This window comes from Mobula birostris, chromosome 7 (assembly GCF_030028105.1).
Source record: "Mobula birostris isolate sMobBir1 chromosome 7, sMobBir1.hap1, whole genome shotgun sequence".
NCBI classification, from domain to species: domain Eukaryota; kingdom Metazoa; phylum Chordata; class Chondrichthyes; order Myliobatiformes; family Myliobatidae; genus Mobula; species Mobula birostris.
In genome coordinates, this window is record NC_092376.1 from 106,361,233 (window position 1) to 106,616,909 (window position 255,677).

At 42.6% G+C, this 255,677-nt stretch overlaps 1 protein-coding gene and 2 long non-coding RNA genes across 8 annotated transcripts; 1 reads left to right on the plus strand and 2 right to left on the minus strand.

Annotated features, from left to right (window-relative positions):
* Nucleotides 1-12,801: 12,801 nt before the first annotated feature.
* LOC140200354 (uncharacterized) lies at nucleotides 12,802-49,245 on the minus strand. 2 transcript variants are annotated; one of them, XR_011886604.1, is made up of 5 exons: nucleotides 49,096-49,245; nucleotides 20,895-20,958; nucleotides 16,808-16,885; nucleotides 14,660-14,716; nucleotides 12,802-13,945 (listed from the first exon to the last, which is right to left on the minus strand). It is a non-coding gene; the product is annotated as an uncharacterized lncRNA (long non-coding RNA). The 2 variants fall into 2 exon arrangements; XR_011886605.1 differs by lacking the exon at nucleotides 49,096-49,245 and adding an exon at nucleotides 22,796-23,030.
* Nucleotides 49,246-69,583: 20,338 nt separating this feature from the next.
* LOC140200356 (uncharacterized) lies at nucleotides 69,584-140,403 on the plus strand. The gene is made up of 3 exons (XR_011886606.1): nucleotides 69,584-69,863; nucleotides 126,509-126,559; nucleotides 139,896-140,403. It is a non-coding gene; the product is annotated as an uncharacterized lncRNA (long non-coding RNA).
* On the minus strand, nucleotides 86,655-232,329 carry LOC140200355 (regulator of G-protein signaling 14-like). Of its 5 annotated transcripts, none has more exons than XM_072263566.1 (15): nucleotides 232,209-232,301; nucleotides 211,614-211,678; nucleotides 140,615-140,784; nucleotides 134,420-134,512; nucleotides 130,993-131,136; nucleotides 129,752-129,916; nucleotides 126,925-127,069; nucleotides 118,359-118,474; nucleotides 110,867-111,058; nucleotides 106,047-106,123; nucleotides 105,396-105,522; nucleotides 104,530-104,611; nucleotides 96,585-96,631; nucleotides 95,728-95,872; nucleotides 86,655-92,802 (listed from the first exon to the last, which is right to left on the minus strand). In XM_072263566.1, the coding sequence occupies exons 1-15, from the start codon at nucleotides 232,217-232,219 to the stop codon at nucleotides 92,495-92,497; spliced, it is 1,887 nt and encodes a 628-aa protein (XP_072119667.1). In that variant the 5' UTR covers nucleotides 232,220-232,301; the 3' UTR covers nucleotides 86,655-92,494. The 5 variants fall into 5 exon arrangements, with proteins under 5 accessions (XP_072119667.1, XP_072119665.1, XP_072119669.1 ...); XM_072263564.1 differs by having other exon boundaries at nucleotides 95,728-95,875; XM_072263567.1 differs by having other exon boundaries at nucleotides 86,656-92,802; nucleotides 95,728-95,875; nucleotides 211,657-211,678; nucleotides 232,209-232,329.
* Nucleotides 232,330-255,677: the final 23,348 nt, after the last annotated feature.

A 255,677-nucleotide genomic window follows, 5' to 3' on the forward strand; every position in this document is an offset into this window, starting at 1 on the left:
AAAGAGGTGACCAGAACTGAACACAAAAATCTAAGTGTGGTCTAATCAGTGTCTTATAGAGCTGCAATATTACAATCCCCGTCTAATTAAGGTCAACACACCATATATCTTCTTAACCACCCTACCAACTTGCCGGGCAACTTGGAGACACTCTACAGAAATGGACCCCAAGATCCCTCTGTTCCCCCACAGCGCTAAGAATCTTGCCATGAACCGTGTACTCTGCTTCCATTGAACATTCCAATGTGTATCACTTCACAGTTTTCTGTATTGATCGCCACCTGCCACTTCTCAACCAGTTCTGCAGCCTCTCAACATGAGGTTGTAATCTACAACAAACCTCCATACTATCTACAACACCGGTAATCTCCATTTATCTGCAAACTTACTAACTCACCCCTCCATTTCCGCATCTAAGTCTTTTATAAAAAATCACAAAGAGTAGGGTTCCCTGAAAAGATCCCTGTTGTACACCACTTGTTGTAGACGTCCAGGCAGAATATGCTCCATCTACTACCACCTTCAGCCTTCTATGAGCAAGAAAAATTCTGAATCAATGCCGCCAAGTTTCCCTGGATTCCATCCCTCCTGACTTTCTGAATCAACCTATCATGGAACACCTTGCTGAATGCCTTTTGAAAATCCACATACACCACATCTACCGTCCAACCTTGTTCAATTTATAGAGTGATCCCTAATCAGATGATGCTTCTCTGAATGTCTTGTCTCTAAGAATCTTCTTCAATACTTTGTCCATAAATGATTTAAAACGCACTAGTCTTAATTCCCAGGGCTATCCCTATTAACTTTCTTGAACAAAAGAATAGTATTTGAGGTGCTTCAATCTTCTGGTACTAATCCTGTGGCAAGTGAGGATACAAAGATTGGCAGTGGCACAGCAATCTCTTTCCTCATTTCCCATAGTAACCTGAAGTATATTCTATCCAGCCCCAGGGACTTATCTATCTTAATGTTTTTCAAAAGTTCTAACACATCTTCTTTCTTATCCTCAATATGTTCCAGCATATTAGTCTGCTCTACATTGGCCACACTGTCCTCAATGTGACTCTCACTGGTGAATACTGAAGCAAAATAGTTATTAAGGGCATCCTCTATCTTCTCTATTCCAGACACCTTTCCTCATTTATTACTGATCTGTACTGCCCTCATCCTCCTGTTCTCATGTACATGTAGAACGTTTTGAGGTTTTCCTTAATCCTAATTGTCAAGGCCTTCTTATGTCCTTTTCTAGCTCTCTTAAGTTCTTTCTTAAGTTCTTTCCCAGCTGTCACTTCTAACTCTCAAGAGCCCCATCCGATCTTTGCTTCCTAAACCTTAAGTATACTTTCTTCCCCTTCTTGACGAAGGGTTGCACCTCTCATGTTAAATGATGGAAGCTTGGATCTTTCAAGCAAACAATACTTCCCTGCCTCAAAGCCTATTCTGAACCCAATGCAAGTGCTCCCTAAGCAAACTCCACTTTTCTGTTGTACATTTCAGTCAGAACATCTGTTCTCTATTCATGCTCCCAAGTTCCTGCCTAATAAGTCACATTCTCACAATTAAATGATTTTCCATTACTTTTGTTCTTATCCTTGCCAAAGGCAATGCTAAAGGTCAGGGAGTTGAGGTTACTGTCTCTAAAATGCTCGCCCACAAAAAGATGTCACCTGACAAGGTTCATTGCTTAGTACTAAATTTAATGGAAAAATCTACAGGAAACAGCTCGATTACATCCTCGTAAGAACAAAATGGCATAATTGTGTGATCAACACAGAAGTCTACAGCACCTTCAACTCGGTCAGTTCTGACCGCAGAGTAGCGTCAATGCAAGTGAGACTGAGCCTGCGGCAACCCAAAGCCACAGGTCTCAAGGAGAAGATAGACTGGAAGGTATTCTCCTCACAACCTATTCTTCAAGCCCAGTACACAGTGGAGGTAAGAAATCGCTTCGGCCCACTGGAAAGGGAGGAGGAAGAGACTGCAACCAACGGCTATCAATGGCTCATAGACACACACACAGATGCAATGAAGGGATTGCCTACTGTGAAACGAATCAAGAAGAGCTGGATCTCGAAACATCCTGACGTCGTTGCAGCAAGAAGTGTGGTCAATGCTTGTCATGCCGGACTTAGAAGAGCTAAGAGACAAGTTCAAGACAACAAAGAAGAATCTCTTTGCCACCTACAACCGACTGAAGGAAGAGGAACTAGCTGAGAGGATTAGAGAGATAGAGGCTGCTAATGAAGACATGCAGCATGGAGAAGCATAGATCAGTAGATGGAAGAAGTCCCCATCAGGTCAAGTAAGTGGTAAAACAGCAGAGGACCGTGTCCAGACATGGTTTATCCACTTCAAGAACCTGCTGGGAAGCCCTCCAATGATCACAGAAGAAGAAGAGGACATACCCACGATACTAACGCAAGTCGACATCGATGACGGCCCATTCACAATTGAGGAACTGATGAAGGCCAAATATGCACTCAAACAGGGCAGGAGTGCTGGACCAGATGGGATACCACCAGATGTCCTGAAGGAATGTGATCTGGATGACATCTTGCAGGACATATCTAATACGGCATTGATGAAAGGTGACAAACCAGAACAGTGGTCACTCTCAAACATTATCCCAGTCCCCAAGTCTGGATCCCTCACAAAGACAGATAACTACCGCAGTATCAGCTTGACCTGCATCTTAACAAAGTTATACAATCGGTTGATCTTGAACAGGATTCACACCGCCATTGACCTTAAGCTAAGATTCAATCAGAACGGTTTTCGGCAGAAGCGCACAACAGTAATGCAAATACTTGCTCTCTGTAGGATCATCGAGGAAGTCAAGAAGAACAACCTACCAGCCGTGCTTACTTACATCGATTTTCACAAAGCTTTTGACTCCATTCACCGAGGTAAAATGCTAAAGATCCTGAAAGCTTACGGAGAGCCAGACCATCTACTGAGAGCAATAGAGTCCAGCTATACCAAAACCATGGCGAAAGTTGTATCACCAGACGAAGAAACAGCAGTGTTCGAGCTCCGAGCTGGTGTGCTGCAAGGAGACACTCTGGCACCCTACATCTTTATAATCGTCCTTGATTACGCTCTGCGTCAAGCTACCAAAGATCATGACAAGCTTGGTTTTACCATAAAACCAGGACGGACCAGAAGGCTCAGACCAGTTACACTCACAGATCTCGATTTTGCAGATGACATAGTCCTGCTCTCTGACCAGATGGAGGAAGCACAGCAGCTACTGACAAAAGTGGAAATTGAGTGCAATAAAGTTGGACTTCACCTAAACGCTAAAAAGACAGAGTACATGGTGTTTAACTGCGACAAAGGTACTCTCAAGACCGTAAAGAATGATACCATTAAGAAAGTCTTTGACTACAAGTACCTTGGGTCAAGAATGATGAGTTCGGAGAAGGACGTAATGATACGGAAGGTGCTGTCGTGGAGGTCTATGAATGACATGAAGGAAATCTGGAAGTCGAACCTGACCAGAGGGCTTAAAAAGAGGATTTTCATCGCAGTCATAGAGTCCGTTCTCACGTACGGATGTGAGACGTGGACACTCACCAAGACGATGCAAAAGTCTCCAGATGGTTGCTATACACGAATGCTCCGGATGGCTCTTGACGTGTGTTGGCAACAGCACATGACGAACGTCGAGCTCTATAACGACCTACCGATGCTCACCACTAAAATCGAGGCGAGAAGACTGCAACTAGCGGGACACTGTCTACGCCACATCGAGCTACCTGCTAGCCTAGTCATCATATGGGAGTCCAAGTACGGGAGGATGAACCCCGGGCGCCCTCCCAAGACTATGGTCAACACACTCCTAGAAGCAGCGGTGCGGCTAATGTAGATGAATTGAACACACTGATGAGGGAGAGGGAGAAGTGGAGAGTCCGTCATCGTGCCCGACGCTGGCCCCCTAGGCCTGAGTCGACGTAGTAGTAGTAGATCTAATGTGGCCTTTCCTTTAGTCGGCCCAACTATATATCATCTCAGAAATCTTTACTGGACACACCTAACTAATTTTTCCCCAGCTAATGTCATGGTCCGGATCGGGGCCCCTTTAAATTTACCTTGTTTATGTTACGATCCGGACCGTTAATTCCCTGTTTTCCCGTGTCCCTCGGCTTTGGTGATTAGAGGCAATTAACGCTCAGCTGAACTGGTAGTTTATAGTCTCCGGTTTTCAGCCGTTTGGTGGGGGAGCATCTGCAAAGTCATCAAAGGTACGGCGTGCCGCTGTCATCTGGCCGGAGCAAGCCTAGTCCCGGCCCTATGTCCTGTACCCAAGGAGGGTCCCAGCTCTCTGCTCTGTGTGTGAGTCCCGGCCCTATGTCCTGTACCCAAGGAGGGGTCCCGGCTCTCTGTTCTGTGTGTGAGTCCCGGCCCTATGTCCTGTTCCCAAGGAGGGGTCCCAACTCTGTATTCTGTGTATGTGTCCATGGTTCCATGCACCTGCTCTCCCGAGACCGAGGCTCTGTTTTCCATGTTCCTCCTCTCCCTAGCCCATGTCATGTCCATGCCTGGTTCTGGGGTCCGAGCCCAAGTCAAGACCCAGGTACTGGGTCCTTGCCCAGTCTCGGGCTCGGAGTCCATACCGTAGCCTCTTCATGTCTCCTCTAGTTCTGGGAGCTGATTCCGAGTCCTAACCCATACCCTTGGTCCCAGCCTAGTTGTGGTCCTTGTCCAGTTCGCTATTCCTGCTCCTGCCTAGCTCTCCTGGTATTGGACAATAAACAAAATCTAAGTAACCTCACAAGATGTGTCTTGCATTTGGGTCCACCCTTGCTCCTAATGCCCCCCACCCATTGTGACAGCTAAACCTTTGCACTAAGGAGGCACCAGTCAATATTACGAAAGTTGAAGTCATCCATGACAACAACCCGGTGTATCTTTGCACCTTTCCAAAATCTGCCTACTGATCTTCTCCTCAGTGTCCCTGTTGCTATTGGGGATCTATAAAATACCCTATAGTATTGGGTTGATTGATCCTGTCCTGCTTCTGACTCCCACCCACACTGATTCAGCAGGTAATCCCTCCACGACATCCTCCCTTTCAGCAGTTGTGATAATATCCCTGACTTGTAATGCTATTCCCTCACCTCTTTTATCTCCCTTCCTGTATCTTTGGAAACATCTAAACCCAGGAACATATAGCAGCCATTTGACAGCCAAGTCTTTGTAATTGCCTTAACATCATATTTCCATGTGACTGATCCATGGTCTTAGTTCATCAGCTTTATTCCTGATACTTCTCACGTTAAAATAATCATATTTCAAACTATCCAACTGACTTCATTTATGTCCTATCCACTGCCTATCATTCCTCACAGTCACTCTACACATTCATCTACCTTAACACCAACTGCTCCATCATCTGACCTATCGCCTATCACTCTAGTTTCCTGCCAACTTAGTTTCAAACCTCCCCAATGGCTAAAGCAAACCTGTCCACAAGAACATTGCTCCATTTTGAGTTCAGGTGTAACCTGCCCATTTTGTACAGGTCATACCTTCCCCAGAAGAGATCCCAATTTAATCTACAGATCTGAAACTCCTGAAATCTGTAATTTCTGGATAGATGGCACACACCCTTGAAGTCCTGCTCATCAATGCAAGTTCAAATTTATTGTCATTGGCATGTATAAAGGCTTTAAAAATTAGCTTTTTGCAGCAGTAGCAGCATTACAAACATAGGCAAACATAAAGTAACATAAACATAAATTAAAATAGATACATTAACATAGCAGCATTAGTGTCAAGCTGAGAGAGGGAGAAAATGACTGGTGTTTTTCATGCCATTTGAAGAATGTGATAGCAGTAGGAAGAAGCTACAGTTTGAATCTTGAACAATGGGTCTTCAGGCTCAGGTACCTCCCCTCTGATGGAAGCATTGTGAAGACGGCATTGACTAGATGGATGTGCCTTCCTAAGACATCACCTATGGTAGTTATCCTCTAGGGTGGGAGAGCTGTACCTGTGAAAGCTTCTCCCATAGAACAGCGGTATAATATAATTTCCATTTATCAATTTATTTTTAAATAGCATAATATGGATTTTATTCAAATAAGATCATTCCCAACTCCTTATCTTTGCTCTTTGGGACCTCATCCCTTTTCCTAGCTGTGTCGCTGGTACCAATTTGTACCATAACTTCTGACTGCACTTCCTTCTCCTTAAGAATGCTATGGACTGAATCTGAGACATCCCTGACCCTGGCCCCTCCAGGCAGCATACATTCCTAGAGCCACTTTCATATTCACAGAATCTCCTGTCTGTTCCCCTAACTACTGAATCCCCAATCACCACAGCTCTCTTTTTCTGCACCCCTCTCCCACCCCTGTGCTTTCCTTCTAAGCCACAGTCAAAAGTCTGGTCACTCCAGCTTTTCCTTGATAGGTCATTTGCCCCCCCCCACCCACCTTTCCAAACTGCATCCAAAGCAGTATATTTGTTATTCAGGAGAACAGCAATATGGGTACTCCTCACTATCTGCCTATTCCTTTTCCCTCTCTTGACAGTCACTAAGCTGCAGGCCTCCTGCAGGTAGAACCAGAAAACTGAGGAAATAGGATATAGCTTACTTTGCAGTTCCTTCATCCTGTCACAGATATTCCCTTCCTTTTCCCCCATTGCTCGCACTTCCCCACAACTTATAAACTGCTTGTTTCCTAGTTTTATCTAGTTCTTATGAAAGGTTGTTGATTTAAACCATCAACTCTTTCTCTGCCATAGACGCTGACTGACCTTTCATTAGCATTTTCTGTTTCAATTTTGAAAGCATGAATTGCCACTCATGCTCTTTTCAGCTGTTTCCTACAAATTCCATCATCCTTATTGAGGAATTTCTCCTTTATATTCCTAAACGTCTTGGTTTGCTTTTCTTTAATGCCTGGGGCAATTCCTCATTATGGAATCCCCAGTGCAGTAAAGGAAAGCTCTACGCATAAAAACAGTACAGGACAGAATGGGTCCATTGGCACACAATATTGATCCAACTTTTTAACCTGCTCCAGGATTAATCTAACCCTTCCCTCCAATGTATAATCTCTATTTTTCTTTCATCCATGTGCTTATCTAAGAGTTTTTTAAATAACCACTGCCCTCAAATGCAACAGCTTCCACTACCACACCTGATGTTGCATTCCAGACACTCTGTGTAGAGAGAAACTATCTCTAACGAATGCAAGTTCAACAATTCTACTCAAAGAGGAGACAGTTTATCTTAAAGGTCAAGGGTCTGAGGGTTATGGAAAATGAGCACAGCAAAGATCAGGGTCAGATCAGTCATGATCATGACCTAAGCACCAAGGTAACGTAGTGGTTAGCACGACGCTATTACAGCTCGGGGCATCAGAGTTCAGAGTTCAGTTCTTGTAAGGAGTTTGTGCGTTCTCCCATGTATGAGTGGATTTCCTCCGGCTGCTCTGGTTTCCTCCCACAGACTGAAGATGTACCGGTTGGTAAGTTCATTGGTCATTGTGAATTGTCCTGTGATTAGGACAGGGTTAAATAGGTAGTGTGGCTCATTCGGCCGGAATGCCCTGTATCTCTAAAAAATAAATAATAGTTAAACATTGAATAGCAAGCAGGCTTGAGGGGCTAAGTAGCCTACTCCTGCCCTTATCTCATTCTGTGAATAAATAAGGCTGGAAGACAAAGAATAGAAATATTTGAAACTGGATGGTTTGAAGCTAAATCAGGTAAATAACCACAAAGCAAAACAATTTTAATAGTAATGATTTTCATAAATACAGCCTACTTTAAACTCCGTTACATGTTCACAGAAATATGGTGTCACACATCCTTTTATGTAACTGGAATCAATATTTCCATTAAAGACACATTATACTTTTCAAGACTCATCATCCAAGCCAGTTTCTTGTTGTTGAGGAAGGAAACCTTGAGCAGTGAATAGCTGACCTCCTGATTATTTGTCCATCTAAACAGAAGGATTAGAACTACAGACTACTGCTGACTGCTGCCTAGCTATTGGCTCTTACGAGTGCCACTCCTCTGTGCCATTACAACTTCACAGCCTCTTCTCTATCCTAACATGAGTAATGATAACAATCTTGTGAATATATAATAGCACACACAAAATGCTGGAGAAAATCAGCAAGTCAGGCAGCATCAATGGGGAGGAATTAACAGTCGACACTTTAGGCCAAGACTCTTCATCAGCACTGGAAAGGAATGCAGAAGAAGCCAGGAGGTGAGGGGTGAGAAGGAGTACGAGCTGGCAGGTGATAGGTGAAGCCAGGTGAGAGGAAAGGTCAGTGAGTGGAGGAGGGGAGATTAAATGACATTAAATGGGAGGTGATAGGTGGAAAAGGTAAAGGGTTGAAGAAGGAATCTGACGGGAGAGGAGAGTGAACCATAGGAGAAAAGAAAGAAGGAGGGGCACCAGATGTGATAGTCAGGCAAGGAGACAGGATAACATGGGAGTCAGAATGGGGAATAGAAAAAGAGAGAAGGGGGAAGGGGGAGAAGTGACTCGAAACTCTATCCCTGTTATGGCAGCTGGAAGATGGAGTGAGGGCAGATGTTTTGGAAATGGAGGAGCATCTCCCTTTTGCTGCCTGCTATCGGGGACTTGGGAGTCGATGGGGACTTGGGAGTCGATCGGGACTTGAGACTTTTTTTTACCGTGCTGGTGGTCTGTTCTTTATCAAATTATGGTATTGCTTTGCACTGCTGCAACTATATGTTATAATTATGTGGTTCTGTCAGTGTTAGTCTTTGGTTTGTTCTGTTTTCTGTGATATCACTCTGGAGGAACATTGTATCATTTCTTAATGCATGTATGCATTTCTAAATGACAATAAAAGAGGACTGAGTGTTCTCATAATCTAAATCTAAATCTAAACCAATGGTAGAGAAAGGGAAATCCCATTCATTGATGGAGGAGGACATCTCAGATGTTCTAGATTAGAACATCTACAATATTTGGCATAACGGGGATAGATTTCCTCTCGTCCTTATCTACCACTTTACGAACCTCTGTATCTAGTACACCATTCTTCACAAATTCCACCATTTTCAACTGCATTCTACTTCTAAGCACATCTTTAACTCCCTTCTCCACCCCACTCTCGACTTTCTGCAGGAACCATGCTCTCCTTGACTCTCTTGTCCAGAATCAAACTTAGGTTTAAAATGACTGGCATACTTTGTGAAATTTGTTGCTTTGCAGCAGCAGTACAATGCAATACATAATAATATAAACTGTGAATTACAATAATATAAGTAAATCGTGCAAAAAAAGCAAAAAAAAAATGAGGTAGTGTACATAGGCTCATTGTCCATTCAGACTGAAAATGTCTTTGAACACTCGCACCAATTGGTTGGCACAGGTTTTCAGTGCCCTACCAGGTACACCATCAGGGCCTGACACATTGCAAGCATTCACCCGCTTGAAAGATGCCCTGACATAGGCCTCCAAGACAGAGATCGCAGGGTCACCAGATGATGCAGGGATTTGCGCACATCATTATATTCTCCCTTTCAAAGTGTGCATAATAGGCATTTAGCTCAACTGGGAGGGAAGCATCGCAGCCATTCATGATATTAAGTTTCACCCTGTAGGATGTAATGGTCTGAAAACTCTGCCAGAGCTATCTCTAACTTCAGACAGAATTGTTTTATTTTCCACTCTTAAACTACTCTTCCATAGGTTGTTCCTGGACTTCATGGATAATTCTGGTCTTGAATGCCACATATCTAGCCCTCACAAACATGAGAAAATCTGCAGATTCTGTAAATCCTAGCAACACACACACAAAATGCTGGAGGAACTCAGCAGGCCAGGCAGCATCTATGGAAAAGAGTAAACAGTCGACGTTTCAGACCGAGGCCCTCACCCCCACCTTCTTACCCTGACTTCTCATCTTTTATTCCAGTCCTGATGAAGGGTTTCAACTAACCTCTTTCCCCTCTCCCCACCTTTTCATTCTGGTACCTTACCCCTTCCTTCTCAATCCTGAAGAAAGGTCTCGGCACAAAACGTCGACTTCTTATTCATCCACACAGATCTTGATGAAGTCAGTGACAACTGTAGCATATTTATTCAGACCCAATGATGGATCTCCAAATATCGTCCAGTCTACTGACTCAAGGCAATCATGAAAGCGCCTCTTTGTCTCCCTTAACCTTACCTTCATGGTCTTCAGCACTGGTCTGCGATCTTCAGTCTGTCTCTGTGCTGGGAGCAGATGTACACCCTGGTGATCAGACTTTCCAAAGATGGCAAATTAAGCATTCTTGATAGTTGTGTAACAATGGTCAAATGTGTTGGCTCCTCTGGTTTCACAGATAATATGTTGTTGGTAGTTGATCAGAGAACCCTTTAAGCTGACCTGGTTGAACCCCCTGCAATGATAGGGAGGGCATCAGGGTGTGCTGTGTTGTGACAGCTGATCATGACACTCAGCCAAGATCATGGCACTACCTGACATTAGCCAGGGGTGGAATATACACTGCTACTGCATGAGGGCAAAAAACTCCCTTGGCATATGAAATGGATGACATTTGACCACTAGATATTTCAGATCTAGGGAGTAGGACTGAAGGACTGAGATAGAACTGCCTCATCTGTGCACCACGATGAGTTAATCATGAAGTATACTCCACCTCCTCAACCTTTAATACTCAACTGTTTTGTCTTTGCAGTGTATATTGAAGCTCTCAGGCTGCTGCGCTGTGTCCAAATGGTGAGACTGAGCCATGTTTCCATGAAGCAAAGTACACAACAGTCCCTGATGTCCCTCTGGTACTGTAATCTTGCACTGATGTCTCCATTTTTATTTTCCAGAGACTATACATTGTCCTGCAGGAAAGCAGGGAGTTGGGTGTCTGAGGCTCTACTTTTCAATCATAGCACAGACCAGCATGTTTTCCATGTTTCCTTTTTCTTAAAGGGGAAATGCACTCACAACCTGAGTCTGCAGTCTGGGGCCCACCAATTTTGAGGATCAACTGATTTTTTAAGCATCTTAAAACAAACTGCTTACTGAAATATCCATGGCTGTTATTGTGGTTTTTAGCTGTAGTAGTCATAAGTGGGAATATTTAGTGACTCCTTTTGGAATTGCATGCAAATAGTCGTCACTTATCGACGCCATTCATCCCACCTCAGTGAGCTCCTGGCACTATCCTTGTAAGTGGTACAAGTGCTACACCTGCCCATTCACATCCTCCCTCAACACCATTCAGAACCCCAAACAATCCTTTTAGGTGAGGCAACACTTTACCTGCAAACCTGTCAAGTTATCTACTGTATCCCGTGGTCCTGGTGCAGACTGTGCTACATTCAGGTGCAGTGGCCTCTCGGGCAATCAAGGGTGTTTTTTTTCTTTGTTAAATGCCTTTTTTACTATAGCAAGACAACGCTAGACTCCTAGACTTTTGGATACATTAGGTCTACCGCATCAATGAGCTACTACTGGCAGAAGTGCTGGACTGGGTGTAGACTGTGCAGGAGCCTGCTACAGGAAGGCATCAGAGTTGCTGATGTGCAGTGTAACCATGGGTGATTGTCTTGGATGTTTCTCTTACAATCACAAGAACCTATTGGACACTGATAATGTAATATGCTGCAGGCCTGTTTCCCTTTTTTGGTGGCATGTCAGATGGTGGGGGAGCTGTGTGACCCCGGTTGTAGCAAGAACTAGGCCTCAAGCCTCAGAATTGCCTGCTGCTGCATTCTGGGAGAGGAGACGCTGGAGGTGGCATAGCATGGTGTCTATGCTTGTTTGGGGTCTGGCCTCACCCATTGGTACTACCCTTCTGTGTTTGATCAGTGGAATAACAGCTGGATTGTATGTGTCAAAGCATCACTCTACCATCAATTTACAGGGCACATCCCTCAGCGTCTTGGCTATATTTATGTTTTTTTTTGCATGACTATATATTTTTTTGCTCATTATTTTGAATGTGTTGTGTATGTTTTGCACCTTGGCCTCAAAGGAATGCTGTTTCATTCAGCCGAATTCATGTACGGTTCAATGATAATTAAACGAATTTGAATTTGAAATCAGTGAGACCCAATGTAGATTGGAGACTGCTTTGTCGAGCATCTTCATTCCATCTGCAACAGAGAGAATTTCTAGGTAGCCAACCATTTTAATTCCACTTCCCACTCTGACATGTTAGCCCATGGCACATTGCGGCCACTCAGAGGTTTGAAAAGCAACGTCTCATATTCCATCTGGGTAGCCTTCAACCCAATGGCATGAACATTGATTTCTGCAACCTCCTGTAACTTCACCCCTTTCCCCTCCTCTCTTTTCCCATTGTAGCTTCTTACTTTTCCTCACCTACATATCACCTCCCTCTGGTGCCCCGCCTTCTTTCTCCCACGATCAACCCTTCTCTCCTATCAGATTCCTTTTTTCATCTTTCAACTCCCAGCTGCTCTCTTCAACCCCTACCTCACCCACAACATATCTTCCCCTATTACCTGCCTGCTTATAGTCCTTCCTCTCCCCACCTTATTATTCTGGCAATTTCGCCCCTTCTTTTCCAGTCTTGATGAAGGCTCTTGGCCCAAACTGTTAACTCTTTATTCCTTCCCCTAGATCCTGGCTGAACTGCTGAGTTCCTCTGGCATAATGTTTGCAATAGATTGGATTTTCAGCAGCTGCAGAACTTCTTCTGTTAATACAAAGCACCACTTAGATACAACACTGGCAAAACATGAACACTTGCAAATATTCATCTACATAACAAAGTCACTCAATTTGTTCCCATGGCACAGGCACAAAACGTACAAGAATGCAACACTAATTTTATTGATGCTGTTAGTGGTTTGGAGTTTTACACGCTGGTTCGCAGAAACATTGCCTCCTTTGATAATATACATGTATATAATTAAATGACAATAAACTTGACTTCACTGCACAACAACAAAGGGTTATATTTTAGAATGCAGACAACGTAACAGCATTGTATCCCTTTATGTCAAAACTACACAAATTGCGAAGAAACTCGGGCAACATTGACAGAGGGGGATAAGTAGTTTATATTTTGTACTGAGGCCCTTCATTAGCACTAGTTTGGGCTGCATTCACTCAATACAGAACAGCTTAGAATAGCTGAGGAAAAATAGCAGAATTAATCAACAAAAAGAGAATAAATAAAAACATAACTAATGAAGGTTCATTTTTGGCAAAATCTCTAGTGGAAAATAGTGAATCAAGATAACCCAGAATATGAACATGAAATTTCAAATTCAAAACAAGGACTTTTTATTTACAATGTAAGCATTTCAGGAGTCATTTTGTCACTTTCAGTGGCTAAAAAAATCTCTGTATAGCAGGAGGCCAGTTCTAAAGTTCAGGATGGCACTGCACAGTTTTCTAACCACTTAAAAGTAGGCAGTGGTCCTTGAATTTCTAAGTATTGCTTGTGGCATGCAAGACTCTCTACTAGGCAGAGAGTTAAAAATTACCTTGATTTGTAATGTTAAAGACCATGTTGCTGATTCATCCATTGTCCGGGAAATAACTGAAGTATTGGATGATAATTTGTGGCACACAGTTTTGACCATGTTTCTCCAGGACAGTGCAGTTTAGCAGATTCACTCACCAAATACAACTTTAATTTTTGCATACAGTTACCAAATAAGATTAGAGAAACACTGCCCACCACCACAGACAACACAATCAATAATCATGATTACTAACACAGACACAATTAAAGATATACAGTGACAAGTAAACATTAAATTATGGGAACCACATTTCTGTGACTTGCTGGAAGGGACCTTGGATACATAATTCATCCGTGGCCAAAGTCCCCAGTCAAATTTTTTGTGTACTCAATACTCAATGATATTGAGGAATTTGGGTCAATTTTGAGCCTTCTCAACTAATGCTTCATCATCTTCTGAAGTGGAAAGGACTTCTTCACTTTCAGTAGCTTCCTGTAAACAGTCAGAAAGAGAATGTCATGGGACACAGTAATATAATCCCAGTCATCAAAAACATATTGGCTTGGCTTCATGATTAGTAAGTCAATCGGTTCCAGGCGTGAACCACACTCAGACCTTCAACAAAGCAAACCATCTATATCATCAGGAAATACAGAAAATTGTGGGTTCCAGCATTGGATTTTGGTTGGTGGTTATAGGAATTGTTTGCTCTAAATGCTCTAAAGACAAATGTTTTGTTTTACTTCTTAAACTTTTAACAATGTACATTGAATCCACTGTGGAGGACATCTGGAGGTGGATTTACCATTCTCTACTAGCAAGAGGTGAAGTCATTATAGAGATTACTATGGGATTACAGACACTAATGGATCCTAAACCAAATCAGAAGAGGTGAGGTGCTTGCATGTTTTCTTTAGATCTGCTCAACTTAAAGGGGGATACTTTTATCATAACAGAGGAATAGAAATTCCATTGGCTTTTGCAGAACAGACCTCAAACTATTTGCAAAATGCAGAGAAATTTGAGTTGATCAGATTAGACAAGGAAGGGGGTGGGAAAGCTGTTGCATATGGAGGAAGGTCAGGGGAAGGCTGTTGCAGGTGGATAATTGAACCAGATACCTGCTTCTGTACCATGCATGACAAAATTCCATAATGGTGAAATCATTACGGTTACCATTGAGTGGAGGACTCAGTCTTTAATTACCTTCAGCTTTTCCAGTTCTGGTCTTCCAGGCAGGGATATCTGAGGTGTGTGAAAAGCCTATCATATGAAACAAAAAACAAGTCCTTGGTCACTTGAAAGTCAATGCAGTTTTGACAAGAAATACATCTGTATGTCACAAGGGTGAAAGTGAGGCTTCCTCCTATGTATGTGGCTGGCACATTTTCCTTGTCACAACTTACAGACCCAGTTTTGAGAGCAACCTGCCATTAGCTCGGTGTACCAGCACAGCCCACGTGGTTCAGCACTGAATCAACATGTTTCAGTCCACAGTCACTTTGAGATCAAAAGTAGAATGCAACTGAAATGATTGCTATTTCAGTATCCATATCCCACGTCAATTGGCACACAAAGGCCTTAACTCGCTGAGACAGCTAGCTATTAAAGGAACCCAACTCTGACTGTGACAGTGCACCCAAATGAAACAACTACTCCTTTTGATGTCATTGGACAAAACAGGAGCAGCAGTAGGCCACTCAGCCCCTCAAACTTGCTCCACCATTTAATAAGGACGAGGTTGATATGATTGCAATCTTTCCTTCCTATAGCAGGACTCTAGCTCGCTGCAATTCACCTACAGCCGAAACAGGCCCATTTACATGTACAGTACTGTGCAAAAGTCTTAGGTACACATATATATAGCCAGGGTGCCCAAGACTTTTCTACAATACTGTACTTGTCAACATGGAGCAGAAAGCAGATTTGTAAATCTAGCAAGAGCAAGGATATTGGGAATGGCGAGGGTGCAGTGCCATGGGAGGGGTGTGGGACAGATGGTAGAGAAGGAGAGCCAGGAGCAGCCAGTGATGCGAGTGCAAACACACCCAGCCTTGAGACAGTAGGTAACTTGATTCCAAGCAATTGGTTTACTGATCATTACGGAATACGTCTCTGGTGCTTCCCAATCCCTCTCTTCCCCTTCCACCCCCCCAAGTGTGATTTCCCCACTCCCTTCCTGCTTCCCATTCTCAGTTCACAATAGAGGCCCATATCTGAATAAGGTTTATTATCACTCACATGTCATGAAACTTGTTTTTGTGGCAATACAGTGCAATACATAAAATTGTACTGTGCAAAAGTCTTGGGCTCCCTAGCTATATACAAATGCCTAAGACTTTTGCACTGTATTGCTGTAGTTAACTGAAAAAAATTACAAACATATTAAATAAAATAGAGCTGCATGATCAGTTGATGTGTTGTATCTGCATGATGTGGGAGCTGGTGGACCCCAATGTGGTTCCCGGTGACCACATCTGCAGCAAATGTTGGCTGCTCAAGGAACTCGGGCTCAGATTTGATGACCTGGAATCTGAGCTTCAAACACTGTTGCATGGGTGGGTGGGGGGGGGGGGGTGGATAGAAAGAGTTACCTGGCAGCCATACCCATTAGATTAACTACTCAAATTCTGTTTGTGTTCAGGGACAAGATGGGAATGCGAGTGAAGCAGGTATTGGGGATCCAAGAGGTAGTGGTGAAGGAGCCTCAGCCCTTGAATTTGCCCAACAAGGCTGAGATTGTTGCTCCCCAAGGGAATGAGAGTGGGATTGTAGAAAGGGTAAGCAACAAAACTGTGGCTCTGTGGTTCAGAGAGCCACTAAAGAAGGGGAGAGGAGAAATGTAGTTGTAACTGTAACCAATTTCAAACCCCAAAGCTTCTATGGTAGGATTTAAGAGTGGGTCTCTTAAAGTGTCTGGATTATTAATTCGGTAAATTAACTGATCTATTATCACCTTGTATGTTTAATAGAGACCAAATGAAAGTTGTTTCTATTTAAAAAGATTGGGAGAAAAAGTAGTTTTTTGATTCTAAGCTATCAATGCTGACTTAATTACTTTTAAGACATAAATTAGGAAATTAGCTAAAGAAAATAAATGGGAAAACAAACCAGAGTTCCTGATTATTCTGAGCCAGTATTGGAACAGTCATTGACAACATAACTTCCTGCCCCACTATAGACATGAAAAAATGAACACAAGAGAATAAACTGCCAACTACTGATGACAAATTTGGAACAAGACTTGGAGAAGCCAGGATAGAAATACATTTTCAACCATAATATGAATTTTACAGTAGGCACAACTGCTCTAGTCTGGAGTTATACAGAGAGGGTCTATTTACGAATAAGGACCTTCTTTGCTTGCACAATCTCATCTGTGGATTTTGACCGACTCTTGACACTCTGCTTCTGTGGTGAAGGCAATTCATTCTGAGGGATAAACAGAGGGTCAAAAAAATGTTAAAATGTATTGGAGATGACCAGCTTCCATGTGTGAAACTGGAAACATTTCTGCTAAACAACACACATCAAAGTTGCTGGTGAACACAGCAGACCAGGCAGCATCTCTCGGAAGAGGTGCAGTCGACGTTTCAGGCCGAGACCCTTCATCAGGACTAACTGAAGGAAGGGTTAGTAAGAGATTTGAAAGTGGGGGGTAGGGGGAGATCCAAAATGATAGGAGAAGACAGGAGGGGGAGGGATGGAGCCAAGAGCTGGACAGGTGATTGGCAAAGGGGATATGAGAGGATCATGGGACAGGAGGCCTAGGGAGAAGGATAAAGGTGGGGGTGGGGGAACCCAGAGGATGGGCAAGGGGTATAGTGAGAGGGACAGAGGGAGAAAAAGGAGAGAGAGAAAGAATGTGTGTATAAAAATAAATAACGGATGGGGTACGAGGGAGAGGTGGGGCATTAGCGGAAGTTGGAGAAGTCGATGTTCATGCCATTAGGTTGGAGGCTACCCAGACAGAATATAAGGTGTTGTTCCTCCAACCTGAGTGTGGCTCCATCTTGACAGTAGAGGAGGCCATGGATAGACATGTCAGAATGGGAATAGTATGTGGAATTAAAATGTGTGGCCACTGGGAGATCCTGCCTTCTCTGGCGGACAGAGCGTAGGTGTTCAGCAAAGCGGTCTCCCAGTCTGCGTTGGGTCTCGCCAATATACAGAAGGCCACATCGGGAGCACCGGATGCAGTATATCACCCCAGTCGACTCACAGGTGAAGTGTCGCCTCACCTGGAAGGACTGTTTGGGCCCTGAATGGTGGTAAGGGAGGAAGTGTAAGGGCATGTGTAGCACTTGTTCCGCTTACGAAGATAGGTGCCAGGAGGGAGATCAGTGGGGAGGGATGGGGGGGGATGAATGGACAACACCTTATATTCCGTCTGGGTAGCCTCCAACCTGATGGCATGAACATCGACTTCTCTAACTTCCGCTAATGCCCCACCTCCCCCTCGTACCCCATCCGTTATTTATTTTTATACACACATTCTTTCTCTCTCTCTCTCTCTCTCTCTCTCTCTCCTTTTTCTCCCTCTGTCCCTCTGACTATACCCCTTGCCCATCCTCTGGGTTCCCCCCCACCTTGTCTTTCTCCCTGGACCTCCTGTCCCATGATCCTCTCATATCCCTTTTGCCAATCACCTGTCCAGCTTTTGGCTCCATCCCTCCCGCTCCTCCTATCATTTTGGATCTCCCCCTCCCCCTCTCAAATCTCTTACTAACTCTTCCTTCAGTTAGACCTGATGAAGGGTCTCGGCCTGAAACGTCGACTGCACCTCTTCCTACAGATGCTGCCTGGCCTGCTGCCTTCACCAGCAACTTTGATGTGTGTTGCTTGAATTTCCAGCATCTGCAGAATTCCTGTTGCTTACATTTCTGCTAAGTATTTGCATGTACAATAACGTATATAAATTATAAACACTGTAAATCTGAAATAAAACAGAAAAACACTGGGAATATTTAGCTGGGCAATCATCCCAAAATGTCAACACTGTGCCTCTTTGAACAGATCTGGCCTAACCTGCTGAATGTTTTTGGCATCCTCTACTCTCTTAAAAATATCAAAGCTCCAGCTTCTGCAGTATATTTTTCCTGTCATTTTCATGTATTTAAACACATTTACACTGAGTTTAGAAAATACCATGAAATAGCTCTTTTGGGTACTAACACATTTCCAAATGTTTAATGTTACAATTTGTTCCAGATTTGGACTTTTGTACATACAGTTTGAAAGTTATCTGCTCCAACAGCTGGATGGTGAGGACAAAAGATTTGTTGTCAAAGTGTAAAAAGTTGAGGCTGATTCAGAAATTTTAAAAAATCTTTTCAAGATTTAAAAAAAAAACAACGCATGTGGAAAACCACCCAAATTTTTGAAAACGCTGATGCAGTGGCTTGTATCAAATTGCAAGGGAATTATATATTGGTGAAAAGAGTTTCTGGAGCAAGTGGTAGAGGCAGGTACAATGACACTGCACAAGAAAAAATACTTGGACAGGTACGTGACAGGAAAGGTTTAGAGGAATTTGGGCCAAGTGGGACAATTCAGGTAGGCACCTAGTTGTCATGGACAAGCTGTGCTGAAGGGCCCATTTTCATGCTGTACAATTATGACTGTGATGAGACTTGACATGATTGTCTTATCCAAGACAAACAAGTCACACTGCAGCTTAGCAGCAGCCTAGACCCTCTCTGACAGGATATAAATGAAGGAAATGTAACAGTGCGGAGAATGTGACTGAGAATACAAATCAAACATTGATCAGGTGTCTATAACAATGATCAATGAGAATAAAGAGCAGAAGATATAAACATCCAAACTGACTCAAATTAGCTAGTCATACTCATGGAAGAGCCTTAGAGAAAGACTGACTATACAAGGAAAAGTCCTATTCAAATTATTGGCTCAGTTGGGAACCAATCAAACAGTACTAATCATTTAAAGTGGTTTAGGTAGTTCGTATTAACTTTCGAGAATATTTGCAGAACCTGTTACACACAACTTAAAACTATTTGGATACACTACAGACAATTGACAATAGGTGCAGGAGTAGGCTATTAGGCCCTTCGAGCCAGCACCGCCATTCACTGTGATCATGGCTGATCATCCACTATCAGTATCCAGTTCCTGCCTTATCCCCATAACCTTTGATTCCGCTATCCTTAAGAGCTCTATCCATCTCTTTCTTGAAAGCATCCAGCGACTTGGCCTCCACAGACTTCTGGGGCAGAGCATTCCATATATCCACCACTCTCTAGGTGAAAAAGTTTTCCCTCAGCTCTGTTCTAAATGGCCTAACTCTTATTCTTAAACTGTGGCCTCTGGTTCTGGACTCACCCATCAGTCGGAACATGTTTCCTGCCTCCAGCGTGTCCAATCCCTTAATAATCTTATATGTTTCAATAAGATTCCCTCTCAGCCTTCTAAATTCCAGAGTATACAAGGCCAGTCGCTCCAATCTTTCAACATATGACAATCCCGCCATCCCAGGAATTAACCTTGTGAACCTACGCTGCACTCCCTCAATAGCAAGAATGTCCTTTCTCAAATTTAGAGGCCAAAACTGCACACAGTACTCCAGGTGTGGTCTCACCAGGGCCCCGTACAGCTGCAGAAGGACCTCTTTGCTCTTATACTCAATTCCCCTTGTTATGAAGGCCAGCATGCCATTAGCTTTCTTCACAGCCTGCTGTACTTGCATGCTTGCTTTCAGTGACTGATGTACAAGAACACCTAGTTCTCGTTGTGCTTCCCCTTTTCCTAACTTGACTCCATTTAGATAATAATCTGCCTTCCCAATCTTACTACCAAAGTGGATAACCTCACATTTATCCACATTAAACTGCATCTGCCATGCATCTGCCCACTCACCCAGCCCGACCAAGTCACCCTGCATTCTCATAACATCCTCCTCACATTTCACACTGCCACCTAGCTTTGTGTCATTGGCAAATTTGCTAATGTTACTTTTAATTCCCTCATTTAAATCATTAATATATATTGTAAACAGCTGCGATCCCAGCACTGAACCCTGCAGTACCCCACCGGTCACCGCCTGCCATTCCGAAAGGGACCCATTAATCACTACTCTTTGTTTTCTGTCAGCCAGCCAATTTTCAATCCATGTCAGTACTCTGCCCCCAATACCATGTGCCCTAATTTTGCCCACTAATCTCCTATGTGGGACCTTATCAAAGGCTATCTTATTCAACTGTAAACTGCAATGTCAAAATTGTACAAGGAACAAAAGTGTCAGTAGTGTTCTGTTCTTACGTTGTAGATACTGTAACTAGAGGAAACAAGATGTGATGAGCTTAAAAGTTACACCCATCACCACATGGTTTTGTACTGAAGTTCTCAGTGGCTTGGCAAACTTGTAATGTAGCACTGGTCTTTCCTAAATGAGGATTTACTGTAGAAGTTGTAGTCTTACCTTTTTCTCCATCTTGTTCTAGGTTTATGTAGGAGTTTTTCGTGTTAAATGTTATGACTTCTCCCTTTAGCAGAATAAAAATACAGAAGAAAATAGGTATTAAGACTCAAGTGGGCAACACTATTCAAAGTTTTCTCAATTCTATGGTGCTAACTCTAAAGTTCCATATCACAGACACAGCAGGAGGTATCAGAGCATCCTGTGATAGAAATGAATCACGGGATTGGTAAGAGAGACAGAAGCCAAGGCTTACAAATAAACACATTAATCATTTATTTGCAAACAGTAAAAGATTTGACCAAACATCCAAGTCTTCAAGTTATACAAACTACAAAACTAAATATCCAAGAAACAGACACTTAACTAAGTCAGGTCCCTTCTATATCTGCAGCATACTTTCTCAATGGTTCTTCAGCATTGGTCACAACCCCAGTGTGAAACGGACCCCGGGGACAAATGAAAGAGACAGAGCCTCCCTTGTGTGCTATTCTTATACCCCTGGGGTGCCTGAAACCAGAAAACAAGGCAACCAATGGGAAAGAGCTGCTGCAAACTTCAAATGGGTGAATTGATGATCCGCACGATGGAAGTGGCTTTTGACCAACAAGTAAACTAAACCCCACATAACAGGGACGCATTTCTGAACCATCTGGAATAGTAAAGTATCACACCAAATCCCTCTATGAATTACTAAAAACATACCTAAACGCAAGTCAGCCCAAAAGCATTTCAATATAAAATCATGCCTCAGAACAAATTATTACAAAAGGTACCAAGATACAACTTAGCCCAAACATGACATGACACAAGTCATCAGCAATAAATCTTCCACAAAAGTCATCACAACGATGTCACATCAGAAATACCCACAGCATCTTCAACATGAGTAAACATTAATGGAACCAACAGACGTCAACAAAAATATATCTCAGTAGGAATTGTTACAAAATTTCAAATTGGGAGGGAGGGGTGGGTTACTTAGTGCAAATACAGACCAATATAATTTCACTAGGAATGGAGAAGGAATTTTGAATACAATGATGGTTTAATAAGAAGCTTCTGAACTGTGGGGTGAAATTGGTCTTGAAAAGTTAACAGACAGACAGCCTCTGAGCATAATGAATAATTGTCAGCACTGATAACAATAGTAGCTATCTGGCAGTAACTTGTAGAGATATCTAATTAACTTGAACATATTCTGGAGTAATATGCCTTTCTAAAAGCACTACTCCCATAACCCTGGTATTTGGAACCTGAGATATCTGCCAGCAAGAGTTTTTTCACAATGATGTTCAACAGAATCTTAATTACCTGATTACATGGGAATATCAGAAAAGCAGCAAGTTTCCCTTACTTTCATTTATTCTATAAATTACAAGTGCAAAGATATAATGAAATTAAAAGACAAATTAATAATGCCATTTTTCTGCGTCTAGCTTAAGCAGGATCTAAGAAATAAGATTTCACATTTCTGGAGAACTAACATGCATCTTTAAAGTTGACAACTCCACTTCGTTAAGAGCAATTGACTGAGAAGAGAATGAATAAAACTGGAGAAAGGAAAAATGAACTTTGGAGAGGAGAGATATACAAACAGAGAGAACAGTGATTGGAGAAGTGAACTAATAGCGGACTTGCAGGAAGCCAAGAACTCCAATGCAGATTGTTGGAGATAATGAAGCCACCAGTCTTTGCAGCTGCTTGTCCCCCCCCTCCCCCACCCCATGTCATAGTGGGATCATCATCATAAGGATTGTAGAATGAAGGCACACAACCTGGCAGGCAGGAATAGGTGTTCCCCACAACTATACCCCACAGAATCATTTGTGAGGGAGGCCAGATATAAAGAGTGCTTTTCAAATAATTTGGGTATGGACTGCTTTTTCAAAAGATATACGTACTTAGAATCAGTTTAATATCTTCTTTGAGATTCTTGTGTGAAGGGAAAACAAAGCAATTTTTTTTTCTTTTTAATTATTTCTATGGGCATTTGCATACATTAACTATAACTTAATACTACAACATTGACACTGGTTGACACTATCATTTTACATCCTGGATAGTCCCAAGGAGATAATGTTGACGATTCTTGATCCACAGGGTTGTGTAGCTGACTGGGCAAAATGCAGAGAGTAGCTACGAGTCCGCTACACTGATGTCGGTCTAGACTTTCCAGAAAAACATTGGCCAGACTGGACAAAGAAAAAAGTTTCCATCATCAAGAATGTTAATGATTAAACTGTCAAGTTGCTGCTTATGTTAAACTGGTTCGCCACTTTTGTTAATAATGGCTTTTAGTTTCCTTTTATATTCTAATTTATATTCTGAAACAGTCAGTGTGATTTTGAACTCTGGACTCTAAATTCACCCAAGGAGGGTGAACACTTTGCAAAAGAAATGGAATGTAGAACACAGGCTTAATCTAGCAAGAAATATAAAAAGGCTACAAAAGCTTCCATTGTTATAAGACTAAGCTTATTAAATTTAATTGCAGTCCTACTGTTTAACATTAGGTTGTTCAGCAATAGAATAAGATTTTATTGTTGATAAGTTCTAACATGGCAGGAGGTACTTTGAATAGTGACTCAGAGGCTGGGGGCTGCATGTTGTTGTTTCTGTGCAATTCCTATTAGTAGCAGTGTGCCATCAGCAGTAGACAGAAAGCCAAAGGCACACATCACTAAGATAGAGAATAGCTTGAGAATTGAGATGCCACTCACTTCTTCTCTCCTCAAATTTTATATTTACTTATCAGAACACTGCTTTGAGGCAGAGGTGCAAGGGAAAACAATAAGTGTTACAGTTGCAGAGAAAGGTCCAGTGCAGGCAGACAATAAGGTGCATGGTTATAATGAGGTAAATTGTGAGGTTACACCTATCTTATTGCACTTGAACATCTCATGTCATGTAACAGCTTGTTCAAGTCTCATAACAGCTTGTTCAAGTCTCATAGCAGCATGATGGAAGCTGTTGTGCTTTCAGGCTTTTGTATCTTCTGCCCAGTGGAAGAGGAAAGAGGAATGAATGTCTGGGCTGGGAGGGACCTTTGATTACGTTGGTTGCTTTACCAAGGTAGGAAGTGTAGATAGAGTCCATAGAAAGGAAAGGCAGAATAAATTAACCAGAGAAACTGCCCCCCCGCACCCCCCATGACCCCTGCTCAAAATTACTATCCAAGGCTGCTACTGAAGAATGGAAGGAGGGTTGAGAAAGGAGATGGGCGACTAATAGGAGGAATAATACTGCTCGTAGTCCACTAGCTCCCAGTCTCTGGATACGAGAGACACAGCTGAAGTTGCTAATACAGAAACAACTGTGCACGACAAGCTGTTTGCATCTGCTGTGGATAGGTGTCCTGAAAATATCACCCACACTTAGCTTCCTGATCACAGGTGGCAGTGACAAAGGATCAATGTACCAGTGAAAACATAATCAAAACTGTTATAGTTTTTAGACAATAGATGTAGGAGTAGGCCATTTAGGCCCTTCGACCCAGTACCACCATTCACTGTGATCATGGCTGATCATCCACAATCAGTACCCCGTTCCTGCCTTCTCCCTATATCCCTTGACTCTGCTATCTTTAAGAGCTCTATCTAACTCTTTCTTGAAAGAATCCAGAGAATTGGCCTCCACTGCCTTCTGAGGCAGAGCATTCCACAGATCCACAACCCTCTGTGTGAAAAAGTTTTTCCTCAACTCTTTTCTTATGGTCTACCCCTTATTCTTAAACTGCGGCCTCTGGTGCTAGACTCCTCCAACATCGGGAACATGTTGCCTGCCTCTAGCGTGTCCAATCCCTTAATAATCTTATATGTTTCAATCAAATCCCGTCTCATCCTTCTAAATCCCAATGTATACGAGCCCAGTCGCTCCAATCTTTCAACACATGACATTCCTGCCAATCCTGGAATTAACCCAGTGAACCTGCGCTGCACTCCCTCCATAACAACAATGTTCTTTCTCAAATTTGGAGACCAAAACTGCACACGATACTCCAGGTGGGGTCTCACCAGGGCCCTGTACAACTGCAGAAGGACCTCTTTGCTCCTATACTCAACTCCCTTTGTTATGAAGGCCAACATGCAATTAGCTTTCTTTACTGCCTGCTGTACCTCTAAGCCTACTTTCAGTGACTGATGAACAAGGACACGCAGATCTCGTTGTACTTCCCCTTTCAGATAGTAATCTGCCTTCCTGTTCTTGTAACCAAAGTGGATAACCTCACATTTATCCACATTAAACTGCATCTGCCATGCATCTGCCCACTCACCCAACCTGTCAGTCACCCTGCATTCTCATAACATCCTCCTCACATTTCACACTGTCATCCAGCTTAGTGTCATCTGCAAATTTGCTAATGTTACTTTTAATCCCTTCATCTAAATCATTAATGTATATTGTAAATAGCTGCGGTCCCAGCACCGAGCCTTGCGGTTCCCCACTAGTCACTGCCTGCCATTCTGAAAAGGACCCGTTAATCCCTACTCTTTGTTTCCTGTCTGCCAACCAATTTTCTATCCATGTCAGTATCCTACCCCCAGTACCATGTACTCTAATTTTACCCACTAATCTCCTATGTGGGGCCTCATCAAAGGCTTTCTGAAAGTCCAGGCACACTACATCCACTGGCTTTCCCATGTCCATTTTCATAGTTACATCCTCAAAAAATTCCAGAAGATTAGTCAAGCATGATTTCCCCTTCGTAAATCCATGCTCACTCGAACCTATCCTGCTACTGCTATCCAAATATGCCGCTATTTCATCTTTTATAATTGACTCCAGCATCTTCCCCACCACTGATGTCAGTTTAACTGATCTATAATTGCCTGTTTTCTCTCTCCCTCCTTTCTTAAAAAGTGGGATAACATTAGCTACCATCCAATCCGCAGGAACTGATCCTGAATCTATAGAACATTGGAAAATGATTAAAGATGACTAATTGATTATTTTAATCATTTTAATGATTCGATTAATGATTAAAATGATTAAAGATTAATGATTAACATCCGTTAAAGATGGCGCGGTAACTGGCGACTTTGCACGTGCTCTCCCGAGCAAACTGCCCTCTTCACTATCCTATACCCGAGAAACCCTTCTAAACCGCCAATCTAGCAAGATCAAGATCAACAACACCCTGGCGAAGCTACTGACCCAGCTGGAGACCACCGAGCCAGAACTGCTTCTTAAACTCCGGACCGCACCTGGACCCGACCAGCGAGGCCCACCATATTCCCGGAGATCCGCGGTCTGCTACCGTGCCGGAGCGCTTGGAGACACGGCCCATTCTGACCAGCACCTTTTCGGAGCAGACGACCACACAGAAGTGACGGCGGAGACCTCAAGGTGCCCCAGACACCTCCCCGGAGAGACCACTGTAAAGCCCCGTTGGTGGCCATCCACAGCTACCGGAAGTGAGGCCTCTGCCGCCGACCTCAGAAATCGAGCCCGAGGCTCGGCTGGAGCAGAGGCCTCCGCAACTGTGATTCGGCTTAAGGACTTGTTTCAGCCAGGAGCCCGGCCATCCGGGATTAAGTGTTGGCTTCGGGGCCCGACCCAATCGACAACCCGGGCCCCCGGCAGCTGGAAGTGGCAGCGGAGCCTCCCTCGTTACTCGGCCCGACCCGGAGCATCCGACGATGCGACCCGCCGATCGATCCCCGCGACACGCGTCCACCAACCGCAAAAAGCTGACAACAACACACTGCATTGATAGAAACCTGAAAAGATGCACTACTTACCGAGGAAGCGTGGGAAAAGAGCTGGGCTGCTGGTCAGATTGAAGCTGAGGGGCTTCAGGGTCCTTATGCCCACCATCCTACTAGCTAATGTGCAAGCCATAGAGAACAAGGTGGATGATCTTGAAGGGAGACTTGCCTACTGCAGGGAGATACAGAACTGCTGTGTATTCTGTTTCACCGAGACCTGGTTCTCCCCTGCCACCCCCGACTGTGCCATCCAACCGGAAGGAATTTCGATCCATCGGATGGACGGCACAGCGTCTTTAGGCAAGGTGAGGGGAGGTGGTGTCTGCCTACTGATCAACACTGCGTGGTGCTCGGACACAGTGGCACTGACAAGCTCCTGCAGACCGGACCCGGAACACCTGTCGGTGAAGTGCCGTCCCTACTATCTGCCACGGGAATTCACCTCGGTCATACTGACAGCGGTCTACATTCCCCGCCAGGCAGACGTGGAGTGTGCTCTGAACATACTGCATGCCAGAATCAGTGAACTTGAGACCAGATATCCAGAGGCTTTGCTCATTACAGCCAGGGACTTTAACCAGGCCAACCTCAGAAAGGCACTGCCAAAGTTATACCAACATGTCTCCTGCCCCACTAGAGGCCCGAATATACTTGACCACTGCTACACAATAGTCAAGGATGCCTACCGTTCCGTCCCACGACCTCACTTCGGAAAATCGGACCATCAGACCGTACTCCTCCTCCTGGCTTACAAACAGAAACTGAAGCGGGAGGTCACGGTGTCAAAAGTTGTGTCGCCTTGGACGGAGGAAACGGATGAGGTCATCCGTGACTGCTTTGATTTGGTGGACTGGTTAGTATTCAAGGACTCGGCAGCTAACCTCGATGAGTATGCCTCAGCTGTCACGGACTTTATTTGGAAATGCACGGAGGACTGTGTGTCTCGCAAGGTGATCCGGGTATTCCCTAACCGGAAACCTTGGATGAATTATGAGGTCAAGCCCCTTTTAAAGGCTAGAGCTGTGGCTTTTAGGTCCGGGGATAGCAGTCGCTACACAGAATCCAGGGGTGAACTCTGGAAAGCCACTAAGGGCACCAAGAGGCAATATCGAGCCAAGTTGGAAGCCCAGGCTAACCAGAGGAATGCCAGTAGACTATGACAGGGTCTAAATGAGATCACTGGGTGCAAAGAAAAGGCTAGGAATATCAATAACTGTGGCGCTTCTCTTCCTGATGAACTTAACATATTCTACGCAAGATTCGAACGGAAGAGGAACGTCCCTCTCCTTCCGGATGAACCGGACAAGGTGGCATTGAGATTCATCGTCACCGAGGAGGACGTTAGAAGGGCCTTCCTGAAGATAAATCCAAGGAAGGTGACAGGCCCAGATGGCATCCCAGGACGGGTTCTCCGGGCCTGTGCAAGCGAGCTAGCTGGAGTGTTTGCTGGCATCTTCAACTGCTCCTTGCTTCAGTCTAAGATCCTCTCGTGTTTTAAGAAGGCAACTATAATCCCGGTGCCGAAGAAGAGCAAGGTGGCATGCCTGAATGACTATCGACCTGTGACTCTGACATCAATTGCTATGAAGTGCTTCGAGAGATTGGTTGTGGCACACATCAACCACAGCCTACCGGTCAACCTCGACGCTTTGCAATTCGCCTACCAGAGCAACAGGTCAACGGCAGATGCCATTTCTCTGGCCCTACATTCCTCCTTAGAACACCTGGCGAATAAAGACTCATACATAAGGCTCCTTTTCATTGACTACAGCTCTGTCTTTAATACCATCATTTCAAATAAACTGAGTCCTAAGCTCCGGAACCTGGGCCTTAGCACTCAGATCTGCAGCTGGATCTTCAACTTCCTCACAGACAGGACCCAGGCTGTAAAAATAGGGGACAAGCTCTCCTCCACAATCACTCTGAGCACCGGTGCCCCACAAGGCTGTGTATTCAGCCCCCTGCTGTTCTCACTGTACACCCATGATTGTGTAGCCAAGTTTTCATCAAACTCAATATATAAGTTTGCTGATGACACAACAATTGTAGGCCGTATCTCGGGTAATGATGAGTTTGAGTACAGAGAAGAAATTAAGAACCTGGTGGCATGGTGCGAAGGCAATAACCTATCCTTCAACAACAGCAAGACAAAGGAATTGGTTGTTGATTTCAGAAGGAGTAGCGGACCGCACGACCCAATTTACATAGGTGGTGTGCAAGTGGAACAAGTCAAAAGCTTTAAGCTCCTCGGGGTCAATATCACAAATGACCTGACTTGGTCCAACCAAGCAGAGTTCACTGCCAAGAAGGCCCACCAGCGCCTTTACTTCCTGAGAAAACTAAAGAAATTTGGCCTGCCCCCTAAAACCCTCACTAATTTTTATAGATGCACCGTAGAAAGCACTCTTCTAGGGTGCATCACAACCTGGAATGGAAGTTGTCCTGTCCAAGACCGAAAGAAGCTGCAGAAGATCGTGAACACAGCGCAGCACATCACACAAACCAATCTTCCGTCCTTGGACTCACTTTACACCGCACGCTGTCGGAGCAGTGCTGCCAGGATAATCAAGGACACGACCCACCCAGCCAACACACTTTTCATCCCTCTTCCCTCCGGGAGAAGGCTCAGGAGCTTGAAGACTCGTACGGCCAGATTTGGGAACAGCTTCTTCCCAAATGTGATAAGACTGCTGAATGGATCCTGACTCGGATCTGGGCCGTACCCTCCAAATATCCGGACCTGCCTCTCGGTTTTTTTGCACTACCTTACTTTCCATTTTTCTATTTTCTACTTATGATTTATAATTTAAATTTTTAATATTTACTATTTTTTAATATTTTTAAAATTAATATTTAATATTTGTAATCCAGGGAGTTGGGAGCGCAGAATCAAATATCGCTGTGATGATTGAACTTTCTAGTACCAATTGTTTGGCGACAATAAAGTATAAAATAAAGTAAATGATTACCAATGTGTCCATGATTTCTAGAGCCACCTCCTTAAGTACCCTGGGATGCAGACCATCAGGCCCTGGGGATCTATCAGCCTTCAGTCCCATCAGTTTACCCAACACCATTTTCTGCCTAATGCGAATTTCCTTCAGTTCCTCCATTACTCTAGGTCCTCTGGCCACTATTGCATCTGGGAGATTGTGTCTTCCCTAGTGAAGATTGATCCAGAGTACCTGTTCAGCTTGTCTGCCATTTCCTTGTTCCCCAAAATAATTTCACCCATTTTTGTCTTCAAAGGCCCAACTTTGGTCGTAACTAATTTTTTCCTCTTCGCATACCTAAAGAAGCTTTTACTATCCTCCTTTATATTCTTGGCTAGCTTACCTTCGTACCTCATCTTTTCCCCCCGTATTGCCTTTATAGTTCTCTTCTGTTGCTCCTTAAAAGTCTCCCAATCCTCTGGCTTCCCGCTCATCCTTGCTATGTTATACTTCCTCGCTTTTATTTTTATACTGTCCTTGACTTCCCTTGTCATCCACAGCCGCCTCTTACTCCCCTTCGAATCTTTCTTCCTCTTTGGAATGAACTGAGCCTGCACCCTCTGTATTATTCCCAGAAATACCTGCCATTGTTGTTCCACTGTCATCCCTGCTAGGGTATCTTTCCAGTCAACTTTGGCCAGCTTCTCCCTCATGGGTCCATAGTCCCCTTTGTTCAACTGTAATACTGACACTTCTGATTTTCCCTTCGCCCTCTTAAATTGTAGATTAAAACTTATCATATTATGGTCGCTACCTCCTAATGGCTCCTTTACCTCGAGTTCCCTTATCAAATCTGGCTCATTACACAACACTAAATCCAGAATTGCCTTCTCCCTGGTAGGCTCTAATACAAGCTGCTCTAAGAATCATCTCTGAGGCACTCTACAAACTCCCTTTCTTGGGGTCCATTACCAACCTGATTCCTCTAGTCTACCTGCATGTTGAAATCCCCCAGAACAACAGTACTATTACCTTTACAACATGCCAATTTTAACTCTTGATTTAACTTGCACCCTATATCCAGGCTACTGTTTGGGGGCCTGTAGATAACTCCCATTAGGGTATTTTTGCCCTTACAGTTTCTCAGTTCTATCCATACTGACTCTACATCTCCTGATTCTATGTCACCCCTCGCAAGGGACTGAATTTCATTCCTCACCAACAGAGGCACCTGACCCCTTCTGCCAACCTGTCTGTCCTTTCGATAGGATGTATACCCTGAATATTCATTTCCCAGCCCTGGTCCTCCTGCAGCCATGTCTCTGTTATTCCTACAACATCATACTTGCTAATTTCCAACTGAGCCTCAAGCTCATCTGCTTTATTTCTTATACTTCGTGAATTCATATATAATACTTTTAATCTATTTAAAGTAATACTTTTACTGCCCTCACCTTTCACATTGATTTCTATTGCACTTGGCCATACTCTCCGATCCCTTCCTGAGCTTTCTGCCCCGTGAATTCTGTTGTCTCTTAACTTTTCTTATTCTCTCTTTCCCTTTAACTCCATCCTTATGTTTCCAGTTCGTCCCCTCCCCCCCACTGCTTAGTTTAAACACACCCGTGTAGCAGTGGCAAACCAGCCTGCCAGAATGCTGGTCCCCTGTCTGTTAAGATGCAACCCGTCCCTTCTGTACAATTCATCCTTACCCCAAAACATACCCCAGTGGTCTAAGAATCTAAATCCCTGCTTCCCACACCAGCTCCTCAGCCACACACTCAGATCCCCTATCTCCCTGTTCCTGCCCTCACCAGCATGAGGAACTGAAAGCAAACCAGAGATAACCACCCTGGAGGTCCTGCCTTTCAGCCTTCTTCTGAGTTCTCTGAAGTCACGCTGCAGAATTTCTTTCCTCCTCTTCCCGACATCATTTGTGCCAACATGCACCACCACTTCCGGATGTTCACCTTCACCCTTGAGGATGCCCTGCAATCAGTCCATGACGCCCTGGATCCTGGCACCAGGGAGGCAACACACTATCCTTAAATCCCGCCTGTTGCCGCAGAAACTCCTTTCTGTACCTCTCACTATGGAGTCCCCTACAACCACGGCTCTGGCTGACTTCTGTCTGCTCGGCTTTGTTTCAGCGCCAATTTTTGACTCGCAGACCTGTCTGCCTCTCAGACTGGCACTGTCTTCTGTCCCGACAGCTTCCACAAGGGTGAACCTGTTTTCAAGAGGTATATCCTCCGGGGCCTCCTGTACTCTAAGCATCCAACCCCTCCTCATCGTCGCCCCCTTTCTCTCTTCCGGTACCATCGGTGTAACGATCTCGCTGTAGGTTCTGTCCAGAAAATGATCGGTTTCCCAGATGAACCTGAGGTCATCCAGTTGCTTCTCCAGTACCCCAACACAGTCCTTCAGGAGCTGAACTTGGACACACTTTCCACATTTGTAGCAGCCAGAGGCACAATCAACATCCCTGACCTCCCACATCATGCAAACATCACACTGAATCAGTTGACCTGTCATTTCTTCACCACTTCTCACCCTCTCCAACTGTGGCGTAATCTCCTCCCTCAACCTCCTCGCCAAAGACTCTCGAGACAAAGACTCACACTTTTCTCCCAAGGTACTTCCCTCGACAAGGCCACTCCCCTAGAGCAAACCTTGATTATATTGGCTGATACCTTGACTAATTCGTTTCACTTGTCGCACCTCGCCCGACCTCGAACGTTTGTGTTGCAGGCTGGTCCCGACCGGGTTTTAAATCAGCTGCTCCTTCTCAGCCAATCCCCTCACTCACTCCTTCAATTGTCGCACCTGGGCCAACCCCAAACATTTGTTTTAAAAAATCCTTTATCATGGAAACAGACCTTTTGGTCCATCAGATCCAATGTGGACGATTAATGACCCAATTGCAATTAACCATCAGTAATCTAATTTTATTCCCCCTACATTCACATTAAAACTCCCTAGTTCTACCACTTGTGTACAAACTAGGGCAACCAGTGTCTGGGATGTGGGAAGAAACTGGAGTACATGGGAGAAATCCTATGTAGTCACAGGGAGAACGCACAAACTTCATATAGACAGCATGGGGGTGGGGCAGGATTGAACCTCAGTGGAAATGGAGGCAACGGTTCTATCAACTGCATAACACTTTAATATTACTCTCCCCAAGTGAGACCGATAAATCATCTTCTCTACATGCATAATCTTTCAAGTTAAATGAATTCTGAGGCAATATCCCAGAAGTCTGCCAAGTCCATTTCAAATTGTGAGCTTCAAGTATAGGACAGGAGTGGTCACCCTGGAACCCAAGCATTGGTGGGCACAGAACACAAGAACTGTGGCTCTGACTTTGCAGAACCCAATACTCAAGAACTGGTAAGTCTTTGGCACCAGTAGGTACCCCCTAGACCAGGATCCGATGGCGCTGGCTACCATGACACTGATATAAAAGCAACTTCAGTGACATAAAGCATTTCAAATGTTCATATCATATCTACTTAAACTCTTAAAAAATAGCTAACTGGCAATTAGAGTGCCCCTCTGCCCATATACACTCAATGTCCATTTTATTGGGTACACATACTTGTTAATGCAAGTGTCTAAATCAGCCAATCCTGTTGCAGCAACTCAATGGATAAAAGCACGCAGACATGGTCAAGAGGTTCAGACCAAACATCAGAATGGGGAAGAAATGTGATCCAAGTAACTGATTTTGGAACAATTGTTGGTGCCAGATATAGAGTGGCAAAGAATCTCAGGAACTGTTGAACTTCTGGCACTTTCATACACAACTGTCACAGAGAACGGTGTGAAAAACAAATGAAAACATCCAATGAGCAGCAGGTCTGTGTTGAAAACCTCATTAATGAGAGAGGTTAGAGAAGAATGACTAGACTGATTCAAGCTGACAGGAAGGCGACAGTAACTCAAATAACCATGCATTACAAAAGTGCAGAAGAGCATCTCTGAATGCAGATGTCGAACCTGAAAGTGGATGGGCTATAGCAACAGAAGACCACATGGGGTTTCACTCCTGATTAAGTGGCCACTGCGTATATTGAACTTTTCCTGAACTCTGTAAGATCCGGGGAGGACAACAGTGGGCTGGAAAACTTAAATAGGGTAAGATTATTCAAGGAGGGAGAGAGACAAAAGTCAAAAACTATAGACCAGTTGACTTAACATATTGTTTGAAAGATGCTAGAATCAAGATTCAAAATCATTTAGTGTTATTTCCTGTACACAAGGGTAAAGGAGAATTAAATAATTATTACTCCAGATCGGATGGAGCTCAAAAACAAAACATGAAAGATAAAAAAACACAATAATGATCAAGAAAAACACTAAATACAAATACATGAGAGGCTATACCAATAGATTGATTGTATGACCACAAGGCTAGGCTGCACACAAGGTGACTGACAGGTAATAAAGTAATAGTGGAGTTAAGGGGTGCAGGTGGGGAATCAATTCAAAGAAGAGAGTCATTTAGAAAAGCTTAATCAAGCAAACTGAATTAACTTGGTTTTGTGAAAGGAAACAGCATTTGGCAAATGTGTTAGTTCAGTGAGAATTTAACAAACAGACGATGCTACAGCTCCAGTTGACTTGTATTGTCAGAGGGCATGTATTGAGATCCTTCAATGGATATGGTCTCTTGGTACCGAGGAAGAGTGTTAATGTGTGTTGGAGACTGATTATTACAGAAAACACAAACAGAATAGATGTGTTTTCTTTTTAAATGACTGAAATAAGCTAGTGAAGTTCCTCCAAGGATCATTCCTTGGTGCTATCCATAGAAGACTTAAAGGAGAAATGGCAGAATTATCCTCGTTAGGAAAGCATTCTGCAATGAGGATATTTGCACTCTGCAAATGGATATAGATAAGTTGAATGGGAAAGGAAACACTTGGCTAAGAGATGTTAATGTAGGAAAGTGCAAGGTCATGAACGTGAGTGGGAAGAGTCAAAAGGGAAACTTCCCAAGGAGCATGATAGGTTAAATAGTGACATTCTTCCACTAGTAAGAGTTTCAATAAGAGGACGCAAGTTATAATGCATGCCTGCAGTAATTTAAAGCTGAGATGCATTGGAATTTCTGTTCACAGAGTGTGGAAAGACTCTGCTATTTCTCTCCCCCAGAGGATTGTGGAGTCTGGGGTACTGGGGCACTTAACCAAGTTTTTAAAAATCCAAAATCAGTGTTACACGGAACAAGCGTGGCAGAGGAATGGAGCCTTGGGCAAATCAGCCACTATGATCTTGAATTGGGGATAGGCTGGAGGGGTCTGGTGGCCAACTCCTGCTTCTATTTTCTTGTAACCTTGCATTCCTGCAGGTAGCACATGCATGCTTATATCTGTATAGCCATGGTGAATTCTTGCATGCCATAAGCCTGGCACTGGATTGGCTAAATATAATTGAAAGTGAGGAATTAACAGGAATCCACCATAAAGGACTAATGCTCCTCTTTGGCCTCTGACCAGTGCTTGGCAGTTGTGGTTAAGCCACAGGAGCTGGCCCACCTTCACTTGGTGCAGCAGAGTATCAATAGAAGGACAAGTTACCTGCAACTCCACTTCTGATGCTCTGTGACCTTTGTTAGGCAAGGTCTTGCTGCCTACTAACTAATGATCAGCTTTCCAGTTCCAACTACCTCAAAGCAATTATCCCCATGGAAAATTCTGCCACATCTTAAGAAAACCCTGGATGTATTCCACCTGGTCAATAGAGCCAAATATCAACAGTCCTGACAAAGATCTTCACTCCTACTTTTGTCATTATGCAGTTAAAAAATTCCTAAGTTAATGCCAGGAAGATAATTTTCTGTAAGGAGCTGTGGCTCAAGTGATATCCCAGTTTCATATTTTTAAAAAAGCATGCCTATTTAAAAACACAAGTATCCCAGACTCCATAACCCACTGGAGCAGAGAATTGCTACCCTGTACAAAAAAATCCAAAACATCTCAGTTACAATATACATCAGCAGTCATTTAAAACTAATTTAATCTTTGTCGAAGACTCCCTCACTAGTGGAAGCACGTCAACATCTTTGCCTGATTATTCTATACTCCCATAGAATCATATATACTGCAATAAGATCACTCCTCTCTACTCTATACCCCTTGTTTTTAGTCCGAGTGATAGCTTTAAAAAAGTGTCTCACCTGATTACACTAATTGCCAATTTTGTTTTATTTAGAGATACAGTACAGTTGGTCCAATGAGCTGTGCTGCCCAGCAACCCACGTATTTAATCCTAGCCTAATCACAGGACAGTTTACAATGACCAACTAACCTTCCAATTTGTATGTGTTCAAACTGTGAGAGGAAACCTGAAGTAGGTTCCATGGCAACCTACTTGTAGCACATTGCTACTAGTGTTTTGTTCAAAGGTCTGTAGCAACTTTTACAATCTTAACACATTAGAGCATTTTACAGCCAACAAAGTACTTTTGAAAGGCGGTCATTGATGTAAAGTAATTTCCTGCCATGCACAAGGATGCTCTCTGTCTGCAATGAACAGCATTGCCAGATAATTTGGCTCAGTGTCAATGGTTGGAGGCTAACCATTGGTCAGCACCTCTAAAACAGTCTTTCTGTAATTGTTAACCTGAGCAATGAACTCACATGACCCTACGCTTGCGCGCACACACACGCACACACACCACGCACACACACCAGAAGAACTCAACAGGTCAGGCAGCATCTATGGAAGGAAATAAACTGTTGATGTGGCAGACTGAGACTCTACATTAAAGGTTCATGATCTTCTCTAAAGCTCATGATTTGCAGCAAAAGCAAAATCTCTCACATGCTCATAGCTTTATGCCCCTTTTGAACGCTCACACTTATGATAATCAAGTACTTTGGCGTAGTGTAGAGTATATTCTTTGACCTGAAACATTGATTCTGTTTCTCTCTCCATAGACACTGCCTTACCTGCTGACCATTTCCAGCATATTCTGTTTTTAAACATCAAGACCTGGGCTTGGATACTACACTGAAGTCATAGTCTATTAACCTGCAATGTGAGCGTGTAGCCACAAAGACAAACAGTCCATACGAAATCCATTATCAACATTTCCAGCAGTAGGTGAAACAACAGCTCAATGTGAACGAGAACCTCTCAGCTAGGCTTTTTTTTTTTAAAAACAGCTCAATATTCCTCTCTCACCCACTGATTTGAGCTGAATTGTTTAGACTGTAAATCACAACAGTATGTGCAATACATGTCGTGAGAAAATTACAGATCTCAGTGCAGTTTAGTTCTGCTACTATGCGGGCTCCTTGACTCCCAAAGACAGTAAATGGGAAAATGGTTCAAACACTATCCAGAGTGAGTTAATTCTACACCAATGGGAGGAGCAATTTCCAAGACTATGTTAAACCACTGCTGCCTTCAATTTGATGTAAATAACCCCAGAGCACTCTTCAACTGGTGAATTTTCCTATTTTATTTATATCATTCTTCCTCAGTCTTCATCACCAATGCATATTCTATAGTCATTATTTGTTACCTGTAAAAAGTTTATGCTGAGTATTGAGGAAAGTGAAGAAGCTTTTTAAAGTACAGTGTAAAACATCTGGAAAATGTTGTTTCTTTAGGGCAAAGCAATTTTAAATCATAATATTAAGTGTTAACATGTCTGCATTGTGTTTAATGCATACAAAAATAACATGCTGAAGTAATTGTGAAGTACAATTCCTGTTGGAGCATTGAATTCAATCGTGACCATGCAAATGACGAAGATATGAGTCACCATCTCTCAATCATAGGGTCTAGGACAGATAACTCTTTTCATTGCTGAGTGAATCATATATTGCAGGTAGCCTCTGCAGACTAGACTCAAAGTAAACATTAAGTTAGATCATATTAAATATTGAAATAAAATTAAACATATACAATAACTGTCCATTTGCCTAAAATATATAGATATTACTTGCCTACATCTAATGGTGTTACAGCAGTTTGGGTCTAACCCCAAAACTAATTATACAAATCTGATAATTTACCAGTGCAAGACACATCCAACAGTACCGATGGGTTTCCCTGTGCTTTAACACACCATGTCTGTTAATAATGTTGTTTTTTGATCTACTGCATGATTTCACAGTAACTGCACTGAATCTTGTAGCCAAGGCACTTGAAGGCAGCCCTTAAAGGACCAAATGCACAATAAAAACTGCACTCTTCCAGCTACAAGAGTGTAGTCACTTCAGAAACAGATGCTGCATTGTTGAAAGAGGGGGACAGTGAAAGTATGTGTAGACTGATGGAGAACAAAGGAGATGGGTTCCTTGGATGAGAGGACCATAGGGAAACTGGGTATGGGAAATAACGTCTCCTCCTTGCCGGCAAGCAACACCAGTAGACCCAAGAGATGCATGCTTAGCCCACTACTCCTGTCTAAGTAGGGACCTGGATCATCTGCAATTTGCCTATCACTACAAAAAGTTCAACTGCAGATGCAATCTCACTGGCTCCCCACTAGGCCTTGGGTATTATTATTGTCCAGGTGATCCATGTCAGGCTACTGATTATTGATTATAGCTCTGTCCAGAAAAATCATACCATCCAAACTCATCAATCTCCAAAACCTGGACCTTGATCTGGAACTGGATACTTGACTTCCTCACTAGGAGACCACAGTCTGTGTGGATCATAAATAACATCTCCTCACTGAATCAACACTAGTACACCTCAAGGCCACATGCTTAGCCCACTGCTCTACTCTCTCTACACTCAAAACTGACTAAGCACAGTCTAAATGCCATCTATAAATTTGCCAGTGACACAGCTCTTGGCAGAATTTCAGATGGTGACAAGGTGGTATATAGGAGTGAGATAACTCAGATGGTTGAGTGGTGTTGCTACAACCTTGTACAACATTAAGAAGATCAAGGAATTGTTTGTGGACTTCAGGAAGGGGAGGTCAAGGGAACACACACTAGTCCATTGAGATTCAGGGCGAGCAGTTCCAACTTCCAGTGCGACAGCATCTCTGACGGTCAATCCTGGGCCCAACATCATGATGCAATTACAAAGAAGGCATGACAGCAACTGGATTTCATTCACAGTTCATTGCCTATCGCCACAATAGGTCAATGGCAGATGCAATCTCAATGGCTCTTCACATGACTTTAGACCACCTAGACAACACAGACATGTCAGGATGCTGTTCATCGACTATAGCTCAGCATTTATTACCATCATTCCCACAATCCTGATTCAGAAGTTGCAGAACCTGGGTCTCTGAACCTCCTTTTGCAATTGGACCCTTCCTAACCAGAAGACCACAATCTGCGCGGATTGGTGATAACATCTCCTCCTCACTGACGATCAACACTGGTGCACCTCAGGGGTGTGTGCTTAGCCTACTGCTCTACTCTCTATATACCCATGACTATATGGCTAGGCATAGCTCAAATACCATCTATAAATTTGCTGATGATACAACCATTGTTGGTAAAAATCTTGGTGGTGACGAGAGGGCGTACAGGAGGGAGATATGCCAAATAGTGGACTGGTGTCGGAGTAATAAACTGGCACTCAACGTCAGTAAGACAAAAGAGCTGAATATGCACTTCAGGAAGGGCAAGACAAAGGAACACATACCAATCCTCATAGAGGGATCAGAAGTGGAGACAGTGATCAGTTTCAAGTTCCTGGGTGTCAAGATCTCTGAGGATCTAACTTGGTCCCAAAATATTGATGCAGTTATAAAGAAGGCAAGGCAGCAACTATACTTCATTAGGAGTTTGAAGAGATTTGGTGTGTCAACAAATATACCCAAAAACTCCAAGAGATGTACCGTGGAGAGCATTCTGATAGGTTACATCACTGTCTGGTATAGGGGGGCTTCTGCACAGGACCAAAAGAAGTCGCAGAGGGCTGTAAATTTAGTCAGCTCCACCTTGGGTACTAGCCTACAAAATACCTAGGACATCCTTAGGGGGCGGTGTCTCAGAAAGGCAGCATCCATTATTACAGACCTTCAGCACCCAGGGCATGCCCTTTTCTCACTGTTACCATCAGGTAGGAGATACAGAAGCCCAAAGGCACACACTCAATGATTCAAGAACAGAATCTTCCCCTCTGCCATCCGATTCCTAAATGGACATTGAATCTTTGGACTACCTCATTTTTTAAAATATATTTTTTTCTGTTTTTTTTTACATGATTTTTAATCTATTCAATGTACATATACTGTAATTGGTTTATAATTTTTTACTTTTCTTCTATATTATGTATTGCATTCAACTGCTGCTGCTAAGTTAACAAATTTCACAACGCATGTCGGTGATAATAAACCCGATTCTGATTCTGAGTTGGAAGAGACTTGGTATATCTCCCAAAACTCTAGCAAATTTGTGCAGATGTACTGTGGACAGCATTCTAACTGGTAAGCCACTACACAGGATTGGGGGAAAAAGACTGCAGAAAGTTGCAAACTCAGCTGGCTCCCTCATGGGCACTAGCCTCCCAGCATCAAGTACACCTTCATAAGTGATGCCTCAAAAAGGCTACATCTTCAAGGACCCAAATCACTCGGGACATGCCCTCTGCTTGTTGATACCCTCAAGGTGCTACAGGAGCCTGAAGAGATACTCAGCGTTTCAGGAACAGCTTTTTTGCTTCTGCCATCTGATTTCTGAATGAACAGTAAACCCATAAACATTACTTCACTTCTCCCCTCCTTTTTCATTACTTATACAATTTAATTTTATATAGAAATACATCTATAAATTACAATAAGTATTTTTATAATTATATACTGTATTGCAATGTACTGCTGTCACAAAACAACAAATTTCACAACATATGCCAGTAATATTAAACCTGATTCTGAAGTTTGTTCCACTCTCTCTGGGAGACCACAGCCTGAATGGATCAGAAATAATCTCTTCCTTGCTGATAATCAACACTGGTGCATCTCAGCTTGGCCCACTGCTTTACTAAAGCCATGACTCTGTAGCTTGGCACAGTTCAAATACCATCTACAGATTTTCTGACAAAAATCTCAGATGCTGATGAGGAGGCATACAGGGGTAAGATAGATCAGCTGGTTGAGTGGGGTTACAACATCAGTAGGACGAAGAAGTTGATGTGGACTTCAGGAAGGGGAAGTCGAGAAAACATACACCAGTCCTCATCCAGGGGTCAGCAGTGGAAAAAGTTAGTCGTTTCAAGTTCCTGGGTATCAACGTTTCTGAAGACCTATCCCAGACCCAATAAACTGATGCAATTATGGAGAAGGTATGCCAATGGTTATACTTCATTAGAAGTTGATGATATTTAATATGTCAATGACTCTAGAAATTTGTTTATTTATTTATTTTACAGAAGCTGAGAGAACTGGTTGCATCACTATCTGACATGCAGGGGCCACTGCACAGCATCAGAAAAGGTTGTACTGTGTTGCAAACTTATCCTGCTGCATTGAGGATATACAAAAGGCCCCCGTCACCCAAGACATGTTCTCTTTATTACTGCCATCAGAGATGTGGTACAGGAGCCTGAAGACACACTCTATCTTTTAGAAACAGCTTCTTCCCCAGACTAATGAAGCACCCCATGAACTCTACTTCTATCTTTGAGAGAGAGAATATATATATTACACACACACATACAGTATTTAATGGATGGCACTGTACTGCTGCCACAATGAAAAAAAATTCACAATATGCCTGTAATATTAAACCCAAGGTACTCACAAGATCAGTGAGATCAATCAATACCTGGACTTTAGGCAAAACTACAGTGGTAGCAAATTTTACCCTGCAATTGTGGACTGAAGAGAAAGTAGATGAAGTGTTCTGTCCTTGAGTATAGGATTTGGGTATCACCAGTAACAACAGCAAGCAGCAGACTCTGAGATGTGACAAGAATCAGCAGTAGTAGTTTACAGTGAACCTGGGACTGGGAGAGTGAAACCATTTCTCACTTCCAATGCAAATTAGTCCAGACACTTGCAAGCTTTACCCACAGCCATGAAGGATCACAAATGTTAGAGAGGACAATCTTGTCAAAAGCTAGCCTATGCAATGACTTCTCCACAGAGGGAGAAGAGGAGCCAAGAGTGTGGATTACTGAGAACTTCTGTTGGAAAGAATTTGGCTGGAGATATTCTGTACTTAATCTCATGTATTTATTTACAATGGGTGTTGTCCCACTCCACACAATCCAGTAAGGGAGGTGTTAGGTGTATAAAAACCCCCACTTGAAATCAATTTGGAGTTTAGAAAACTGAAAAGGAGGAGTCTGTTTTAAGTGTGAGCTCATGTATAGTAGGCAGCAAGACTTTGGAATAGCCTTGCAAAGAATGCCGGCTGAGGTTTGGCTCTAATGCAAAGGCAAGCTGCAATAGTAGTGAACATGAATTTGCTGCCCCCTACAATCTTACAATGATCATGTATTCTATTAATCTGGACAGCAAGTTGCAGGCGGTAACAGAACACACATATATGAGATTGAGGTGTTATGGAACTCTGGAAATACAATAAACGATGGAGGACAATAGCAGCAGCCTTTAGGATATAAACTGGAAAAACTGGTAGACTGCAAGATAATAAACTTCACTTAAGCTACATTTGGAGTATTGTGTGCAGTTCTGGTTGTCCCAGTACAGAAAGTTTGTGGAGACTTTGGAAAAGTTGTAGAAGAGGCTACTAGGATGCTGCCTGGACTGGAGTGTATTTGTTACAAGGAGAGGTTGAACAAACTTGAATTGCACTCTCTGGAGCCTCAAAAACTGATAGAAGTATACAAAATTATGAAAGCTATATGGGGCCAATAGACAAAGTTTTTCACCCACAGCAGAAATATCTAATACTAGACAGCATAGGTTTAAGGCAAGTGAGGAAAGGTTAAAGGAGATTTGCAAAACGAGTTTTGTTTTCTTGTCTTTAATATAATAGTGGTAGGTACATGGAATGCACTGCTAGTGTAGATTATGGAACCAGCTATCAGAGCAACATTTACGAGGCATTTAGACAGACACATCAACGTGCATGGAATAGAGGGATACAGACCATGTGCAAGCTAATGGAATGAGCTTAGATTGGTAAGGGTTGAATACTCCTTATCTGAAATGCTTGGGGATGAAAATGTTTTGGATTTCAGAATATATGATGAGATAATTTAGGGTTGCCATTATTTCCTACTCTGAATTTGTATGCTATTGGCAAACAGTCTTTGTCTTGTTCATCACATACATTATGTACCATTAACAAAATGAAAATATAATGCGTGCAGGGTAATAAAAGCAACATAGCAGCACCAGGAAAATACCCGAATCAGCTGTTGAACAACAAGCAACAGCATGCTTTCAGTCTCCACGCTGTGTTTTGATTAAAAAGTTACAGTACACTGTATTTGTATTCTACTTTTTTTTAAATAAAAGGTTTTTTTGCAAGGTATAAAAGCAATGAGCATTGTAGAGTTGTTCTGGTGATAGATTTTCACCAGCAGTGATCTCAGCAAACTCAGTTTCTCTGCTGCTTCATGACTAGCAGATGATTTATCTTTACAATTTTTCAAATCTTTAAAAATTGAATGTTGTGCCTTTTCTTAAATTTCTGCAAGCAGCCTTCTCAATATTTACAATTGCTTTGATTTTCAGTTGACCGTGATAGATCTTTGTCTGTGTCACAGTCAGCATACCGTTAAGTGATATACTGACGACATTGACTCCGATGCCGACGAATCCACCATTTCAATACACAATCGAGATCTTCATTTTTCGCTTTATGTCGTGTTTCTCTCTTTTTCATTAACTTCTGTTCATTACCCATATGAGGCCACTTCTTAAAATTGTCTGATGCTCAGAGATCTGCGAACCTTCCCAATGTCTTTTGGAATTTTCCAAGTGTGACGTCATGTCAGTACTCAAAAAGAAATTTGGGGCGGGGGGTCCACTTTTAAGAACTTTGGGTGAGGAATATTTAACCTGCATTATAATCAGCAGAGATACGTTGGGCTAAGGGCTGTTACTCTATGTTTGTGACAGAAAAAAATTAATGGAGGATATAATAAATAAATAATTTCTGATGCAAGAGCAACACATTCTGGAAAGCAAGAGGAAAAACAATACAAATTTAATGGAGAAGAAACAAAGCAAATTAAATTGAAAGGGTGCCAATCATACCAGGTCCCAAGAGAAGGGTGAGCTGCCTCAACAACTATCACCAATGGCACTTACATCTACTGGGACTAAATGCTTTGAGAGGTTGGTTATGACTAGAATCAACTCATTGAAAGGCCTTTGAATATTGAAAGGCCTAGATAGAGTGGATGTGGAGAGGATGTTTCATATAGTGGGGATCTCCAAGAACAGAGGGCATAACCTCAGTACAGAAGGAAGACATTTTAGAACAGAGACAAGGAAGAATTTATTTAGCCAGGGGATGGTGAATTTGTCGAATTCAATGCCACAACTGCCGGTCTCCCACACAACCTTGCCCAGGCCAACACCATGGAAAACTTCCAGGGCGAAAATCCATGGTCTCACGAGACTAACGGATGCCTATATAGACGGCTGTGGAGACCAACTCATTGGATATATTTAAAGCAGAGATTGATAGCTTCTTGTTTAGTAATGGTGTCAGAGGTTACAGGGAGAAGGAAGGAGAATGGGATGGTGTGATAATAAATCAGCTATGATGGAATGGTGGAGTAGACTTGATGGGGAAAATGGCCTAATTCTGTTCTTATGATTTTATGGACTAGAAGTCTTATGCTCAAATAAGAAATAGAATAAAATTCTGATTTAACTTTCAGTGGCATGGTTCAATTACTCATATTTTGATACAACATAGAAGTGAACTATTAGGCCCTTTGAGTCACTGCCACCTCTTACAGCAATCCCATTCACCCAACTCAATTGCCTGCAACCTATTGACCACCCATCTCATGTTAGGGATAATTTACAGTGGCCACTTAGCTACCCATTGGCACATCATTTTGATGTGGGAGGGAAGCTGAGCACATGGAGCAAACCCATACATTCAGGGAGAATGTGCAAACTCTGCACAGGGAGAACTCATAGCCAAAACTGACACCTAGATCACGGGAGCTGTGAGGCTGACGACTGAATGGTAGAACTAACTCAAAGGGTTTTCTCTCATTTCAAATATTAATATCAATACATTGCTCCAATCAATACCTTCAAGTGATCCTTCCACTAACACCATAAAATTATTTGTTTCATTACTTTATGGATCTTTGTTGAGTTTAACCAACTGACTTTGTGGTCTATTTTGGGACCTGTATAAACACTATATCATATTCTGTTAGTTTGAGTAAAAATGCACTTCACATTCGCACAACACAAATTGTTTAACCTGCAGTTAACTATTTTGGGATATTCAAATGTATATTTCCAACATATTGTAATATATTAACGTGTGGTTTAGTTCAAGCAATTTTCCAATAAAGAAAATAGTTAAAATGCTTATAGCAAAACATTTGAAGCAATTTGTAGAAACACAATTCCCCTTGATAGTTTGACAAAGCTATGAATCAACAAGTAGGTGCAAAAAAAATTGTAGTTCCAAACCAGTGATATTTAATCTTCTTGTGAATACTAGTCTACTGTTTCATGCTTCACACACTGAAGTTTGTCTCAGTGCTGAGATTTCAGTTCAAGAAATATTTTAAAATCTTATAAAAGCCCATATGTGAGCACAGCACATCATGGAACCCAGCCTCCCCTCCAAGGCTGTGTCTACATATTTCATTGCATTAGTTAAAGCAGTTAACACGATCAAAGAGTCCATTCACTGCGGGCATTCTCTCTTTTGGCTCCTCCTGTTGGGCAGGAAATACGAAAGCCTGAAAGCACGTACCACTAGGCCCAAGTGCCACCTCTATCCTGTTGCTGCAAGACTATTGGCTCATGGTCAAGTGGTTAAGGTGTTCGTCTAGTAATCTGAAGGTCGCTAGTTCGAGCCTTGGCTGAGACAGCGTGTTGTGTCCTTGAGCAAGGCGCTTAACCACACATTGCTCTGCGACGACACCGGTGCCAAGCTGTATGGGTCCTAATGCCCTTCCCTTGGACAACATCGGTGGCATGGAGAGGGGAGACTTGCAGCATGGGCAACCGCCAGTCTTCCATACAACCTTGCCCAGGCCTGCACCCTGGAAACCTTCCATGGTCTCATGAGACTAATGGATGCCTATATAATTGTATGGACCCCCAGTATGATAAGATGGACTCTTGACCTCCAGTCTACCTTCGGATGGGCTTGAACCTTATTGTCTGCCTCCATTGCACTTTCTGTAAATATAACACTTCATTCTGCATTCTATGACTTTTCCTTGTACTACCTCAATGTACAGATGTGATGAAGTTATCTGTACAGATGGCATGCAAAACAAGGTTTTCCACCGTACCTGTACATGTGAAAATAATAAACTACTTTAATATGTTGAATGTTTAGAAGTTCATTATCAATGCATATACATGTCACCAAATACAACCCTGAGATTCATTTTCCTGTGGGCATACTCAATATATCAGTGAAAGACTACACCAATAGGGCAGACCCACCATGCAAAAGGCAACAAACTGTGCAAATACAAAAAGAAAAATAATAATTAACAATACATAGAGAACATGGGACGTAGAGTCCTTGAAAGCAAGTCCAAAGCTTGTGGGAACAGTTAAGTGATGGGGCAAGTGTATTTGAGTTCAGTTATTTCCTCTGGTTCAGGAACCTGATGGTTGAAGGATAATAATTGTTCCTAAACCTGGTGGAGTCCCGAGGTTCCTGTACTTCTTCCTGATGGCAGTAGTAAGAGTCCATGACCTGGAAGGTGATTACATGTGCACAATGTTAAAGATTATGCACATGTGATCATAATTGCTTTCAACTTCAGCCTTGGAATATTTGGTAATAGTTTGTGACTTTACCTGTCTTTAAGAATCTGTAACAGATTCTATGTTTTAGTTTTCTCTGTTGAGAGTCTTCTGTTCTCCCAACACAAGTCCATGTAGACAACATTCACTGCCTTTCCTTAGTCAACTGTCCTGGTAACCTCAAAAAACTCTTAAGATTGGTTAGAAATGACCGACCATGCACAAAGTTATGTTGGCCCTGTCCGTCCAAATACTTATACATTCTATCAATCAGAATACCTTATAATAATTTACCCACTATTCTCTTCAGGCTCACCAGCCTGTAAATTTATGGCTTTTTCTTAGAGTCTTTCTTGAACAACATTATCAATGCAGCAGTCCTCTGGACCTCACCCATGGCAAAGGACATTTTAAGTACATCTGCCAGAACTCCTGCAATTTCCCAAGGTCTGTTCCTGGGGAGCTATCCACCCTAGTTTTCCTCAAGACAGAAAGCACCTCCTCTTCCGCAATCCATTTATGGTACATGACCTCGTTACTGCTTTGCCTCAGTTCGATAGACTCTGTGTCCATCCCCAAGTAAACACAGATGCAAAAATTCCATTTAGGATCCTCCCCTCCCCCCCATCTCTTTCAACTCTATGCATAGATGGCCACAAAGTGAACCAATTTTGTCCTCTGCTATCCTTTTGTTTCTAATGTATCTGTAGAAGCCTTGGTATTCACCTTCATCTTGTCTGCCAGAGCAACCTCATGCCTTCTTTTAACCTTCCTGATTATCCTCAAATATACTTTTCTATTTCCTATACTCCTCTAGTATCCCATTTGTTTTCTACCTGCCTATACCTTTTATTTCTTACTGGCCTCCTAGCTTTCATTCATCTTCTAACCAGAAGCCTCCCTGCCCACTGATCCTCACTCCTATTTACCAACCTACTGCATATAGCCCAGTTCTATCCCTCAGTTCCCACTGGTCTCTCATTTCCAAACCCCGGCTGCCATTGGTCCCTTGGCCAGGTAGCCCAGCTGTGAATGGTTGGCTTAAAGCCCTAGCTTCACACTGTAGACTCAAAGAATGGATTATAAATCATACACACACAAATTGCTGAAAGAACTCACCAGGTCAGGTAGCATCTATAGAAATGAATAAACAGTTGATGTTTTGAGCCAAGCAAAAACCATGTCCTGGGAAAGCAACCCACCAATTCCCAGTAGTAGTCTATAAACCTGCTGAACTCTTCACAATAGTATAATTGTCTGCAAAGCAGCATCCATATTACTGTCATCTTCCATCTGATGTCACTGCACATCTCCTGTGGTTTCCCTGCATGAAACTAAATTGCAGATGCTGGAAACAGAAATACTGGAAACACCAACTTTCTGAGCACTCACACCACTTTCTCTTTTTTAATTCAGATTTCCACAGGGGGATTCTACACAAGTATTTTTTAAATGAAAATGCGTCTGTATTTGATGTGAATTACCAGACTCAAATGGTAACTGATCACAAGTTTCAATCACACTCCATCACAGTGCCTTAAAATGTTGTCCTACTCATTTCTGGAGCAATCCATTTTAGTGGTGTGAAAGTGACTTTAATATTCCCTTAACACAAGGAAACTTTAACCTCCACATCAAAATAAGAAAAAAAAAGCAGGAGTAAGCCAAGAGGCCGGTCACGCCTGTCCCACCATTCAATATGTTGATGGCTGATCTACACTGGCCTCATGTCCTCCTATGGGCAGTTCCTCATAGATCTCAATTCTCCAATTTTCTTTAAATCTCTACAACCCTAGCTTAAAATACCACCTTTGAAAGGGCACTCTGGCAGTGTAGCACTCTTTCAGTACTGCACTGGGCATTTTCTTCCAGTCTCCGGCATTGATATTGAATGCACATATGTCTGACTCAGAGCCGAGAACTCTACCACTGAGAGTTGACTTTTACCCATATGTGTATTTTCCACAGCAGGCAAGTGGGAGGTGGAGAAGGAATTCTTAACAGATTTAAACTTCACTCAACCTGAGGTATCTCAACATTTAAAACTCTGCTTCCTCATGACTCAGAAAGCAATCTGTCTACACTCTGATCATCCTCTGAAGTCTGTGATATCTCACGACGAAGTGTTAGTACATTGGCATTGGCTGGTTTTGTTCCCGAAGAAAGCATTAAAAAAAAAACCTCTCAGCTTCTGCCCAGTCGCTTTCCCTTATAGAAAATATCTGAACCAGAAATAAGGGTAATTAAAATAAAGGTGAGCCAAATCTGCTCAATCTCATCTCCTTCCTCCATCTCCTTATAACACCTCACCTTGGCTGTGTCGCATGTAGGGTACTATGAAAGCATGTCTCAAACAATTCACATATAAAAACATTCTTCTACACAACATACTCCCATCTGTCTCTTACCCTACCAAGTGATAAATTACTCAGAATCAGTGCAGCCACTTCAAAGTCTCTTTAGTTCAAGACATTGGCATAAGAAACATAAAGCAAGCATTTCCCTACTACCAATGTACGAAGCGGTACAAGCAGAGAACATGCCTGTTAACAGCACAAGCCTAATTACGCTCAATAGTTTCCAACTGCCTGTAATTGATAAGCAGCAGGCTAACACAGTAAGGCCCTTCCATGTTATACTATGAAATATTTGCACCATCTTTAATCAATAATGTGACTCACCTTGAACGTCTATACTCAAGAACGGTCCAGAACACAATTCACAGGATTCCTCCCTCCATTCCTTATAGCTCCTCTGCAAGACCCTCTTCCAAGTGTCCCGATAGTTTCATTCATTACTTCCTGAACAGTTTTCGCAGCAACAGCTCTCTCAGGATGCTGACAGCTCGATCACGTGAGATGCTGAACCGCCTATCAGGTCCCAGGTCTGCGCAGCATCGCGCAGAGCCCGTTCTTTAAACCCGGCGTATGCGTTGTTTTGCTGATCAAACCCTTTTTAATACCTCCCAGCAGACGTTGATAAATTCACATTGAAAACCTCTGTTTGTTATGTGTCTAGTTACTTAATATCAATTCAAACCACATTACTTCACGAACGTCACTAAGCATCCACCATCCCATTTCTGTCAGTTTAAAGTCTTATGTCAATTCCGATTTTTTAATCACAGCGACAGCGACACTGTTTAGAAAAATTACAGGCATAGTGTATGTTTCTCAGTACCACTATTATTTTATTTCCCAGCCCCTGATTCATTCCATTGCAGTCACCAGTTCTGATGGAAAATGATTGACTCTTAACCCCTTCCTCATTTTAGAGGCAATTAGACATAGGTAAAGTGATTTAAAAAAGTAATAAATGTGATGAGATGTTTGACTGGTAGGGAATGGGGAGCAAGTTGTTCAGCGTTGAAGAGAATGTATGTGGCTTTAGTGAGATCTGTGTTGGATTATGGAAATATAGTATATGGATCAGCAGCTAGGTCTCTTATAAGGAAATTGGATGTGATTCAGGCTCAGGCTTTGAGAGTGTGCAGTGGGGCTTTTAAAACATCACCAGCATCAGCCCTACAGGTAGAAGTGAGAGTAATGCCTTTGGAACTAAGAAGGATGCAATTAATGGCAAACTACTGGGCTAATTTGCAGGGGCACAATGATTTTCACCCTGCAAAAGGAGTGTTGCAGGAGTGCTGGGAAAATGGGAGGTTTCAGAGGGATAACTTTAGTCGGGTAGGGAATGATATTGCTAAAGAATGTGGAGTGTTTGATCTAAGGATAAGTCCTTCAGTAGTTTATTCGGTTGTAGCTCCATGGAAGCTTGTATGGCCTGACATAGACTGGCATTTGTTAGAGGTAAAAAGGAAAGGAAAATATAAAACTGATTTGGTAAGTGCATTTAACTGTCATGTGATGGAAAAATATAGTGATTATATTCAGATTTATATGGATGGTGCTAAGGAACCTGAAACAGGAGTGACAGGGTTTGGGGTGGTTATAACAGCAAAAGAAATTGGAATCAGCAGAAGAACATCTAATAAGTTAGGGGTGTATGCAGTGGAGATGCTGGCAGTGTTGCAACAGGTGGAGAAAGCTAGACAAGTCAAAGTGTTGATATGCTCAGATTCATCCTCAGTTCTAGCAAGTCTCACTCAAACAGTCAGCAAGATGTACTTTATGAAGTCCTTCAGTTAGTCACAAGAATTGCAAATCAGGGAGGTCAGGTAAAATTTCTATGGGTTCCAGCACATGTAGGGATGAAGGGGAATGAGAGGGTGGATGAGTTGACAAAGAGGGCATTAAAGAAAGAAAATATAGAAATACACATTAGTATCAGTAAAGCAGAGGTTAAGCGTGTAATCTGGGAAAAAAATCAAACAAATGTGGCAAGAAAGATGGGACAGGGAGGGGAAAGAGAGACATTTATATCAAATACAAAAAGGTGTTGCAGGTATTAGGGTAGGTGGTGGATACAGAAGAGAGGAAACTGTGTGGACTAGGTTAAGGCTGGGGCACTGTGCATTCAATAAAACATTGAAAATGATAGGGAAACACCAGACAGGATTGTGTGAGGAATGTCAGGAAGAGGAGTCAGTAGAACATGTAGTTCTGAGTGGCAGGAAGCATGGGATACAGAGAGAGATGATGATAAACAATCTAAGGCAATTGGGGGTGCAAGAATTCACATTAAAAGGGTTGCTGGGCATGGATGAGAGAGCACAGGTCAGGGTATTTTTAACTTTCTTAAGGGGTAGAGGGTTTTTTTATAGGATATGATGAATAAGCAGGAACAGGGTACTAGGGTGGCCAAAGATGGGAGGATAAAGTGTAGGTTAGGGTGTGTGTGTGTGTGTGTGTGTGTGAGATTGGGTGAAGGGATTTAGAATGTAAGTCTATCGCACACTCCGGAGCAGAATGTTGCGGTAATGCACCATTAAGATGGGTGCCAACTGCTGTAAAACTAGAAGAAGAAGAAGAAGAAGAAGGGTAAAGTGGATTATTGGGTTCAGTGATGTCTGTGTTGCTCCCAGTGTGTACGTGAATAATATTTTCTGAGGGGAGTTGAGTTAACATGAGGAGAATAAAATCGTATTAACATAGGGACAGTTGAAAGTTGAAGGTCAGAACTTTTGGATCTGAAGGGCCTGATTTTTGTGCTGTGTCCTTCTGGGACTTATGCTTAGCTGGGGATTAAATGCAGCCTATTGTGTTCCTGCAGATAGATCAGGCAGCTTTTGTAGAGGCTGCCTAACCCACTCCACTGAATTTCCCCCAGCAGTTTATTCTCTGCACCAGATTTCAGACTCTGCATAACATAAGAACATAAGAAATAGGAGCCATTCAATAAGATCATGGATGATCTGGGCCATGGACTCATCTCCACCTACCTGCCTTTTCCCCAAAACCTTTAATTCTCCTACTATGCTACTGACTGCAGTCTTTGGTTCTCTGCCTTTAGTCTTTCCATGATTGGGACCGCTTTGATTCGCTAATTTTAAGGTAGGCCCTCTTCTTCTGGATTCACATCCCTGAGTTTGAAGTTACATACTGTTGCATATGGAAAATGAGTACTGCAGACTGGAGCTGTGCTGGGGCCAACAGAAAGCTGGTTTCTAAGATGAGCACAGTTCATAGTTTTGGCATGGTTATAGATAGGAACTGTGAGCAATTTCAGAAGTTGCACTAGAGGCACGTGTGACATCCAAATGTAACATAAACAACTATTGCTTCCAATAATGGGCTTAAATGAACCAGATATAACAGGTCAGAGATGAGAGAGGGTATCCCAAATCTATTTTGGATGATCAGGTATCATGGCAAGGTAGAGGTGAAGAAACCCTAGTGTCAACCTGTTGAGTCCCACTGGGGAAAATCATCACAGTGAGCCTCCTCTAACCCCATTCCCCAACGGCCAAATGTCATGATTATGTACAAGAAGTACAACAGACAGCAAAGATAGGAAAAGTGTAGAAAGCAGCACCAGTTGCTCCACCTTTCCCACCTCAGTAAAATATTCAATTCTTACAGCCAAGTGAGAATCCAGCTCTCAGGAGGCTAAAGAAATTTGGCATGTCTCTGTCAATCCTTACCAATTTTTGTCAATGCACTGTGGAAAGCAATCTATCTAGATGGATAATGGCTTAGTATGGTAAATGGTCTGCAATGACTGCAAGAAACTGGAGAGAGTTGTTGACATTGCTTAGCACATCCCAGAAAGTAGCTTCCACTCAATCAAATCTGTCTATGCTTCTTGCTACTTCAGTAAAGCAGGCAGCATAAAACCACGATACCACTAACACTACACATTCTCTTTTCTGCCCTTTCCCATTGGCTATGAAAAATAAAAGCCTAAAATCATATACTAAAGCTATGAAGGACAGTTGCTATCCTGCTGTTATCAGACTTTTGAATGGACCTCTTGTACAGTAAGATGGACTCCTGATCTCACAATCGACCTTGTTAGGATCTTGCACTTTATTGTTTACCTGTACTGCACTTTCTCTGCAGATATTACTCTTTATTCTGCATTGCTATTGTTTTACCTTGTTCTACCTCAATGCATTATGTATTGATCTGATCTGTATGAACAATATGCAAGATGTGCTTTCACTGTATCTTTGTACATTTGACAATCATCAACTAAAACCAGTGTCAGTTTTTCTTACACTCCATCAGTTGCCAACAAACTGTTTATTTCCCCTTCTCTACCCAGTATATATTCTCATTGTCCACACAATCTTCCTATTGGTTTTCCTCCCCCACTGATCTACCCTGCCCTCCTCACTTCCCTCACTCGATTCCATACTTCACTTCCTCTTCTGTAAGCTCCCTTCATCTTTAGCCCTTTGTTGCCTCCACTTATTACCTCCCATCTTGTATCACTAGTTCCATTCTTCCCTCCTCCATCTACCTATCTCTATTTCTCACCTAAATCTACCTATCATTTGGTAGCTGTTTCTCCACCTCTTCCCTCCAGCCTCTTAAACAAGCTATTTCCTTTTTCAGTCCAAATGGAGATTTGACATGAAATATTAACAGTCCTTTTCCCTCCAGAACTGTTGTCTGACTCAATAAGTTCCTTCTGCATCACCTGTGTTGTAAACTCCTGTGCCTTGTCCCCATATCCCTATTATTGATGCTTAATGGTTTTCGCAAGTGGGCTAGTATTTCCAATAACCCTTCTTCCATAACAGTGCTGCACTCAAGTTCCATCTGTGAAAAGAGAATTGCACACAGATTTACCATGGATGTCCAGTTCCTATACACTTCTAAACCCCATCAAGAAGGCCTTAAAGCTCTCTACTTCTTTCTACACAAGAGAATGGACATCCATTGTGAAAATGAGGCAGTCAGTGTCAGAGAATTGAAAGTTTGTGAGGAGATCAAGAGGCCAAGGAACTGAAAGTCAAAATTTATTCATTACAGAATGATTCAATTCAATTCACATTTAATTGTCATTCAACCAGTGATGAATACAGCCAAATGAACAGTGTTACTCCAGGGTTACGATGTAAAACAGAGTACCAATAATCACACACAGCACAAAGCAGACACAGCACGTACAAGATAGCAAGCAGAAATGGTATCACAATCACACAATTAAAAAGTCTAAACTCGTGCCATTGATTTCCTTTTTCAGTCCAAATGAAAATTTGACATGAAATATTAACAGTCCTTTTCCCTCCAGAGCTGCTGTCTGACACAATGAGTTCCTCCTGCATCATCTGTGTTGTAAACTCCAGTGTCTTGTCCCAAACTCCCTATTATTGATGCTCTGATTATACATGAATGCTCCGGATTGCTCTTAACGTGAGTTGGCAACAGCATATGACAAACATCGAGCTCTATAACAACCTACCGATGCTCATCACTAAAATCAAGGCGAGAAGACTGCAACTAGCGGGGTGCTGTCTACGCCACCCTGAGCTACCTGCGAGCCCAGTCATCATATGGGAGCCCAAGCATGGGAGGATGAACCCTGGGTGCCCTCCTAAGACTATGGTCAACACATTCCTAGAAGACAGCGGTGCGGCTAATGTAGATGAACTGAACACACTGATGAGGGAGAGGGAGAAGTGGAGAGTCCGTCATCATGCCCGACACTGGCCCCCTAGGCCTGAGTCGATGTAGTAGTAGATTATACACAATGGAGCTAGTCTTCTACCGAGCGAACACTGGGGGAACAGCTCTGACATCAGCCTCTATGTTGTGCCACACTGTGGCCTGCCCCACCCCCAGTGGAGCACACCTACACTGATACCTCTCTCAGGTGACACCACGGCTTAAGGCCTAGTCCTTTCTGAGCGAGCACTGGCAGGGCAGGAGTCCACCCTGGATGCTGCACCACAGCACCCCCAGTGAGGTGCACTGGCTCAGAATGCCTCTCTCCTGGCAAGACAGTAAAACAGGCAATCCAGCTGCTTTGAGGCTCTGAGTCCATAGGGTGCTGCCAAACTCTGCAGTCGACCACAACAGAGCTTGTCTTCTACCAAGCGAATGCTGGGGGGGCAGCACAAACTGCAGCCAGGACACTGTGCCACATCGCCCCAGGTAGATCAAATCAGCTTCAACGCCTCTCTCCTGGCAGCTATAGACAGGCAATAGCATGGCTTGAGGCCTAGTCACCTCTACAACCGAGGCCGTGCAGCTCCCCCACCATCCGCCCCTGCTCTCAGCCAATAAATCAATGAATTGAACTTGCAGCATTCTATACTAACAATGTCCAGAAGGGTCAGGCAATCTCAAGAAAAGCGATCCAGATGATCACTTGCTATCAGGCGATAAGCCTCCACTGACTCAAGCAGCAGTACATTGCGGAGCTCCTTCATTTTCTCCACCAGCGAACAGCTAGCTGATGGTGTAGACCTACAGTACTCTAAATTTTTACTGTATAGCAGGATCATGCGACATTAAAATTATATTTAAATAGGGTAGTAGCTCCGTTTGTTGACTCCATTGAAGTCGCTTTGACCGAACAGGCTGTCATCTTACCGGAAGTTGCACTCTTATCAGAGCGAGAGCTGGAGTTTGTAGGACGGGAGACAATATGGTGAAGTGGGGTTTAAAGACCAGCAAATCCTGTGGGTGTACGAAAGGGTGCAGAACATTGAACACGTTCTGCGCAACTGCCCACTCTCACCTGATTTAGCTGACACTGACCTGCTCAATATCAACCAAGCAACACTAGAGTGGCTGGCTGTCTGGTGTGACAAGCTATGATGACAGTAGAGATTAACAAACAGAGAAAGAAGTTTCCACTATACATTATCAAAGGCAGTTATCCCATGTTTCTGGGCCTCTTGTTGCTGGAGCAGCTCAAACTCAACTGTTACAAAGTGCACAATAGTTGGAAGCACGGGTCTACAAGATATATTGAAGAAACATGCAGAAGTATTAAACAGAGAGCTGGGTAATATGAAAGGAATCACTGTTAAGCTGACTGTTAACAAAGTGCCTGAAAGCAAGACCTGTTCCATATGACATCAAACCAAAGGTAGAGGCTGAATTGGAAAGACTGGTCCAGAGTAAAGTATTGAAATATGTGTGGTTCCTATCCTAAAAAGGGGATGGATCTTAAGGCTTTATGGTGACTTCACGTAACCTGATTCTTATCAACAATACCATCTTCCCCTCATTGAAGACCTTTTTGCAGGATTGGCTAGAGAACAGACATTTAGCAAGATTGACTTGTGTCAAGCATACTCGCAGATCCGTGTGGAACCAGAGTCACAAGAACTGTTGACCATGTTCATATACCGTAGGCTTCCATCTGGCATCACCTCAGCCCCTGAACCTTTTTAGCGAGCAATGGATCAGGTTCTGAGTGGTTTGACGGTGTGCAATGCTATTTGAATGACTTACACATTACTGGGAAAATGAGCATGAGCACCTACAAAACTTGGATGCTACTTTAAAGACTCAAGGAATAAAGTTCAAAAAGTTGAAAGTAAAATTTGTTATCAGAGTACATACATGTCACCACTTACAACCATGAGATTTTTTCCTGCGGGCATACTTTGCAAATCTATAGAACAGTAACTGAAAACAGGATCAATGAACAACAAACTGTGCAGATGCAGATATAAATAAATAACAATAAATAATGAGTATGAAATAACAAGATAAAGAGTCCTCAAAGTGAGACCCTCAGTTGTGGGAACACCAGAAATAGATTGAGTGTAGTTATCCCCTTTTGGTCAGAATATAGGCTTGTGGTCTAAATGGACAACTGTGAGTTCTTTCAGCCTTTAATTAAATATTTGGGTCATGTGATTGACAACTCAGAGCTTCACAAGGCACCTTGAAACGTGGAAGCAATTGTGGTGGCTCCATCGACACAGAATGTACTGTAAGTCTTTCTTAGGACTACTAACATACTACACAGAGTTTGTTCCTAAACTAGCCAGTATGCTGAAACCACTTCATGATCCTTTAAATAAATCAACACATTGGCAGTGGACAGATGGCTGTGAAGAGGCTTTTAAAAAGGCCAAAACAGCTTTGCAGAATCTGAAGCACTCACACACTTCAACCTGTCATTGCCCATACCGTTGGCCTGTGATGCATCAGCCTGTGGTGTGGGGGCAGTTATCTCACACATCATGCCACTGGGTGAAGAACTTCTATTCACCTTTGCTTCAAGAATATTAAGCAAGGCAGACAGCCACTATGCTGAGCTTGAGTGGGAAGCACTCACAATTGCCTTTGGAGTTAAGAAGTTCCATCAATTCAGCTTTGGTTGATGATTTACACTGACAGATCATTGCTCCGTGACATTGATTTTTAGTCCACATGAGGGCCTTCCTTTCCTGGCTGCTAGTCGAATGCAATGTTTGACTCTGTTACTATTCGTACATCAGTATGATATAAAGTACAGGAGGACCAAGCAACATTCAAATACTGATTGACTATCCAGAGTTCCTTTAGCTGTTACAGCTCCAGAGTTATTCCTGAAAGAGACCTTTTAATTCAAGAAAATACCTACAGATCCAATAACTGCAGCACACACACATACTGATCCTGTTCTATATAAAGTGGTGGACATGGCAACTCATGAATGGAAAGGAGAACCAACCGTAGAATTGAAACCTTACCAGGCTCAATGGAAGGAGCTCACAATACAAGCAGGGTGTTTACTATGGGCTACTGCGTTATCATTCCTCTATCGCTAAGGAAGAAAGTGCTTGATGAGCTGCACGAGCCAAAGCATGCCCACATTGTCAGCGAGTGAGAATGTTCCTCAACTTACTCCATTGCATTCAGGGGGATGGCAGAGCATTCACATTGATTCTGTAGGACCTGTAGAAGGCCATATGTTTTTGGTCGTAGTGGACACAAACAGCAAATGGCCTGAAATTGCCACCATAATGCCACAGATATAGGAGGAGAATAAGGTTATTTGGCTCACCAGGTCTTCTCCCCCATTTCATCATGGCTGATCCAATTTTCCTCTCAGCCCCAATCTCCTTCCTTCTCCATGTACCCCTTCATGCTCTGACCAATCAAGAATCTATCAACTTCTGCCTTAAATATACGCAAAGACTTGGCATCCACAGCTGCCTGTAGCAAAGAATTCCACAGATTCACCACCTTCTGGCTAAAGAAATTCTTCATCTCTATCCTAAAAGGACTCCCCTCCATTCTGAGGCTGAGTCCTCTGGTCTTAGATTCTCCCACCATAGGAACATCCTCTCCACATCCACTCTATCAAGCAGAGAGATGTGCCAAACCGAAGCTCAAACCGGGCCTGTGTCATACACAGTGGAAGTCAGTAACCATAACATCTGGAGAAGGCATGTTGATCAGCTGTTGCACACTTCCAAGGTTACTGAAAACCAACACAAACTGACCAATCCAGATCCCATTGTAGAAATGGGACAAGATTCTGAGACAATGACCACAGGACCTCTGTTACAATCAATCAACACAGCCAGTGCTCCTCGATTAGCTGTGTTTTCTGAGCGGGCCCCTACTGACAATGCGGTATTTAAACCATGCACCACCAAGAGATAAATTGACTTCGGCATCATCCCAAGGTTGTCAGTATGCTCACAAGAACAGACGGCCTCCAGACAGATTGAATGTGACTAAGCTTCAGCGGGTGGGGCAGAGTAATCCCCAGGGTTATTTCTTTGAATTGAGGCAGCTAACCTTTCCCCAGTTAAGAAAAAAATGTTACTTCTTGCTGTTTCTATTTGATAATTACTCCATTGAATGTAGATAGTTCATCAGCTGGTGTGTATATGGAAAGAGGGAGAGACCTTGAAAATAAAGGGGAAGGATATGCTATGTACTCATATATATGTTGACCCTTATGGGTTTCTGTCAAGTTCTCCTGTGTGTTACATTCTGAACATAATGTGAGAGGGCATTCTAAATAGATGAATTACAAGTAAAGTAAACTGTGCATGCCTTATTCCTCACGCCCTGTCTTTTGTATGTGTGTGATTTACAGCCACCCTGCTGTCCAGTACACAAGCATCACACTATCACTGTCTACTTGCAACACCTTGCTGCCATCCACACTACGTTCTCTGCATTGTTGTTCATTTTATACTTGGCTCTTCACTCATTAGTCCTTTATCAACTGATTAATATTCTAAAGAAAGTAGACTGTTTATTCATTTCCATAGATGCTGCCTGACCTGATGAGTTCTTCCAACATTTTGTGTGTGTTGCTTTGGATTTCCAGCATCTCCAGACTTCATCATGTTTATAATATGCTGAAGCCTTGGTACAAGTCCCTAGGGCGCAGTGCAGGTCACATTCCGATTGGATTAGATACAATTACTGCTGCACATACTATTTATCTGCTATCTGAAAACCAATTTACCACCAGTATCATCAGGGTAATTTCATTGTAAGCTACAAAACTCTCAGCAGGCTCAACAGATTGAAAATTAATCAGGTCACTATGCTTAAAAACAAGAAACTCTGCAGATGCTGGAAATCCAAAGTAGCACACACAAAATACTGGAGGAACGCAGCACGTCAGGCAGTATCTATGGAAATGAATAAACAGTTGATGTTTTGGGCCAAGACCCTTCTTCAGGACTAAGAAGGTAGGGGGAAGATGCCAGAATAAAAAGGTGAGGGGGGTGTGGGGGAGAAGAAATTAGCTGGAAGGTGATAGGTGAAACCAGGTGGGTGGGAAAGGACAAGGACTGGAGAAGCAATAATCCTATAGGAAAGAAGAATGGACCGAAGGAAAAAAGAAGGAGGAGGGGAACGAGGGAGAAGTGATAGGCAGATGAGAAGAGCTAAAAGGTCAGAGTGACGAATAGAGGGGTGGGGGAGGGAGGAGAAATAGATTTGTTCACCAGAAGGAGTAATTGATATTCATACTATCAGGTGGAGGGTACATAGACGGAATATAAGGTGTTGCTCCTCCACACTAAGGGTGACCTCATTTTGGCACAAGAGGAAGCCAAAGATCGACATGTTGGAATGGGAATGGAAATCAGAATTAAAATGTCTGGCCACTGATCCCATTTGAAGTGGGTGGTGCGGAGGTGTTCAATGAAGTGGTCCCTATCTGCCTATTACTTTTCCCTGGGTCCCCTCCTCCTCACCTTTATCCTGTTGGCTTCACCTATCACCTTCTAGCTACCCTCTTTCCCCTCCCTCAACTGTTTTATTCTGGCATCTTCCCCCTTCCTTCTCAGTCCTGCAGAAGGGTCTCAGCCCAAAATGTCGACTGTTTACTCTTTTCCATAGGTGCTGCCTGACCTGCTGAGTTCCTCCAGCATTTTGTGTGTGTTGCTGTGCTTAAAGGCAGGTGCACTGTGGCTTGATTTGAGTGGGTAGGAGCCATTTCAGAATTCATTGCAGTTGATTTGGTGGTCATTAGAAGGCTACCAGATGTCATAGAACAGCTCCCCGCTGCCACCTCAGTAGCAGCACCATCCACTGTGACAGGCTGAACACTAACACAATACAGCCCAATAAATAATTGATTCAAAATTTCAGGAAAGTAATGAAATAATCATGGGTGATTTTGAGGGCTAGGAATGCCAGTATCCTTTTCTGCTAGATCGTAGCACCAGTGGTGTTTCCACCTGCCAGAAAATGTGTTTCAAATGTGACTGCCTGTTTGTATCAGGTAACAGGAGTGGGCGAGCTACCGCTGGAGGGTCTTACAGGACTAACAGTAATGCAATGACACAGAAGTTAGTACAGGTTCTATCCTGATTTCAGACATGGCCAGAGAGGGGTTTGCACAATCTTTCTGTTATCAGGTGAGTTTCTCCCCAGTGCTCAGGTTTTCTTTCACATCCGAAAGATTTACAAATGTGTCATTTGATTGGCTGCTGGCAATTACCCAAGTGTGGGTGGCTGCTTGGAGAATCCAAACTGTGTTGACAGGCATATGAATGAGAATGGATAACAGGGAAAGCGGAAAGGAACGATGGGAGAAGGGGGGAGTGGGATCTCTCTCAATACTTGCATAGATGATGCTTTGAATGACCTTATTCTGTGTTCTGAGAAAATATGAGAAGTGTATGTGAATTTATAGTTAGTTAAATTTAATTATTTCAGTTGTCTGATAGTAGACTGTCTTCAAGAGTAATGCAAACACACAGTTGGTGGGAGACAGTATTGAAGAGGTTGGTAAATATTGACACTGAGGAATCTGCATGGAAATTATTGATTTGGAATAATCCCTACAAAAACAGGCAGATCCACACTATGAAGAACTGAAAATTCCATGGCAGAGCTTTGCCAAAAAAGATAAGCATATTTGCACACCTTGAAGCTGCACTGTTACAGCTCAGGGTATCCGAGTTTGGAGTTCAGTTCTGGCATCCTCTGTAAGCAAGCTTGTACGAGCTCTTCCAGGTGTTCAGATCTTCTCCTACTTTCCAAAGACATACTTGAGGGTAGGATAATAGCCCATTGTAAATTGTCCTATGATTAGATGAGGGTTAAATCAGCAGGTTGCTGGCCGGCACAGCTCCAAGGGCCTGAAGGGCCTGTTCTGTATTGTACTGTAGCTCAATAAATAAATAAAAATCAAACTCATTCCTTGTCTCTTCCTGCCTTGTCACAAAAATACACTGATATGTACCTTGCAAGCTGAGGGGAATAAGGATACTAATTGGACAGCTCATGTCGGTGACATTTCCATCCTGAGAACTTCTTTATATAGAAAATTAAAACTCAGGTTTGTGCATTTTTCACAATCCTGTGAAAGTCTGGATGCAGTGATTGCTGTACTGTGGCTGATTCCAACTCACTATTGAGCACTTGAATCTGATTTTTTTCTAGATTTGGATCTCCTTTGTGATATTTACTGTTTTTCTTTAATTACTGGTACGTTCTCCTTTATCAGCACAAATCCACCTCATGCTCCAAACCTGAATCCATTGACCTGATGAATTTAAGACAGATATCTCACCAAATGCAATATTCTCCAATCCTCTCCACATTTGGTGTTTGATTGATGTTTGTGTTTTTTTTTCTCTGCTTTGAGTTGCTATTCTGCTGCTACAGCACAACTTCTCAGCAAGAACAGAAGCAAAAAGGATGGCACCATCCAGAAAACACACATTAAGCTTTCTCCTTATTATATCCCAGGTCACTACAATGGGGATTACCCTCTCCAAATTGTACTGGTTCATTCCAGCACTGACACGCATTCCCCTTCCATAGGCACTTTTCCATTCGGTCACTATAATTGTAACACCTACCCTTTTACCTCATCCCTTTCTACTGTTCAAATACACAAACTCTTTAAAGCGCTGATTTTTTTTCAATTTATTGTTCTGCATTTAACACACATCTTATGATTTCTACATTGGGGGGAGGAAATAAAGATTGGGTCACTATAAAACCCATCCATTCACTCCACAAATGTGATTAGACATCCAGTTGCCTGTCATTTCAAGCCTGCATCCCACATCCACTCTGAACTCTGCATCCTTATTTTTGTACACCATTCCAATGAAGGCCAACTCACACTCAAGGAACAGCATCTCATCTTGTGACTAGGCACATGACAAAGTTCTGGACTCAACTCCTATTTCAGGACATTCAAGAAATCATAACCTGTGCATTATGTTTTTTCACAAGATTCACAAGATTTTCCTTTGGTAATTATTCCAGATACGATGAACTTATTGACAACAATATGTCAGCTGCAGAATTGGAGCTGGAGGTGAGACACTTGACCCATATCAAGCTGTCCAAAGTACAAAAGGAAAACTCAGAGATTACAGTCCACTTAAATGAAGTTTATTGTCATATAACTATATGCATGTACGCCACCAAATGAGACGATGTTTCTCCAGACCAGTCTGTAGAGCACAGTAGTACACATATAACACACAATAACTTAAGGAAAGTTAAAATTATATCTAAAGTGAATTACTCATAGATAAACAAAATAAAGTGCGTACATTAATTATTGCAGAGCACAGTACAATTATCCAGTGACACTTTGAATGCGATGCAGCAGGGTGTTCAGAAGCCTAAGGGCCTGAGGGAAGAAGCTGTTTCCCATCCTGGCTGTTCTTGTCTTTATGCATCAGAGTCTCCTGCCTGGTGGTAGAATGTCAAGGAGGATGCTGGATGGATGGGTGGGATCCTTGACAATACTAATGGTCCTGCATACACAGCACTCCTGATAAATGTCAGTGAATGATAGGGAGAGCCCTATGATCCTTTCAGCTGTTCTCTCAGTCCGATGCTCAGCTGCTCCCATACCAGATGGAGAGGCAACTTGTCAGGACACTGTCAATTGTGCTCCTGTAAAATTCAGTTAAGATGGGGTGGGTGGTGCAGAGCCTTGCTTGCCTCAATGCCCTCAGGAAGTGGAGGCACTGCAGTGCCTTCTTATTCAGGGAGGTGACATTGAGGGACTTGTTGAGGTAATTTGTTATGTGAACTCCCAGGAACTTGGTGTACTTATCTCTCTAGGAGGAGCCATGTATGCACAGAGGGAGATGGCTCACCTGCACCTTCCTAAAGTCCACAGTCATTTCCTTGGTCTTCTCTACATTCAGATTTAGGTTGTTCTTCACACACCAATCCACTAACCACTCTCCTTCCTCTTTATACTCTGTCCCATCATCATTCCTGATAAGGCCAACAACTGTTCTGTCATCCGCAAACTTGATGACATGATTTGAGCTAAATCCTGTGACACAGCCATGCATCAGCAATGTGAACAGCAGCAGGCTCTGCACACAGTCCTGGACAGTGCCATTGCTCAGCGTAATGGAACTCGTGATGTTGCTGTCCACACGGACTGACTGTGGTCTTTATGTTAACAAGTCCAGAACCTAGAGAGAGGCACTGAGAGAGACCCAGTGAAGACAGTGTCCCCACCAGTTTCTAGGGCATGATGGTGCTAATCTCCAAGCTGAAATCTATAAACAGCAACCTGGCATATGAGACCCCATTTTCCAGGTGGAACAGGACAAACCGGAGGGCAGAGACTACGGCATCATTAGCGATCAATTCAAAGTTTCAAAGGTTTCATAGTAAAATTTATTATTGGAGTACATACACAACCCAGAGACTCTTTCTCCAGCAGGCATACTCAGTAAACTTATAGAATAGGAACTGTCAACAGGATCAATAAAAGAGCAAGGGCATAGATGGCAACAAAATGTTGAAATAAAATAAAATAAATAAATAGCAATAAATAATGAGAGCATGAAACAACAAGATGAAGATATAATTATCCTTTTTTATTCAAGAGCCTGAGGGTTGAGGGGCGGTAACTGTTTTTGAACCTGGGGGTGCAAGTCCTGAGACACTTGTACCTTCTATCTGATGCCTGCAGTGAGAAGTGAGCATGGCCTAGGTGGTGGGGATTTTTGATGATAGATGCTGCTTTCCTACGACAGTGTTTCATGGAGATGTGCTCAATGGTTGGGAAGGCTTTACCCATAATGTACTGAGCTGAACCCACTACATTTATAGGATCTTCTGTTCAAACATATTGATGTTCCCATACCAGGCTGTAATGCAGTCAGTCAATATACTTTCCACTACACATCTTTAGACCCCTGTTTCCATCCAAGGGGGTCAGTGTGGACATGGTGGGGGATTACAAATACCTGGGGATATGAGTTGACAATAAACTGGACTGGTCAAAGAACACTGAGGCTGTCTATAAGAAGGGTCAGAGCCGTCTCTATTTCCTGAAGAGACTGAGGTCCTTTGACATCTGTCGGACGATGCTGAGGATGCTTTACGAGCCTGTGCTGGCCAGTGCGATCATGTTTGCTGTTGTGTGCTGGGGCAGCAGGCTGAGGGTAGCAGATACCAACAGAATCAACAAACTCATTCGTAAGGCCAGTGATGTTGTGGGGATGGAACTGGACTCTCTGACGGTGGTGTCTGAAAAGAGGATGCTGTCCAAGTTGCATGCCATCTTGGACAATGTCTCCCATCCACTACATAATGTATTGGGTGGGCATAGGAGTACATTCAGCCAGAGACTAATTCCACCGAGATGCAACACTGAGCGTCATAGGAAGTCATTCCTGCCTGTGGCCATCAAACTTTACAACTCCTCCCTTGGAGGGTCAGACACCCTGAGCCAATAGGCTGGTCCTGGACTTATTTCCTGGCATAATTTACATATTACTATTTAATTATTTATGGTTTTAATACTAATTAATTATTTATGGTGCAACTGTATCGAAAACCAATTTCCCTCGGGATCAATAATGTATGACTATGACTATGACTATGACTATGTTAGTCAGTTTTTGATGTCATGCTGAATCTCTGCAGCCTTCTAAGGAAGTAAAGGCACTGTGTGCTTTCTTCACAATTACATTTATATGATGGGTCTAGGACAGGCCCATGGAGATAGTGACACACAAGAATTTAAAGTTACTGACCCTCTCCACCTCCGATCCTCTGTTGAGGGCTGACTCACGGACCTCTGGATTCCTTCTCCTGAAGTCTACAATTAGCTCCTACGTCTTGCTGAGATTGAGTGAGAAGTTGTTGCTGCAACAGCACTCAGTCAAGTTATCAATCTCCCTCCTGTATGCTAGTAGATTCACTAGTATTTTTCATTTGCCCCACAGCAGTAGTGTCATCAGCAAACTTGAATATGCTGTTGGATCTGTACTTAGCCACACAGTCATAGGTGTAAAACAAGCAGAAACAGGGGGCTACGCACACAGCCCTGTGGTGCACCTGTGCTGACAGAGATTGTGGAGGAGATGTTTTGCCAATCCGAACTGACTGGGGTCTCCAGGATCCAACTGCATAAGGGGTTTTCTGAGGCCAAGGGGGTATTGATTTGAACGTTAAGTGAACTGGAAAGGGTCCAATGTAGCTGACAGAAAGGCCCTCATGGACTCCATGACCAGTTTTACGTACCCCGTAAATGGGTTGCCAAACCAGCAGAAATGGACCACTTCGTTGGAGTCTGATTACTGGAGCTAAGGCAGTTTTATTAAAGAAATAAGCAACACAGTACTCTAATCAAAAGGATAATAAATGCAACAGTTCATCAATGATAAACACACATGTACACAGAACTAGGATAATAGAATCAATCAAGCTCTATCGTTGTCTAGGGGTAAATGACCAGTTTCAAGTGACGCAAAGTTCAGTTCAATTGAGTTCAGTTCAGTTCACAGTAATCACTGTTGTGCCGTTGGCAGGGGGGGAGGGTGGGTGGAGAGAGAGAACGAATGAATATTCAAATCGGATTCCAAACAGACCTTCCATATTCCTCGCAGCCAGCTTTCGGGCGAGCCCTTCGTAATGTCTTCTGAGGTCACCGACTGTGACTCCTCCGTTCCAGAAACGATCGTTCTTCTGCAGTGAACCCGGCACCCAGGCAAGGGTGGACACACACACACCAGGTTCCCGCCGATCCGTACCTTTCTACCCTGTGCGTCCATGGCTGGTCCCGCGACCAGACCTCCAAAAACTCCCACCAACTAGTCGGGGGACACACCGCTTTCAGGGTCTCGTAACCTCGTGGAGTTGTGTGTCTCTTGCCTTAGTGAACCTGTCCCTTTTTATCCCCCTGCTGGGGCATCGCCTGTCCATCACACTTCAAACAGTTCAGAGTTCAAAGCCCCGGTCTCTGACAATACTCGGAACTGTGTCTCCTTTCCATTAATCCCTCTCGTCTCTCATTAACATCTCTGAAGGTTCCCCCATTGTCCTCTTATCGGCATCAACCTTCTGATAACTGGCTTTTTTTGTCACACCCCTACACTTCAAAGGATTTTTACCGGGGTAAAAATATAGTCATGAATGCACTATCAGATACACACAAATATACATGTTTATCAGCTATTTGGCTAATACAGAGACTTTTAAAGTTGTCAACACCTGACAGACAGTCAGCAATCACATTTTCTGTTCCTTTTATATCTGTTATTTTAATAATCTTCTAAACCAGGCTCCAACTTAGCAAACTTCATAGTGGCCGAAAACACTAATGAGTTGTGATCAGTGTAACTTCTCAGTGGTTTTCGCCCCGGACACAGATAACAAGGGTCGTCCCATACCAACTTAGCATTCTTTGGCAAGGGCTTAGTAAGAGGGTGGGTACCATCTGCAAAGTTGTTGTTTTTTTCTCTGCAAAACTTCCAATAGTACCCCACCATCTCCAAGAACCTCCTCAGGGCTCTCTTGTCTGTCGGCGTGGGGACTTCAGAGATAGCCCTCACCTTAGCTTGCATCGGATCCAGCTGCCCCTGTCCTACCACAAATCCCAGATAAGTGACCTTCGCGCGGCCAAACTCACTTTTTGCGAGGTTTACTGTCAGGCTGGCTTCAGACAGCCATTTAAACAGCTCCTCTACCGCCATAATGAGTTCCTCCCACGTGTCACTCCAGACCACTACATCGCCAATATACACTTCTGTGTTCTTTAGCCCTTTTGACACTGAATTAATCATTCTATAGGGGTGTTGCTCACTAGGCTGACCTGACGTGACAACCACCCCATGTACCTTGACTTTCAGACATCCGTGTGCATGCCGTTTAATTAGCTTGCTTTGTTTGGGGATTAAGGGAGAGACCTTATCAGCCACGCTGGCCAAAACAATAGACTTTTCCCATCTGGTCGGCACCACACTTATCTGTTCAAAATGGGCCCTCCCCTTATCAGGTGGCACCCTAGCCTCATTAATTTTCATGATATCGCCAGCTAGATCTGTTTTCTGATCGTGGTGAGCTTTTAACATGTTAATAGCCTCTAACTGTGTTAACTCACATCTACAATAGTCAATAACATCCTTCCTCCTGTGCAGCCAGTAACACTCTTTCATGCTTCCGCCGACTGTTTTCCTCCCCCAAGAATGTCTGCTGAGGGGTATCTTGTGGGCCAGGTTAAGAATCTCATCTCCATAAATTTTTGGTACCATCCCCCATTCCTCATCTGCAGGCACGGTACTTGGTCTCCCTTTCTTCCTTAGCACTCCCTCCTCCACACAACAGCCCACTGGCTCTCTCCTCAACTCTGCTTCAGAGAGAGCTGCCCTGCCGAAACCATCAACTCCTCGTCTCGCTCCTGCGCCTGCACAAATTCCCTCCTTTCCAATGATAAATCTACCTCAATTTCCTCACTTCCTCCTGTTTCACTTTCTACCCCCTCCTGGATGGCCTCTTTCACTACCTCATACCTCTGGGCATCTTCCGCGGACAAAGCCGAGTAAGCTTGTTGGGCTTTTCCTTTAAGTACACTCTGAAGCAAAACAGCCCACTTATCCCTCGGCCAGTCCTGACTTGCAGCAACTTTTTCGAAATGGAGAAAGTACCGATCCACATCGGTATCGTCAAATGGGGGAACCAGCCTAACCTCCTGGGTCGCCCTGAATCCTCCACCTCGGTTCGGCATGGGCCTCTGCTCTGCCCTTATCTTTAACTTCTCCAGCTCGAATTCCCTTTCCCTCTGTTTCTCTTCTCGCTCCAACTGTTTGTGCCTCTCTCTCTCTTGCCATTCTAACTGTCTCTCTCTCTCCTGCTGTTCTAACTGTTTCTCTCTCTCTTGCCGTTCTAACTGCTTCTCTTCGTGTTCTAGCTGCCGTACCCGGAACTCATGCTCGAGTCTCAGTTTTTCAATCTGCACCTGTACTGCGTCTCCACCAGGTTTTCCAATAGATACCACCTCCAGCTCCCCTTGGGGAAACACACCTTTAGATACATAGTGCTCTATGATAGCTCTGTGTATCTCCTCTCTCCTCATTGTCGACTTCCCCTTAACAAGATTCAACCGTTTGGCCACAGCTGCCAATTCCGCTTTCCTGGCATCCTCCAATGCCTCCAAGGTCGGCGCCTTTAGAAATTCCTTAATCTCCATTTCTGCTGTTTGCCTTTTCTTTCTTTCGGGAATTTTAACCCAATCAATTTACCCCGTCCCAAATTTAGCGTTCAAAATCAAGGACGAAAACCCCACTTATGTTACGTATCCCGTAACTGGGTTGCCAAACCAGCAGAAATGGACCACTTTGTTGGAGTCTGGATTACTGGAACTAAGAAAGTTTTATTAAAGAAATAAGCAACACAGTACTCTAATCAAAAGGATAATAAATGCAACAGTTCAGCAATGATAAACACACATGTACACAGAACTATGATAATAGGATCAATCAAGCTCTATCGCAGTCTAGGGGTATATGACCAGTTTCAAGTGACGCAAAGTTCAGTTCAATTGAGTTCAGTTCAGTTCAGTTCACAGTAATCACTGTTGTGCCGTTGGGGGCGGCGGGGGGGGGGGGAGAGAGAATGAATAAATATTCAAATCGGATTCCAAACAGACCTTCGATATTCCTCTCAGTCAGCTTTCGGGCGAGCCCTTTGTAATGTCGTCTGAGGTCACCGACTGTGACCCCTCCGTTCCAGATACGATCGTTCTTCTGCAGTGAACCTGGCACCCAGGCAAGGGTGGACACACACACCAGGTTCCTGCCGATCCGTACCTTTCTACCCTGTGCGTCTATGGCTGGTCCCGCCACCAGACCTCCAAAAACTCCCACTAACTAGTGGGAGGGGGCACACCGCTTTCAGGGTCTCGTTACCTCGTGGAGTCGTGTGTCTCTTGCCTTAGCGAACCTTTCCCTTTTAATCTTCCTGCTGGGGCATTGCCCGTCCATCACACTTCAAACAGTTCAGAGTTCAAAGCCCCGGTCTCTGACAATACTCGGAACTGTGTCTCCTTTCCGTTAATCCCTCTCGTCTCTCATTAACATCTCTGAAGGTTCCCCCATTGTCCTCTTATCAGCATCAATCTTCTGATAACTGGCTTTTTTTTTGTCACACCAGCCACTCAAAGCATTTCATAATGTTTGATGGTTGACGCACTTTTCCCGGTGGTTGAACGGGTCAGGACTGCGGAAGCGCATGTAAGTCGGCCCATGAGGCAGCTGGAGTATTTAAAAGAGAGCAGTTTGACGGAGCGGGCGATGTTGTAGCGGGCGACAGAGTAGAGGGAGACAGAGTAGGAAAGCTTTGTCTCGAGAGGCTTCAGCGAGGAGAGGCTGAGGACGAGCTTCACTCCAAGTGAGGTAAGGCCGGGTAAGTTCCTTTCAAAGGAGAATGGTCTGCAGCGGTATTTTATTTGAGGCAAGGAAGGCGGCGAGGCTGTAGCGTATTGAGTAGGTCATGACAACTGAGATTGGCCCCGTGGTTTGTCAATCCTGCAGCATGTGGGAAATCAGGGATACTTCCAGTGTCCCTGTTGACTATGTGTGCAGGAAATGTGTCCATCTTCAGTTTCTGGCAGACCGCATTGAGCGGCTGGAGCTGCGACTGGATTCATACTGGAGCATTTGCAATGCTTGACACACAAGTCGTGAATACCACGTTCAGTGAGTTGGCCACACCACAGGTAAAGCCTACACAGACAGAAAGGGAATGGGTGGCCACTAGACAACGTAGCAGTGGGCAGGTAGTGCAGGAGTCCCCTGAGGCCATCTCCCTCCTAAACAGATATACTGTTTTGGATACTGTTATGGGGAGATGTCTCATCAGGGGAAGGCAGCATCAGCCGAGTTCATGGCACCATGGGTGGCTCTGCGGCACAGGAGGGAAGGAAAAGGAGTGGGAGAGCTATAGTGATAGGAGATTTGATCGTAAGGGGAATAGATAGGCGTTTCTGCGGCCGTAAGTGAGACTCCAGGAGGGTATGTTGCCTCCCTGGTGCAAGAGTCAAGGATGTCACTGAGCGGCTGCAGGGCATTCTGGAGTGGGAGGGTGAACAGCCAGTGGTTGTGGTGCACATCGATATATGTAAAAAACAGGATGAGGTCCAACAAGGTGAATTTAGGGAGTTAGGAGATAAACTAAAAAGTAGGACCACGAAGTTAATAATCTTTGGATTACTTCCAGTGCTACATGCTAGTCAGAGTAGAAATAGGAGGATGTATCAGATGAATACGTGGCTTGAAAAATGGTGCAAGGGGGAGGGATTCAAACTTCTGGGGCATTGGAACCAGTTCTGGAGGAAGTAAGACCGGTACAAACAGGATGGTCTGCACCTGGGCTGGACTGGAACCAATGTCCTAGGGGGAGCATTTGCTACTGTTGCTCAGGAGAATTTAAACTAATGTGGCGGAGGGATGGGAACAAGTGCTGAGAGACAGAGGGGTGTAAAATGAGGGTAGAAGCAAAATGTAGTAAGGTGAAAAGTAGAAGTGGCAGGCCGGCAAATCCAGGGCAAAAATCAAAAAGGGCCACTTTTCAACATAATTGTAGAAGGGCTAAGAGTGTTGTAAAATCGAGCCTGAAGGCTTTGTGTGTCAATGCAAGGAGCATTCGTAACAAGGTGGATGACTTGAAAGTGCAGATTGTTATTAATGAATATGATATAGTTGGGATCACAGAGACATGGCTCCAGGGTGACCAAGGATGGGAGCTCAACGTTCAGGGATATTCAATGTTCAGGAGGGATAGACATGAAAGAAGAGGAGGTGGGGTAGCATTGCTGGTTAGAGAGGAGATTAATGCAATAAAAAGGAAGGACATTAGCCGGGAGGATGTGGAATCGATATGGGTAGAGCTACATAACACTAAGGGGTAGAAAACACTGGTGGGAGTTGTGTACAAGCCACCTAACAGTAGTAATGAGGTTGAGAATGGCATTAAACAGGAAACTAGAAATGCGAACAATAAAGGAACAGCAGTTATAATGGGTGACTTCAATCTACATATAGATTGGGTGAACCAAATTGGTAAGAGTGCTGAGGAAGAAGATTTCTTGGAATGTATGCGGGATGGTTTTCTGAACCAACATGTCGTGGAACCAACTAGAGAGCAGGCCATTCTAGCCCGGGTATTGAGAAATGAGGAAGGGTTAGTTAGCAATCTTGTCGTGCAAGGCCCCTTGGGTAAGAGTGACCATAATATGGTGGAATTCTTCATTAAGATGGAGAGTGACATAGTTAATTCAGAAACAAAGGTTCTGAACTTAAAGAAGGGTAACTTTGAGGGTATGAGACGTGAATTAGATACGCGAAGAAGACGTGAAGATAGACTGGCAAATGTTACTTAAAGGTTTGACGGTGGATATGCAATGGCAAGCATTAAAAGATTGCATGGAAGAACTACAACAATTGTTCATCCCAGTTTGGCAAAAGAATAAACCAGGGAAGGTAGTGCACACGTGGCTGACAAGGGAAATTAGGGATAGTATCAATTCCAAAGAAGAAACATACAAATTAGCCAGAAAAAGTGGCACACCTGAGGACTGGGAGAAATTCAGAGTCCAGCAGAGGATGACAAAGGGCTTAATTAGGAAAGGGAAAAAAGATTATGAGAGAAAGCTGGCAGGGAACATAAAAACTGACTGTAAAAGCTTTTATAGATATGTAAAAAGAAAAAGATTGGTTAAGACAAAAGTAGGTCCCTTACAGTCAGAAACAGGTGAATTGATCATGGGGAACAAGGACATGGCAGACCAATTGAATAACTACTTTGGTTCTGTCTTCACTAAGGAGGACATAAATAATCTTCCAGAAATAGTAAGGGACCGAGGGTCTAGTGAGATGGAGGAACTGAGGGAAATACATGTTAGTAGGGAAGTGGTGTTAGGTAAATTGAAGGGATTAAAGGCAGATAAATCCTCAGGGCCAGATGGTCTGTATCCCAGAGTGCTTAAGGAAGTAGCCCAAGAAATAATGGATGTATTAGTGATAATTTTTCAAAACTCTTTAGATTCTGGATTAGTTCCTGAGGATTGGAGGGTGGCTAATGTAACCCCGCTTTTTAAAAAAGGAGGGAGAGAGAAACCAGGAATTATAGACTGGTTAGCCTAACATCGGTGGTGGGGAAAATGCTAGAGTCAGTTATCAAAGATGTGATAACAGCACATTTGGAAAGCAGTGAAATCATCGGACAAAGTCAGCATGGATTTGTGAAAGGAAAATCATGTCTGATGAATCTCATAGAATTTTTTGAGGATGTAACTAGTAGAGTGGATAGGGGAGAACCAGTGGATGTTGTATATCTGGATTTTCAAAAGGCTTTTGACAAGGTCCCTCACAGGAGATTAGTGTGCAAACTTAAAGCACACGGTATTGGGGGTATGGTATTGATGTGGATAGAGAATTGGTTAGCAGACAGGAAGCAAAGAGTGGGAATAAACGGGACCTTTTCAGCATGGCAGGCAGTGACTAGTGGGGTACCGCAAGGCTCAGTGCTAGGATCCCAGTTGTTTACAATATATATTAATGACTTAGATGAGGGAATTAAATGCAGCATCTCCAAGTTTGCAGATGACACGAAGCTGGGTGGCAGTGTTAGCTGTGAGGAGGGTGCTAACAGGATGCAGAGTGACTTGGATAGGTTGGGTGAGTGGGCAAATTCATGGCAGATGCAATTTAATGTGGACAAATGTGAGGTTATCCACTTTGGTGGCAAGAACAGGAAAACAGATTATTATCTGAATGATGGCCGATTAGGAAAAGGGAAGGTGCAATGAGACCTGGGTGTCATTATACACCAGTCATTGAAAGTGGGCATGCAGGTACAACAGGTGGTGAAAAAGGCAAATGGTATGCTGGCATTCATAGCAAGAGGATTCGAGTACAGGAGCAGGGAGGTACTACTGCAGTTGTACAAGGCCTTGGTGAGATCACACTTGGAGTATTGTGTGCAGTTTTGGTCCCCTAATCTGAGGAAAGACATTCTTGCCATAGAGGAAGTACAAAGAAGGTTCACCAGATTGACTCCTGGGATGGCAGGACTTTCATATGATGAAAGACTGGATCGACTAGGCTTATACTCTCTGGAATTTAGAAGATTGAGGGGGGATTTTATTGAAACTTATAAAATTCTGAAGGGATTGGGCAGGGTAGAGGCAGGAAGATTGTTCCCGATTCAGAGTGAGGGGTCACAGTTTAAAGATAAAGGGGAAGCCTTTTAGGACCAAGATGAGGAAGAACTTCTTCACACAGAGAGTGGTGAATCTCTGTAATTCTCTGCCACAGGAAATAGTTGAGGCCAGTTCATTGGTTATATTTAAGGGGAGTTATATATGGCCCTTGTGGCTAAAGGGATCAGGGCGTATGGAGAGAAGGAAAGTACAGGGTTCTGAGTTGGATGATCAGCCATGATCATGCTGAATGGCGGTGCAGGCTCAAAGGGCTGAATGGCCTACTCCTGCACCTATTTTCTATGTTTCTATATGAATGTCACAGAATGATAGTCATCTAGGCAGGTTACCGCCATCTCCTTTGGCACAGGTTACTGCCTTGACAACCTAGAGGGCAATGGACTGTTCCAAAGAGATGTTGAATATATCCTTCAGCTCTTCAGTTAGCTGGGCTGCACAGTCTTTCAGAAGTAAACCTGGTATATGATTGGGCCTCACAACCTTGCATGGGGTGATCCTGGCCAGGGCCTTCCTCACCTCAGCTTCAGCCAGATGGAGTGTCTGCTCCCCTGAGGAGAGAAGTGTCTTCTTTGCCAGCACTTGTTCTGTGCATCAAACTGGGTGTAAAAACATTCAGCCAGTCAGGGAGTGAGGTGTCCTGCTCACTGACATGCAGGGTAGACTTCCAGTCTGTAATCCTCTGAATTCCCTGCCTGATGTGCCTCAGATTACAACAGGAAATGAAAAAGGCATGTCAAAAGGGCAATGTTATGATAGTCATGGGAGATTTCAACATGCAGGTCGATTGGGAAAATCAGGCTCGTAATGGATCTTAAGACAGTGAGTTTGTTGAACATCTATGAGATGGCTTTTTAGAACAGGTTGTTGAGCACACTAGGGAGTCAGCTATACTGGATTGGGTGTTATGTAATGAACCAGAGATGATTAGGGAGCCAAAGATAAAATAACCCTTAGGAGGCTGTGATCATAATATGTTTGAGTACAACTTGAAACTTGACAGGGAGAAAGCAAAGTCTGATGTAGCAGTATTTCAGTGGAGTAAAGGAAATTACAGTGGTATGAGAGAGGAGTTGGCCAAAGCAAACTGGAAGGAGATGACAGCAGAGTAGAAATAAATGGTGCGAGTTTCTGGGAAAATGAGGAAGGTGCAGGATAGATGCATTCCAAAATCAAATAAATACTCAAATGGCAAAATATTACAACCATGGCTGACAAGGGAAGTCAAAGCTAATATAAAAGCAAAAATTATTGGGAAAACAGAGGATTGGGAAGCTTTTAAAACCCTACAGAGAGCTACTAAAAGAATCATTAGGAGAGAAAAAATGTAATATGAAAGCAAGCTAGCAAACAATATCAAAATGGATTGTAAAAGCTTTTTCAAGTATGTAAAAAATAAAAGAGAAATGAGAGTGGACATAGGACCATCAGAAAATGAGACCAGAAAAATAATAATGGGGACCAAGGAGATAGATGAAGTATTACACACAGAGACAAAGTAGTTGCTGCATCTGGATGAGCCTCCAATTTGATTAGTTCCTTCACCATCTTGATTTAAAGAATAGATGAGAAATCAACTACAGAACCCCTCCAATTAAAAACAGACCAAATTCTTCTATGAATGGAGGACAGTTCCGTTATATGCATAATGCACAAATTATGTGCATAAAATCATTGCAGTCACAAGTGATCACTAAGCATAATTGACAGATTATTGAATCCTCTCTGCTTGCTAGATATGATACCTTTCAGACAATAACAGGGCTTCCTCAATTTTGTGTTAACCCATTTAGCAGTAGGAATTGGTTTAGAGGTTTGTCATGCTAAGTTTGACTTTGGCCTCTCCTTGCATGGGGAAACTGTAGAAATCATATCCCTCACCTGAACTGGGTAAGTCTGAGTTTGTAAATCAGGGTTTGTGGACCCTGAGAGTCCACAGACCTGTGAGGTATGATGCTTCCCTTTCTTGAGAAAAAGACTATGTGCATTCACTATCTATCTATTTATTGATTGATTGAGATACAGCATGGAATAGCCCTTTCCAGCACCTTGAGCCATGCCTCCCAGCAATTCGTCGATTTAATCCTTGGCTTAACATGGGACAACTTACAATAACCAATTTACCTACTAACTGGTAGGTCCTCATACTGTGGGAGGAAATTGGAGCACCTGGAGGAAATTCACACAGTTACGGGGAGAACATACAAACTCTGTGCAGGCAGCAGTGGGAATTGAACTCATGTCACTGGTACTGTAAAGCATTGTGCTAACCACTATGATACAGTGCCACCCATCTTTCTATGCCCCTCATGCTTTTACATACCTCTAGAAAATCACTCCTCAATCTCCTATGTTTCAAGGGATAAAGAGATAGCCTGCCCAACCTCTCCTTATAAACTCATGCCCTTAAGTTTTGGCAGCATTCATGTAAATTTTAGCTGTTTTTTTTCAGTTTAATTATATCTTTCTTATAATGTAGCAACAGAAACTAGATAAAATAGTGATGAGGAGAATAAGCCCTAGAATAATTGCTTCCACTGCCCATAGGGGGACTGGATGAGATTGTTAAATCACCCCCACTCAAACAGAGGTCAAAGCAATAACAGAGCTACTAGAGCCACTGACTTACAGTTTTGGTGCTGTATATGCAGAGTCTCTATATTCTCCCTGTGAACATGTGGATTTGCCTCACATCCCATGTACATGCATATTCAGAACGGGTAACAAATTAGAAAACTGTTCACTACCCTCCCACCCTTCCACAGCCACATTTCTCCCTGGGGTGTATCACGGACAATAAAAACAATTTCCACACTTGGTAATAACATGTTTGAAGGCTATTATTACCAGACTAAGTAGAACATTGAACCCTATTAGGAAATATCTGTCAACGAAACAGCTTTTATTTTACCACAGAGGATTTGAATTTGAATTTATTTAAATCTTACATCCATCCCATAGGAAATAAAAATCTTTACGTTATGACTCTGTCGCAATGTACAGACATGTGAATCAATAAGACTAATGGCTTGTAGAAAGAAGCTGTCCCATACCCTGTTGGTCCTGGCTTTTATGCTGCAGTGCCATTTGCCAGACGGAAGCAGCTGGAACAGTTTATGGGTGGGGTGACTGGTGTCCCCGATGGTCTTCCTGGCCTTCTTCCTGCACCTTCTACTGTAAATGTCCGCAGTGGAGGGAGGTTCACATCCACAGATGTGCTGGGCTGTCCGTACTACTTTCTGCAGTACCCAGCGATCAAGGTTGGTGCAGTTCCTGTACCAGGTGGCGATACAGCCAGTCAGGATGCTCTCAGTGGTGCCCCCGTAGGTCTTGAGGATTTGGGAGCTCGTGCCAGACTTAATATATGCCAAATGTAAGTCAAAACAATAAATAGTTTTAAAAGAATTCATGAAGAGACTTCAATATTATTTTTCCTTTTTATTTTGGCTACTTTTCAGCAATATGTTAAATCCTCAAATTCCAGGCTGTGCTCTGTGCCACACAAGATAAATCTGAGGCTATAGGTCAGGGTCAGACTGTCAAGGTAAATCACCTCTTTTGTGTAGCTGAGAGGAATAAATTGGGGGCGAGTTGCTGGAACTGTGAGGGGAATACAATGAGATTAGTATAGGATTAGAGAAAATGGGTTATTGATGGTTAGTATGGATTTGCTGGGCCAAAGGTCTATTTCCTTTCTGATGACTCTATCTACTTCTGATAAAAATCATTCTAAACAGAACGGGTAAATTCTGTGCATTTTTCTGAGAATTTCAGTGAGAAATGTATCTTTGAGTTCTTTGGCAGGATTTTTTTCTTCTCCACTTTATTTCTTGTATAAAACTTCATCATAAAGTAGCATCAACACAGAATATAGATGCATTGAGATATTCAGTCCCATCTGAAAAAAATATAATTGTCAGTTATTCACCGAAAAGAACACTCAAACTAACCTGTTTCTTGTGGAACAATTCTTCTTTAAAGGCCAGCACTCGACACAAATCTATTATTCTTGAAGACCTTGGCCTGCAATGATCTCAAATGTAGTCTCATATTTGCTTTATCCAAGAAAGTTATAATTGTGGTTACATTTACATTCAAATCCTCATGACAGTTCTAGTTTGCTGACCCTGGGTGTCATTATACACCAGTCATTGAAAGTGGGCATGCAGGTACAGCAGGCGGTAAAAAAGGCGAATGGTATGCTGGCACTTATAGCAAGAGGATTCGAGTACAGGAGCAGGGAGGTACTACTGCAGTTGTACAAGGCCTTGGTGAGACCACACCTGGAGTATTGTGTGCAGTTTTGGTCCCCTAATCTGAGGAAAGACATCCTTGCCATAGAGGGAGTACAAAGAAGGTTCACCAGATTGATTCCTGGGATGGCAGGACTTTCATATGATGAAAGACTGGATGAACTAGGCTTGTACTCGTTGGAATTTAGAAGATTGAGGGAGGATCTGATTGAAACGTATAAAATCCTAAAGGGATTGGACAGGCTAGATGCAGGAAGATTGTTCCCGATGTTGGGGAAGTCCAGAACGGGGGGTCACAGTTTGAGGATAAAGGGGAAGCCTTTTAGGACTGAGATTAGGAAAAACTTCTTCACACAGAGAGTGGTGAATCTGTGGAATTCTCTGCCACAGGAAACAGTTGAGGCCAGTTCATTGGCTATATTTAAGAGGGAGTTAGATATGGCCCTTATGGCTAAAGGGATCAGGGGGTATGGAGGGAAGGCTGGGGCGGGGTTCTGAGTTGGATGATCAGCCATGATCATACTGAATGGCGGTGCAGGCTCGAAGGGCCGAATGGCCTACTCCTGCACCTATTTTCTATGTTTCTGATCTCCACACAGCTCACACTTTGCACCAAAACTCCAAACTGAAGGAAGAAAGCTTCATTTACGTTAATTTCAGCCCCAGAGGTAAAGAGAGCACCGAGATTTAACTGAATCACAAACTTCCCTGATGCGTATGCTTCTAGAGACTGCAGTCTGCTTTATATAGACTGCCCTTGCAACTTCCTACCAAGAGCACAAAGAGCAATTCCATGGAACCCATATCTCCTGCCTTCCTCATTTTTCTCATGCCTCTCATTTAGTGGAAGCAACTCCCAGTAGCTGGAAGAGTGCTCTTGGATTGTGGTATGTCCCTTGAAGAGTTTGAGAGATCATACCTGTGAGCTAGGTGCTAAATTTGTAAGAATGTACAATACCAAAAAGGAACACAGCGCTGAAACCAACAATGTCCGAATATTGCAGGACTATTGCCCCCACATATCCCTAATGTCCACATACCTAACCAAATTTCTCTTAAACATTGAAATCAGCTCTCATGCACCTCTTGTGCTGGCAACTTATTCCACACTCTCAGAGCCCTCTGAGTGAAGAAGTTTCCCATTCCTAGGAATAAAGTCCTAACTTATTCAGTCTTTCCTTATAACTCAGGTCCTTCTGACCCAGCAACATCCTCATAAATTTTCTCAGCACTCTTTCTACCTTGTTTACATCTTTCATGTAGGTAGGTGATCAAAACTGCACACAATACTCCAAATTAAGCCTCACCAACATCTTAAACAACTTCAAGATAACATCCCATCTTTTATATTCGGTGCATTGATTTATGAAGGCCACTGTGCCAAAAGCTTTCTTTATGACACTACCTAACTGTGATGCCACTTTCAATGAATTATGCATCTGTATTCCCAGATCCATTTGTTCTACCACATTCCTCATGCTTTACCATTCACTGTGTAAAACCTGGTTGGTCCTACCAAAGTCAGAAAAAAAATTTGATTCAATTCAATTCAAGTTTAATTATCATTTTACCATACATGAATGCTCATGAATAGAGCCAAACAAGATAGCATTACTCTGGGCCAAATTGCAAAATGCAGTAGCAATAATCACACACAGCCTGTACAAGATAGCAAGCACATATTAGTATCACACCCATGTAATAAAAGAGTCCAAACTCGATCCATCATTCTAGAGCCAACCATGGTAGAGCTTGTCTTCACCGATGGAACACTGCGGGGGCAGCATCAACTCCAGCCTGGACAGTGTGGAACGCATCAGCTCTGAAGGCTCTCTCCAGGTGGCTGTAAACCGGTGATACCACGGCTTGAAGCCCTGAGTCCATTTGAGTGCCACTGAAAACTGCAGTCAATCACAGAAAATTGTAGTGATGGAGAATCAAAACTCCAGCAGTCTCTATGAGAAAGGTCTTTAATCTTTTCAGGTCAAAGACTCTTCACTGGAACTCTGCCTGAAAGTGTTTGATGGGATAGTGCAGAGATGACTTTATAAGTGTATATAATTTGTACCATAGCACAGTTAAGAGTGATTGACGGGACAGTAGGAAAGTAGTTTTAATCAGCATCAAAGTGTACTGTATTTGTCCTGGGATATTTGATAGGGTTAAACCCAGCACAAAATTATTCCAATGAGCAGCAGTTACCTTTATCCTTCCACATGTTATAACAGGAATCTCAAAGCATGGGAAATACCATCAATGCAGGATGCACAATATATTCATAAAATCGGTTGGCAGTATAAGCCAGCCAATGTCAGCATTCCTATCTCAGGAAACATCCCCAGCACAGAGGCCTAATTACACTCAGTTGACTCTGTGGTGCTAATGACATTGTATGCTCTGCACACCACACTCCAGGATCAGACACTCTTTTCCAAAGCCCTTTCACTAGAAGAGATTTGTACCATAGTACAACATTCCCACTGACTTTCCAGAATCCCTAGTCCATGACCACTCAGGTGTATTTGGGACTGCTCTGTGAGTATTGAATCCATCTGTGGAGACCACACAGGAGGCCAGCATAAGCAACTGAAATAATGCACCACCATCCGTCCACTGCACTAGGCACCTCTTGCCCTACCCAACGCGAAACCCATCACAGAAATGGACCTGCAGAACTGGAATGGATGAAAACATTCCCAAAAACCTGTATTAAAGAGAGAAAAAAGAAAGAGCTTTACTCTGTGTCCCACTCTACCATAACCTGCTCTGAGAATATTTAAAAAGACAACACAAGAGGTGGATTTACGGTGTTTTTCACCTGTACTGTACTTCCTTAGAATATGTGATGTGACACCGTGCAGATGGCTTTTCTGAGGCACTAACCTGTAACATGCCTGGACTAGATGCTTTTTGAAGCATAGTAATTACAGTATCTTTTGTAAAGCTGCACCTTTCCTCAGAGGGTTGAATTTCAAAGAGCATGCCAATATTCACATTCTAGAAGGACTAACAAGAGGAGCTGGGCACATTCTCTCTAGATTATGTATGACTGGCTTTCTAGAAAGCATGTAACCAAGTTGGCGATAATCTTCTAAAAAATTCTCTCTTGTTCCCTGGTAACTTTGAGCAGAGATAACCATTAATTACTGAATTAGTAACAATAATTATGGACTTCCTTTTAAGAAAAAGAATGAGTCCTGTTTTACTATTAATAAAAGTGTAACAGAGAAAAATTGAAATAAATGAAGCATTTTAGAAAACATGGTCAAAATTATTAATATTACTGCAAGATAATTTAAAAGTAAAATAATTTCAAAATGGGATTGTTATTGCAACTGTTTACTAACCAAATACTGATGTGTGCACCATATCTGCAAAGATTTCAAAGCATATCATCCAACATCATTGTGCTTACAACCATCTAGCTGGCTCCAAACTGGAGTAAGATATTTTCTGTGAAAACGTCTCATTGTCCTTGGGGTTTAAAAAATAATTTTCTGCTTCATTTGGCAGTAAAGATAATCATTATATACCTTGCTATTATGGGCAGGATATGAAGAATCAAGGGGTGGCACTGCATTCTGTGTGCCAACAGAATTTCTGCTCATGCAATCTCAGCCTCCCCTGTTCTAGAATATTTTGTCATCTTGTTAGTCACGTATTAGGACGTGAATAACCTCAACTTCAATATCACATTTCACTCAGTGCCCTTTATTGAGAACAATCTGCTGGCCTAATCTTTGAAGATTCCATTCAAACCTCAAAGTCTGCCGCACTGTGGGAGTGGGGGGGGGGCAGTGATCTTCAGATTGCTACTACTCTTTGTATGATAAATACTTCCTGACTTCCACTAAATTGTACTGCTGCCATACAGTTAACAAATTTCATGGCATCTGGCAGTGATATTACACATGATTCTGATTCTGATTCATCCACACTGCCCACATTAGGTCGGGATCCATCTACATCGTGCCCATTCAAGTGCCTAGGGTTTGCATCTGAGACACCCGCATCCACTGGCAGGGATTGAATCTGAGACACCCACCTCCTCAGGCAGGGATTGCATCTGAGAAACCCATCTCTACTGGCAACGATTGTATCTGAGACATCCATCTCCACTGGCAGTGATTGTATCTGAGACCCCCACCTCCTCTGACAGGGATTGCATCTGAGACACCCACCGCCAATGGTAGGGATTGCATCTGAGAAACCCACCTCCACTGGCAATAATTGAATCTGAGACACCCACCTCCACTGGCAGTGATTGAATCTGAGACACCCACCACCACTGGCAGGGATCATACCTGAGACATCCACCTCCTCTGGCAGGGATTGCATCTGAGACATCCATCTCCACTGGCAGTAATTGAATATGAGACAACCACCTCCACTGGCAGGAATTGCATCTGAGACATCCATATCCACTGGCAGTGATTGTATCTGAGATCCCCACCTCCTCTGACAGGGATTGCACCTAAGACTACCACCTCCTCTGGCAGGGATTGTATCTGAGATACCCACCTCTACTGGCAGGGATTGCGTCTGAAACTACCATCTCCACTGGCAGAATGTTCTAGATATCAACCACTCTCTGTGTAAGGCAAAAAAAAAGTCATTTTTCTTTCTACCAATGAGAAAGGTGTCCTAGAGGGACCATTTTCATGAATGGACAAAGAAACTGTGGGGAAAAGAAGAAATGTCTCAAAATCTGTGTGACTGTGTTCATTTGAATATAGTCCCAGATGGAATACTTAGTATAAACCTCTGAGAATATTGTGCAGTGGGTAATATGTTCTGAAAATATTCATTTCCTTCTTATAAATTATAAAACACAGGAGGTTTAATCAACTAGGAATTAAATTGTCAATAGTTCTAGTCCCATGTACACGATTGAATATAATTGTATTTGAATCACAATACAAGGGCTATATTTCAGCTCCAAAGAAAGTAAATTTTTACATGAAGGTTGCTATGGACACCAAGCATGTTGCTCTGTCAATGCAATGCAAATTATAGCAGCTTCATAAAATAAATTTCTGTACAATGATCTACAATTATTTTCCCCTTTTTTGGCAAGAGCTTTAACAACTTACATTTTTGCTTCCAATCAATTAAAATGATAAGTGTTTCTTTAATATTGTTTTTACATACTTTTTTGTAAAATACACAAAAAATTAGGAGCAGGAAGGGGGCATTTGTTCTTCTGAATCTACTTTGTTCTTCAATTATGGCTGATGTCTTATCTTAATAGCTCTTCCAATGGTCTTTAGTGCCTCTTGTGTCTAGAAATCGACACTTTCTTAAATATATCCTACAACTTGGTCTCGTCTAGTGGAGAATTCCTCCTCTGAGTGAAGAATTCCGCTGTTATCTATCCTACTTTTCTTGAGGCTGTGACCCCAGGTTAGTCGATTTTCAGCCCATACCAATGCCACACCCATCTCCATTTCCAATTGCTATAAGTTGCACATTAACCTCTTCCATGGGTCTTTTTTCAAAGGACTTTTTCAAATACCCATCCATTGGTTCTCCTTTATCTATTCTAAGAGTTATATCCTTTAAAATAATCCCATGGGTTTATCGAACATAATTCTGTTTCAAATGTCCTTGTTGATTTACAGCATCCTTTGATATTCTTTAAATGTTTTATTTTTACAGGTACATTGTTTATACATGTGTAACAATTTCTCCACAACTGATGTTAGGTAGGCTGGTCAGTAATTTCTTGCTTTCTCTCTCTCTCCCCTATGAAAATAGAAGGATTCTATTTGCCACTGTCCAATCTGTAGGAATTGCTCAAAGTTCAAAGCTTCTGCTCATCTCTCCATTGCTAGCAGTGATTGGTATTAATAAAGGATTATTAATAAGGTGCTGAGTAATTTTCTTAGTTTTGTATTTTGCTGTGGATAAGTAGTTGCTGCACATCACCAATACCATCTTATACCAGAAGCTCTATGGAATTTTGGAAGATCTAGGTTCAGTGCTTCTTAAAGTGGAGCTTCAAACCAGTATGGAATTTACCACTAATGTGGATTTAGTTTACTGAATCAGTAACATTTGAGTTTGCCAAAAAAATAGGAAGTGTCCATATCTTCAATTGTAGCTAGTGGATGTCAGATGCCCATCAGTCCACCTGCAGAAAGCATGACTTTGGGAAAGAAGTCACTCAAGTTGGGACCTTCGGCTATGAAACCAGCAGCATCAGAGTCATTGTCAAACAAGCAAGTCAGCACTTTGCTTTAGGAAACCAACAGGAGGCAGTGCTTCAGTCTGGAGATCAGTGACTTTCAGGTTGTTGGTTAGGAGGCCAGCTGGAGACAGATTTTCAAAGCAGAATGCACTCTGAATGGAACACTCAAGTAATAGTAATGCATATCACCAGATGTGTCACTTAAAGTTCAAAGTTCAAAATATATTTATTATCGAAGTATCTATACTATATACAACCTTGAGATTCATCTCCTTACAGGTAACCACAAGACAAAGAAACCCACCAGAACCCATTAAAAAAAGCATCAAACACTCAATGTGCAGAAAAATATAACAAATTGTGCAAACAATAAGAAGTAAGCAAATAACATTGAGAACTGATGTTCACAAAAGTGAATCCACAGCCATGAACCAGTCATCACTGCAGCTGACTCAGGAGCCCATTGCAGATCACAGCATCAGTTCAGCGCAGAGACAAGTAAATCTCATGCAGTATCAAGCTGAACCAGTCCATCTCTTCCCTTTAGTCTCAACACACTGACCTTTTCAATCTGGCCCAGTGCTTAAATCGTCCAAATCTCAGGGCATTCCTCGATCTCAGACCCGCACCCTGCAACTTCGATATACTCTGAGGCTTGAGCCTCTCTGCCTTGATTTGGTCAGTACCTAAACTTTCCAATTAAGTCGATCAAACCTCAGGTCTTTCCTCTCTCGTAGACCCGAACCTTGTCACCTCAACTCTGCCTCACTTCGGTTCTACCACATCAAATAGCTTCCAAGTCCATTCTGGCAATGGCTAAACATTGGCTCATTCACTGTTCTCGTGTCTAGGCCCCTCCACCCCAATTCAGCCCATACACACCTTGCCACAGCCTTCCTAACACCTTCGAAACTTCAGTCCACACCACAAAAATCCCAGGTTGTACGGGCAGTTCAACAGCTCAGCTCCGAAAGGGAAGTTACAGGCTATTGATTGTAGTGATTGTATCTGAGAAAAAGTGTTAACTAGTCATTGTGCTTCACCAGCACCATGTTAAACAGAGAGATGACACCAACCCTTGCAATGCAAAAAATTGGCTGCATCTGCCTGCTTACAAAAAGCAGGATGAATCCACTCCAGCATTAATCCAGTCTATTCTTAATCCTCACCAAAGTGAAGGAGGCTGTCATCAACAGGAGGCAAGTGGTACTTGCTTATCAGTAATCATCTCACCAATGCCCAGCATGGGTCTTGCCAGAAATCACAATGCTACAGTGGGGAAGTGAAAGTATCAGTATTTGATTGCAAGGAAGTACAGGTAGTTGACAGATTATAACATCAGGGGAGCGTTCTTAAAATTGAAGTCAATAGGTCATCATCAGTTGCTTCATCAATGACTTTCCTTCCATTATAAGATCATATTTAAACCTTCTCCAGAGACACCTATCATTATCCAGCAATCTTTACCTATCTGAATTTGAATTGACACCAGCACCACATGTATCATTCTATCTCTCCTAGATTTTACCCCATCATGGACAGTCCACTCTGCTCCTCCCACCTTAAAACATCAATTATCTCCAACTTCTCCCTGTTCTGATGAAAGGCGAATGACCTAAATGTTTGACTGCTCCTGTCTGCCCAGACGCTGCCTTACCCATTGCTTTTAATCTCAGATTTCCAGTATCTGCAGTATTTTATATTTGGATGCCTGTGGAACTCCACCTTGTACAATTTATAAATTAGAACACTTTCTTATTTTACTGTTTTCTTTCTTTCTTCAGCCAGATTCTCAACCCTGTGAACAATTTGCCTTCAGCCGCATTAACTTTAACTCACATTATCAATCAGGAGGAAATTTCTTGTATGTCATAGAAGGGCCATCTGGCAGCATTTCGCAATCCAACATTTCAGACAATACTTTGGTGAAACAGCTTGTGCCGGTTCTATCTTGTTTGTGGATGTGAGGAATTCAAGTTCAAGTTTAATTATCATCAACCATATACATGAACACAGCCAAACAAAATAGTGTTCCTCCAAGGCCAAGGTAAAAATACAATACCAACAATCACACACAGCACACAGCACATACAGCACAAAAAAGAGTAGCCCAAGTCCCTGAATGTTATTGACTATAGATTAATGTGCAGGATATGTTGTCCTGGGGCCATAATTCTTCAGGAACAAACATGCAGCAGGACACATCACCCAGGAAAGCAGGCACAGACAAATGCAATCCAGCTCGTCTTCTACTGAGCAAACACAGGAAAACAGCACCAGCAGGAGGGGCCAACACACAACCAAGCATGGACTCCAGCGCCTATCCTTATTCTATCTTGAACTATTTGACGAAGGAACTGTCCAAGATTGGTAGCAACAAAACATTATATTATTGAGGCCAACCACTGAAGGAGAGAGAAACTGAGTGAATAAGAGAGGGAGATCTCCAGGAGAGATACCCTTCTCTCCAATAGTCATGGAGATTGGTTGCAGAAGTATTTCTGAAAAGCCAGTCATATATATTTATATCGCTGGTTAGAAATGTTGGTAATTCAGTTTTAATTGATTTGTACAATATACAAATATTTCATAACATTTACAATTCCAAGCACTAGATATTTTTTACAATTGGATGAATCAACAGTTTGAGAAATTACATTATTTAAGAAACCCTTTGTCAAACATTAAAATAAATCTGTTCATGACCAAAGAAATAAATATATTGCAGTTTGTGTCAATAGTAGATTCTGTACCAAGCCAAATTTACAAGTCTTATCAGGAAGGTTAAAAGAAAAGGTGCTTTTATTTGGAGCTGTCTGTTGTGATTTCTGCTGCCCCATACTTCCTCTTCTCCATCACCATCACATATTTCTGGTCTCAAAAACAAAAAAATTCCCTGGAATATGTTTCTTCAGGGATGCAGAATAAAACTGAAAAGCATTTACAAATGAAATCATTTCAAAATTGCTGGTGTCCTGTTAACAAAAACTGATTATCATTGGTGGGAACCTACCGTCATTAACAGGTCTGTGATTCCAGTCCCACATCAATAAGGATGACTTACCTGTCCTTTGAAGAACTTCAGTTGATCATTTTCTTCTATTTATGTATATTTATTTAGAGATACAGCATAGAGCAGGTCTTTCCAGCCCTTCGAGTCACACCAACCCAGCAATTCCAGACAAACCAGCTTAACCCTAACTGTTATGTTTTGTAAGTCCAGAAGTTAATCAAAGGAAAAACATGGGAGAGCTAGGGATAACATGTGTCTAGTTTTGTTTTTATTTCAAGCGCATTTATGACATGGTGGCATAATGACGTGTGCCAAGTTGCTTGATCTGCTGGTCTACCCCAGGCCACCAGGCAAAGTTTTGAGCCAATGTTTTCATTTTGACCATACCTACATGACCAGCATGTAGCTCCTCCTGCACTTCAGCTCTCAGCTGGATGGAACAACTTTTCTCAATCCCCACATAAGGCAGCCTCTCTCAAGGGCAAGTTCATCCTAACACTGGTAAAGTCGGGGAACTGGGATTTCTGCTGCACATTCCAGCCATTTTGGAGGGCTACGTAGACTTGAGACAGTGTGGGGTCTTTTCTGTTTTCCTGTTGGATCATCTCTGCCGTAATAGAGAGATCTGCATTAGGGAGAATATGTCAAGAGAACTGTCCTCTTTTGCAAATTTTTCGGGTATTTCCTTTGCCAAGGGTAAACTGGACAATCCATCCACATTTCCATGATTAGTCATCCTCTTGAATTTGGCTTTGTAATTCTGTCCCCAAGAAACAGAGCCCACCTGTGCATTTATGCTGCTGCTGTCAGTGAACGTCCTTCCGTGGATGGAAAATGGACACTAGTATTTGATGATCATTAATGAGGGTAAACTCTCTCCCATACAGGTACTGGTTGAAACACTTGTAGCACCTGGTCCACCGCTTTCTATCCAAATTCAAGCATGGATACTACTCCAAAATTAAGCCTATCATAGTGATAAAGCCCTTTGAGAGGGTTTATGGTAAGAAACATTTTAGATTCTTCTTCCATCTGCGGGTAGGTCTCAGTTAAGTCCACTTTGCTGAAGTGTTTCCCTCCAGAAAGTTTTGTAAAGATATCCTCTATCCTAAGTAGAGGGTATTGATCTACTTTCAGTACTGGGTTGATGGTGACCTTTAATCACCAGAGATCCATTCTTCTTGGGAACTGGGACCACTTGGAAAGAATTACCTTCAGCCTCCATATGATCTAGCCTACTAGACATAGGTATAAGGAACCATCCATGATAAAGTATTTGTGTATCCGTGGAAAAATTTGATGCAGCATTTTCATTTAATAGTATTTTATCCTTGATATGTTTTGAGTTTTCCAATTCCATCCCTGAACACTGCTGTGGCATCATTCAGTACTTTCTTAATTTGTTTTCCTTTGACTTTATTGCAGGGGATGTGGCATGTAAATGGTGGATGGATTTCCAATCAATTTGTAGTTGTCTCAGCCGATCACAACCCACAATGCTGGCTCTCCTGTTCTGGCTACATACATGCCCATTGTGGCTTACTGCTTGTTGTACTTCACTGTTACGAATGTCATACCCACAGGGTTATCTTTTCTCAGTACAAGTTCTCAGGTGGAAATCCACAGGCTTCAAGTCAGTCTGTTTGAAATACTGCTCAAACTAATTTTGTGGAATGACTGAAACAGCCAAGCCAGGGTCCAATTCTATTTTAGCTAATTTGTCATTCACTTCTGGTGATCCTGATAAACCCATATTGCTTGTTTATTGTTAGTTTCACTGTTAGATTTTTCATCAGCAGCATGCAGATTAGTGCTCTTTTTGAAATTGCAATTTGACCTTTTATTTTTTCTCTTCCCTGTGTAGTACATTTATTTTTGTCTGCCCAACACAATCTTTATATGTGTTCTACTTATTTGCATTTTCTGCAAGTTCCATCTTTAAACCTGCATTGGTCTTGTGTATGTGAGGCCCAGCCACAATGGTAACACAATTTGTTTGGCCAGGCATGCTTCTTTTTGGATATTGCAATTTTGTTCACGTTCACTTTCATTCTTGACTGCAACTCAATTGTGTCTCTGGCTGCTGTTTCCATTGATACAGCAGTTTTGACTGCTCTTTTACATGTGAGTTCTGCTTCATTTAGGAGCTGTTTTCGAATGTGTTTTGTAAGATTCCACAAACTAAACAATCTCTCAGTGCATTATTAAGCCAATCACTGGACTGACAATGGTTAGACAATCTCTTCAGTGCAGCCACAAATGCTGAAATGAACTTCCCTTCTTTTTGATTCCACTTATGAAACCTAAAATATTCTGTAATCAACAATGTTCCGGCATTACTTTCACAATAGCAGCAAAGTTCATTTTGGCTGGTTTGGTTGAAGCAGTTAAACTTCTAAGCAAACTGTAAGCCTTTCCACCCAATGCACTCAGCAAAACTGGTACTCACTTTTCATTGGTTATTTTATTTTCTTCAATATACTGTTCAATTCATTCAGTATACAATATCTAGTTACTTCTTGGACAATCGAATGTGTCGATGTAGCCAACCATTTGGGCTTTATTTTTATTTATGATTATTATCACCCAGCATTCATTGCTTTGAACCCCTGAATTATGTCCATTTTCTGCTTTTCTTTTAACTCCACTGCCTTTCCCTACCCTTCCTGAAGAAACAAACATGTTGTGCTTTTCTTTAAAACTCAAATGTTGCACTGCACTTCAATAAGTAGGTAGTTGTCTCGGGTTCATTTTAATACTTGCTCATCACCAATGATATGCTTTGTAACTCCAGGAATTAATTGAAAGAAAAACACAGGCGGACCAGGGATAACTCATGCCTAGTCTCATTTTTTTTAACTTTAAGTAAGGCTTATGTTGTGGCAGTTTAATGACGTATGCTATTCACATACTTTTACAGACAACCCATAAAGCACGACGCAACAACCAAGAATGCTTAACCAAACAATATATGTACAATATTACTCACATATTGCTTAAGTATTAAATATACGACTCTAAGCTAATCACAGGACAATTAAACTCTAGAGACTGTTGTGTGTGAAAATGCCAGATCAGCAATTTCTGAGATATTCAAATCACCCTGTCTGGCACCAATAATCATTCCATGGTCAACGTTACTTAAGTCGCATTTCTTCCCCATTCTGATGTTTGATCTGAACAACAACTATACTTCTTGGCCATATTTGCATGCTTTTATTGAGTTCTTGCCCCATGATTGGCTGATTATATATTTGCATTAACATGCAGATGCACAGGTGTACCTAATAAAGTGGCCACTGAGTGGAGAAATACTTTAATATTCCACCTTCATTTTTGGGGAAATTAGCAATGAAGAACATACTGTATATTGGTGTTGTCAGTCATGCCTGCAACATGGGAATGAATGAAGTAAATCTGAAGACTTTGAAAAATGGAAAAGTTGGGCAATGATCATACATACATGCATAAACATGTGGACACAAACACGAACACACACACGCGTACACGCACACACACCAAGCCAGCCACTTATATTTACTGTTCACAACCATGCTGCTCCCCACTATCTTAGTTTACAGAGAATAATTCTGTGAAATTCATTACCTTTTTTGCTTCTTCCCCTTCTGCACTCATTTGGACACTGTGATCAAGTGAGTAGGGAACTAACTGAAGTTAGCTGAACTTAACCCTTCCTAGCTCAAGTCACACTCTGCCATTAAGAACATAACAATGTAAAGAGAGAAACTAGATGGAGGGGGTTCAACCTTTTTATGTCAATTCTGCCAATCAGTAAGAATTTTGCTAATCTTTTATTTCCATGCACTAACCCCATTCTGTTGATTACCTGAACAAAAAAAAATTGTCTGGTTTTGGAAGTATCCTATTAACAACTCAATACCTTAATAATTATAATTTAAGGCCATTGAGTATATTGTGCTCATGCCATTTCCCAGTACAGCAATTCCCCCAAGTCCATTCCCTTCCTCACTATCCATAACCCTGAACACTATTCTCTCTCTCTTGCCCATCAACCTGTCATTTCTTTACAACTAAGGAGTAACTTATAGTGGGAAGTTAACCTACCAGGATATCTTTGGGGAATTGTGCATCTCGAGTCTCTGTATAACACAGCCACTCAAGACTGAAACAATTTTGTCAAAATTATTCATAAAAACTCATACTTATACCAAGCCTAGGAACATAATCAAGTTATTTCTTAAGTTTATATGCAAAGCTACTGCATGTGAAGAACTGATAAATGATATGATGGACACAATAGTCTGTTTCTGTAAGACTAATATTTACTGAAATTCTGCTATCTGGCCATGAATTGAAAAGAAAGTTAGTATTGATTCAAAGTATAAACATGTCCCTTTCAGATCAGTATGTAGCATAATTTTTCAAAAGAAGCCATCTGAAATCATCCTACAACAGGCTAATATTCCTTTAGGGTTTGGAAATTTTTTGGATTATATCTGCAATTAAATGACTTCTTTGTCAACAGGGATTCTCTTGCATTTTAGACACAAACAGGCTAGGAACCACAGTAGCACATAACATTAAAACTCTACAAATGACATGATTTTATTATTGCCCAAACAATCAGTGTTGCAAGCTACCATAACCTCAGGCCTGGAAGTGGACAAGTGCAATTCCCTGAGAGTCACATTCATTAACGGGTTTGCAAACCAAAAGTACACAAAGACTCAACAATGGTGAATGATACAGTATATGTAAACAAATTAGATATTCAATAAATACATATCTTGACTGAAGTCACTTTGAAGGGATCCATAGAATGTTTAGAATTATCAGTCAAGTGTCTGCATTTTGGTCCCAGTACCCAGTACTAAAAGCTGACCTTCCCCAACAATGTGCACGCCTTTTACTGTGAAAAGTTTGGAAGTTCTGTATAAATCAGGTCGGTCCTCTGAGCCCAGCTTATTCCAGTCCAAAATCTCAACACCATCCGCTGGATGTTTAAGTCATGAAACAAAGCATCCTTCATTAAGTATGGCGTACTTTGATTCAGTATTCTCTATTCTCCTCTCACAGCTTGAATGAGGTAAAGTGCCTTGAATGTAGAAACATAGAACTGTACATAAAAAGAGGTATTCACAACCTGAATGGGAGTTCTACCTGGCAAGGTGATGAAGGCTTCAGCAATGCAGCTCATTGTGACATGGGGCTGGGAGGGGTGTGGCAATAATTGTTTGTCCCCCTGGTCTGACAGCCATTGTCCCACTATTGACAGAGGGAATAGGCAGAGGTCAGGCACCTGGTGTAAGACGGCCCTGCTTTGCACTGACTTTTGCTAGCCACATGCACACACACACACACTTCTCTCATTAGAAGTTTGTCTGTGTGTCTGTTGAATCTCCCAGGTGTATGTCCTGTGAAGCGGATGTTCTTGGAGGTGGATTCTCACCCGAAACACCCAGGGTTTGGTCACTCTCAGCTGCACCTTCCTCAGGTTGAGTTAGATCTGCAACACATTTTTCTTCCCCTGCTTCTGATTCAGGTGGCTGAAGGCAGATCTCAGCCATCTCTTCAGGAAGCTGCAGAAAGTCTGGAAGCACCAAGTCTTCCTTCTTCAGGAGGCCACGCTGATCATTGACACGGCAACTTTGTGCTTTTGATAACATCTCAAATAATGCTGTAACAAGAAGAAGAAAAGTGCCATTACATCATAACTCTACAGTGGAAGTCATGCTCTGTACCTCCATTCTATCACCTCATTATGGAGGGCAAATGAGCAGCAATTAGGAATTAATCCCATAATAACTTCAGATTTGGGATGCTGTCCAGATGTTATATCACTCTAGCCACTAATGAGGGATCCGCTTCATAACTACACAACTTTCTTGTTCAGTACCACCCAAGCCTATGTTAGATGTTTCTGACACCAACTGGTCGGACTACAATTCCCAAGCTAGTCTATCCTTGTCCCTTTATTCCTGCTGCTTTGACGTTCTTTGGAATCAGGTTTTCAAGGTTGTTAAACCATATTCTGTTAGTTTGCAGGAATTTTCCTCTGCCAGTAGTCTTACATTTGATCACCTGACATATTTGCTCAACTAGCAATCGGTCATTAATGACAATTGAAAGACACATAATCCTTCACACTTCAGAAATGGCTCTACCCACCATATGCACCATCTGGTATGGAGAGGCCACTGCACAGGATTAGAAAAAGCTGCAGAAAATTGTAACCTCAGCCAGCTTCATCATGGACATTAGTCTCCTCAGTATTGAAGACACTTTTAAAAGGTGATTCCTCAGAAAGGCAGCATCCATCATTAAGGACCCACAAATGTCTTCTTCTCATTGCTACCATCAAAGAGGAGGTACAGGAGCATGAAGACACACACTCAAAGTTCAAAGTAAATTTATCATCAAACTACATATATGTCATCATATACAAGCCTGAGATTCATTTACTTGCGGTAAATCACAATAAATACAAGAACCACAGTAGTATCAATGAAAGACTGCACCCAACAGGATGGACAAGAACCAATGCAAAAAGCTAACACTGTGCAAGTACAAAGAGAAAAATAAATAATAATAAGAAGAAGAAATAAATACAGAATAAAATTGAGAACACAAGATAAAGATCCTGAACTTGATGGTATAGGTCCTAAGACTCCTGTACCTTGTTCCTGATGGCAGCAGGGAGAGAGAATATGGCCTGGATAGTGGAGGTCCTTGATAATGGATGCTGCTTTCCTGCAATAGTGCTCCATGTAGATGTATTCAATGGTGGGTAGGGCTTTACCCATGATGGACTAGGCTGTATCTACTACTTTCTGCAGTTTTTTCCATGCAAGGGCATTGGCGTTAACATTCCAGGCAATGAGTCAATATACTCTCCATCACACATCTAAATACGTTTGTCAAAGTGTTACATGACATGCTGAATCACTGCATACTAAGAGAGTAGATGCATGGCTGTGTTTTCTTCATAATAGTACTGACATACTGGTCTCAGGACAATCCTCTGAAATGATAATGCTGAAGAATTTGAAGTTGCTGACCCTCTCCATCTCTGATCACCCGATGAAAACTGGCTCATGGACCTCCACCTCCTCAACTTGAATTCGATAACTATCTGCTTGGTCTTGTTGACATTAAGTGAGAGTTGGTTGTTGTGGCACCTTTCAGCTAGATTTTCAATCTCTCTCCTATATGCTGATTTGTCACCACCTTTGATTCATCCAACAACAGTAGTGTCATTGGCAAACTTAAATATGGCATTGGAGCTCTGCTTAGTCTCACAGTCGTAAGTGTAAAGTGAGTAGAAGAGTGGCCTTGTGGTGCAACTGTGCTGAGAGAGATTGTGGAGATGTTGTTGCCTATCCAAACTGACAAGGATCTGCAGCTGAGGAAATCAAGGGTTCAGTTGCACAAGGAGGTATTCAGGCATAGCACAAAGCTTTTTGATTAGTTTTGAGGGAATGATAGTACTGAATGTTAAACAGCAGAATCAGAATCAGAATCAGGTTTATTACCACCGGCATATGAGGTGAAATTTGTTAACTTAGCAGCAGCAGTTCAATGCAATATATATTATAGCAGAGGAAAAATAAATAAATAAATAGGTAGATAGATAGATAAATACATAGAAATAATAATAATAATAATAATAAATAAACAAGTAAATCAATTACAGTGTACGTAGATTGAATAGATTTTTAAAAACATGCAAAAACAGAACTACTGTGTATTAAAAAAAAGTGAGGTGGTGTCCAAAGATTCAATGTCCATTTAGGAATCGGATGACAGACGGGAAGAAGCTGTTCCTGAATCATTGAGTGTCTGCCTTCAGGCTTCTGTACCTCCTACCTGATGGTAACAGTGTTTTCTCACCTTTTCTGGGCATGCCATGGGTGCTGGAGGTCCTTAATAATGTAGACTGCCTTTCTGAGACACCGCTCCTTGAAGATGCCCTGGGTACTTTGTAGGCTAGTGCCCAAGTTGGAGCTGACTAGATTTGTAACCTTCTGCAGCTTCTTTTGGTCTTGTGCAGTAGCCCCTCTATACCAGAGAGTGATGTAGCCCATCAGAATGCTCTCCACGGTACAACTATAGAAGTTTTTGAGTGTATTTGTTGACATGCCAAATCTCTTCAAAATCCTAATAAAGTATAGCCACTGTCTTGCCTTCTTTATAACTACACCGATATATTGGGACCAGGTTAGATCCTCAGAGACCTTGACACCCAGGAACTTGAAGCTGCTCACTCTCTTCACTTCTGATCCCTCTGAGGATTGTTATTTGTTCCTTCGCTTTACCATTCCTGAAGTCCATAATCAGCTCTTTCGTCTTACTGATGTTGAGTGCCAGGTTGTTTCTGCGGCACCACTCCACTAGTTGACGTACCTCACACCTGTACATCCTCTCGTCACCACCTGTGATTCTACCAACAATGGTTGTATCGTTGGCAAATTTATAGATGGTATTTGAGCTATGCCTAGTCACATTGTCATGTGTATATAGAGAGTAGAGCAGTGGGCTAAGCACACACCCCTGAGGTGCGCCAGTATCACTTCTGCTCAATGCAGCTATATTCAGGACTTACCTTCTACATCATATGTCTTACGATATATTTCCTTCTTTGCTTCACATGTTCCCTTGTCTCTGTTTCTTCTATTGGGCTGCGAGTTCAAGTTCGCAGAGAGTCTGTCTGAGGATTTGTTTTCATTTATGGGAGATTCCTGCTGTTTCTGCTGATAGAAATAGTCCGACAAATCAACCTCCTGCTTTCTCTTAATGCATCATCACTCCTCCATCCCAGTGAAATAATATGTCATCTTAACATCCCCAAAAGTCAATTCAGCATTCTTTCATTTTGGGTATGGTTTCAGCTCAACTGGGGTTTTGAAGTAAATACAGTGCTACAATGTGTTCAGCAGGATTCTAACTCACACCAGGTTCCACTCACCCACTGCAACATAAACATATCTACGGGTACTATATTCACTGTATATGCATAGTATGCATTTTTAATTGTCGGTCAGTCATTGTTATACAACATCCTCTTCCTTACCTCCATTTCTCCCAGTCTCATTTGTTCCAATATTGACAGAGGTGGTACTTACTTTCAATGATGTAAACTCTAACTTCCACCCAAATAATTTGTCCTTCTATTTGTATCTCCCCTTTATTAAGACACTTCAAAAAAAACTGTCTGTGTTTCTGCGTCAGACTTTGTCTATTATCTCTACTGTGCTAGGTGTGTTGCACCTTGGTGCCAGAGGAACAGTGTTTCATTTGGCGATGTTCATGTACAGTTGAATGATAACTAAACTTGAACTTGAACTTTGTATATAAATGTGTGTTGGTGTCGTGTACAAACACCAAAAGTACGTTGGGTGAACGGCACAGTCTGGCCTAAATCATGTTTGAAATGGGGATGTTAAATGATATTGCACTCACAAGGTTTGCAGATGATTGTGTTGAATTCACTTTCCCCTGTGCAGTATCTGTAAAGAATGAAAATGTTACTGATGGTTAGAAAGCATTCAGCAGGATTATGTCAAATCCAGAAATTCAAATCCAAAGTAAATCTATTATCAAAGTACATGCAACATATATCACCATAAGGCCATAAGACATAGGAGCAGAATTAGGCCATTCAGCACATTGGGTCTGCTCCGCCATTCCATAATGGCTGATCCCAGATTCCACTCAATCCCATACTCCTGCTTTCTCACCGTATCCTTTGATTCCCTGACTGATCAGGAAACAATCATCTACCATCTTAAATATACCCACAGTCTTGGCCTCTACAGTTTCACTACTCTCTGGCTAAAAAATTTCCTCCTTACCTCAGTTCTAAAGGGTCGCCCCTCAATTGTGAGGCTGTGCCCTCTAGTTCTGGATACCTCCACCACAGGAAACGTCTTCTCCACAACCACCCCTAGTCCTTTCAACATTTGGTAGGTTTCAATGAGATCCCTCCTGCATTCTTCTAAATTCCAGTGGATACAGGCCCAAAGCTGCCAAACGCTCCTCATATGCTAACCCCTTCATTCCCCGCATCATCCTCGTGAACCTCCTCTGGACTCTCTCCAACGTCAACATATCCTTTCTGAGATATGGGGCCCAAAACTGTTGACAATACAGTTTCACCATATAAAACCCTGAGATTCATTTTCTAGCAGACATTCACAAGAAACAAACACAATAAAATCAATGAAGGACGACACCCGACAGGATGGCCAAACAAGTATGCAGAAGACAACAAACTGTGCAAATACAAAAAGTGAAAAAAGAAACAATAATAGTAAATAGATAGATAGATAAATAAATAGCAATCATTAAATAAATGCATAAATACATTAATGAATAAGTGAATAAATAAATAAATAGCAAGAACATAAGATGAAGAGTGACTTCTCATCTACCAAGGCTCCAATGAATATCATTCTCTTGAATCTCAGTGGCCAAAAGTAGAGGCAGCACATAGGATGTTGGAAATAATTTGGAAGTTGTGGAGCTTGGGGAGGTTAATGGGTGGGTTGAGCTCTTCTCCAATCCTGGCAATCTACTTGCAAATGTTTTGTCATCACGTCTCCTTGCATGACGACAAAACATTTGCAAGTAAGTTGCTAAGATTGGAGAACAACTCAACCCAACCACATAGGATGTTGCCTGACAGGAGAAATTTTTGATCATGACGTGCTTTGACTAGGCATAACCCTGTAAATCATCAGTCTGATTCTCCGAGGAGAAATAAATAATTAAAAGGTTACCATAAAACATAGGAACAGAATTAGGCCATTTGGCCCATCGTGTCTGCTCTGCCATTTCATCATGGTTGATCCATTTTTCCCCTCTGCCTCAACCTCTTATATCTCTTCATGCCCTGACCAATTAAGAATCTATCAATCTCTGCCTTAAATATATATGAAGACTTGACCTCCACAGCTGCCTGTGGCAACAAATTCTACAGATTCATCACTCTCTGGCTAAAGAAATTACTCCTCATCTCCATTCTAAAAGGACAACCCTCTATTTTGAGGCTGTGTCATCTGGTCTTAGACACTCCCACCAGAGGAAACATCCTCTCCACATCTACTCTATCAAGGCCTTTCACCATTCTTTTTTTTTGGGTCACCCCATCATTCTTCTAAATTCCAATGAATACAGACTCAGAGCCATCAAACGTTCTTCATATAACAAGCTATTTTATTCTGGAATCATTTTTGTGAACCTCCTTTGATCCCTCTCCAGTTTCAGCACACCCCTTCTAAGATTAGGGGCCCAAAACTACTCACAATACTCCACATGAGGGCTCACCAGTGCTTTATAAAGTCTCAATATTACATCCTTGCTTTTATATTCCAGTCCTCCTGAAATCACCACAGACTCAATATGCAAATTAACCTTTAGGGAATTCTGTACAAGGTCTCCCAAATCCACTCGCACCTCAGATATTTGTATTTTTTCTCCATTTATAAAATAGTCAACCCTTTCATTTCTTCTACCAAAGTGCATGACCATACACTTACTAACACATGTATTCCATCTGCCACTTTTTGGCCATTCTCCTAATCTTTTCTAAATCCTTCTGTAGCCTCCTTATTTCCTCAAAACTACCTCCCCTCCACCTATCTTTGTATTGTCAGCAAACTTTACAACAAAGCCATCAATTCCATCATCCAAGTCATTGACATATAACATTAAAAGAATCAGTGGGAAGTGGGACACAATCAATGCACCAAGCAATAGCATTCATGGCCTGCGAAAGAGGTAGAAAAGGGATACGGAACAAAGCTTCTGAAGGAAAGTCACTGTAGTCTTATTGCTCAATGCACAGTCTTTCAATTGCTACAAAACCACCATTGTGAAACTAAATTTGAAACTACTCTTGATGAAGCACTGTGTGTGAGTTAACAACGCACAGGAAGGGCCAAACTTCATTTAGATATCTCACCAGAAATCAATTACCTAAGTGAATGAAAGCTGTGGGATGCAATAGACTGCAAAACAAAATAAATAAATAAAGGATTTCAGCAGCTGTGTGGCAAGATGTATGTCGTAGCCTAAACCTGCCACAGGGAGATTCTGTTCAATTGGCCCATGAAAGGTCAGCTCTGTGGGAGCGCACTTAAAGCTGGTTTTTTAACCTTTAGAACTGATATCTTGTGGCTCTCACACAAAAAGAAGTAGACAGCTCATCTCACCATCCAATTATTGTCTGCTATTTGAGTTTGTTCATAGAAAGCAATGGTTTGTTTCTTACAATGCATAAATGCAACTATCCAGCATTGCTCAGTATGTACACAGCTCAATGTCCAGTGATCTGAGTATGCAGAGGTAACAGGGTCCTGATTCAACAGCACTAAGCTAGCTAGCCTTTATGCTTGTAAATGTACGTAGAATCTGCCCTTAAAAGCAGCATGGTAGCATAGCAGTTAGTACAGCTCGGTGCGGAGTTCGGAGATCAATTCTGATGTCATCTGAAAGGAACCTGTACTCCCTGTGAAATGCATGGGTTTTCTCCAGATACTTCAGTTTCCTTCCACAGTCCGAAGCTGGACCGGTTAGCAGATTAATTGGTCATTGTAAATTGTGCCGTGATTAGACCAGGGTTCAACTACTGGACGGCATGTCTCTAAGGGCCAGAAAGTCCTGTTCCATCAGACCACACTTGGAGAATAATTTTGCTATTGCCCCTTTGAGTCTGCTCTGCCATTCTATCGTGGCTGATTTATTATCCCTCTCAGCCCCATTCTCCTGCAATGATATACCCTGTGTACACAACCATCTGTGGCAAAAATTCATCAGATTCACCACCATCTGGCTAAAGAAATTTTTCTTTATTTCTATTCTAAATGGACATCCCTTTATTCTGAGGTTGCACCCTCTGGTCCTAGATTCCCTCACTATAGTAAATATCCTCTCCACATCCAATCTATCCAGACCTTTCAACCTAGTGAATACAGGCCAGAGACATCAACCACTTGTCAGATGATAACCCTTTCATTTCTGGAATCATTCTAATGAATCTTCTCTGCACATCCCAAAACTGCTCACAATACTCTGTGTGCAGTCTGACCAATAACTTATAAAGCCTCAGCATTACATCCTTGCTTTTATATTCTAATCCTTTTGAAATTAATGCTAACATTGCACTTATCTCCATCTCAATCTGCAAATTAGCTTGTTGGAATCCTGCATGAGGACTTCTAAGTCCCTCTGCACCTCTCATTTTTGGAATTTCTCCATATTTACAAAATAGTCCATGCCTTTATTCCTTCTACCAAAGTGCATGGACCATACATTTCCATACATTATATTCCATCTGCCACATTTTTGCCCATTCCCCAATCTGACTAAGGCTTTCTGCAGACACCCTGCTTCCTAACTCTACTTGCCCTTCCACCTATCTTCGTATTTTCCACCAACTCAGCCACAAAACCATCAATTCTCCCATCCAAATTATCGACATACAATATGTAAAGAAGCAGTCCCAACAGCAACCCTTGAGGTACATCATTAGTCACTAGAAACCAAATAAAAAAGACTTCATTTATTCCCACGTTTTGACCTTCTAGCAGTCAGCCAATCTTCTATCCATCCTAGTACCTTTCACGATATACCATCGGTTCATGTGTGCCTCATGAATGGCACTTTGTCAAAAGCCTGGTGAAAATCCATCCCCTAGCTTACCTTTGTCTATTCTGCTTGTTATCTCCTCAAAGATTCTAACAATTTTGTCAGGCAAGATTTCTCCTTTTGAAAACCATGTTGACTATGGCCTATTTTAACATGTACTCTGAAACCTCAACCTTACTAATAGACTCCAACATCCTTCCAACCACTGAAGTCAAGCTAACTGGCCTATAACTTCCTTCCTTCTACCTCCCACCCTGCTTAAAGAGTGGAGTGACATTTACAAATTTTCAGTCCTCAGGAAGCATTCCAGAATCTAGTGATTCTTTAAAGATCATTATGAATGCCTCCAAATCTCTTCAGCTACCACTTTCAAAAATGTGATCCAGTTGATTTATCTACCATCAGACTTTTCGGATTCCCAAGCACCTTCTCCTTAGTAATAGCAATGACACTCACTTCTGCCCCTTTACGCTTTTGCATTTCTCACTTCCTGCTCATGTCTTCCACAGTAAAGATTGATGCATATAGGAGGAAAATTGAAAATCTGGCTGAGGAGTGCCATGCTTTATACTTCATTGTCACCGAACAATTGATACTAGAACGTACAATAATCATAGCGATATTTGATTCTGTGCTTCCCACTCCCTGGATTAAGAATATTAAAAATAGTAAAAATTAGTAAATATTAAAAATTTAAATTATAAATCATAAAGAGAAAATAGAAAAATGGAAAGTAAGGTAGTGCAAAAAAACCGAGAGGCAGGTCCGGATATTTGGAGGGAACGGCCCAGATCTGGATCAGGATCGATTCAGCAGTCTTATCATAGTTGGAAAGAAGCTGTTCCCAAATCTGGCTGTAAGAGTCTTCAAGCTCCTGAGCCTTCTCCCGGAGGAAAGAGGGACGAAAAGTGTGTTGGCTGGGTGGGTTGTGTCCTTGATTATCCTGGCAGCACTGCTCCAACAGCGTGCGGTGTAAAGTGAGTCCACGAATGGAAGATTGGTTTGTGTGATGTGCTGTGCCATGTTCATGATCTTCTGCAGCTTCTTTCAGTCTTGAACAGGACAACTTCCATACTAGGTTGTGTTGCACCCTAGAAGAATGCTTTCTATAGTGCATCTATAAACATTAGTGAGGGTTTTAGGGGACAGGCCAAATTTCTTTAGTTTTCTCAGGAAGTAAAGGTGCTGGTGGGCCTTCTTGGCAGTGAACTCTGCTTGGCTGGACCAAGTCAGGGCATTTGTGATACTGACTCCGAGGAACTTAAGCTCTTGACCTTTTCCACTTGCGCACCACCGATGTAAATTGAGTCGTGCGGTCCACTACTTCTTCTGAAGTTAACAACCAATTCCTTCATCTTGCTGACATTGAGGGATAGGTTATTGTCTTCGCACCATGCCACCAGGTTCTTAATTTCCTCTCTGTACTCAAACTCATCATTACCCGAGATACGGCCTACAATTGTTGTGTCATCAGCAAACTTATATATTGAGTTTGACAGAAACTTGGCTACACAATCATGGGTGTACAGTGAGTACAGCAGGGGGCTGAGTACACAGCATTGTGGGGCACCGGTGCTCAGAGTGATTGTAGAGGAGAGCTTGTCCCCTATTTTTACAGCCTGGGTCCTGTCCGTGAGGAAGTTGAAGATCCAGCTGCAGATCTGAGTGCTAAGGCCCAGGTTCCATACAACAGACTGTTACTCAATGTCAGCAAGACCAAGGAGCTGATTATTGACTTCAGGATAAAAGAACCAGAGGTCCATGAGCCAGTCCTCATCAGAGGACCAGACGTGGAGTGGCGCCAGAAACTTTAAATTCCACAGTGTTATTAAATCAGAGGACCTGTCCTGGGATGAGCAAGTAAATACAATTATGAAGAAAGCACATCAGCACCTCTATTTCCTTAGAAGTTTGCAAACATTCTGAATGACATCTAAAATTTTGACCAACTTCTACAGATGTGTGGGGGAGAGTATATTGACAGGTTGCATCACAGTCTGGTATGGAAACGCCAAAGCTCTTGAATGGAAAATCCTACAAAAAGTAGTGGATACGGACCAGTCTATCATGGGTGAAGACCTCCTCACTATAGTGCACATCTGCATGAAACACTCATCATCAGGGACCCCACCCCCCAGGATATGCTCGCTTTTCGTTGCTACCATCAAGAAGGTAGTACAGGATCTGCAAGATCCACAACATCAGGTTTAGAAACAGTTATTATCTCTCAGACATCATAATCTTGAACCAAAGAGGATAACTTCACTCAACTTCACTTGCTCCATCATTGAGATGTTCCCATAACCAATGGATTCACTTTCAAGGATTCTTCATCTCATGTTCTTTATATTGATTGCTTATATATTTATTACTGTTATTTCTTTCTTTTTGTATTTGCACAGTTTATTGTCTTTTGCCTACTGGTTGAACAATCATGTTAGTGTGGTCTTTCATGGATTCTGTTATGGTTATTATTCTATAGATTTATTGAGCATGTCCTTTGATAATTAACCTCAGTTCCCCGCCTCCCCCATGGCTGTGAAGAGGGATGGGGAGTGGAAAGATAGGTAAATGAATCACAGAATTCTGTCCTGTGTTGCATGGGAACATGTTCATTATGGCTCAGTTGGTTGTACTGTTAGCATCAAGTCAGTATGTTCTAGGGCTCAAGTTCCATTTTAGAGGTTGGAGTGCAGCATTCCTAGACAGAATTTCTAAATGGTATCAAGGGAGTGATATTGGTAACATTTTCTGGAGAAGAGATAAAACTGAGGACTAATTGCCCTCTCAAAATTAATACACAAATACTTAAGTTAGTTTTCTTTAGAAAATCAGTGGGAAATTTATTCCCTTTGGTTTGATCAATACCTTCTGCCCATGACACCCAATTTCTCTACCCATCTATCCTCTCACTGTCCTTTTCTCTTTGAAACTATCCTTTAATTCTCTCTATCCGTATCATAATCATCTCCCTCACCTACCCCCTTAGTCCATCCTCTTTATTTTCTCTTTAGCAACCTCTTTATCCCAAATATCCATTCTCTTTTTCATCCTGCCTCTCATCCCTCCTATCTCCAACTTCATCCACTTGTTCTTTTACTCACCCTCCCCTCCCATTTTCTCCGATCTCTACTCCCTCCTGCTCAGGAGTACACTTGTTACCCCTCAGGATAAGGGCAGCAGGACCCAACGGTAATCCCTGAATATCTGGAGTATCGGGAAAGATGGGTTGGATGTTGAATTCAACCCTGCTATTTAGAGAGCAGTAAGGAGCAAAAGGGACCTGAATCAGAATTCAAATTGGGTTTCGAAAGGCAAAATGGAGGGGCAAGCAAGGGGGTTCCAGGAGGCTGTTTGAGGATGATAGCCAGGAGTTTACCATCTATGGTGTAACAGCAGGATAAGGATGAGCCCAGAATGTTTCACTATGGTATCTTATTGAAGCTATGTTGATTTTTAAGCTGTTTTCTTGTCAATGCATGCAACACATCAAAAACATTAGTCATTTATATTGGCCATGACTAAGTGATAGCCCCAATTAATCATTAAGCATATTACTCACCAGTCTAATATTTAGATAGACAGTGAACGACCTTATGATATATAGGGTTAGTTTAATAACATCTCACTGTTTCCAATCTATCTATCTACCTCTCCACTCTACTTTGCAATTGCCATGAATCATGAGCAATAAAAATAATCTCAGCAGTCCAGAAGAAGAAAAAAGTAGCAAGAAATATGTGCACAAGATACTTACTCTTAATTTTGTCTAGGATAACTCTCTGATTATCCAGGCAGGACACACTGCTGTTCATTTTCAGAGGCTGGGACTCTCCACTCTATTTAACATAAATTAAAAGAAATTATAGTGTAAAATTGTTAACTGTTAAAACTGCTTTACCAGATTCCATGCCAGGGGCAGAATGCCCCAATTTCATTTAATAGCATGATCCAAGCATAAACATATGGAGACTGAACCAATTACTGAATTGCATAGAGATCACTTGTTGGCAGAACAGCAAGTTATGACATATTATCAGGATGATCTCCTAGACTCGTTCCCAATATCATAGCCTGAAGGGAAATCATGGGGCTGTGTTCAATGGGAAATTCCTTACTTTTTATTTTACTCTAGATTGATCAGTTACTATTCATCTTAGAAATTCATCATCTAGCTTGACTTCAGACAGGTTGGAGAGTGAATGTATAATGATATGTATGTCCAGACTCAATGAGTCTATGTGTTTTCACCAGTTTGATAATTTCATAAGTAAATAATTATGTTTAAAAATAAGGATCATGTTAGGCCCCTTCTGGTTGAAATTATCTTCAAAGTGGGGTTCAAAGGGTGTCAATGAATGGCTGAATAGTGGGTTAACCTAAAACTATTCCTGATAGAAGAAGTTCAAGAATACACAGTTCTTCCCTTAGCAATTTTGTATCTATTTAACAGAACCTATAGTCATTCATTTCCCCGCAGAATGCTTGTGGATATTTGGACTATGGAAAATTACTATCAGTGACTGTGCATGAAAATCATTAATCAATTCTGAAGCACTTTAGCACTGAGGAAATGGAAGATACTATATAAATGGAAGGTCTTTTTACATTGTTAATACATACAATCTTTGCCTCCAGATCCTTGGCGTTTAAGTTATATTTCATCAGAAATGGTTGCAGAGCTTCAGATACTGTTTTGGTAGGTTTTGCGGTCACCCAAAGTTTTCGATTTGCAGGAATAAGCTCCAATCTGAAAAGAAGTCAAAGGGAAAGTTAGGAAATTAATTCAAGTTGGCACCTAGACAATCCTCCCAGACCTGTGGTTTTAAATTTCATCATTGAAATCAAACTGGAGTGTAAATCCCGCAGTTCCCACTGGTTAGAACAAATGGAATGGGGTAACCAATCAGGACCGAGGCAATTGAAAACAGGCCTATATAAACGTGAGACTCCCAGAGAGAAACACCAATAACTGCACACTGAGCATGTCACTTCAACTGGTGATGAAATGTCTGTAAGCCAATTACAAAGCTCGACGAACACCGCAACATCAAATGCGTCAACCGAGCTACCAATACTCACCACCATCCTAAACAAACATAATTGCCATATCTTAATGCAAAACTTTATTAATGTCTGGTATTGTTAGTTGAAAGTTCTACACCAGAAAATTCTAACTACAATAATCCCCAATTTCTTACCACTGAAAATGGTTTGATTACTGACATTTTGTCACACTATTCTACTGATCTCAAAGCTAAAAATGTAACTTACTCAAATAGTACTTTCTTCTCAACCCGAACTTCCTTGTCACACAAGATCATGCTATCTTGATCCAGCACAAGAGGTTTCTGAAAATTAAAATAAGGTAGGCTTTAAGCAAGATATTTCTAAAGTCGTATGATGTTATATCTATGCAAACATATTAGTTGGTTTGACCAGTGAGGAATAGACAAGGTGTTCAGACCCTAGATAAACAGTGAGGCATGAGGCAGTAGGGCAGTAGGCAGTAGGCATGAGACCAAATCAGGTAGGACTTTCAGTCCTATTTACTATTCATTAGGAGTACTGTAAATGGGTTTCAAGTGAGACAAAAATGGTGGTTATCTTTGGTATTCAACTCATTCCGCTCTAGCCTGAACGTTGAAATAGCTTGCCAACTTGCAACGCCTAGGCTCATTAATGAGCCAGGAATGCAGATCCTCGAATAAAGAATTGAGACTGAGGCCCTCTGTTGGTCAGGGTCGACCATGGATATTGTGTCCTAATTGTCTATGTGCTATGCAAGCCAGGTACACAGATCAGAGCAGTACAAAATATAGGGCAAGCTGTTGTCCAAGTAGCAGACTCCTCCTCTCCACGCAGCTGATGACTCCAATGGAACAGCAGAGCAGTTTGGACCAGCAGCATTGCAGGAGTTGCCAGTTAGCATTGAACTCATCATAACACTGCCTTTGGAACTCAGCTCCAGATTTTTCCTCAGGCTTTACTTCCAATGCCTTCCCCATGAGTGGGTACAGCCACAAGGAAGCAGAGGTATGAGATCAGAATTTTCCTTCCAGATGAGCTGCCAACCACCAGCCTGAGGTAACTGTTTTAAGATGCCCTTGACCCTTTTCCTGTCAGTAGAAACAGTTCCACATGTGAAGGCCAGGAGCTGGACTTGGTGGACAGAGGCTATTTGAGACACATATAATTGGGAGCATGTAATGCGTAGTGGAAGCCTATCCCCACTACCACCTCCAGCTATAACAACCTTAAGGAGCCAAGAAACTTGGGAACCTCCTCAACATAAACATAGAAATAAGCCCAATGACTTAAATTTATTTGTGCTGCCCAAATTGTTGTATAACTAAAGAGAATTTTGTCTTTTATCAACAGCATCACATACACAAACAAAAACTACACTAAGGACAATAGTTGAACATCACAGTGGCACAGCTGGTAGCGTCACCATTTTTGCAGCTCCAGTGCTCCAGGTTGAATCCTGACCTTCCTTGTGGAGTTGCACCTTTTCTCTGTGGCTGTGTGACTTTCTTTGGTTGCCCTGGTTTCTTTGCACAACCAAAGACATGCAGATTCATTGGTTATTTGGCTACTGTGAATTGCCCTTACTGTGTAGCCTTCTTGGGGAAGTGATTGGAATGAGAGGAAAATTAAACTGGATTAAGGTAGGATTAGTGTAAACTGGGAATTGATGGTTTGCATGGACTCAGTGGATCGAGGTGTGTGCTTCTGCACTGTGTGACTACATGACTGTGACATTCTAGTGAATTTTACCTTCCAGGTTAGAGGAGACTATATAAACTCTAGGAAAATTCAGTGAGATAAACATCACAATATCATCTTTTTTTAATCCAGTCTTGATGAAGGGTCTCAGCCTGAAACATCAACTGTACTCTTTTCCATAGCCTGGCCTGCTAAGTTCCTCCAGCATTTTGTGTGTGTTGCTTGGATTTCCAGCATCTGCAGATTTTCTCTCGTCTGTGATTGGACCATTATATTACTTGTGCAACCATTTAAAATTACACCAAAGGTTGTATCCCAATAGCCAAGACTAATGCCCAATTACTTCCAAACGTGTTATTTCTTTACTAAATATCTATAAATTTTTCATTCTTATCATATCCTTGCTTTCTATTTGTCTGGATGTATTTGCACTTTAAAATATAAACATAGAGGTATTTATATTTAGTCTAATCTACGAACGGTATTTTCCTAGCTCTTAGTCTGTTCATCTATAGGTTTCAGCACAGTGTTTCTTTTTAATTGTGGTGAGAGTTCCTTGTCAGACAGGGCTGTTGTATTTGGGGCTCCATGAGTTTGTGATACTCTCTATAATCTCAATACGTTTTGGATTCATAAGGAAGAATGTGAGAGACCCGTGAGCAATGAAGTCAGGATTCTCAGATTGCTGTCTTTAACAGTACCTTCTGGTGTCAAAGACTTGCATGATATATCCCATTCCTCCTTAAGGTTGCCCTTCATTTATTAAACCAAAATAAATCACTTCATATTGCTCTAAAGAATACATTGTGTGATAGATCTGCCTATTTTTCTATGTTAAACTACATCCCCCTCTTACTTTTCTTCATTATATTTTATCATCAACAAGCCTTTATCATCTTCAATGCATACAGTGATATCAGTTGTATTAAAACATCATTACTCGCAAATTTCTATCTTTGGAAATTTTATTTCCAGGCTCCACTGCCCTGTAATTTTATTATAAACACATAAAATTTTGCTAAACAAGTTGTTCTGGTTTATTATGCAGTATGAAAACACTCTGGACTCCATTAAGCCCACCTATTACAATATTGCTATTACTTTGCATAGTAGATTGTGATTTCCCTCTTCCCTGAGTCACTAACATTAATATCACCCTGAAGTGAAAGTACTGTGTCAAACAATTAAGGTCAAAACTGAGCTCATTCAAACTGAGTATTGCATAGAAACAGGACATCTGATGCAACTGCTGTGCGTCAATATTAAGCCTCCTGCTCTCCACCATCAAGCTATAAGGATATTCATTTATTCTGTTTTTCCTTGTACTTGCAGAGCTTCTCCTTAAAAAATAAATACCACTATTTCTTTCAACTACTCACGTGGTTATGAGTTTTACATCCTATATAACAGATAAGATGGAATGGTTGTGTTATATTCTTTTTAAACTCATTTGAAAGGATTGCTGCTTGTATCTAGAATTTATAATCAGGAGCAGATATAGAATAATTTAGGCTCTGTTATAATCTGCTCTTATTATTACAAGTGCATTGGTTTGTTTTATGTTAATTTTAAGAGAGAATGGAGACAGAACAGCAAAGTAAGCAATCACAATTGACATAAACTATCAGCTGGCCAGCTGTATTGTTTTATCATTGTACAAGTCCACAAAAGCCAAATTCAAGCGATATCAAAAACTGGAAGCAGGAGGTAGCTGTGTTAATGTTGGAATTCCCTGCGATTGTTCTACATCCAGCAATTGGTCACTTATAGCTGCTGTAATACACCTGACAATGTTAAACTCTGCATCAAGCAGAAAAAGAACGTTTTGCTTTTAATCATAATGTGCACCAGTCCTGGAATCTTCACATGTTGTCAATTGGCTCAGGGAGAAATTCATCAAATTACCAAAGAAGGTATTTTACACAGGGGTATAAGAAGTTTCTCTTTAGTCTTTCGGCAATGAAACTACACTTAATGGCCATTTTGTTTGCTACCTCCTGTACCTAATAAAGTGGCTACTGAATGTATGTTTGTGTTTTTCTACTGCTGTAGCCCATCCATTTCTAGGTTCAACATGTTATGCATTCGGAGATGCTCTTCTGCACACCACTATTATAGCACATGTTTATTTGAATCACTGTTGCCTTCCTGTCAGCTTGAACCAGTCTGGCTATTCTCCGCTGAACTCTCTCATAAGCAAGGTGTTTTTGCCCATAGAACTACTGCTCACTAAATGTTTTTTTTTTGATTTTCACACCATTCTCTGTGAACCTTAGAGACTTAGAGACTTAATGCATGAAAATCCCAGGAGATCTGCAGTTTTTGAATGCTCAAACCATCCTGTATGGCACCAAAAATCATTCCACAATCAAAATCACTTAGATCACACTTCTTCCCTATTCTGTTTGGTTTGAACAACAACTGAACTTCTTGACCATGTCTGCATGTCCTTATATATTCAGTTGCTGCCACATGATTGGTTATTAGATATTTGCATTAACAAGCAGGTGTACCTAATAAAGTGGCCATTGAGTCTATATTGTCAGTAAAGTCCATAGCATTGGGTATTATAGAGTCATAGAGTACTACAGCCCAGAAACAGACCCCTTGCCCCACCTAGTCCATGACAACCTGACCTTCTGCCTAGACCCATCTACCTGCATTTAGACCAAATTCCTCCAATCCACTCAAATCCCTCCACCTATGCAAACTTCTCTTAAATTTTGCAATTGAACCTGCAACTACCACTTCCACCAGCAGCTTGTTCCACTCTTGAACCATCCTCTGTGAAGAAGTTTCCTATCAGATTCCCCTGTCATCCTAAATCTATGACTTTTAGTTCTTGTCTCACCCAGCCTGAGGGGAATAAATCTACTTGCATACACCCTTACAATACCCCTCATAATTCTGTGTATAAGATTACCCCTCAAGAGCCTTTTTAAAGGATACTATTTTATCTTCTTTCCACCACTACATTGCCCGTTACCTTCAATGTATGTCCTCTAGTATTGAATATTTTTACCCTGGGAACAGAAATTCTGACTGCCTAGCCTATCCAAGCCTCCCATAATTTTACAGGGTTCTATCAGGTCTCCCCTCAGCCTCCAAAGCTCCTGGGAAAACAACCCAAGTTTAGCCAACCTCTTTTTGTAATTTATACCTTCCTATCCAGGCAGCATCCTGCTAAACCTCTTCTGTACCCTTTCCAAAGCCTCCACATCCTTCCTGTAACAGACTGACTAGTATTTCAAAAAATGCTTTAGTGTGGTATAACCAAAATTTTCTATATCCAGTTTTATATTAAATCATCTGGTACGTACAGTACAGAACCGACACTGTACATTATATATACTATTCCAACTTACCCTATCACTTCCAGTCAGAAAAACACTTGTGGCAGCTAGAGGAATCCCATGCCTTTCGCATACCGCAGATAGTAACTCTCGAATGGTCAACCCAGGCTGAACCATCGCCAAGGAGGCAGTCTTGTCAGGGAGGTAGACACAGCAATATTTCACCTTCTGTTCTCCTTCAGCGTTCGCATTCACCTTCTCACTCTGCAAGCAAGAACATGGATTGTGATTAAACTCTCGCTATTCATCATTCACCCCTTACACAACTGAAAATATGCACCCCTTCTTGTAGCAAGATTTCCTCACACCCAACAACCCTTCAACTTTGAATAATTGCACGGCTTCCACACTTTTCATTTCCACCTCTACCTTCAGCCAACCAGACCTGAAATCTTTCCAAATCTTTAAGACCCTCTTTAATATCCATAGAGTAGGCTTTCTCTTTAGGTCTAATTGGCATTTTAAATTTAAATTTTGCATGGATTTGGCCCTATTTTGTTCACTGGAGCTGCAGAGCATTTACATACCATTAAATATAAAATCTGCTATAAACCAAAATCTACAAAAGTGCACCTGGAAATTCAGGAGTTTAGGTTCACACTATTGATTCCCTCTGTTTTTATGAAAGTCAATATCTCTGAACTGACCAACTCTGGAATTTCATCTGACCATTTCCAGATGCTATTTAAACTTGAACAGATGCTCAGTTACTAATTATTCCTGTGTTTCTGCTGGGGAAGTTAGATTGAATGGATCTGAGGTGTACTTGTGTGGGGACATTTGCAGAACAAAGTTTTAATAGTACAGCTATTTCTATATGCCTGTGAGCTATTAGAGCCCCCTAATCTCCAGGTCTTGATCTAACAACCTCCTTTGAGTATAGATTCTGCTTTGTGCTCCCTGCAAGACTCAATCAGCTTGCCAGGCTCCAATCCAATGATTCCTCTCAATGTTCAGGCTCTGATCACCATCTCCACTCTCAAATCTTGTTCTTCCCCATGCCAACATCTAACTATGTTTCTCAATCATTGGGCCCAATCACATATCCTGATCTCCAGTTACCAAATTTTCTTCTCTGCAGAGAAACACCAAATCTCATCTCCAACTGAATGTTCAAACAGCATAAGGGAAACAAATGCATTATTGGATGTCCATGTCTTATCCTGTGTGGGTCCTTCTAAGCTCTGAAAAATGTACAAACCATTTTAATATGCTTTAGAGGTATTCCTTGACTATAGATAGATATTCACTGTCCAGGGCCAAGGGCACCTTTTTCTCAAGCTCAACTTTCTAACATAGCACCTGACACTTCTAAAAATCAAAGTTTTTTTGTGGGTAAGTTAAACTTCAAACCAATATTCTTTGTTCAACTTTTTGCTGTAGCCAATTTTCAGTTCTTAATGTAAATTGCAAGCAATAATCTGTCTGAAGTTAAAAAGGACGGCTTTGCAAACCAACAGCACAAACTGTTGGTCTGTAGCATGAAGCTGACTACTTAAAAGATGCAGTGTAAAATAATGGGATTATGTTAATTGGCTTGTATAAAACTAGACCACACTAGATAAGTTATTTAGTTCAAAGAAGTTTGTAGACTAAATTGATACTACTACTAGTACGTCGACTCAGGCCCAGGGGGCCGGCCTTGGGCAAAATTAAAGGCAAGGCTAAATTGATTCTATCACTTAACTCATCAAATAGCTGATTTACTAATAGTGTGAAGGTTGTATACTCAGAGAATCACTTCTCATAGCAGCAATTATGGGTATCTGGGAATTCAGTTCCTAGAATATTTTAGACCACCGGTGTGAAAAGGTGAAAATCATGAAAAATATTACTCGTGTATGAAGTCACCTAAGTGGCAGAAAAACAGAGAAGTCAGGCGTGTTAAGAATTATCGGGGAACATCAACAAGAATGACAGAAAGATGGGGTGAACTGAAGTCCATTCTTCTGTCTTTAATTTCTGTGATGGACGACACATTTATTTGCAACTCATTGGTACAATTTTGTAGCTTATAGGAATTGTTCCTTTGTGTTTCAAAAGTCACCTGAAATTTGGAAAGCTTTTTGAAAAGCTTTTATAAGATAGAAATCCTCAAAGAGGTTTAAATGTGTTTTAAGAATTTTATCTAAATTTAAACATGTATCACTAAAACCAAAATAACTGTGTTTAAACGACTTTGTTAGCTGGAAGCATCTTCTCCTTAGTAGGAAAGAATGACCCACCACTCAAATAGTGCATATTGGCAGCTAAACTCATGTGGAGCATAAATAGGGAAGTGATCTAGTCTTTGAAGAATAGGTAGCTGCTGTATAACCTCCCTTTAACAAGGGTACCTATTGCTACTTGCATCAGATAGGGCTCAAAGTCTTTGTCTGAGTTCAGAACTTCGCAGTCAGCAACCCCAAACACATCACAAGAGGACAAAGAATACCTCTGCAAGAATTCATCATGTAAATTACAAACTTGAGAAGACAAATACCTGTAAGTAACTTGATCATAATTATGAAAATGTACTTATAGAAACTATAAGGAATTATTTTCTGCATAAATGAGGCCCCCTTGGTGGCTTTTGTTAAAGAATATTCTTTTAGAAATCTTTAAGTCATTCTTAATAACATTTTTGACTTTAGGGTTTATTTTAATTTTGACATCTTCCTTGAAGACCCATAAAATAACTTTCTTAACCATGCTGAAATGATTGTGGACTAATCAACAAAAGTCAAATCCCAGCAATGCATAAATAAGAATCTTGCAGATTAGGAGCACGAAATACCTACTTGGCCTCTCAAATTCCTCCATCACTTACCAAGGTCATTCTCATGCTGGTCTGATTACAATATGACGTTCAATTCCCCTTCACCACATGGTAAATTTTCACCCCGTTGTTCTTCATGTGGTACAATTAGTGGAGGAGCTACTGCCTCACAGCACCAGAGACCTTCCTTCAGTCCTGACCTCAGGTGCCGTCTGTGCAGAGTTTGTATATTATCCCTGTGATAATGTGGGTTTTCCAATTGCTCTAGCTTTCTCCCACATTCCAAAATACCGTATGTGTAAATTTGGAGTTGAATTGTCCCTCATGTGTAGGTAAGGTATAGAAAGAAAAAGATTTAAAGATCAGCTTTATTTGTCACATGAGCATCAAAACATTAAAACATATGAAGAAATGCACCATTTGCATCAACAACTAATGCATTCCGAGGGTGTGCTGGGGGCAGGCCACAAGAGTCATCAAATTTCAAGTGCCAATATAGTATGCCCACAATTTAATAACTCTAATCCTACATCTTTTGGAATGTGGGAGGAAGCTAGAGCACCCAGAGGAAATCCACACAATCACAGGAATAACATACAAGGTCCTTATAGATGGTGGCGGGAATTGAACCCTGATCTTACAGCTGGCGGTACAAAGCATTATGCTAACCACTATGCCTCCAGTGTAATCTTGGGGGCGATGGATGAGAAGGTGAGGAGAGTAACAAAGTAAGATTGATGTAGGACTGCTGCAAATGGACAGTGATGATCAGTGCAGACTTGGTGAGCTGAAAGTCTGTTTCTGTACTACAGCTCTCTATAACTATATAGCGACCCCTGTCTTTAAAAACCAAGAGCACTGCTTCCACTGCAATTTTGAGGAAGAGAATTTCTCAAAGACTCATGATTAAGGGATCAGATGTCACATTAACTCAGTCTTAAATGGGCAACCCCTTATTTTTAAACAGCAGTCCACAGATTCTCCCACAGGATGAATCACTCTCAATGTACCCAACTTTATATCTTTCAATGAAGTTCCTTCTAACTTTTTAAAAGCCATCCTGAATCATCCAATCTTTCTGCATAGGGCATCCCAGCAATTCCCTATTTTAAGATGTCTTTAAAGTGTTTTTGATGTATTAGCAAAGACGATAGACAATAGGCGCAGGAGTAGGCCATTCAGCCCTTCAAGCCAGCACCGCCATTCACTGTGATCATGGCTGATCATCCACTATCAGTATCCAGTTCCTGCCTTATCCCCACAACCTTTGATTCCGCTATCCTTAAGAGCTCTATCCACCTCTTTCTTGAAAGCATCCAGAGACTTGGCCTCCACAGCCTTCTGGGGCCGAGCATTCCACATATCCACCACTCTCTGGGTGAAAAAGTTTTTCCTCAACTCCGTTCTAAATGACCTACCCCTTATTCTTAAACTGTGGCCTCTGTTCTGGACTCACTCATCAGCGGAAACGTGCTTCCTGCCTCCAGCGTGTCCAATCTCTTAATAATCTTATATGTTTCAATAAGATCCCCTCTCAGCCTTCTAAATTCCAGAGTATACAAGCCCAGTTGCTCCAATCTTTCAACATATGACAGTCCCGCCATCCCGGGAATTAACCTTGTGAACCTACGCTGCACTCCCTCAATAGCAAGAATGTTCTTCCTCAAATTTGGAGACCAAAACTGCACACAATACTCCAGGTGTGGTCTCACCAGGGCCCTGTACAACTGCAGAAGGACCTCTTTGCCCTTATACTCAAATCCCACTGTTATGAAGGCCAGCATGCCATTGGCTTTCTTCACTGCCTGCTGTACTTGCATGCTTGCTTTCAGTGACTGATGTACAAGAACACCTAGATCTCATTGTACTTCCCCTTTTCCTAACTTGACTTCATTTAGATAATAATCTGCCTCCCTGTTCTTACCACCAAAGTGGATAACCTCACATTTATCCACATTAAACTGCATCTTCCATGCATCTGCCCACTCACCCAGCCTGTCCAAGTCACCCTGCATTCTCATAATATCCTCCTCACATTTCACACTGCCATCCAGCTCTGTGTCATCGGCAAATTTGCTAATGTTACTTTTAATTCCCTCATCTAAATCATTAATATATATTGTAAACAGCTGCGGTCCCAGCACTGAACCCTGCGGTACCCCACTGGTCACTGCCTGCCATTCCGAAAGGGACCCATTAATCACTACTCTTTGTTTTCTGTCAGCCAGCCAATTTTCAATCCATGTCAGTACTCTGCCCCCAATACCATGTGCCCTAATTTTGCCCACTAATCTCCTATGTATTTCCTTAAATAAGGAGACTAATCCTATATACAGTCCTCTGGATATTATCTCAGCAATGTTCAATAAGCGTAACTTCCTTCCTTTTGCTTTAAGTTCCTCAAACTTCTGCAAAGCAAATTTCTCATGGGGAGATGCTGAGGGAATATTTCTTTACTATGAGGGTGGATATCTCTAGCATTCGAGGCTGTGCAGGGAGAGTTGCTGAAGGAGATGATAGATAACTTTATATCCACAAAATGCATCAAGGGGTCTTGGGGGAAGAACAGAAATACGTTGAAATTGAGGGTTAGCCGTGGAAGTGGTGATTCATAGAGCAAACTATGTTTTAGTTTCCCAGCCTTGCAGCCTGTCACAATTGCAATAATATAGATAATGGGCTTCTTCCACAAAATGTATAATGTAGTTTTCCACTTTATACTCTCTTTTGGCAAATCATCCCCTTATTTACAGTATATCCCCTTTTAGGCTTCTTATACCCACTTTGCAACCTATTTTCCTATATGTTTTATACCTGAAGAAATACTGAGAGGATCATCCTGAATCATTTATTTCTGCATAATTAATAAACAGAACATCACACAGTTGATTATGTTAATTCTTTTTCATATGACCATGTTCTAGACTACCATTCTTCATGACTGCTGAGGCTGAGTAAGATTTCAAATTATTGTAAAGTAAGTCCACATCTACTAGAAATGAGATTGTGATCAATGAAGTCAGTCCTATCTTTCGCCATGGGAAAATTCTGTCGCTAATTTGGAACAAATCTTTGATACCCTTATTTCCAATTATCAGATATCATTAGTGCAATGCATCTTGCTTTTTAAAGAGCCAGTAAGACAAAAGAGGGCGATTCTGGAGTGACGTGGAGGATTCACCAAACGTTAACCAAACCAGAGAAAAAAGAATGAATTTCAAGAATAGGTTATGTAACAGATTTAGAATGTAACTTATTTCCACATCACTCTCCCGGCACTTATCCTTGCAAGCATCAGAATTGCTACACCTGCCCATTCACATTCTCCCTCACCTCCATTTAGGGTCCCAAACAGTCCTAGGTGAGGCAACATCTGACCCACAGATCTGATGTGGCCTTATCTGCACTGGGTAAGACCAGACATGGATTTGATGAAATCGCTTTGTCGAGCATCTCAACTCCATATGCAAAAAGCAGATTTTCTCAGTGGCTAACCATTTTAATTTCTGTTCCGAAATGTTGGTCCATGGCCACTTCTACCATTATAAGTCAACTCTCAGGTTGGAGGAGCAACACCTCATATTCTGTCTAGGTAACCTTCAACCGGATGGCAAGAATATTGATTTTGTCCACTTCCGGTTATTTCCCCCCCCATCCCCTCCTTCTTCTTCATTACCCCACTCTGACCTCCCACCTCTTCTCACCTGCCTGTCAGCTCCCCTTGGTTCCACTCCTCATTCCTTTCCTCCGCTCCTCTGAGATTCCATTTTCTCCAGCCATTTGCCTTTTCCACTTATCATCTCCAAGCTTCTTACTTTATCCTCTCTCCCCACCCACATGGCTTCACCTATCACCTTCTAGCTTGTCCTCCTTCTCCTCTCCCCACATTCTTATTCTGGCATCTTCTGCTTCCGTTCCAATCCTGATGAAGGGTCACAGCTCGAAATGTTGACTGTTTGTTCATTTCCATGGACGCTGCCTGAGCTATTGAATTCCTCCAGAATTTTGTGTGTGTTAATCTGGATTTCCAGCATCTGCAGGATCTCTTGTGTTTCTCATTTACTATACAATCACACAGTGAAACAAAACATTATTTATTTTTATTCAATACTTTGAGGATATTTCTTGATCCCTTTAAAGAACTGAAAGCAGTTGAAAATAAGAAGATTACATTTTCAAATTTTTCACCTGTTAAAGGAAAATTGTGTTGGAAACTAGCAACATGGGAATTAATCAAGATGGTGATTTGATACCGATGGTTTTTGAGCTGTCAAAGAGGCTCTTTAAAATTAATCATTTTGTGAAGTATCAGTTTTTAAAAGCTTTGACATGAAAACCACGTACTGTGAAATGTAACCAATAAGTTGCTCTGCATAGATTATTCAAAGACATTTTCAGTTATTTAAAATCTGTGTATTCCCAAGATGTTGATTGCAAACTGATTGAAAATCTATCTTCTTCATTTTTAGCTGCATCATATAATAGATTAAAGGTATCAAGGAGTGTTTTACAATGCATTAAAGGAAATGAATAAATTTTGTTTTGTAGTACAGTATGATTGCACTGGTTCAGAATGTTATATGAATTTTTTAGAATATAAGCCTTAAACAGGCAATCAATCTTGTTCCTGGCATGTTGATTGGAATCAAAACAGGAATGCTAGCACATAATTATTCTCATTGGTTGTAAATCCATGCAGACTGATGACTAATCTCAATCACTAAGGCAATATATCTTCTGTCATACCTCATTTCTGGAATTAGCCAAACTGAGGTAGCCCAGTTCCATGCTGGCTGTAGAATATACAGATCCCTGAGATTCACGGCGAGACAGGGAGAGACCATTACTCTCTGGAAAATCCACTGAAAAAAGAGAGGTAGTGAGAATTAATAGTCACATTGCAAAATACATCTGAGTAGTAAAGTGGCCAGGTTTGTTTCTTGATGGGCCGTGTCAGTGGATGGACAGATCATCTGGGTGTCTTGCCACAAGAGCATGTCACTGAATTAACCTTTCATCAAAATGAATAATCTTATGCAGATTAAATGATGGGAAGTTTACCAAATCAGTCTGTATGGTCAGGCCGGGAGGGAATATTAGGCTTAGTTATGCTTCCATCACAATTAAGTGTGGGTGGGATAGTGACATACCTAGCAGAGATGTTGACTCACAGCTCCAGTGAGCCAAGATCAATAGATTAAATGCCAATGGCAGAATTTTTTTAAAGGTAAATTTTAGGTTATTTTTGGCTTGAGGAAAAGATAGATACAACAAGTTGTTATCATATGTTTGAAATAATGGTGGAGGCAGATGATAATAGTCATCAAATTCAAGTAGTATAAACAACATGACTATGTTTAATGGGCAGAAATATACATCTTCAATGACGACACCGACATGATGGGATGATGTATGTGGTGTGGCTAATCTAACAAAGCTTTTGAGATGCTGGGGGAGACTTGAAGACTCATACGGCCAGATTTGGAAACAGCTTCTTTCCAAATGTGATAAGACTGCTGAACGGATCCTGACCTGGATCTGGGCCGTACCCTCCAAATATCCGGGCCTGCCTCTCAGTTTTTCTGCACTACCTTACTTTCCATTTTCTATTTTCTATTTATGATTTATAATTTAAATTTTTAATATTTACTATCGATTTGTACTCCAGGGAGCAAGAACCGCAGAATCAAATATCGCTGTGATGATTGTACGTTCTAGTATCAATTGTTTGGCGACAATAAAGTATAAAGTATTTAGTTAGAGGGTGATAAATCTGTGTAATTTGTTGCCACAGCATTTAATATCATCATTCCCACAATCCTGATTGAGAAGTTGCAGCACCTGGGCCTCTATACCTCCCTCTGCAATTGGATCCACCACTTCCTAACCGGAAGACCACAATCTGGTTGCAGATTGGTGATACATATTGTGGCAAATCTTATATATATATATATGTTGTAACTGGGTTACCTGTCTGGACATGCCTGTACACGCCCCTCTGCTGACTGCTCCTGCGGCTCCTCCCACAGACCCCTGAATAAAGGTGATTGTGTCACTGCTCCTCCCACAGTCCAGGACAGATACTCAGCAGGGCCGTGGACCATTTACTGTTAATAAAAGCCTTTCAGTATTTACTCTACTTCCAGCCTTTTGGAGTAATTGATAGTGCATCGATTTTATTAACAGTAAATTTAAAGCATGGAACACGTCCTGATACCCGACAAGCTAGACCTCGACCCGCAGACACCTGAAGCCAGAAACGCTTTGGAACTCTGGCTGGCCTGCTTCGAATCATACCTGGAGAAGATTGAAGTGACCGAGTCCAGCGTGAAGCGCAGAGTTGTCCTCTGCAGGGTCAGTCCACGGGTCTACTCAATGATTAGAGACCAGCCGAGCTACGACGGCATGATGAGCGCCCTCAGAAGACAATACCTGTGGCTGGTAAACACCATCTATGCGCGACATCGGTTAGCGACGCGGCAGCAGCGGCCTGGAGAGTTGAGCGCTGAGTTCGTCCGGGCCCTACAGACACTCGTGCGGACCTGTGATTGCCGAGGGCTGATGGCCAAAGAGCATGCGGAGATCCTAGTGAGAGACGCCTTCATCATGGGGACCAGATCAGTGTATGTGCACCAGCGGCTGCTGGAACACGCCAATCTTACCTTACGTTTGGCGATTGAGCTGGCCAACACGCTGGAGGCCACTCTGCAAAACTCTGTTGCTCTTCAGGCACGCGATCTCCCGACGGCCTCATGGCACCGCAGACCCCGCAACCCGCTGGTGAATCGACCATGGCTGCTGCCAGTCGTGAGTCCGCGAAGTGCTACTTCTGCAGACTCCAGAAGCACTCCCGGAAATGCTGCCTGGCCCGAGAAGCTACCTGCTGCAGCTGCGGAAAGAAGGGCCACTTTGCCAAGGCCTGTAAGACTAAACCGCGAGCGGGATCGAGCAGCGCCGCATGCGAGGCTTGGGAATCGCCATCTTGCCTGTACACCACCACCATGTGCGAGATATGGGGGCGGCCAACTTGGTCGGCGCCACCTCCCACTGCCTACGACCCACGGGTGCTCATGAGGCCCCCATTGCGCCGGACCAAGACAGCGACTCAACCCTGGCCTCCGTGACCCTCGACCAAAGCGCTCCCCACCAGCTCACAAAGTCAATGATGAACATCCTGGTGGAGGGGCTCAGGACAAGCTGCCTGTTTGACAAGGGCAGCACGGAGAGTTTTATCCACTCGGACACGGTGCAGCATTGCAGACTCACAATATGGCCGGTAAGCCAGAGGGTCGCCATGGATTCCAGATCGCATACAACAGACATCCGGGGGGGCAGAGAGGGGTTGTGTAGCGACGCTAGTGGTGCAGAGCGCAGAATATCGAGACTTTATATTACTGGTCATGCTTCAACTGTGTGCCCCTGTACTATTGGGGTTCAACTTCCAGAGCCACCTGAAAAGCGTGACAATGGAGTATGATGGGTCCCTCCCACCAATCACTGTTGGAAATCCCCAGTTTTGTAGGGATACGTCACATAACCCGCTGCTGACCACCCACACACACCGACCCGCACATCCCACCCAACACCATGCCAACAGCCGCACTATGGACACCACTTGCGGCCTCTCCACCCTCAGGATCCCTCCCCCACCGCTGTTCACCAACCTGACCCCCAACTGTAAACCTGTGGCAACTAAAAGCAGGAGGTACAGCGCGGGGGACAGAGCCTTCATTAAGTCAGAGGTGCAGCGGCTGCTCAGGGAGGGGGTCATTGAGGCAAGCACAAGTCCTTGGAGGGCGCAGGTGATCATTATTCGGAACAGGGAGAAGAATAGGATGGTCGTGGACTATAGCCAGACCACCAATAGTTTCACGCAGCTCGACGCGTACCCTCTATCCTGCATCACGGATATGGTCAATCAGACAGCACAGTACAAGGTGTACTCAACCATAGACCTAAAATCCGCTTACCATCAGCTCCCCATCTGCCGGGCGGACCGCCCTTACACAGCCTTCGAGGTGGACGGCAGGCTTTATCAATTCCTGCACGTCCCCTTTGGTGTCACGAATGGTGTATCTGTCTTCCAGGGAGAAATGGACCGGATGGTGGACCAGTGCCAACTGAAGGCCACGTTCCCATATCTAGATAACATCACCATCTGCAGTCACGACCGGCAGGATCACGACAACAACCTCCAAGAATCTTTCCAAGTGGCCAAAGCTTTCAATCTCACCTATAACAAGGACAAGTGTGTATTTGGAACCACCCGACTTGCTATCCTTGGGTGTGTCGTGGAGAATGGAGTCATTGGCCCTGACCCCGACCGTATGCGCCCCCTGTTGGAACTCCCTCTTCCCAACACCCTCACAGCCCTCAAAAAGTGCCTGGGCTTCTTTTCATATTACGCCCAATAGGTCTCTAACTACGCAGACAAGGCCCGCCCCCTGGTCAAGTCCACCACATTTCCCCTCTCAGCCAAGGCACACGCGGCCTTCAACCGCATAAAAGGGGACATTGCCAAAGCAGCAATGCATGCGGTGGACGAGGCCATTCCCTTCCAAGTAGAGAGTGACGCCTCCGACTTCGCGCTGGCTGCTACCCTCAACCAGGCGGGAAGACCAGTGGCGTTCTTCTCCCGTACCCTTCAAGGCCCTGAAATTCGGCACTCCGCGGTGGAGAAAGAAGCCCAAGCCATAGTGGAAGCTACTAGGCACTGGAGGCACTATCTCACTGGCAAAAAGTCACCCTCCATTAACCGCAATGTGTACTATCTTAACGTTATCGATAAATACTCGCGGTTTCCCCTTCGCCATCCCCTGCCCCGACACCACTACCACGTCAGTTATAAAAGCCTTGCGCAAGCTCTTCACTCTGTTTGAATACCCATGCTATATCCACAGTGACAGAGGGTCCTCGTTTATGAGTGACGAGCTGCGCCAATTCCCGCTGGCTAGGGGTACCGTAACTAGTAGGACCACGAGCTATAATCCCTGGGGGAATGGACAGGTGGAGAAGGAGAATGCCACGGTGTGGAAGGCCACACTCTTCGCCCTCAGGTCAAAGGGACTGCCATTCTCCCACTGGCAGGAGGTCCTTCCCGAGACACTCCACTCCATCCGCTCCCTGTTATGCACAGCCACCAATGCCACACCTCATGAGCGACTCTCTTATTTTCCCAGAAAGTCGACCACTGGGACCACCCTACCATCCTGGCTGACGTCCCCGGGGCTAGTGCTGCTCCGGAAACATGTGAAGAGCAATAAATGCTCCCCAGTGGTCGAAAGGGTTCACTTACTTCATGCGAATCCCCAGTATGCCTACGTGGTTTTATCTGATGGGCCAGAGGACACGGTCTCCATCCGCGACCTGGCGCCTGCAGGAGCACCAGGCCCCTACCCTGAACACTCCATGGTGACTATTAACCCTGTACCCACCGATATATATACCCACGAGACACCAAGTACTCCAAGCCCTACACAGACACCACATGACACTCCCATACAGGGCGCGACGCACACACACGAGGGATTACCGACGCTTAACGTGCTGACACCTCAAGTCAGGTCGGAGCCAGCACAACCACCGTCGCCGGTGCAATTAACACCAGTGCTTCGTAGATCACAGCGACGGACTCGACCGCCTGATAGACTTGACCTGTAAACATACTTGTTTTAAATATTGTCAGTCACTTCACCCCACGGGACTCTTTTTAAAAAGGAGGGGTGAATGTGGTAAACCATATATATATGTTGTAACTGGGTTACCTGTCTGGACATGCCCCTCTGCTGACTGCTCCTGTGGCTCCTCCCTCAGTCCGGGGCAGATACTCAGCAGGGACGAGACCCTTTTTACTGTTAATAAAAGCCTTCCAGTATTTACTCTACTTCAAGTCTTTTGGAGTAATTGATAGTGCATCACACACCTCCTCGCTGATGATCAACACTGCTGTACCTCAGGGGTGTGTGCTTATCCAACTCCTCTACTCTCTATATACACATAACTGTGTGGCTAGGCATAGCTCAAATACCATCTATAAATTTGCTGATTTGTTGGTAGAATCTCAGGTGGTGATGAGACAGCATACAGGAGTGAGAGATGGCAACTAGTGGAATGGTGCCGCAGCAACAACCTGGCACTCAACGTCAGTAAGATGAAAGAGCTGATTGTGGACTTCAGGAAGGGTAAGACGAAGGAACACATACCAATCCTCATAGAGGGATCAGAAGTGGAGAGAGTGAGCAGCTTCAAGTTCCTGGGTGTCAAGATCTCTGAGGATCTAACCTGATCCCAACATATCGATGTAGTTATAAAGAAGGCAAGACAGTGGCTATACTTGATTAGGAGTTTGAAGAGATTTGGCATGTCAACAAATACACTCAAAAACTTCTATAGTTGTACCGTGGAGAGCATTCTGACAGGCTGCATCACTGTCTGGTATGGAGGGGCTACTGCACAGGACCGAAAGAAGCTGCAGAAGGTTGTAAATCTAGTCAGCTCCATCTTGGGTACTAGCCTACAAAGTACCCAGGACACCTTTAGTGAGTGGTGTCTCAGAAAGGCAGTGTCCATTATTGAGTACCTTCAGCACTCAGGGCATGTTCTTTACTCACTGTTACCATCAGGTAGGAGGTACAGAAGCCTGAAGGCACACACTCAGTGATTCAGGAACAGCTTCTTCCCCTCTGCCATCCGATTCCTAAGTGGACATTGAATCTTTAGACACTACCTCACTTTTTAAAAAAATTTACAGTATTTCTGTTTCTGCATGTTTTTTTAATCTATTCAATATTCGTAATTGATTTACTTGTTTATCTATTACTATTTTTATCTTAATTATTATTATTTTTTCTTTCTGCTAAGTTAACAAATTTCACATCACATGCCGGTGATAATAAACCTGATTCTGATTCTGAGATGACTGTGGAGGCCGGGTCATTAGGTATATTTAAAATGGAGGTTGATATGTATTTAATTAGTTCGGGTTTCAAAGGTCATGGGAAGAAAAAGGAGAATGGGGCTGAGGGAGAAAATATATCAACCATGATCAAATGGCAGAACAGACCTGATGGGCCAAATAGCACAATTCATCACCTGCACTCAGTGGCTACTTTATTAGGTACACCAATACATCTGCTCATTAATGCAAATATCTAATCAACTAATCATGTGATGGCAACTCAATGCATAAAAGCATGCAGACATGGTCAAGAGGTTGAGTTGTTGTTCAAACTTAATATCAGAGAAGGGGATGAAAAGTGATCTAAGTGACTTTGACGGTGGAATGATTGTCAGTGTCAGATGTGGTGGTTAGAGTACCTCAGAAACTGCTGATCTCCTGGGATCTTCATGCACAACAGTCTCTAGATTTTACAGAGAATGGTGCAAAAAACAAACAAAAAAATCCAATGAGCAACAGGTCTGTGGGTGAAGATGCTTTGTTAATGAGAGAGATCAGAAGAATGGTCAGAGTGGTTCAAGCGGACAAGAAGGCGACAGAAACTCAAATAACCATGTGTCACCACAGTGGTGTGTAGCAGAGCCTTCCTGAACACACATGTCAAACCGTGAAGTGAACGGGCTACAGCAGCAGAAGACCATGAACATACAAACAGGAAGGGAAGATGGCGACGCGATGGCATCTCTTATCTGTCAAGTAGGGGACCATGCACAATTCTGATTTGATGGAGATGGACGTGAGAGTACGGAGGAACACCTGGAAAACTTCTGAAATGTCCGCTTCGCTGCCGCTGCTACTGTGTGGTAACCAGAATCTCCGGAGCAGAAGGCCCCAAAATCCTTGCTTTGCTTGTTTCAGCGGCCGGGGCTAGGCCGAAGGCACTCGGTAGAGGATGGCACTCGGGAGGCTGTGTGGAGGGGCTGGTCGGAGGCTCGAAGTTTTTGGACGGACGGACTCAGTGTCGGCTGTGGTCTGCTGCTTCCAAGGTATCGGCAAGTTGACAGTGCCTGGAGGTTTATGGCAGGGAGTTTCTCCCTTTTGTCACCTGTTATCGAGGACTCAGGAGTCGATCGACTCGGGGACTTTTGACACTTTTTTTTTACTGTGCCCATGGTTTGTTCTTTATCAAGTTATGGTATTGCTTTGCACTGCTGTAACTATATGTTATAATTATGTGGTTCTGTCAGTGTTAGTCTTTGGTTTGTCCTGTTTTCTGTGCTATCACTCCGGAGAAACATTGTATCATTTCTTAATGCATGTATGCATTTCTAAATGACAATAAAAGAGGACTGAGTGTTCTCATAATCTAATCTAATCTAATGTGTGTACACTTATTTATGTGATTTATGGTCTCATAACTATGCATGTGATTTTGTGGTTATGGAAGGTGCTGCCTAATAAACCTAGGTGAGATTGCTCATAAGGTCAAAAGATTGAATATTTTAGGAGCAGGTCAAGGCCCTTTTCCAGAACAAAAGCGGGGATGATTAAAATAACCCACACCACCCAATGTAGTTTATGACATTCACTCATTATGACTGGGAATAATCAAGTTTAGTTTCAGTGTCAGGGCACAAGCAGCTTCATGTAATCTATCAGTGCTCACACTATCAGAACTCACTCTCAGGCATTTCTAGATGGGCAATACACACAGAATACTGAAGGAACTCAGCAAGTTAGGCAGCATCTATGGATGGGAATAAGTAGTTGATGGTTCGGCCGAGACCCTTCAAATAGGGCCGCTGACGGGCTTCCTTGCAAAATGTTGACTGTTAATACTCCTCCATAGATGCTGACTGACTTACTGAGTTCCAGCATTGGGGTTGTGTTGCTCAAGATTTTCAGCAAATGTCAAATCTCTTGTGTTTATTTTCAGACAGGTACTCCTGTCAGCAGGCATTTGTTAAATGATAATCCAATTTAGATCTATAATTTTCAGGAAGGGATGAGGATGGCAGTAACCTGCAAAGCACACACCCAGAAGTTAGAGGTAAGTACTGTCTGAATCTGACTGCAGTGCAAGATCACTCGATAAACTCACAAACAAAAACATATGACTTTAATGGAACGAATTCTTAGAAGCTGAATGTAATGAGCAACAATTACTATACTGCATGTTTAGTGCAATCACAGATGTGTTTCCCGTACTTAGTTTGACCCTTAAGATACCAGTACCTGTTAAATAAGGGGAATATCCTGCAGCATGATCTTAAATATTACAGCATGCTATAAAAACATGCTGCATCCTACACACTTACAATGCACAGCATCATATTGACTCCATTACAAGGTACAGCTTAATATTATGCACTTATTCAGATTGTCATTGCTTTGTATATTTGAGGCAGATCTTACCTCCCAAGGAGTCTCCTTTCTCTTTTCTGCGGCTTAGTTTGCTTGTGCTCTTCCACAACTTAGGTTCCAAGTTTCCTCCTTTTTTATCGTAGTTTTCCTGTCGAACACCACTGAAAGACTTCCCCGACTTCAGTTTCTGCTTCTGCTTTAGGACAACATTGTAGTCATCATCCTGCTTACTTTTTTTGTACACTTAGAAGTGAGAGTAATCAGATCCTTGTCAGGTATTCTTATTTGTGGTTAGTTCAACTGTTTACCACAAGTATTAGATTAAATAGGGCAGAACTTGCTCTGAGATTTGAGATTTTGGCATGCGACCAAGAAGAAATATTGTGTTAATCAGAAATCACTTTAAGCTGGTGGACATTTGGGAGTGTTCTATAGTTAACATTACAATTACAGTAATTTGACCCTAACCATCACACAAATTTCAGTACTTAACACACCAGTAGGATTTAAATCTAAAATTAATGCCAATTTAAAGACATAATAATCAACAACAGCCAATTATTTCCTCTCTAGGAACATTAGTCAGAAAGTCAAATTTCTTGAAGTCAGAAATTTCAAGTTTTAGATCTTAAATGATTTAATAAAATACTTTTTCTTCATCTCTATCTATTCCTCTCTCTCTCTCTCTCTCTCTCTCTCTCTCTCTCTCGCGCTCTCTCTCTCTCTGTAACTGATCGGGCAATAATTCCCCCATTCGAGTTCCTCCTACCTCTGTTTATTTCATATGTGGAGGAAATACACAGTGTTACTAGTCTCCCATTGGCCTTCCTGCACACTACTAGTTTGCACTCATACCAAAAATGTCTCATGTGTATAAACGTTCCAGATAATGAGGGTTGACTTGAAATGCCCCCAATCAGCTCCTACTTCAAATCAAAGGCTTACTATTGCCAAGACCTAAGGTCCAGTGAAGTGCAAATTTAGTAGATCAAAACTAATACATATCACTCATAGGTTTAAAAGTTATTCTGATAAAAATTATGGTGCATCTAGTCAGTGTTCAATATGTTTTGGAAACTGTAGCTAAATTATTTCCTTTTTAGCATAACCAAGAAAGAGGCAACATTTTACAAGTAAAGCTAGATTTCTTTTTAGATGTTTCATACCAAAAGTAGTAGAGACTTAGAATTAACTGCAATAAAAGATACACAGATAGGCACTGTTGCACAAATCAAAGTAGCACAGGAGATGGGATGTTATGTTGAAGTTGTATAAGATGTTGGTGAGGCTTAATTTGGAGTATTTTGTGCAGTTTTGGTCAATTACCTTCAGGAAAGATATAAATAAGGTTGAAAGGGTACAGAGAAAAATTACAAGGATGTTACCAGGATTGAGTTATAAGAAAAGATTGAATAGGTTAGGATTCAATTCCTTGGAATGTAGAAGACCGAGGGGAGATTTGATAGAGGTATGCAAAATTATGAGAGGTATAGATAGGGTAAATGCAACTCCACTTTGTCTGCTAAGGTTGGGACTACAACTAGAGGTCATGAGTTAAGGTGCAATATATAAGGGGAACATGAAGAGAAACTTCTTCACTCAGAGGGTCATGCCAGTTTGCAATGAGCTGCCAGAATAAGTGGTGCATGTAAGCTCAATTTCAACATTTAAGAGAAGTTTGGATATGTACCTGGATGGTAGGGGTATGGAGGGCAATGGTCCCAGTGCAGGTCGATGGGAGTAGGCAGTTTAAGTGGTTGAGCATGGACTAGATGGGCCAAAGGGTCTATTACTGTGCTGTACTTTTTTTGACTCTATGATAACTAGATCCAGTAAGAGTGAGGCTGATAAAATGTCATTATAGGTGTGATTATTGAAGATGGATAAATGTACTGATCAATATTGTTGAATCAAGAGCAGAGTGGACACTCCCTGTTCCAATGTTAAATTGCTGGTACATTTTTAAAAATAACTTTCACTTTATTTGATCTGCTTGGACTACCTTCCACATAAAGATATTGAGTTACAGAGCTACCTGCTGCAATGTGAGCAGAATTTTAGACTGCCTCATCAGTGAGCAAGGCTGGTAGGCATTCAGCAATAATAAGACATTCTGGAACAGGATTAGTCTGTCACAAAAGTGTGATGTGTATTTAATAGCTCTGAGAGTAAAAGTTACTTTAAAGATTCTGTGGTTGTTTATACCTGCAGGAGTACATGATTGACCACAGAAATACTGTTTGCTTGTGGCTTCTGCTGAGGACTAAAAACACAAGAACACAAACAGGAACTGGTGTAGCCATTTTGCCTCTCAAATTGCTCCATCTTTCATTATGATTATGACTGATTTCTACTCATCTCTATTCCTCTTCTGTTCTAGTTTCCATAAACCCTCAATTCCTCCATCTTTAGCTACTTCCAGCATTAAATATATGCAGTAATCCGACCTCCACCACTCAAGGACAGAGAATTCCAAAAATCTACCACACTGTGAGAGAAAACAAAATCTACAATCCTCAGTTTTAAATGTCTTTTCTTTCTGGTACTTTATGTCCTAGCTCTGTCATCTTGTTCATGACTCAATAGAGGGAACACCAAACACAATGATTGGAGATAAGCTCAACTCTAGACTAATACATATCTCACACATGAGGATAGACCCTATTCCAGGCATGACATCACAGTTCATGTCAAATCCAAGGAGTTACCATTATGACTTCACCCTCTGTGCAATGGAATTTGAAAATTGGTATGTCCCTGTTGTGAGCTAAGAAGGTAGAACTGCAAAGGTTTTCTTTCAGTGAAGCAATTAAAGACATTGTAGGTCAAAGGTCATGACTTTCTGTACATTATCCCATGTTAGAAACCAGAACCTTACCTTCTTGGAGCTTTCCTGGTCAGGTTTTTGATCAAACAACTGACTTCCTTGCCGTGAGATCATACCAGGGAGAGGTCTACCCTCAACTTCTGCCAGCACACATTGCTGGTAAAGTGGGGACTTCACAAACCGGGTGTAGCTGTCAAATTTCATCAAGTTAAAGATCTGTGGAGAGATTTTCAGTTTGGTTTATTGTCATATACACCACGGTGAAATAAAATTCCTTGCTCACCGAGTAAACGGTATAATGGTAATAATAAATACAACAACAAATACAGTGACAAGTGCAAAAGAACAGAATGGAGCACAGCCCACTGCAGATGCTGCAATTAGGAGCAAAAAACTGTCCGCTGAGAAACTAAGCATCTGTGGAGGCTTGAGAATGGTCAAAAGTTCAGTGCTGATGCAGAATCTGGACTTGAAACATTGACCATCTGTTTGCATCCACAGATGCTGCTCGAACCAATGAGTCCTCCAGTACCTTGGTGTTTGCTGCAGAGAAGATTGATTCCTGGGGTGAAGAGACTTTCATAAAGAAAATATAAGCATTTGAGCTAATACTCACTAGTGTGTGGACATAGAAGTAATCTTATAGAAACAGAAAAAAATTCTGACAGGGTTAGCAAAGGTTTATTGATGTTAGATCAAATATTAAATTTAAATTTAATACTAATTTTGTGATCAAAGATTTTAAGTGATATAAGCCAAGGGCAATGTATTGAATTGGTTAACAGATGAGTCATTAATTCATTAAAAGATGAAAAACAGACTTTAGGGATTAAATAGTTTCCTCCCACTCTTTTGTCCCATGGCTCAGAGTACAGAAGATTTTGAATATTACCAGTGATAAGATAGTTCAGTTAAACGTAGAGTTGGAACAAACTGTGACTATCAGGAGATCTGATGGAACTGTTCAAAATCACCAGTAAAGGAGATTAACTGGATCTTATCTGATTGTTATTCATTGGACCACACAGTACAAACTGTGTGCTTGAATTTGATAGTGATTACATTCTAGAAGTGCTTCCAGAAACCTTGAGAAGAACAAGCAGTATAAATTAAAGATATTCAAAATACTCTTAACAACCGTTCAAGTTATGTGTGTAGCAAGCAGAGTTTTTCATACAAGTATCTCCTGAAGGTATTGGCTCTAAGATTGCAGATATGAGAGGCAACTTAATCTATTAATAGCTTGATATGTGGTCATACAGCAGAGTGAGATGAAGATGGGTAGATGGTACCTGAAGCTGTTGTGCCTTAAACATATCCGACCGGGGGTCATTAAGGATATCTTCCTCCAGCTGCGCTTGTCTGTCAATGTTGATAGGACAGAGGGAGCTACTGGACAGGTATGTGCTGTAAATCTCACCAGCAATCTGTGAAAGCTGAACACAGGACAAAAAGAATTAGGTCACAGCAATGCTATTCTGTATACCTACTGTATGTGGAAGCCAAACAAATAATAAGCAATTATTAATCAGAGAATAGTTTTCCCTCATTGTATCAAATTTTCTCTGACTGTATCAAGGCTAATTGCTTTAGTTAGTCAATGTGGTAACAAGTCATTCAAGTTATCAATCTTCACAGTAGGTCAAATAACATAGATGTCCAGAAAACTAAAATGAATCCAGGGAAGGATTCGGGTCTCACACACAAAATGCTGGAGGAACTCAGCAGGCCAGGCAGCATCTATGTAAAAGAGGACTGATGAAGGGTCTCATCCTGAAACATCGACTGTACTTTTTACCATAGGTGCTACCTGGCTTGCTGAGTTAAACATAGAAACATAGAAAACCTACAGCACAATACAGGCCTTTTGACTCACAATGCTGTGCCAAACATGTACTTACTTTAGAAATTACCTAGGGTTACCCATAGCCCTCTATTTTTCTAAGCTTCATGTACCTGTCCAGGAGTCTCTTAAAAGACCCAATTGTATTTGCCTCCACCACCATTGCCAGCAGCCCATTCCACGCACTCACCACACTCTGCTTTAAAAAAAACTTACCCCGGACATCTCCTCTGTACCTACTTGCAACCACCTTAAAACTGTGCCCTCTTGTGTTAGCCATTTCAGCCCTTGGAAAAAGCCTCTGACTATCCACATGATCAATGCCTCTCATCATCTTACACACCTCTATCAGGTCATCTCTCATCCTCCAACACTCCAATGAGAAAAGGCCAAATTCACATAGGGCATGCTCCCCAATCCAGGCAACATGCTTGTAAATCTCCTCTGCACCTTTTCTATAGTTTCCACATCCTTCCTGTAGTGGGGTGACCAGAATTGAGCACAGTAATCCAAGTGGGGCCTGACCAGTGTCCTATATAGCTGTAACAGTACCTTTTGGCTCTTGACCTCAATCCCATGGTTGATGAAGGCCAATGCTCCATATTCCTTTTTAACCACAGAGTCACCCTCCTTGAACTGCTGATGATGGTGTTGTCACTCTGTTATTCCTCAAGCATTTTGTGTGGGTTGCTTGGATATCCAGCATCTGCAGATTTTCTCTTGTTTGTGGAAGGTATCAGGTTTGATGCTTTTAAAACCAGAGATTTAAAAGGTAACCAGTATTTATCCTGATTCAGGAAATAGCCTGGATCAGAAATTCCTAGTTCCATTCCATTACTTAGGAAGCATTAGACACACGAATTAGAAAAATTTATTAGAAAAGAGAGACTTCAGATACTGGAAACCTGGAGCATCATATAACATTCTTCCAGTGCCTTTGAATGTTGCTTAGAAAATTATATGACTTTTTATCTAAAGATTATTATGAGTGGGTAGATGGGTAGTGGGTAGTGGCTCCATATGTCACTACTACAGGGCGTGACGACCCTGCCTTACACGAGTCCTGGGCTCAGCTGGCTCCGGCTGACAGTACCCGGTATGGGCCCCTATCCAGGGTTACGGATCCCACTGCCTTGTGGGTGTCTTCGGGAGAAGAGAAGGCTAAGGAGCAAACCCTACACAAGTCCGGAGTGGAGCCCCTAAGGCGGTTGGATGATGTATCACGTCACCTCCCGGCAGCTCCTGCAGCCAAGCTGATGCCAAATGTATCGCTTCGCATTCCTTTGGACCACATTCGCGAGGCCAAGAGGGGGATCTTGATGTCTGGGCAGCCCAATATCTCCATATTCATCGACCAGGTCTACGCCCCGGAGAGGTCACTCCGGTGCTGCTGCAAAGCAGCAAAACCAAATTGAGTCCTAAACCGGGCTCATCCATTGTCTACTTAGACAGACAGAGCCATTACTATTATGAGTGAGTTCCTGAAATATTCAGGGGCAAGGTGAGCGGCTTCTTGAGCAATGAGGTGATCGGAGAGCCTCATGCCCAGTTTCATGCTGTCTGAACTGAAGAGTTCCTAAAGCATTTTGTGTGCATTGCCCAAGTTTGTAATGCCTGAAAAACCAATTGAGTGTTTTGAGGTCACTAATGGAGTTGCTACAGGAGTACCTAAGTGTTGTTTATATCGTTTTGCAAAACATGTTTAATAAGGCTGCATACATAATTGGCAAAAGTGTTCTGACTTGAGTAGGCAGTTGGCTAGGCTGTAGGAGATAAGGAAACAATGATAATGGGTATAATTAAATGACAGAAAGGGACTCTTTGGGACAGTACTGAGGCTTCAACTCTTTTAGCTGAAAGAATAGAGAACCTTATATCCATTTGCTAATTATACCAAGTTAGGTGGTTTAGTAAATAGTGTTGATGAAAGCAGGAAAGTGTACTTAAAGCATGAAGCAGGTGGGCTAAACTGTGCCAAATAGAATTAACATGCAGAAGATTGATATTATCCACTTTGCACTTGAAAATGTTCAACCTGATGATTTTCTAAAAGGTAACAAACACAAATGGAAGCAGAGGGAGATTTAAGGTCCATAAAAAAGTTGACAATGAGAAAAATAAGATGACTTGAGAACTTTGCTTCTCAAAGCTCCCAATTACTAAAGTTTATCATTTCCATATTAGCATAGAAGGAGTTCATAGCAGCCTATCCAGTTTAAGCAGTTTCATAGAGCAATTCCCTTCCCTTAGTAATGTCCCATGTTACTTGTCTTCTCACACTGTCATCAACCTCCACAGGATTCTACCCAATTAACTCACTAACCCACACCTCCTGGTGATGTTGGAAGAAACCAGACCACCTGGAGGAAATTCATGAGAGCATGAAAACTCCACACAAAAGGGCAGTGGGTGTTAATGGTTTTTAGAGTTGCAAAGCAGCTACTCTGCTGTGATACCCACTCTAACCACTGGGTAAGTCTACGGCAGCCTAGTTGATGCAGATTGACTGTTTGAGTAGTCATTGTATTATATGAATATCAGGATACCACAGATCTACCCATGTAAAATATATTGAAACATACTATGATAGCATCATCCAAACTACAGCTGGGGATTGGCTTCAGACCAATGCAAAATATTTACAGATGTGGTTTCTAAAATGGGAGTAGGCAAGGGGAAGTGGATTTGACCTTGCTGTGCACCCCCTGACTTTGGGAACAGTGAACTGGTCCTCATAATTCAGGCCTGAACTCAAAGGCTGAGCACGTCTGTAGGCAGAGGCAGCCTTTACTCTAACCACAACTCAAGTCTCTGGAGAAGAGGAGGAAGCCGCAGTTGCAGCTTCAGGGAAACAAATGCAGCAAGCATGTACTTACCTGTTCCATGTCATCTTCTGGAATCTTCTGGAAACGTTCACAGGCTTGCCAAAACAATATGTTTTCTGCACTGAATTCCTTCTTTAAAAACTCCTGAGGTAAGATGAAACATATCAGTCACAGTAAAATGGGAAAGGTTCATGACCAGCACAATTTCACTTTGGAGATCCAGATAACCTGAGAGATAATCTCTTTAACATCATTCCCTTTTGAATCACAATCACTGGACAAATATCTTGCATTTAGTACCTACACCTTAAACATCATAAGGCGCTTCACAGTGGCATAATCGGTCATTAATGAACTTAACGCCAGATTCAAAAGTTACAATTTAAAGAGTGATTTATACTTCTGGATTGACAGCCTTATAGTGTAAGGAGGGATACAGATTCTATATCAAGCAAATAATAGGAACAACTCAATTCCAGAGTGCCATGTTTAGGCATCACCCTGTTAGATGAGGCAAGAATATTTACTGGGCATCATACCCAGGCCTCCATAAGATGGAATTCTGAACCACTTGCAGCAACATAATGCACAGATCAGAGAGTTTCTAATCAAGCTTAGAATCACTTCCAAATGTAACATCAGCTTAAGAGCAGTTCCGGAATGTCCTTAAATATTTATATTCTTTCAAAAATATGTTTTGAATAATACATTGAATTCTCTATTGGAGAATTTAAATGCAAGTATCTGTATAAATCTGGAAAAAATGTTTGTGACAATAATGAAGCAAGATTTTTGAAACACCTGTTGGATCACTAACATCATACAGGAAGGATATCTGTCACTTTCATTTGTCCTGGCCTACATTTGACTTCCTACCCACAAGAAATGGCTGACACTTAAATGGCCTCTAAAGTGGTCTAAGAAGCCACAATACCTTGCCAGCAACATCCAGTTCTTACAGCTAATATATTAAAAAAAACACATTCTCAGAGGAAAAACTGTTGACAATAAATTCCAATTTCATTCATGTGTGGAATTATTCATCACAGACCCAATATTCAAAGTACATTTATTATCAAAGTATGTATACATTATATAACACTGAGATTTGTCTCCTTACAGGAGCCTATAAAACAAAGAAGCCCAATAGAGCCCATTAAAATAAGACCATTGAACATACAATGTGCAGGAAAAAAACAAATCATTCAAACAATAAAAGTAAGAAAACAACATCAGACTGAAGTTCACAGAAGTGAGTCCACAGCCACAAAGGCAGTCATCACTACAGGTAATCCAGGAGCCTTTTAGTTGCAGGCCATGGTGCAGAGTCAAGTAAACGTCATGGAGCATCGAGCTGAACTAGCTCATCCTTCTCCTCTAACTCTGACATCCTGACCTTTTCAATCTAGTCCAGCAACTAAATTGGCCAGACCTCAAGTCGTTCCTTGCTCTCAGATCCGGGCCCTTCTGTTTCGATACTCTCTCAGGCCCGGGTCCTTCTGCCTTGATTTGGCCTATACTTTGATAAAACACCCCCATATAATTTCCTAAATCATTAATATTGTTAATAGCTGAGGCCCCAGCATTGATCCCTGTTACAACTTGTCTCCATGAAAATGATCCACTTCTCTGCACTGTTTACTGTCAATTAACCAATCCTTTATCAACACTGATATATTAATCTCAATACTTTGCCCCCTTACCTCGACCTGCAACCTATAATGAGACACCTAACAAATGCCTTCTGAAAGTCCAAATACACACTATCCACTAGGGTTCCCCATTATCTGCTCACCCCAGAGAATGCCACTAAATTTGCTGGACACCACTTCTCTTTCATAGACTGATGTTGACTCTGACTAATAATTTCATGAGTTTATAGGTGTCCCAATAATATCTTCTTCACAATAGAGTCCAGCACCTCCACACTTGCAGGTAATGGCTGACGAAAATAGTAGTTTTCTCATTTCATTCCTCCTTTTTTGAAGATATTATATTTACAGTTTCTAATTTGGTTTGAACGTATGGAAGTGTTGCTGGAGTGCGTGGGTCTTGGGCAAGGTTTAACTGAAGTGATTTGTGGCTTGGACTCTGTAGTTCATGTTATGATGTGTTTCTGGTCGCTCCTTTTTCTGTTGCTATTTTGTGTGATTTTGATTGGGTCGCAGCAAAGAAACAGTGCTGGGTTGGGCTGAACTGAACTGTGCTGAATATGCCTGAACACTTTTAATGACCTTGTCATTTGGTGTTTTGTATTCTATGTTTTTCACTCTTTTTTTTTGCTGTTTGCACGTTTTGTTTTTTTTTGCGTGTTGGGGGTTTGATGTTTTTCTTTGAATGGGTTGCATGATTTTTTTTGTTTCACGGTTGTCTGTGGGAAGACGAATCTCAGGGTTGTATACTGCATACATACTTTGATAATTAATGGATCTTCAATCTTTGAAGATCACAACCAATGCATCTATTAACATTGCAGCCACTTTTTTTGCCTGAAACACAGCATCCAATCCAGAAGATTCGCTTTGATCAGTACATTTTCTCAAGGGTTGGAAATCCTAAAGCTGTAGATTGAAAGAATACTTCAGAAATAAAAAGTAACCGGTCACAATATAAAAGTATGTTCCCTGCTCCAGATCCGGTGATCAGGTCCTCAAATAAGGACTGGCATTTAGAACAGAGATAAGAATAACTTCCTCTACCTGAGATGTCAGTGATTGTTTGGAATTCTTTATCCAAGGACTCTGTCATGGAGTACATTCAGGACAGAGATCAGTTAGATGTTTAGATGTTAAGGGAAACAAGTGAAACAGCTAGGATCATGGTGATAACAAGATACAACACAAAAACAAGTCCATCAAGTGCTTGCCTACCTCCAATCACCCATTTTTCCACATTAATCCAGAACTTTTATTCCTCCTCCCCCCCCCCATTCTTATCAACTCTCCCAGCTTCTACCACTCACCTAGACAATCGGGCCATTCACACTGGCCAATTAACCTAATAACCCACATATCCTCAGAAAGTAATGGGGAACCGGAGAATCTATAGCAAACCAAGAAACTGACAGAAAGCCATAACTGAATGGGAAGTAACTGTGATTAACTGGTTAGCCTCTTCATGTGTCTATTTATCTCTGCTTTCAAAATTTTCTTCCTTGTATAATATATGCTCTTCTTATGAATGTTGTGTTCCTGATGCTACAGTGCCTATAAAAATTATTAACTCCCCTTGGAAGTTTCCATGTTTTATTGCTTTACAATATTGAATCACAGTGGATTTAATTATTTTTTTTTGATACTGATCAACAAAAAAAGACACTTTAATGTCAAAGTGAAAATAGATCTCTACAAAGTGATCTAAATTAATTACAAATATAAAATGCACAATAATTGATTGCATAAGTATTCATCCCCTTTAATAGGTAGGTGGCATTCGTTAGTCTCGCAAGACCATGGATCTGCGCCTGGAAAGTCTTGCTTCAGTCTGTGTTGGTAGAGCAGCGTCTTTTGTGGCTGTAGAGGCCCACACGGGAGTGACAGTCTCGGCTGCAGCCACTGCACTTGAAGGTGCTGTCCTCCAGTGTTGTCCTGGTGCTATTTTTCCGACGGATGTGCTTTTCCTCAGCAGCAAGCCTCAGCTTCTCCTCTCCTCTTTTTAGACCTCTGCATAGTTCCAGCCTCCAGCGAGAGCAATTGCTTGCGATGTCCTCCCACCTCTCGACGTTCATGTTCAGTGACTTCATGTCTCTCTTGCAGACATCTTTGAAGCGAAGACGGGTCCGCCCTTGCGCTCTCTTGCCGGAGGCCACTTCCCCATACAGCAGGTCTTTTGGGATACTCCCGTCTGACATGCGGTGTACGTGGCCCAGCCAGCGGAGACGGCGTTGTTGGAACAGGGTGAAGAGGCTGGGTATCTGGGCGCGGGCCAGGACCTCATTGTTGGTGACTCGGTCAATCCATTTGATGTCCAGGATGCGCCTCAGGCTGCGAAGGTGGAAGGCGTTGAGACGCCGCTCTTGTCTGGAGTAGAGGCTCCAGGTCTCACTGCCGTAAAGCAGTGTGCTGAGGACACAGGCCCTGTAGACTGCAACCTTGGTGTGTGTCATCAGCTTTCTGTTCTCCCAGACTCTCTTTGTCAGCTTAATATGACACACCAAATCATCACTGGTGTAGCCAATTGGTTTTAGAAGTCACGTATTTATTTAAATGGAGATCACTATGTGCAGTCAAGTCAATGTTTCAATTGATTGTAGTAAAAATACACCTGTATCTGGAAGATCCAACTGCAGGTGAGTCAGTATCCTGGCAAAAACTACACCATGGAGACAAAAGAACTCTCCAAGTAACTGCACGAAAAGATTATTGCAAAGCACAAATCAGGAGATGGATACAAGAAAATTTCCAAGTCACTGAATATCTCTTGGAGTATAGTTAAGTCAATCATCAAGAAATGGAAAGAATATAGCACAGCTGCAAATCTGCCTAGAGCAGGCCGTACTCATAAACTGAGTGACCATGCAAGAAGGGGACTAGTGAGGGAGGCCACCAAGAGACCTCTGATAAGTCTGCAGGAGTTACAAGCTTCAGTGGCTGAACTGTGCATACCACAGCTGTTGCCCAAGTGCTTCATCAGTCGCAAATTTATGGGAGAGTAACAAAGAGAAAATCACTGTTGGAAAAAAAACTCACATGAAATCTTGGCTAGAATTTGCCAGAAGGCATGTGGAAGTCTTTGAAGTCAACTGAAAGAAGTTTCAATAGTTTGATGAAACCAAAATTGAGCCTTTTTGGTCATCAGTCTAAACGGTATGTTTGACGTAATCCAAATACCACACATCATCAAAAACACAGCATTCCTATCGTGAAGCATGGTGGTGGCTGCATCATGCTTTGGTAATGCTTCACTGCAGCAGACCCTGGAAGGCTTGTGAAGGTGGAGGGTAAAATGAATGCAGCAAAATGCAGGGAAATCCTGAAGGAAAACCTGATGCAGTCGGCAAGAGAACTGTGACTATGGAGAAAATTTGTTTCCAGCAAGACAATGACTACAAGCATACAGTAAAAGCTACTGCCCTGAAGTAGAAGTGGCCAGGTCAGATTCCAGACCTCAATCCAATTGAGAATTTGTGGCTGGGCTTGAAAAGGGGTGTTCACTTATGATCCCCATGCAATCTGACAGAGCTTGAGCAGTTTTGTCAAGAAGAATGGGGAAAATTAGCAGTGTCCAGCTTTGCAAAGCTGATACTGTCTACACAGACCGAAGGCTGAAATTGCTGCCAAAAGCGCATCTACTAAATACTGACTTGAATGGGGAGACTATTTATGCAATCAATTATTTGTTGTTTTATATTTGTAATTAATCTAAATCACTTCGTAGTGTCTGTCAAGCTGCTGTATGTAAGATTTTCATTGCACCTGTGTATACGTACACTTGTGTACAAGACAAATTACTGGGCTTTAGGATTTAACTCACTAAATATCACCGAGTCTAAAATCAAGAATGACTCATTTTTATTTTCATCACTTAGAGAAACGAAAACTCCTGTGGTTATTTGAAGAACTCTAAAGCAAGACAGTGACATAAGATACAAAGATGCTGGACTCTGGAAAAGGGATACACTGCAGGAGGAACTCAACATGGCTGGTAGCAGCGGTGGAAAGAAACGGACTCTCGGTGTTTTGGGTTGAGACCCATCATTTGGGCTATAAAGCAAATAGACAATGAACCAAAGAAGGTTTTATTCAGACGTTTGACCATAAGCATAGTCAAAGATTGAGCAATACAGTGAAAGGATGGTCACTGAGAAAGCTGGTGTGTTGGATTCAGGCTAAAGTGACATCTTCATTCCAGAAAGGTGGTAGAGATTATTGAGCGACTGGAATCAAAGGAAGATTATACCCCTTTCACAGATATGAGGGGTTTGGTAGAAAAATAGTCAATATCCAAGGGGACAAAATGAGAGCTGTTTCAGTGTAGTGAATGGATTAACTAACAGAGATGTGTGATTTATTTGGAAAAGGAATAAAAAAACAATTTAGCTGAACAACTGTGTTGATATTTGCGTAAAATGTCCATAAGCTCCTCCCAACTGTTGGATGCAATGATGGGAAACAGGAAGTGATAAGGAGCTAGACATCAGAGCAAAGAATTCAAAATAATCCTTGCATTCCAGAAAGTCCCATAGTATAAATTCTGTCTGGCAGGTGAGTGTCAGGTAGTTAATAATGAAGGTTGGTGAATACTTACTGTGAAGTACTCCACACCAACAGGGTCCTGCAGAAGCCGTTCAAAGGAAACTGCCCAGCTGGCCACTGAGCTCTCAGAGCAGAACGTCCTCCCCTGAACACTGGGCAAACTGACATTGCTGTTCAAACTCTGGTCACTTCCCCGTCCTTCCACCTCATTGATGTGCAGCTCTGTGGGAAATGATTTATATTATTGTCTTTGGATTTATAATCTTGAAGTTCAACAAGAAGAAAAGTTATTAAAAAACACCTTTGGCTTGAATTACCATTTGCTGAAAGTATAAGATAAATTATCTAACAGATCCAGAAACATTGAATTAGGAGAGGGACATTCAGTCCCTCTGTGTGTTCTACTCTATAATAATCTGAACCTTAACTGGACTTGCTTGAACCTATTACATAGAACTATATTAATCTCATTTTTATAAATTGGTCAGTAGTCACAATCTGCTTACTTTTTCCAAGCTGAAGGTTAGGGGTCACACTGACTAATGGCAGCATTCATTAAAGGGATTCTACTAGGAATTACATTAAAAGCTAAAAGAATTTATTTTTTTCCCAATGGTGTAAACTCTTAGGGTACTATCACCTTACTTAACGACCAACCAAGAAGCTTCAAGCCCCCAGGGATTCACCACAGCAGGGTGCTTTGTTCCAAGTGCTAATGGCATGGGTGGCCAAAAGTGCAGTCAGTAGATTTCTTTTCTCAGAGTTTCAATGACTCAGGTTTACTCCTGACCTCTGGTGCCTTGGAATTTGCTCATTCTCCCAATGACTATGTGACAATCTGGTTGCTCCAATTTCTTCCCATATCCCAAGGATATGTGAGTTGGTAGGTTCATGGGTCATGATCAATTGCCCCTCAGTGAGTGGCTGACTCTGGGAAAGTTGATGGGAGAATAAAATGGAATTAGTGTAGAGGGTGTTTGATAGTTAGTGTGGACTGTGGAATGAATGACCTGTTTCAATACTGTACATCTCTGGGAATCTAGAAAACATTTATTTAAGTCTGGCTGTCCACCATGGAAGTTGGATCTTGGAAGCACTTTGGAGCATTGAACTTGAATGCATGTCAGGAATCTATGCTGTTTGCATGCAGTAATGTACATAATGTGTGCAGTTTAATGGGCGCTATTATCAATCCCACAGGAATGGAGAAGAGGATGTTGTCCATGGACAAATCCCTTATTATGTGATGGTATTGGGTTTGCTGACCACCAAGTTCTAAACTCAAATGAAGGCTTTAAGCTTTATCGGATATAAATAGCAAGAGTACTCTCACTAAATGGAGATTATACTGTAACAACCCAATCTTCAAAAGCTAGTTCACTTCCTTTTTTATTCTCCATGGTGAGTTTAACTGCCAATACCCACTATTGAGCGGTGGGTCCCCTCTCCCTAACAAGGCAAATATACTTCCAGCTAACAAAGCAGTTTAAAACAAAGTTCATTTATTTACAGTGATACACATTTAAATCCAAGCAACACTCTTAAAACACATTTAAAATGCAGAGGATTTCTATCTTATCTTAAATCATTATAAAACATTGAAATTACAAACTATTTCTAAAACTCAAAGCACTTCTTAAAAACATAGCATTTCTGAAACATAAAAGATAATGCACAAAGCACAAAGCGTTTCATAAACATAAAGGGCAGTGCACAAAGCACAAAAGATTTCTTAAACTCAATGGATTTCCAAATCACAGGTACATTCCAATAAACTAAAAAGACATACCACAATGCATACAACGAATCGTCCATTGTAGAAACCAAAGCTGGAGGAATGGATTCTTTTTCACCCCATGTTTCTATCATGTTTCTTGATATTCTTTATTCCATTCCTAATGAGCCTGAACTGCTCACTGTATCTACTGTATACCCTTTTCCACCGAATTGGATGACTAGGCACACGTATGATATTTCCTCAGATATCCTTTTAACTCAAATGGTCTAAAAAACATTTCTGGAGATACAGACCTCAGCTTAATGTTCACAGTTCACAATTAATACTGTTAAGCTAACTTTCTTGAGTATATAAAACCTTGCAACTATAAACATACCAGTTAATGATATGATAAATGATATTATCCATCTATACTGCAAGCTTCTTGTTGTGACTGTGAACCAAGTCACCAGGAAACACTGAAGCTGGTGATATACGAGTCCTTATTCAGCACACAAACAAGCATCATATTTGAGACACATTTAGAAGAGGAGGCCTGCCTGACCCCAATATTACATGACATTTTTATATGTCAAAGATCAAAGGTAATAGCAGGACAATTCCATAGTTACAATGTATCTAAAATGCATCCTTTGAATGACATACAATTTTCAAATATTTCCAACATTCTAGACACCCAAAATGAATGTTAATCCTCATCGTCTGCCCAGCTGCATTCATGCATATGCAGACATCTTAGGTGAGCAACCCCAGTCTCCAGTTCCAGTTAGACCATTGTTCTGAGCTGCATTTTAAATTCAATCTGCAATCCACTTTCTAGTCTAAAGACTGGTTGCTGCTGAAATTAATATTTGCTAGGTACCCTAACTCCAGAATACGCCCTACACTTCCTTGTACTAGTAATTTAAGAGTCAGCTTCTCTGTTTGAAACAACCCAAATTAACCAATCTATCTTGAACAATAAAGTAGGTACAGTGGCTATCATCTGCTTCTTGTAGACAGAGCACCTTCAAAGCCGCTCTATAGAGATATTTTGTCTTAACCAAGCTGATTACGGCTTTCCATTTACATGTTAAGAACTGGAGGCTAAATCTCATTTATGACTAGTAGTTAAATAAACTCTTAGCTGGAAGCTTACTTAAATCTGTTTATGCTCTTATATGTGAAAAGAAAAAGATTGGTTAAGACAAATGTAGGTCCCCTACAGACAGAAACAGGTGAATTGATTATGGGGAGCAAGGACATGGCAGACCAATTGAATAACTACTTTGGTTCTGTCTTCACCAGGGAGGACATAAATAATCTTCTGGAAATAGTAGGGGACAGAGGGTCCAGTGAGATGGAGGAACTGAGGGAAATACATGTTAGTAGGGAAGTGGTGTTAGGTAAATTGAAGGGATTAAAGGCAGATAAATCCCCAGGGCCAGATGGTCTGCAACCCAGAGTGCTTAAAGAAGTAGCCCAAGAAATAGTGGATGCATTAGTGACAATTTTTCAAAACTCTTTAGATTCTGGACTAGTTCCTGAGGATTGGAGGGTAGCTAATGTAACCCCACTTTTTAAAAAAGGAGGGAGAGAGAAACCGGGGAATTATAGACCAGTTAGCCTAACATCGGTGGTGGGGAAAATGCTAGAGTCAGTTATCAAAGATGTGATAACAGCACATTTGGAAAGCGGTGAAATCATCGGACAAAGTCAGCATGGATCTGTGAAAGGAAAATCATGTCTGACGAATCTCATAGAATGTTTTGAGGATGTAACTAGTAGAGTGGATAGGGGAGAACCAGTGGATGTGGTATATTTGGGTTTTCAAAAGGCTTTTGACAAGGTCCCACACAGGAGATTAGTGTGCAAACTTAAAGCACACGGTATTGGGGGTATGGTATTGATGTGGATAGAGAATTGGTTGGCAGACAGGATGCAAAGAGTGGGAATAAACGGGACCTTTTCAGAATGGCAGGCAGTGACTAGTGGGGTACCGCAAGGCTCAGTGCTGGGACCCCAGTTGTTTACAATATATATTAATGACTTAGATGAGGGAATTAAATGCAGCATCTCCAAGTTTGCGGATGACGTGAAGCTGGGCGGCAGTGTTAGCTGTGAGGAGGATGCTAAGAGGATGCAGGGTGACTTGGATAGGTTAGGTGAGTGGGCAAATTCATGGCAGATGCAATTTAATGTGGATAAATGTGAGGTTATCCACAATGGTGGCAAAAACGGGAAAACAGATTATTATTTGAATGGTGGCCGATTAGGAAAAGGGGAGGTGCAACGAGACCTTGGTGTCATTATACACCAGTCATTGAAAGTGGGCATGCAGGTACAGCAGGCGGTGAAAAAGGCAAATGGTATGCTGGCATTCATAGCAAGAGGATTCGAGTACAGGAGCAGGGAGGTACTACTGAAGTTGTACAAGGCCTTGGTGAAACCACACCTGGAGTATTGTGTGCAGATTTGGTCCCCTAATCTGAGGAAAGACATTCTTGCCATAGAGGAAGTACAAAGAAGGTTCACCAGATTGATTCCTGGGATGGCAGGACTTTCATATGATGAAAGACTGGATCGACTAGGCTTATATTCGTTGGAATTTAGAAGATTGAGGGGGAGGATCTCATTGAAACGTATAAAATCCTAAAGGGATTGGACAGGCTAGATGCAGGAAGATTGTTCCCAATGTTGGGGAAGTCCAGAACGAGGGTCACAGTTTGAGGATAAAGGGGAAGCCTTTTAGGTCCGAGATTAGGTAAAACTTCTTCACACAGAGAGTGGTGAATCTGTGGAATTCTCTGCCACAGGAAACAGTTGAGGCCAGTTCATTGGCTATATTTAGGAGGGAGTTAGATATGGCCCTTGTGGCTAAGGGGATCAGTGGGTATGGAGGGAAGGCTGGTACAGGGTTCTGAGTTGGATGATCAGCCATGATCATACTGAATGGCGGTGCAGGCTCGAAGGGCCAAATGGCCTACTCCTGCACCTATTTTCTATGTTTCTACGTTTCTTATGTGTGGCAGCTGTGTTTTGAAAACAAGCTTAGCAAACAATATCACAACTAAAGGACAGGGCAGAAGTTTCACGGATATCCACAATAAGACATTTACTTCAGGCACATAGAGATATACAGTTAGGTAAGAAAGGTTGGCCTTCCCAGTAACACTCACATCAGCAGCTAAGTTCAATGCCATTCTAATTACATTTGATATTGTGATCCTCCACTGTTTTACTTCAGCAGCTGATGGGCCAAGGCTCGGTATACAATGCTGCCACAGTTATGTAATATTTGGCACAAAATACGCTGAGTCATTATGATCCTCACAAAGGAGAAGAGAATTTCACTCAGAGAACATAAAGTGCTCTGTTGAAGACTAAGCATTACAACGAGAATTATGTCTAATATGAGATAAAGAGCTGTGTGTTCCTCCCCAGCATCAGAAAAGGCATTCACCAAGGACCTAGAGCTTCCTCTCAAAAAAGAATTGGGAGTTTTCAAGCGCAAAATGCTGGATGAACTCAGCAGGTAACGGAGGTGACCTGTTACAGCTGTGGCCAGGCCATAGTTGGAGGCAGTGTCCTAAAAAGGGAGGAAGGAGTCAAAGTCACCCACCAAAACAGGCAAAATCACAACAGTCTGACTTGACTGCTGACCATATCATAGAATTGGTAAGGCCTGCATCCAGGTCAATCAAACAGCTGGTGGCAGCCTCGACTGGCAGTACTGGTCACCCACAGATATATAGAAGAGGTTTATTAGGGGGCCAGCAATGTGAAATGTTAGTGGGCACAGGATTGTTAGTATGGATAACTGATCTACCCTTGCCCATGAGTCAGCCTCAGTTATTTGAGTTTCCCTAGTGGGAAAGTTTGCTAGTGCTACACAAGGGTGGCAGAGGGGTGGGTGGCTGTTTAAACCAGAGTTGCAGGGGGATGGGAACCAGAGAACCAGAATGGATAGCGGAGACACATGTTGTTAAAACTTCAAAGTCAGGAATCAAAAAGTAGAACATGGTATGACTAATGTCCTGAGTTGCATATATTTCAATGCACAAAGTATTGTAGTAAAGGCAGATGAGCTCAGGGCATGGATCAACATAAAGAATTAGAATATTGTAGTCATTAGTGAGACTTGGCTGCGGGGGGGGGCAGGACTGGCAGCTCAATATTCTTGGGTTCAGTTGTGTTATACGTGACAGAGAGGGAAGGATTAAAGGGGGAGGGGTGACATTTCTATTCAGGGAAAATGTTAGGACAGACTAAAGAACTCACCTGGTGAGGCCTTATGGGTGGAAGAGGAATAAGAAAGGTGTGACCATGTTAATGGAGCTATAAGACCACCCAACAGTCTGCGGGATTTAAAGGAACAAATTTGTAGAGAGAATGCAGACTGTTGCAAGAAACACAAGGTTGTTATCGTAGATGATTTTAACTTTCCACATATTGACTGGGAATCCCATACTGTAAATGGACTAGATAGGATAGAGTTTGTCAAATGTGTTTTGGAAAGTTTCCTTAATCAGTACATAGAAGTCACAGTGAGACAGTGCGTGATACTTGATGAGGTATTAGGAAATGAGACAAGGCAGTTGACGGAAGTTTGTGTTGGGGAAGACTTTGCATTTAGTGATCATAATGCCATTAATTTCAAAGTAAATAGGGAAAAAGGAAGGTCTGGTCTGCGAGATCAGATTCTAAATTGGAGAAGGGCCAACTTTGATGTATCAGATAGGATCAGGCAAGTGTTGATTATTGGGACAGGCTGCTTCCTGGCAAAGGTGTACTTGGTAAGTGGGAGGCCTTTAAAAGTGAAATTTTGAGAGTACAAAGCTTGTAAATGCCTCTTAGAATAAAAAATAAAGAAAACAGGTTTAGGGAACCTTGGTTTTCAAGAGATATTGAGGCCCTGGTTAAGAAGATAAAAGGGAGATGCACAGCAGATATAGCAAGTAGGAACAAATGAGGTACTTATGGAGTATAAGGAGTGCAAGAGAACACTTAAGAAAGAAATCAAGAGGGCTAAAAGAAGGCGCGAGGTTGCTCTAGCAGACAAGGTGAATGAGAGTCCTAAGGGATTCTACAGAAATTTTTGGAGCAAAAGGATTGCAAAGGACAAAAGTTCTCCTCTGGAAGATCAGAATGGTAATCTATGAATGAAGCAAAGTACATCTGTACTTACTCAGGAAATGAACACAGAGTCTACAGAAGGGAGGCAATGTAGCAACAAGGTCATGGACCCTATACAGATTACAGAGGAGAAGGTGTTTGCTGTCTTAAGGCAAATGAGGGTGGATAAATCCATGGGGCCTGACAAGTGTGTTCTCCTGTGAGACACAAGTGCAGAAACTACAGAGGCTTTAGCAGAGATACTTAAAATCATCCTTAGCCACAGGTGAGGTACCAAAGGATTGGAGAACAGCTAATAGTGTTCTGTTATTTGAGAAAGGCTATAAAAATAAGCCAGGAAATTATAGGCCAGTGAGTCTCACATCAATAATGGGAAAGTTACATTAATTTATTCTTTGGGACCGGATATATAAGTATTTGGATAGATTAAGATTAAGTATTTAGATTAAGGATAGACAGCATGGCTTTGAGCATGGTAAGTCATGCCTAACCAATTTTATAAAGTTTTTTAAGGATGTTACCAGGAAAGTTAATGATGGCAAGATAGTGGATGTTATCTACATGGACTATAGCAGAGTCTTTGGCAAAGTTCCACATGGGAATTTGGTCAAGAAGTTTCAGTTGCTTGGCATGCTAAATGAGGTAGTAAATTGGATTTGATAATGGATTCATGGGAGAAGCTAGAGAGAGATAGCAGATGGTTGTTTCTCTGACTGGAGGTCTGTGATTAGTGGAGAGCTGCAGGAATCAGTGTTGGCTCCGTTCCTTGCCATCTATATCAATGATCTGAATGATAATATGGTTAACTGGATCCGCAAATCTGTGGATAACACCAAGATTGGGGCTGTAGTGGACAGCAAAGAAGATTATCAGAGGTTGCAGCAGGATCCAGACCAGCTGGAAAAATGGGCTGAAAAACGGCAGATGAAGTTTAATGCCAACAAGTGCGAGGTGGTGCACTTCAGGAGGACCAACCTGGGTAGGTCTTACACAGTGAACAGTAGGGCACTGAGGAGTTGTGGTAGAACAAAGGGCTCTGGGAATACAGGTTCATAATTCATCGAAAGTGCTGGCACAGGTAGATAGAGTGGTAAGGAAAGCTTTTGGCACATTGGCCTTCATAAATGAGAGTACTGAGTACAGGAGATTGGTTGTTATGTTGAAGTTTTATAAGACGTTGGTGAGGCCTAATTTTGAGTATTGTGTTCAACTTTGGTCACCTTCCTACAGAAAAGATGTAAATACGATTAAAAAAGTACAGAGAAAATTTACAAGGATGTTGCTGAGTCTGGAGGACCCGTGTTGTAAGGAAAGACTGAATAGGTTATGACTTTATTCCCATGAACATAGAAGACTGAGGGGTGATTTTATAGAGGTATAGAAAATTATGAGGGGTATCGATAGGGTAAATGCAAGCAGGCTTTTTCAATTGAGGTTGGGTGGGACTACAACTAGCAGTTATATATATCTTATATGTGCTATCCTCCAAGAAGACCACAACCTGTTTAGAAGCATGTGTGCCTCAACAACCTGGAGAGCTATGTTGACTGGAATCAAGGATTCATGCTTTGGCTCTTCCTAGGGTCACCCATGCCAAACAGGCAAAAGGGTAGAGGTCAGACTAAGAGTGGTCCACTGGTTCTCCAGGTTTGAGGATTTGGCTGAGGGGTAACAACCATGACCGGTAAAACAAAATTGTTCTGGAAGCAGCAATGAAGAATCCTTCTACACCTGAGTGTGACGGTATTCCTGAGTCTCCAGCTGGGGCTTGCATGACTGACAATTTTGAAAACTGAGAGAACGCTACTGACATGATGAAGCACCACCAGAGGTGAAGGACCTTCATTGCTGCCCTAATCGCCAGTGGTGTACTGAGCAATCAAAAAGTTAAATGTGCTATGGGTGCTTTGTGCTGTGTATGACTGTTGGTACTGTGTTTTGCACATGGAAGAACTTTTAGAAGTTGTGTAGCTGCCTGCAGAGGTAGCAGCAATTAAAGTAAAGACACTTTAGAAACAGAAGAGTTAGGAGCAAAAAGGAATGAGTGTGCACATCATGGGGTAAAGCGAGAAAAAGAAGAACATAGGACAACAGAAATTGCAAGAAGGGAGGAAGAAACTACTGGAGCCAATTTAGTAAGGCTGTATAGAAATGTGAAGAACAATTGTAACCAGGTTAATACATTGAGCGATCCAGCAAAACAGCAGCAATATATTGCTGATCAGAGAGCATGAGGGAGAGAAGATGGTTGTCCACCTCCAACAGGTAGGCAACCAAGTCACAGTAGGGAGCAGCCTGAAAAGACAGGTTTCACTTCCAGGTGGCTAGTACCACAGGTGGTGCTCTGACAACTGACTCTTGTGTTTGTGTATAAACCCGGCAAGGCAGCCAGTGGAAACAGTGGACTCAGGATAAACTGTATGAATCACCTTCTTGCCTCCCTCACAGACAGAACAAGGGATCAAATTCACCCAGCAACAATGTCATTACATAGAATCACCAGCTAATGATCTTTCTGGAGTCAAGTGAATATAGTCGATATTAGTTCAAACAAGAACCTGTCTTCGGTTCTTATTAGAAATGTAAATAAATTCAGGAAGTTTGCAATTAGCCTTCAGTTTTATTATACATTGCAAACAGTAAGTTGAAGTTAAAAGCACAGACTGCTCCACAGACTAAGAGATTGCATATACAAGAGCCAAACATTAAAACAATGGGGTTATGTTAATTGACTTGCATCAAACCAGCCAACATGGGCACCATAATTTGCACCATTGTGACTGAGTTCAAGCTGGCAGACCAGACAGATGTTGTCACTTAGCATATCAAACACAGTCACAGATATAGGCATTCAATAGTGTCTGTGTACATATGAAATTTGTGTACTCAGAGACAGCCCTGACAACATTCATTTTGGGTGTCAGGGATTTTTGCCCCAAAAGCTTTTAGACTGTTTGTGTGAATTATTTTGTGACAAAGGTGTTTGAATATTCAGAGGTGTCTGAGTAATCTGTCAATCCAAAATATTGAAGGAAACAATGCCATTGTAACTATTGAAATTTGTATTAAATCACCTACTGTTACCTTTGAACTTAAGTGTATAAAAATGTGATGTACCTTTGGGTTTGTGAGCCTCTAGAATGATGCCTGCTTGGTGTGCCAAATATAGACGTTTACATCACCAGCTTCAGTGTCTCTCCAATGACTTTGTTGACAGTCATAACAGGCATGTCATTTAAAATTTTGATAAACCTCTATGGATGCACAGTGGAGAACATCCTGACTGGCTTCATCATAACCCAGTATAGAAACACTAGTGCCCGTGAACAGAAACTGCACAAAGAATTGTGGATACAGCCCTCCCTACCACTGAACACATCTACAGGAGTGCGACAAGAAAGCAGCATCCATCATCAAGGACCCCCACCATCCACAACATCCAGTCCATGCATTCTTCTGGCTGTTGTCTTCAGAAAGAAGGTAGGGAATATTAGGTCCCACACCACCAGGTTCAGGAACATTTATTACCCTTCAACCATTCGGCTTCTCAACCATTGTAGCTAATTTCATTCACCTCTACACTGAACTGATTCCACTTTAAAGGACTCTATCACTCATGTTCTCCATAACATTTATTACTATTATTTCAAACAAGGGAAGATATGCAGATGCTGGAAATCCAAGTGCAACCCAAGTTAATTAAACCCAAAGATGTAATGTTAGAAAGCTCCACCTGTGGAGGGATGAGACGAGGTTTACCAATTTTTTTCTAAAAAAGGAGAACTTTGAAGGGTAAAAAGCTATGAGAGAATGTGGCGTGGCTGATGTGTGTGCAGACAGGCGAGAGAAACACAGCAAACTATTAGAAACTAAAGATATAAACTGTTAAAAGTAGAATTATTAGTGAGTATCTCTATCCTACTTGCTTGAAAACCTCAGGGTAAAATCTCTGGAGGAGAGATGATATCGATAAAGGATCTATTGAAGTTATGGCTATAATGAGCAGCAGCTGTAATGAGACAATATCAGCATAGACGAGTGTCCAAGATCTCTACCATGTAACCGGAAATTAGTTCTGTTGAGTTACACCAAGGGATTTGATGAGTTAAAACTTTTACTCTTCTGAGTTTATAAATTTGTGTGTGAAATATGTTCAGTAGTGTAATGGAGAAGTGATTGGAAATGGCAATGTGATATTGTGTTATTTTGAAATAGAAAATACAATGTGTATAAAAACTTACAGAATGTAATTCTGTTGTATACGGGTCAGGTTTTTTTTGTGTAAGTTTTGTGAATCAGTTTTCTGAGGATGATCAACTATTTCATCCAACAAAACAAGAAACAAGATGGCGAGCCACCCAAGATCGAAGAGCTAGCGCGGGAACAAAATGTTTAATGACATAGAGGATTTAATACAGTTGGGTGTATAAGTTTATTTTCATTCGAAGAATCTAAATTTGATTTTCTGCAAGAACTGATTATTTTTACAAAGACTTTTGATAAGTTACTGAAAGAGATTTACTTTGTTATTTTGGAGAATTGTGAAAGCAATTAAGCTGGGTGTGTATATATATATATTTGAATTTGCAGACATACTGAATACTGACTGGAATTTCAAATTGTTCTTATGTAAATATTCTGTATATATTGATTTTTATAAGCAAAACTTGCCTCTAGAAGTGTGTGTTTTCTACACATTGCCTCCTTCCAATACCTAGAGCTTCACATGGCCTACTAGCACCTATTATAGCATTATTTAATTTGATTTTCTCATAAATAGTGCAGTGACCAGCACACGAGATGAGACCAGCGCTACACAGATGTTACACACAAAATGTTGGAGGAATGCCGCAGGGCAGGCAGCATCTATGTAAAAGGGTATCGTCGATGTTTCGGGCTGAGTCATGTATACTCAACAGTTTGAGCTGAGTCCCTTGTCTTAGCCCGAAACATCGACTATACTCTTTTCCATAGATGCTTCCTGACCTGCTGAGTTCCTCCAGCAGTCGTGTGTGCTGCTATTATTATAATTTGTATTTGCAGTTTGTTATCTTTTGCACATTAGTTGTCCGTTTTTGTATGGTATTTCATTGATTCTATCGTGTTTCTTTGTATCTACTGTGAATGCAGGTAAGAAAATAAGTGTCAGAGTGGACTATAGTGATATATACATACTTTGATAATAAATTTACCTTGAACTTTGTATGAGAATAACCACAGGTACAGACATTTGGTGTATGGGCTTGGCTGAACAGCCAATTGAAGAAAGCTACGATCTATAGGATTATAACTGAAATGTCTCTAAATTGGAATAATTCCTAAATGATGTTGAAGTTAAATTTCCTGTTGTGACAAGGAGTTTTTAACCTAAATGTGAGCTCTGTTTCACTTCCCACAGATGTACCCTGACCTGCCAAGTTCTCCCAGCATTTTCTGTTTTTATTTTAGATTTTCAGGCTCTGCAGATTTTTGATGGTCTTTTATGAGATGAGTATTGAGCTATAGCTTCTGAAGTTGTGAGACAAGCTGAATCACTCTCCTAAGCCGGTGCAAGTAATTATACAAAATACTTTGAATTTTTCTGAAGGAGTCTAATACTGAAGTGAGACCTGGTCAGCAATTGGGGACTCTCACATTTAATTTTAATTCCAATACTTCCAATATTTAGCTGTGGGAATTTAATTCTGAGTTCTGAAAGTCTGGATCAGTAAGTCGTGTGTATCTTCTGATTGGATCTTGTGAAGACTCTGCTATGGAACTAACCCATTCTCGTTTTTGCCCCTGAGTTCTGTCAACTTAATCTTCTCAGTGTGTCAAATGTCACAGGGTGTTGACGTCATGAAAGCTTTGATTTCTTCCTGGCTGCTGCTGTGCTGTGGCATTCTGAGTGGTTCCAATTCTGGCATGTTGCAGTGCTTTCAATAAGTGAAACATCAAAGTAGAAATTTCAGCAAATCTGCTTATTGGAGGGGGGTGGCGGTGGTGAAGAGGGAACAATAAGGTCATTAAGGACCACAAATATGAAGAGAAACCTGAAGTAGCCAGTATCAGTTTTATGCTGTGAACAATTTTGCAGCATGTTGCATAACAGTGCCAGATTAAAATTTCAAGGCAGACTTCAGCTCATATGAGCTCATGCCCTTTTTACTTGGGGGAGGGGGAGAGGGTGAGTAGAAGAGGATATCAGCATCGACAATCATAATAATTTTAGAATTCCTTTCACAACTTCAAGGTAGGTATGCCAAAGTACTTCAAAGTATTTTTGACTGGCACTGGAATCTCTCGCAATGTTGAAAACCAATCGGGATACAATTGGTTCCAGTAAATGACCATTTAATCATTTCATTACTTGTTTATTGAATGAGTGTTCCTTGCAAGTCCCATCCCTCTTTTGTCTTTACCTTTCATTGTTGAATAGCCATTTCAGAAGCAGTCAGTTGTCAATGACATTACTGTAGAGTCTGGAGTCAAATAGACCGGAATGGGTCAAAATTGGAGATTTAGTTTAGTTTTAAATCTGACATTTGCTGTCGTGGGAATAGCTGAACCTTACTGACTTTCCAATAGCTCTGTCAGCTGGTTACAGGACGTTAGAGAGAACATAGAAAAGTACAACACAAGAGCAGTCCACAATGTCTGTGCTGAACACAAAGCCAAATTAAATGGATCCCTTCTGCCACTCCACAATCTATATCCTTTCACTTTGTCTAAGAGCCTCTTAAATGCCACTGTCATATCAGCTTCCACCTTATCTATGGCAGCCTGTTCCAGGGGCACCTACCACTCTCTGTGTGTAAAAAAACAACAAATTACCGCCCCCCCCCACCCCGACATCTCCTTTAAACTTCCATCCTCATCATGTATGTACTCTAGTATTAGACATTTCTACCCTGGGGAATAAGACTTAGACTACCTACTTAATCTAGGTCTCCCATAATTTTATCAAATTCTGTTGGCCTCCCCTCAGCCTCTGATGCTGCAGAGAAAACAATACAAATGTACACAATTTCTGCTTATAGCTCATATCCTCTAATCCGGTCATCATCACGGTAAACCTTTTGTGTACACTCTTCGAAGCCTCCACACTCTTCCTGTATTGATGCAACCAGAAATGCGCACATTTGAAAACTCTGTAGATGCTGGAAATGAAGGCAACACACACAAAATGCTGGAGGAACTCAGCAGGTCAGGAAGCATCTATGGAAAACAGCAAACAGCCAACGTTTCGGGCAGAAACCCTTCATCAGGACTGGAAAAATGAGGTGAGAAGTCAGGATAAAAATGTAGAGGAAGAAGTACAATATAGTAGGTGATAGGTAAAACTGGGAAAAAGAAGTTGGTGAAGGAAAGAGCTGGGAAGTCACTTGGTGAAAGAGATAAAGGGCTGGTAGGAGAGGACAAGGCCATGGAGGAAAGGGAAGAGGGGGAGCACCAGAGGGAGGTGAAGGACAGGTAAGGAGATAAGGTGAGAGATGGAGGGGGTGTGGCCATTACCAGAAGTTCAAAAAATCGATGTTCATGTCATCAGGTTGGAAGCTACCCAGACGGACCTCAACCTGAGTGTGACCTCATCAAAGCAGTATAGGAGGCCATGGACTGACATTTTGGAATGGGAATAGGAAGTAGAATTGAAATGGGTGGTCACTGGGAGATCACGCTTTTCCTGTCACATGGAGCATAAGTGCTCAGCGAAGGGAGAAGATGTAAGGTTGAGATGGTTAATGTCTCGTCAGGTTTTTGACCTGCTGTAGTTTAACCTCAATAGGTGCCTACCTGGGTATAACTTCTCCCTCAAGTATCTCCAAACTAATTCTTATATTAAGCAAAATATAAAGGATGGATAAAAATTAAATAGTACATACTTAAAACCACAGATTATGTACTCTGCTATCTTCTACTTATTGTCACTGATCTCATGATGCCTGTTGTATTTCCTCCCATATAAAAGACTCCTACCCCAAAGTTTCAAACTTATTCTAAAACACACAAAGAAATTCACATATATACTACTATACAATTCTCTCAAACAAGTATACATGCACCCTTCCGGTGTTCCAGAAGGTCAGAAACGACCTTTTACAATTGATGGTCCTGTTTCGTGAAGCTATCTGAAACTGCCTGATAGCTGGTCTCTTATGCAAACCCACATGCACACACTCCAGACTTTTACATCTACCAGTTCAGCTCTCTGTCATGTTCTTTGCAAGCACATGGTCACCAATCTAAAAAGATGTAAGCATGGGGTGTACTCTTAAAATCACTCATCCCTTTAGACTGCTGAGATTGCTGGTCACACAATGGGTCAAGCGCATATCCCAGACGGGCCCCCAAATGTTGTGTCTGTGATCAAAGTCAGAAGAGAAACACTGAAGGCGGTGATATAGAAGTCTTTATTCAGCACAACATCTAGGCATTCTTCTGGAGATATTTTCAGTACAGGCTCACAAATGCAAAGATGTATCACATTTGTATACCCTTAATATCAAAGGTAACAGTGGGTGATCCAAACAATTTGAATAGTTACAATGGCATTGTTTCCTTCAATATTTTGGGTTGACAATGCATTCTTTGAATTACATTTCTACAGTGACAGGCACCTCTGAATGCTCAAACACTTTTGTCACAAAGTAATTCACACAAACCGTCTAAAAGCTTCTGAAGATGGAGAGCCAGACACCCAAAATTAAGTTGTCGGGGCTGACTCAGAGTACACAAAAACTATTGACTGCCTATACCTGTGACCATGTTTGAAACACTAACTGACAACATCCATATGGTCTGCCAGCTTTCACCCAAGTCAAAATAGTGCAAATAATTTAGCCATGTTGCCTGGTTTGATGCAAGTCAATTGCACAATCCTGATGTTTTAACACTTGGCTCTTCATTGGCAATCTCCTAGTCTGTGGAGCAGCCTGTGGTTTTAACTTCAAAGTACTGCTTGCAATTTACAAAAACAACCTGAAGGCTAACTGCGTTTCCTGAACTTATTTACTTTTCCAATAAGAACTGAAGCCTGGTTCTTTCTTGAATTAATATCTGCTATATTCACATAACTCCAAATACTTCCTAACAATGCTGAATTTGTGAAAATTATTAAGAAAGTAGAGGCATGGCCATGGCTTCTTTGTAATTGCTCTTGCATGCTGGACCCAGAACAGAATCTCTGAAGTGATAACACCAAGGAATTTAAAGTTACTGGCATCCTCCACCCTTGATCCTTTGATGAGGACTGCCTCATCAACCTCCAGTTTCCTCCTCCTGTAGTTAATCATCTCTTTGGTTTTGCTCACATTGAGCTGTTGTTGTGTAGCACCATTCAGCTAGGTTTTCAATCTGTCTCCTATATGGCCATTGGTCACAACTTTGATACAGCCATTATAGTATTGTTGTCAGTAAACATAAATATGGCATTGTTGCTGTCCTTAGCCTAACCATCTTAAGCATAAGTGAATAGAGCAAGGCAGTAAGCACACAGCTTGTGGTGCATCTATACTGAAGGTGACTATGGAGGAGATGTTGTCGCCTTGTCCTGAGCAAGATAACCATTGTAACAATACATCACCAGTAGGGTAAAAAGCAACCTACCTGACAACAGTCTAAATCCAACACACGGTGCAGTTTGATAAGTTAAACCAGGACATGGATAGTGAATGACCAGCCCCTGAGGAATTGTAGAACTGAGAGATCTAGGTTTACAAGTACATAGCTGCCTGAAAGTGCAGACACAGGTAGATAGGATGGAGATGAAGGCATATGGCACACTTACATTGGATGGGCCATTATGATAAGTGGGATGACATGCGGCAGCTGTGTAAAACATTGATGAGACTGCATCCAGAATAATAATGTGCATTCTAATCCATACTATAGGACGGATATGATTAAGCTAGAGAGTGTGCAGAAAATATTCACAAGGAAGTTGTTGCTGCTGAGGGGTTTTATTTTTAAGGAGACTCTGGAGAGACTGGCTCTCCTGGAGCGAAGGAGGCTGAGGAGTAACCTTATCGACCTATGTAGTTTTTGGGCGGGAGATAGAAGTGGGCTGTGCAGGACTGGGACAATACAAGGCTGGAAGATGTGAAGGGAAGCTTTCCCAAGGAAATTAGGTCCCTGACTTGTGTGATGTTTGATGGTGAGACATTACTGAAAGGAGGGACTTACTCTGTCAGTTATTAATTGGAGAATGCTGGAATTGCTCAGCATTTCTCTGTCATGTTTTCAGCAACCATTGTGTTCTGTGTCTCACAGTCCCAGTACATTGTTTGACATTTTTCCTCTTTCTAACTACCCTCTTTCATCTCCTTCTACTTATGTGACTCCAGACAAATCAGCTGTGATGAGCTAGACAGCACCAAAGCAATTGTGTTGCATAGACAACCTTGGTCCCAATTCCATCACAGGCATTCTCTTTGTCTTCTCTTTGAAAATTAAAGTAATTTTGTTTTTGAACTCTTCTGATTTGAATACAGCATCATTATCCTGAGATATTTGCTCTTAATACTGTTGCAACTGCCATGCATCCTAGTGTTTTCTGCTTCTATTAATGATTTGTGACATACACAGTGATTTGTTTTTCAGTCCACTGTTTGCATCATCTCTGCTTTATTGATTAAATTTTGAAGTCCATTGTATAGCTTCACAAATCTTTGCACACGTGAAAAGATTTTGCTTTTTACCTTAAATCCTTCCTGAACTTGGGTGCTGTAGGTACAGAGGAGATGTCAGGGGTAAGTTTTTTATTCAGAGAGTGGTGAGTGCATGGAATGGGCTGCCGGCGACGGTGGTGGAGGTGGATACGATAGGGTCTTTTAAGAGACTCCTGGATAGGTACATGGAGCTTAGAAAAATAGTGGCCTATGGGTAACCCTAGATAATTTCTAAAGTAAGGACATGTTCAGCACAGCTTTGTGGGCAGAAGGGCCTGAATTGTGCTGTAGGTTTTCTATGTTTCTATGTAATTAATATTTGTGTTAATTGGTATCTCCAAAAGGCATATACACCTTCAGAGGTGTCTGATCAATTACAGTGTGCTTCCACTATGTATCTCAATGAGACTATTTGTCAACCCAAATTATTGAAGTCAACAATGTTATTGTAACTATTGATATGGAAAATAAAACAAGATCCTTGCATCCTCACAGCAGCTACATTTACCTTACACCCGCCTTACAACCCCTTTTCCCTCTCTTTCAATCTATTTCCTCAGCCCATGAAACTATTGCGGAGTAGGTGGATCTCACAGTTATCCCTAAGTTTGAAACCTCCCTGGGGGTGGGCTGAGTTCAGCCTTTACTTGAGTATTTTCAGGAAGACTGGATCGTCCTTCTCTCAGTTGCCCAGCTATGAGTATTCCTCATAGACCCAGTATTTTAGTTCTGCATAGTCCATGCCAGGTTCATTGGGTCTCTGAACAACTGATATCATCATTTCCCAGCACTTTCTCCTCCAAGTTACTGCTTCATTTCTTCCGTAACATTCTGACATCTTTCCTCATTGCAGTAGCCCTACCATGTATTAGACAGATACTACTGAAGTTATATCATGGGATAATGCATCACAGAAAGCACAGCATGATCATGACCCTCCGGTAGGCCTGGTGATTGAGAAATTCTGTCACTGTTGTATCATTTGTGCGCTGCAAAATCCCAGAGAGGGCAGAAAGCTACAGTGGGCAAACCAGCCACAGCAGACAGGGCCCTGGGAAAACATCCAGATGGACTTCATGGGGCCCCTGCCAAAAAGCAGGGGGAAAAGCTACTGTCAGTGTTCATGGATCACTTCTTCCAGTGGGTAGAGGGTTTCCCAATGACAGATTGTACTGCCAGCGCAACGACACAGATTCTAGCTCAGGAAATCCTTCCCAGGTGGACGTAGATCAAGGAGCACATTTCACAGAGAAAGTGATGAAGGAAATGTGGAAGTTGTTAGGGATTCGACAATTATTCTATGTATTCTACAACCCTCAGAGCTCAGGAATGGTAGAAAGGTTAAACTGCCTTAGTTAAAGCTACAACAGAGACAGGAAAGATATGGTTTGATGTATGGCTAGGAACCCTGACGAGATAGTAACTAACCTCAAATCACATACCGGGTCAAAGCCCCTATGAATTACTAATGGGGTGACCAATGTGACTCCCTTATGCGGTGATTACTGGAACTTATGGAAATAAAAGGACCCAATATGTAAAGGACCTCTGTAATCAGCTTAAAATGTGGGAGCAAGCAAAACAACAGCAACACAGTGCTTCCTTCCTAGCGTGTCGCACCAGACAGTCAGCCATTCTTGCTTGGCTCGTGGTGTCAGGATTGGTCTCCTTTCGGATTAACCGGGTCACGATATGAACGTCCCTGACACGACCCTTTTTTTCTGACTGAGGGCGAGTGGCTAGCTTGACGCTCAACCCGGCACGGATGGAAAGCGTGCTTAGGGGGTGGCCCTGACTTGGATTTGAACTCAGGAGCCTTTGCTCCGAAGTCCGGCGCTGATGCCACTGCGTCACCAGCCGGCCAACACAGTGCTGATCAGGGAGAAAGCCGGGGGAGAGAAGATAATTCTCCCACAGCCGGCAGACCAAGTCATGATAAGTCATGATAAATCATGACAAGTTGACACTTGTGTTTGTGTTCAGACTGATGAAGCAGCCAGTGGAAGCACTAGCCTCAGGTTAAACCGTATGACTCGCCTGCTTGTTGCCCTCACAGACAGAGCAAAGGATCAAGTCCACCCATTAACAGTGTCATTACAGACAGCCTAAGTGATGACAGCAGTTGTGTCACATCTACTTCAGATGGAAGAGAATAGAGCAGGAATACAGAAGACAGAGAGAGAAAGAGAGAGCGTGTCAGTGAATCGTGAATAAAGCTTCAAGTATAACGGGAACTATACTTATAATGAAGGCTGTTCTTGGAGGTAGATGATTAGTTGTATAGATCATACTAGACATATATTGGGGAAAATAGATGGGAAGGGATCCGTGTTAAGTCTGAGGCATCAAGTTCCACAACCTTGATGGCAAGGCAGACTGAGAAAGAGAAGAATCGTCAGAAGGCCAGTCACCCCAGCTGAACAGGAAGTGAACACAAATAAGCTGGGCCCATCCAATGGTGCGCCGGTGATTGAAGTACAGTTCAGAAGGGGGGTGACACCAGGGTGAGATCCTTGCAGCTATTTGAATAGAGACCGCTCCAAATCCTCCTGTAGATTGATCAAAAAGTCTGGTTGTCCAGATCATTCTGATAATCTTCTGTCATGGCATGGAATGTGAACTGTTGCCTGTGAATATGAAACAAAGTTACCTTGCTGTGACCCTGCCTACAGAGCAAATACTGGCAGCAACTACTGATAATTTTAGCTATTAGATAGTGAAGAGGATTGTGATCAAATTTCTGGAAAGTTTTATTGCCATCTCCATGCAGTCTTGTAGATAGCCAATTAGATAGTGTAGATGTAGGTACACAGGGGTTTGTAATTGGGGAAGGGATCCAAGGTGAAAGACATTTTTGCTGCCCTGCTTAATCGGATCCTCCTCAAAGTATGGCCTTTTTTGGACAGATTTCTGTCCAGGGGCCGAGAGGAGGGCATATTAGGGAGTATTCTGGAGTTATGTTAATATAGCAGGTATTAATTCAAATAAGATCTGGGCTTTCGTTCTTGTTGTAAATATAAAAAAAGTTCAGGAGGCTTGAAATTAACTTGGAAATACCTTGAGTAATTACTCCCTTATGAAGAGTGGCTAGGCTACTGTGGAATCGCTGGGGGAGTCTGATCCAGGCACATAAACTACTGCCCACCCACGGTGAAGGCAAATCAGGTTTTGGACTCTGGTGCTAATGGGAGCCACAAAAATCCAGTAGCAATGTCGATCACTGAGAAAATTATATGTTCTGGAGACAGGCTATTCAGAATCATAGCTGGGCTGTAATGGGATACCAGCTCAGTCTGGTCTCATTGAGGGTAGTATAGTCTATTGCTAACTGATATGATCCACCTAGTTTCTTTACTGGCCATATTGGTGAGTTAGTGGTTGATGAGGTGTCTCTTAGTATCCCTGGTGTTTTAGGTCCTTCACTATACTCTGGATAGCTGTCAGTACATCAGCTTTTATGGGATACTGTTTATGGGGTTTATGCAGATCCCCCTCTATTTTAACTGGGTTTATCACAATCTAGCCCACACCTTTGGGAACTGCTGACAATGTAACCCATTGACACCATACTGGCTTCTGATTGGAGTGGCTATGGCTATGCAGGCTAGGTTATGTACACTATTGGTTGCACGTGTACACTGCTCCTGACTTGTCCATGCTATCTCTCCCTTTTCAGAGTCTATAACAGTCCCTGCCTCCCTCAGTATGTCTATTCCAAGGATAGTACCCTCATTATTTTGACTGACCCAGAAATACTCTGGAAGCTGCACTCCACTAATTTTGAGTATCTGTGCCTCCCTTCCGTTTGCCTTCACTGTTCTTTCCGCTATACCAGTGAGATAAATGGTCTCTCAAGCCATTGGCAAGGGTTGGTCAGTTAACAATAACAATGCCCCTGTGACCACTAACATATCATATTGCCGCCTCCCTAAAATTGCTGCTGCCTACATCTATGGGTCACTAGTTCTGGCAATGGGGGCCATCACCAGCTATTTGTCTGACCTTGAGGCTGTCTTTCCTAGTTCTATTATCTCGTCAACTCTCAGACTGGACAAAGAGGGCACCATTGGATTGGCAACATAGGGTCTGTACCGATCTTTACCTGTCTTGGTGGGAGACTCTCATGTCTCCTTTCCCTGTTAGGTCATTGTCTCTGTCACACCATTAGGTTTTGGTGAGGGTCGCATCCCTTATGAAGGTGAGAACTTTAAAAATCTTGACAGCAGGCCACAGTAGCACATTCAGGGCAAAGGTGTTTATTGTGCGCCAGAGTTGGAAAACTTTTAGAAAAAGTGCAAAACATTGAAAAATAACAAAATGACAAAAAGAAATAATGAGGATATATACTCAGACCTTTAGGACTACAGCTACAAAACGTCAGTCTAGCCTCGCCTCATCTTGCCTCACCTAGTTTAGCCTAGCCTAGCCTAGCCTTACAACATCCATTCTCCCTTTCCCACTTATACCAAAATGAGCCAGAGTAAGGATCATCTTTCTTTCTCTAGATAGGAGGAAAGGGATAGTCCATTATTTGGAAGGTGTGCAGGAAGAAGAAGTTACTTACATGAGCTTTATCAATTACACAAAAACAAAATACAAGAGTTCACATATTTCTACACAATCACAAATGTTCACAAATACATTTCTCACAATAAGATCACAATGGCATTTCGCAACAATCAACAACTAACTATTTTCCAGGAGCCAGCGCTCTCCCCCATCCCCTAAACTGAACCCTTCCACTGAGCCTGCACAGGGCATGTGCCACCACAAACAGCCACTATCAGCCAGATGCCCTCCCTGAAACTGGAAGCAACAGCAAACAGGACATATCAAAGAACGTCACTGTCCTTGAGTGTGCAAGTGCAAATGGAAGTGTCCATACTGCTTGTTAGCCTAGTGTGTGCATCCAGTAAGCACAATATCAGCACTGCCAGACAGGGATAATGAGAACTACAGGGCTTCTGAAGTTTGGGTGGGGGATGGGGATGAGAAATTACTTGTGGCAGACCTGCTCTGTCACATTACCCTCCCCACTCTTCTAGTTTGCCCAAGTTGGAAGAACAGGAGGGATAATCTGCAGTGATATTCTGGCTGCCCACTATGTGATGGATTGTGAAGCAGGGCAAGATACCACCTGGTGAGAATTTGTGCATCCAAGTCAAGCATGGTCGACTATCTCCAAAGCAAACTCCCAGCCAAGGAAGTAATAGTGAAGACTGTCTCGGGCCCACTTGATAGCCAGAGCCTCTTTCTCAAGTCGAATACTGAGCTTCCCATGGTAGCAGATTACTACTCAGGTATAAGACAGGCCTCTCAATTCCCTCTTCTCCTTGGGCCAAGACAGCATATATCCCTACTCCAGAAGCGTTCACCCGCACCAGGGAGGGCTTGTCGAAATCAGGACTAATGAGTACCAGTTCTTCACCGTGCCCCCTTTAAACTTACAAAAGTCCATTCACACTCCTCTGTCTAATGTACAGGATTCTTTGCATCCTTTAAGGTCAAATTAGTCAGAGGATTTGCCACTTCAGCAAGCCACGGTCTGAGATATCCATACCATCCAACCAGTCCAAGAAAAGGCATGACTTGCTTCTTAGAGTGAGGGTGGGGAATGTCCCAAATTGCTTGTTCCTTGTCCAGTTGAGGGTTTATCAGCCCATTCTCAAGCTGATTTCCCAAGTATCAGGTCTATGTCTTCACCCACTAGTATTTCCATAGGTTGAGCATAGGCCCTGCTGAAGCTAGTTGACCCAGGACCTGATCGACATGCTGGAGATAGTCTTCCCAACTTGTGCTGAAAATCACTATGTCATCGGGATTGTCCGCACTGAACTCTTCACACCCCTTCAATACACAGTCCATGAGGCACTGAAATGTTGCTGGAGTTCCATGTAGGCCAAACAGCATGAACATGAATGAAATGGAAAAGCCCAAGTGGGGTCCAGAAAGCAATGTATTCCTTGGACATTCATCCAGTGGAACTTGTAACCTGTACATAAATCCACTGTCCTAATATACTGAGCATGTCCCAACCCCTCCAATAGCTCATCTATTTGTGGCATAGGATCAGCATCAAAATTGGAGATGGCATTTACCTTCCTAAAGTCAATACGGACCATCAGGGAATTATCATATCTAGGCACATTAACTACTGGACTGCAGCATTCATTGTTTGATGGCTTGATGATACCCAGTTCCAACATGGCCCTTATCTCTGCCTTCGAGGTACTGACAAGTCACTCACAAGTCACTCTGCAGAAGATCGTGAACACGGCACAGCACATCACACAAACCAATCTTCCGTCCCTGGACTCACTTTACACCGCACGCTGTCGGAGCAGTGTTGCCAGGATAATCAAGGACATGACCCACCCAGCCAACACACTTTTTGTCCCTCTTCCCTCTGGGAGAAGGCTCAGGAGCTTGAAGAATCATATGGCCAGATTTGGGAACAGCTTCTTTCCAACTGTGATAAGACTGCTGAACGGATCCTGACCCAGATCTGGGCTGTACCCTCCAAATATCCGGACCTGCCTCTCGGTTTTTTTGCACTACCTTACTTTCCATTTTTCTATTTTATATTTATGATTTATAATTTAATTTTTTAATATTTACTATTTTTTACTATTTTTAATATTTAATATTTGTTACCCAGGGAGCGGGAAGCACAGAATCAAATATCGCTGTGATGATTGTACGTTCTAGTATCAATTGTTTGGCGACAATAAAGTATAAAAAAAAGTATGGATGGGTTGGTCATCCTTTACAACATGGATGGTGTGCTTAATCAAGTAGGTATGCCCAGTTTGTAGTCTAAACAAGATGGGATGCTGGGAGAAAAGACCTTTTAGAGCTGTCATTTGGTGAGGATCAAGATCATAAAGATGAGCTTGAGTTGAGGTTTCCCATGTCTAAAGATCTTGATTGTCATTCTCCTCTGCTTCCACCCCTTGGATCATCTGGAACATTTTAGCCTCCTCCCTCTCTTTCCATTTCTTCAAGAAGTTAACATGACGGGATGGGACACTTCATAATCTTCTTCAAAACCTCACAAGGATCTTGCCATTTAGCCAACAACTTGTTGCTGGAGGTATGTAAAAGAAGCAGGACCTTTTGAGCTGGCTGGAACTCCCTTTGTTAGGTTTTGTCATCAAACCAGAGCTCTGTTTTATTCTGAGTCTTTATCATGTTCTCATAGGCTCTTTCACAATACTGGTCAAGACAATCCCACATCTTTAGAATGTTGGAGACAATGTTTCTTCCTTCTTTTTCTTGGCTCTACTCTTCCCAGATGCTGCAAGGCAAATCAAAAGGACCTTGGACAGTCCACCCATAGAGGTGTTCGAAAGGTGAAAACCCAGTGGAGGCCTGAGGAACCTCCCGATAAGCAAAAAGTAGAAACAGAAGCCATTTGTCCCAGTCCCTCCTAGTGTAAGAAACAAACTTCCATAACAGGGACTTCAGGGTTTGGTTAAACCCTTCTACAAATCCATTATTCTGGGGATTGTAGGGACTAGTGCAGATGCCACTGATATCAATCTATTGTTGTAACTGGGACATGAGCCAGGAAGTGAAATTGGTGCCTTGGTCAGTAAGAATCTCCTCTGGAAAGCCCTGTCTGGAAAATAACTGGATGAGAGCAGGGATTATCTTGGGGGTAATTATGAAGTGTAAGGGAAATGCCTCAGGAAATCTGATGGCATGATCACAAACCTCAAGTGTATACTTGAATCCATTACTGCTCCTCTCAAGAGGCTCCACAATGTGCATTTAAATGGTGTTGTGATGAAGGGCATCGACTAATGAGGGGCTTGGTCTGACTTCAAGACTGGACGCTCTGAACAGATGTGGCATATATTGTTGGCCAGTAGAACTATCACCCAATTCTCAAGTAGGTCTTCTGTTGACCCAGGTGGCCTGCTCAGAGGAGGGTTATGTGCCAAATCAAGCACGAAGGACCTGCAGATCATTAGAACCACTAGACGTTTTTCAGGAGAACTTTATAGAGTATGTTGTTGTCAATAACATACATATCTGTTCCCACACATGATCCCTTACAGTCTAAAGAATAGGGGTTTTAGGGATAGGTCAGCTTTTTGGAGTTCACTTATGTTACTGGGAACCTGCCATGGACCAGTGCTGAGGTGTGTGTTGTACGGATGGGCTCACCTAAGGCTTTCTCTAGGCAGCGCTGACTACATGTTTTCTGAGGGCTCTTCCTACCTCCCTCAAACACACTGTCACAAGCCTTGGTCTAAGTATGGGTAGCATAGGGCATGAAAGTTTAACAGTGCTACCAGATTCAGTCTTTTGCAATACTGTAAGCCAGACAACACAGGCAAATCCCACCCAATGACCATATCATTTGGCAAGTTGACAACCACACACACCACAAAAGAAAAATGTAATCGTCAATGCCAAGGCTAAGACCTGTGTTAGGATATAAATTAACATCCCCATGCACACACTGCACTTGCGCACATTTAGAATAGTTAACATCAGCAGGGGAAACTAACTGTCTCTTAATCGGGTTCACCATACTCCCAGTGTCCAATAATGCCTAAACAGTTCATCCATTTACTTCCCTTCAGAAAGTTTATTTCTGTTCATATATTCTCCCTCCTGTTTTGAATGTTCACAGGCCTGCTACTCTGTTTCTTCCCCCTCTTGGGGAACATAACAGTAGTTTGACAGTTTTGGGTCCTTAAAGTGACAACTAGAAGTTTTGAAGCCTGGCTGTTGATAGAAGAAGCAAATTAAAGACTTGGTCTTCCCACTGTTTTTCTCTTCTATAGACACAGGTATAAATTTTATATGTCCCAGAATACCTTTACTCACAGCAGCTGTCCTCTTCTCCAGTGGCTGGATTGAAACTGGCCAGACCAACCCTCACTGGGCCTTTAGGTACTGTTCAGCCAGTTGGGCTACAACTAAGCCATTTGCAGGTTCATGTTCCTGTATAGACATCTTCTGTCAGGACTTGTAGCAGCCCTCTGATATGATGCCCTGTCCGATGTCCTCCCTGGTCTGGAGCTCTGACTTCACCCAGTGGCAATATAATACTTTCAGGCTGTGGTAGATCTCCTTTGGCGATTCCCCTGGTGGTGTAGTCCTGGCCTGGAACTTCAGTTGGAAGGTCTCTGGAATTATGTCAGACTTGGCAAGGAGAGCCTCCTTCAGCTAAGAATACTGGTTGGACGCCTCCTTATCTATCGCAGAGTAGGCCTCGAGCGGTTTCCCCATCAGTAGTGGGATGAGCTGTCAGGCCCACTCTTTCTCTTAGCCAAGCGCTCAAAACACAGTAAATAGTTTTCAATGTCCTCTCCGTCTTGGAAGCCAGGCAGTTTTGGCTCTGTTCTGTAAGTGATATCTCCGGGTCTCGTAGTGTCATCTGCATTGCATTTCCTTCACCTGCCTGAACAGAGTGCCTGGAAGCTGGTTAGGGTAGTCTTGTGCTGGAACTTTCTGCAGATCTTGAGTGAAAGTTGGGTGTCCCCATAGCAGGAGCTGTACCAGTTTTCCTCATGTCCTCTGGCTGGGGTGGTGTTGCTAGATGAGTTTTCAGCTCCAGAACTCCGGGATCAGCTGTTCACCCATTCCTACTGGCCACTTGTAGGACAGTCCAGGAGAGTTGTGACATTTGACATCTGGTACAGTCTCAGCAAGGGGCTCCCATGCCTTCAGCTCAGCCACTGGAACTGCAGACCTCTTTTCTTCTGACTCCACAGTGTCCTATTGCTCATCATCAGATCTGTCATTCCTGGTTGAAAAAGGAGCTCAAAACTTCATGAACACCCTTATTTTCTTGCGGCTTGCCACCCTACAACTGGCACTAACTGTCACACCATTGGGATTTGGTGAGGGTTGCATGCCCTTATGACGGTATGGACTTTAAAAATCAAACAGCAGGCTGCAATAGCATATTCAGTGCAAAGGTACTTATTGTGTGCCAGCAGTGAAACCTTGAAGAAAAAGTGCAAAAAAAAAGGCAAAATAACAAAAGAACGAAAAGATACAGTTTAAGTCAGAAGTTTACATCCACCTTAGCCAAATACATTTAAACCCAGTTTCCCTGTCTTAGGTCAGTTAAGATCACCACTTTATCTTATGAATGAAAATTTGTGGGCAGAACTGAAAAAGCGTGTGCGAGCAAGGAGGCCTACAAACCTGATTCAGTTACACCAGTTCTGTCTGAAGGAATGGAACAAAATTCCAGCAACTTACTGTGAGAAGCTTGTGGAAGGCTATCCAAAATGTTTGACCCAAGTTAAACAATTTAAAGGCAATGCTACCAAATACTAACAAAGTGTATGTAAACTTCTGACCCACTGGGAAAGTGATGAAAGAAAAAAAAGCTGAAATAAATCATTCTCTCTACTATTATTCTGACATTTCACATTCTTAAAATAAAGTAGTGATCCTAACTGACCTAAGACAGGGAATGTTTCCTAGGATTAAATGTCAGGAATTGTGAAAAATTGAGTTTAAATGTATTTGGCTAAGGTGTATGTAAACTTCTGACTTCAACTGTATATACATTCAGACCCTTAAGCTACAGCTCCAAAACATTAGTCTGAAGTAACATACCTCACCTTACCACATCCCCTCTCCCTTACCCACTTATTCTTCTACTTTTGACTTTTAATGGCAGTTGGCAGTCCACCTTAAGGGTGCATTACCACCACCAACTGGACTAGAGTGTGATGCAGAGAATTGGGAAATAAAACCCTTACTAGTTACTTTTTTAAATGAAAGCTAAATTATCCCAAAAAGCCCTATGAATTCTACATCATGAAAGACAACACTGTGAATTAAAGTCACTCCCATATCTGTATTTAAATGAAAACTATCAACTTGCAAAGATTGTAAAGAAGCTTGCATTTGATTTCTTTCAAGCTTATATGCTTCACACTGTAATAGTATGAGTTCAACTGTTTCATAATGATGACAAAACCACACAACTCAGAATGATGTTTCCCAACAAGATAGAAGGAATAATTAAGTATAGTATGCTGATTAATAGTAGTCATCAATATAATTCCTTCCCTTCTTGTTTCTCCCTTTCTCCCAACAGTTTTATGTATGTATTCTGTAAAGGTGTCTCCCCATATACCCATTATCCCACAAGTCTAGCCATAACCCCCTACCTCTTGCCCTACCAACCTCCTAGCTTCTGATTTGCTAAGGGGAAGGTCTATATCCACAACTGAACGTTCACCAGCAACTTTTATGTGTGTTGCTTAAACTTTTAACAGTTTTTTTTGCTAAACAATCAACCCACTCATTCCCCCCTCAGCACCTTTATGGGCAGGGTCTCATAAGAAGAGGACACATAAACTAATACTTTGAATATGAAATGAAGTTTGTTGACCTCTTCTCCTACTTACACCAAAAAGAACCTTTAAGTAGGGATCTCCTTATTCTAGGAGGAAAGTCATAGTCCATTATTTGGACTGTAGGGTGGGGGGGGTGGGGGGGGAGGAGTTGTTAACGTAAGGCTGAACAATTAGATAAAAACACAAAAAAACAAGAATTTACATCCTACTTCACAATCACAAATGTCCACAAATATATTTCTCAATATATTTCACAAATATAAGATCACAATGATATTTCACAACAAAATCAATCAACAAATAACCATTTTCCAGGAGACAGCACTGTCCCCCATCCCCCAAAATGAACTCTTGCACAGACCCGGCACGGAGAATGTGCCACCAAACAGGCACCTTTCCAAACACCCCACTCACTATCAGCTGAGTCCTCTGCTTGACACTGGAGAAGCAACAGCAAACAGGACGTGTCAAAGAGAGCCACTGTCCGAGAGTGTGCAAGTACAAACAAAAGTGTCCGCGCCGTGTGTCAGCACTGGATAATGAGCATTACGAGGCTACGGGAGGGGTGTTAGAAATTACTTGCGGCAGACCTCCCTCCTTTCTCGCAGTCTCCAACTGTGCCCTGGAAGACCACAGTTGTCACATCTCCTTTACCCTTCTATATCTTGGGCGGCGGTCCCTTACTAATGCCCTGGTCGGTGGTAAACTAAACAAGATCTCTAAGTCTTCACAACAGCTATGTCTGCTACAGCCAACATATGACCCCTCTTCCCTCACTTTTGATCTACTTCCCCAGCCCATGAAACTGTTGTGGGGTAGATGGATCCCACCATTATCGCCAACTCTAAAACTTCCCAGTGTACCGAGCCCAGCCCTTTCTTGAGCATTTTCAGAAAGACTGGATCATCCCTCTCACAATTGCACAGCCCTAAGTATCCTTCATAGGCCCAGTATTTTATCTCTGCAGAGTCCAGGCAAGGTTCATCAGCCTCCTGAACAACTGACATTATCATTCACGAGGAATTCTGCAGATGCTGGAATTTCAAGCAACACACATCAAAGTTGCTGGTGAACGCAGCAGGCCAGGCAGCATCTCTAGGAAGAGGTACAGTCGACGTTTTGTATCATTTTCCAGCTAATATTTTCATGACTGCTGTCCAGTGAGCATCAACCTGCTTTTCTTTCTCTCACTCTCTCTCCTTCTCTGTCTCTCTCTCCTCTCTTCTCTCTCCTCTCTTCTCTCCCTCCCTCCCCTCACCCCTTCTCCCTCTCTCCTCCTCCTCTCTCTCCCTCCCCTCTCTCTCCCATTCGCTCTCTCCCTCTCCTTCTCTCTCTCCCCCTCTCCCTCTCTTTCCCCCTGTCTCTCTTCACCCTCCCCCTCTCTCTCTCCACCCTCCCCCTCACTCGTTCTCTTCTCCCCCTCTCGTTCTCTCTTAACCCCTCTCTCTCTCTTCTTTCAATCTGCCCAGTTTCACTTGTACACTGTCTTGCTGTTCCCTGTATTATCCCTTTCCTTCTGTAGCTCTACTATTTGTTCGCTGTATGATTGCAGGCACTTTGTTCCCTGAAGGCAAGACATAGAATACCTGCTGCTTCAGCTCCCTTCCTCTTTGATTGACTTTTCAATGTTCCTCCGGGATCCAGGTCTTAATCCACCCAACTTTGTCCATTCCCTGTTCATCCTTCTCAAGTTTATGGAGTATATTGTCTGTGAGTTCTTCCCTCTTCATTATTGAGCCCATGATGTTGCTGTATCCATTCTATGCAGCAAGCTAATTTTTTTCCTGTCTGTTCTGTGCTTTGATTCTCAGATTGTCCAAACAATCTCAGACATGCACAAACAATACCATAAATGAGTGTACACACACCCTCTGGCATCCTTACCGTATCCCTCACACTATTCAATTTTCTTACTAGCCACACTATTCTTAATTTGTTGCCCAATGAGCAAACGTACACTCCAGCATCCTGGACTGTATCTCCTACACTGCCAAAGTGTTCTTAGTAGCCGTGCTATACTTAATCCTTTGCCTACTGAAAGAGTATAGTCATAGTCATAGCCATAGTCATAGTCATACTTTTTTGTTCCCAGGGGGAAATTGGTTTTCGTTACAGTTGCACCATAAATAATAAATAGTCATAGAACCATAAATAGTTAAATAGTAATATGTAAATTATGCCAGTAAATTGTGAAATAAGTCCAGGACCAGCCTACCGGCACAGGGTGTCTGACCCTCCAAGGGAGGAGTTGTAAAGTTTGATGGCCACAGGCAGGAATGACTTCCTATGACGCTCTGTGCTGCATCTCGGTGGAATGAGTCTCTGGCTGAATGTACTCCTGTGCCCACCCAATACATTATGTAGTGAATGGGAGACGTTGTCCAAGATGGCATGCAACTTCGACAGCATCCTCTTTTCAGACACCACCGTGAGAGAGTCCAGTTCCATCCTCACAACATCACTGGCCTTATGAATAAGTTTGTTGATCCTGTTGGTGTCTGCTACCCTCAGCCTGCTGCCCCAGCACACAACAGCAAACATGATAGCACTGGCCACCACAGACTCATAGAACATCCTCAGCATCGTCCGGCAGATGTTAAAGGACCTCAGTCTCCTCAGGAATTAGAGACGGCTCTGACCCTTCTTGTAGACAGCCTCAGTGTTCTTTGACCAGTCCAGTTTATTGTCAATTCGCATCCCCAGGTATTTGTAATCCTCCACCATGTCCAGACTGACCCCTTGGATGGAAACAGGGGTCACCGGTCCCTTAGCTCTCCTCAGGTCTACCACCAGCTCCTTAGTCTTTTTCACATTAAGCTGCAGATAATTCTGCTCACACCATGTGACAAAGTTTCCTACAATAGCCCTGTACTCGACCTCATCTCCCTTGCTGATGCATCCAACTATGGCAGAGTCATCCGAAAACTTCTGAAGATGACAAGACTCTGTGCAGTAGATGAAGTCCGAGGTGTAAATGGTGAAGAGAAAGGAAGACAAGACAGTCCCCTGTGGAGCCCCAGTGCTGCTGATCACTCTGTCGGACACACAGTGTTGCAAGCACACGTACTGTGGTCTGCCAGTCAGGTAATCAAGAATCAATGTCACCAGGGGAGCATCCACCTGCATTGCTGTCAGCTTCTCCCCCAGCACATCCCCAGACAGGTATACACACACCTCTGGTATTTTTAACAGTACAGTCCACAATACCAATGTGTTTACAGAAGGCACGCTACATTTAATCTATTGCCTACAGTACACACGCAACCTCTAGTGTCCTGAATGGCCAAAAACCACCTTTTGCAACTGGTGGCCCTGTGTCAATAAACTACCAGTGCTGTCTGATAGCTGGTCCCTTACGTGTATACACACACACACACACACCAGTTCAGCTCTTCACTATGTCCTTTGATACTCGTGGTTGTTGAGCTAAACAGATCTTAAGTACAGGTGCCACTCTTAAAAAGAAATGCTCACCTCCTTAGACCTCTGAAGTCACTGGCTACACTGAGGATCATGAATACATCCCAGACAAGCCCCCAGATGTTATGACTGTGATCAAAGTCACCAGAGAGACACTGAAGCTGGTGATATAGAACTGTTTATTCAGCACAACAAGCAGCCATCATTCCAGAGACAGTCTCAGTAGAGGCTCACAAACCCAAAGGTACAGATTTTTATGCCCTTATGGTCAAAGTTAAAAGTAAGTGATTCAATACAATTTCAATAGTTACAATGACATTGTTTGGTTCTATACTTTGGTTGCTTTGAGATACATAATGGAAGCCTATTGTAATTGATAAGATACCTCTGAATGTCTAAATGTCTTTGGAAGAAACTAATCAACAGAAATATCCTAAAACCTTTTGACGACAGAGAGGCAAACGCCCAAAATTAATTTTGTCAGGGCTGTCTCAGAGTACAGAAATATGTAACTACATATAACTTAATGATTGCCTATTCCTGTGACCATGTTTGATACGCTCAGTGACAATATCCATCTGGTCTGCCAACTTGAACACAAGTCACAATGGTGTAAATTACTTTGCCACATTGTTTGGTTTGATACAGGACAATTAAAACAACTCCATTGTTTTAACATTTGGCTCTTGCATTTGCATTTCCTTAGTCTGTGGATCAATCTGCGCTTTCAACTTCAATTTATTGGTTGCAACTGCAAGCTTCCTGAACTTATTTACATTTCCCACATGAACTGAAGCCTGAACCCCAGAATATTCCCTAACAATATACATTTTGAAAATAAATTTAATTTGGCTGTAAATAGTCCATTGTGATAGACGCTGTGGCAGCTGAAGATAGTATGGAGATGATAAAAAATTAAGATTAAACAGAATTAGTGTAAATAGGTGGTTGATGGTTGATGTGGATTTGTGGGCTGGAAGGCTTGTCTCCATGCTTTATCTATGGCAACTGTGATAACTGTGGTAAAATTCAGATTGATTGCTAGATAGGGAACTATCTAGAAACAGATCAGGATTCTGGTTTATGCCTACATAGAAACATAGAAAACCTACAGCACAATACAGGTCTTTCGAACATGTGCCGAACATGTACTTACTTTAGAAACCTCTATTTTTCTAAGCTCCATATACCTATCCAGGAGTCTCTTTAAAGACCCTATCTTATCTGCCTCCATCACCGTTGCCAGCAGCCCATTCCACGCACTCCCCATTCTGTGTAAAAAACTTCTCCTCTGTACCTAATTCCAAGCACAGAAGTATGAACTTCCAATACATACCGATGTCTATGTATTATAGCACAAAGTTTTACACATGAAGAGTCTCTGCTGTTCTGTCCTAAACTGTATGTAAAGCAAACTGTAAGTGTGATAGATACCCTCGCTCGGCCGGGGGCCATGGTCAAGTGGTCGGCGACTTGGGCCGGCTCCCCCACCGGACTTAGTCTGGTGAGGAGGGTGTGAGAACACCCAGCAGGACTAAAAAAAACAAGGTTTAACAAAGGGCGGATGAGCTCCTCGTGAGCCAACGGTAATCTTCCGTGGAAGAGATTAAAGCCTCACCACATATCTACGAATCGTATGCTATGCCCCTAGTTAGAAGAGACATGATGAACTTGGGCGCTGCACCCTGTGCCTGGACCTGCCCAAGGCCTCTGCCTAAGGAAGGGCCGAGCTTGAAGAAGCAGCCACGGCTGGAGGCCGACACGGCCTCGGGCTCGAGTTTGGCAGGGCAGGGCAGCAGCGGGCGGTGCCAAGGTGGCCAGCGAGAACAAACTGGAGGAGAGGCTGTACTCGGTGCTGTCGCAAGAATGAAGAAGATGGAGGTGCATAGCCACCAACCCTGGGTTTGGTACGGCACCCACTGAATGAATGACTGACTGGTAGATATCCTAAAGCAATGATTCTGTGGCCCGGTGACCCAGGATTTTGAGTGCATCTCCAGACTCGTGGAGTTCTGCTTGACAGCTAGCATATAATCATTAATGATTCACAGTTCCTGGTCCAAATCATAGACTTGAAGATGATCCACAGGTGGATACAGCAGAAGGAAGCTCAACAGGCAGAGGCAAGAGGCAAACCAGAAAAAATCACTTCCATACCAGCAATCAATTACATATCCATAACCATTTCATCCATGGCTATTTATGCCTTGGCGATTCAAGTAATCATCCAGATAAATCTTGTGAGATGCTCTGCCTCCATCACCCCTTCTCCTCTTAACTTTCTACCACTTCATTTAAACCCCTAGTTAAAGACAACTCTGTTTAATGAAAAGCTTCTCTATAATCTATCCTATCTGTGCCTTTCATAAATTTTGTAGCCATCAGGTATTCACACATCCTTCTTATCATAAGATAAACAAACCCAGCCTGTCCACTCTTTCTTCCCAACTGAAATAGTCTATCCTTGACAACATCTTGGTGAATCCTCTGCACTCTCACCATACTCTGAAAGTATGGTGCTCAGAACTGGAACACAATACGTCAGCTGTGCCTCACTAATGTTTTACATAATTGTTCCATAACCTTGCATCTCTTTTATTCCATGTGCTGGCATGTATTTGAATGCTTTCTAAACCACCTCATCTTCCTGTGCCACCACTTCAGGAATTGTACACAAAAGTTCCTCAGTACTTCCTGGGTCTAACTATTCATTATGTATCTTCTAGCTTTACTAGTTCTCTAAATATTGTCACCTCACATTGAGACACAATGGACTTCAGACGCTAGAAATCTGGAAAAAACATAAAGGCAGCATCTCATAGTCATAGAGCACAGCAGCACAAAAGGCAGCAAGTGCAGAGTAACTCTGTGGCCATTCCCCTCAATAATAAGAATACCATTTTGGATACTGTTGTGGGGGAAAATGTACTGGGGAAAGCCGCAATGACTTATAGTCATAGTCATAGTCATACTACATTAATCCCGAGGGAAATTGGTTTTCATTATAGTTGCACCGTAAATAATAAATAGTAATAGAACCATAAATAGTTAAATAGTAATATGTAAATTATGCCAGTAAATTATGAAATAAGTCCAGGACCAGCCTATTGCCTCAGGGTGTCTGACCCTCCAAGGGAGGAGTTGTAAAGTTTGATGGCCACAGGCAGGAATGACTTCCTATGATGCTCTGTGTTGCATCTCGGTGGAATGAGTCTCTGGCTGAATGTACTCCTGTGCCCAACCAGTCCATTACGTAGTGGATGGGAGACATTGTCCAAGATGGCATGCAACTTCGACAGCATCCTCTTTTCAGACACCACCGTCAGAGAGTCCAGTTCCATCCCCACAACATCACTGGCCTTATGAATGAGTTTGTTGATTCTGTTGGTGTCTGTTACCCTCAGCCTGCTGCCCCAGCACATAACAGCAAACATGATAGCACTGGCCACCACAGACTCGTAGAACATCCTCAGCATCGTCCAGCAGTTGTTAAAGGACCTCAGTCTCCTCAGGAAATAGAGACGGCTCTGACCCTTCTTGTAGACAGCCTCAGTGTTCTTTGACCAGTCCAGTTTATTGTCAATTCATATCCCCAGGTATTTGTAATCCTCCACCATGTCCACACTGACCCCCTGGATGGAAACAGGGGTCACCGGTCCCTTAGCCCTCCTCAGGAATAACCACCAGCTCCTTAGTCTTTGTCGCTGGCACTGAGTCTGACTCTGTGGCTCAGAAGGGAAGAGAAGTGCAGTGGTTCATGATAGTGAGTTCCATAGTTAGAGGAGCAGGCATGAAAGAGACATCCAGATGGTATGTTGCCTCCCAGGTGCAAGGGTCAGTGATGTCTCAGATTGGGTCCACAGCATTCTAAAGGGGGAGATTGAACATCCATAATTCATGGTACATATTGGTACCAAGTACATAGCTAGAAAAAGGGAGGAGGTCCTGAAGAGTGAATATTGAGAGTTAGGGAGAAATCTGTAAAGCAGGACCTCAAGGCAATAATCTCTGGATTGCTACCCATGTCACATGGCAGTGAGCATGATTTTGCAGATGGACATGTGGCTGAGTAATTGGCGCAAGGGGCAGAGTTTCAGAATACTGGATTATTGAGATCTCTTCTAAAGAAGGTACTGTATAACCTGTACAAAAAGGACAGGTTACACCTGAACTCAAGAGGGACCAAAATCATTGCAGACAGGTTTGCCTGAGCTGCTGAGGTGGGTTTACACTAATTTGACAGGAATGAGAACCACAGTGATAGGGCTGAAGATGGGGCAGTTGGTGTACAAGTAGATGCACTGTGTAGTGAAACTGTGAGGAAAGACAGGCAGATGATAGGGCAAAACTGCAGTCAGTGGAATGAGTTGTATTGTAACATGGGGACAAAATTCAAAAGGGTGATGAATACAGGATGGAAGGTGTTATATTTGAATGCACACAGTACATGGAATAATGTACAAATGTTTGTAGATGATCTTATAGCTCCGTTAGTAATTGGCAGGTATGACGTAGCTCTGGTGGTAAAATATGGAAACGGATCCATTGAAAAAGGTGACAGAGGAAGGCAAAAGATAGGAAATTAAAGACCAGTTAGCCAGACTTTGATAGCTGGTATGATGTTGGAGTCTTTTATGAAAGAATGAGGTTTTGGAGTACTTGGAGACACATGATAAAATTAAGAGGAACTCTTACCTAACAAATCTGTCTTAAGGAATTAACAAAGAGCATTGACAAAGGAGAGTTAGTGGATGTTGTTTACTTGGGTTTTCGGAAGGCCTTTGACAAGGTGCCACACATGGGGCTGCTAACCAAGATAAAAGACCATAGCATTAAAGGAAAGATACTAACATAGATAGTTGATTTCTTCAATTGCAGACAATTCAGACTGGTAACAGCATCTCCTCCACAATCTTTACCAGCACGACTGCACCACAAGACTGTCTGCTTGATCCCACACTCTATTTGCTTTAAACTTATGATTATGCAGTTAAGGCGACGATGAATCAGCATACAAGAGGGACACTGAAAATTTGGGTGAGTGGTGCCACAACAACAACCTCTTACTCAATGTCAGCAAGACCAAGGAGCTGATTAGTGACTTCAGGAGGAGGAGACCGGTGGTCTGTGAGCCAGTTTTCATCGGGGGATCAGAAGTCAAGAGGGTCAGCCACTTTAAATTCCTCGATGTTGTTGAGCATTTAATACATCAATATTATTTGAGTAATATTGTAAATATATTGTTTGATTAACCATTTTTGTCACTTATATAATTTATTATATGTTATATGTGAAAGTACGTGAATGGCATACATCATCACACCACATCATACATGCGTCTCTCTTACCGTAAAAACAAAACTAAGACACGCTTTCCCGGCTACATCTTTCCTTTCAATTAGTTTTATGTTTTGGAGTTACAAGACATAACAAACCAGTGGTGACGAGGAAGTTTAAACAAACCCGAGATGACGCTGAAGTGCAGCGAGATGTTGGGGTTAAAAAAGTAGTGTGGCAAGACGCACAAGTTTATAAAAAGTGCTGCGAGAAATGGTGGTGTAAAACAGTGCAGCACATGCTTCTTCAGGAAGGAAAAGGAGACACTGGTGTTAAAAAAAAAGGCAGAAAATGATCAAATTCTCAGGTTCATAAACAGTGAGTACTGGGTGATAATAATCATAGATATAAAAAAGCAGAAATAGCTGGCTATATCAGAAAGATTGACACGTTCAATTGCACAAGAGCTAACTAGATTTTGTTCTAGAGAATTGGGCAGTATTTTACAGCAAACAAAACAGTCGATGAAAAACAAGTAACACACACAAAAAAACACTGGTGGAGAACAGCAGGCCAGGCAGCATCTATAGGACCAAGACCTTGTTTCGGGCCAAGACCTTTCGTCAGGACTAACTGAAAGAAGAGATAGTAAGAGATTTGAAAGTGGGAGTGGGAGGGGGAGGGGGAGATCCAAAATGATAGGAGAAGACAGGAGGGGGAGGGATGGAGCCAAGAGCTGGACAGGTGATTGGCAAAAGGGATACAAGGCTGGAGAAGGGAGAGGATCATGGGACAGAAGGCCTAGGGAGAAAGAAAGGGGGAGGGGGGAAGCCCAGAAAATGGGCAAGGAGTTATAGTGAGAGGGACAGAGGGAGAAAAAAAGAGAGGAAAGAAAGGGAAAAGAAAATAAATAGATAGATAGATAGATAAATAAATAAATAATGGATGGGGTACCAAGGGGAGGTGGGGCATTAACGGAAGTTAGAGAAGTCAATGTTCATGCCATCAGGTTGGAGGCTACCCAGACGGAATATAAGGAGTTGTTCCTCCAACTTGAGTGTGGCTTCATCTTGACAGTAGAGGAGGCCGTGGATTGACATATCAGAATGGGAATGGAACATGGAATTAAAATGTGTGGCCACTGGAAGATCTTGCTTTCTCTGGCAGACAGAGCGTAGGTGTTCAGTGAAATGGTCTCCCAGCCTGCGTCGGGTCTCGCCAATATATAGAAGGCCACATCGGGAGCACCGGAAGCAGAAGTATCACCCTAGCCAACTCACAGGTAAATGTCGCCTCACCTGGAAGGACTGTCTGGGGCCCTGAATGGTGGTGAGGGAGGAAGTGTAAGGGCATGTGTAGCACTTGTTCTGCTTACAAGGATAAGTGCCAAGAGGGAGATTGGTGGGGAGGGATGAGGGGGACGAATGGACAAGGGAGTCATGTAGGGAGTGATCCCTGTGGAAAGCAGAAGGGGTGGGGGGGGAGTGAAAGATGTGCTTAGTGGTGGGATCCCGTTGGAGGTGGCGGAAGTTACGGAGAATAATATGTTGGACCTGGAGGCTGGTGGGGTGGTAGGTGAGAACAAGGGGAACCCTACTCCTAGTGGGGTGGTGGGAGGATGGAGTGAGAGCAGATATGCGTGAAATGGGAGAGATGCGTTTGAGAGCAGAGTTGATGGTGGAGGAAGGGAAGCCCCTTTCTTTAAAAAAGGAGGACATCTCCTTCGTCCTGGAATGAAAAGCCTCATCCTGAGAGCAGATGCGGCGGAGATGGAGGAATTGTGAGAAGGGGATGGCATCTTTGCAAGAGACAGGGTGGAAGAAGGAATAGTCCAGGTAGTTGTGAGAGTCCAAAGGCTTATAGCAGACATCAGTATATAAGCTGTCTCCAGAGATAGAGACAGAAAGATCAAGAAAGGGGAGGGAGGTGTCGGAAATGGACCAGGTAAACTTGAGGGCAGGGTGAAAGTTGGAGGCAAAGTTAATGAAGTCAACAAGCTCAGCATGCATGCAGGAAGCAGCGCCAATGCAGTCGTCGATGTAGTAAAGCAAAAGTGGGGGACAGATACCAGTATAGGCTTGGGACATGGATTGTTCCACAAAGCCAACAAAAAGGCAGGCACAGCTCGGACTCATACGGGCGCCCATGGCCACACCTTTAGTTTGGAGGAAGTGGGAGGAGCCAAAGGAGAAATTATTAAGAGTAAGGACTAATTCCACTAGACGGAGCAGAGTGGTGGTAGAGGGGAACAGGTTAGGTCCGGAATCCAAAAAGAAGCGGAGAGCTTTGAGACCTTCCTCGTGGGGGATGGAGGTATATAGGGACTGGTCATAGATATTCCTGATGTGGGATGGAGGTATATAGGGACTGGACATAGACCTTCCTGGTTTTGGATCTCCCCCTCCCCCTTTCAAATCTCTTACTATCTCTTCTTTTAGTTAGTCCTGACGAAGGGTCTCAGCCTGAGACATCGACTGTACCTCTTCCTCTAGATGCTGCCTGGTCTGCTGCGTTCCACCAGCATTTTTTTTGCGTGTGTTGCTTGAATTTCCAGCATCTGCAGATTTCCTCATGTTTGCAATGAAAAACAAGTACCAGTTCTGCTGAATGTACTGGGTTTAAATTGATTCGAAGTTTAACTGCTCCAACCAAATCAGCCAAAAGAACATAGATGATAGTGTAAAAGTAATACAGGAACATTTAGAACCAAAACAATTTAGGTTACATAAGTGGAATCAAAATGAAAGAAAGTCCATTTCAGCTTTGAAGAATTTGTCTGAGCATTGTCAATTCAGTGATGAGCTTAATAATGCACTGAGAGATCGTCTCATTGCTGACATCAGGTAGAAGGTACAATAGCCTCTGGACTCACACCACCAGGCTGAAGAACAGTTACTGTCCCACAACCATTAGGCTCCTGAACAAAAGGGGATAACTACACTCACTTGGCCTTCCATTGAGGTGTTCCCACAACCAATGAGCTCACTTTAAGGACTTTTTATCTTGCTATTCATCTTCTTGTTACTTATATTTGCATTTGCACAGTTTGTTGTGTTTTGCACTCTGGTTGATCTTTTATTAATCCCATTCTATAGATTTGCTGAGCGCGCCCACATGAATAATAAACCTCAGGGTTGTATATGGTGACACATATGCACTTTGATAATAAAATTTACTTTGAACTTTTGAACTTTGTTTAGTTTGTGGAACCTTACAAGAAAGTATTCAAAAATAGCTCCTAACTGAAGTACAAATAACATTTAAGAGAACAGTTGAAACCAAATGCAACATGGTGCCAGCAACCAACTCAAATAACATCCTACAGACAGTTCACAAAACTGCTTTTTTTCTTTTAAAGATACTTGTATTACTAATCTGTGTGCAATTGGAGTCTGTCATTTACATTTTGATAATGTGATTTTAGGCCAACTGAGCGATCTGGCCCTTTGACTAATGGTGGTGTGCAAACCCATGATCGGCTCCAAATCTCAATCAATTTGCCGTTTAAAGCGTCGAGCAAGATTGAATTCAATGAGGATGGGAGCAGAAGGCAAGCAGGTGTTCAGCGCCACCTGCCTGCATTTGATTGGTCTCCCTCTCTCTCTTGTTCACTGCTGCCAGAGGAAGATGCCAGCATTTGACCAGTCTCCCTCTTCCTCTCCCTTGCTGCCGGAGGAAGGTGTGGGAGTCTTGGTTCTGGGGCAAGGTTTGATTGGCATGGTTTGTGAATTGGACTCCTTTTAGAGGTCTCTGCAATTCATGTTATATGTGTTTCTGGTTATTCTTCTGTTAAATCGCTATCTTGTGTGATTTTGATTGGGGCAGATTGTCTTCGGCCTGCAGTCAATGAAAGACACATCACTGAATTGAACTGAACTGAGCTCTCCTAGACTGTTTCAAGGACTCTACATTCTGATGTTTAATATTCCATGAGATATTCTTTTGTTTTTTTCCATTTGCATGATTTGGTCTATTTTCCCTCGCTGGGTGTTTGATGTTTTCTTTGAATGGGTTCCATGGTGCTCCTTTGTTTCATGGCTGTCTGCAGGAAGACGTGACATTGCATATATATTTTGATAATAAATGTACTGTACTTGGAAATTGCTGTGTCAATGGAAACAGCAGATAGAGACACGATTGAGTTGCAGTCAGGAATGAAAGTGAGCATGAACAAAATTGCAATATCTAAACAAAAACGGGCCTGGTCAAAAAAATAGTGCTACTGTTGTGGCAAGAGCTCACGCACAGCAGACAAATGCACATTTAAAGCGTAAGTTGCTGAAAATGCAACAAAGTGGAACACATTTAAAGAACGTGTCAGGCAAACAAACATAAGTGGACTACTCAGGGAAAAGAAAAAGACAAAAAGTTAAGTTTCACTCTTAAAAAGGGCATTAATCCGTGTGCTGTTGATGAAAAATCTGATAATGATGAGAGTGACATAGGACTGAGTACCGTTGAGATTTACAATGTAAAAACTAACAATCAACATGATTTATACTTAAAGTGATCAGCAAGTTGAACTGGACACTGGCTCAAACATATTAAACTGAAGCCTGCAGATATCCAATTTAGAACTTAAACTGGAGAAAAGTTAACTCCTGTGGGAATGACATTCATAATAATGAAATACAACAACTAACAAGTCACATTGGTGCATGTATGTGGTAAAAACAAGAGGGCAATATTGTGAGGGTGTGAGTGGCTGAGACACCTACAAATTGATCCACCATTTGCATGTCACATTCCCTCCAATAGGGTCAACTGAAAGTAAATTAAGAAAGGTACTGGACAATGCAACTGTAACGTTCCGTTATATTGGCTCGTGTATGTCTAGGGGAAATCCCGCCCAGCACCTGCTTCAACACTCCCCTCAGGGCCAGTCGCCGCCCGAATCAATCACAAACATCAATCATCAGCCAGCACACCCAGTAAATTTTAACAAATACACTTTATAGATATTACTAATTCTATGACATTAATATGCATTCGATACAGAGAGGAAAGTAATGGGAAAAAAAAGGCGCCAACACTTATCAAAGTCCAAGTTCTTCGCGCGCTACCGTTGGAGCTCAATTCGACGTCAGACAACCACCCGAATTCCGTCGACTCACGGCTCGGGACCACCCTGAGTGATCGACCGGAGCTTCTCCGCACGTCTGCCGTCCTCCTCGTCTCTCCTCCGACTCCCCGCCAAAACCCAGTCCACAGTCATATCATACAGCATGGCATCCGAAAACAAAACGATACATAACCACCCATTGGCTATAGAACCTTGTTATCTCATTTAAAGTAAAACAAACTGTTAGCGCAAACTCTCTGCAGCGTTAAAACACAACAAAGCCGCATTCCCCAGATTAACATAACAAAGTCGCCATTTTAAATGTAACAAAAGAAAGACCCCGTACACTCTCCCCCCACCTCAAAAAGTCATGCCCTCATGACGTTAACAGAGTTCACCAGTGCTCCTTGTAAAACACAAAACCCAACCCAGGTGCATAAAGCAGTGACATAACTTTGCAGGGCAGTAGAGATCACACCCTGCTCTCGCGGCGCTATATAAGTGAGTCTTTCCAGGGGATGCCTACTCCTCGGAGGCCTCTGTACTTCCTCTGTTGACTCTCCCTGTTCAGACACCCCAGTTGACCCCTCGAGCCTATCTGTCGGACCTTCCCCTTCACCGGGATCCCTCTGCCCCTGTGAGCCCTCTGGCTCGAGTTCTGCCTCCACCCTCTCCTCCCCCAATCCCGGCTGTAATACAGGCGGCTCTGCAACACCCTCCCTTGGTTCCCCTGACTCAGTGATGGAAGGGCCAAGAGTCTCTTCTCCCGGCACCGGGGAATCAGCGAACGGAAGCAGGTACCACACGTCCGAATCATCATCTTCCGATGACGTATCCCTTCTCGAGGTGGGGACCGGCCCCGTTTTCTTCGCAGTGGGCTCTTCCCGCGCCCCGCGCCCTCGCAAAGTCCTCGTAATAGGAGTAAACTCCCATTCGGGCTCTGGGTCCATCTTCACCTCTCGACCCAGAGGCAACAGGTGGTTCTGATGGAGTACCTTGACAGGCCCCTGCCCGCCTTCAGGTCTCACCCGGTAAACCGGGAAATTCGGCATCTGACTCTCCACCACATATAGGGTGGCTGCCCAACAGTCCGCCAACTTGTGCTTACCCTGTAGTCCTAAATTCCGGATAAGGACTCGGTCTCCCGGCAATAGCTGGACGAACCTTACCTTCTTTTATCATACCTCCTTTTATTCCACTGGTTCTGCTTGGTGGCTGCCGCCTCAGCCAACTCGTACGCCCTTTTCAACTCTCTCCTCATATCGGACACGTACTTCAGACATGGCTTCGAAGGTATTTCCCTCGCTTCAGTCCCAAAACACAGATCAATGGGCAACCTCGCTTCCCGTCCGAACATCAGATAGTAGGGCGAGTACCCCATAGCATCATTGCGAGTACAATTGTAACAATGAACCAAATGGGCAATGTGCTGACTCCACTTACTCTTCCGTCCAATCTCCAAGGTGCCGAGCATGTCCAGCAGGGTCCGGTTAAACCACTCGGGTTGAGGATCACCCTGCGGGTGATAGGTGGTGGTTCTGGACTTTTCAATCCCGAGCATATCCAGCAATTCATGGATAAGCCTGCTCTCGAAGTCCCGTCCCTGATCACTGTGGATCCGCCGGGGAAGGCCATAATGAACAAAGTACTTCTCCCATAACACCTTCGCCACTGTAGTCGCTTTCTGATCCTTAGTAGGAAAAGCCTGCGCATATCTAGTGTAGTGATCCGTGAGGACCAAGACATTCGCGGTATTGCTGGTCTCTGGCTCAATAGACAGGAAATCCATACACACCAGGTCCATGGGTCCCGCACTCTGCAAGTGGGATAACGGAGCCGCCTGCGCAGGCAAGGTCTTCCTCCTGACGCAACGGCTACAGGTCTCACAGTATTCTTCCACCTCCCCCCTCATCCGGGGCCAGTAAAACCGGTCCTTGACTAATCCATAGGTCTTCTCTACCCCTAAGTGCCCGGAATCATCATGTAGAGCCTGGAGCACAGCCTTTCGATACTTCTCAGACATGACCAGCGGCCAGCGCCAGGGTGGTCCGGAGGCGACGTGACTCGGTACAGGACGTGGTTCTTCAGCTTCAACCGGGGCCACTCCTTCAGTAGTAGAGGAACCGAGGCATGTTTCGCCTTCTCCACCTGCCCCATATCACCCCGGCTAACCGCGTACCAGATAGTGCCAATGCTTGGGTCATCACGCTGAGCCGCCTTTACTTCCTGGGGACTCAACTCCGGCAGCTGCCTGTTCCTCAGAGCAGTCACATTACAGTAAACAGTGGGCAGCGCGTCACCGTCAGCCCCCAGTTGATCTACTGCCCGATCCGTTCCCATCTGTGCTCCTACTTCCCCGTCGCTCCCAACTTGACACATGGCCTTTACTCCCTGGGCAGGGACACTCTTCCACTCCTCGGCTCTGCCCGACTCGTCGTGCGCCCGACGAGACAGGGCATCTGCATCGATGTTCCGACTCCCCGGGCGGTACTTCAGGCTGAACTCATAGGCAGACAAGGCTGCTAACCACCGGTGCCCAGTAGCGTCCAGCTTCGCCGAGGTCAGGATATAAGTGAGGGGGTTGTTATCAGTTCTCACCTCAAACTGGGCCCCGTATAGGTAGTCACTCAACTTGTCCACCACCGCCCATTTCAACGCCAAGAACTCCAGCTTGTGAGTGGAATAGTTTCTCTCAGATGGCAACAAGCTCCGACTGACAAATGCCACCAGCCTCAAGCCGTTTCCCTGTTCCTGGTCAGAACAGCCCCCAGACCGTCGTGACTGGCATCAGTGTGTAGAACATATGGCTTCCGGGGATCAGCAAAAGCCAACACTGGGGCCTGCGTCAGCGCCCTTTTTAGAGATTGGAACGCCTCCTCACATTAAGCATCCCACCTCAATCCAAAAGGCTCCGCTGGGTTCAAGTATCCTCCTACCTCCAACCCTCGGTCTCCCTTCCTCCTCCTCCCCACAGGTGGATAGCCACACAGCAGCTGGTTCAATGGATGACTCATTTTCACATATCCTTTCACGAATCGCTGGTAATATCCGCAAAACCCCAAAAACGAGCGTAAGGCGCTCACCTTCTGAGGTCTCGGCCAGGTGGTGACTGCGGCTATCTTACCCAGATCGGTGGCCACTCCATTTCGCGAGATTATGTGCCCGACATAGCTGACCGACGTCTTACAGCACTGGCATTTATCCAGGGAAAGTTTTAACCCTTCCTGCTTCAGCCGACTCGGCACCTTCAGCAGCCGCTCCTCATGTTCCTCCAACGTAGATCCAAACACAATCAGGTCGTCCAGGTACACCAATACCTCCAGCAGGTTCATGTCCCCCACTGTCCGCTCCATGAGCCGCTGGAAGGTGGCTGGGGCCCCCAAGATACCTTGGGGTATTCGTTCGAACTGGAAAAACCCCAGGGGACAGATAAAGGCTGTCTTCTCCTTATCAGTTCCGCTCATCGGAATCTGGTAATACCCGCTCCGCACATCCAATACACTGAACCACTGTGCACCACTCAGACAGGCCAAGGCATCTTCCACCCTCGGGACCGTATATTGGTCGGGAACAGTGCGGCGGTTCAGGGTCCTATAGTCCACGCACATGCGTACCTTCCCATTTTTCTTCCTTGCCACCACTATGGGGGACGCATAGGGGCTTCGGGACTCCACAATAATCCCTGTGTCTTTCAACTGCCGCAAGTGCTGCCGCACATCCTCCACATCTGCTGGGGCCAACCGCCGCGACCTCTCCCCAAACGGGGTGTCATTTGTTACCCGAATAGTGTGCCGAGTGCTCTTGGAAAACCCTACATCAAACTCGCCCTGAGAAAAGACACCCCCTAACTTCAGCATCTTCTCCACCAGCCTGCTCTTATACGCCGGCGGTACAGGGGAGTTTTCAAAATTAAATGCCTCCTCGGTCAGCCGCCCCCCGTTTCCCAATAGTTTCCCTCCAGTGGGCTTCACGGGGGCGCTGGACATCACCATCACCGGGAACAAGTGCGCGAGGGGCATCCCGCGCTTAAAGGTGATCTCCCTCTCCGTTATGTTCCTTACCATCAACCCCATCCGCCGTGCCTGTACAGCTGAGGGCCTCTGCAATTCAGGTCTCACTAGCGCCCCAGCCGGGAACCGGGACTCCCTTTCCAGGTGGTCGGGGGCATCTACTAGCAGGGTCTCGCCTGGCAGTAATCCGGGGAATCTGGGGGTCCCCATCACTAGTGCCGCCTCCCCTGGCCATATCACCTTAGGCCTCGCCTTAGTGCACTACACCGTCCCTCGTTTGCACTCAGGATCCAGCCCATGAGGGTCACCCACTCCTTCGTACACTGCTCGGAACACGGGGTGGACCAAGAGGGTCTCCAGAAAGTTCTCCCCCCCTTCTTTTTACAGGCTCCCAAGAGCCGTCGCACCAGAGGGGAGTTAGTCCCCACCAACAGGGCAGCACCACCGGTCTCCACCGGGTCCGGACAAACCAACACCAGCGTCTCAAAGGTTTCCGATACTCCCACATCTCCCTCTGAAAATTCCAATCTCACTGACAAGTACCCATCGTACGGGTAATCACCATCACTTATGCCCCAAATCTCCAATGCATTAAACGGAGTTACTGCCAAATGCTTCAGATATTTGTTGTAGAACGACCGGTACAGTAAGGTAACCTGCGACCCGGTGTCAAGGATGGCTTTCGCAAAGATTCCCTCTATCCGTAGGGACGCGCTGGAACGGGGTCCCACCAGTCCATCAGGAATTTGGGCTCGTTCTTTCCGGGGTTCCATCGCGGTTTTCTGGGAACGTGTTCCTCCCGAGACTCCAATCCGTTCCCTCACTGAGCCTCTCCTAAGTTTCCCGACACCTCTCCCTTCTTGGTGGCCCGGGGGCCCTCCCCCCTCGGCGCATCTCGTCTCTCACAATCCTTCCGCAAGTGGCCAGCTTCCCCACAGCGGTAGCACGTCCCCGGCCACTCACATTCCCAGCGGAAATGCCCCTCTCTCCCACAGTTATAGCACCCACTACTCGCTGCCTCTCTACTCCCGATACGGGCCCCCAGGGACCCCTTGGATTTCTCTGGTCTCACCCCGGCTACCACATCCTGACTGCTGAAGACCGTCCCTGAGGGTCTGAGCCCCCTGGTCGGCCCAAAGCACACTCCTCGGCCCATACCTCTCGGATCAGCTGTCCGAATGATGGAGGGGAGCTCCGCTTAAATGACTGCCATACACTCCAAGCCACCCTGTCATCCTCCCGGGAACTGCTACATATCTGGCTCATCCTTAACTCCACCACTTCGTCCTCCCTCACCATCCCTCATTGCAGCAACCCCGTAAGCCTTACTTCCAGCCTGAACGCATAGTCTGAGAGCTTTTCCCCTCTTCTCTGCCCCATCCGTTGAAACTCTGCTAAATGCCGCCAGGGATCCCCTGACAGTCCAAACATTTCCTCCAAAACGTCTAAACACTCCGATAGGGAAGCCAAGGGGCGTGCCGCTCTCAGATCACAGACCACCCGGGCCGCCCCGCCCCTTAAGCTTTCCACCAATCGCTGTCTCTTTTCCTCATCCGAAACTGGCCACACCTCTAACAATTGGGATGTATCTTCAACCCAGGTATCATAGTCATCCTCCCCTTCCGGGGTGGGCTTGGCTCCCGAGAAAATTCTCAGCTTCGGGCGGTGCACCTCAACCCTTCTCGCCAGGGAGGTAATGGCAGCCGTTAACTCGGCAGTCTCCTCAAGCCCATGGGGGCGAGGCCTGGCCAAACCTTCCCACTCCGGCACCTCCTCACTTGCGTCCTCGGGGAGAGTGTGGAGACCCCACGGCCCCGCCTTCCCCTGGACGTGGACTGTCGCTGGTAATTCTAAAGTCATGATGTCGGCACTTGTCCGCACCAACATCCAGCTAGCCTCCAGTTCTTTCCCACCCCTTCTAGCTACAAGTTCTACCTGCCCGATACCTTTAATCAAACTCAACCCTTGCACCAGTACCTCTGCCAAAATGCGATAATCGACCCCGCTTACCACACACGCATGATTCACTGGTACCTCCTCCAATTCACACCAGTTTACAATCTTATCTCACTCCATCTTCACACCACTTACCGCAACAAGTACAACTTTCCCGAAAAGTCCAAATCCAGGACGGTAGCCCCCACTTGTAACGTTCCGTTATATTGGCTCGTGTATGTCTAGGGGAAATCCCGCCCAGCACCTGCTTCAACAGTCCCCTCAGGGCCAGTCACCGCCCGAATTAATCACAAACATCAATCATCAGCCAGCACACCCAGTAAATTTTAACAAATACACTTTATAGATATTACTAATTCTATGACATTAATATGCATTCGATACAGAGAGGAAAGTAATGGGAAAAAAAAGGCGCCAACACTTATCAAAGTCCAAGTTCTTCGCGCGCTACCGTTGGAGCTCAATTCGACGTCAGACGACCACCCGAATTCCGTCGACTCACGGCTCGGGACCACCCTGAGTGATCGACCGGAGCTTCTCCGCACGTCCGCCGTCCTCCTCGTCTCTCCTCCGACTCCCCGCCAAAACCCAGTCCACAGTCATATCATACAGCATGGCATCCGAAAACAAAACGATATATGACCACCCATTGGCTAATAGAACCTGGTTATCTCATTTAAAGTAAAACAAACTGTTAGCGCAAACTCTCTGCAGCGTTAAAACACAACAAAGCCGTATTCCCCAGATTAACATAACAAAATCGCCATTTTAAATGTAACAAAAGAAAGACCCCGTACACAACAATAGTGTTCAAGGATGGCATTGGAAAGCTCAAACATATCAGGCAGAACATAGTGTTAAATGACAGTGCCACACCCAAGTTTTACAAAGCCTGTCTGGTTCCTCATACTTTCCATAATAAAGTAGCCTTGGTGCTATATCACATTCTGTAGAGGCTGAAGGAATTCTTTCCAAGGTTGAGTGGAGCACATGGGCAACACCAGTTGCCAAAAAGAATGGGTTTGTCAGGATCTGTACTGATTTTAAGGTCACCATTAACTGAGTACTGAAAGTAGATCAATACTCTCTTCCCAGGATACAGGATATCCTTGCAAACCTTTCTGGAGGGAAACATTTCAGCAGAGTGGACTTAGCTGAGGCCTATCTACATATGGAGATGGAAAAAATAGTCCAAACTGTTTCTCACCATAAGGGCTTTGTCCCTAAAGAGTCGTATTTTTGGCCTAGCATCTGCAACTGCACTCTGGCAAAAGGCTATGGACTAAGTGCTGTGAGGCTGCTCGGGCACTCAATGTTAACTGGATGATATCATTGTTAGCAGTAAGGAGTACAACGAACATCTCCAAGATATCAAAAGTGCTAAAATGGTTAGAAGATTCTGGGCTCAGAGCACAAAACAATGAGTGTGAATTCATTAATCCAAACGTCATTCACTGTGGTCACACCATTGAAGCACAAGGATTACACAGGTTTGCTGAGAAAATTCAGTTTGTGGTGTATGACCCAAGGTCAAAAGACAAGGCACAGCTGTGGTCCTTTTTAGGATTTGTCAATCACCATAACAAGTTCCCACCAAACCTGGCTAGAGTGCTCCAACACCTTGAACTCATTTCTACAGATTGGGAAGAAATGGCAATGGTCAAAGCAGTGGGAGGTGGTTTTTCGAAAGGTAAAGCCAAGCACTCTTATTTCTCAATTGCTAGGAACTTTGGAACTATTCTAAAGGTGTTTGGTGGTTTTCTGGAGAACTACACAAATATGGCTGTGTACGTCCAATTATTTAATGCTATTGTGTAGTGACTTTGGGATGACATCAATTGTAGATATTACGATTGGGCCAATGCATACCCTGTTCATGTTCCATAGTCTTTCAAATTCCTCTTTTAATTTAGCATATTTCTAGTGTTTTCAGTTATTGATTTCTGTATGTTCTGTGCATTTGACCTGGCTGTATATAGTGTGACGAGAATACACATAAATTAAGATGTTAGCTGGCCTGGGCTGGCATCAGGGGTATCAGCAGTTGGTCTGCCACCTCTCTTCAGGAGAGGGAGAGATAAGGAACACAATGAAGCAGTATTTGGAGATGTTAATGAAGGAGACATCAGTCTGGGTATTGTCAAGATCGGCTCCCCCTTTGAACCCTGAACTGTTTGAAGTGATGGACAGGCGATACCCCAGCAGGGGGATAAAAAGGGACAGGTTCGCTAAGGCAAACACACACAACACCACGAGGTAAAGGTAACGAGACCCTGGAAGCGGTGCCCCCCCGCAAGTCGGCGGGAGTTGTTTGGAAGGCTGGCTGCAGAACCAAGCCTTAGACGCACAGGGTGGAAAGGTACGATCAGCGGGAATCCGGTGTGTGTCCGCCCTTGCGTGGGTGCCAGGTTCACTGCAGAGGATCGATCGCATCTGGAGGAGGGGTCACAGTCGGTGACCTCAGGTGACATCACAAAGGACTCGCCCTCAAGCTGCTTGTGAGCAATATCGCAGGTCTGCGAGTGGAAGCCGTTTTGAATGATTATTCGTTCTTGTTCTCTCTCTCCTTCCCCCCACATTGTCCATCGCCACAGCAACGATTACTGTGAACTGAACTAAATTGGACTGAACTTTGCGTCACTTTGAAATTGGTCATTTACCCCTAGACAACGATAGAGCTTGATTGATCCTGTTATCTTAATTCTGTGCACGTGTGTTTATCATTGCTGAACTGTTGCATTTATTATCCTTTCGATTACTGTGTTGCTTGTTTCTTTAATAAAACTTTCTTAGTTCTAGTAATCCAGACTCCAACTGCGTGGTCCATTTCTGCTGGTTTGGCAACCCAGTTACGGGGTACGTAACATAAGTGGGGTTCTCGTCCGCGATTTTGAACGCTAAATTTGGGATGGAGTAAATTGATTGGGTCAAAATTCCTGAAAGAAAGAAAAGACAAACAGCAGAAATGGAGGCTGATGAATTTTTAAAGGCGCCGACCTTGGAGGCATTAGAGAATGCCAGGAAATCGGAACTGGTAGCTGTGGCCAAACTGTTGAATCTTGCTAAGGGGAAGTCGACAATGAGGAGAGAGGAGATTCACAGAGCTATCGTAGAGCACTATGTATCTAAGGGTGTGTTTCCCCAAGGGGAGCTGGAGGTGGTGTCTATTGAAAAACCTGCTGGAGACGCGGTACAGGTGCAGCTTGAAAAAACTGAGGCTCGAGCACGAGTTCCGGGTACGACAGTTGGAGCGGGAAGAGAAAGAGAGACAGCAGGAGAAAGAGTTAGAACGGCAGGAGAGAGAGTTAGAAAGGCAGGAGAAAGAGAGAGAGAGAGAGACAGTTGGAGCGGGAAGAGAAAGAGAGAGAGAGACAGTGGAGCGAGAAGAGAGAGAGAGGCAGAGGGAAAGGGAATTTGAGCTGGAGAAGTTAAAGATGGCGGCAGTGCAGGGGTCCATGCCGAACCAAGGTGGAGGGTTCAGGGCGACCCAGGAGGTTAGGCTGGTTCCCCCACTTGACGATACCGATGTGGATCGGTACTTTCTCCACTTCGAAAAAGTTGCCACAAGTCAGGACTGGCTGAGGGATAAGTGGGCTGTTTTACTTCAGAGTGTACTGAAAGGGAAAGCCCAACAAGCTTACTCAGCTTTGTCCGCGGAAGATGACCAGAGGTATGAGGTGGTGAGAGAGGCCATCCTCAGGATTTATGAGTTGGTCCCGGAGGCGTACCGGCAGAGGTTCCGGAATGCGAGGAAGCAGTGGGACCGCACGTATTTAGAGTTCGCCCGTGAGATGCAGACATATTGTGAGCATTGGTGCGCCTCGAAGGAGGTAGATGGGGATTATGACGGACTGCTACAGCTGATCCTGATTGAGCAGTTTAAAGGTTGTGTCCCTGAGGGTATGAGACCCTACATAGATGAGAAGGAGGCAGCCACGTTAGCCGCAACTACTAAGTTAGCGGATGAGTATGCGTTGAGGCATAAAATGAAGTTTGCCCCGAGTAAAGGCTACCAGAAGGGTCCGCCGGAAAAGTCAGAAAGTAAGCCGGGGACTAGTGAGAAAGATAAGGTAGACCGGGAACAGTCTGCCAGGAAGACTCCTGGGGTCGTCTGTTATAATTGTGGGAAAGTCGGACACTTTGCGACCAGGTGCTTTGCCCCAAAGGAGGAGACGGGAAAAGGAAAAACGGCAATTTTGACTGGCTGTATCGAGCTGGTACGCAAACCGCTAGGGAAGGACAGGTCTGCCAAAGTTCAGGAAGGGCGCGAGAGGTTTATCTTGGCCGGATTGGTGTCAGTGAAGGAGGGGTTAAAACCAGTTCCAGTGCGGATCTGGAGAGACACGGGAGCGTGTCAGTCACTAATACTGAAGAGTGTATTAGAGTTTAGCTCAGAGACCCAGACTGGGGAGGTAGAGGTCAAAGGTGTTGGGGAAGGGACAGAGTCAGTCTCTTTGCACCAGATACACTTACAAAGCAACCTGGTCTCTGGACTAGTCACGATCGGGGTGAGGTCCGAATTACCGATGAAAGGCGTGGAAGCCTTGCTCGGTAATGACGTCGCCGGGGGAATCGTGTTCCCAGTCGTGAGATTGACAGGTCAGCCTGCCAGAAGTGAGGCCCCACCCATGGACTCACAGGTTCATCACGGGACCGCGGTAGTGAACTTAGCTGAGACGTTTCTACCAGTCTTGTACGAGACGGGGGTAGAAAATGAAAAGAAGGAGTGTAGTGAAACAAGAGGTAGTGAGGGAGCTGGGACAGACATAGCAGTAGCCAGGAAAGAATTTGCGCAGGAGCGAGACGAGGGGCTGATGGTTTTGGCAGAGACAGCTCTCTCTGACACAGACTTAACAAGGGAACTAGTAGGCTATTGTGCGGAGGAGGAAGTGCTTAGGAAGAAAGGGAAATCAAGTACCGTGCCCGCAGATGAGGAATGGGGGGTGGTGCAAAAGAGTTATGGGGATGAGGTTTTTAACCTGGCCTACGAGGTACCCCCCGGTGGACATTTTGTGGTACTGGAAGGAACAGTTGGTGGAACCATGAAAGAGGTTTACCGGCTGCCCAGGGGGAAGGATGTTATTGATTATGACCGACGCGAACTGAGACGGTCACAGACTTTTGATATGCTAACAAACCTAGTCGGTGTTAGCACGGAAATCAATGAAGCTAGGGTCCCCCCGATAAGAGAGAAAAACCATTTTGAAAAGATGAGTATGGTATCGACCAGATGGGAGAAGGCTATTGTTTTGGCCAGGTCTGCTGATAAGGTCTCTCCCTTAATCCCCGAACAAAGCGACTCTTTAGGGGAAGTGATTAAACGACTCGCACCCGTGTGTTTGATTGTCCCGAGGCGATGCAAAGAACTGGGATGTTGGGTGGTGTCTGTAACAATAGGTCAGCCTAGTAAGCAACATCCATATAGAATGAGTAATTCAGTGACTAAAGGGCTGACGAACACAGAGGTGTGTATTGGCAATTTAATACGGCTGTCTGAAGCCAGCTTGATAGTGAACCTTGAAAAAAATGAGTTCGGCCACATGAAGGTCACTTACCTGGGAATTGTGGTGACACAGGGGCAGCTGGCAGCGATGCAAGCTACAGTGCAGGCTATCGCTGACCTCCCAACCCCGACAGACAACAGGGCCCGGAGAAGGCTCTTGGAGATGGTGGGGTACTGTAGGAAGTTTTGCAATAACTCTGCGGTCACTACCCCTCCCCCTCCTACTAAGCCCTTGCGAGAGAAAACTAAGTCGGAATGGGACGACCCTTGTTATTGTGGTCCGGGACAAAACCAAATGAGAGGTTACATTGATCGCAATTCATCAGTGTTTTTGGCCACTACAAAGTTTGCTAAATTGGAGCCTGGTCTAAGGGATTATTAATAACACATATAAAAGGAACAGAAAATGTGATGGCTGACTGTCTGTCAGGTGTTGACAACTTCAAATTCTCTGTATTAGCCAAATAGCTGATAAAGATGTATATTTGTGTGAATCAAATAATGTATTCATGTTTGTAATTTTTACCCCGGTAAAAACCCTTAAAGGGGGGAAGTGTGACGAGAATACACATAAATTAAGATGTTAGCTGGCCTGGGCTGGCACCAGGGATATCAGCAGTTGGTCTGTCACCTCTCTTCAGGAGAGGGAGAGATAAGGAACACAATGAAGCAGTATTTGGAGATGTTAATGAAGGAGACATCAGTCTGGGTATTGTCAAGATCGGCTGCCCCTTTGAACCCTGAACTGTTTGAAGTGATGGACAGGCGATACCCCAGCAGGGGGATAAAAAGGGACAGGTTCGCTAAGGCAAACACACACGACACCACGACACCACGAACTAAATTGGACTGAACTTTGCGTCACTTTGAAATTGGTCATTTACTCCTAGACAACGATAGATTGATCCTGTTATCTGAATTCTGTGCACGTGTGTTTATCATTGCTGAACTGTTGCATTTATTATCCTTTCGATTACTGTGTTGCTTGTTTCTTTAATAAAACTTTCTAGTTCTAGTAATCCAGACTCCAACTGAGTGATCCATTTCTGCTGGTTTGGCAACCCAGTTACGGGGTACGTAACAATAGTAAGTAAATTGTTCTTGCTTGTTTATCCTGTAATACTATATCCTTATGGGTATAATGGATTGGTCATAATATAACTTTTTTGGACTCTGACTCTAAAACTGGATCAGACTTGTATTTATGGTAAGGTATGGTGTCTTTTATGTGTTTGTATTTAAAGCAAGTGTTTCCTAAAATTTGTCATTTTAGTTCTTATTTTTCTTTGTAAATCTTCCATATCAGTTTCAGACCAAGATATAATGCCTAAAGAATAGGTGAATATGGGTATAGCAAAACTGTTTATTGCCTTTGTTATAATTTTGCTGTTGAGCTCAACTGGCAGATATTCTTAAGCCTTGAAGTACATTCTGTCAAGAGTTTTCCCTTTATCACACTATGAATTATTTACTTTGTTTGTTGATATCCTAGATACTTACATTTCATATTCTTCCATTGGATGTATTGTATCCTGCTGCTCTGTTTTGTATTCTACTAGCTCTATTGCACCTTTCGTTATGTTTAATGTCTGCATTTGTCTAGTCCAAAGTTCATGTCTATATCTTTCAAAAATAGTTCTACTATTTGAATTAATTGCTTTAGCTTTAATGATAAAGGAGTGTATAATTTCAAAGTTTCCATGTATAGAAGATGTGTCAAGGTAAAATTCATTTAGTTGTTTCAGATTTGATACACTATTTTTGTCTGATTTAGTAAATTAGAGAGCAGGTTTAAATCTAGACAAAACCATTGTGGGCTTAGAGAGTCACCCTGGCAAATGCATTGGTTTATTCTGATAATGGTGGTTGTTCTTTTTTAATTGCTAAAAGATCGAGTAATTATAAAACACCAGTGGTTCATCAGTTGTTGAAGGAATTTCACAAGTATTGGGTGTAGTTTACGGTATATATTAAGAACTTCTATTAACCATGATTGTGGGATGGAATCAAATTGACTTTAGTAGTCAATTTTACAACATGAAGATTTCTGCTTTTCCACCGGATTGGATTTAGAATTATGAAATCTATTATCAGTTGTCCTTACAACATCCTTTCTGCTCTTCTGTAAGTATATTGTGGTTATCAAATGAGTGGTGATTAGCTTGCCGAATGCATGATGTTACAATTTTATATATATTTTGTAAACAAGTAATAGGACGATATTTTAATGGTTTGTGATTTCCCCTTTGGGTAAATGATATGTTTTACTTTCTGGAAAAAATTCAGGCACTTTTTCAGGATTATTATTATCATCTTTTTTGTCTTTCTTTTTGTGTTTGCGCAGTTTGTTGTCTTTTGCCCATTGGTTGTCTACCCCGGTGGTGCGGACTTTCATCGATCAATCCTATTATTGATTCTTAGATTTATTGAGTATGCCCACAAGAAAGTAAATCTCAGGGTTTGATATGATGACATACAGTACAATATATCTACTTTGATAATAAATCTACTTTGAACTTTGAAGATTGGCTGACTGACAGGAAACAAAGAGTAGGAATAAACAAGGCCTTTTCTGGATGGCTACTGATGACTAGTGGTGTCCCACAGGGGTTAGTGTTGGGACCGCTTTTTTAACATTATATTTCAATGTTTTGGATGCAAAATTGATAACTTTGTGGCTAAGTTTGCAAATGATACAAAGATAGTTGGTAGGGAAGGTAGTGTTGAGGAAGCAGGGAGTCTGCAGAAACGCTGAGACAGATTAGGAGAATGGGCAAAAAAAGAAGAAGCAAGTGGAAATAGTGTAGGGAAGTGTATAGTCATGCACTTTGGTAGAAGGAACTCACTAAAAGATAATTTGCAGTTTGAGTTGATGGTAAGGAAGGTAAATACAATGTTAGCGTTCATTTCAAGAGAACTAGATGATAAAAACAAGGATGTAATGCTGAAGCTTTATGAGCCATTGGTCGGACACAACATGGCTGTGTTGTGAGTAGTTTTGGTCCCCGTATCTAAGAAAAGATTTGCTGACATTGAAGAGGGTCCAAAGGAGGCTCATGATAATGATCCCAGAAACAAAAGGGTTAATAAATGAGGAGAGTTTGACGGCTCTGGGATTGTACTTGCTGGTGTTTAGGACAATGAAAGGACATCCCATTGAAACCTACTGAATATAGAAAGACCTAAGTAGAGTGGATGTGGAGAAGATGTTTCCTATAGTGAGGGAGTCTAGGACCAGAGGGCATAGCCTCAGAATAGAAGGATGTCCTTTTAGAGCAGAGATAAGGAGGATTTTCTTTAGCTAGAGGGTGGTGAATCTGTGGAATTCATTGTCACAGATGTCTATTAAGTCAACATTATTAGGTATATTTAAAATGAAGGTGGATAGGTTTTTGATTAGTAAGGGGTTCAATGGTTATGGGAGAAGGCAGCAGAATGGGGTTGAGAGGGATAAAACCAACTGTGACGTACTGGCAACATACTCAAAGGGTCAAATGGCCTTCTTCTCCAATGTCTTATGATCTTTCCCTGAACTCATATGCTCAAGTTCTGGCAACATAGTTGTAAATTTTCTCTGTACTATTGCAATCTTATTGATATCTTTCCTGTAGATACAGTAGATGATCGGAACTTCACACAATACTCCAAGTTAGGCCTCACTAATGTCTTATACAACTTCAACATAACAGTCCAATTACTGTACTCAATACTTTGATTTATGAAGGCCAATCTGCCAAAAGCTCTCTTTATGACCGTGATGCCACTTTCAAGAAATTATGGATCTGTATTTCCAGATCCCTCTGTTCTACCACATTCTTTAGTTCCAACCCTGATTTGTCCTTCCAAAATGCAACACATCACATTTGTCTGCATTGAATTCCATTTGCCATTTTTCAGCCTATTTTTCCTGCTAGTTCAGATTCTTTTGCAAGTGTTGATAGCATTCCTCTCTGTCCAGTATGCCCCAAACTTAGCGTCATCTGCAAATTCATTGATCCCATTGACCACATAATCAGCCCTAATCATTGATATAGATGAGAAACAACAGCATACCCAGCACCGACCCCTGCGGCACTCCACTAAGCCAACTCTTCACTCAGAAACGCAACCATCCAGTGGCACTCTCAAAACTTCACGTGCGAGGCCAACGTTGAATCCGTTTATTACCTCGTCCTGAATTTCAAGCAACTAAACCTTCTTTACTAACTGCCCATGTGGGACGGAGTCAAAGGCCTTCTCAATATTGAAGTTTGGGTCAAAGTGCCTTGGCTTGACACATCGACTGTCCATTTCCCTCTATAGTTGCTGCCTCACCCACTGTGTTTCTCCAGCACCTTTGTTCATCACCTGACTATTTTCATGGTTAAATTCCATATGCTATTGTTCTATCTATCATATTAGCTCATTAGTACTACTGCAAACCTTCCCTTCCTTCTGTCATTAACTTTAAAAACAGCTTCTTTGACCCAATGCACCTCCTTTTTCCTGCAACTCCCGCAACAACAATGTACCTTCTCGATTAGACTATAGGTTTGATGAATAAGCATATTAATGGTAATGAGAATAGACCTCCCCATTGCCACTAAATAATGATGCAGAATTATTAGGTAAACAGATACCACAATGTTGGGATGTTACCTGGAGTGCACCGATCAGATACTGGGTAATTGTTTATCTTGATCCCCAAGTCCATCTTCAAACAGTACTCATATTAGCCCACAGCTTCTGAAATAAAACTCCAATGTAATGAAAACCACTGTCTTTGACTGAGATCTTAAACAGAACCCATGTCCAATACTTGAATTGTTCCGTAAATTGTCATGAAATAATTTGAAGAATTAAAAGGTTTTACAATACGCTGTTTCAGGGAAGGTGGCAGTGTATTCGATCGCAGTTACTTCCATAGGGTCAACAAAGGGCGCTGCTGTCCTTTTTAAATCTGTATTTTAATGATTGCAAGATCCTGCTATACATTTAGAACTTAAAGAACTGCAGGTCTATTCCATCAGCAAGTTGCTTATTGTTGGAGAAAATGAAAGAGCTAGACTTCGTACAGCTCGTGCTGCTGCTCATGTCAGAGAGGTTCCAGAGGAGTTGGTGCGCGAAGGAGGACTGCAGTCAAATAGCGAGTGATCATCTTAGTCACTTTTCTTACAATCACAACAGCCTTTCAGAGACTGGTAATGTGGAATGCCGCAAGTCCAATTCATTGATTTATTGGTGGACTTCAGGGGTGGACAGTGGGGAAGCTGCGTGGACCTCGGTCACAGTAAGGACTAGGCCTTAACCCATGAAGTTGTCTGTTTACAGCGACCAGGAGAGAGGCATCAGAGCTGGTGTGCTCCACCAGGGGTGGTGTGGTGTGGCATCTGCGTTGTAGTTGGTGCTGTCCCCCAGTATTTGCTTGGCAGAAGACAAGCTATATTGTGGTCAACTGCAGGTTTCTGTGGCATTCATGACTCAGGGTCTGGACTATTTTATTTTTGCCTAGCTGTGTTTTACTGATATCTTACACGTGCTTGCTGTCTTGTATGTGCTATATATACTTTGTGCTGTATGGGACTGTTGGTACTGTGTTTTGCACTTTGACCCCGAAGTAACACTGTCTCAGTTTGGCGGTATTCATGTATGGTTGAATGACAATTAAACTTGAATTGAGAAAGGACTTCAGTCTGAGGGAACACTTATCCTGAACTAATAGGGGAAAACCTGATTACGTTGTCACTTGTCATGTTTCTATTCTGGGATTTTTTTTTCTGTGTGTTCTCTGGATGCTACCTCAAACATTACAGTAAATCACACAGTTATTTTTAGAATGTTTTTTCAAGCTATAATAGTCACTGTCTTGTTAAACAGCCCTGTTAAAAAATAGCTTGTACATTCACAAATAATTATCTATGGTTTCAATATAAAACATAATTCCTTAACAGAGAAATCCAAATCTACCCAGTCAGACCTGACTGGAACACTTGAAGCCTATCTGCTGAGTTTAGACAGATACACCCTCTCTCCTGAGCAGTCTTCCACACCCCTGGCTCCTGCTTCCAACCCTTATCTTTATAACCTTGTCCCATCTATCCCTGAGTTTTCTGACATCCAAGACACTCCATTTTCCTTCATAACAATGTCATCTATCATACATTCAGTGTTTATCTCTTTGCCTTTTGAATGCTGCTCCTAAGCCTTTCCATCTCTATCTACTGCTCTCCTCCAATAAGATGTTCATTAAAACTTCAGTTTATTCACAGCTGTCCCATGATCTCTTTACAAGGCCAGGTATACTATTCTTTTCTGTTGAAATTCCTGATTCCTGGGAAGTCTTTCTGATGTTAAAAATGCTGAACAAGTACAAATACTGGTAAGAATTTGATTATAAGCAAACATTAACTAGCAACCCTAAGAAAAACTTCTCAATTGTAGTTTAGCTTAAGATGCAATAGGACTCAAGTTGGAATCAGAAGAGCATTTCTTAAATTATTTAAATATGACAGGGGTTATACCCAGCTCGGACCCTATTATCATAGGTGACTTTATTTACCAACTGTATCATGCCCAAGTGTTACCAGTTATGGGAAAGAAAAAAGAATAGATTCAGTCAAAAAAAAACAGAAATAAAAGTAAGAATGCAGATTAAAGTCAGATTTTTAGGCAGATGATTACACGTTCACAGAAAGACAAAAATGCCTGGTTCACATATCACACTACATCTTTTGTGAAAACCCCATCTACTGGGAAATGATTTGCAAGTAACAAGTAAGGGACATGTAGAACTTACAAATTTCATTAGAAATAAATTGCGTTCCTCCAAGAGGACCACAAGCCTTCGGCTCAACGCATCCATGCCAACCAAGCTGTCTATCTGAGCTAGTCCCATTTGCCTGCATTTGGCCCAAATCCTTGTAAACTTTCTCATATACATATCTGTCCAAGTGTTTTTTAAAGATTGTGAATGGATCAGTCACTTCAGCTTCCCAAACCTATAGTGATGTTATCTTATTAGAGATGCTATATTAGAGATGATACTAAGATAGGTGGAGTTGTGGATAATGAAGTAGACTTTCAAAGCTTGCAGAGAGATTTAGGCCAGTTAGAAGAGTGGGCTGAAAGATGGCAGATGGAGTTCAATGCTGAAAAAATGTGAGGTGCTACATTTTGGTAGGACTAATCAAAATAGGACATACATGGTAAATGGTAGGGCATTGAAGAATGCTGTAGAACAGCGGGATCTAGGAATAATGGTGCATAGTTCCCTGAAGGTGGAATCTCATGTGGAAAGGGTGGTGAAGAAAGCTTTTGGTATGCTGGCCTTTATTAATCAGAGCATTGAGTATAGGAGTTGGGATGTAATGTTGAAATTGTATAAGGCATTGGTAAGGCCAAATTTGGAGTATTGTGTACAGTTCTGGTCACCGAATTATAGGAAAGATGTCAATAAAATTGAGAGAGTACAGAGGAGATTTACTAAAATGTTGCCTGGGTTTCATCTCCTAAATTATAGAGAAGGGTTGAACAAGTTAGGTCTTTATTTTTAGAGCATAGAAGGTTGAGGGGGGACTTGATAGAGTTGTTTAAAATTATGAGGGGGATTGATAGAGTTGACGTGGATAGGCTTTTTCAATTGAGAATGGGGGAGATTCAAACAAGAGGACATGAGTTGAAAGTTAAAGGGTAAAAGTTTAGGGGTAACATGAGGGGGAACTTCTTTACTCAGAGAGTGGTAGCTGTGTGGAACGAGCTTCCAGCAGAAGTGGTTGAGGTAGGTTCGATGTTGTCACTTAAAGTTAAATTGGATAGATATATGGACAGGAAAGGAATGGAGGGTTATGGTCCGAGTGCAGGTCGGTGGGACTAGGTGAGAGTAAGAGTTTGGCACGGACTAGAAAGGCCGAGATGGCCTGATTCCGTGCTGTAATTGTTATATGGTTATTATTGTAAGATCATGATATATATTCTATTGAGAGGAAGGTGTACTATTTCATACCTTAGTCACATTATTGACAAGTACACTATATTTTGTATAAGGAAAACCCACTGAACCACTCAGACAGACCATAGTATGAAGGCTGGAGAATAAACCGTTTGTTGAACCACACACAGATTTTGAAAGTAAGACTTTACGCAAACCACAATCATGAAAATCACATTAGACAAATGTACTCACCAGATTTTCTGTAACTGTATCGGCTTTTAAACAATGCTAACCGTCTCAAATTAAACATGTTAATCTCTATACACAGTAGCATAATAACCATGGGCTCTTCAAAATCCTGAACTATCCCTTCCTCCTTTCTCCCACACAATTGACAGGAAGTGATGTTCTAGTTCCCAAACATGTAATGTTCACTTAGTCTCACTTCTTGTGGCCGTTCTCCGCATAAGTAAATTCTCCTCATCTTTCCCTCTTTTTTTGAAAAGACCACAGTTACTTCTGAGATCCGAGGTCACATCACAAAACGTGGTTATTCCCTCATTATTTACCATATTGAATGTTCCCACTTCTTGCAAATTTGCCACTGAGTTCCTTTCTTTACAATGAGCATTAAAATTACGAACTTCACTGGTGGCTGTACATCGGTATATAAAGTTGTTGGAATTTCTTAAAGACTCAGACCTTCAATAAACTTTCATCTACAGCTGAATCATTTTTATATATTATTGAATAATTATTTGCAACTTGAATACAAGAGAGCAAAATCTCCCTTGCTTGCAGTGCAGAAATGTTAAAATCCATCCAGTAGAAACCTTTTAGCTTGAAGTGCTGAGCAGGAATGAGAAAAGAAAAATGGCTTGGATTGGACCCTAGTTACCATCATATAAGACTCTGTGTAAAATAACTATATTAGAAGTTTCACAATGCTTTGATAATGTTACAGTAGTAAGCTTCTTCCTGATTGTTTAGTAGTTTTATTACTGCAATACTGGGGTTAGTTTCAGCATCACAATGCTTTCCCAATTTCCCTAAAGGGAACTGAATACATGAAATGGAGCTCATCATGTGGCTTGGTTTGCTAATCGTTTCTGATCTCTTATCTCCACTTATGGGTTAAAGTCCATTTCAGAGACATCTAAATAACTGAAAATGAAGTACTGGAAAAGAGCTGCACCAGGCACTGCCCTCAGCTTAGATGATACAGCTACCCATTTTAATGGATAATAAAGTTAAGAGGACACCACATGAAGAGAAGTGGGGACTTCTGCTTTGATATGGCTCTGTGTATGTGCTGGTCTTCCTCTTTCCATCAACCAATATCAACTTGCAGTCTCATCCACCAGAGTGCTTCCAGAAGTCTATAATGATAATATGGAATGACTAATAATTAGTCATCTACAATACCCAGAAATCTTACCAACAAACTCACACATTATCACTGTGCACTAACCATCCTAACTGGTCTGTACTTAACTACTCATTATGTTAACTGTAAGGCATGTGACAATCCGTATCCAACTGGCAAGTTACAATTGAGCGACAGACTCTCAGTGCACATAATTGTCCAACGAGTGCATGACAAGCTGACGTATTTCTTGATTTGGTAAAATTGTAAAGTTTTGAGAATAGTAGTGGAATTAAGTTATAGAACTGCCGTAAGAAAACAAAACACCTGGTTTAGTAACCTTGAAGGAAAATGAACTCCATTCTCCCACCAATGCGATTGATTTTTAACATTTCTTTTTCTTTGTTTAATATTATTTTAGAATCAGAGCATGGCTGGTGATGTCAGAGTTTACCCATTAGTAATTGCCCTTGATGAGGTGCACAGTGAGTCTCACAGTGGTGTTGGGAAAGGTGATTAAGAATTTTGACCTCCTAATCATGAAGGAATGGTGAGATTCCTCCAAATCTAGAACTCTAGACATACAGTTGCATCGAATTAACAAGGTAAGAAGCAGCAAGAACAAATACGGTCAGATTCTCCAGCACGTGTTCCAATAAGGCAAAGCCACAAACATCGAAATGCAACACCTCCTCACGAATACGTAGAGAGCTGTCCCCATACTGGGAATGTTGTTCCACAGACTTGTCAGGTAACATGCTAACGCAGTCATTCTCACATAATCATGTAGAGTTACAGAGTCATACAGCACAGAAACAAGCCCTACCGAGGACAGAGCAACCAAGAGGATACGCTGTAAAAAAAAATGTCTGGTCACTGAGTGAATGAGAGCAGTTAGAGGGTGAGAATATAGACAAAAGGACCTCTTCACTTGCCACCACCCAGGCAACCAATCTTTCCAGATTCATCCAATCTAGTGGCTTGCATATGGTATTCACAGTGTGGTCTCCTCTACAGTGAAGAAACTAAATATAGATTAGCTGTGGTTTCATCCTACTTCCTTTCCACTCCCAATGAAGCGTTTCAGCCTGAAACGTCAACTGCTTATTCATTTCCATAGATGCTGCCTGACCTGCTGAGCTCCTCCAGCATTTTGTATGCATTACTATAGATTGGCTGACCATTTTAAGGAACAACTGCAATTAGTCTGCGTGGGCAACCCTGAGCATCCTCTTGCCTAAGCCCTTAATTTTCTATCCTACTCCCACAATGACCTCCTGCACTGTTACAATGTGACCCAGTGCAAGTCTATGGAACAATAGCTCAGGTTCAACTTGGTCACTTTGTAGTTTTCTGGATTAATTGTTGATTCCTATAACTTCAGATAACTTGAATTCTCAGTCTGTTTCAGCCATCCATCTATGATATTAACTCAGCTTGTTTGATTTTTTCTCTCTCTCTCTGGAACTGGAGAACCTGATTCTGTTTCCCTTCCAATACATGTCACCTGATCTGCTATTTCCAGCATTACCAATTTTTGTTTAAGCTCACCACCATGATTCCTAAGGGTACTTTGGTGATGGACAATAAATTCTGGCCATCCACGCAACATCCACATCCCACTTATAGTGCGGTCTCTTCTTATCAAGTTGGGAAAAAGACAGTTCTGAAGAGTGATTTTGGACTCCGTTTCAGCTGATTGCTGATCTAGAAATAAATTCGCACATACTTTGGTGGTTCTTCTATTTGCAACCCAGAGCTAACTCTAAAGGTTATGGTGACTCCCTGTGCATGAGGAGGACCTCATTTCCATATAACTCCAGCAGCTCGGTGTGCCAGAATTTGTTAACACTGCTGAAAAAGAAACAACTAAACCATTCTCCCAATCATAGCCAGAACTGTTGCAAACAATGAAGTTTTGACATTAATTCATTCATTCTCACATTCAGTAACACATAATTAAAACCTTTCAAATGGTTAACCAATTTTTAAAAATCCTCTGCAAACAGATTAAAACAATTAAAAATGCTTATTGCAACTAAGCATCTCCAAAAAAAAAACAACCATTTATCTCAGGTCTTGGAATTATTATCCTCAAATGAAGTAACTGGAAGAATATCCATTTGTCAGTGATCTAGACACAATAACCCCATCTACAGCTGATTTATCAATGGCTTTCCTTCCCTCACTTAGCATAGGCTACCTATTTCTCGACTCCATTTCGAATTCATTGCAGGATCTGTCACTTCCTCATTGCACACAGAATCTAACATCAAGATCACAGACAGGCAAACAACAATGAGAAGCTGCCTGCAATTCCACAACTTCTGCAATGGGCTGTGTCCATCAGCCAAGACATTGTGTACAGGAACACACACAAAATGCTGGAGGAATTTCTTCAGGAGGTCTTGGCCCAGAACTTTGACTGCTTATTCACTTACATACATGCTGCCTGACCTGCTGAGTTCCTCCAGCATTTTGCATGTGTTGCTTTGGATTTCCAGCATCTGCAGACTTTCTTATGTTTATACATTGAGTACAGGAGTTGGGACATCAAATCCAGTCAAGTGCTTTGAATATTTCAGAATTTGCTGTTCTCCTGGGATTTTCATGCACAAATAGTCTCTAGTGTTTACAGAGAATAGTGTGAGAAAGAAAAAAAAATCATACAATGATCAGTAGTTCTGAGGGTATGAGTTAATGAGAGAGGTTACAGGACCATGGCCAGACTGGTTCAAGCTGACAGGAAAGCAACAGTAACTCAAGTAACCAGACATTACAACAGTGGTGTGCAGAAGAGCATCTCTGAATGCATGCCATTTTGAACCTTGAAGTGGATGGGCTACAGCAGCAGAAGACCATGAACATACAGAATACTCAGTGGTACCTCCTATACCTAATAAAGTGGTAGCTAACAGAAAATTTCTATTGGAAAATCCTGCCTAGGTAAAAGTACTGAGATTGAATAACAACACAAAATGCTAGTTTTAAACACCAGTACTTTTCCCTTTATTTTTCACTATTTATTTAATTTAATTTCTGATATTATATATAGATTTACACTTATTGGAATGTGTAGTTTTGTTATTCAATGTACTGCTGTGGCAAACAACAAATTTCATGACATATGCTGAAGATATTAAACCTGATTCTCAATTTTTGAAGAATATATTTGGGAAGTAGCCTCATAAACACCCTAAAGCCACTGAAACTCTCATATCTACTTCCTCTTAAAACTTAATGCAAACCACTCCTAAATAAAACCTAAATTACTAGAAAAATTCTAGACAAACACAGTTACTCAATTCTGACCTAATTTCAGCAAGATCTAACCAATACCCACTATCATGTCGGCTAGGGTGCAGCAGTGGGTTTGTTAATGGGTTTGAAACTGAATTGAACTTGAATTAAATCCCACAACTTGACAATATGAATTTAGCTTAAAATCATTGAGTGAAAATAAATAACTGTGTGTAAATTTAGTCTTTGTTTATTGAGAAAGGAAGGAAATGCATTGTGTCCTGACTAGCGCTTGTTTATCATTCAGAACATAGTAATGTAAAACTGTGCAAAACAAGAAGTTCATTTAATTCCTTGGGTTTTACACTGAATGAAATGGTGCTCTACTGCACTGTGTTTGAAAGCCAAATTACAGCCTGTTGATCGTGTGTAGTATTCACTGTTGGACACTGACACTGATTCACACATATGGATATCTTGATTTCAAATAGCCCCAACCTCACTTTTTGGTTGACAGCTGACCCATTATCGTACACCATACGTCAAAGCACCAAATAATCACAAGTATAGAACCCAATGGCACACTTTATCACCAGTTTTTAATTATCTGTGCAATGCACTTTCTCCTATCTTCTCTGTTCACCAATTTTGGTTGTGCTATAGTAACACAGGGTTCACTTCACCATATGTGATCTTTAGATGTGAATACTAAATGGCACTTGACTTAAGGTGTGTATCATACCTGACCATGACCCAAAGCTGACATCAGGCAGGTAAGTGGAAAAACATTCAGAAGAAATTCTAAACTAATGATACAAGGAACAAATGCACCTCCTATTTACACCCTCTCCCACAACTGCCTTATTATTCTTCAAAATCAAACATTAAATTATCTCTTTCAAAGACAAATACCACCATGTTGAGAATATTTCAGGTGGTTTGAGTTGGATTGTATACACAGCTAGCGGCACAGTCATCTCTCAGACTCTGTCCTGCCACACCTTGCTGTTTTAGTAAGTTCAAATCTCATTGAAACATTGGCTTAAAGGCAGCAAAGGTCATTCTCAGGAATTCAAAGAGATGTGATTAGACAAAATTTCAAACAATGCTGAATAAGGTGATCAGTCATAGAGTTATAGAAAAGTACAGCACAGAAACAGGCCCTTTGGCTCATGCTGAACCATTTAAACTGCCTACTCCCATCAACCTGCACTGGGACTATAGCCTTCCATACCCCTACCATGTAGGTACTATCTAAACTTCTCTGAAACATTGAAATCAAGCTTCTGGACGGACTTCTATAGACGTGTTGTCAAGATCGCTATAGATGTGTGGTATTGACTGGTTGCATTACCGCCTGGTACGGACACACCAATCCTCTTGAACGGAAAAGTCTACAAAAAGTAGTGGATACAGCCCAGTCCATCATAGGAAAAGCCCATTGAGCACATCTTCATGAAGCACTAATGCAGGAAAGCAGCATTGAATATCAAGGACCCTTACCATTCAGGCCATGGTCTGTTTTTGCTGCTGCCGTTAGAAAGAACATACAGGAGCCTCAGGACCTGTACCACTGGTTCAAGAACGCTTCAACCATCAGACTTTTCCACTTCATTCACTTCACTTGCCCCAACTGTTCCCACAACCTATGGACCCACTTTCAAGAACTCTTCATCTCATGTTCTTGATAATTATTGCTTATATATTTATTATTATAATTGTTATTGTTGTTACTTTTTTTTCTCTTTCTTTTTGTATTCGGACGGTCTTTTTGAGCCTATTGGTTATTTGTCCATCCTGTTGTATGTGGTCTTTCATTGATTCTATTGTGTTTTTTTGTATTTACTGTGATTACCTGCAAGAAAATAAATCTCAGATATGAATATGGTGACACTTGTTTGCATCACGCACTGGGGTGCACTCTTCAGTTACCTGATACGGTAACCGTAGCCTTTGGCCAGGATCTGATGTCGTCAGGTGGTACTCAATCTTCACAGAGTGTTTTGACCCTTAACCACTACACTGTCCTGTTGGCGGGTCAGCATTGGTGGTCACGTGCTGCTGACTTCCAGCTCAACTCCTCTCGCCTGCTCCATATCCAGCAAGAGGTTCTTTCTGCTTCCTCCCCCATCCTGTGAGCTGCTCTTGCTCTTTTCATCAAGGCCCAGTGCAGACAGTAACCTCCATGCCGACCTTGCCAGGAACCCTCTGCAGCCAATCTCCATGGGGAATAGCCACGTCTGCCATCCTTTGTCCCTGCACTCCTGGACTAAGGACGGGTACTTCAGTGCCTTCCTCCCATGAGCCTCCCCACATCCTTCCTCCATGAGCCTCCCCAAATCCTTCCTCCCATGAGCCTCCCCACATCCTTCCTTCCATGAGCCTCCCCACATCCTTCCTCCCATGAGCCTCCCCACATCCTTCCTTCCATGAGCCTCCCCACATCCTTCCTCCCATGGTACTGTGGGCTCCACCAGGATAATTTTCTTGGACCAGAGTACAATGTCTGGTCGAAGCATGGTTTGCACATCTCCAGCTTCCACCCCACATCCACCCTCATCTCCCAAGATTTGGCAGTTGGCAGCAGATTGGATTTAGGCCTCTTTGATGTTATTGGCGTGGCCCTCTCCTTGATGAAAATGACTGCCCTGTTTGCCTCTCTGCTAGCTGGTCTTTTCACACGTCTCCCACCCCAGAGAGTTAGCAAAAGTCAGCAAGACCTTGTCGTGGCGCCTCCTATACCAACCTTGAGTTAAAGCTCTTTTGCATCCTGCCAGTATGTGTGCCAGTGAACCCCGCTGACCACAAAGCTTGCAGTTAGGGTCCTCTCTCAGCCCCCATGTGTGCAGCTGTGATGGTGTAAGGAGAGTGTCATACACGGACTGCAGGAGGAAAGAAATGTGGAAAGGCTCCAGTCTCCAAAGCTCTGCCCAAGTTATCTTATGCTTGGGAAGTTCCCATTTCGTCCAGGAGCCCTGTGACCCCAAATGCACTGCCTTCGATACCTGTCTTTCATCCATATATGTCATATATGTGTGTGTATGTATATATACTTTATAATAAATTTATTTCGAACTTTAAACGTTCTCTCATAATGTTGATAGAAATCTAGAAATCATTCGCACAAAATACCTTTGATGATCAAACCAATTGTTTTTTTTAAGGCTGAAATTGACAGATGTTTGTATAGAGAATGTCCAATACACAGGATTAATTTGGCATGAGAGCCCTCCTCCACCAAAGAGCCAACATCACCACATCACCTGGTGTCAGTTGAAAAAGCTAGAAAGACTGTTGGGGTCAGGCTCAGTGACTGAGCCTAGAGAGAAAAAATGACGCTGACTTCTCTATTGGAATATAATTTGAATCAACATGTCATGCCAGAAGGTAGGTGCTTACAGAGACTCTGCTGTCAGTCTGGAAGTTGGGACGTAGCACAGGTGACTGAAGATCCTTCTGACAGATCCAGGTCTAACTGCAGAGTGTTGTGGACACAGATCAGTACATCATGGAAAACAGTCTCCCCTTAATTGACTTTGTCTACATTTCTTGATGCTTGGTAAAGCTACTAACATAATCAAGGACGCAAACACAAAGAAATCTGCAGATGCTGAGAAATTCAAGCAACACACCCAAAATGCTGGTGGAATGCAGCAGGCCAGGCAGCATCTATTGGAAGAGGTACAGTTGATGTTTCAGGCCAAGACCCTTCGTCAGGACTAACTGAAAGAAGAGATAGTAAGAAATTTAAAAGTGGGAGAGGGAGGGGGAGATCTGAAATGACACTGAAGAAGTTTAGATCCTATCATTTTGGATCTCCCCCCCCCCCACCCCCTCCCCCTCCCACTTTCAAATCTCTTACTATCTCTTCTTTTAGTTAGTCCTGACGAAGGGTCTCGGCTCGAAACGTCGACTGTACCTCTTCCAATAGATGCTGCCTGGCCTGCTGCGTTCACCAGCATTTTGGGTGTGTAACATAATCAAGGAACCCACTTGTCCAGAAGTTCTCTGTTCTCCGTGTTCCCATCAGGGAGAAAATACAAAGGCCTGAAAGCATGTACCACTGGGCTCTAGGACAACTTCTAACCCACCGTTAAGAGACAATGAATGGTCCCCAAGTACAATCAGATGGACACCTGACCTCACAATCTATCTTGTCATGGCCTCGCATCCTATTTTCTGCCTACACTGCACAATCTCTGAAACTGTAACATTTTATTCTGCATTCTGTTATTGTTTTCCTGCTTTGTTTTGTACTGTCTCTATGCACTGATGTGAGGAAACAAACTGTATGGATGACATGTAAAAGAAATGTTTTCACCTGTATGTACATCAGATGATCATAAACCAATTAAAGTTTGCTCATATTCACAACACCATTATATGCTGTCAAGGCCCGGAAACTTGCATTTGTTCCAGGCCTGTTCCTTTAACTCCAAATGCACTGATATTTTAGTTTTTCAATCCTACCACAAGTGTTGTCCTTTGCTTGTCTCCATACCAGAATACTAACCTCCATCTGAAATGGCCGCAGCCTAGAAAAAAAATCACAGAAAGAGATGAGAAGCTTTACTCACAAGCTGGAAAGGGTTAAACACACACATTAATTTTACAATATTTACATATATGCCAGCACTTAGTAATACCAACATCATTACTCCCTGCTCTAACTAACAATTATAAACACCAGTGCTAAACACTCAGGTGTGATGATATAACTTATAACTCAGAAGAATAATCTGGACCCACTGTTCTCTGGCACAGATTGATCCAATTTTCACACGCTGTAGCTACACTTCTTTGAGAACAATGTTATAGTGGTTAGCACTGCTGCCTCACCCCTTCAACATGCTGGGTTTAATGCTAGCCTCTGGTGACTTTTTGTCTGGAGTTCACATGTTCTCCAGGTGCTACGGTTGCCTCCCGTGTCCCAAATATGTACTCTCAGGTTAATAAACTGCTGTAAATTGCCCTAATAGGATACGGGGAAGTGAGGGGAGAGAGCTGATGGACATATGTGAAAGAAAAGATTACAGGGGCATAAATAGGCAAATCAAACTGATGGGTGTGCTCTGAGAATTGGTATTGACTCGATGGGCCAAAATGGCACTTTCTGTGTCATAACATAATATATAAAATATTGTATATACTATGTCTTAAATGATTAATGATTCTGTTACAAGTCCCACAAACATTATTACTGACTTTAAGGTGCTTGCCTATGAATCAGAATCAGGTTTATTATCACCAGCATGTGACGTGAAATTTGTTAACTTAGCAGCAGCAGTTCAATGCAATACAGAATATAGAAGAAAAAAACCAAAATAAAATAATAATAATAAGTAAATTAATTACAGTATACATATATTGAATAAATTAAAAATCGTTCAAAAAATAGAAATACTATATATTAAAAAAGTGAGGTAATGTCCAAGGGTTCAATGTCCATTTAGGAATCGGATGGCAGAGGGGAAGAAGCTGTTCCTGAATCACTGAGTGTGTGCCTTCAGGCTTCTGTATCTCCTACCTGATGGTAACAGTGAGAAAAGGGCATGCCCTGGATCAATCGCCAGGTTGAGCATCAATGGATCAGAAGCTGAGGTGAGAACTGGTGAATCCATGCGAATGTAGATAGATCTGATGATCTTTTCTCAGTTTCCTTTACCCCACAAATATATTGTCTGACATCTTTTCCACAATAACGATTCTGTGCAAATGGAAATTCTTGTTTTGCTGTGTTTCTAGTTTTGTTTGTTGCCTTTTAACACAGATCCGTTCTGTGTGTATGGTACTAAACCAAATGGAGAAACAAGGTTGTGATCCCCATCTATTCCAGTAGCAATAGCTTCATATAATCCCTTCTGGAGGTAACAGGGATCACAGTATGTACGAACCTTTGGAAAACTTAGAGTAAATAATCACACTGGTGATTTGTAAAGAAGCATAAGAGTTACAGGATTAAAGAAGAGTAAATTGAATAAACATTTGGTTAAGTTGAAGGGATATTGGGCTAACATAGACAAATGGGTCTCGCTGAGATGAGAATCATGTTCAGTATGAACCAGTTGGGCCGAAGAGCCTATTTCTCTACTGTAGTAGCAGTGTGGTCACTCGAGTTGAGAATAATGTTTTCTTGAGGGCTTGTCTATTGGTGGGTCCACAGGTGGCTGTAGAGGCTGATCTGGGATCCACATATTCTGGTGCAGTGTGGGCAGCAGTAAATGTAGGCTGTGGTTAGTCTTTAGGTTTTTTCATTGTTCAGTCTTTCCTTTTGTAGCTGCTGTTAGTTCTCTGTGACACAGTGGAGGTCACTCTCATGTCGAGCAGCCCCCTCTTCTAGTTATTTTTTATGTTATCTTTGAAACATTTCCTTTGCCCACCAGGGGCTCACTGAGCTTCATTCAACTGGGAGTAAAGGATCTGTTCGGGGAGATACGAGTTAGGCATCCAAACGAGATGTCCTATGCGTCGAAACTGACATTGGTTTTTCCTGGTGGAGATGCTATTCATGTTGGCTTCCTCCAGTACGCTGGTGTAGTGTGACTGTCCTGCCAGCTGATCCTCAATATCTTTCGTAAGGTTCTTTGGCAGGGTTGTTCCAGGGCTTTCAGGTGCCTACTGTAGATGGTCCATGATTCGCTCCACACAGTTATATGGGAAGGACGACTGCTCTTTAGACCAAAAGTTTTATTTGAACCTGTAGGTTGCAGTCTTCAAAGACTCTTTTCCTTAATCTTGCATGGGCTCCACTAGCACTACTCAGGCAGTGGTTTATCTCTGAGGCGATGTCTGCTTTTGACAAGAGAATGCTGGCAAGGTGGGAAAAGATGTCTACATTTTCAAGGGAGACGTCATCAACTTTCATGGAGAGCTAGATAAATGGCTAGTTGGCTAGTGGCTAATACAGGCCTTGCATCTTTTTTATATTCATGACAAGACCCAGGACCCTATATGTCTCTCTCCCTCTCCCCCTTTCCATGGTCCTCCACAGCTGTCTGTGGCAATGAATTCCACCAAGTCACCATCCTCCGGTTAAAAAAAAAATACTCCTCATCTCTGTTCTAAAGGGATGTTCTTGTATTCTGGGGTTGTGCCCTTCGTTTGTAGATTCCCCCTCTACAGGAAACATCCTCGCCACATACACTCTATCAAGACCTTTACTCCACCCATTCTCTCCATGTTTTTTATACTGGCCACCTACCCTATTTCCTCTCCAGACCATGTGAAGGGTTTTGACCCAAAATGTCAATTGTTCCTTTTGCTCCATAGACGCTGCCTGACCAGCTAAGTTCCTCCAGGCATTTGTGTGATGGCCCACTGTAACTTCACTGCCTTTATTCTCTCACATTGTTGCAAGATAAGGAGAGGAACAGCATATCATCTCCTTCCTGCCCGGAGACCTGGATACATAGTATTGAATATAACAGATAACTAGAATTTCCTGTTGGTCCCGAACATTATGATATATGGTCACCAAGCTGCAACATTAAGTCATTAAGCAATCTATGTTCCGTGCCTATTCTGGTATCTGTCCCCCACTTTTCCTTCGCTACATCGACAACTGCATTGGCGCTGCTTCCTGCACGCATGCAGAGCTCGTTGACTTTATTAACTTTGCCTCCAACTTTCACCCTGCCCTCAAGTTTACCTGGTCCATTTCCGACACCTCCCTCCCCTTTCTAGATCTTTCTGTCTCTGTCTCTGGAGACAGCTTATCCACTGATGTCTACTATAAGCCTACTGACTCTCACAGCTATCTGGACTATACCTCTTCTCACCCTGTCTCTTGCAAAAATGCCATCCCCTTCTCGCAATTCCTCCGTCTACGCCGCATCTGCTCTCAAGATGAGGCTTTTCATTCTAGGACGAGGGAGATGTCTTCCTTTTCTAAAGAAAGGGGCTTCCCTTCCTCCACTTTCAACTCTGCTCTTAAACGCATCTCCCCCATTTCACGTACATCTGCTCTCACTCCATCCTCCCACCACCCCACTAGGAATAGGGTTCCCCTGGTCCTCACCTACCACCTACCACCCCACCAGCCTCCAGGTCCAACATATTATTCTCCGTAACTTCCGCCACCTCCAACGGGATCCCACCACTAAGCAAATCTTTCCCTCCCCCCCCCCTGCATTCCGCAGGGATCGCTCCCTACGCAACTCCCTTGTCCATTCCTCCCCCCCATCCCTCCCCACTGATCTCCCTCCTGGCACTTATCCGTGTAAGCGGAACAAGTGCTACACATGCCCTTACACTTCCTCCCTTACCACCATTCAGGGCCCCAAACAGTCCTTCCAGGTGAGGCAACACTTCACCTGTGAGTCGGCTGGGGTGATATACTGTGTCCGGTGCTCCTGATGTGGCCTTTTATATATTGACGAGACCCGACGCAGACTGGGAGACCGCTTTGCTGAACACCTACACTCTGTCCGCCAGAGAAAGCAGGATCTCCCAGTGGCCACACATTTTAATTCCACATCCCATTCCCATTCTGACATGTCTATCCACGGCCTCTTCTACTGTAAAGATGAAGCCACACTCAGGTTGGAGGAACAACACCTTATATTCCGTCTGGGTAGCCTCCTACCTGATGGCATGAACATCGACTTCTGTAACTTCTGCTAATGCCCCACCTCCCCCTCGTACCCCATTTGTTACTTATTTTTATACACACGTTCTTTCTCTCACTCTCCTTTTTCTCCCTCTGCCCCTCTGAATATACCCCTTGCCCATCCTCTGGGTCCCCCCCCCCACTCCTCATCTTTCTTCCCGGACCTCCTGTCCCATGATCCTCTCGTATCCCTTTTGCCTATCACCTGTCCAGCTCTTGGCTCCATCCCTCCCCCTCCTGTCTTCTCCTATCATTTTGGATCTCCCCCTCCCCCTCTCAAATCTCTTACTGACTCTTCCTTCAGTTAGTCCTGACGAAGGGCCTCGGCCTGAAACGTCCACTGCACCTCTTCCTAGAGATGCTGCCTGGCCTGCTGCATTCACCAGCAACTTTGACGTGTGTTACATTAAGTCATATCTCTCTTTCAAAATTCTGGTGAAACTTCAGCAACCTGAAACATTAACTTTCTGTGGTTCCCAACCTGGGGTCTAAGCACACCTGCCAAAATTGGACCATAGAATAAAAAAGATTGTTAACCCCTGCCTTAATTAATCTCCCTGTAACTTATTAGAGACACAAAGTTATAGAGTTATATAAGAGGGAAACAGGCCATTTGGCCCATTAGGTCCATGCCAAACAGTGTCTGCCCAGTTTTTTTTACATGCCCATCAACACATCTCTGTTTTTCCTACAAACCATCAACAACATAGGCATGTTACAAGAGATAGTTAACTTACCAACCAGCGCATTCAAGGGTAAATCTGGAATAAAGAGATTTAGAACAATACAGAGTAATAATCCCTAAATTAAAAATTTAGAACAACTGATCTTATTGAAAGACATAGAATTCTTAAGGTAAATCTTAAATACAAGAGATTCTGCAGACGCTGGAAATCCAGAGCAACACACACAAAATGCTGGCAGAACTTGGCAGGTCAGGCAGCATTTATAGAGAGGAATAAAGAGTCGACATTTTGAGCTGAGACTCTTCACCAGGACCCTTAAGATACATAATAAGAGGTGGATTTATTCATTCGTAAGGCCAGTGATGTTGTGGGGATGGAACTGGACTCTCTCATGGTGGTGTCTGAAAAGAGGATGCTGTCTAAGTTGCATGCCATCTTGGTCAATGTCTCCCATCCACTACATAATGTACTGGGTGGGCACAGGAGTACATTCAGCCAGAGACTCATTCCACCGAGATGCAGCACTGAGTGTCATAGGAAGTCATTCCTGCCTGTGGCTATCAAAGTTTACAACTCCTCCCTTGAAGGGTCAGACGCCCTGAGCCAATAGGCTGGTCCTGGACTTATTTCATAATTTACTGGCATAATTTACATATTACTATTTAACTATTTATGGTTCTATTACTATTTATTATTTATGGTGCAACTGTAACAAAAACCATTTTCCCTATGACTATGACTATTTAATGTGTTTCTTCTGGATGTGGAGTCTAGAATTAGGAGGCACATTCCAAAATTTGAAATTGTCTCTTTACTGTAGGTCTGAAATGGTTGAGAAGACTATGGATGCTGTTTGCTGCGTACACTCAAAACAGAGATGGTAATAGTTTTTGGATATTAAGCTGCAAGTTGAAATGTAGAACAAAACATGCAGGAGATCAGATGCCAACACATCTAACCTTCTAACTCACCACTAGACACTCTGTTGTGCTCTGCAGGAGCAATGATCTACTGAAAAGGGGCAGAGTACATTGTGCACCAAGACTTCCAATGAACAGAGGGGAAGCTAGCCCACAAATGACTGAGTTCTGCAGTCCTACAGAAAATAAGTGTACCAAATGCTTGAGTTATCTTAATTTATAGTAACAAAGAGCATGTTTCTAATCAATACTTTTCAGTGAATGATTTTTAAAATAGCTTACTATTTTTTTTGTAAATTCATATTCCTAAAGCTCTTCGCTTGTTACAGGCATTTGTTATCATACCCTTGAATAGACCTTTTATACTGTGGTTATGTTTGAACTTTTGCTCACCCAATTTACCTCATTGTGGTCCTTGCACTGTATTTGTCCATTTGACTGTATTTTCTCTTTCACTGCAAAACTATTTTCTGCCTTCTGCTTTCCTCTCTACTGCTTCAAATCATTTATGTATGGAATAATCTGTCAATATGCCTACAAACAAAAACATTTCAGTGTCACTCACTGTATGTAATTATAATAAACCATTTCCAATTCCAATAAAGGTGTTCAAGATTCTTTAACAGCAACAGTGAGTTCATAGGTCTGAGGCCTGCTTGTCACATGTAACACACATCAAAGTTGCTGGTGAACGCAGCAGGCCAGGCAGCATCTCTAGGAAGAGGTACAGTCGACGTTTCGGGCCGAGACCCTTCGTCAGGACTAACTGAAAGAAGAGCTAGTAAGAGATATGAAAGGGGGAGGGGGAGATCCGAAATGATAGGAGAAGACAGGAGGGGGAGGGATGGAGCCAAGAGCTGGACAGTTGATTGGCAAAAGGGATATGAGAGGATCATGGGACAGGAGGCCTAGGGAGAAAGAAAAGGGGGAGGGGGGGAAAAACCCAGAGGATGGGCAAGGGGTATAGTCAGAGGGGCAGAGGGAGAAAAAGGAGAGTGAGAGAAAGAATGTGTGTATATAAATAAATAACGGCTGGGGTACGAGGGGGAGGTGGGGCATTAGCGGAAGTTAGAGAAGTCGATGTTCATGCCATCAGGTTGGAGGCTACCCAGACGGAATATAAGGTGTTGTTCCTCCAACCTGAGTGTGGCTTCGTCTTTACAATAGAGGAGGCCGTGGATGGACATGTCAGAATGGGAATGGGATGTGGAATTAAAATGTGTGGCCACTGGGAGATCCTGCTTTCTCTGGCGGACAGAGCGTAGATGTTCAGTAAAGCGGTCTCCCAGTCTGTGTTGGGTCTCGCCAATATATAAAAGGCCACAACGGGAGTACCGGACGCAGTATATCACCCCAGTCGACTCACAGGTGGAGTGTTGCCTCACCTGGAAGGACTGTTTGGGGCCCTGAATGGTGGTAAGGGAGGAAGTGTAAGGGCATGTGTAGCACTTGTTCCGCTTACACGGATAAGTGCCAGGAGGGAGATCAGTGGGGAGGGATGGGGGGGAGGAATGGACAGAGGAGTCGTGTAGGAAGTGATCCCTGCAGAAAGCGGGGGTGGGGGGGCGGAGGGAAAGATGTGCTTATTGGTGGGATCCCGTTGGAGGTGGAGGAAGTTACGGAGAATTATATGTTGGACCCGGAGGCTGGTGGGGTGGTAGGTGAGGACAAGGGGAAACCTATTCCTAGTGGGGTGGCAGGAGGATGGAATGAAAGCAGATGTGCGTGAAATGGTGGAGATGTGTTTGAGAGCAGAATTGATAGTGGAGGAAGGGAAGCCCCTTTCTTTAAAAAAGGAGGACATCTCCTTCGTCCTGGAATGAAAAGCCTCATCCTGAGAGCAGATGCGGCAGAGACGGAGGAATTGTGAGAATGGGATGGCATTTTTGCAAGAGACAGGGTGAGAAGAGGAATAGTCCAGATAGCTGTGAGAGTCAGTAGGCTTATAGTAGACATCAGTAGATAAGCTGTCTCCAGAGATAGAGACAGAAAGATCTAGAAAGCGAAGGAAGGTGTTGGAAATGGACCAGGTAAACTTGAGGGCAGGGTGAAAGTTGGAGGCAAAGTTAATGAAGTCAACGAGCTCAGCATGCGTGCAGGAAGCAGCGCCAATGCAGTTGTCGATGTAGCAAAGGAAAAGTGGGGGACAGATACCAGAATAGGTTTGGAACATAGATTGTTCCACAAAGCCAACAAAAAGGCAGGCATAGCTAGGACCCATACGGGCGCCCATGGCCACACCTTTAGTTTGGAGGAAGTGGGAGGGGCCAAAGGAGAAATTATTAAGAGTAAGGATTAATTCCGCTAGACGGAGGAGAGTGGTGGTAGAGGGGAACTGGTTAGGTCTGGAATCCAAAAAGAAGTGGAGAGCGTTGAGATCTTCCTGATGGGGGATGGAAGTATGTAGAGACTGGACATCCATGGTGAAAATAAAGCGGTGGGGGCCGGGGAACTTAAAATCATCGGAAGGTTTCAGAGCATGAGAAGTGTCACGAACATTGTTAGGAAGGGATTGAACAAGGGGTGATAAAACAGTGTCCAGGTATGCAGAAGTAAGTTCAGTGGGGCAAGAGCAAGCTGAGACAACGGGTCTACCTGGACAGGCAGGTTTGTGGATCTTGGGTAGGAGGTAGAAACGGGAAGTGCGGTGTGTGGGAACTATAAGGTTCGTAGCAGTGGATGGAAGATACCCTGAGCGGATAAAGTTGGTGATGGTGTGGGAGACAATGGCCTGGTGCTCCTTAGTGGGGTCATGATCGAGGGGTAAATAAGAGGAGGTATCCGCGAGTTGTCGCTGTGCCTCGGCAAGGTAGAGGTCAGTACGCCAGACTACAACAGCACCCCCCTTATCGGCGGGTTTTATAGTGAGGTTAGGATTAGTGCGGAGGGAGTGGAGAGCAGAGCGATTCGAAGGAGTGAGGTTAGAATGGGGACAAGGTACAGTGAATTCGAGACGGTTGATGTCCCGTCGGCAGTTAGCGATAAAGAGATCCAGAGCAGGCAGAAGACCAGAGCGGGGTGTCCATCAAGAGGAGGAGGGTTGAAGGCGGGAGAAGGGGTCATCAGTAGGGGTGGGAGAGTCCTTGCCAAAGAAGTAGGCATGAAGATGGAGCTGGCGAAAGAAGAGTTCAGCATCATGGTAAACGTGAACTCGCTGAGGTGTGGGCGAAGGGGGACAAAGGTGAGGCCCTTACTGAGGACAGAGCATTCTACCTCAGAGATTTGAAGGTCAGAGGGGATGGTAAAGACCTGGCATGGATGAGAGCTGGGATCAGAGGGGGGAGGGGAGGGAGGCTAGTTGGGTCAGTGGAGAGGGGAGGGTTAGGGTGAGGGGAAGATGGAGCCTCAGAGGACCCAGGAGCTGACGGTGGGATCTGAGGGAGACGGGGTTGCAGAGTGGTGGTGGGGGAAGGGGAGACGGGAGTCACAACAGCAGCACATAAAGACCCGGCCTGGAGTCGCAGTTGGTGGTTGCGCAATCGCTGTGAAGGTGTTCATTGTCGTTGCTGGAGTCCGGGTTTTGAATACGCCCTGAGTTGCTGGAGCCAGCAAGATCAATGGCGGGAACTGCAATCTGAAGTTCATGCCTGTCACATGTAGCTTGCTCTGCCTCATGGGAAGCCATTATGTAAAATTACCTTCTTTGGACCATTTACGTATGTCTGATGGGCAGGCCCTATGGGAAGTGAGTGCGTGTGCGAACACATAGGTACGCACACGTACATACACATACACAGCGAGGGTTTCATTGCTCCTTGGTTAAAACGTCATCTTCCCTAAAATAGACTAGTTGCTAACGATGTAAGCAATGAATTTGCTTTTGAAATTATTATAAGACCTGAAACACTGTCCTAAATATGGTTACAAAGAGGCAACCAACCTCCAGATGTTCCTTCCTTGACTCTCACCTTTCTATATTTGAGTCAAAATGTTGTGTTGCAGAAAGTTGAAAGCAAGTTGAAACCAAATATCTCAGTACAACATTAAAGGATTGGTACACATTCAGAAGAACGGAGTTCCGTACTAATGAGCATAAATAATCCCATGAGATTATTTTTAGCGTCAACAATCTTGCCCAATTTTCAATCCACAGCATCATCAATAAATCAGATTTAGCTCTGGGATATCAGTGTTTGATCAGCTTTTTTATTTACATATGTGGCATTTACATGGAGAAAAGACGTGTTTGCCAATCATTTCCAACAAGATCTGACCATTTTGTTATGATCCTTTTTCCTCCAAAGCATCTTTAAAACAAGGTTTTTTGTTCCAGCAACTGTGAAATACTTTGGATCAATTTGGTCAGAGTTAAACATAATATTTTTAAAGTTATTTGTGAGTCAAAATGAGGTTCTCTCATATGCTGCTTACATATGAATTTTCAATTCTCACTATATTATTATTTGGAATGTTGTCAATTGTTTCAATGTGCTCTGAAGATATTGTTGCTTAAATTAAAATATATCTGATCACTGAAAAAAACTTGCTACTTCAGGAATGAAGCTATTCATGTTGCCCACTAACCTAAAATATTTATGACTTTCCAGACCTGAAAAACACACACACACACACACACACACACACACACACGTGCACACATGCGCGCACGCAAACACAGAATATTCATTTGCATGTGTATTTGCATACAGACACACAGAGCCACATGCTCATTTGCACAAAAACACACACATACAAAGACACACAAGCCCATTCCTGTAACACCTACTCACATATACACAAACATAAATATGGGCATGCATGCACACAAACATAGTGACACATATACAAACACAGTCACAGATATTTGAAATCACATAAGTAAACACACTGGCTTGGTAATACTTAAGTACACACATGAAACACAAAAGCATACATGAACACAAATCACCAACGTCCACACTAACACACACCAGAATAAAGTTTGAAATTAGTTTCCTCCTAAAGTAGGCTGGAGATATGAGGTCATAACAACTCTCAGAAATTAAACCCTGAATTAGTTTGAGATATGGAAATTTCCAAAAAATGCAAAATGTAGATAATTGTGTAGGCCAGTTCTAAAAGGTCACTTATTCCCACTCACCCACATGGATTATTATGACTTTCAGAGACTGATATACTTGCCCATTGCTTTGTTGTGATGGAAATTTTCTGCATTGGGATTCCCCCCATTACACTGACAATAGATGGTCATTTTCAACACTCAGCAGAAAAAAAGGCAGCACCAATGCGGAGTTTATTTTGAGTTTACTGTTTCTTGTTTGAAATGAGACATTGCACACAGCTCTGCAGAAAATGATTACCTCACTGGAATTTACAACAGTTGAGCTGGGAATTGGATGTGTTTCTCTAACCTGCCAAACGCTGTTTGTTTTCAGCAATTCAGCCCACCTAAAGTATAATTAATCTTCCATGGATGGAAGAGAATGCATGAGCACTTCTCACCTCCTTCACACCATAGAGTGAGAATTATCAGAGGGGGTTTACCAGATTACAGCAGGGTTGTGTGACTTCCAATAAATTACAATGGGGGGCTTTTTACTACTGCTTAACATGGTCAAATAGGTATTGGAGAACCTGTATCTATTGGCAGTGGAATAATGATTCAGAATTATAGGTGAAAGATAATTGCCAAAGAACCAGTGGAGACCTTGGACCTGTCATCATTTATTGGATTAATTTCCTCACCTGCAGACCCCAGTCATCTTACTGGCAACAACATCTCCATGATCTCCATCAGCACAGGTACACCACAGGGCCATATGCTTAGCCCCATGCTCTACTTGCTCGACACTAATGACTGTGTGGCCAAGCACAGTTCCAATGCCGTATTCAAGTTTGCTCTGATCGCACCACTATCGTAGGCCAAATTAAGGGTGGTGATATATCAGAATATAGGAGGGAGACTGAAAAACTGGCTGAGTGGTGCCGTGACAATAACCTCTTACTCAATATCAGCAGGACCAAGGAGCTGATTACTGACTACAGGAGAAGGAAACTGGGGGTCCATGGGGCGAGTCCTAATCACAGGATCAAAGATGGAGAGGGTCAGCAACTTTAAATTCCCTGGGTTTGTTATTTCGGAAAACCTGTCCTGGGCCCACTGCTCAAGTGCAATTATGAAGTAAGCATGTCAGAGCCTCTACTTCCTTAGGAGTTTGTGAAGATTCAGACTGACATCTAAAACTTTGACAAACTTCTATCGATGTGTAGTGGAGAGTATATTGAATGGCTGTATCACAGCCTGGTATGGAAACACTAATGTCCTTCAACAGGAAATCCTACAAAAAGAAGTGGATAAGGCCCAATCCATCACAGGTGAAGCACTCCCCCACCAATGAAAACATCTACTTGAAGCGTTGTCGCAGGAAAGTAGCATCCATCATCAAAGACCACCACCACTCAAGACATGCTCTTTTCTTGCTGCTGCTGCCATCAGGAAGAAGGTACAGGAGCCTCACGACTCACACCACGAGGTTCAGGAATGGTTATTACCTCTCTACCTTCAGGCTCTTGGACCAAAAGAGATCAACTTCATTCAACTTCACTTGCACATCTGAGAGACGTTCTCACAATCTATGGACTCACTTTAAAGGACTCTTACTCTCATGTTCTTGATATTTACTGGCAATTTATTTATTATTATTTCTTTCTTTTAGTATTTGCACAGTTTGTTGTTTTTGTACACTGGTTGGTACAGTCTTTCATTGATTCTATTATAGTTATTATTCTATAGATTTATAGAGTATGCCCACAAGAAAATGAATCTCAATGTTGCATGTGGTGACATATATGTACTCTGATAAATGTTTTACTTTGAATTTAGAGTGCTGAGGAGATATTGTTCATAAGATATTATGCTCAAGACTACACAACAAAAATTTTGGCGGAAAGCTGCTTTTAAAGGGGAATTGGAAAAATATGTGAGAGAGAAGAAAATGTTACACAGCATGAATCAAATCCAGGGGAGATCTGACAAAGTCAATGGTGAGAAGACAGTTATCCTAAGAGGGAGAATCTAGAACAGGGGAATAACCTGAATGTTTTATTTTCAAGAAGATGACTAAAATAACGTTGAGGAGATTATCAATAAATAATGTGAATTTGCAGAAAACATGTGCTAAAGGTATTTTTGGCTAAAAGTGAAACTCTGGGAATAGAACTGAACAGAGTTCTGGGCTATAAATGGAGAAGCTGGGACTATCTCCCAAAGCCAGACAATAAATTATAGGCTCAGTATCAGAAAGATGAAATATCGGCTATAGTGGTAATGATTGGTGAACTTAATTGGTGAGCAATCTTTTGCTGCTTCTTCTTCATCTGTTTCTATACGACTAGGAAGTTGTTTGATAAAGCTCCATAAAACCATAGAGATCTTGAAAAATTAAGTGCAGGGAAACTATTGACAATGTCTGAAGGGGGAGATCACCAGAGGTCAGTGCCTTTGGCATAAAGGCGGAAAGTAGCTAAGGATGCACTTTTTGCTGTCTTTTGCACCCTGCACATTGTTTGCAAGAATACTTTATGCAAAATTACTTTTGTTACCTCATAGCCAGACAATTAAGAGCAGACTCTGAAATGGAATGTGAGAAATCCATAAGGAAGAAAAAGTATCAGGGATATAGAGGAAGAGCTTTTGGTGCACTAAGACCTGGTGGTTCTTTAGAAGATCTCAATTAGCTGAATTAAGGCAAAGTCAAAGTCAAACTTATTGTCATTTGCACAGGTGTGATGAAGAACTTACTTGCAGCAGTATCACAGGCATGTAGCATTATATAAGGTGCATTCACAAGGAAGAAAACATAACATAAATTGTACATAATTTCAGCAAGAAAGAACACTGAGAATAAAAAAGTCAATTTTAATCAATTATATTTATCTGTGCTGTAATTATCAGTACGTATTAAGGCACATCCTTGCAATAAGATAATATAAATAAGGCTAGAAAAGTCTGTCGATATTGAAATCCCTCTATTTTTATATGAGTGTCATACCCATTATACAGAAAATGTCAGTTAATCTGGCATGCTGGGACTTTAGTGAAGTCAGACAAATTTTGTAGACAATTGGATGTTATTCCTAATAATATTCCAACATTTTTGCTTCACCTTTTTCAAGACGGTATACTATATAGTAATAAACTTCCAGTGAACCTAGTAACTTTACAGGGAGCATGGGAAATGGAACAAGATGAGTTTCAAGGAAGCAGAGTCAATAATGTCACGTAAGCTTAAAGGAAGTCCAGAAACCAAGGCTCCAGTGAGTAAATGGGAGTGCACGAACTGGGGCCAGATGTGTTAGAGGGAGAGCTGCCACATGAGCTGCACCATGTTCAAGAAAACATGGGAATTAGTGCCCAGTGAGACAGATGCTGAACCACTGGGTTTCTGAATGTTCAGAAATTGTAATGCACATTATCACATTTAATTGCAGATTATTTTGTTCCAGACCTTACAATAATATTTTCATGATAAGATTTTTGTATTGTAAATGTGTAGAGAAAAAAAAACTTAAGTAACATTGTAATTCATGCACAGACAAAGAAAAAAAAAGCAGCCACGTAAACACGAGGAATTCTGCAGATGCTGGAAATTCAAGCAACACACATCGAAGTTGCTGGTGAACGCAGCAGGCCAGGCAGCATCTCTAGGAAGAGGTACAGTCGACGTTTCAGGCCGAGACCCTTCGTCAGGTCTAACTGAAGGAAGAGTTAGTAAGAGATTTGAAAGTGGGAGGGGGAGGGGGAGATCCAAAGTGATAGGAGAAGACAGGAGGGGGAGGGATGGAGCCAAGAGCTGCACAGTTGATTGGCAAAAGGGATGTGAGAGGATCATGGGACAGGAGGCCCAGGGAGAAGGAAAAGGGGGAGGGGGGGAAAAACCCAGAGGATGGGCAAGGGGTATAGTCAGAGGGACAGAGGGAGAAAAAGGAGAGAGAGAGAAAGAATGTGTGTATATAAATAAATAACGGATGGGGTACGAGGGAGAGGTGGGGCATTAACAGAAGTTAGAGAAGTCAATGTTCATGCCATCAGGTTGGAGGCTACCCAGACGGAATATAAGGTGTTGTTCCTCCAACCTGAGTGTGGCTTCATCTTTACAGTAGAGGAGGCCGTGGATAGACAAAGCAGCCATCAGGTTTGATTTTCCTCTTTACCCAGTTTGTCTTATGCATGACGTCAACCTTACATTGTAATGCTTTGTGTAATAGGCAAGCAGGACACTTGGTTACATCAAGCATCTATGAAAGGGTCACCAAAAGGTCTTACTGGGTGAAATAATGATAAAAATATAAAATGCTGGAAACATTCAGAAGATCAGGCAATATTCATGAGTAAGAAACAGAGCTGATATTTCAAAGCTTTTTCACTGGAAGGTCAATAATCTTTGACATAAAATATAAACCTGTAATATCTTTCACCTGAAACAAACTCCCTCCATAGATGTTATATTTTTCCACCACTTTCAAACTTGCCAATTTTAAAAATCATCTGTCTTTGGTTTTCATTTACCATAAGGACTAATGGTCATGAACCCTGATCTTGAAATCTGTGTCAACATCTCGGGATTTAATAATGTAGGAAAGCAGAGAAGACATTTTAACTGGGTTCCTTGTATACAAGGAACAATGAAGGACAAACTGACCATATCTGGATCCCACAACAAATAATGAAACCTGAGGCTCTCATTGTTAGGGGGTATTCTGGAGTTAAGTGAATAAATCAGATATTAATTCAAACAAAAACCAGCCTTCATTTCTTATTATAAGTGCAAACAAGTTCAGGAAGCTTGCAATTAGCTTCCTGTTTTATTGTAAATTGCATACAGTAAATTGAAGTTAAAACACAGGCTGCTCCACAGACTGAAAGATTGCGAATGCAAGAGTTAAGACAATGGAATTGTGTTAATTGTATTGGATCAAAGTAGGCAACATGACTAAGTTATTTATATCATTGTGACTGAGTGAAAGCTACCACACAATACGGATGTTGTCACTAAGCATATCAAACATGGTCACAGGTATAGGCAATCAATAGTTTTTGTATACTTATGATATTTGTGTACTCAGAGACAGCCCTGGCAACATTAATATTGGGTACCTGGGATTTCTGCTCCTAGACACTTTTAGACCATTTGTGTGAATTAGTTTGTGACAAAGGTGTATGGACATTCAGAGGTGTCTGTCATTGTAGATCTCTAATTCATAAGAAGCATTGTCAACCCTAAATATCGAAGGAAATGATGTAATTGTAATTATTGAAATTGTATTGTATCAGCTACTGTTACCTATGATCTGAAGGGTATAAAAATGTGATGTACCTTTGGGTTTGTGAGCCTCAACCAAGAGATTTTCCAGAACAATGCCTGCTTGTTATGCTGAAGAAAGACTTCTATATCACCAGCTTCAGTGTTTCTCCAGTGAGTCTGATCACATTGTTTCCTTCAATATTTTGGGTTGACTGGGCTGTCTCTATGTGCACAAATATCATAAGTACACAAAAATTATTGATTGCCTATACCTGTATACCATGTTTGATATGCTCAGTGACAACATTCGTCTGGTCTGCCAGCTTGAACTCAGTCCCAACGGTCAGACAACTTAGCCATGTTGCCTAGTTTGATGCAAGTCAATTAACACAACTTCTTTGTCTCAGTACTTTGTGAAAGTCTTAGGCGCATTTAAAAAAAAAATTCTGTAAAGCAAAGATGTTTTCGGATGACTCTGCCATAGTTGGATGCATCAGCAAGGGAGATGAGGCTGAGTACAGGGCTACGGTAGGAAACTTTGTCACATGGTGTGAGCAGAATAATCTGCAGCTTAATGTGAAAAAGACTAAGGAGCTGGTGGTAGACCTGAGGAGAGCTAAAGTACCGGTGACCCCTGTTTCCATCCAGGGGGTCAGTGTGGACATGGTGGAGGATTACAAATACCTGGGGATACAAATTGACAATAAACTGGACTGGTCAAAGAACACTGAGGCTGTCTACAAGAAGGGTCAGAGCCGTCTCTATTTCCTAAGGAGACTGAGGTCCTTTAACATCTGCCGGACGATGCTGAGGATGTTCTACAAGTCTGTGGTGGCCAGTGCTATCATGTTTGTTGTTGTGTGCTGGGCAGCAGGCTGAGGGTAGCAGACACCAACAGAATCAACAAACTCATTTGTAAGGCCAGTGATGTTATGGGGATGGAACTGGACTCTCTCACGGTGGTGTCTGTAAAGAGGATGCTGTCTAAGTTGCATGCCATCTTGGTCAATGTCTCCCATCCACTACATAACGTACTGGGTGGGCACAGGAGTACATTCAGCCAGAGACTCATTCCACCGAGATGCAGCACAGAGCGTCATAGGAAGTCATTCCTGCCTGTGGCCATCAAACTTTACAACTCCTCCCTTGGATGGTCAGACACCCTGAGCCAATAGGCTGGTCCTGGACTTATTTCATAATTTACTGGCATAATTTACATATTACTATTTAACTATTTATGGTTCTATTACTATTTATTATTTATGGTGCAACTGTAACGAAAACCAATTTTCCCCGGGATCGATAAAGTATGACCATGACTTTCAAACATAATGAAATGGAAAGTTTTTAAATTACAAAAAAATTATAAATTATAAACAGTAAAAAAAATCAGATCAATATTTGATGTGACCTCCCTTTGCCTTCAAAACAGCATGAATTCTTTTAGGAAATCTGTCCTGAGGTTTTATAAGAAAATTGGCTGGTAAGTTATTCTAAACTTCTTGAAGAACTTGACACAGTTCCTCTGCAGACTTTGGCTGTCACACTTGCTTCTAGCTCTCCAGGTAATCCCAGACTTGATGATGTTGAGATCAGGGCTCTGTGGAGGCTATACTATCTGTTGCAGTACTCCTTAAACTTCTTCATGACTTTGCCATGTGTTTTATGTCGTTGTCCCGCTGCAAAGTGAAGTTGGGGACCGATGAGATACCTTACTGATGGTATTGCATGTGGATGAGAATCTGTTTGAACTTCTCAGCACTGAGGTATCCATTAATTCTGATCAGATAACCAACTCAATTTGTTAAAATGCTGCCTCAAATCTGCAGGGAATCTCTGCTGTGCTTCACTGTTGGCTGCAGACATTCATCCACATAGCGCTCTCCAGTTCTACTACAGACAGACTGCCTCCTGTTTGAGCCAAAACTTTCAAATTTTGACTCATCAGTCCAGAGCACTTGCTGCCATTGTTTAGTACCCCAGACCTCATGTTTTTGTGTGTAGGTGAGTCACTTCGCCTTTTTTCCCACTTTGGAGTAATAGCTTTTTGTCTGCAACCTTTCCACGAAGACCACTTCTAACAAGACTTCTCTGGATTGTAGAGAGGTGTACTTGGGTTCCAGTGATTTCTCTGAGTTCAGAGGTGATAGCAGTGCCAGACTTCTGATTTCGAAGTTTGATGTATCTCCCATCTGCTGCATTTCATTTCAGTGGCTATCACTGTGTGTCTGGTCTTCAGCCTTGCATATTTCCTTATGCTTCTTCAAAAGACCTTGGACAGTACATCTTGAAACTCCTGTCTGCTGCAAATTTTCTGCTTTTGAGAGGCCTTGCTGATACAGGATGTCCACCTTGTGTCTTGTTGCTATGCTCACTCTTGCCAAGGTGTAAAAATTGAGAATTTGAAGGCTAAACTGTCACATCTGCCACACTCTCACCTTTTACTTTGGTTGCCCTTCACCCAGTTTGATTTCTTCTACACCCATTTTTGTTTCAGTTAATCAGTTTGGTTCATCTAACTCATTATGTCATTGATAATTAGCATCCTGTTTGTTATCTTTGTTTAATCATGCACTGGGCAAAGTGATGACGTTTTTATTTGAAAAGTGGTCTACCTTTTTCTGATGATGCTTTCACACTTTGAACTAATCTCTTCATACTAAACATTGCATCAGTAGAGGCACAGCTAAAAATTCCTTTGGCATAAAAATGGCTTTCTTTCTTTCTTATGATTATGCTACAGAAATTATTAATCAGATCCTGCTATTTGAACCTAGTTGAAATCCTAAATAATTCTGTTATGTCATTCTTTAAACTTCTCTGTTCCAACTTCTCATATCATTCTTCTTAACTGCATCTGACAGTTAAATGCAGAGGGCTTATAATTTTTTTTTCTCTTGTGGTTAGATGTAAGTGCTGATTATACTAATATGTTTAAACCAAAGAAAGGGGTATGATGTAATAATGAAAAAAAGTAAAGAGAAAGCAAGAAAGAAGGGAAAAAAAGCACACAAGAAAGACAAAAAGATAGAGTAATGAAATACTTTTAAAGGAAACATTACAGGCAAGTAGCTCACAGCAAGTTCCCACAAGCAGTAGTGTGATAATGAGCAAATATTCTACTGCTGGTGATGCTGGTTAATAGATAAATATCATTTATGATCCTGGGGATAGATTCGTTGTCTGTCTTCTTCAAAGAAGTACCACCAGAGATAATAGGAAGAGCTCGGATTTAATGACTTCTTTGAAAGATAACATATCTGATAGTTTGACATCCTCTCAGTTCCTCACTTGAGTGTCTGTTAATATTTTGCGCTCAAGTCTATACGATGGAACATGAAGCATGACTTAGGGGTAAGACGAGCCTGAATGCAGAAGCTAAACATTAAACACAATTTTTTTTCTGGTGAGGCAGTATGTATGTGCTAATCTGTGACTTACAATGAGCATGCTTTTGAGATATTTCATTCAGAAGCTTCAACCACATCCTGTTTAAAGGGTTAAAGAACCACAGAGCTACATCACTCCCCGTACAGTGTTCCCTCTTAATACCCCACACTTCAGATGGGTATTGCTTGGTATATGTGACATTCCTCAGCGTAATTGAGAAACAAACTCTTAAACAGAAAGAATAAGAACAAGAGAACGTAATGGTCAAAAGAAACTTGCCACAAGGAATAAATGGGATAGGTATGTCTGCTCCTTCATTAAAACAGTCAACTGTTTTCACTCTCTCCAGTATATGGTGCAGCTGAGCCCATCTCTGCAGCAACGAGCGGGTGTTACAGAAGCGCTTGACAATATATATGCTGCAATAAGGGAATGGCACAACACCGCACAAATAGGACAAAGTAGAGTATGGCATTCAATTTCTACAGACTCTTATGGACATATCACACAAAGGGAAACTATTTCACACAATGCACAGATGATTAATAAGCATGTCAGCCGCAGTTGGTCACAGTTTTAAATGATCTTTGGACAGTTTCATTAACAAATGGCGAAGAATTTGATTAGTATGATTTGAAGATTAAAATTGCACCTGACTCTTTCAAGACAGTCGAAGATCCCCAAGGAAGGTGGGGCCAAACACCTTCCCAGCTTTGAGCAGGAAGACAAAACAGGAAGCCCCACACATTTACCAGGTTAGTCCTGTGCATTTATACTCACTTAGGACCCAGACAATTAAATACAAAAAAAAACATTGGTTTTCAAGAGCAATTTTCTTCATTAATAGAAGAAATCTACCGACATTAAATTATATTGGATACCGATGTCACACTGCAGATTGCATCCCATAGTAACGTGAATGTGTCCTTACAAAACTGACCCCTCCCAAAATTAAAATTGTACAATTATAAAAAGCTTTGCAGCCAAAACAAATGCATTCTCATTTCAGTAAATTTATCATTGATTCAATTCCAGCATCTCATTTAACACAATCATTATAAAGTTACAATTAAGTAGATTTAAACGTAACGTAGATTAAGTCCAGCGAGAAGCACAATCATTCTGTTGAAAAATGTGCACAAGGGAATGTAGAGCTTCTCAAACATACACACTTTAAAAACAAACACACTCCAAGTCATGGGTCAATAGTCACTCACCATCCTCCCATTGATGGCAAGTTTTGTTTTTCCTGCCATGTCTTTTATCTAAAACATTGGATATTTTCAACAGAGACTTGCTGGAAGAAAGAGGCAGCTTTATGACTGGTATTGTTCTCTAACTAGTACTCAGAGAACTGCAGTCACTCTTCCTCAGGAAAGACTGTCATAGCAACAGACCACAGAAGGAAGTCAAATCTCACCCAACTGAGTCACAAGTACTTCACTCTGAGAAGACTGGTGCTTGAACTTCTTCTGCCATACAACCTAAATACTATAGTTAAAATCCCTTGTTGGTTATTTGAAGCTCACGATTTTGAAGCGGAGATAACAGAGTGACAATGGCAAAAGTGTAAAGGAGACTTGGATCTAGTAGAATCGTATGGTCCATGTGGTTTACCTAAATTATCTCCAAACCCTGCCCAAGGCCACCAGATTCATTGCCTTTGCACAGGGTGGGGAATCACAGATGGAGACCAAGGCTTACACTGCATTGAATGGGGGAATGTGTTTGGGAGGTAATCAAAAAGAGAGGGAATGCATGTGCAAAGTAAGACGTGTGGGGGGGGGAGGGGGAAGACAAGGCAAATGTGGCCCTTCTGGCCCTCAAGGAGATGGAAAAGTAAGGTATCTCACAATTCTACAATATGTAGTTCCTTATGGAAGTTGGCCCTTCCTGGGATTTGATCTGCTGGGAAGCCATTGGCACAACCCTGAAAAGGCTTCTGATTGAAATTGCAATGGGTTGACAGAGCTAACTGATCATGCACTGATTGCCCTGCTAACCTACCCAAAAATGGGTGCTAGCAAGCAGTCTCATTTTAGCCATCTTTCCACCCATTGTCTAACAGGTGGGATTGAAACAGAAGCTTCAAGATCTAACTTTGGACATTTGTGTCTATAAATTGGGCTTTACACATTGTCAGTATGCTAAAGTATCTCTGTGTGCACCACAAAGCTGCTCTGCAACGAAAGAGCAAAATTAAGTGAAACATCTTCAGAAAAGCATTATGGTGAAAAACTATATGCATTTAAACAAAGCAAAAGCTGTTTAGCAGATCAGCACACACTTTCCGGCATGCTGATCCCATAGGGGTATCATCTCCTCAAGGTAAACACCTCAGCAAGCACAAGTAGCTATTAAAACAAAACTAGTGTTGATAACAGGCAGCAGGCCCAGTTTCTCTCCAAGCTGTGCCTCTGTCAAAGGCTGTCCAGATATTCTAGGAGCAGGGATTCATCTGCAAGTCAGATGAGATCTAGTCCTGCAGACTCTTTAGTAATACCTACACAAGAGACTGCAGATGCTGCAGTCTAAAGCAAAATAAAAAACTGCTGGGGAACTTCAAGCAGCATCTGGGGGAGGAAATGGACCTTCAATGTTTTGGGTTGAGAACCTTCTGAAGGTGTCCCCAAGCTCATCCTAACATCCACATCTGGCCTGGATAAGTGTAAGGCATACAGTGTACAAATCTGGGTGGTTGTCCAGAACTAAACAGATTCCATCGTTCTCTGAATCCCAAAACATACTTCTGATCTTTAAGTGCTTGATATTACGCTGCTTTCCTGTATAGAAAGCCTTATATAGAAAGCTTTGCTTTGTATTCCACCTGCACCACGTTCACTCTGCAAGGGTTTGTTAAAGGAAATAAGCACTCAAAATGGAGAGCATTCTTTCCTTAGCAACCTCTTTCTCATTTTGATGAGATTAAGACTCACAAAAAAAAACTAAAAATAGAAATAATATCTTATTAAAGTTTAAAGCAGCTTCATATTTTCTATATGGCTGTTGGTTTATCTAACCAACACCGTTGAGTACAGTCCTTGCCGTATTACCCAAACACGTGATGCGTGTGTGTGGCTTACAGTCCTCTGAAGTCACTTCCTGTCAGTGTTGTCAAATTCACACTCCATTATCATTCTAGTGAAATCAACCTCAAACATCCTGTTGATTTTTTCAACCCAAATTACTTCACCCCTCAGTAACTTATTCGTGACTTTGGCTCCAGCTTCCCGCCATATCAAGCACTAACGCAATGTTAAACCAGAGACACCCAAATAAGAATCCATCGCTTCAGAATTTTTAAGTTTGTCTTTTTCTGCTGATGAATATTTCAAGAAACAGTTATTGCTTTTGCTTATCATCAATTTAACAGGACTGTCTTTACACTTCACCCCAGGGTGAAGTCAGATTTTAATTGTGTTATAGTCAAAGCAATTTATTTTTGCTACTGAAGATCTCAATGGTGTGAGTGAAGCAGATTTGGTCCAGCTGAACTAAACATACTAAAATAGAACTTAGTGGTGTAACAAATGCTGGATCTCAGTACCTTCCCCAAATATCCAATGTCTCCTCAGCTTCTCTCACAGCAAGTCAAAGACTTGTTGAACCAACTGAACCTCTCAATGTACAACAATGATAGGCAAGATGGCAAAAGACAGTCAGTAAAGTCTGTCCCATTGCTATGGTATCTGGATCTCCTTACAGCATGACAGCTGGATTCTCTTGGATCAGAATATCTGGATCATCTAGGATTATAACATTTGGACACTTTGGAACCCATAGCTGAATGCCAGAAGATTGCTAGTGGTCACCAACCCATTTATCTTTATTATGTTCAGATCCATTTTCTTTCATCAGTCATTGTTTTTGTATAGTGATACAAAATGATGAAAAAACCATGAATACTCATTAATTTAATTTATTAATTAAGTTAATTTATTAATTTAAACAAAATAAATGTTTTTTTCAATTTATTCTACCAAGGCAGAATGCCCACCTCTGCAGTTTCCTCTTTGTTTCAGAGCCTGCCTTCATTTGCTTCTCTTTGTCTTGCTCTTTAACCATCAATACCAATAAATATATCAAATAATTCCATTTTGCTTGCTGTATCTCATATGGGATGAGATCAGCTAAATGAATAGTGATGCAATAAATTTGTACTCAACATCAGCAAAATCAAGAATTTGATTGTGAACTTAATGAACATGAACATACTGTATGCTCATCCTCACTGCAGGGTCAGTGGTAAAACAGGTGAGCAGCTTCAAGATCCTGGATGTCAAGAACTTGGAGGGTCGATCCTGGGCACAACACATTGATGCAATTGCAAAGAAGGCACACTAGTGGCTTTAGTTCATCAATTACGGAGATTCAGGATAACACCAAAGACTCTTGTAATATATGATGGAGAGCATCTGACTGGTTGTATCACAGCCTGGAGGCTCCAATGCACAGGATCGCAAGAGGCTGCAGAGGATTGTAGAGTCAGCCATTTTCATCACGGGCACAACCCTCCTCTCCATTGAGGATATCTTGAAGAGGTGGTGCCTCATTAAGGAGGTATCCATAACTTCAGACCTTTACGCTTCAGAGCTGTGTGTCAGGCATGGCTATACATAGCTCTGGGGCTCCACAGGGTACTGTATTGGCTCCCTTCCTGTTTACCCTGTATACCTCAGACTTTAGATACAGCACTGAGTCATGACATCGGCAGAAATTCTCTGATGACTTAGCGATAGTTGGGGGTATAAAGGGAGGATGGGAGGATAAATACATTTGCCAAATGGTGCAAGCTGAATCACTTTTAGCTCAACCTCAGTAAGACAAAGGAGAAGGTGATGGACCTCAGGAAGACTACACCTGCACTGCTTCCTGTTACTATTGATGGTGAGACATGGATGTGGTGAGGACCTACAAGTATCTGGGGGTACATCTGGATGGCAGACTTGAGTGGAGCACCAACATAGAGGCTATATACAAGAAGGGCCAGCGTCACCTCTACTTCCTGAGGAGACTGAGGACCTTTGGAAAAGGCAGGCCACTCCTTTACATCTTCTACCGGTCACCAGTATAATCTTCTATGTGGTGGTATGCTGGCGTAATGGCATCAACATGGGTGATGCCAACAGTCTCAATAAACTGATTAGAAAGGCTGGCTCTGTTATAGGAGTCAAACTAGACACACTGGAGGCTGTAGTAGAATAAAGGACTCTATGGAAAATGCTGACAATTCTGTACGATGTTTCTCACCCTCTGCATGCCACCTTAGTTGAATAGAGGATCATTGATACTAATAGGCTAAGACAACTGCACTGTTCCAAAGAGCGCTACATGAAGTTAACCTTATCCTCGGCCATTAGGCTCTATAATGAGACAAGCTATAGCCAGGGAAGTGATCACCCCCTTCTGTTGCACTGTATGAGGCTACTTATTTTTTATTCTCTCTTACTTCTCTTCTAATATTTGTATATTTGTGCACTTTTAATGCTACTGTGACACTGTAATTTCCTTTGGGATCAATAAAGTATCTATCTACCTAAGGACCTTCACCGTCCAAGACACGCTTTCTTCTCCATGCTACCATCAGGGTGGAGGTTCTGGAGCCTGAAGACACATACACACAGACACACACTGATTCAAGAACAGCATCTTCCCCTCCACCATCAGATTTCTGAATGTTCTATGAACCATGAACCCATGACCTCGTCATTGCTTTTTTGTAATTTTATGTCTTTGCACTGTATTACTACCCCATAACAACAAATTTCACATCATATCAGTCAATTATATTGAACTGGAGCTAACTCTACCATTAGTAACACTCATTTGGGTGAGATTTGTATGAACTAGGACCTGACAAATTCAAGCAGCTTTGCCAGAATTGCTAGTAGTCCAAATACATTAAACAGCAGAGTCAATCTGTCTGTGACATCTAGGCCAGCTATGTCTGTCTTTGAGAAGGGCAGATATTAGTTCTTTAAGTGACATAGCATTGCCCATCAAAAGGAAATTGGCACAACTGATAGTTATTTCATTTTCATTCAATATGGTAGTTTGTGATGAATATCACTCACTTCCAATCTTCCACTGAAAGATTTATTTTTTCCAGACCTTCTTCTGGATGTGACCCATGGAAGGGTTTGTCCGAGTTTCTTTGGAAGATCCTTGACCTCCACAGTTTTCTGTAGAAAAGAGAGTGCCAGGTTAAATGTCACTGTATGTGCCAAAAATTAAACAAATATTTATGTGATTCTCCTCTCCTGAAAATTATCCAAGCTCTGCATCAACAATGAAACGTTCCTTCTGAGTAAAGCAATGAATCTTTGTAGGTTATTAGGTTAATGATAAGAGCATTACATCAAAATATTCAGAAGTTTCAAGTCTTCAGGACCAGGTTCAAGTGAGTGATGGTGTAAAAAGGGGGAAATATCCAGTACGTTTTGTTTCTCACATCAAAGTTGCAGGTGAATGCAGCAGGCCAGGCAGCATCTCTAGGAAGAGGTACAGTCGACGTTTCGGGCCGAGACCCTTCGTCAGGACGAACTTTGATGTGTGTTGCTTGAATTTCCAGCATCTGCAGAATTCCTTGTGTTTACGTTTTGTTTCTCATTGGCCCAGGATTACTTTTTGCATTTTGTGTTGGTTTTCTCACCGATTTACCAATTGCAGAACTGAGTGATCTAATCAGATGCTCAAGCCATCATGTTGGGAGTAGATTCCATGCTCCTTTATTGGAAAATCAATCCACCCTTTTTATAACTTGTTCCTTACACATGTTATCTTCGGTCAGAGCACAGTGGATGATGATCAAAACCCCAGAGATACTGTTGGTAGAGCTGCAAACCTCCAGCAACAAAGGTTTAGTCTTCACTTCTTCATTTCAGGTGCTGTCTGTGTGGAGTTTCCATGTTCTCCCTGTGACTGCATGTGTTTCCTCCAGGTTCTCCAGCTTCCTCCCATATCCCAAAGACATGCAATTTGGTAAATTAATTAGCTGATGTTAATTGCCCATAGTGTGTAGGTGAGTAAATGTGAATACTGGAGAATAAAATGGATTAGGGCAGGATTGGTGTAAATGGACATGTGATGGTTGGCATGAGCTTGCTTGGTGGAAGAGCCCATTTCTATGCTGCATCATGCTATAAATTGAAAAGCTGCCAATTTTTTTTCTTTTCTCTCATTGTCAAGTCAGGGTCTTGATTGAAATTACTGAAGCCTGCACACAAGAATCACACATAGAATGGCAATATAAAGTCTCTATCCAGCCACCAGTCAGCAAACTCATTCAACATGACCACAGGACAATTAACACGAGAAAGGAAATATCATATTGCTCCAGATATAGATCCTTTGCTAAGTATGGCATTAAGGTCCAGGGATGGTGAAATGCAGGGCAGTATCATACTGAACTACACTCTAAATTAAAACATTTTTTGAAAAACGCAGATGCTGGAAAGGAGAGATAAAAAACAGAAAAATGGATATACAGGTATACAGATTATCTAATAAAGTGGCCACTGAGTGTATTGCAGAAGTGACTTAACTATAAAAATACCTCTTTGATTGTGAAGCAGTCAGAAACTTGCAGCGATCTAAAGGCAATGTTTCAATGCGACAAATCATCCTCCAGTTTATAATTTCATTGACCAGTTAATGTAAGTGTGTGTGCATGAAGATCAGTGACTGCTTCCATGCTGTCTACCTCTCTGACTCTATGACTCAATATACCAGCTGACAAAGATAATCATTGGGATCAGCTGTGGATAATGTAGACCTTTCACAGGGGCTGTAATGGAGTCAGGGAAGGAACTCTGCTGTGGTTTAAGAGGTGCAAGTATAGACCGTGTTTAACTGAACAAAGATACTGGCATCAGAGACCATGAGCACAAAGAATAATGCTCAAGGAGCTGCACAAACCATGCCAACTGCCACCATTGCGGAGGGTCTAGATGAGTTTCAATGGCTGAGTCCACAAGTGAATACAAAAGGTGTAGTGACTGATAGATCCCAGATGATACTAGTTAAGGATACATCTACTGTTCAAGCTACAATCTGAACAACCCAGCATTACACCACATTATCTTAAACTACTGAACATTACCCATAATTTACTACCACTCCCTACCACTGGTTACCACGTTCTATCATTACCTACTTCTTCTTTCCAATAGCTACCACAACCTATCAATACCTATTGCTACATTCTACTTCCAACTACCATTAGCTATGACTACTACCACTAATTATGACTAGCAGTCACTACTTACCAGTACTTTCCTATACCTACCATTATTTACCACCATCTTCAACTACCTACTGTACCAGTGCCCACCACTGCCCACAACTACCCACCACCATGTCTACTAAGGCCACATGAGTTGCATCAGAGAAGAACAGTAATTTGTGGTTTCACAATGACACACCCATGGGTGATAAAAATAAACATAGGTACTATGTTGCTAGGCTTTGGTTGTCTGTTTGAACCACATAATCACAACTGTCCTGTTCTTCTTTGACAGCTAGCTGACAAGTGACTAACTAAGCTGTTTGACAGTAAATGGTAAGGTTTGAACTGCAGATGCACAATGTGGACTATAAAAAGGAGCTGTGGTTACCTGCAGAACTGATTTATGCTCATTAAGTGGCTGTACTCGAAGAGTTTGTCAATTCTGCAATAATGAAGACATTCTGGACAGCAATGTACCCGGCAGCTGGTGTATTGCTCAGCACACCTTCCCCAGCAGATTCTTTGTGGGAGGATCCAACCAGTACATCTTACTCCTCCGTCAGGCCTGACACAAATTCCACTGTTCAGCATATCAGGGTCATTCTGCACAGCTCAAATGGGCCTCCATAATGATCTGTGGTGTATATAACCACCAATGCAATAGAAGTCATATGTTTCATGCTGCATTTCTACTGGGCCTCATTTCTCAGAGACCTGCATCAGGCAGAGTTTCTTGGCCTCCTGGTGCCGAACATCTTTGCTTCAAGCTATGAACAGATAAAGAATGATGGGCCACTGCAAGATGTGCGTTACAAGCCAGCATTTCAGATATCTTAACCTACTCAAGCATCTCAACAGCTATACTGTAGACTAGGAGCAGCACAGCTCACAAACACTTCAAGTTCCTCAGTCACCACTTGAGTGACATGCTTACCCCCAGCCTGTGGTAAGCCACAGCCTTACCCCAATCATCCTGACCAAAGTCATTGCAAGCATCAGTAACTTGTATTTTGTATTTGTTTGCTGATAACAGTATGACTTTAAGCAAGTACTAGTGAAAGCACAAGCTGGTCACTAGCACGCCTTGATTCTGAAGGTGAAAGATGCCTTGAACATCTATTGCAAGGGTTCCCAACCTGGAGTCCATTAAAACCTTGCTTAATATTATTGGTCCAGGGATTAAAAAACATAGGGTACCCCTGATCTATTGCAAAACTTCATGCTTCCTGAGATGCTGATCTGCCAAAATGTCAAAACAGTTGGCTTTTGAACCCCCCATGCCAGGTGCAGCCTCTCTCCTGCACAGATGCAAGTATGTGAATAGTAGGAGCTGTAGCTGGTGCTGCAGGTGTTTTCTGCTGCGGCTGCTGGTTCTAATATTCATTTTGGCCGCTGCTACTGGATCTGCTGGTGATGCAGACACTGCTGTGGTTACTGCTGCTATCGTTGCGTTGTCATGGCTGCTGGTGCTCCTCCTCTCTCCTCTGCTCAGCTGCTGATCAGGCTGCATCATATAACCATATAACCATATAACAATTACAGCATGGAAACAGGCCATCTCGACCCTTCTAGTCCATGCCGAACTCTTACTCTCCTAGTCCCACCGACCTGCACTCAGACCATAACCCTCCACTCCTTTCCTGTCCATATATCTATCCAATTTAACTTTAAACGACAACATCGAACCTGCCTCAACCACCTCTGCTGGAAGCTCGTTCCACACAGCTACCACTCTCTGAGTAAAGAAGTTCCCCCTCATGTTACCCTAAACTTTTGCCCTTTAACTCTCAACTCATGTCCTCTTGTTTGAATCTCCCCCATTGTCAATGGACGTCCAATGGTTGGGCATCACATCCTGGTATGGGAACACCGATACCCTTAAATGAAAAAGCCTGCTAAAAGTAGTGCATAAAACAAAGGAACTGTCCAAATTTTGAGGTCAAGACCCTGCATCAGGATGCCCAAGTAAGCTCTTTCAGCATGGAGCCACAAGAGACTGCAGATGCCAGAATCAGGGGCAAGGAAATGATGTTGGGGGAGCTCAATGCATCAGGCAGAACCTGTGGGGGAAATGGACAGTCAGCATTTCAGGTTGAGGTCTTTAATCAGGGCTGTTCCTTCAGCCGTTTGTGTTTCTTCCCTTCTAGATCCCTACATATGTGTTCTATGTCTCCTGACAACAGGGTGACAGAGCTTTGTACATTTTCCTGCTTTAACACCTTCTGCTCCCAAAGCTGCTCCTACTGATGTATTTATAGGGAATTAAAAGAAAAAGTGCCATCAAAAGTGAGGGTTAATTATTGTGACTTTGCATTCTATCCACCACATTGTTGATACTGGTGGCAATTCTCTATATAGTAACTCTGCCTGCAAATCCTGCAGATACTCGGATCCCATTAGATAATACATAAAGACAAATGTCAAGTGAACAGAAAATATGGGGCTAAAAGGACTACACTGGTCCCATCAACCATGTCTTTCAATCAGGCATAGCTAACACATTAACCTAAACTTTTACCAAATCTTTGATATCCTCACCCAGTAAAAATTACAGAAATTTCAACTGCAATACAATATCTAATCTATAGCTGTGTAATGTCCTGGTTCATAATTTTGCTGCTATGCTGTAGGTATTTCATTTTAGCAGTTTTGTAAGAGCAGTCTATTCTGCTTTCAGCCTCTTTGGGTTACCGTTGAAGATAAGGGATGCTTAGAAATGTGTGCCATCCTATTAGGATAGTGGATCTGGGAGAAGGTCCCAGGGAAAGATGGGGAGAACTGGTTTTGTGAGAGGCACGAAAGGTGGTTTTGGTCTTTGCATAGTGAAAGCTGAAGAGAGAAGACACTGGAGAGAACCAGTCATAGTATTCAATCCAGTGGGACACGCAATTCGATGGAGCCAAAGCGCGGGAGTCTGTTGAGGATTGGTTAATATGGCTTTTGGAAGATTTGAGCTCCAACCTGTGTACATGTGACTGTCTAATTATAATGGGCCCTTTTTGTTTTTTTTCTTTCTTTTCTTTACTAACCCTTTAGATAAGTTAACGTTCACAAATATACTTCTTTATAACTGTACGCAGTGTGCGATCTGTTATTTCCTGCTGACAGGCTGTAACAGGGCAGTAAATTACACAGCATTCACACAAACCGGGACTTGGGTGGGAGAGACATCCCAATCCCACGGAAACATATGAAGCCAGAGAAAGGTGGGTCTTCTCAGTGCTGAGTCCGGTGGCTGTTAGCAAGGGGCGAACGAGCCAGTTTCTAGAGACGCCCAGCAAAAAGGGGTTTCAGCTGAAAAAATGAATTTCCACTTCTATTTCTAAGCAGTGTTTTCTGATTTCATTCTTGGATAAGTTAGATCTAAATTTAAAATCAAATCTTTATATTGTGCATTTTCCCACCACACTACATAGTTTGTCTGTATCCGCCACCTTGAATCCCATTCCCATTTTAAGCACCTCAACCTGTGCACAGCACAAACCCTCTGGACTGAGAGAAGTGCAGCTCAAAGGGAAGCATTCCATCTCACCAGCTCAATCTTCAGCCATGCTCCCATTTCCAACCATCAACTCAACTCCACACCATTACTCAGTTAATCCGACTCAGACTCAGTGTGCCTTGGGGGCTGGGTGGGTCCAATGTTGAGAGGGGAATGTGAGTGGGTGTGAGGCTTGCAGAGGAGATTCAAAGCTGGTTATTGATTGACGATGAGAAGACTTACAAGGATAGGTTAGTGTGGACATTTATTGTGACTGAGCGTTTGAGGAGAGGGTATGAGAGGGAGGGTATGTTATTGGAAGCAACCATTTGAGAAGAGGGTAAATAAATGTTTGAGAGAAAGGTGTGAGTTATTGTGAGCAAATGGTTAAGGGGAGTGTAGTTAATTGTAAGTGTATGAGAGACAAGTTATTGGATGTGAAATAAAACCAGGAAATTATGGAATTACTCGATAGGCCAGGCAGCAACCATAGAGAATTGAGCACAGTTAACATTTCAAGTGGATAACCCTTTATCAGAAATATGAGTAAAAATATGATGCAATGGCTAAGTAGAGCTTGGGCAGAGATGACTGAACGACAGTCTAGTGACAGTGAATATGGATTGGAAGGGAACATGTCTGTGCTTTAATGGAAGCCAAGAATTAGGGGAGAATGACAGCAGTAGGATTAAGTTGAAGAGTGGAAATTGATGTGGTACTTGATGGTCAACACAGACTCAGTGGGCAAGAGTGCCTGTTTCCATGATACAGTATATGTCTCAATGACTCTCTGACCTCTCTGATTCTCTACATAGAACATAGAATAGTACAGCACAGTACAGGCCCTTCGGCCCACAATGTTGTGCCGACCCTCAAACCCTGCCTCCCATATAAGCCCCCACCTTAGATTCCTCCATATACCTGTCTAGTAGTCTCTTAAACTTCACTAGTGTATCTGCCTCCACTACTGACTCAGGCAGTGCATTCCACACACCAACCACTCTCTGAGTAAAAAACCTTCCTCTGATATCCCCCTTAAACTTCCCACCCCTTACCTTAAAGCCATGTCCTCTTGTATTGAGCAGTGGTGCCCTGGGGAAGAGGCGCTGGCTATCCACTCTATCTATTCCTCTTATTAGCTTGTACACCTCTATCACGTCTCCTCTCATCCTCCTTCTCTCCAAAGAGTAAAGCCCTAGCTCCCTATTTTGTTAAACAGGCTGTATATAGCATACCTTGTAAGAATGGTGATTAGATAATTAAAATGACACCAAGCCTCTCAAAAAAATGACTTGGAATAGCTGTTCAAAAATAGCCCTTTGAACCTCTTAAGGCATTGATTGCACAGATTGTTTCTTCAGCAACCTGCTTATCTTGAAGTTGGATTCTAGATCTCCATCACATCCAATACAGAGACCACCATTGGCTACCACCATTCTCTGGTCTGTTTTGTCAACTCTGAAATCTTTTTTTTTGCCTTTTATAGCTTTGGACTTAGCCATTCTGATGCTTTCCTGGCCAGGCTCACCTCTTCCACCTTCCACCTGTTCATAGCCTGGCAGCCTGAGTCCTAAAATACAAAACATTCCAGTCAGGCCACAACCCACCATCCCTCAGTCTGCCCAAGCCTCAATTCTCATTCTCTTTGGCATTGTTCCTCCTTGACTCTGCAACAGCTGCCAGAACTAACAACTTAGATCCATGTACTCTTCCAATACCAGCCTCTCACTCATCCCCAATTCCCTTCACTCTCCCCTTGGCAACTCTGCCTTCAGTTGTCCCAGCTCAAAGCTTTGGACTTCCCTTCTAATCCTTTCCTTCTTCCTATCAATCCTATTCTCTTTTCACATTTAAGAAAAACCTTAAAACCTCCCTATATGACAGTTTCTGAACAGCTGTTCCAATTCCTTTTTTGTGTGGCTTGGTGTCATTTTAATTGCTCTAATCACCATTCTTACAAGCTATACTATATACAGCCTGTCTAACAAAGTGAATATGTTTGGCTAAACGTGTAGATTTTACATTAACTTTCTGCTCTGCCCATTGCTAAAAATATCTCATTCAGAGACAGTGTGGTCAATGACTTGCAGAAATCAGAATCAGAATCAGGTTTAATATAACCAGCATATGTTGTGAAATTTGTTGTCTTTGTGGATTTCAGAAATCAGATGGCAGAGGGGAAGAAGCTGTTCCGGGATCATTGAAAGTGTGACTAGGGCTTCTGTACCTCCTTCCTGATGATAGCAATGAGAAAAGGGTAATGTGGGTCCTTCAGAATGGATGCCAACTTCTTGAGGCATCTCTCCTTGAAAATGCCCTGGATAGTACGGAGGCTAGTGCCCACAATAGAGCTGACTGAGTTTACAACTCGCAAGTAATTTTAGTTTTACAAGTTGGCCTGACTATTAGAACAGTAGAGAATGACACCGAAGTGCAAGTGAGTTCATTTCAAGAGGGAGACACAAGAGACTGAAGATACCAAACTCTGAGGATACAAACAGAACACTGTAGGAAGCATCTATCTCACCCCACAGTCCCAGATCCATTGAGTTTCTCCAGCATTTTGTTTGTTGTCTCTCCTTATCAACATCCTTTCAGGCAAATCAGGTGTTCAAACTATTACCAATAACAGCAATTGATGTCATTAATGGTAAGCAATGCTGAGTGCTGGATGGTGGTCATGTGTTCAGGTTACCTCCAAACACAAGTAGATTAGCATCAGAAGAGGTGAGGTGAAGGCAAGTGCTACCCTGGATGGATACAACATCACTGAAGGCAAATGGGCCGATATTCAAATTAGTCAGTGTTGTCCATAGCAGGAGCGTCATTTCGGTGACAGAACTGGAGAGGATGCAGAGGAGATTTATGAAGATGAAGTTTTCATTTATGAGGAGAGACTAGAGACACTAGGTCTGTTTACCCTGGAACGAAGGAGGTTTAGAGGAGATAAAATTGAGATATACAAAATTATGAACGGTATAGCTAAGACGGTCTGTGGGAAACATTCCATCTTATCAGAGGTCAATAGATCAGGCTAGGTGATAAGGGATAAAAGGGACCCAAGGGGCGCAATTTTCACCCAGAGAACAGTGCAAGCAGAGTTTCTGACAGCAGTTCAAAATTTCTACATGAACACTTAAAGTGCCAATACATAGAAAGGCATGGGTCAAGTGCTGGAAGATGGGATTAGTACAGATAGTTTGCTACTAGTCAATGTGCTGCCCACCAATCAGCGTGACATAGTGTTACAGATGTCCTTTTCCATATTGCATGACTCTATAATCTGTCAACTATTCTAGAATGAAATTACAGTACAACCACACACCACAATACATCATTGAGACCTGCTCTAAAGTACATAGACTGGTCTATGAACTCCTCTTGTGCCTAGATGAGGCCACCCTCAGGATGGAGGAGCAACACCATCTGGGTAGCCTCCAACATGATGGCATGAATATCAATTTCTCCTTCCAGTAAAAAAAACTTCCCTCCCCTCTTCTTCTATTCCCCACTCCGGCCTTTTACCTATTCACATCTGCCTATCATTTCCATCTGGGCCCCCTCCTCTTTCCCTTTCTCCTGCAGTCCACCCTCCTCTCCTATCAGATTCCTTCTTCTCTAGCTCCACCTGGCTTCATGGATCACCTTTCAGCTCGCATCTTCCCTTCCACCCAGCTTTTTATTCTGCCGCTTTTCCCTCTTCCTATTCAGTCCTGAAGAAGGGTCTTGGCCCAATACATCAACTATTTATTCATTTTTGGAGAAGTTACCTGACCTGCTGAGCACCTCCAGCATTCTATCAATGCTACCTGCTGAGTGTTCTTCTTAGAACTCAGGTATAACACTTTGACTATGATGCAAATTGTCTTTCAAAGTAAATTTACTATCAAAGTACATATATATGTCATCATATACTATCCCAAGATTCATTTTTGTGTGGGCATTCACAGCAAAAATTGAGCGGAATCAATGAAAAACCTCACAAAACAAAGATGGACAACCAACCAATGTGCAAAAGGCAACATACTGTGCAAATACAAAAAGAGAAGAAAGCAAAATAACCAATAATAAATAAGCAATAAATATAGAGAACACGAGATAGTGAGTCCTTGAAAGTTAGTCCATAGGTTGGAAAACATACTGTATTGGGATGAGTGAAGTTATCCCCTCTTGTGCAAGAGCCGAATCCTTGAGGGGAAACAACTGTTCCTGAACCTGGTCTGTGGGACCTGAGGCTTCTGTACCTCCTTCCTGATGCCAGTAGCCTGGATGGCCTGGATAGTGGAGATACTAGATGATGATTGCTGTGTTACTGTGACAGCACTCCTTGTAGATGTGCTCAAGATTGAGAAGGGCTTCACCCATGATAGACCTTTACTCATGATAGACTAGGCTATATACACTACTTTTCCACTGATGTCTACTATAAGCCTACTGACTCTCACAGCCATCTGGACTATTCCTCTTCTCACCCTGTCTCTTGCAAAAATGCCATCCCCTTCTCGCAATTCCTCCGTCTCCGCCGCATCTGCTCTCAGGGTGAGGCTTTTCATTCTAGAATGAGGGAGATGTCTTCATTTTTTAAAGAAAGGGGCTTCCCTTCCTCCACTATCGACTCTGCTCTTAAACGCATCTCCCCCATTTCACGTACATCTGCTCTCACTCCATCCTCCCGCCACCCCACTAGGAATAGGGTTCCCCGGTCCTCACCTACCACCCCACCAGCCTCCGGGTCCAACATATTATTCTCCGTAACTTCCGCCACCTCCAACGGGATCCCATCACTAAGCACATCTTTCCCTCCCCCCCTCTCTCTGCATTCCGCAGGGATCGCTTCCTACACAACTCCCTTGTCCATTCCTCCCCCCCATCCCTCCCCACCAATCTCCCTCCTGGCACTTATCCGTGTAAGCGGAACAAGTGCTACACATGCCCTTACACTTCCTCCCTTACCACCATTCAGGGCCCCAAACAGTCCTTCCAGGTGAGGCAACACTTCACCTGTGAGTCGACTGGGGTGATATACTGCGTCCGGTTCTCCCGATGTGGCCCTTTATATATTGGTGAGACCCGACACAGACTTGAAGACCGCTTTGCTGAACATCTACGCTCTGTCCGCCAGAGAAAGCAGGATCTCCCAGTGGCCACACATTTTAATTCCACATCCCATTCCCATTCTGACATGTCTATCCACGGCCTCCTCTACTGTAAAGATGAAGCCACACTCAGGTTGGAGGAACAACACCTTATATTCCGTCTGGGTAGCCTCCAACCTGATGGCATGAACATCGACTTCTCTAACTTCCGCTAGGCCCCACCTCCCCCTCGTACCCCATCTGTTACTTATTTTTATGCACACATTCTTTCTCTTACTCTCCTTTTTCTCCCTCTGTCCCTCTGAATATACCTCTTGCCCATCCTCTGAGTCCCCCCCCCCTTGTCTTTCTTCCCGGACCTCCTGTCCCATGATCCTCTCATATCCCCTTTTGCCAATCACCTGTCCAGCTCTTGGCTCCATCCCTCCCCCTCCTGTCTTCTCCTATCATTTTGGATCTCCCCCTCCCCCTTTCAAATCCCTTACTCACTCTTCCTTCAGTTAGTCCTGACGAAGGGTCTCAGCCTGAACGTCGACTGCACCTCTTCCTAGAGATGCTGCCTGGCCTGCTGCGTTCACCAGCAACTTTGATGTGTGTTGCTTGAATTTCCAGCATCTGCAGAATTCCTGTTGTTTACACTACTTTTCGTAGGCTTTTCTGTTCAAGGGTATTGATGTTTCTGTACCGAGTCATGATGCAACCAGTCAGTATACTCTTCACTGTGCATCTATAGAAGTCTGTCAAAGTTTTAGATAACATGCCAAATTCTAAAAAAAGTAAAGGTGTTGCTGTGTCTTCTTTACAATGGCAGTTATGTGTTGGACCCAGGATAGATCCTCTGAAATGATGACATTAAAGAATTCAGCCATTGAATTTCACTCTATCCTGATGCAATAGCATCAGTTTTGTCATTTACTGAAGAAGCCCACTCAGTAACCAGTCTGGCTTTCAGGAAACAATGACATTGGCCGTTTAATCTCTGCTGAGTAGCTTTACTGTTTATGCAAAGTAAATCTACTATGAAGTTTGATTACATCACAGTCACAATTCCCTGTGCAGCAAACAAGCTAAAGGTGTTAGTTGTGCTGAGTATTAAAATAGTCTACAACGGTTTTCAGTATTCATTGTCATTCTAGTTGCACCAAGCATATTGTATGGTCAACACTCAGACCAATTAGGTCACTCAATGCTTACATTATTTGGTTTCCATGACAATCACTTAACTTTTACATCAAACAATATTGCTATTAATGACTTCCGGCATTATCTGTGCAACTAAGAAACCAATTCTGGAATAAGTTATGTTTATTTAGGAAACAAAAATATTCCACTGTTTGGACAATGCTGTATGTTTCTTTATTTAACCATGATATTGTTGTATCTATGGCTGGCTGACTTGTTGAGGTTGATTCATAACCAACCAACCCCTGTTCCCAGATCCCCCTCTCAGTCCCAGGTTCCAAGACTTCCAAGTACCATGCCAAATCTCTTAGCTCTTTTCATAACTGAGTCTCCTAGCTACCAGATCATCAGATCACAGGCATCCCAGCCAGCTCCTGGGACTGCAGATTCCATACCATACTTTCCCACACCATATCACAAAATTGTAATGGAACACAGGAAGATATTCACCCATAATTGAGAAACACATTTAGTTGAAATCCACTCTCTAGTATCATAGCTCTGACAATTATTGATCACTATTAAAAGATCTGCATTGTTAAACATGCTCTGAATAATGGCAGAGGCTCATTAAATAAGAATTTCAGAGCAGCAACTGTCAGGTGTGCACATGCAGGCTCCTGCCATTCTCCACTCAGCTAACAGGAGTCACCTACCGCTGTTTCCAACGTATCACCTGCAGCCTATTTAAACCCAGCTCTCAAGCACAAACCTCGATCACTCTTTGAACTAGCCAGCCTCAACCAATTGCACCCAGCCTTCAGTATCAAGTTGTCTTCTTGAGTTTAAGTGTCTATTCTCTTGTCTTGTGGCCTCTCTTGACTTATTATGTGCAGTTTATTACTAAAGCTATCACTAACTGCTAAATTTTCTCCACTGCTCTGTGTTTGGTTCAAGCCTCCTCTACATTCCCTAACAGGATGAGTGAACTAGTGGTTCACCAGCAGAATTTTGTTGCCTAAGGTAACTTGTCCGTTGACATGAGCACACGATCTAGAGACAGCAGGGAACCATTGACCATCTGCTTGCCTCTCTCAACCAACTCCCCTTCTCAATACAGTAACCCTGCCAGTGAACCTCCTCTCTCTGAGCCCCAGATTCAGGTGCCCGAATACTTTGATGGGGCCTTAACCCAATGCCACAACATCCAGTCCCAGTGCATCTCGCACTGCAAGCTTCAGCCATCTCTGTACGTTACAGACTGAAGAGCCTGACATGGGTTGAGTTGGCATGTCTGCTGTCAGTTATGAGGTTCTGGTGGACAGTCCAGATCAGGAAGGGCTTGATGTTCCCCATCAGCAAATATCTCCATTCCTCCAAAGGCCATTTGATGGTGAATAGCTCCCTGTCTCCTACTCCATAATGGCATTGTGTAGAGTTGAACTTGTGTGAGTGAAAGGCACAAGTTAGTATCCTACCAAGCCGGCTCCAAGAACACTAAAGGAGATGTCCTGTCATGGCAGTTTGACCCAGTTTCAACGGATATTGTCCCTCAACCCATCATTCCATCCTTGGCCCAATCGTCGGGACCTATCTTCTGCGTGTCCTATGTCAAGTTCATTGTCAATGGTACATTCATCCCACCTGACCCTGCACTTCCAGAACCAAGGACGGTGGAAGATGGTCTAGAGTACACGGATCACCAGTCGATGGATTCACATCATCGTGAATGTGATGTCCAGTGCCTGTTTTACTGGAGAGGGTACAGCGCAGCAGAGAGGTCTTGGGTGCTGTCCAGTTACAATTTAGATCCATCACCTATCAAGGAATTCCACTGGACCCATCTAGGTCATCCTGCACTGTTGGGGGCCTGTCATTTGAGATGGGGTCCTGCACATGTCGGCTCTTCCTAGTCTTCACCCAGCTAACAGAAGTCACCTGCTATTTGTTTCCAACTCATCACCTGCGGCCTATTTAAACCCAGCTCTTATCCACAATCCTTGTTTACCCGTTCATCCCAAACAGTCTCAACCAGTTGCTCCTTGCCTTCAGTTATGTTGTTGCCTTGACGAGTTAAGTATCTGTTTGTGGCCCCTTATGGCTTGTTATTTTGCAGTTTATTATTAAAGTTATCGCACATCTCCACTGTTCTGTGTTTGGGTCAAGCCTCCTCTACCTTTCTTGACACCAGTGTGATTATACTGATGGCTGAATCCCGCTCCTTGATTTCTATAGCAGAATTATAGGTCATTGCTAAACCAGGAGAGAAATTTTAATTTTTTTGGAAGAAAAGTCTAGAACTTTGAAGTCCTGGCTGTTTAGATGTAGCCTCTATAGTATTTTTTTCAACATTTATTCTCTGTTATTCTGTCCAGCCTCTTCATCTCTGGGAATATTAGATTGTCCTATTTAGCTTTGCAAGAAAAGTATTTATGGAGGGCAATTTATCCCACCGTTCATTTAACAATGAAAGCCATCTATTAAGACTACATCATCCAACTTAAAGGTCAGGCCACACACCAATTAATTTCTTTCCTTATCTAAACTGAGACCTGTTGTATCTCCCCAGTGCAAGGTAACTAATTCAACATAGTGAAAAGTGTTCAATGCTCTCAAGGAGCTTGGACTGATAGCCTGTTTTAGATTAGAACTAACAGAATATGCAAAATATAGCTGTTGCACAGCAATGAAGTGATTTGGTAAAGTTTATTTGGTAAAATGCAGTTCACTAATCTGATATTAATACAGGAAAGAATCAATATGAAAGCCCTCTCTTTATTAAAATAAAACTAGAGTCAATTAGCATTGAAGGAGTCCCTCGGGATTACCACATCAAAGCTGACTGTTGGGTATCTTTCAATACTATTTACGATATTTGGTCAATAGTCTTTCACAGGTGGGTGATTGAAGAGATCATCTAAATAATTATTTGATGTTTTGTAAGAGTTCCTACTTCCATCATCTTCCAGGCAATGTATTCCAGAATGCAACCTCCTGGATGGAAAAGGTTCCTCTGCATACCCTCTGTACCTTATTCCTTACACTGTATTTATGCCCTCAAGTTTTAACATCTTTGCTATGTGGATGTCTCCTACTACCTACCTTATCCAAGCCCTTCATAATTGTGGGTATCAGCTTCCCCTTCAGCTCCTCAGCTCCAGTGAAAATAAAACCAGTCTACATAGTTTATTTATAATTGCTCAGTCCATGTATCCCACTGAAATACCACACTCCATTAGTCATAAATCAATGCCACGTTTGAAAAATCTTGCTCTATGCCGGACATGGAGCTGCAGAAAGTAATCTCCATCAAAGACACTTTGCCTCTGCAGCATCCAGGACATCGTCAAGGAGCAATGCTTTAAAAATTAGGCATCCATCATGCAGAATCCCCCACCACCCAGGACATCCCCTCATCTCATTGCGAAAATCAGGGAGGTGCAGGAACGTGAGGGCACACACTCAATGATTCAGGAACAGCTTCTTCCCCTCTGCCATCAGATTTCAGAATAGACAGTGAATCTGTGAACACAACTTCACTGCTTTTCCGTACTACTTATTTAATTTAACTATGATACAGTATATATATCTTACTGTAATTCACAGCTTTTATTGTTGTGTATTGCTTATCAACAAATTTTGCAACATACGCCAGTGATGTTAAATCTGACTCTGATGCTGATTCTCAACAGTTGAGCTCAGGCTGTACTTGGCAAAGTTTGAATCAAGCTCCCTGATTTGCAACCTTGTATCAGATCCAAACCAACTTCATGATAAATCCTGAACTATGCCACACATAGGCATTCAACACATTGCAGCTTTGCAGCCCAAAACATCGAAGGTGAAATCACCAGCAGTGCTTGTATCAAAATGGTGCAAGTAGTCTCTTTCCCAGAGTTGGGGAGTCAAGAACGTAAGTTCAAGGTGAGGGGAAGGATTTCATAGGTACCTGAGAGGCAATGTTTTCACCTGGAGGATGGTCAGTATATGAAATAAGCTGCCAGATGAAGTGATTGCAGCAGGCACATGAACAACATTAAAAGACATTTAGATAGGTACAAGGATAGGAAAGGTTTAGAAGGATATGGGACAAGCTTAGATGGGCATCTTGGCTGGCATGGAGCAGTTGGGCTGAAGGGCATGCTTCCAGGCTGTGGTGGCATCCGTTAGTCTCGTGAGACCATGGATCTGTGCCTGGAAAGGTTCTCCAGGGCGCAGGCCTGGGCAAGGTTGTATGGAAGACCGGCAGTTGCCCATGCAGCAAGTCTCCCCAACCCACGACACCAATGTTGTCCAAGAGAAGGGCAAGGGCCGATACAGCTTGGCACCAGTGTCGTCGCAGGAGTTGGCAGAACGAGGTTGAAGGCAACGTCGGACTGCCTGAGGGACTCCAGCTCCGGACTTGTCCTCAGGGTTTACTCCCGAAGCCTTTCCCATGAGTGAGTATGGCCGCAAGGCAGTGGAGGTTTGAAATCAGAGGTTTTCCCTCTCTTAAACACGAGGAAATCTGCAGATGCTGGAAATTCAAGCAACACACATCAAAGTTGCTGGTGAACGCCCGAGGGTCTTGGCCCGAAACGTCGACTGTACATCTTCCTAGAGATGCTGCCTGGCCTGCTGCGTTCACCAGCAACTTTTCCCTCTCTTAGGTGGACTGCCTTCCCAGGCTGATGAGCTCCATCTACCCAATGCCGTATGACTCTATAACTCAATAAAAAAAGTCCAATGAAGATCATGTAAGTCAAGCAATGCTGGCCAAGATGGATGTTGAGTGCTGTCAGAAAAATTATTGAATTTCATAACTCATGGCTCCACATTGCCATGTTCTGGTAGTGCAATTGCTGTTGTATTTGAAACATTGCAACACTTTTCACTTGTGTTATTTGAGGGGTACTTAGTGGCCAGAACAACCAGTAGAGTATACTTTGCATTCATCTAAGAGAGCTACAGGACATCAGGTTCACATTTCATAAAAATAGTGGCTGCATAGCACCCACGGCAGCATCATCATTGAAGATGTCATCAGGTCTCTGGAGATTTAAACAACTGCCCACTTATTAAGAAATGAGATGCTGCCAAAACAGCCACAACATTCATCCTACACAGGTCACTAAATTATCAGCACATTCTCTACACAGAGCACATATTTGATCATTTTGTTTATTACCTGCACAACATTTTCACTGAACTCGAAGAGCATCTTTCTGGAGATGGAAGCTGTTGGCAGAATGTCTTTCAAATACAGAGCAGCAGCAGTGAGGAGATTTGGTGGGGATTAACTACATCTCGATTTACAGCACAGGGCAAACAATGCAGTGACGTTATCAGAAGACGTATGTGTAATGAAGAAAGTGCACAGAACAAACAAAGTGTAGCGATAACTCTCTCCATTTATTACAAACAGGGTGTGTGTATACCTGAGCAATCAGATTGGCTCCCATCTGTTTCTACCTAACCTGAATTTAAAATTAACTTGTTTTCTCTTCCCCATTTCTATGGAAGAGTCTTCAGCCTGAACCATTACTCCGCTGCTCTTTCTGATAGATGTTACTGGGTTTGCTAAGTGTTTCCAGCATGTTTTTCACATTTTAGCACTCACCAATGTCACTCTCACTCAGAACGCATCCCAACAGCGCCAGACTGGGAAAAGGGACAAACAAAGGGAATTAGAGAAAAGAGACAATAAACAGATGGGGTTGAGTGGAGAGGAAGGGGTGAAAGGGAGAGAAAGATAGATCAAAAGAGAGAAAAGCAAGAAAGGGACAGAAAGAAGAAAATGAGGTTAGGAGAGAGAAGGAGATGAATTGGTAGGGAAAGTATAATAGAAACACATTCGATGAAAACCGGTGTTTCCTGAGTCAAAACACTTTCTCATGCTATTTGTCACCATGACCTTAATGGCTTCTACAAAATGGCGCCTGGATGCTGTGCTGGAGACTCTTGGTTTTTAGAATTACAAGGTTCCGAAAATCTACAGCAAAATAATGTCAGAAGTCAATGGCAAACAAATGGCCAGGTCAAAAGCTTAACAATACCAAAAAGGAAATCTTTGTTGATCAAAGCTTATTTCAATAAATTAACTTATTAATGTATCTTTGTTTTCCTTTCCTAGATAGAGTAGATCTTTATGAGTCTGTTTGGTAACGCCTTCATTAGTAAAAGGCGGACTCTGCTTCGTTGATGAATGGAGTATAAATGTATGTTTGGTAGTTTCACTATGTAGTGAATGGAAGCCAGCACGAAGAGACTGCTTTTCACTGTGTTTAATGTCACCCTGTTCAGGCACACGAGACTGTAGATACTACTATACAAGTGATCCCAAAGCAACAATGGAGTTCCATTCCTGAGATTGTTCGTAACCTGGTCTGGTTGCGAGTCTGAAATCATCAGACAATGAGTGAGAGAGGATTCCAGAAACAGTTGTGACGGGAGAGAGAGAGTTGGCACGAGAAGAATAACCGCACATTAACCTCACTGACTACAGTGAGTGGGCGAGTGAGTCTGCTCAGAGTCTCAGCTCTGCTCAGCTTGACCTAGCTCCAAATTATTCCAGCATGCGGACAGAGAGTGGAGAGGGAAGGAAGGCAGACAAAAATGGCCATTTCCCACCTGTTCCATCAGAATATGCCTGCAGGCCCATAGCTGGAAATTCCGCCCCGTTTCCCAGTCACTCAATCACATGTATCGGGTGTCCATATGTTAGTTACCCAAGGAGGACTCCCAATCCGAAGCACAACACAACCTCCTGCAGGAACTCAGT

Bases quoted from the DNA above. Each gene is read 5' to 3' on its own strand.
- LOC140200355 (XM_072263564.1), bottom strand. The intron at 129,917-130,992 runs GTACCATCTACC...ATCTCTCCACAG, and splicing joins TTAAGGCACAACAGCTTCAG to ATCTTTAACTTGATGAAATT. The intron at 95,876-96,584 runs GTGAGTGCAATA...TATTTCTATCAG, and splicing joins CACAATCATCTGCAAACCTT to CAGAAACAGCAGGAATCTCC.